This window comes from Mixophyes fleayi, chromosome 7 (genome assembly GCF_038048845.1).
Source record: "Mixophyes fleayi isolate aMixFle1 chromosome 7, aMixFle1.hap1, whole genome shotgun sequence".
Classification (NCBI taxonomy): domain Eukaryota; kingdom Metazoa; phylum Chordata; class Amphibia; order Anura; family Limnodynastidae; genus Mixophyes; species Mixophyes fleayi.
This window is the reverse complement of record NC_134408.1, coordinates 60,795,530-61,065,760: the sequence shown is the minus strand read 5'-3', so window position 1 is coordinate 61,065,760 and position 270,231 is coordinate 60,795,530. Positions and strand designations below refer to the sequence as shown.

The window sequence follows — 270,231 nt, the reverse complement described above, 5'->3', positions numbered from 1 at the left end:
GGATATGCACTAGGCAACAGAACAATGCTTTCCATTGGTGAATTAAACTTCCTCAACATAGTTGCTAACAACAGGAAAAACTCATTGATTAATTGCATTGGTCATTTGATAGCACCATTTAAGCAAATCTTTTTTTCATAATACTTTTCTGCTCATGGGATTTTAGATTGGCTGCACTTAGGTCTAATTCTATAGAATGTTATGGTAAAGCTACAGCTGTACACTATTTGTTTCTCAAGCAGAGCCGTTACTATTGTGTGTCATTCAGTCATAGTGCTGTTTTTGGTTTCGTTTTTTTCCACGTTTTTGTTTTTAGATTTGTATTTGTTTAGGCCAGGCACCCACTGGTGGTGTCTTAGTATTACTCAATTGAAATTGCGTGTAAAATGTTTTTGATATGCATTTGTTGCTAGCATTTTTACGAGTATTTGGAGATGGCTTGGAGCTTCATTTAGGTTTCCACAATGCATTTACCCATGGTAGATGTGTTCCGAACAACAACCAGAATGCTAGCGAATTTCTGTAGTCGTGGGAATGGGTATTGTCTTGTAACACTAAAAACCATACTTTTCTAGTGTCACCCCAGTTTACATACATTTTTAAATGCATTGAAATTGCAAGTTAAATGCATATAATTAAGTATGAGACCTTAATGTGGGGGTGTCATTGTGGCCTTGGATGTTTGGTAAATCATATCGGTGACTGATGGCTTGCTGAAATGTTCTTGTTTTGGAGTGGATTTGAGAATGTCATACTGGTGGAAATATAATACGATTATATTCCAATTTTGGTTTTATGTTTTGTTAAATGGTGAATTTGGAGGAGGCTGTTTTGCTTCTGACCAGTTATGGACTTTAATGGTATGGTATCTGGGAAATGGAAGAAGGAAGGGGAAAAGGGCTACATTTTTACTTTTCACATGCAGAGAGCATTATGACCCTTCCATGCACAAAAGTAACTTATTCATTAACATATTTTCTCTTTGAAGAAATGTGTTCTTTGTGTCAATGTTTGTAGAATAATGTAGTTATAATTGATTTTAAAAGTAAATTATATTTGCCATACCAACAAACTAAACAGGGTTGCCTGAATACAAAATGTCTGTGCATTAACACTTCTCTGTTCTCTGTAGCACTCTTGTCTTTCTGAAGGACTGTACCATATTTCATAGTTTTACTTATGTTTTTTAATGAAATAAAAGACGTTTTATTTCTTTATTCTTTTAGTAGTCTGTGCCATATGAGTGTTATGTTGCATTGCCTGCAATATAGGGCAGTTGGCCCAATAGTGCGATGTGTGGGCTCAAAATGAGTGTGCTACCCAATTGTGATCTGAATGTTACCAGACATGCTTATAAATTCGGTCAGAAGATGACCGCAATCTGTCGGTGTGTGTTGTCATTTTTTGTCCTTACCCCATGTCATAGTTGATTTCTGCTGCTTGGTCTGAATCTAAATAGGAAGTGATCCTGCTGCACTCCAATAGAGCATCAGATTCAGTATGTGAGAATCAATCTTCACCTAACAGCTATGTTTCTCTCCAGGTACTTATGTATCAGACCGGCATATCTACATACAGAGAACTTTGCATCACACATCAGGAATCCATCCTACCTGGTCCAGACAAAACAGACAGACATACCTGTATAATACCTTGTGTACACTACTGCAAAAGTTGAATCGATAACCATAAAGTGTTTTATGTAGATTACAAGGTACAAAAGAAGAATTAAATAATTTTTTGTTAAATATAATTTGAGATCTAAATTGGACTCTCTCTCCTTAATAATTCATATCAACTGTGTTAATGTTTACAGAGAACAGCTTTGTGTTTTAAGTTGCTTCCAAGCAATGTTTAATAGATTATATAAAATATATAGGTGAGATTTATGAAACCTCAGAATTTTACATATTTACCAATAGTAAACTGTTTAAAATGATATTTAACAGGCAGCTTTCTGCAGCTCTATATAATCTCCATCCTCAAAGGCTTATTGTATCAGATATATACCTTAAGATATAATACATTTCCTCTAGCAAGGCTAAAAAAAAAAGGAACACATTTTTTTCCCCTGGTCTCAGAAATTAAAGATTTCCCTTACAAAAATAAACACAAAATAAAAAATAAGTGCATGTGCAATTGTATACATAAGCTCCCGGCGCCATTCCTTTTACAAAAATTTATACCATAAGTTATTTATATATGTGATACAGTCAAACAACCCCCCCCCCCCCCCCTTTGTCCATGCGGCCACCAGTGTGCCATGCCCAATGATTTGGCTCCTGGTCCGTGGTCTACTACGGTTACCGGAGGTGATCCGGAGGATCCGGTTCTTCCTGCCGAAACAGTCCATCCGCATTGCTGTGAGCCTTTCCTTGCTTATGAATTATGTCAAAGTCATAAATTTGAAGTGCAAGGCTCCAGTGCAACAAACGGCCATTTTCCCCTGAGGTGTGTTGTAGCCACTTTAAAGGATTATGATCAGTCACCACAGTAAAATGTCGTCCATACAAATAAGGTTGTAGTTTTTTCACTGCCCACACAATGGCCAAACATTCCTTCTTAATTATGGCATACCCCACCTCCTGGTTTAGCAGTTTTCTACTCAAATAGGCCACAGGGTGCTCCTGCCCATCAGGCCCCACTTGGCTAAGTACTGCTCCTGTGACGCATCAGTTTGCACAATAAAGTCCTTGTCATAATTAGGTGCCAACAGTACTGAAGCACGAACCAGGGCTTCCTTTAACGACTGAAATGCCAGCTCACAAGCAGGTGTCCAGTCAACTACTTTGGGGAGTTTCTTCTTAGTGAGATCTGTCAGGGGCTTTGCTACAGCACTAAAGTCTGGGACAGAACATCTGTAGTCCACTGCAGTCGTTAAGAATGTAACATGTACATGCAACTGGGTCATGGACCGGGGCCAGGTTCGGATTGTCTCTACCTTAGCTGGTTCTGACCTAACCCTTCCTCCCCCCACACGATCACCCAGGTGCTGCACCTCTGACATCCGTATCTGGTACTTCTATGCCCTAACAGTCAATCATATTTATTTAATTACTCCACCTTATTTTACTGCTTACTGTACATTGTTCTGCTTTGCCACTCCTCTTCTCCATCTATATTGTTTCATTGTCTACACTGGTTAAACTGCTATACCACTACCCTTCTGTTTCACTCCGTCTGGTTCTGTGCTACTCACCTCCCGTCTCTCCACGCTCCGTTAGTGTCACCTGACCTTACTCGAGTATTCTCCTGCCTCCATTGCCTCTTCACTCTCACTCCTGCCACACATCTCTCACTATGCCGCCCCGCTCCTTTCCCATTCCCATCCTCTCCCAGAGTCACCCTTACCGGTCCTCCTCTCATGGTCCCTTCTCTTTCCCGGGCTCCAATAACCTCTCCCCCACTGCCCCCCACTGGTCCAACTCTCACCCCCACCCTCGCTCCATCAACCTCGACAACCTTATCCGCATCTCCCCTCATCCTTCCCTCCCCTTCTCATGTGCCCTCTGGAACTCTAGGTCCATTCGTAACAAACTGACCTCCATCCACGACCTCTTCATCTCTAACTCTCTCAACCTTCTTGCCATCACTGAAACCTGGCTCACTCCCTCTGACACCACCTCACCTGCTGCCCTCTCCTATGGGGGCCTCTCCTTCACCCACTCCACCAGACCGGATGAGCGTCCAGGAGGTGGAGTGGGCCTCCTCCTATCCCCCTGCTGCACTTACCGGGTCATTCCCACCGTACCTTCCCTCTCTTTCTCCTCCTTTGAAGTTCACTCCATCCGTCTCTTCTCTCCTATCCACCTCCGCGTCTCTGTCATCTATCGTCCCCCTGGCCCTACCTCCCTTTTCCTGGATAACTTCGCTGCCTGGCTCCCCCACTACCTTTCCTCTGACCTTCCTTCCATCATACTCGGCGACTTCAACATCCCTATTGATAACTGCTCTGACCCTGCCACCATCAAACTTCTCACCCTCTCCACCTCCCTTGGCCTCACCCAATGGACCTCCTCCCCCACCCACTGTCTTGGCCACTCCCTTGACCTAGTCTTCTCTCACCTCTGCGATCTCTCTGATTTCTCAAACTCTCCCTTCCCACTCTCGGACCACCATCTCCTCTCCTTTACTCTGTCCTCCTCCCCTGCTCCCCCTCCGCCGAAAGTCACCCTCACCAGACGCAACCTTGAAACGATTGACCTTACCTCTTTCTCCTCCTCTCTTGACTCTCTCCTCTCTCCCCTCCCTTCCCTGGCCTGTCCAGACCAAGCGTCCTCTCTCTACAACCATTCACTCACTACTGCCCTGGATGCTGTCGCCCCCGCCGCTCCTATCCGCCGCCGCCGCCTTATTCCTCAACCGTGGCACTCCAAACTCACTCGCTTCCTCCAAAAGTGCTCCCGCACTGCCGAACGCCTCTGGAGGAAATCTCGCTCCCTCGCTGACTTCCTTCACTTCAAATTCATCCTCTCCTCTTTCTGCTCCGCCCTCTCCCTTGCTAAACACACCTTCTTTAAATCCATCATCTCTTCTCATGTCCTCTAATCCCCGCCGCCTCTTCGCAACCTTCAACTCCCTCCTTTCTCCCCCCTCTCCTCCAGTCCCACTTTCCCTCACCGCTGCTGACTTCGCCATTTTTTTCACTTCCAAAATTGAGGCCATCAGACTTAACATCTCTTCTTCCTCCCCCTCTCCCCCTGCCCCTATTGCTCCACCCCCATCCAACACGCAACTCTGGTGCTCCTTCCACCCCACATCTGGCGATGAAGTTCGCTCCCTTATTCTTTCCTCTCCACCCTCCACCTGTCCGCTTGATCCCATCCCTCTAACCTCCTTCGTTCTCTCTCTCTTACTGCCTGCTCCTACCTTGCACACCTACTCAACTTATCACTCGCCTCAGGTGTTGTACCCTCCTCATTCAAACACGCTCTCATCTCTCCCATCCTCAAAAAACCCAATCTTGACCCCACCTCCCTCGCCAACTATCGCCCCATCTCACTTCTCCCCTATGCCTCCAAATTACTTGAGCGGATAGTCTGCTGTCGTCTCACCAATTACCTCTCAGACAATTCCCTCCTCGACCCTCTCCAATCTGGCTACCGCCCCCTCCACTCTACTGAAACCGCCCTGGCCAAAGTCACCAACGACCTCCTCTCAGCCAAATCCAGGGGTCACTTCTCCATACTCATCCTCCTCGACCTCTCTGCGGCCTTTGACACTGTGGATCACCCCCTCCTTCTGCAAACTCTTCTCTCTCTTGGCCTCTCTGGTTCTGTCCACGCCTGGTTCTGCTCTTATCTCGCCAACCGCACCTTCTCTGTCTCCACATCTGGCTCTGCCTCCACCCCTTCCCCTCTCCCGGTTGGTGTCCCCCAGGGCTCTGTTCTCGGCCCCCTACTATTCTCGCTCTACACTTCCTCACTCGGGACTCTCATCTCCTCCTATGGTCTTCAGTATCACCTCTATGCTGACGACATTCAGCTCTACGTATCTTCTCCTGATCTCTCTCCCACTCTCCTCTCTCGTGTATCTGACTGCCTCTCTGCCATCTCCTCCTGGATGTCCTCGCGCTTTCTCAAAATTAATATCTCTAAAACTGAACTAATTGTCTTCCCTCCCCCCAGGCTCCCCTCTCACCACAACCTCTCCATCGTGGTTAATAATTCAACCATCTCCTCTGTCACCCAGCTCCGCTGCCTGGGTGTCACCCTTGACTCCTCTCTCTCTTTTGTCCCCCACATCCAATCTCTAGCCCAAACCTGCCGCTTCCAGCTGCGTAACATTGCCCGCATCCGGCCCTTCCTCTCACAAGATGCCACCAAAACCATCATACATGCTCTCATCATCTCCCGCCTCGACTACTGCAACCTTCTCCTTACTGGCCTCCCCCTCTCCCACCTCGCCCCCCTTCGCTCTGTTCTTAATGCGGCCGCCCGACTCATCTTTCTCTCACGCCGCTCCTCCTTCGCCTCCCCTCTCTACCGTGCCTTACACTGGCTCCCCTTCCCCTACAGGATCCTTTTCAAGCTCCTCACCACCACTTACAAAGCCCTCTCCCAGTCTACTGCCCCCTACATCTCCAACCTCCTCACCATTCACACCCCTGCCCGCTCCCTGCGCTCGGCCAACGACCGTCGCCTCTCCTCTACTCTGATCACATCTTCCCACTCCAGAATCCAAGACTTCTCCCGAGCTGCTCCCCTCCACTGGAACGACCTCCCTCGCTCCATCCGTCTCTCACCCAGTCTGTGCTCCTTCAAACGGGCACTCAAAACTCACCTGTTCCTCAAAGCCTACCAACAATCCACTTAACCCTTACCTCGTTGCACCTTCGCAAACATCCTTCTCTTGTTCTCCCCTCTCTCCACCAGCCCCACCCTTCTCTCCCTTACTTTAATGGCTCCCTCCTGTACCTGTTTGTCCACCCTCCCTTAGGATGTGAGCTCGTATGAGCAGGGCCCCTCTCCCCTCCTGTCTCCATACCTGTTCTTCTACTCCATCTTCACTCATATGTCTGCCCGGAGTTCTGAAGTATTGGTACTTTGTGTTTATTGCTGTGTACTATGTCACCCTGTATGGTCTCCTGTTTGTATTATGTACGGCGCTGCGGAAACCTTGTGGCGCCTAACAAATAAATGATGATAATAATAATAATAATAATAATCATACCCACCCAATCTTCCCTAACACCAGCCCTATTTCATCCAGATTATCTTCCCAAATCTTACTGGAAATTGTCTCTAGGTAACCCTGAACTCTGTCCAACTCATCTACAAAAGCTTTAATACAGGGCAAGGGCTAGGTGTCAGACATGGGCACAGGCAGGTGACCTATTGTGTCCACAGCCACTCACTGAAAAGGTTCCCCAATTATTGGCAAGGACCTGAGGGGGGCACAGACACTGGGGTGCCCGGGACACTGACACACATCACAGGACTTACAGTAGGCCAGGACATCATCAGACATTTCAGGCCAGAAAAAGTTCTATCAGGCGCTTCAGTGTTCGGTCTGCCCTGGTGCCCCGCCATAGAGATTTCATGAGCAACTGACAGTTGCGCGCAAAAGCCCCGTGGTGCCACCAGTTGAACTTGTTCCTGGACTGGTCTATCCCCATCTACCTTCCTAGCTACAAGGTACAACACCCCTTTTCTCCAGGTCACACTCCCTACCTCCATCGCTGGAAGGCTGTCACCAGCCTGGCGCCTCCTGCCTTCCAGTGAGGGATCAGAGAGCTGCGCTGCCCTGAACTCTTCCCTGCGGCCCTCACTATCATCTAAGTCAGGATATGCTGCAGGGGTTTTTTTGTTGGGGTGTCGGGTCAGTCAAAGGGGTGTCACTATGGTCAGCTATACTCACCGCTGGAGCTGGCATACTGCTAGGGACAGGAGCATCACCAGGCACCCCCACAAGATCAGGTTGGCAAGAGACAACATCCTCTGCGTTGTTACATGACATAGTTTTTCCAGAGGCAAAGGACTGGCTGTTTCCTAAAGAAATAGCAGATGTGGTCTTTTCCTCTGGGCTAGCCGAAGCTGTGGTTGCTGGTGATGGCTGTTTTCTAGCAGCTGTGGTCTTTTCCTCTGGGCTAGGTTGTGCAGGTGTAGATCCTGAAGACTATTATTGGCTCCAGATAATAGAGTTGAGAAATGCGGTCACAATTCCACCCCCAACATTGTTACCCAAAATCACATCTGTAGGGAGGCCATCCATAATGGCAACATCTCGCAACTCATGGCCATCTCCCCAGTCCAGATACCCCTTTCTACAGGTACTTCCTTCTCCAGTCCATCTGCCACAGTAACTCTGGCAGTGCAATCCTGCAATACTGCAGCAGGATCAATAAGATGGGGACTCGCAACAGTAATTGAGGCCCCTGAGTCTCAGTCCTTCACCCTGCAGGGGTCCCACTTGGACCGGCTGCAGGTTTCTCCACATGTTTTTGGAAGGTCTTTTGAACACACATGTGACAGTCCTTCAGCGCCTCTCTCATCTCCTCCCTGAATGGCTGATGTCAATGTCCTTGGCACGGCACAGAGTCTCGAGATCCGCCCTGGACACGTTGGTGTAATCAGACATCCTGTGCGTGCTCCTGGCTGCCGTTTATTCCTCTCCTGAATATCTCGGCTCTCCTTATTGGTTCACGAAAAGCCTCCTGCGGTTATCCTACCGCTTGCCACCAGAAATCTGTGACAGAATGGACCGCCTATGCCACCCTGTCTGTTGTGGCTGGGAACTGGCTGGGCTTACTTTGCCATAGTTCCCTTACGTTATCCCAAATGCGCCCTCTTTCCGCAGTAGGAGGGGCTTACAATGTTGCCACCATTGAGCTCCTTTATGGCGCTCAGAACCACGTTCCTTCTGGGTTACTGTCACTGCTAGTGTACTCCTGTGCTGGTATACTTGGGCTGGTATCTCCGGACCTCTTACTATGGATCAGGGTTGCTGTGGATGGATTCTCCCTGGCCTATCGCACCAACCAGAGCTGCAGGGTAGCGGCAGAGCGGTGGTACTGGAGAGTTGGGTCCAACCTCAGGAACAGCCTGTGAACTGATTAGATTTAGGGTCTAATCTGCAGGTCACAGGATTACAGCAATATTGAAGAAGTTGTCAAGCAGGGTCTTGAAGCAAAGAGTGAAGTTTTAGTTCTTTCAGGTGCCCTGATAAGGACAGTTCCACAGATTAAAGGTATCAGTGGTCAGGTCAGATGGAACATCAGAATGATACATTTCAGTGTACAGGACAGTGGTTTTTATACAGATTTGGACACAGGCTATTTTTAGAATCAGGATGTAACCTGTTTACCAAAACATAGATTTACATGCATTGCAAAGCTAACAATATTTACACTTATCTGTGATATCTTACAGATTCAGAGATGTGCTGCATCTTGTCTTTAGACACAGGCAATCCAGTAGCAAGGTCTTAATTAATCCTTCCTGTCTTCAAAAGGCCTGATTAACACATGGGCCTTTCTTCAGACAGTTCAGAAAACACATTCACACAAAACATCACAAACCCCAAACAAGCCATTTTCCCCACATCACAATACACAAAAGGCTTCCATCCACAAAGGCTTATTGTATCAGATATATACCTTAAGAAATAATACATTTCCTCTAGCAAGGCTAAAAAATCCAGTCATAGTATCCCTCCTTGATGATACACGATCTAAAAATATACAATTAGTTGCGCTCATACCAGATTAATCGAAGAAAGGGGAGAGAAAAAGCTATTGATGTTTCCATAAACCTATTAAAATAAAGAATAATTGTTACAGTAGAATATAGACCAAATATTAATGGCAATGCTCTGGGATATATAGTATTCAGCTAAATCAATATCCGCTGGTTAATTAATCGTATCTGTGTGTATGTATGAATGTATATGTATGTGTGTGTGTGTGTAATATATATATATATATATATATATATATATATATATATATATATATATATATATATATATATATATATATATATATATACATACACACACCGTATATACTCGTGTATAAGCCGAGTTTTTCAGCATACTTTTGTATGCTGAAAAAGGGCACTCGGCTTATACACGGGTGAACTTACCTGGTGTCCGGTCCCTCGGCTGTCAACTTCTGCATATGCGTTCCAGCAACAGGAAGTTCGGCATTTGGAATGCAAACTTGCGTTCCAAATGCCGAACTTCCTGTTGTTGGAACGCATATGCGTTCCACTGCGGGGTGGATTTACAAGCCGTTCGATCACATCTTCTGGGTCTCCAGGTTTTGCCTTGATTTAACCAGTACCAGTACCTCTTCTACTTCTTAATGATGGTTCTGACAGGGTAAATTCCTAACTGGAAGCATTTTGCTATATTTGTATAGCTTTTCTCTGCCTTGTAACTCTGAGTTATCGTTGTTTTGAAGTCCTCAGTCAGTTGCTTAGAAGAACTTGCATGCTTGTAGACAGGAGGCATAATATCCTTATATATTCCCTTTACAAGGCAGCGCCGCTTTCAATTTAAGCTGTCATCTCGCCGATTTCCGCCGACTTGTACAACCCGCACTATGATACATTTACCCCCCGGACTCCACCTTCATACAAAGTGGCAGCCTACATTTAAAGTTCGGATGGTAAAGCCCATAAGAAAATCTGCAAAGCAAAACAGAGGGGAAAACGCACCTATGGTGTAGTATTTTGGGAGATATAGTCCCAAAAGCCAAAGTGTGTGTGTGTGCATATTAGAGATGAGCGCACTCGGATTTATGAAATCCGAGCCCACCCGAACGTTGCCGATCCGAGTCGGATCCGAGACAGATCCGGGTATTGGCGCCAAATTCAAATCTGAAACTGAGGCTCTGACTCCCGTTGTCGGATCTCGCGATACTTGGATCCTATAAATTCCCCGCTAGTCGCCGCCATCTTCACTCGGGCATTGATCAGGGTAGAGGGAGGGTGTGTTAGGTGGTCCTCTGTCCTGCTATATCTCGTGCTGTTCAGTTGAGTTAAGTTCTGTGCTGTGCTGTGCTGTGCTGTGCTCAGTCCAGTGGTGCTGTGTCCTGTGCTCTGTCCTGCTGAGTTCAGTAGTGCTGCTGGGTCCTGCGCTGTGTCCTGTTCAGTCCAGTGCTGCTGTGTCCTGTGCTTCTAAGGGCATAGTTATTTCCCCATTATTCCCAAGTTTTTAAAAAATAAAAAAAAAGTTTTATAAAATAAATAAATAATTATAACCAAATTTGCAAAGCCAATCCAGCAGTATATAAGCCCATTGGTACTGCAATATTCCCAAGTTCACACATTCAGCAGTAAAAGTCCAGTGGTACTGCTATTACAAAGTTCACTGATTCAGCAGTGTATAAGTCCAGTGGTACTGCTATTACAAAGTTCACTGATTCAGCAGTATAAGTCCAGTGCTACTCTCCTGTGCCGCATATAATTTTTAAAGGCTTTGCCGAGTGTGTGTGGCTTAGGGGTACGCTCTCTTGTGCTACATATAATGGAAAACCAAAATTTGGAGGATAAAGTAGGGAAAGATCAAGACCCACTTCCTCCTAATGCTGAAGCTGCTGCCACTAGTCATGACATAGACGATGAAATGCCATCAACGTCGTCTGGCAAGCCCGATGCCCAATCTCCTAGTACAGGGCATGTAAAATCCAAAAAGCCCAAGTTCTCAAAAAATAGCAAAAAGAGAAACTTAAAATCATCTGAGGAGAAACGTAAAGTTGGCAATATGCCATTTACGACACGTAGTGGCAAGGAACGGCTTAGGCCCTGGCCCGTGTTCATGACTAGTGGTCCAGCTTCACCCAAGGATCTAAGCCCTCCTCCCCCCCCTACAAAAAATTTAAGAGAGTTATGCTGTCAGCAACAACAAAACAGCAAAGAACTCTGCCTTCTAAACAGATGACATCACAAATCCCCAAGACGAGTCCAAGGGTGTTGTTGGTTGTGAACCCTGACCTTCCCATCACTGTACGGGAAGAGGTGACTCCATCCAGCATTTGCAGCACGCCCTCTGCATATGCTGGAAGGATCACCCACAGTCCAGTTACAGATTTGGCTAATGAAGGTGTGAATGTTGTACACTGGGAGGAGGATATTGATGTAGCTGGCGCTGAGGAGGATGTTGATGATTATGATGCAGACAGATACCAAATTGCCTTTCTCAATTTCTATTTATATTCTAGATTATATAACGGCTGAAAAGTTTTCTGTTTTACTCCTAGTGGAGAGGGGATCTGATGCAGACAGATACCAAACTGCCTTTGTCCATTTCTTTGTATATTTGAATTTCTAGTTCTACAGTCTATGCAGGCTGCTTTATTTATATTCAACTACAAGTGTAGGGCGGGGGGGGGGGGGGCATAGATAGCCACCAAAGTAACGTGGTCCATTTAATTTCACTTTCTAGCTCCACAGTCTGTGCAGCCTGCTTTTTTTTTATCTTCAAAGTATTTATATTTACAAGCCTTGCAATCTAAATTAACTAGAGGTAGTGACGTGGTAAACTCCAAAAGGCAGTTTGGAAGCCCCTGTACAAACTGGCTCTATTTTTTAACTGAGTTGTCCCCCCTCCAGTGTGTACTCGGAAAGAGTTTTTAGTGCAGCGGGGAACCTGGTCAGTGAGCGGCGAAGGAGGTTGCTTCCTCACAACGTTGAAAAAATGATGTTTATAAAAATGAATAATCAATTCCTCAATGAAGTACAGCACTGCCCTCCAGACAGTACAGAGGGACTGTGGTTGTGGAGTCCAGCGGGGACGAATTGATAATGTGTGAGGAGGAGGAAGTACACACTGTAGGGGGAGAGGAATCAGAGGTTGAGGATGAGGACGACATCTTTCCTCAGTAGAGCCTGTTTAGTTTGTACAGGGAGAGATGAATTGTTTTATTGGTGTGGGGGCCCAAACAAACCAATCATTTCAGCCACAGTTGTTTGGTAGGCCCTGTCGCTGAAATGATTGGTTTGTTAAAGTGTGCATGTCCTATTTCAACAACATAAGGGAGGGTGGGTGGGAGGGCCCAAGGACAATTGCATCTTGCAACTTTTTTTTGGCATTATGTGACCATTCAACAGTCGTTTGCCATGTTCAAAAAGTAAAAGAAAATGCCAACAAATTCAATAAATTAAATCAAAAGTTAAATGCCCTGTCATTATTTAAAACAAGAGGTTTTGACGTGCTAGAATTAGTGTAGTGTTAAGATGTTATGAACACTACACTTGGAAATTGGAGGAGGTATTGTGGCCCCGGTATCAAATTGGGTACCGGGGCCACCCCACTACGCAGTCCAGATACTTGTTTGGTGGAATTCAGACCAGTTGAGGGTTTTATTATTATATTGTGGAGACCACTCTATCTATACCACACTATAACTCTATACCACTCTATTTAATACTTTAATTCTATTTAATACTTTAATTCTATTACTAATTCCCATAAAGAGGAACTGCCGCTTCTATTTAATACTTTAATTCTATTAGTAGTTACCATAAAGAGGAACAAAATAAACCAATTTTACCAAAAGTATAATATGACTTAGACTTACAAACACTACACTTGAAAGATGGTGCCTTTAAATGAAAAAGTCAGTCTTCATTGCACGACTATGTGCAACAGGGACAGTTTTTTGGTTTACAAAGTCAACCAATAACACTTCGACCCTGTCTGTCTTTAACATACTTGATGGGATCTCAATGACGAATGGTCTGTACCATGTTTGGAGGAGGTATTGTGGCCCCGGTACCAAATTGGGTACCGGGGCCACTCCACTATGCAGTCCAGATAGAGGTGTATCAGATATTAAACAACGTTGACTGTTGCTGCAAAAAATTTAAATAATATTGTGGGGAACACTACACTACGCAGTCCATAAACTTTTTGGGTGGAATTCAGACCTGTGTAGGGTTTTTTAATAATATTGTGGTGACCCACTCCTCTACGCAGTCCAGGTACATTATTGGTGCGAATCATACAAGTTCAGGGTTTTTAATTTATATTGTGGAGACCCACTCTTCTACGCAGTCCAGGTACATTATTCGGTGCGAATCATACAAGTTGATGGTTTTCTTATTATATATATTGTGGTGACCCACTCCTCTACGCAGTCCAGATACATTTATTGCTGCGAATCATAGAAGTTGATGGTTTTCTTATTATATATATATTGTGGTGACCCACTCCTCTACGCAGTCCAGATACATTTATGGGTGCGAATCATACAAGTTCAGGGTTTTTAATATATATTGTGGTGACCCACTCCTCTACGCAGTCCAGATACATTTATTGGTGCGAATCATAAAAGTTGATGGTTTTCTTATTATATATATTGTGGTGACCCACTCCTCTACGCAGTCCAGGTACATTTATTGGTGCGAATCATACAAGTTGATGGTTTTCTTATTATATATATTGTGGTGACCCACTCCTCTACGCAGTCCAGGTACATTTATTGGTGCGAATCATACAAGTTGATGGTTTTCTTATTATAAATATATTGTGGTGACCCACTCCTCTACGCAGTCCAGATACATTTATTGGTGCAAATCATACAAGTTCAGGGTTTTTAGTATATATTGTGGTGACCCACTCCTCTATGCAGTCCAGGTACATTTATTGCTGCGAATCATACAAGTTCAGGGTTTTTAATATATATTGTGGTGACCCACTCCTCTACGCAGTCCAGATACATTTATTGGTGCGAATCATAAAAGTTCAGGGTTTTTAATATATATTGTGGTGACCCACTCCTCTACGCAGTCCAGGTACATTTATTGGTGCGAATCATACAAGTTGATGGTTTTCTTATTATATATATTGTGGTGACCCACTCCTCTACGCAGTCCAGATACATTTATTGCTGCGAATCATACAAGTTCAGGGTTTTTAATATATATTGTGGTGACCCACTCCTCTAAGCAGTCCAGGTACATTTATTGGTGCGAATCATACAAGTTCAGGGTTTTTAATATATATTGTGGTGACCCACTCCTCTACGCAGTCCAGGTATTTTATTCGGTGCGATTTATACCAGTTGATGGTTTTTTTTATTATATTGTGGGGACCACTCCACTACGCAGTCCAGAAAGATACCTCGTTGCAACGTTTTAGACTAATAACTATATTTTGAGGTGTTCAAAATACACTGTAAATTAGTGGAAATGCTTGTTATTGAATGTTATTGAGGTTAATAATAGCGTAGGAGTGAAAATAAGCCCAAAAACTTGATTTTTAAACTTTTTTTGTTTTTTTCAAAAAAAATCTGAATCCAAAACCTTAAATCCGAACCGAGACCTTTCGTCAAGTGTTTTGCGAGACAAATCCGAACCCCAAAAATAATGAAAATCCGGATCCAAAACACAAAACACGAGACCTCAAAAGTCGCCGGTGCACATCCCTAGTGCATATGCGTACCGAATATATATTTGAAAACATGCTCATCAGTACACGAAGTCTGGGTAATTCACTATATCGTATGGATCCACTCCAGTCTTATATACTCATACGGAGAGAGGGAAAAAACCAATAGTGCAATAACGTCAAAGTAGTAGAGCCAATATATGCCCAGCCACCTTAGATTGTGCGTACCAGAAATAAATAATAGAGAGCTTATCTGTAAGGTTGCTTTGTGTAGCTGGAATGCTTACTGCGCATGTGTGGTTTTTTTGTGTTGCAGTGTCTGCCGATTCAAAGGCAGTAGGGGGGTCAGTTATAGAGCATTTGTGTATCTCTTAGTAATAATGGAATTAGGAATAGAAGGGAAGCTATTTTCAGGTAGGTAAAGGTATCTTTAGTTCTCGTAGTGTTATTGTCCGGTGACCATCTTTGTAAAGGGCTCGGAACATAGAGGACAGTGGATATTGGGCACATTTGTTAAGGGAAAAATATATATCAATACATATTACAATAAAATCATCTGAGTTAATACTGGAGAGAAATATATCTTATGGCCAATAACCATTCCATGAATGACAATGGATAAAATGAGATCACCATCTCATAAATAAATTATGGATAACAAATATATAAGTATAAATACATACACAAATATAAATAATAAACACTATTATAAAAAGTGACAAGTATGAAAAATAGATGTATAACAAATAGAAAATAAGTAATAATCAAAGCCACAATCCATATTGTAAAGCCCCAATAAGTAAAAGGACAGCATAAAACAAATTAATAGCTAGTTTATTACATAACATGGTAGTTAGATATATAAAAATCTATAGTTGTAAAAGCCACTGTATTTTACAAAATATATGAAAATATAAATCCATAAATCAGTCTTAGTTAACAATATGATACTGTAGTAAGAAGGGTCAAGTGTAAATATTATAAATATCATTATAAGAACAGTAAGCCCTATCACCCAATAGGAATTCAAGTAAAAAAAAAAGACAGATAAGATTGTGCATATTAGGTATCTTAATCTAGAATAATACATACAGACATAGATATAATGGTTCCTATTTAGAAGCATAATGAAATAGGGGGGATATTATTGAGTAAAAAAGAGTAAAAACTCACACTATCGCAAAAAGGGGGCTATCTCGTACTCCTCATTAAATCCTGGTGGGGCAAGTGTGTTTAATTGGAAGATCCAGAACATCTCTCTTAGATAATTTCGTTTGGATGTCTCCCCCTCTAGGTCCCAAGGATTCATGTTCAATCTCCTTAAAATGAATATGGCTGGGGTCGGAATTATGTTTATGCATAAAATGCTTAGAGACAGAGTGGCTACCCACTTTGTTCTTAATATTTCGAACATGTTCCTGTATCCTCAATTTCAGAGGTCTTTTAAAATTATGCACAAACATAATTACGACCCCAAAATAAAATAGAAATTCCAGCGCAAAGTAGGATAGGATACAAATATAATAGATGTGGTAATATGTGTGTGTGTGTGTATGTGTATGTGTATATATATATAAAACAAGTTAACCCGTGCATGATACTCATGCATTCTAGTAAAATCAAGCAACTTAAGGTGTTAAAAAGGTTCTTGTCATCTTCATCGCCACACACACACACGCCGCTAGGCTTTTATATATTAGATAATGCTAAGAATTTAGTAGGTCAGTGTAGTATATAACTCCGCCCAGCAGGTGGCGCTGCAGCTTGAGCTCGCTGTCACCCGGTAGTTTTTTCCACACACACACACACTAACACAGCATGTGTGTTCATGAAAATGAGTTTGAGCCCTCAACTGGTAAATTTAGCCTTTACTACCCCTCCCACGGGGGGAAGGGGGGGATGATGGAAGTTAACTGACTAAACTATTATAATTTTTTTGTCAAATAATGTCAGTATACCAAATTTCAGGTCAATTGGATGAGCCCTTTCCTGAGAAAATAGTTTTTTCCACACACACACTAACACACGCCCCTAGGCTTTTATATATTAGATATTGTGGCAAATGCCCTAATACAAAATGCAGATAATAGGACAAAGTATCAATAGGTTAAAACATTCAAAACAGCATTTAATATCGGTTAAGACCAGTCCACTGATGAAAAACAGCATATGCAGATGCGCAGTTAAAAATAAAGATAGAATAGTCACATACATAGATGGATGTTACTATAGGTTGACTAATAGATATCAGCAACCATCCTGTAACATACACACTTGTAGCATAAGTGTGCATGCAAACATTTAATAAAGTCAATATTGATAGCGCTGAAAAATCAAATCTCTCCTCTGTATCCGTTGAGAGTGCTAGTGTGAGCTAGTCCATATCTCCATTTCGATCCGGAATAATATAGGATCAAATGCAGAAAATAGTGAAAAATGGAGAAGGAGGGGTCACTCACTGCTAGGATTCAGTTTTTATCCCGGACAAATCAGTCCTGTTATTTTACCTTGGGCTGTATACCACTGGAATCGGATGCTTTCCCGGGAAGTCCGGTCCTCCTAAACGGGGCCTCTAGCCATATTCATTTTAATGGGATCGAACATGTAAAATGAAAATTTTGCGTGAGGATCTTAACATGACGAAAGTTTGTGCAAAGATGGTCCCAAGGGTTCTCACAGCAGAGCAAAAAGAACGTCGCAATGAATGTTGTGTTAACATTCTGCAGCAACTTGACACAGATCCAAACCTGTTTCATAAAGTAATCACTTGTGATGAGACCTAGATCTTCCAGTACGATCCTGAAACCAAAAGACAGTCAATGCACTGGAAAACACCGTCATCACCAAGAATGAAAAAAGCTTGTCATAGCAAGTCAAAATTCAAAGCAATGCTCATTGTTTTTTTCAATATCAATGGTGTAATTTTGGAAGAATTGATTCCAGAAGGCACAACAGTTAATCAGCATTATTATAAGGAAGTTTTGAAAAAGCTGAGAGAAAGTGTCAGAAAGAAACGGCCGAAACTGTGGAAAAATGGATTCTTTCTTCACCAGGACAATGTGCCTGCTCACACAGCACTTTCTGTGAAGCAGTTTTTGACCGACAAACACATTAATACACTTGAACATCCTCCATATTTGCCCGATTTAGCACCTTGCAATTTTTATCTGTTCCCAAAAGTTAAAACGGTGCTTAAAGGGACACATTTTGAGTCAGTTGATGCTGTAAAGAAGAAAACGGCAGATATGTTGAAACAAGTGGCAGAAATTGATTTGCTCCATGCCTTCGACCACTGGAAAACAAGACTACAGTGATGTATTACTGCAAATGGGGAGTATATTGAAGGGACAAACATTAAATTTGTAATACCAATAAATAAAGTTGTTATTTAATAAGTCTCGTTATTTAATAGACATACTTCGTATATTTTCCCTTCACAAATAAACCCACTGTCTTCTATGTTAAAAGTCCTTTACAAAGATGGCTGCCGGACAATAAACCTATGAGAAATAAAGATACTTACCTACCTGAAAATAGCTTCCCTTCTATTCCTAATTCACTTAGTCCTAATGCCATTATTACTAAGAGATACACAATTGCTCTATAACTGACCCCCTACTGCTGTTGAATTGGCAGACGCATCAACACAAAGCCGCACATGCACAGTAAGCAGTGCGCATGCGCAAAATGGCGGCACCCATCGCTATAGGTAACCACACATACAGACAGGCTACACATCCTCCTGATGAAGTCTTTTTAAAGACCAAATGCGTTGTGACAAGATAGCATAACTGGTACCTTCTTCCTAGCATCTGTTTCCAGTACACCATCAGTTGAATCCTATGACACCTGGATCCATTGAAATTGGAGATAAGGATTAATTGGAATACAGATAAGCTTGATTTTATATTTATATTGTGAGTGTGATTCCTACATTGTGAATAAATTTTACTTTTAATGAACATACTACACTATATGGGACCTTTTTAATTTCTGTTTGCTTGTCCTGAACCTGTTGATGGAGGGAATTAAACAAGGGAGGGTTCCAGCTACACAAAGTAACCTTACAGATAAGCGATATAATAATTATTTCTGGTACGCACAATCTAAGGTGGCTGGGCATATATTTGCTCTACTACTTTGACGTTATTGCGCTATTTGTTTTTTCTTGTCTCCTTATGAGTATACAAGACTGGAGTGGATCCATATGATATAGTGAAGTACCCAGACTTGTGTACTGATGAGCATATTTTCAAGTATATGCATATGCACACACTTTGGCTTTTGGGACTATATGCCCTAAAATACTACACCATAGGCGCCTATCACCCTCTGTTTTGCTTTGTGTGTGTGTGTGTATATATATATATATATATATATATGTATATATATATATATGTAGGTATATATATGTGTGTATGTGTACGTGTGTGTGTATATATATATATATATATATATATATATATATGTTAACCCGTGCATGATACTCATGCATTCTAGTCAAATCAAGCTACTTAAGGTGTTAAAAAGGTTCTTGTCATGCATTTGGGGCTAGGCCAGGCCTCCTCAGGGGAAGAGCGTTACTTCCCGACGTAAGCGCCCTTTTTAAAGTGGTTTTGTCCACATGTCACCACCTCATCATTTTTCTTCATCACCTCATCCTTCATCTTTATCGCCACATCTATCCAGATGTCTATCCAGACACAGGGATCTCTCTTAGCGGTCCTGAGTATCACACTCCTCTCGCTCTGTCACCCCCGGCAACCACCAACCACTCCCAACTGTCACTTCTCCTTCAAGAAATATATATATATATATTTTTAAAATCTTTATAAACACTTTTAACAATTAACAAATTTAAATTAACAAATTAAAAACATCTTAGTATACCAAATTTTAGCCCTTTCTGAGGTTTTTTTCCCACACACACTAAGAATTTAGTAGGTCAGTGTATAACTTCGCCCAGCAGGTGGCGCTGCAGCTTGTTTTGTTTTTTTCACACACAGACACACGCCACTAGGCTTTTATATAGTAGATATATAATATATAATGTGTATAATCTATATCTGTGTGGTGACTACGTAACAATAAAAAAATCACATGATCAAATTAAAAAAGGGATGGGAATTGTATTCAATCTTGATTTGGAACCGCCTAGCCACTGGTATTAGTAGATATCCTGTTGATTAAAACAAAACCAGAGAAAAATAAGCCCGCGCTCGGTATATCCCACATTATATATGGTACCAGCTGCTTGGCAATAAGCCCACGCTCGGTATATAGGGATAAGCGCTGACAACTTTCTTTCTGTTGATTAGAAGGCAGGTACTCTGTGGTACAGTTGTTTATGTCCCACTGATTATTTAACAGGAATGTTCATATGGTGGTAGTCAGAGATAATGTCTTAACTGATTCAGGCTTGTGCAGAAAATATATGTGACCATTAGTCAAATAACCTCAAAATAAACAAAACGGCACCAATCAATTCTAGGACACAATGATAGGCTAGACTGAAGTATCGCAGAAATGTAAGAGACAGAGATATAAACAACTGGGTAATGTCGTGACTAATAAATAACTACAGACATACGTGAATAAAATCCATATTTTATTGACAATCTATACAAAAAAAGCAATAGACCCTTAATAATCCAACCATAAAACCATAAACACACTATATGGTAGATCAATCAAAAATTAGAACATTAAAATCATACATTAGGATCGCCTAATAAAACCTATTGCAATCAAGATTGCACACACAGAAGGATTATTAACAATCAACGTATTCATGTTATTGGACTTATTTGATCTTTATACGAATTTCGTTGGTGATCACTTAACTCACTTGCTATTGTCAATACACAATTGCCTTCATTTTTTTAATTAGATCAAGTCATTTCTAATCTATACTATACTGTAATAATAATTCTTCAGTTTAATAGATTTATGTAAACATCATTAACTCATTTTCTTTCCCCTTTATTCAGTTAATCTGGTATGAGCGCAACTAATTGTATTTTTTTAAAGTTAACCTGAGAATCTTCTGCAGGTCTATTTAGCGTTACCGTCCCACTCCATTACAGGCAACAGATTCTCCCATTAATGTGCTAGACCAAAACATTAAGAATGCAGTAATTTTCGTTGCTGTGACCTCACCGAGGGGGCACTAGGCACACCCCCTATATACCCAAACACCAGCCCCCCAAGGAAATCTTAATGCAGTGCATGTCACGGCGCAGGACTGTACTTGCCCGGTGAAAGAGAGCTGGCACAATGAGAAAGACACTCCCTGCAGCATCAGGCTGATGTCAGTATAGAGGAGTCAAGCAGAGCCAGCATACAGGCAAGAAGACGCAGCAAGAAGAAAAAAACATGAGGAGCATTAAGGTAACTAAATTATTCAGGGGCTGGTTGGAAGAGGGATCTGGAGAGAAAGCAGTTGTTATGAGGGGGTGAGGAGAAAATGGCAGAAGGGTGGAGAGGTGCCTAAAGAGAACAGAGTGAGATTCAAGGGATTGGAGAGTAGGGAGTATTTTCTCTGGAGTACATAAATACTGTAAAAACATAAATAATAAAAAAAATGAAATATGCAATATATTCTTTAGCAATAATAATCTCTATCAAGTGTGGGAAAAGTTGTAAGCCATAATATGATTTTGGGGCTGGTGGAGGAAATAGTCCTTTGTATTAAATGGGAATGCAAATAATTTAATGTTAGGCCTTATGCGGGGTGAAATCAGTCTATTTATTAAATGTGAATGCTACTAATTTAATGTCATGGTTGGTGAAGAGGAATGTGTCTGTTTATTAAAGCTGAATGCTATTAAATTAATGTTGGGGCTGGTAAGGGGTAAAAAGGTCTGTTAAATAAGGATGGTATTTAAAATCGGGGTTGTCTGTCTGTTTATTAAATGGGAATGCATTTTTTTTTTTAATGTCAGTGTGATTGGGGGAGAAACAGGTCTGTTTACCTAATGGGAATGTTATTTAATGTTGGAGGTAAAGAGGTTTATTAAACATAAACATTATTAATTTAATGTCTGCCTGGTTATGGGGAAGGAGGCCTAATTATTAAATGTGGGTGCTATTAATTTAATGCTAGTTCTATATTTTGTAAATAGGCATATTTGTAAATGCTATTAATTAAATTCTGGGGCTCATTGGGTGGAAGGAGGTTGTTTATTAAACAAAAAAGCTACTGATTTAATGTCCAGCTGGTTGTGGGGGGAGGGAGGCCTAGATTGTTCAGTCACTGATCAGCTTTCCCGGAGGTGAATAGTAACAATCTTTTTCCAAACAGGGACCCAAGCTTAAGACACCAGAAGCAGCACTAGGTAGTCAAAGCTGCAAGAGCAGGTAGGAGAGCACAGCACAGTACTGTGTTTTAAAAATGCATTGCTCTTGTGAAAGTCTAGGCACATACACTTCAGGGTTGCATTCCCTCTGAGAGGCAATATCTACTCCAACTAAAATGTGCGAGGAGAAGGGGGGGTGTAAGTGTGTTATGTTTTGCCCAGGGCACTAAAATGTCTAGTTACAACTTTGTAACATACACATGCTGCGTTTCTGCAAAGTAAGATTGTCAACCACTCGTTCTCTGCTTTGTTTGAGCATGAACTCCTTCCTTCCATGGAGTAGAGACAGAGAGTGTGAAAGGATTTCTAGGTCTTCAGCGATAAGGGTAAAAGGGTAATAATGATATGTGAAAGAGTTAAAAATCTTGGTATTTGCCTTAAAAATACATTCAGGTAATCATCAGCTCCAGCCTTGAACTATCTCAAAGACCCCTAGGACAAGGGATAATGGGTGATGACATTGGGAGTACTGGCTCCAGTGAAAGTTGATAAGAACCCATTAAAGTGACATGAAGAGAACTAACTAGCTTTGTCAGAAGATTTATATTTACTGAGGAAAATATCAATCATGTGTTTCTATCCTATAACCAGATCAAACGCTTTTTCATGTATAAATGTATCCCACTAATAAACGAGCACAGCTCAGTTCTATTTTGACATTGGCATGTCTGTGTCTTGATTACTGATCTCCTGGTTAACCAGCATCTTATCTCACTGATATCTGAAGGGACTTGATAAAGGAGAGGTAAAATTACCCTAACAAGAGAATGGTGAATAATGTGCAACTCCATAATATGCAGCTATAGACATTTATTAAGGCATATTGGGTTACTTGCTTTTTAAAGAGATCCTGTCCCAATTGTAAAGTCTCTTTTTGTGGTGTAATTTCCGCCACCTCCAAGCATGCATAGAACATCAAGGCTTTATGGCTCTCTTCCAGTCTGGGAACAGCTGAACAAAAGCATATATCTTCTGAATTTAATTTAAATATCACGTTCTATAAAATGAAAACTTGCCTTTACATATGATAATACTAATGGGTAATGAACCCCCCGATTCACACCGCTTTTTCCAGCAGTAGATGCAAAATTTGCAACACCACCATCTTGGTCTAGAGATCTCAGCACATCCCATAAAACAAGATGCTCTTGTGGAAATTACTTTTAATGCTTTAATAGAGTAATGCTGGTCATAAAACAGACTGCAGTAAGTAAAGTTGATGTGAAATCACTGGCCCTGCCCATGTCTTTTGGTTTTTTTTTCAACATTTTTATTGAAAGTTCGGAAATATACAATACAAAAGTATACATCAAGTATTAATAATCAGTTGCAAGTTTAATAAGGATGCATGTACTCAGTGTGTCACAGGCGGGACATGAGGCGCATGGCACTACTGAATCTTTTTCCTGTCCCTGTTGGCAGCAGTCAGATTTAAGAAGTATAAGAATTCCCGTCATAGTCCAGTGGCGGATCCAGGGTGGGGGGGGGGGGGCGATCGGGGCAATCGCCCCCCCTAGCAGAGACTTGCTGCCGGCGACTGCACAGTATGTGCAGGTCCGTTCGTCGGTGACAGGCAGGGACAGTGTGCTGCCCGGCCGCTCTGATTGTGTTTTAAACACAATCAGAGCAGCCGGGCAGCACACCGTCCCTGCCTGTCACTGCCGAACGGACCTGCACATAGTGTGCAGCTGCCAGCAGCCTTAGATGTTAGAAAGGGGGTGCGGCCTAAATCGCTCCCCCTAAATCGCCCAGGGTACAGCAGTATTCTAGATCCGCCCCTGTCATAGTCAGTGAACGAAACATATCAAAGTTACATTATGATTATATCAAGGTATTGTGCCTTGCCAAGGAAGAGAGAGTAAATAAAGAGCTCAATTCTCCCCATACCGTACACAAATAGCCACAGAGACCCTATGTACAGAGAGACCAGACAAAAGGCATACATTAGTTTCCTAAAGTAAAACTGGAAGATCCCAGAGAAAGAGTCTAGTTTCGTACCAGAGCGTCTGGCGAAAGCATTCACTGCATTGTACTTGCAAAGGAGCAGGTAATATGTTGATATAACCTTCCAAGGTTTCGAAGAATTTTACGAGTTAATGTGTCCTTCTGGAGAGTTGTCTCCAGCCAGTCCATCTGCAGGAGAAAGAATTTTTTTTTTTTCAATAAACAAATCCAGTATGGGAGGGGAGTTCTGTATCCACATGTGGAGAACGGATTTCCAGGCTGCAGCAGAAATTGCCATAAGTAGTCTTCTGCCCACTGCAGAGATCCACATGTCATGGGGCAATATGCCCAAAATTGCCCATTCAGGAGTAAGCGGTAAGTAATTCACCAGATCTGCCATTGCGAATCTCCACACGTGGGTCCAGAAGCCCTTAATTACGGGACAAGACCATAAACAATGATATAAGTCTGCCTGGAAATCTCCACATTTCGGGCATCTTGAATCAGCAGAGAGTTAAACTATATTCCCGTTCTGAGGTGAGAGGTAGCCTCTGTGAAAGATATTGAGGAACATTTCAGCATATGTGGAAGCCGGGAAAAATTTCAATGAGGTAGACAATGCCTCTAGCAACAGCTCTTTGGTCAATTGAGGAAAATAGCTCAACCACCTACCCAAACCCAAATTAATATTGGTGTGAACCAAACTAGTCCTCAGAAAGGCATCTTTGGACCAGACCAAGTTTCTCCCTCAGAAATTGGAGGGGGGGAAACTTGGATATACTTATAATTCATCACAGATTTGATGGATAACAGAACGTTCACTGCAAACTTATTAACTGAAGAAGCTGCAGCTTAAGATTGAAAATACAGGAGCTGAACACATTGGGGGAGGAACTAAAGGTAATAGAGTCCCCCCACCATACACAGGACCTTGGACTCTTACAGTGGCACCAAGATAATGCCTGGGAAATCAGCAAACCCTCAGCCTGAACACTACAGATGCTGCTGACAGAGTCCTCTCCTGTAGACATGGCCTAGCCTGTTGGAAGGCTAAGTACTACAATTTATATATTTGATATATTTGACATTGCTCTATACTTCTATACTCTTATTAATAGTGGTACATTAGTACTGTTGTGCATTAATAATATGTGTATGTGTGTGTGTGTGTATATATATATATATGTATATATATATATTCATATTATACTTACACTCATATCATAGGTTATTACAGGATACTACTTATAACTACTTGTCATAGATTAGTTGTATCCTTGTATCTATACAAAAACTTTTCTGTGTGACTGTCTGTATTGCATACGGTTACGTGTGGTGACGCTATTCCCATTCAGAAACATGTCTGACAAGGGAAAGGCACCTTGTGCAAAATGATTTACCTGTTCAAAGTGTAAGGCTAAGTTACCTATTGGACAACAGGACCTGGGGGCGCTCTGCATTGACTGGGACGCGGGGGTCCAGGCCATCCATCTATGTAGGGGTAGGCACCTCCTTCAGTCTCATGTATTCATCTGCATTGGTTACTAAGGCCATGGAGGCATGGGCTGAACAGTTGGCGGCAGTACTGCAGTTCTCAGATTTGCTCCCTATGGCCCTGCAGCTCAAGGTTCTTCAGAATGCTTGTATGAGGCGGCCCAGAGCGCAGCCTACATTTCATCCTCTATATCTGCATCAGCTGTAGCAGCTAGAAGAACACTTTGGTTGAGGTCCTGAAATGCAGATATTGGGTCAAAGAAATCATTAGAATCTTTGCCTTACTCAGGTACAGTTTTATCTGGTCCTGAATTGGACAATATTATTTGCCAGGCCACTGGTGACAAAAGTACCTGCCTTCCGGTACCTAAATCTACAACTCCGAGATTTAGTTAATTTCGGCAGCCCTTTCGGGGGTGGGCACCTTCGGTAGAGGCCAGGCCTCCAGGGCCAGATCGCTCGGGAACAAGGGTCACTCTCATTGAGGTAGGTCTTCCTACTCAGCGAGACATCCCTCACCCAAGCTTCCAGAGAAGCCGACAGCCTGACCCATTCTCACGGCTGCAGGAGTGGGAGGACATCTGCTTCTGTTCAGGGATCAGTGGATGGCTTCCTCCAAAAAAGATTGGATTCATGGTGGCATCGTGACAAGGAGCTTGTCACTCACCGGACTGTGAGTGCTTCTTCCCGGACATTTAGGAACCGTGGCCGTCCTCCATCCTGAGGGACTGCGCATGCGCAGCCCTTTCCATACCTCCAGTGTATGTTCCTTTAACTAAATTGGCAGATCAGGCAACCTCCCTATATTAAGCACCTGTGGTCAACACCACGTTGCCTGATCTTGGAGTCTCATTCCCCATGAGTCTCTGAAGGTGTTCCTGTGTTTCCTTGTTTATTCAGCCCAGCTGATTCCTGTGGTTTCCAAACCACTTCTACCTCTGTGGTTTCCAAACCACTTCTACTACTGTGGTTCCCATACCACTTCTACCATCTACTGTATCATCGTGACTGTGAGCTGATTCCTATCCGCTGCCTCCGTGCACTACAGTCTTCTAATCACTTCAACTCTACCATGTATCATTGGGACTGTTAGCTGATGCCTATCCGCTGCCTCCGTGCACTACAGGCTTCAACCTGCAACTCGTCTGTGTTTCATCATCGTGACTGTTTGGCTGATTCCTATCCGCTGCCTCCGTGCACTACAGTCTTCAACCTGCAACTCGTCTGTGTTTCATCATCGTGACTGCTAGCTGATTCCTATCCGCTGCCTCTGTGCGCTTCAGTCTTCAGTCCTTGTCAACTCTACCGTGTTTCCTTGAGTCTGCTGCCACTATTGCTACCCGCTACTCTCCGTGATCAACTGTTCCAGTTCAACTCTGCTCCGGTGTCCCATCGTTACTGCACCTGCTGGTTGCTATTGGTTACCTCCGTGTTCCCGCAGAGACCCGCTGCTGTTATTTCTCAGCGCTACTCATCCATCTACTGCTGATCCGCTCTCCACGCCTTCCTGTGTTCCCTGCTGGTCTACCTACCTGTGCGCTGCACCTGCTAGACCCCCGCTTCACCCATCCAGGGACTTGTATCCTGCTGGCCTCCTGCCCTTCAGGTATCTCTGCACTCCTGTCTGACTGCCTTCTCCTGAACCACGGTATGCATACTTCCCATTGACTGTGCTGTGTATTGCATACCTTGCTGGACTGTGTTGGTTCTCCTCTGGAGTGTACTATCCGCTGAGTCTATTGCCATCATTGACTGTGTTGGTTCTCCTCTGGAGTGTACTATCTGCTGACTCTACTGCCATCATTGACTGTGTTATCTCATGCCGGATTACTTCAAGAGACTTTCTATATTGGCAGTGTTGTTCAGTCATTTATACATTTATATTGTGCATATTACTGTGGATCAAAGTCAAGGTGCCCGTGTATATATTGTGTTGCAGTCTCTCCCCGTGCACCTCCTCACATATATATTCAGTGGTACAACTTGCTAGTGGCAGACCACTGACTCCTGTTTACAGTTTCACCTGTTCCAGTATCCTCTCACATAGCAGTGGTACAACTTGCTAACGCAGACCACTGACTCCCCGGATACCTCCACTTGGATTCCATTCCTTCACTCTGACAGCGGTACAACTTGCTATCCGCAGACCGCTGACACTCATCACCTCCTCGTTTCTGTTGGACATTCCTCCTCACTATAGCAGTGGTACAACTTGCTACCGCAGACCACTGACTACCTTCACGTGTCCTTTGTCCATACAGTTCCTCGTGTATTATTACCTCCATATTGCCAGTGCTGCTAGTCATAGACTTTCCTGAGCATCTCATCATCTGCTATTTCCTGTTCCGTGATCACCCTGCTACCAGAGTACCATATTACCACCTATACTGCTCTGGTAAGCCTATCACCTGGTGATCCCTGGGTAAAGACTCCTAGTGCCCGTGACAGTAAGATCAGGCCATGACAGACCCAGATACGGAACCTACTGCTAAAGAGATGCTGCAGCATCTGGTCAGCCGTGTGGAGCAACAGGATGCTCGCCAACAGCTGTTACTTCAATGTTACCAATCATTAACCTCCCAAGGAACATCTGGACAGACTGTTACAGCTAATATTGAAGCTCCTGTGCTTTCCTCCGTTTCCCCAGTGCCATCCCAGGTGTCTACAGCTCCTACGCTTCACCTGCCTACTCCGTCAAAATATGACGGGGACCCCAAAACTTGTAGAGGTTTCCTTAACCAATGTTCAGTCCATTTTGAACTCCAACCTCAAAATTTTTCTACCCATCGTTCCAGAGTGGCCTATCTTATCTCATTGTTTTCTGGACAAGCCCTGGCTTGGGCCTCCCCTCTGTGGGAGAGAAACGATCCAATTCTACAAGATAGTGCCAAATTCATTTCCACGTTCCGAAGTGTGTTCGATGAACCAGGTCGTGTGACCTCCGCTGCTTCCAGCATTCTTCGTTTGCGACAAGGCTCCCATACAGTAGGACAGTATGTCATTCAATTTAGGATCTTAGCCTCTGAACTTCAGTGGAACACTGAAGCATTAGTTGCCGCCTTCTGGCAGGGGCTCTCCGATAAAATTAAAGATGCACTGACTACCCAAGAGCTTCCTTCGTCACTAGAAGATTTGATCTCTCTTTGCCATCGTGTAGATATGAGATTTCGTGAAAGAGAGTCTGAGAAAACAACGGCTGTCAAAGCACCTCTTCGTTCAAACCCTCAATTTCGTCCAGCTCCATCCTCTGTGATTCCCATGGAGATAGGACGTTCCAAATTATCTTCAGAGGAGAGGAAACGAAGAGTAAAGAATAGACTCTGTATCTATTGTGCTGATTCCACGCATATGCTCAGCTCTTGCCCTAAGAGATCGGGAAATGCCAGGCCCTAACTAGTTCTGGAGAGGTGAAGTTAGGGTCCCTGGAGTCCTCTCCATTGTCTATGAAATCTAAAGTCTGCGCTTTCGATGTTACGATTTCCTTTGCTACCAAATCCTTTGAGTCACAGGCATTGATTGATTCCGGAGCAGCAGGAAATTTCATTTCTAAATCACTAGTGAATCAATGGTCTCTACCAGTGATCACTTTAAAAACACCCATTACTGTGACGGCTATAGATGGATCACGTCTCATCAATGGTCTCATCACCCAGAGTACGTCTCCAGTAACCCTTCAGATTGGTGTACTACACCATGAAGAAATTTCGTTTTTAATTCTTCCAGTTACGACAAGTCCGATTGTCTTAGGCCTTCCATGGCTTCAATGTCACTCTCCCCAGATTGACTGGCGCACCCCTCAAGTTACGTCTTGGGGGTCTGAATGTCACCATCGTTGTCTCTCTCAAGTTATTCCTCTTAAAGTACAGCAATCTTCCATCTCATCTTCCTCCCCGGGACTCCCTCCTCAGTATGCTTCATTTGCCGATGTGTTTGATAAAGCTCAGTCTGAACGTCTTCCTCCTCATCGTTCTTGGGATTGTCCGATCGACCTTCTACCTGGCAAGACTCCTCCCAGGGGTCGGGTCTATCCTCTCTCGTTACCTGAAACTCAAGCCACATCTGAGTACATACAGGAGAATCTCCAGCGTGGGTTCATTCGACCTTCCACCTCTCCCGCTGGAGCCGGGTTCTTCTTCGTCAAAAAGAAGGATGGATCATTACGCCCTTGTATAGATTTTCGTGGACTCAACGCCATTACTATCAAGAATCGGTATCCCATTCCGCTGATCACTGAGCTATTTGATCGCATCAAGGGAGCTCGGATATTTACTAAGTTGGATCTTCGTGGTGCCTACAATTTAATTAGAATCCGTTCCGGTGACGAATGGAAGACCGCGTTTAACACCAGAGATGGGCATTACGAATATTTAGTAATGCCCTTCGGGCTGTGTAATGCCCCCGCGGTTTTCCAGGGTTTCATCAATGAGATCTTTCGGGACTTATTATATGTATGTGTCGTTGTCTACCTGGACGACATATTGATCTTCTCACAGGACCTGCCTTCTCATCACCAACATGTGGCAGAAGTCCTCTCCAGACTACGGAAAAACTCGTTGTTCTGTAAATTGGAAAAATGTTCATTCGAGTTACCCCAGATTCCATTCTTGGGGTATATAGTTTCCGGAGTTGGCCTGAAGATGGATCCAGACAAAGTAAATGCTGTACTACATTGGCCTCAGCCAACTACTCTTCGTGCCATCCAGCGTTTTTTAGGTTTTGCCAATTACTATAGACGCTTCATTCAAGACTTTTCATCCATTGCATCTCCCATTGTGGCCCTAACTCGGAAAGGGGCTAATACTAAGCAATGGTCATCTGAGGCTCTCCAAGCCTTTCAAATCCTCAAAGAGTCCTTCTCGTCTGCTCCCATTCTGCGACAACCTGATGTGACACTCCCCTTCTTCCTAGAAGTAGATGCCTCTAATGTGGGCTTAGGAGCTATTCTCTCCCAACGCTCGGAGCAACAAAAATTACATCCTTGTGCCTTCTACTCTCGGGGTCTTCTGCCCGCAGAGAAAAACTATACTATCGGGGACAAGGAGTTGCTGGCCATCAAAGCTGCATTAGAGGAATGGAGATACTTGTTGGAAGGAGCTCGCCATCCGGTGACGATCTTCACGGATCATAAGAACTTGTCATATTTGCAATCTGCTCAATGCTTGAACCCTCGTCAAGCAAGATGGTCTCTTTTCTTTTCCCGTTTTGAATTAATTATAACCTTCAAACCAGCTGCTAAGAACAAGAAAGCTGACGCTCTATCTCGAGCTTTTGTGACGTCCTCTGATGTAGAAGAGGTTCCCAACCATGCTATTCTAGACCCCAAATGTATTTCTCTGGCTGCTTCATCCACCAAAATGCTACCATTTGGGAAGACCCTTGTGCCTCCTACTCTGAGGAGGAAAATCCTTTCGTGGTTCCATGCCTCTCGTTTTTCTGGACACGCCGGTGAACACAAGACCTTTGAGATTCTCTCTCGTAGTTACTGGTGGCCTTCAATGAGGAGAGACGTCAAAGAGTTTGTTGCTTCCTGTGATTTATGTTCTCAGTTCAAATCCTCCCGCAGAACTCCAGCAGGGTTGCTGCGACCACTACCCATTCCGTCCAAGCCTTGGACCCATATTAGTATGGATTTCGTTACTGATTTGCCACCAAGTAAGAATCACAATACTATTTGGGTAGTGGTAGACAGATTTTCGAAGATGGCCCATTTCGTCCCTCTGTCCGGTTTACCTTCCTCGTCTACTCTGGCTGAACATTTCATTAAAGAAATCTTCCGTATCCATGGATGTCCGTCTGAGATTGTGTCGGATAGAGGAGTACAATTCGTTTCCAGATTCTGGCGGGCCCTTTGTAAAACCTTGGGCATACGATTAGCACTCTCATCTTCTTACCATCCGCAATCTAACGGACAAACGGAACGAGTCAATCAAGATCTTGAGACCTTTATTAGGATGTTCTCTTCAGCCAACCAAGACAACTGGGTAGAATTGCTTCCTTGGGCTGAATTCGCCCATAACAACATGTACCATGAGTCATCATCCAAAACTCCATTCTTTGTGGTCTACGGTCACCATCCGTCTTTTCCGGAATTTCCTGCCCTCCCGCCCACCCAAGTTCCTGCTGTGGAGACTGCTTGTCAGACCTTCAAAAATATCTGGTCTCAGGTCAAAACCTGTTTAAAGAAGACATCTAACAAATATAAGTCTTTCGCAGATAAGAAGAGGCGGGCTATTCCACCACTAAAAATTGGAGATCGTGTCTGGTTATCCACCAAAAATATTCGTTTGAAGGTTCCATCTATGAAATTCGCCCCTCGTTTTATTGGTCCATATAGGATCATTCAAGTTATCAATCCAGTATGTGTTAAACTTCTTCTTCCTAAGAATCTTCGGATTTCCAATGCCTTCCATGTGTCCTTGCTCAAACCTCTCATCATCAACCGTTTCTCGACTCCTCCCTCAGCACCGCAGCGAGTTCAAGTTCATCAGGAGGAGGATTTCGAGATTACTGAGGTATTGGATGCAAAAATTTCGCGAGGAGTCCTCCGTTTCCTCGTTCATTGGAAGGGCTTTGGTCCTGAAGAGCGTTCATGGATCAAAGCTGAAGATCTTAATGCTCCTGCCCTTCTGAAGAAGTTTTATTCCAAAAATCCGGACAAGCCCGGTTCCAGGCGTTCTGTGCCCACCTTTAAAAGGGGGGGTACTGTCACTCACCGGACTGTGAGTGCTTCTTCCCGGACATTTAGGAACCGTGGCCGTCCTCCATCCTGAGGGACTGCGCATGCGCAGCCCTTTCCATACCTCCAGTGTATGTTCCTTTAACTAAATTGGCAGATCAGGCAACCTCCCTATATTAAGCACCTGTGGTCAACACCACGTTGCCTGATCTTGGAGTCTCATTCCCCATGAGTCTCTGAAGGTGTTCCTGTGTTTCCTTGTTTATTCAGCCCAGCTGATTCCTGTGGTTTCCAAACCACTTCTACCTCTGTGGTTTCCAAACCACTTCTACTACTGTGGTTCCCATACCACTTCTACCATCTACTGTATCATCGTGACTGTGAGCTGATTCCTATCCGCTGCCTCCGTGCACTACAGTCTTCTAATCACTTCAACTCTACCATGTATCATTGGGACTGTTAGCTGATGCCTATCCGCTGCCTCCGTGCACTACAGTCCTTCATCCACATCCACTCACCTGTTCATGATTGTGACTGCCAGCTGATTCCTATCCGCTGCCTCCGTGCACTACAGGCTTCAACCTGCAACTCGTCTGTGTTTCATCATCGTGACTGTTTGGCTGATTCCTATCCGCTGCCTCCGTGCACTACAGTCTTCAACCTGCAACTCGTCTGTGTTTCATCATCGTGACTGCTAGCTGATTCCTATCCGCTGCCTCTGTGCGCTTCAGTCTTCAGTCCTTGTCAACTCTACCGTGTTTCCTTGAGTCTGCTGCCACTATTGCTACCCGCTACTCTCCGTGATCAACTGTTCCAGTTCAACTCTGCTCCGGTGTCCCATCGTTACTGCACCTGCTGGTTGCTATTGGTTACCTCCGTGTTCCCGCAGAGACCCGCTGCTGTTATTTCTCAGCGCTACTCATCCATCTACTGCTGATCCGCTCTCCACGCCTTCCTGTGTTCCCTGCTGGTCTACCTACCTGTGCGCTGCACCTGCTAGACCCCCGCTTCACCCATCCAGGGACTTGTATCCTGCTGGCCTCCTGCCCTTCAGGTATCTCTGCACTCCTGTCTGACTGCCTTCTCCTGAACCACGGTATGCATACTTCCCATTGACTGTGCTGTGTATTGCATACCTTGCTGGACTGTGTTGGTTCTCCTCTGGAGTGTACTATCCGCTGAGTCTATTGCCATCATTGACTGTGTTGGTTCTCCTCTGGAGTGTACTATCTGCTGACTCTACTGCCATCATTGACTGTGTTATCTCATGCCGGATTACTTCAAGAGACTTTCTATATTGGCAGTGTTGTTCAGTCATTTATACATTTATATTGTGCATATTACTGTGGATCAAAGTCAAGGTGCCCGTGTATATATTGTGTTGCAGTCTCTCCCCGTGCACCTCCTCACATATATATTCAGTGGTACAACTTGCTAGTGGCAGACCACTGACTCCTGTTTACAGTTTCACCTGTTCCAGTATCCTCTCACATAGCAGTGGTACAACTTGCTAACGCAGACCACTGACTCCCCGGATACCTCCACTTGGATTCCATTCCTTCACTCTGACAGCGGTACAACTTGCTATCCGCAGACCGCTGACACTCATCACCTCCTCGTTTCTGTTGGACATTCCTCCTCACTATAGCAGTGGTACAACTTGCTACCGCAGACCACTGACTACCTTCACGTGTCCTTTGTCCATACAGTTCCTCGTGTATTATTACCTCCATATTGCCAGTGCTGCTAGTCATAGACTTTCCTGAGCATCTCATCATCTGCTATTTCCTGTTCCGTGATCACCCTGCTACCAGAGTACCATATTACCACCTATACTGCTCTGGTAAGCCTATCACCTGGTGATCCCTGGGTAAAGACTCCTAGTGCCCGTGACAGAGCTACATAATAGATCTTACAGGCCCAGCGTCTGGTCGATTTTTGATTTTTTTTGATTTTTTTTTTCCTCCCCTTCCCCAAGATAACTTGATTGCAGTTCAGTATACAGATGAGAAACAACAGGTAGCTTCAGCATACAGCGTGGAACTACAAGTACAATGGTTGTTGATGTGGAAGTCCAGTACACAGATAACAGCAGTAGTAGATTTTAGCAAGCAGCGTGGAACTAGAAGTTCCAGGTATAATGGTTGTTGATGTGGAAGTCCAGTACACAAATAACAGCAGTAGTAGATTTCAGCAAGCAGTGTGGAACTAGAAGTACCAGGTATAATGGTTGTTGATGTGGAAGTCCAGTACACAGATAACAGCAGTGTAGACAGAAGCTGAGCACAGGGAATGCTCACAGGAGTGACCTGATGATCTGGCCCAGACAGTTTGAAACAGGCAGGTTTATATAGGCCTCATGCAGGTGATACAACTCCCAGTGATCAAGGAAAATAACCAAAGTAGCACAGTGGCCCCTTTGGTGGGCAGTGTTACTACAAGTAACAAATCCAATCCAACATAACAAACCCAATAGAGTCACTGCAGACAGCAGCTGCAGAATGCAAATCGTGACAGCGCTAAAGCTGACGTCAAAGTGACTACTCCCCCTCCCGACTACACAATGACCGCCCTCAGAAGCGGGCCAAGGGATCCTCACCAAAAAGGACCAAGGGCTAGATTTACTAAGCTGCGGGTTTGAAAAAGTGGAGATGTTGCCTATAGCAACCACTCAGATTCTAGCTTTCATTTATTTAGTACCTTCTACAAAATGACAGCTAGAATCTGATTGGTTGCTATAGACAACATCCCCACTTTTTCAAACCCGCAGCTAAGTAAATCTAGCCCCAAGAGTTACTTTTCTCGATCAGTCGCTGCTAACAGTGACTTCCTACCACACTGGACGTCCTTAGGCTACTGGCAGCCCACCACAGCCTAATCAACACAAACAACTCCTAAGTGACTATATATCCGTAGAATGAATAGTACTAAACCTTTATCCTTGAGGTGAACCCCATCCCTGTGAAACAACTGTGTCTGTCCTGTAGCTAAGAAGGGGTGTTTGATTATGGACCACCCCAGTTGTTCAATGTGTACCCTTACTCCCTGATTAAATTTCTTGACTGCTTTTTTTTCATTAACTTGAAGGGGATAGCGGACCATATCAAACTGATGGTTGGCCAATTGGTTGTGATGCGTGACAGATCTTTGCGTAATCTCAGGTCTATTGCCTACCCTTATCCGAGGTTGTTGCCTCCTAAATGTATTACGAGGATATCAGGTGGACCACATTGTTTAATGAGTCGTGTCAGCCAGGGAATCAGGTCAGGCCAGCAGAGGCCCCGTCTGCCCAGCCAACTAATGTCAATAGGGATAGTAAATTGACTGAAATTACTAGCTTCTTTGTGCCTGAATGCCCAAAACACGTATGAGTGGCCTACAATACAGATATGTTTATTCCGAGAAGGGCAGCCTGTAAATATAAAATTGCTATGGTCACCGTGACTGTCGACATAAGCAGTGCAGCAGTAAATTGAGGCATCCGTCCCCAAACAAAATTCACCTGTGCCTCTGGTGCCCAGATCACATAAATTGGAAAACCTAGATGGAAACGAAAGAAAGAAGAGAAGAGGGGTGGTGAGAGGAGCTGGCAGCCCCTGTGAGGGTAAAAAACCCAAAATAACCAAGGAGGCACACCACTAATCAGGCCTTGGCCAGGGGAAAAAATCCCTTCACGCCCTCTCATAAAAGCAAAAAGCGGCACACCCAAGGGCTATCGGAAGTGATGAGAGATAAAGTGAAGGTGAGCAGGCGAGTAATCAGGGACAAAAACAAAGCACAATATGTAGCTTTTACCACTATAAAACTTTTTGTCACGCCTGGGACGCTATAAAGGCGGGACACAAATGATTCCGTAAGTTATTAGCATTCCATGTTGAAAACGAGGCTTGTAGCGCACTTCACAGCGCATGCGTGATATGATCTAGTGACGATAATATCCATTGACAATGAGGCTTGTATCGCTCTACATAGCGCATGTGCAGTCCAAACAGATAGAAACTAGGTGCTTACAAGAGCGGAACCAAGTAGACTCCACATCATAATGTGTATCAATCCGAATATAATGAAGTCCACCGATGACATGAAATGAATACAAAATATAAAATAATCAGCCACATACAAACAAATAACTATACATGAACATAAAAAAACAGAAATAAAGTAAAACCGCATGAAATCAGTAGGTCTGCTGTAACCCAATTAAATAAAAATTATAGGAACCATTTCAATTCAAAATCCGTATTAAGACTACTTGGAACTATAGTTTTTAATTGATGAATCCATCTCATCTCAGCTTTTACCAATCTTTGGAATGTATTGTTGCATCTCCAATTACACTTCATCTTTTCAATTCCCCAAAAACCTTTTATGTTTCTAGGGTTAGTCATGTGCTTTCTTAAAATGTTCAGACAGAGTATGAGATTCCAAACCCTTCCAAATATAAATGTGCTCCCTCATCCTAACTTTGAGAGGTTGAGTGATTCTACCGACATACAGATTGTTGCAAGTGCATTCAATAGCATATACAATATTTATCATATGACAGGTGATAAATTGTTTAATGCTGTACATTTGATCTTTAACAGTGAATGAATTCAGTTTACTAAACTCAGAAGCAGTGTTTCTACACATCATGCACATGCCACATCTATAGAAACCAGTACTTTTTATAGATGGTTTAGCTGTATCGAAAGTGACACTCCTCACTATCTGGTCCTTGATGCTAGGTGCTTTCTTATATATGAAAGATGGTTCCGAGAACCGTTTCTTTTTGCAAGATGTTCCAATATTTTCGGAAAATATTCTTTACTTTATTATGGGCAACATTGTATTGCAACAAAAAAGACCATTCATGTTTTCCTAAAATCGCAGATGTTATCTTTTTGTCCTGAGAGATGGGATCTGATCTATTGTTTTTTTTCAATTCTTCTGCCTTCTCTAGTGGTACTTTGCTGTACCCTCTCCTAATGAATGTATCCTTCATATCACTCAATTGGTCAGTCAAAACTTGTTCCTCGGTACAGTTTCTTTTAAGGTGTTTCATTTGGCCCAAAGGTATATTTGAAAGCCTATTGACATGATGGTGACTTTTGAAATAAACATAGCTCGCTTTGTCTGTCGGTTTCTTATATGTTTTGGTGTGTATTGTGTTATCCTTAATATTCACCGTAATGTCTAAAAATTTAAAGAGTTAAAGCTATAGTCAAAAGATAATTCAATATTTGATGTATTGCAGTTAAGATAATTGCAGAACTTAACTAGCTCTACCTCTGTGCCTTCCCACACAAAGAAAACGTCTACAAAATGGCACCATGATACCAGGTTCACCCCAAACTCATGTGGCTCATGAACCCACAGAAATTCCCAGAGGGCCATGAAGAGGTTGGAATAGCTCGGGGTGAACCTGGTACCCATGGTAGTCCCTATGCATTGTAAATAATGCTCATCTTTAAAACTGAAATAATTGTTGGTCAAAATAAAAAGAATGGCCTCAATAATGTCTTTTAAATCCTCCAACATTTCAGTGGTGTCAAGATAGTGTTAGACTGCATGAATCCCCAACTGATGTCTGATTACAAAGCCCGCACATCAGCAGTGACCAGAATATAATTGGATTTCCACTGCAGGGAGGAGAGTCTCTCCAAAACATCTTTGGTATCTTGTAAATAAGCTGGTGTTTTCTGTACTAGGAGTTGTAAGTAATGATCTATCATTTTAGACAGATTTGCAGTGATAGATCCTGTGCCTGCAATTCTAGGTCTGCCCAGAGGTTTAATGAGGTCCTTATGGATTTTGGGGAGTATATAAATCACAGGAACCATGGAGTTTGGAACCACCACATCATTTTGTAACTCCTCACTAAGTAATCCCTTCTTTGCATACTTCTCAAGCATCTTTTCAAATGCAACAATAGTATTTTTGGTGGGATCTCCTTTTAATTTCTTGTATGTCCCATCTTCATTCAATTGTTTGATGATCTCTTCATCATATTTCCCTACATCCATTATCACAACCCCACCTCCTTTGTCAGCGGGTTTCACTTCAATACTTTTATTATTCTTCATGTCTTTCAGCGCCTTTCTTTCTTTGAAACTCAAATTCCATTTCTTTTTAAAACACAAAGAATCCTGAAGGTTCTCAATATCATCCACCTTCTTATTGAACGTCTCAATAAATCTCCCTTTGACATGATGTGGATAAAAATTTGACTTTTTCTTGAACCTATTGGAAACACTATCACTATCACCCTTAACAAGGCAGCCCTACTCCTTATCTTGAGACAGGATGAATTTCTTAACAGTTCATTTTCTGATGTATTTCTGAATGTCAATAAATACATCAAAATAATTGAGTTTGTGTAGGTGCATATTTGAGTCCCTTCTCTAATCCTGCAAGCACATCTTTAGATAATGGTACAGAGCTAAAATTGTAAATCATAGATTCTCCTCCTTGTACTGATCTTAAATTGGACATATTGTCCGTGCGCGATGGAATAGAGTGAAACCCCCTACTTCTTTTATAGCTCCCCCTTTTTGCCTCTTTTCGTTTTATTCTTTATTCTATTTCCTGGTAATTTTTCCTTTTCCCCAAAAAAGCAGTGGAAGATGTAGGTTTCAGAGAGGGGCTTCCATGGTCATTCCTCCTAAGAGGTACAAACCTATTGTAAAGGGGGAGATCATAATCTTTATATTTATGAATATTCCAGGGCCTTTGATTAAGAAAATCTTTACGACAACCTTCATCAGATTGAGTAATGTCGTGGGACCTATTATAAATCTGCCCTTCACTCTTAAGTTTATGATATGGTACTTGAACTGGATACATTTTCCTATATGAATGTCCTGATTTCAAATCCCACCTTCTGGATCTCATCTTAAATTCCAATGGAACTTTCTGTCTGTGGGACTTAACTACCAGAGGACTAATTTTCTTTATATGCTCATTAGAATTATCCGCTGGTTGGTTAACTTCTTGTCTATCTCTATGGAACTTTCTTTTCTTCCTAATAATGGTCTCTTTTATGCCCTGTTGGAACTTTCTCTCGCTATATTCCTTTCCATCCTTCTATAATCTTCCATGTCACTGAATGGAGCTATAACAATTCTTATGGTATTGATTTCCTTTTCCAAAGAGGTTAATTATTTCCTCCTTTCTTTCAAAATCAAATGAATAAAAGAAAAACAAGTGTTAAGAATGGACTCCCACTCTTCCTTAAATGCAGAAGACATCGCAATAAATGATGGTTTCTTGTCAATTCTTAATCCCTTAGGTATGAGTTGTTCAGTCAACTATTTTTGTAACATGACTATCTCCCACCATAAACGATTTTCTCTAGTCTCACCATAACATTCTCTAAATATTCATCACTAGAGTCCATGATGACAGGACCTTTTGTGAAATATTTCATCAACTAAGGCCGGTCTTTGAATCCTATGGGAAAACATCCTGCAGCCTTCTCTATTCACAAAGTGGAAATATAGTAATACAGAAACAGAAGTGACAGAGATGGGCGCTGATGTGAAGAACCATGCAGTCTAGATACATTCAGGAAAACCACAAAATTCCTGTAAAGTTTAGTAGGTAAAAAAAGGGGTGTACCTTCAGCGCTAATTTTCCCCAGTGGAAGTAGAACCAAGGTGATGCCTCAGAACATATATGATAAGATCTTTCATATCATATGACACTAGGGGGGAATTCAATTCCCCCCCAAAGTACCATTGCGTTATTAATATTACCTATATTACGATAATATTAACCCGACTTTCTGAGCTGCGAGCAAAAAATTGTCATTTGAAGAAAATTACTTCAAAGCATTGGGAATCGGTGGTTCTACGGAACCGCCGCAGTAAATATATCTCTAAGTCTGAGCTGATGCAAAAACCCATTTTATCTAATTTTAATAATCCTTGCTATGCAAATTAAAATCTCAGTTTGCACTGGTTCACAAAACTAGACTTTGCTTTGAATAACAGTTGTCATCTTCCTCAATGGGGATGGATAACAATGTTATCATCACCCTCATCATCCTCATCAAAGTTGTCTACACCAATTACATTTTCATTTGAAAAAAAACAAAACACCAAGTAGGTAACCATTAGGCAGCACGTGGGACACATTGGAAAGGGCAGCAGCAATACATTGGAGAAGGTTAGCAGTGATACATTGGAGAGGGTCAGCAACAATACATTGGAGAAGGTTAGCAGTGATACATCAGAGAGGGTCAGCATCCAATACATTCCAGGGGGAGAGCAGCGACAGTATCAGAGCTCATTAGACGGACAGCGTCTGCATCAGTAGATATTACTTAACAGACGACCAGAGAATAAGGGCAAAATGTTAAATGGTGCAAGATGGCATTGTTCTTGGGGCCATCCACACAGATGTGATACATACATGTGCTCAATAGTTACAGGATTGACATAATATGATTGGTTGGTACCCTAATAGACTGGGTTGTAATGTCAAAAATATAATGACAGTGACAATATTATTAGGACGACAGGATGCTGACAGTCATATTTGTTTCCTCATGCAAATGCTTGCTTCACAGACAATTGTGTAAAAATATGCTTAGTCGTCTTGCTCCCCCTCTGTATAGATGTACTCCCACCCCCAGCAGCACCAGCTGTAGCATGCAAGGATGTCTCTTGGGAATCATGGATTGCATTAGGGAAGTCATTTTGAATTTGACAATTGGATGCTGAACTACGTACCAATAATGAGGAGATTGATGATGAAGATGTTGATGCCAGTGAGGTTAGACTGGTAGCTGATACTGAACTACTTGCTACTATACACATTGTGCCATGTTTGGAAACTTGACTTGAATGAACTTGCTGCAAATTATATAACAAGGAGAAGATGCCCCTATCAATGTCCCTATCTCTACTTATTTTTGCCTGACAAAGGCTACAGATCCCTTGACAATTTTTTTCTGGGTTTTGAGAAAAATATTTCCAAACAAGAAGTCCATTTATTTTGTCTTATGGCATGATAATGCACTCATCATGGGCATGAGCAGGTGGTAACACTGGTGGCTGCCTTAGTTCAACACAATCATCATTTTCATGCTTCTCATTATCTCGTCCAAGTACAACAGGTTCATTTTCAGATCCACAATTATCCCCCTTATCCTCTTGCACATTTTGGAACTTCCAAAGTATCCACCTCAATTTCTATGTGCAAATCATCATCAGTAGTAGTACTACTACCCATCCTCATATTTCCAAATGGCTGAGGACTTTTCAAAGAAGGCTGCTCTATAATTACAGTGTCAGAATCCAGAATCTCAGACTCGCATATAGCACTCATGGATACTCTCCTTAGATTCTCCTCAGGATTCTGGGACTGCCCAAGTTGTTCCTCAACCCCAGTGTTTTTCAGGCACAGATTTGGCTCTTTTGGAGGTGACAGTGACAGACCTACACTCTGAGTGACAATATAAACAAAAAATGGTATCTGCCTTTCTCTTGGAGTAAGTGTTTAGTGGCTGTCAAAGATAGAGAAAAGTGAGAATGAGGGGGGTTCCAACCTTTCCAGGTAATACAAATGATTTAAAATAACTCCCAAGGTGCCTGATAGTGTACCTGTGCAAAACTAAGCAGTGACCAAACAGGAACTGATAGTCAGTAGCGTAAATGTACAATGATAAATCAGACAGAATTAAAATAAATATAGCAATAGTAACAGTGCACTGATGATGTCAGAATCCAAAATATGTACGAGTACAATAAGTCCTCTTGAGGTTACCAAATATGACATACGGTAATAAGTCTTAAATGAGTTAAACGAATGTCCATATACACCAAGGAAATTGTTACTGAAAGTGTATGGCAGTGGATGTGTATATCTTAAAATCCAGATGCTTTCATATCTTCAGTCCTCCCAAGTTTGATGGTATAAATCGTGTGGGAATGAGATTAGATTGTAAGCTCAGTTGGGCAGGGCCATCTTTACACTCTCTTTTATGTTATATGTATTTGTGTCCTGATTCCCTCAATGTACAGCGCTGCATAATATGTCCGGGCTTAACACATAAATGATAATTGGTGGTATGCAAGTATTATTATAGTAGATTTGCAAGGCGTCACAGTGCTTCGCAGCACCGTACAGTGGGGAAAACACTGCATACATAAAACAGAGACATACAAGATAGACAAAATAAATGCAGACATGAAAACAAAGGGTATGAAGGACCCTGTTCATTTCATTAAAGAGCTTACATTCTAAGTGAAAGAGGGCACAGCTGAAACAAGAGGAGTAAATGTGTTTCAGAGTGGGGATTGGGATAGTTGTGAGGGTGCATTAGTGTGAATAGTGTTATTGAGGATAAGTTCACCTCTGAAACAGAGATGAGTTTTCAAAGAGTATCTAAAGATTTGAAGTCTGTGGGAAAGTCTGATTGAGTGTTGTAGGGAATTCCATAAGTGGGGAGCAGTACGGGAGAAGTCTTGTAGGCAGGGGTGAGATTAGGTGACAGAAGGTGCAGATCAGAAGTAGATCTAAGAGGGAGGGAGGGAGAGTATTTTAAGATGAGATTTGAGATGTATGCAGGGGTAGTGTCTTTGAGGGCAAGTGCAGGTTAAGTACACAAGGAGCATGTAGATGTAAGATGCAGCCTACGCTAACATCTCGAAGGCATTGTGCAGAGATGCTAAACTAGTGTCATGAGCATAGGGACCCCCTGCAAAAGCTGCAACTAACAGGCTATGCCAGTCTGGGCTGGTCACACTATAACTGGAAAACCCATAGTGGGAGCCATGCTTGTATCTGATTGGTTATTCACATATTTATGCCTCAAGGTCAATTAAGTTAATTAATTTTTGTTGTCTTATGATCCTTTTTTTAGTTCTAGTTGGACTACTTTAGGACAGAAGAAAACATTCTCCATGCATCTAGGAGACTAATACATAGGTGAAAAGGGGAAGTGTTTGTTTTTGTTTTGCTTTTTACAAAAAGGTACTGCTGAAGAACTCCATGTTCCAGCAACTCTGGCGACAAGTGCAGACTGATGTTTGTCATTCCACAAGCTTCAGAATAGTCTACCAGCCTTTTTCATGCTAATTCTTGTAGTTCTAAGTGCCAGCATGCCCACACAGTTATTGGTTGGCTCAGCTTGCTGGGCACAACAGTATTGAATATTTTGTTTCCTTGTAACATCCCCTTTTTCACCATTATGGAACGGTATTATGGTGTATAGAGTTTACTTGTGTGTGGCTCTCTTATGTGGTGTCTCCACAACTGTCTTCAGCAGTTCTGTGGGGATGTGGTTGGGGACCACTCAGGGCAACTTGGGAGACCCCTTGTACCTATACACACCTATCAACATAATTCTTAGCACAGCTAGCTGTAGAAACCATCACAGTGCATTATTAAATGGCAGTAGTGGCAGCAGTAATTACAAGTAAATATAAATTTATCATATTTGCAATCAATGACTTCTATGTGTTACGAGCCGCGGTGGTGCCCAGCCGCCGCAACTCTCTCACCTGCGTCCCGACCGTCGCTATGACGACCGGGACCTCACTTCCGGGGCCAGCCCAACCGTTGCCATAGCAACGGTCAGACGCTATTAGTTCAGCGCCTTGTCCCGGCACTATGGGGCAGCCGGGCACGTTCGCAGTATTCCAGCAAGCCTGTGGGCTAATTAATATAACTATGGCCAGTCTGAGCGCAATTAGAGAGGTAGGCTCTCATTAGTTTATTCCTGTATTTAAGGTTATAGCTTCCAGTTTCTGCCTGCTACCTGCTCCTGTGCTGTTGGTGTTAACCCTTTTGGATTGTCTTTGCCGTGTATGGCCCCTGCCTGTACCTTGGATTTGCCTCTTTGCCTGTGACCCCGACTCATCTTGCCTGTGCCTTGGACCCCGCTATATTGTTCGTGACCCTGACCTTTGGCGTGTTTCCCGACTATTTCGTTTGACCATCCGCTGCCATCTTCGTTGCCTCCTGGCCTGCCGCTACGGTTTAGTCTCACAAACTCACACTACACCTGGAGATAAGTCCTGGGGGCATCTGAGTACCGGTGAGTGTATAAAGCTGTATGGGAAAGGCGGCTGCTAAAGGTGAAGACCTCCGCCAACAAGTTCTGTGAGTTTGTGTACTGACCTTCAGCGTAACACTATGGGGGAAACATAAAACTGATATGCAAATTGTTTGAATAGAGTCAAGTAGCCATATAAGTATATATAGTTTCTCCCTCTCTCTTTCCCCACTCTCTCTCTTTCTCTCTCTTTCTCACTCCCCCTCTCTCTCTCTCTCTCGCTCCCCCTCTCTCTCTCTCGCTTCCCCTCTCTCTTTCTTGCTCTCTCGTTCCCTCTCTCTCTCTTGCTCCCCCTCTCTCTCTCTTGCTCCCCCTCTCTCGCTCCCCCCCTCTCTCTCTCGCTCCCCCTCTCTCTCTCTTTTGCTCCACCTCTCTCGCTCCCCCTCTCTTTCTCTCTCGCTCCCCTCTCTCTCGCTCCCCCTCTCTTCTCTCTCGCTGCCCCTCTCTTCTCTCTCGCTCCCCTCTCTCTCTCGCTCCCTCTCTCCCCCTCTCTCTCTCGCTCCCCTCTCTCTCTCGCTCCCCCCTCTCCCCCTCTCTCTCCCCCTCTCTCTCCCCCTCTCTCTCTCCCCCCTGGGCCCAGGCCAGTCATTACTTTGTTTTCAATGCTATAGTAAAATACCAGTATGGCAGTATGCGAAGGGTTATGGGCCCCCCTGTAGTTCTGAGCCACGGACAGTCATAGCATCTGCTCCTATTATAATCCACCATTTGACTGACCAGGAGCCCCTGTGTTCTGCAACAGCTTTCCCAGCAGTCGTTCATCTTTGTTTGTATCCATCAATTAGGACTATTTATCTCAGGTTAAGCGTTTTTAACGTGTTTTCATGGTAAAGCACAAAAGTGAAACATACTACAACACATATTGGTTAACAGTTAAACAATATTTCTAGTAGCCAGTGATTTGATTATTGGAATTTGCCATTAGTTCAATTTCTCTGTTCCTGTTTTTTTTGTTCTTGATTCCTTATTCTTGGCTGCTGCTCTGATTCGCGGAAGTTCTGACCTTGCTTCTGATATCTAACTGAGAGTGCCCATATTTCTGAAGCACAGCCCAGAAGTCTATGCTGCCATTGTCCTCTCATAACAATGTGAATTTTACTGCAATATACTGTGAGTTTGTATGATCCTATTCTTATGTTATATAAAGACACTTCACAATGACCTTTTATTAATACAGAATAAAAAATATTCTAAATCTGATGGTCTTTTTAGTAAACCTGAATACATAGTAGATATTATATTAGCAATTTTTTACTTGGATGGCTGGTTTATAAGGACAGTGATGGGTTTGATATACCTGAAAATTTATTTGGCTGGAGATAGATATAATTTAATATTCATTGGGGGCAGCCACAGTTTACCTCCAACTTGAAATTCAGAACCCAAAAGTCAAGATCTGTCTGCAAACATCATTTGGGCAAAAACTGTTTTTCTTAAATACCATTTTTCTTCATCCCAGATTTGAGTCATTTTAGAAACTATAGATTCTACCTCTGGTACAGCTGAGGCAGAAGAAAAAATGAAAGGTCTTAAATATTTACCTAATAAATCAGTGGAAGTTGAAATCCCAGTAGGTAAATGCGAACTATTGTTGTAAGCAAATCCTGCAGATGGCAAGAAATCAACCCAAGCTGCCCAATGTTCTGAAAAAATAACAGTAAAGATGCTGTTCAAGAGATTGTTTTAATCTCTTGGTCTACAAATTTGTCTGGGGTGAAGATAAGCAGATGCAAAAGATAGCCTTATTATTACTGAATGCTTTCAGAAACTTTTAAATAAATTGAATACTCCTGTCAGACAAAATATTCTTTAGTATACCATCATATTTCATAATGTAGCTGATAATCAAGTAAGCTCGGTTTTTCACAGAATTAATTTTAGGAAGTGGAACAAAATGAGGTATTGCTAAAGTGTTGTCAACTACAACCAAAATGACCAAACCGCCTTGAAAAGAGTGTAAGGGATCACTGTTCTATTGGAATGAATAGTGGGTTTAGTTTACCTGAGGGTAGACCCTGGCACATGGCACAAGATTTAACAAAGACTCTAATATTTGTCTGACATACCTTTGAGAAGCTATGTCTGACACCAGACTTGCTTTTTCAAGTTTAAACAGTTTTGCTAACCCCCAGATGCCCAGCAAGTTTGGAATCATGTGCTTCTCTTATCACTTCCTGCCTGAGGTCTGGAGGAACAAAAGGAAATTTAAAGTGGTGTATGATAGTTTTGAGTTCTCGATTGTGATTAATTTGGCAGAAATATCTGTATTCAGTAAAGGGCATGAAACGGCAATAATTTTGCCAAGGCCTAATTCAATTTCCTTTGGCATTATGAAGAAAGGAAAAAATCCTGCAAGGAGGAGTGCTGGGCAATATATTGTTGGCTGTTAATCATGAGGCAATTAGAAGTCACCTCAGGGACGTTTTAAGGACACAGAAGATGGGATTAGCAGTTAGTGTGTACATTGTGGTAATTGATACATTGCATGGAATGTAGCGGTTCCAGATACGATATATATGGCAGAATCCTCAGTTCTGCATCAGGTGTAAATCACCATGGTCAAGCATCAAAGATCAGCAAGTAATTCTTACATAACCCTTCAATCAATTTTTGTTTATAGCTCTTTATTTTATGTAATACTTTATAATGCTGACCTATTAGAGTGTGAACATAACAAAACAGGCCATGGTTTTTCCTGTGTCAAATGTTACATGTACAAATATGATACAATATAAACAGTTTTAACAAAGGTAAGCAGGCATATGAATATTGTAACATAAGGGAAGGGGGGTACAGGTCTTGACATAACCCTATGAAAGTACAAGACAAGTAGAGACCATAACCAAGCGACCTACGGTAATTAATCACATGACATTGGTTGGAAAGGAGAGCATAAGATAGTTGAGACATAAAGAAGCTGCTAATAGGGCCACTTATCATAGGCATTTGTGAATCTGGGGATGCATTAGTTATTGATATAAAGACTGGCTCTGGCCTTCCCTAAAAATAAAACAAAGAAAACCACATGATCCTGACCTGTCCAAAAAGATGTCTCATGAATGGTGTGTTTTTTTTCCATGGCCAAAATGTGCTAAATAGTTTTTAAGTTTTACTATTGTAGGGGTAATGAATTTGTCCAATGCTGGCCACTACGGTCTTGGCTGTGGCTAAAATATTGTATTTAAAATTCTAGACTGTTGCCAAGGCTTTGGGGAGGGTAACATAGAATGAAGGGCCAAGGGCCCTTTGAGATTCGTACATCCAACATATTATTTAAGAGGCTACAGTGTCCTGGTAAGGGGCAATTACTGGGCAAGACCACCAAATGTGGAGGGCATATACTGCTGTGACCACAGTTTCTCCAGCAATAGGGGGTAGAGTCTTTTGCTATCTCCACTCTCCTGTCACTCCATGCCTTCTCATCTGGTTGAGGTTCAAGGTCTCTTTCCCATTTTGATTCATAACCGTTTTGGCAGAGGAGAAGGAGGTTGAATAAGAAGTCATGAAGAGAAGATATCATTCCATTCCGATGGGTGGTGACAGCCTAGCAACTCGAACAGGGTAAGATCTCTAATAACTTAAGGCAGTAAGCTCAGGAAGTGTTTTAATTGGATGAAGTCAAATGGCTTCAAGGTGTATGAGGAAAATGTTTGTTGGAGATCAGAGAGAGAGAGAGAGCCATTGGCCTTGCTTGATAAAATAAAAAAAATGAGAAATGTATTATTTGATAATTGCCTGTTGAAAGTTAGAGAATGTAGTATTGGACGTGACCAGGGTAAAACTGGGGTTACCCTAGATAAAAGTCAAAGATGAACATGAAGTCAAAAGATGAGCTTTGAACTAGTACTGGTCTTAGACCTGTATGTCACACTTCAGAAACAGGGTAATTCTGGGTGTAAGGCCCAAATATATAAAATGGGTTTGTCTATTTATGAAATTAGTCTCAATGTTGAGGCAGGAGATCACCCCTGGAGGGGCAAAGTAGCCACTATTTCAGCGAAGTGAGCCTCCAAGTAATAAAATTTTATATCAAGGAGGCGATGTCCCCCACTAGGCATGGACTTTCTATGTAGGTTAGAAGATATTATTTTAGGTCTGCTATTCCAAATGAAAAGTATAATGCATTTTGAACATTATTCAATAGAGTCGAAATGCAACCAAACAGGGCCTGGTTAAGGGTTTCAGCTGCCTTAGGCTATTTCACCTGTAGCATTCCTTTCCCCCAAGAATGTTTACATTCGTTTTCAGCAATGAACAAAACATCAAACTGCACTTGCAGAACAACCAATTAATGCACATAGGGTGCTATATATTGATGTTCATATAAGGCATATATCTGGAATTCATTAATCAATATTCTGGCATATAGGAACACTCCTGAATATGAATATTCAGGAGTATTCTCCAGCATTCAAATTTAGACAAATTGTGCTGTTCTCTCTTACCTGTTATTGCATTGTCTTTTTGCTGGATTCTAGACAATTGGGGTCCTGTTTGGAAAACATGCAAAAACTGTATAATAATGCAAAATTTTAATAATTCCTGAATGAGTTCACCAACCGCCCCAGCCATTTAATTGATCCCCCAGACATCCAGACTCACTCTTCTGCTGGCATTCTGGCACAGCAGTCTTCGTCTTCATCACAGGCAGCCTGGCAGAAAATCTGATTGCCTTTAGCTGCCTGTCAGTGTGGGCTGCGGTTGTCAGTCCAGTCTCATGACATGTGGTAATCCTTACCTGACAAGACCAGATTAAGAACCGCAGTGGCATTTACAGGCAGCTAACACCAACCTGATTTGCTGCAGCCACGCCCATCCAGGATCTAGTGTCACAGGCTGCAGCCTGATCAGACTATTTTTAGATCGGGCCATGGGTTTGAGGATCATACCTAGAGGTAGTATACACCACCAAATATTTGATCTTTTTTTGTTGCCATCTAAAAGTTGTAGGATGTAGTTAGTCTTTGTCCCGAGGGGAAATGGGGAGAAATACGAATTGCTTGTTTTTGAAGAGTTGAGTTTATATCCTGAGAGATCACTATAATGATGCATAATTCTATTGAGATTGAAGATTCTCAGTTAGGTTGAAGTCAGTAATAAATTGTCAGCAAATGTGATCCTGGATTTTAGGACTGTCTTCATTCAATTTAACATAAGAATTACTCTAAAAATTGCGGCAAGATAGTAACACCTGACCATATTCAAGCAATTCTACACTTTCCATTAGATTGGAGATTTGGTGCTGCTTGCTTACATTAATTTACACCAGGCTGTGACAGAAGTACCCATAATTTCCTTTATTATTACAGTGAATGCAGAAGAATGCAATGTGTATCTTGCATAGCTGTAGATATGTGCTGACCCAAGTGATGGAGACAGCACTTTGAGAAATGGAGAGCATTATTAAATAGGGTTCTTCTTCACCTCTGATGATCCTGCTGTAGATATAGACTGCATGAGTGTTTTATAGATGTGGAGGTCACAGAAACCCTCAGGTGTCTCTGTTACACAAGCTTGTGGGACTTTATGTTCTCTGTCAGACAAACATCTCACAAATTATATTTATGATGGAATAAACTCCTGTCTAATTGTCTGCATATTCTAAAGCTTTCCAAGTGGAGAGAAAAAGGTAATGGTAGTCAGGGGTGTCGGCTAGATTAGAGGTGCTAGAAGAATAGTGTTTTAATAGGAAACATTTCAGGAAAGTGATTCAGACATTCTGTGCAATAAAGTTTTATAATAACTATCTGCTTTATGACCTTCTTTGATTAATCACTTTATGATAGTTCAGTTTTTTCTGTAAAGGAGAAATTGGCAGACACAATTATACAGTATGTTACATTGGCAAGTCTTTTTTTGTGTCTGTTTCCTGTAGGTTATGGGTCTATGGTTTCCTGTAAGCTTTTCTCATTTCCCTTTTATTGCTCCTCCCTTCTGACTAAAAGATCTCTCTTTAGTAAACCTGTGTGTCATGATTGACATTACACATCTCTCCATGTACAGGTGAAATCTGTGCGCTCAGCAAAAGCTCTTCAATGTCTATCTACTGTCACTTTTCTTGTTATTTTATGCTGGATATTAAGTTTGTTTATCAGTTCAGAATCTACTAAAGGTAAGGTCAATTTTACTGGATTCTAAAATAGTTCTAAAAGTATTTTCAGTGTAAATGAAGATCGTAGATGACAAATGTCGTCTCAATGAAAAATGCATACGATGCAATTTACTATGTCCCACTAGTAATACAAATATTTGTTCTCTCTTCTTTATGTACTCATTTTTACTTATTTTATTTTATATTTTTACTTAATTTTGCCAAAATGTGAATGTACTATCCAGTGACATGTTGCTGCTGGGCAAATGTCAGCACATCACAAGTAGTGCAGTCTTGGTTGCACTAAAATCTCTATTAGGATCTATCTGCATAACATGGTTAAAGTGTATTTTTTTAATATCTTAAATATCTGTTAGTAAATAAAAAGTAAACTTTTTGATTATATGTGCAAAATAGACCCAAATAAAATATGTTGCACATATAACCCATACTTAATGTCTAATTGTTTTCCAGATACATATTTTAGCAGAGTGTATCTAGCTCTCTCCTTTAATGCAGATTCGGCATCTTTGGTGTATGCAGTCATTTGTCTATGCTTGTCCTCATTGGTACGTCACATAATTGACATCATTGTATCTGACTGAATAGGCTTTACCTAAGTTCTTTTCATTGATACTTTCATGTAAGTAGTGCAACTCCAGATATTTACACCAAAATGTAATCAGGTAGCATACCAAATATTATCTGTGTACATTAAGTAAGGTCTGAGGGCAGTAACAAACGTGTACTTATCTTAGTTTTTAAAGTTTTTTTTTTACATTATGCCAGAACTACACACAAATAAAACATATCAATGTTCTAAAACTAGAAAAAAGGGGAATTGGAGCCATTTGGAGGTTTTGGGGTTACCTTCATTCAATGTGACAGTCTCATATTTTTCGCATCTGTTCATGACACTTGCAGATTGTATTGCTTGTTGTCACACAGCTTTCTTGATATTCTGAGGAGGGGGTTTAGGAAATAGGTAGTGTTTTTTTTTATTATTATTTTTACTACTTGGGAAGAACAATAGCAAATGAGTATATTTACTATCCCACCGATTTCCGGCGCTTTGAAGTAATTTTCTTCAAATGGCAATTTTATTAAAGACAAAGCCCATCAGGTTTTGTCTTTAATAAAATTGCTGTTTGAAGAAAATGACTTCAAATCGCCGGGAATCCGAACCGCCGATTCACGGTGGTCCTATGGAACCGCCGATTGGGGTATTGTAAATATACCCCAAAGGGTCTTCCCTGGACACTAACATTGTTATGTATAATTATATATAGTCTTATAAGCATGGAATAGTAACTTGCATTTAAACTGCTATTAAATCTAGACTGCACTGGATCTAATAATGTTAGTGGCAGGGTAGATATGATGTTGATCTCACCTGCAGTCTAGCAGAGCTCCCAGCAAGTAAGGTAATGTTTGATGACATCCTCATAATGTTACTTCACTAGTTTTCCCAGCATTCCTGCCATGTGAATGAGGTGATATATTTACTGTTGTATTTCATCATTGGCAGTGAACACTGTGCTGCAGCCAGCTGGACAGCATCAATTTAGTAAAGTATTGTCTGGGTTCCTGCCTCATCTCTCAATTCCTGGCATCAACTGTGTATAAAACTTGAAGGAGGTGGGCATATTACGTTAACAGTTCGAACAGCAGTATAGCAGTAAATGGCCTCGTTATTTGAGTTAGAAAACTCTAGATAAGTCCGGCAAAGTGGCTACATTGTACAGTCAATACTTGGGCACCTGGGTGATGTAAAGGGTTACATAAAAATACAAGATATTTAGTTTAGTGGTCCTTTAATTGACCCACAAAAATGTCCTGGTGTGTCATTCATTTGTGTCATGATCCTCTTAATCTATCGCTGTGCGTAATATATCGCTGCTTTATAAATAAACGGTAATAATAATGTCTAGACAGAGTTTTACTCACCTATTCTGTCGGAAGTTTTTTTTATAAAAAAAACAACATAAAATATTATTAAATCCCTTTTATATTCTTTTTCGGATTGAGCTGTAATTTAATTAATTTGACTTATTTTAAATATAAATGTATTCCTAACTATACTCGTAAGTTAGGATCCTGAGGAGCTTCTCTGTGCCATCCTCCTGGTGCCTCCAGCACTAGGGGCTGACAGACCTCACCTCCTGACAGCGACAGCAGTGGTGGAACTACCATTGGTGCAGCAGGTGCGGTGCGACAGGCCCCATGGAGACAATGGGACCCGCTACACAGGGAACTAGTGAGCTATGGGCCCTGGTTCCCTCCTTCCCGCCTTCTTTGCTCCGGGGCCCACAGCTCACTAGTTCAGCCTGTGAGTGACAGACATTGCAATCATCATGCTCCACACGACCTACACAGTACAGAATTACTGGAATGGAAGATACTGCTAGGATTGGGTAGGTGACATGTCACTCAGTGCTCTGCACATGTAGGAACATCACCAGCCCCTGTAGTCAGGACCTGATTATCCAATAGGCTGTTCTAGGCTGCAGCCTAGGGCACAAGGGTTTTTGGGAGCACCAACTTCTTCGGGGTGTAAAATTCTGACAGGGAGAGGTGTAAACTGAAGTTCATTTTAAAATATTAGAGAACAGTTCTCCAAAGTAAAAATTAAAACATGAAAGAAACATGTAATAAGGTTTATATCTTGACCTATTCCCATGGTATGAAGACAATACGTCATTCATGGACAGGTGCTTGAGGATAAGCGAATAAGAGAGACATGGATGGCAACAGGCGCAGACATGACAGCCCCCTCCCCTTTCACATCTTTACTCTCATTAACATTCATACATGTCTTCACTATGAAATACAGTCGTGATTTGTAATGAAAACATAATGAGTGACAACCCTTTCAAAAAGCCAAATGACCGTTTTGAAAAGCCAAGTGGTGCTGAGTTTTAAGAACACAGGAACATAAACATGGGGGGGGGGGGGGTGAAGGAAGCTGATTTTTAAATTAAGGACAATTTGTTTTTACCTACTGTGTACTAGCCTGGCGTGGAAAGCGGTGGGCGCTATGAGCATATAAGCCTAGGGCTAACTGAACCCTTAATCAGGCCCTGCCAATGCAGAAGTTAAGCAGGATCCAGGAATCTGAAGGTTTGCCAAATCACAAAGGAGTTTGTCGGTAATCAGCAAAAAATATTTCTAGAAGGGGAAATCCATTATAAAGTGTTGATGTTTTCAAAGTTAAAGAAATTGTTCATATAGAAATGGGGCAGTGGGTCGGGGTGTACACAATAAAACAGTTAAATGCCTGTGCTGACAGATTCAAGAGCATTTAACTCCAATGACACAGATTTTACTGACCTGGCCTTCTTTTTTTTTTCTCTTTTGTGTATTTGAGCTCTGAATTTTACTATTGCTTGTTCCTCCATTATCCTATGAGTTATCCATAATTTGATTTATGGTTAGATATAATTGTTTTTTAATAAAATGATTTAATAGAATATTGTGTTGGTGGTATATAATTGTCGAGAATATATATATTTTTTTGTGCTTCTGTTCTCTAGTTTATTTTCCAATAAGATTGATTACACAACAATCTCTATAAGAAGCTGCATAAGTTCTTCTCCCCGTTAATATAATGGTGGCTACAAATTTTACATATTTTACATGATTTATGATACTATTATAAGCTGTAATTTTTGGTTGATTTAAATCAGCGCCCAGGGATATCTTACTTTGTGTGGATATAGTATTGCTTTATAGCCAATTTTCCTTCAACCAGGAGCAGATGACTTGTGAGCTCCCAGCACCCTCTTTTATACCCTGTGACTACTGAGTCCTTTATGATGTCATATGGGTGGGGTTTTGGGTGTGGTCTGGCCAATTGGGTGTGGCATTATCAATTTGTTATATGGATGTGGCCAAAGAGTCATAGAGGTGTGGTCTCTTTTCATACTTAAATGGGCGTGGCCGCTTTATTGTATGTAAAATTTACTAGATATTAACATCCATGCTCACAGAAACAATAAAATAGGTGTGTTTTATTAATCTTCGGCCTTCTTGCTGATTTTTACCATCCCTTTCACTATCTGTCAGATATAATCTGATTTGCTTTACCCTGTCACTTGTGTTTGTATATATTTGTGTATCATGTTGTGTCTTGGTTCTATTTTCTGTATATGTAATGTACGGCGCTGCAGACCCTTTGTGGCGCCTTATAAGTCAAAGATAATAATAATAATAATAATAATTTGGAGATGGCATGAAAAACAGCTCAAACAATTCTACATGTAGTGGGAGGGTTTCCAACCATCACTAAATTTATTGACCGCAAATTAACTTAATGTGCCACCAGTCAGTAACAAAAAAGTAAAAGTCAGCAAAAAACAGGCCCCCTCTGTAATGTAGCAGAAATTATGCGAAAACTGTGGACGGCTGTGAGCACCATTTGTAGCATCCATATGGCCACATTTGTTTGTAGATTTTGATTCTTCTTTCAGTTGTGGGTAAATTTTGATATATAATAATAATAATGTGTCTGCAAATAATGATAACTGTTAGTACATTTCTATAAATTTGTCAGCAAAAATGAAATTTCAAGTGTTGGTAACAGTGGGTACGTCTGACAAGGTGTCAGTTTCAGTGCGAGGAGGGGTTGCGATCTGTAAGGCTGACAACCAAAATCAGTTTGTATAAATGGCCTAAAGACCATCCAAAGTCCGGTTTTGTAGGTAATTATTAGGAGGAGACCTGGTTACATTTCATTTTAGAAATTGGCACCTGCATCTTCCCAAGTGTATAAGTGACGCCATCATGTGTACCGGTGGTAGTTGTGTCATCAGCTCTGACAAAGCACATACTTTACAACTACAAATTAAGCCCGAAACCAATAATAGCGATAGTATGAGACTACGGACTTACCATATAGCAGGCACTAGTTCTGTCTACCAGCTATAATGATCTACAAATGTAAAATGCAACTGTTAGAAATATCTGCATAAAGAAATGACATAATTTTCAATAGACACAGTGCAAATGCTGTTTTTAAAGCGGCAATGGCAGGACCCACCGCCTGTATTACATTATACAGGCAGTGGGGCCGCCCAAATATGCCTTCTCATGAACAATACAGGAATTGTTAGATCAGTTGATGTATGGCCTCCATGGCAGAAATGATAGGTCTGCCAGAAAGGGTGATTTTGATCCTCGCACAAACATCATCCTCATCAACATCCTCATTAGCGCCCTCGTCGGCTACACAAATATCCCCCTCGTCCTGTTGCAATTCCAAAGTGGCATCCTCAATTGGGCACTGTGTACAGTGTAGACAGGGCCCCAGTGCGAGTTTTCTCTGCGCCATAGGTAAAGCTTCAGCCTATTGCCCCTCTTCCCCCCAATTCGCACTACCTAGCCCATTTCTAGAGATGCTCAGGCTCGGTTCCCCGAGAACCGAACACACCCGAGCTTAGGATATCTGAGTACCGAGCCAAGTCAGCTCTGTAGTTTTGCGGTTTTTCTGACTCAAAAAAGAGGCACAACGTCATTGTTACATCGTCTGATCTCGCGAGTTTTGAAATCTATAAATACCGCCCTCCACAGCGATCTAGCACCATTTCAAAGAAAGACACAGAAGGGGTAGCACAGTCTTTAGAGCAGTTGGGTAGCAACATAGATATAATGAAAGAGGAGGGGGTAGCAGTGTTCAACAAAGTCTACAGTGACATTCAGGAGAACTCAATTTCTCCATTGCTAATTCTCATTGCTGAAAAATACAAATACTAGTGCTGGCAGGCTTGGTGTAATTCTGCAGTCATATTCTACTGTGTTTTATAGGTAACACACCAAGAGGAGAGCTCCATTGCTAATTGTCATTGCTGAAATACAAATACTAGTGCTGGCAGGCTTTTCTTCTGAATTTGCAGTCAAAGTGTACGGTGTTATCAAAATGGATTCACAGCAGTACACAGAAGAGCAGGAGCACAAAAGCAGCTGCTGCCACCAGTCATGATGACAGTAATCCCTCTTACGTCTTCTGGTAAAGCCTATGTAAAAGTGCATAGTGTTTTTAAGTCAGGGAAACAAAAATGTAAACACCTTTTACCTTGGTCAAGAAAAAAAGGGCTGTAATCCAGGCAAAGTTATCTGCAGAAATTTTTTTAATCTCCAACATGCCATTCTACACACGCAGTGGCAAAGAAAGAATGAGGCCTTCGCCTTTCTCTAGAAGTGCGAGTTCTGCAACTGTTACTGAGGCATCTTCTTGTAAGGTCAGTCGTGACCAAGCAAGACCTTGTAATTCTGACTCCAAAAGTGATGCCCAAATACTTTTACGTGTAAAAGCCGAGCTGGAAGAAAACAGTAAGGCATTAGAGGAAAATGTATGCTCACGTTCAGAAATGACACAATTCCCTGAGGAGAGTCCATCCACGAGTGCTATGTGTAATCGTGACCATTCTGATAGTGTACCCATATAGATGGCCCCTTTCAGCATTTCTGCTGATGTGTGCCTGAACAACCCGAGTGTAGCTGGTGATACACCAATTGAGGATGCCACTTTGGAATTGCAACAGGATGAGGGGATATTTGTGTAGCCGACGAGGGCGCTAATGAGGATGTTGATGAGGATTATGTTTGTGTAAGTCCTGCACTGGTGGAAGCAGTTCTGGCACGTATTAAGAAGAAGGCCATTGTCATGCCTGGACATAAGACCAAAAAATCCACTTCTTATGTGCGAAATTATTTTTCCCCAAATCCTGACAACAGTTGTCTAGCCACTTGTAGCGTTTGTAAAGCCACAGTCAGTAGAGGTAGGGACCTTAACCATCTAGGAACCTCATCCATGTTACGCCATTTGACCCAAGTTCATGGCAAGGTGTTGGGAAAATCAGAAACTTATGCTAAAAAAATAACAACAAGCAGTCCATCATCAGCTAGGACCCTTCTCTAACCTACATCCCGATGCATGTAATCTACACCCACAACACCGACCTCATCAGTATCCTCAGTAGCGATCGGAGTTAGTCCTGCATCCAAGTTGCTAAGGCTAAATGACTCCTGCTCTATCCTAGGTTTCTCAGAAGAATTCTTGAGCGTTAGTCCCACTGCTGCTGCTGCTGGTGGGGGTGAATCTTCATCCCAGAAGCAGACCAAGAAGAAGACTACTAGTAGTTTACAACAATTGACTGTTAAACAATCCTTTGCAAGAGGAAGCAAGTATATAGCTGATCACAGACACCATGGCGACTACGCTAGTATTAGATCTGCGTCCAATGACCTACTATTAATGGGGCTGGTTTTAGACAGTTACTTGAGGTGTTGTGTCCACATTACCAAATTCCATCACGACACCATTTCAGTTTGGTTTTGGATCGAACTTAATTAAAAATTGTGACAAATAGGTAAAATGATGCGATTTTTAGCTGTTTTTGCTCCTATATTTATAGCATTAACAGTCATTTACAGTCTATTTTCTAATGATCTCTTCACAAATGTACAAATTTTCACAAATTTTGTTCAAAGTCTGCAGTGAGCTGGCAGCGAGTAGTGGCAAAATACATGGCAATTTACGGAAAGATAAAATCACCATTTCTACTTTCATTTTCTTTTAATTCAATTCCATATCTCACATTGTAAGTCAATGTTTCAGTCCTACATTTGGACCTTTGTTCAAACAACCACATAGAAGAGACTGATATTTAAAAAAAAAAAAAGTAGTTTCCTCACTTATGCAATCCCAGATTGTCTTGAGTTCATGATTCATGAAAAGGTGATAGTCTGCATATCATTACAGAATAGATGAGGCAATGGCTCCCTTGTACTCTCTATGAGGCACTCCAAGCAATATGCATTCCACCCTGAAACACATAAACTGGATGTGCCAAACCCGGATGTACACAAACTGGTTTTCACTATAACAACCAAACTCAGCAATTCCTGCGTGAATTACTGGGAAACCTGCCTAACAGTTGTGTATTTCCTATGAGTACCTAAGACATGTACCAAGGAGGTGCAATAACTCACCTCTATTATCAAATGCACATTCCGTCTGTATATGTTCCAGAGAAAATACAATGACACGCTTTCTGTATAACAAGCATTTTGGTTCCATATTTCCCTGGAAATTACATTTTGCCCCGATTTTGGCACGAAGATGTGAGTCGTGTTTTGATCTACTTGAAACCCCAGATCTCGGATCTGTCAGATTTCTCTGAATCTGAAAAGCTCATCTCTAGCTGTCATATTGACCCTTATTCGGTGGTCAAAGTGAAAATTTAGAATGGTGATATAGAAACTGTAATGAGACTTTGATAGATTTACAATCAAAGCAGTAGTAGAAGTGTCAGTATGACATACAGCGTCTACACCCCCACTTCGACCATTGCCCTTATTTATTATAAAGATCACACTATCTAGTCTAGTTACAGGTGCCCAATAGATCAGAGATCCTATGGCGTATAAGTTAAGTAAATAAAGTATAAGATATCCATGAGCAACTTGACTGGAGATGATAGTTTCTAGTAAATATACGGTGTACACACAATAATTCCAAATCATTGAAGAACTAAGAACGAAGCTTCTTTTTATATGTGCATAGATTATTGACAAATGTATAGTTTCAATAAGATTTTAGCTTGCTATTAGCTGATCTGAACAACATCAATTAGATCAAATTATAGTCTAGAGACGACAATAGTGTGCATGTGTTTGTGCTAACCTGCAGACTCCATTGTGATCAGTAAAGACCTCATTGTAATCCAGCAGCTCAACCTGAATGGCTGGAACAAATTTGACCATCCTTCTGCGAGGCCAAAGTAGATAATGATATTGTTGCTATGCACTTAAGATGAGTGTCAGTATTGGCCACCTATATGTGGCAATTTTAACATTATTTTTTTTTCCATCCAATAGAAGAGTTTTTAATTTTTTTAAATAAAAAATCATCAGTCTTACATTAGGTGTCAATTGTGTAAAAATAACTTGTCTATACGATTTTTCACTCATAATTGTTACAAAGTATCATGAGTTAAACATCATAATGTCCAAAAATGGATAGTAAAATATAATTTGATCTTGATATTTAATGATTTACTAAATGGACACAATAGTGCAAGAACAGTTAACAATTTACCAAACTAGGATAATATGCATGCTGACTTAAACGTACCAATCAAGAGGAAGCACGAAAGTGCAAGCAAAGAAATATATAACTTAATTTACTATAGTAGCTAAAATCTTATCCAGGCATTTCAGGTCATAGTATATTTACACTTCATTACTTTCTCTTCTTTGGAAGTCAGACCACTTTTGTTGTGTGGATAAACATCTCCAATCGAATTTATAAACCAAATTACATTGAATTTTATGGCAATGTAAAACCAATAAAGATTTTTGTAACCTAATCCTAATAGGTTGCAATTATTCATGTAGGTGGTTGACTGTCCTGCATTGATAATGAAAATACATCCATAATGGTGATGGCACTGGAAAGTAACTTCTCCTGCTTGTACCTTTTCAATATCTCCCTACGCTTATCTTTTTATATAAGAAAGGGCAGATGAACATACACTATATGGACAAAAGTATTTAGACGCTTGACCATTACTCCAACAGGGACTGTAATGGCATTGTATTCAAATACATATACTTTAATATGAAGTTGGTCCCCCTTTTCCAGCGATAACAACTTCCACTTTTCTTGGAAGGCTCTCCACAAGTTGGAGTGTTTCTGTGGGAATTTGTGCCCATTCATTCTGTAGAGCATTTATGAGGTCAGGCACTGATGTTGGGCGAGAAGGCCTGGCTCGCAATCTCCGTTCCAGTTCATCCCAAAGGTGTTTGATGAGGTTGAGGTCAGGACTCTGTACAGGCCAGTCAAGCTCTTCCACACCGAACTCATTAAGCCATGTCTTTGTAGTCCTTCCTTTGTGCACTGGACACAGTTATGTCGGAATAGAAAAAGGCCTTCCCTAAACTGTTGCCACAAAGTTGGAAGCACAGCATGGTCCAAAATGACTTGTATGTTGAAGCATTAAGATTGCCCATTCATCATCATCATCATCATCATCATCATCACCATTTATTTATATAGCGCCACTAATTCCGCAGCGCTATACAAAGAACACACTCACATCAGTCCCTGCCCCATTGGGGCTTACAGTCTAAATTCCCTAACACACACACCCACACATGCAGATACACAGACTACGGTCAATTTGTCAGCAGCCAATTAACCTACCAGTATATTTTTGGAGTGTGGGAGGAAACCGGAGCACCCTGAGGAAACCCACACATACACGGGGAGAACATACAAACTCCTCACAAATAAGGCCATGGTCAGGAATTGAACTCAGTGCTGTAAGGCAGAAGCACTAACCACTTAGCCACTGAGTGCCTATATCTTTACTGAAGATAAGAGGCCTAGTCCAAACCCTAAAAAACAGCCCCATACCATTATCCCTCTTCCACCAAACTTCACAGTTGGCATAATACAGTCAGGCATGTAACGTTCTTCCAGCATCTGCCAAACCCAGACTCACCCATCTGACTGCCAAACAGAGAAGCATGATTTCTCACTTCACAGAACACGTGTCCACTGCTCCATAGTCCAGCTTTACACCACTCAATCCAATGTTTGGCATTGGTCTTGGTGATGTGAGGCTTGCATGCAGCTGTTCGGCCATGGAAATCCATTCCATTAAGCTCCCGTCGCATTGTTTTTGTGCTTACATTAATGCCAGTGGAAGTTCAGAAATCTTCAGCTATGAAATCAGCAAAGCATTGGTGACTTTTACGCACTATGAGCCTCTAGCAGACGTGATTTTATGTCGTCTTCTGACTCATGGCTGAGTTGCTGTTGTTCCTAAATGCTTCCACTATCTAATAATATCAGTTACAGTTGACCGTGGAATATCCAGCGGGGATGAAATTTCACAAACCGTGTTATTGCGAAGGTGGCATCCTACCATAGTACCATGCTTGAAGACACTGTCTTCTTCAGAACGACCCACTTTGTATCACAATGTTTGCAAATGGAGACTGCATGGCTAGGTGCTTGATTTTATACATCTCTGGCAACGGGTCTGATTGAAACCCATCAATTCAATAATTAACTGGTGTGGCCAAATGCTTTTGTCCATATAGTGTATGTAGTCACACAGACTTTAGAGTTGGTGGTGGAATCCTTAAGGCATGTGAAACGGAGGTTGGCAAGCTTTATCTAGCTCTTTTTTGTTACTATGGTAACTATCATTTAAACTACTAGCAAAGGTATATTTTACTCTCTCTTCAGCAATAGGATAGGATACACTTTTATCTGTCTAGCTGAAAATAGCATGCTAAGGATAGTTTGTTACTAACCATAGAATTTACACAGCACTGTACACCTGTAATTGTCCTCACTTTTATGGATTGACAATCCATATTCATTTGTTCTGGTGTTTTGTAGGCCGAAATGAAAATTAGGGGGGATAGAGTGTGAGCATTTCTATATATGTTTTACCCTATTTTTTGCAAAAGTTAGCTAAGAGATGATATTATAATCTTCATGTAACAGAAAGCATTTGTGTACCTGCACTTATTCCTAAGAATGTTATATTACTTAAGCACTAGTGTACATTGATATGTTTCTGATTTAAATCTGGACTGGCATGGATTTTTGGTGGTGGGTCTGTAAGGCTCTGCAGTGGCAATTTCTATGACTGCAATAGATGAGGTTTCGATTATGCCAATACTTTAAGATGCGCAATGTGCATAGTATATTAAACGCAATAAATAGAAAAGTACATGTATATATAGATATATATATATATATATATATATATATATATATATATATATATATGCTCAAATGAGTTGGTGTAAAGAGCAATGTAAATATAATTGGTTGGACTGCTTTCATTAAATAGCTTCATCAGTATCGCTTCCCTTTAAGCATGAAAATACAACACAAAGCTATTCATACACCAGTTGTTTCGCTAAAAGAGGAAGAAAAGGCAAATCATGCATATCTCCCAATTTAGAAACAGTATATGGAAATCAGTCGTTTTCTGAGAATAGAGAGTTGGCTAATCTGCCAAATAAACAAATGCAGTATATTTAAATATACAAAATATGATCTTTTGCTTATCTGTGTAACACCAAAACTATAGTTATAGCTGCATGCACTTCCCTATATTTATTATTGATTAACAAACAAATAATAAAAAAAATATAAATAGATTTGCTGAGGTTGGATAACATGTTCACAGCACTATGGATGTATTTCACAACTACACTAATCCTACTGATTGCTGAGCAGTGTCTATGTGACATGTGACCATAAACCACAAGATATAGTAAACTCTCACTATCAGTACATCATCACTCACAGCCAGTCATGCATATACTAAAGAGTAATGATGTGCACCATTGCTTGCATTGGTATTACCACAAAGAAGCGATGTTTTAACCTATAGAGTACTATAGAGTATGCATTGTGATTTTTCTTCTCTGAGGTCTTGGTCTTTGAGTGTTTTAGTGCAATATTTGTAAGATATAACACTCTGCAACATGTAACTCTCAATTGGCATCATTAATGTGAAATTTATTTTTTCTCACATTATATAAACCCCTGTGTATATAATACATAAGATACAAGAAATACAAGATCCATCTAAGGGCTCATGTACATGTATGAGCTGAATTCTTACCAATAGAATTAACTTGTATTTGTAAATTAACACATGAGAATTAGAGCATGCTACATTTTAAAATCTGACGCACAATAGTGTGAATTACACCATTGACTCTTATTATTCCTATTTTTACTGCACTAGATTCAATTCTGCACAAAGCTCCGATGGTCTCATTTCTGGGTACTACGGTACTTGGAACATCGCTGATTTCCCTGCACACCTCTATGGGGTGCGAGGAAAAATTAGCAAAAGTACATTTCAGCAGCGTGTCTTCACAGACGGAGGCACATTACGGCACATCACCGATAATTGAGTGCATTAAAAAGTGCATAGGCATGTATAGAGCCTAAAATATAAGTAGAATGGAAATTCTTCAATACTAAAGAACAGGGGCACTAGTGAAGCTTCTGGGACAAATTTTAAAAGATCTGGAATGTTCCCACAAATCAGGGTATCTATTGGTTGTTCAATGGATGGACTAACACTAATATGGATCATTATACATAAGTATAGACAAATACTGAACATAAAGACCCGTAGAGGCATATTCAATTAGGTCCGGACATTGCGGTTGCACGGCGGCTGCACATTACATAAGTTAATATGGTATCGCAACAACGTGTATTTCCCTTCGCAGCCCTATGGGGGGAGCAAAGGGAAATCTGCATTATTGTGGTACCAGGTAGTACCTTCACCGGCCATTCTAGAGCGTAACCGTGATCTCTGGACCTAATTGAATATGCCCCTTAAACTCTTCCCATTATGAACCTCAGAGTTCCTGTTTTGCACAGTGCAAAGTTTTTTCATACTAGCAAGTTACAGAATATTTACTAACTGACATCTCCAGATACATCTCACTAGATTTTTTTATGTTCACAGGAAGAGAACATAGTCGACCCATGAACTTTTGTTATCCAAAACCTCATAGTTCCTCTTTTGCAGAGTTCTTCTTACTTTTTCTGCAAATAGTTTGCAGATTATTAATTTAATAATGTCTCTACAGTTCCACAGAGTATTGCTATGTTCTGATTACCATCTAACTGTTTTACTGAGAAAGTCATGAGATCAAAGTTGATGATGAATTATAATTACATATATTATGTGTTTAACTTTTCCTTTTCTTTGTATCTAAAACAAAAAACTATAAAACTACCGCACCAGATATTGACAACTATGCTGTATTTTCTATTACTGTTGAGAATTGTAGCTATATTTTGAATAAATCTCATAGAGAGGTGCTACTGCTAAACTCATACACATAAAGGTAAAAGTAGAGAGTAGAGTTTATCTCGGGTAGTGAACGGACAGCCGGTAATGTTAAGAATTCTGTCCCAATTTAATTGATTTCCTCTAGCTAAATTTTTAATATTAATTCATTAAAATTCTTATTTATAAGGAAGCAGTGAAATGTTAAAATAACATATTTTGCTCCATGTGAGGTACAATCAGAATAGTGAAATTAAAACTCACTGAGTGCCTGTTAAAGTATCTGTTTCTAATAATAGTAGCCCTAACAGGAATGTGACTATGAGTTAAATAGAGTATGCCAGTCTTTTTAAATTTCTCTTGTTTTTCAAGGACATGGAAGGTATATGTATATGAAATATGTATTGCAATATAACTTTCCTCTATTCCCTTCCACAGGTATTTATATAGATTTCCTTTATTCACTCATTCAGTTGGTTATATAAACCAGATGTGTGGGGTTTCTTTGTCTTTGTTTCCCCTTCTCGGTTTTTTTGTGTGGTGACTTCTTCCTCTGTGGTTTTTGAACTTCTTCCTAAAAATTCCTGATGGAGAAATTGTGAATCTCTTTTGCTTTGTGATTTCTCCATTTGATGTTTCCACTTTTAAAGCAGTATAGTTACAGGTACTATTGGTTCTTTTGTCCTGTTCTTCAAGCAATTACACTTCAAGATCTTGTTTTGTTAAAAATCATTTTTATCTCTAGCAAATTTCCCCTTTTTCTTCTCCATAATTGATTTTACAATATCATTCATTTCCTTTTTGTATTTTCCATAGGTTTTCGGAAATTTGTCTAAACTTTCATATTATTTCAGTTTTTCCACCTAATTTGGTTATTTCAGTAGTATATTGTTCCAAATTAATTTGGTCATGTTTAATCAGAATTTGCATCAAGTCCCCTGAACATTTTAGCAGAGTTCTTTCCCATTTTTTTTTTTACGTTTTCTGTAGCTAATTCATATGCCAGATATATTTTGGGTCTCAGCCCATGAGGTACCAGGTTTTAAATAATTGTCGAGCATGGTTTTCTTCCAAAATGTTTTAGTTTTGTGTTAATAAATGTTTTAATTCCAATAGATCATAGGCCTGAGTCATTAAGGTACACATACTGAGTGCATCGTGAAACTGTGCGTAAATCAGCTCTACGTACTCCCAAAGTAAACAAGGAACGGATCTAAAGATACTTGTGGTGATGTCTATGGGTGTAGGTTTACTCTGCTCTACTAGACCAGACACTGCAGGATACATACAATGCCTATATGGAATATAAAATCTCAAAAACACACACATAAAAAAAAATATATATTCAATTAATGTTACATGTCAATATTATAGTCCTTTATAATTATATATGGTCACTTTTAAAAAAAAAAAGTTTGTTTTTTTCTAAAAAAAACATTTACTAGGGTGTTCTTAATGTCTACTGTGCATAACAGACATTTTTACAAGAGATACAGCAGAAAACCGGCGTACTTCTGTCTGCGCTGAACTTTGACTTGAAAGTGGCTGCACGGTAACGCCTTTACTGTATATTGCCTATGTAAGTCTGCCCGTTCCCCACCCCATTCAATCCCGTAAATTGTAGGTTGTAATAAGTTTTGTTTGTGCTCGAAGCTGACTTGGACGTGGCTGCATTCTGTTGCGTATCTTCTGGTTCTGAGCATGCGCTCATTATTGGTCACTAAAATATAAATATGGTTAAAATATATAAAGATTCAGTTGATTTTTGTTTGTCACAGACCTTTAAAACACAATCTGAAAATTGGTCTCAATGTAATTATAAGCCTATAGAAAATAAACATTGGCTGTCTTTATCAGTCTAATACTTTTTGCAAGAGATGGTGAAGAGTGAGAAAATGCTATGGCTATGAAAAGTGAGAGAGTTTTATTAATCTACGCTACTGGTTTAACTATACAGAACCTCCAGAGGATCAGCATAATAGCATGCTACAGAATATTCTTTGGTGGTCAAAAATTTGCAGTCATCTGACCTGCAAAGAAGGGACTGTTTCTCTGTTTTCCCACTCAAGTCAGGGGTCCTCTAAAGCGGGTGCCATTGCTGCTATATTGACTATAGTTTTGTCATTGAGCTGGTTTACTGAATATAATTACATATTACATAATAATATTATGCAGGAGTACCTAACCAATTTGCCATTAAGCATATATGTGAATCATGAATCAGCATTGTATCCTAGGCATCAGTCTGAAATATATAATGTACATGTGCTTATTTTAACTTATTTCTGTTGTCTACATTAAGTATACTATTAATAAAAACATAACACGGATTAATATTTTAGCTTGCTTCTGTGCTATTTTCTTCATTTTTGAACATAGTTCTGCATCTATATTATTGATTGTTCAATCTTGAAAAAAATTATATGACACAGATCCATAAAAAAAGCCTAGCAGCATTATTGTATCAAGACATGTTGGCTGTGTGTCTCAAGTCCCCACAACAGATAAACTGTATACACATAAAGAATGTGTTTAACCTCCAAAACCGTGTATAGGGTATGGACAGGAAACAAGATTATAAAAGCATGCCTGAAATAGTCTTCCAGATGTCTCCCTCCTCTTTTCTTGCTCAACCACAGAATGGTGTCACTAGGAAGTGCAGCAGACTTGTGACAAATATTCTGACATATGATAAATACAGGTATATGTTTTAGCAGGAATATTAGGGAAAGTGACCAATAATCACATCTGAATTGTCTGCTCCACTTGATAAAAATTGATTTAAAGAATTTAGCTTACAAGGCACAGTGCTACTTAAGAGTGATAGGATGTTGCTGCAGGAAGCCCCTATTTGGTCATCACCCAGGACCTATAGTAATCTTAATCCATCACTGAATATAAGTGGTGCCAAACCACATATAACTTAATAAAAGGGGCTTTTCCATAGACCTAAATTATTCCCAAACTGGGTTTATAAACATGTGCTCTGTCTAACAACTGTTTCACATGTTTTTTGCATATAGTATAAGCGTATTCATTAGGGTTGTATGAAGGCACAGACATTGTGCTCATTGTAATTTGGATGATTCTAAGCTCAGAATTGTGAATTGCAGTAAAACTAATTTTTGACATTTTACTTGTAAAAAGTTTGCTTCAATTCACTCTGATTCGTAGAATGTCATGTCCAGAATCTCACTTCCAATCTGTTAGAAGCAGCAGTTGGGCAGGGGCGCACGCAGGATTGTTAAGGGGAGGTTTCACCCCCACCGAAAAAAACAAACAAACATGCGAGAGCGCTGCTGCAGCAGCTCCGTTTCGGCAGCACTGTACTATACAGCAGCTGCTGCGCTGTCAAAGAAGCGTCCGCGGCGGTGCCGTATACAATACAGCACCGCCGCGGACGCTTCTTTGACAGCGCCACGGCTGCTGTATAGTACAGTGCCGCTATGTGGGGCACTTAGTTAGCGGAGGGGAGGGGTTTCTGGAGACCCAGAAACTCCCCCTGCGTGCGCCACTGTTGGGATAACACATTGAGTGAAACCTTTAAAAGGATGCTTCAGATTTTACGTGTTTTGTAAAAAAATATCAGCAATCAGATACTGGCCATCTTGGTTCTCCATCAGTTCCTGAAATGAGGCACATTCAACTTAAAAAGCATCTTGTTTCCTTTGCCTAATACCTCTAGCAATGATGGTTGGTGGCGATAGTCATGGCTGGTTTGGATTTTGACCATAGATTTATTACAAACATTAAGTTATGATGACTGAGAACATACAGTTTGCCCTTCACAAATGTATTGAAGCATGAAGAGGATAGGAAGAATTGTGTATTGGAAGGCACTCAGCGATCTACTTGTTAAAAATAAAAAACTTGTACTTTATTAATATACTTAAAATAGACCTCCTAATTGAATAGCGAAATATTAAAGTGACTAAAGTGAATTAAAATAGCAAATTAAATTGCTATGCCCTGCTACTTGTTATCAATATATATAAAGCTAATCTATATATAATAGTCACTCCTCTTCTAATTATATATGACTACCTAAGATACCATTGCAACTGAAAATGTATGCTGTGTGTACTGAGGTTATCTTTATTGGAACCAATGGTCATATGATTATAGTTGACACAATTTATAAGGTAATGAGCTTATATATTGACTCAAACCTCTGGTGATGTAAGGAACATTTTATTATATAAGTATATTCTCATGTTTATATAAGCTCACACCAAGTTGAGTATTGATATATGTTATTATTAAGTAGTATTTCTGGGGCTAAAAGGAACTCTGACTAATGTTGATTAGTTTGTATAATCTAGTAATCCTTTGTCCCTGTAATATACTACTGAACTGCTAACAAACAGGCGCTTGATATGTCTGTAGTTCTCCTGCTAATATTGATAGTGCCGTTTGTGCAGTCCTGCATACACACACCAGTGGACTGCTACCAATCAAGCACCTGATATATCTGTTAGTTCACCTCCTAAATAGCGGTAGTGCCGTTTGGCAATCATACACACACACATACATTTAGATTAATAAATGACCCATACAAGGGTGAGTGATAGTTAGGTTAATACAGGTAGCAAGGAGTGAATATTTGCAGCAGCAGGGTAAACGCCAACGCGCGTTTCGCTACATGCTTTTTCAAGGCAACCAGAAGTGAGGAAGATTGAGAGTATTTATGCAGCTGTTCACGCCCACTGCTCTGACGTGTCACTCTACAATAGGCGGAGACTCCGTGTCTCATGATTTCCGTGATTGATAGTTGAAGTAACCTATCCTGTTGATAGAATTTATGTTTAGCCATTCCCAATGATAGAGGATTGGGGGATCTATGTTTTCCGTTTGTCAGCATGTAAACAAACACTATGTGAATACTGAATTGAGATTTCTTGAACTGTTTCAGTTAATTTAAAATACTACAGCAGTCTAAATAAGGGAATGAATCTCCATATAATATGGTAAGTATGTGATGATATTTGATCCTATGCATATAAGGATTAAAATTAAAGCTTATTATACATATGTGTTTATGTGATGATATTTGATCCTATGCATATAAGGATTAAAATTAAAGCTTATTATACATATGTGTTTAGATAACACAGATTATGTAGAGTATGTTATTGATAATTACTAAGTTAATACCATAATCCAGCAATGCTTAATCCCATTAACTCAATTGATATATTCACTGTGCATACATTTTGTAATGTGTGAAACTCTTATTGTATTTATACATTCTAGATTAAACTAGATTGAGATTTGTCCATATTAAACCCTTCAAGATCTGAATGGATCAAAGTGAAAAAGATATATAGTGAAAATAAAATAAATAAAATAAAAGTGATAAATATGAAGCCCATAAAAATTAAGCTATTAAAATTAATTCATAAATTGTGAAATTAACGGCTAGATGAGCCCATGTTAAAACATAGAAGAGAGCATTTAAGGTGAGACATTTGGACTACATATGGTCCCTATAATATAGTTACTCTATTAAGTGGACAAATATTTCAAGTGATTAAAGATTGGTATAAAACTATACCTACAGTTTGTGAAAATATGGATAAATCTTGTATAAAAAGATAGACACCCAACAAGCATTATAATTATCCTCATAAATAGACCATAAAGTTATTGGAATCATTGAGTCCATTTGGGATCAAACTATTCATCATGAAAATTTGTCTTGCTTCTCGTTTAAGGAGTTCCTGTTGAAAATTGCCACCACGGATTCCCAATGAGACCTTTTCCATGGCAAAACCTGATAATAGTTTGGGGTTACTGCTATGATGTAATAAAAAATGTTTTGCCACAGTTGTCAAAGGTTTAAAGTTATCTTTATCCCGAGAGGCATTTTTAATATTATTTACGTGTTCTAAGAGGCGTTTCTTGAACGGCCTACTTGTCATACCAATATATTTCAACCCACACGGGCAAGTTAGACAGTATATCACACCGATAGAGTTACAATTCAGAAACTCAGTTATTCGCCAAGTTTTAGAGTAGCGGTCAGTATATTCTTTAGTTTGTATACAATATTCACACGCCTTACATGTGGCACATTTAAAGAATCCTATAGTTGTCTTAGGAATCTTATTGTGGGAACTGAAATGGCTGTGTACCAATTGGTCTTTAAGATTTCTAGATCTTCTCCAAGATATGGAGACTTTGTTAGGCAAAATCTGATTTAGATCCTCATCTAATAATAATACGTTCCAGTGTTTCTGAAAGATCTCTGAAATAGCCTTCCATTCGTTACAGAATGATCCAATCATTCTAACTCCAGAGTCCTGAACTTTATTTTTTACAGATGGATATATTAATGATTCTCTATCTATTTGTTGGACCGAGTGTACTGCTTTCCGTATAATTTTATTACTATACCCCCGCCGTTTTAATCTAGTCTGCAATTCCTGAGATCTTACTTGAAAAGTATTGTCATCTGAGCAGTTACGTTTAGTCCTAAGAAGTTCACCCTTAGGGAGACCTCTAAGGACAGGGGGAAAATGGGAGCTGGTATAATGTAACAAACTATTCGTAGCTGTGGACTTCCTATAAACATCAGTACAAATTTTACCTTCTCTATTAATTTGTATTTGTAGGTCAAGGAAATTTATAGTGTTTTTATGAATATCTGAAGTCAATTTCAAATTGAGATTATTGTCATTAAGAATTTCAATAAATTCCTGAAACATATTTTCCTGACCATCCCATAATATTAGTATGTCATCTATATAGCGAAGCCATAATAGTATATGGTTCGTATATTGTTCATTTTCATCATTAAATACAAATTGTTGTTCCCACCAGCCGAGAAAGATGTTAGCATACGTCGGTGCACAAGATGTGCCCATCGCAGTCCCTCTGATCTGAAGATAGAATTTATCCTCAAATAGGAAATAGTTCTTTGTCAAAACAAAATCAAGAAGTTCAATCAGAAATGTATTGAATTCACTCTGGATCTTCATGTCTAAAAAATGTCGAACTGCCTGGATGCCATATTGATGTAATATATTTGTATACAGGGATTCCACATCAAGGGATGCCAACATGGTTTTACTATTAACTGATAAATCATTAATTTTGGATAGTACATCCAAAGTATCTCTTGTATATGAGGGCAAACTCGTTACAAATTCACGTAAATGTTGGTCTACAAACTGACTGGCTTTTTCAGTCAGACTTCCAACCCCTGAGACTATGGGTCTCCCTGGTGGAACCTTGTCATTTTTATGAATTTTCGGTAGAGCATATAAGGTTGGAATAATTGGATTTGCTACCTCAAGAAAATCAAAGTCCATTTTCGATATTATTCCATTGTTGAAAGCTCTTTTTATTAAATTCATATACATTGACAAGAAGTTGGCAGTGGGGTTAAAAATAAGTCTTTTGTAGCATAAGGGATCATCCAATTGGCGATATATCTCAGCCTTATACATTGATATTGGCCATAGGACAATATTCCCCCCTTTATCCGAGGGTTTAATCACTATGTCCTTCCAAGATTCTAAATCCCTTAAAGCATTCCTCTCTTGTACAGTGAGATTACATTTAGATTGTGAATATTTGATTTTACCCATTAATTTGTCAAGATCCCTTGATACTAGATCCCTGTATATTCTAACTTGTGGGCATATTGACAGGTCAGGAGAAAATCTAGATTTCTTTTTCAGTTGTAATTTTGCTGTATTTGTGACTGTTAATAAACATTGACCAGAATTGGTGTCTAATTCTTGCAGAGTTTGTAAAGCTTGTCTCTCCTCCTCAGTTTCTAGACTGAGTATTTGTACAGTAGCACCATTCATATCAGGATTGAGTCTCTCTTTATTACCAAAGAATTTTTTAAGGAGAAGTTTTCTAGTAAAAAACGCAAGGTCTTTTTCCCATTCAAATCTGTTGAACGTTTTATTTGGGGAGAAGGTTAAACCCTTACTCAATACTTGAATATGTGCAATATCAAGTGGTTTGTCTGACAAATTTATAATTCTCAAAGTGTCTTCCATTATCTCTGTTGTCTGTTGTTCCTTCGGAATATTTGTCCACTTAATAGAGTAACTATATTATAGGGACCATATGTAGTCCAAATGTCTCACCTTAAATGCCCTCTTCTATGTTTTAACATGGGCTCATCTAACCGTTAATTTCACAATTTATGAATTAATTTTAATAGCTTAATTTTTATGGGCTTCATATTTATCACTTTTATTTTATTTATTTTATTTTCACTATATATCTTTTTCACTTTGATCCATTCAGATCTTGAAGGGTTTAATATGGACAAATCTCAATCTAGTTTAATCTAGAATGTATAAATACAATAAGAGTTTCACACATTACAAAATGTATGCACAGTGAATATATCAATTGAGTTAATGGGATTAAGCATTGCTGGATTATGGTATTAGCTTAGTAATTATCAATAACATACTCTACATAATCTGTGTTATCTAAACACATATGTATAATAAGCTTTAATTTTAATCCTTATATGCATAGGATCAAATATCATCACATAAACACATATGTATAATAAGCTTTAATTTTAATCCTTATATGCATAGGATCAAATATCATCACATACTTACCATATTATATGGAGATTCATTCCCTTATTTAGACTGCTGTAGTATTTTAAATTAACTGAAACAGTTCAAGAAATCTCAATTCAGTATTCACATAGTGTTTGTTTACATGCTGACAAACGGAAAACATAGATCCCCCAATCCTCTATCATTGGGAATGGCTAAACATAAATTCTATCAACAGGATAGGTTACTTCAACTATCAATCACGGAAATCATGAGACACGGAGTCTCCGCCTATTGTAGAGTGACACGTCAGAGCAGTGGGCGTGAACAGCTGCATAAATACTCTCAATCTTCCTCACTTCTGGTTGCCTTGAAAAAGCATGTAGCGAAACGCGCGTTGGCGTTTACCCTGCTGCTGCAAATATTCACTCCTTGCTACCTGTATTAACCTAACTATCACTCACCCTTGTATGGGTCATTTATTAATCTAAATGTATGTGTGTGTGTATGATTGCCAAACGGCACTACCGCTATTTAGGAGGTGAACTAACAGATATATCAGGTGCTTGATTGGTAGCAGTCCACTGGTGTGTGTATGCAGGACTGCACAAACGGCACTATCAATATTAGCAGGAGAACTACAGACATATCAAGCGCCTGTTTGTTAGCAGTTCAGTAGTATATTACAGGGACAAAGGATTACTAGATTATACAAACTAATCAACATTAGTCAGAGTTCCTTTTAGCCCCAGAAATACTACTTAATAATAACATATATCAATACTCAACTTGGTGTGAGCTTATATAAACATGAGAATATACTTATATAATAAAATGTTCCTTACATCACCAGAGGTTTGAGTCAATATATAAGCTCATTACCTTATAAATTGTGTCAACTATAATCATATGACCATTGGTTCCAATAAAGATAACCTCAGTACACACAGCATACATTTTCAGTTGCAATGGTATCTTAGGTAGTCATATATAATTAGAAGAGGAGTGACTATTATATATAGATTAGCTATATATATATTGATAACAAGTAGCAGGGCATAGCAATTTAATTTGCTATTTTAATTCACTTTAGTCACTTTAATATTTCGCTATTCAATTAGGAGGTCTATTTTAAGTATATTAATAAAGTACAAGTTTTTTATTTTTAACAAGTAGATCGCTGAGTGCCTTCCAATACACAATTCTTCCTATCCTCTTCATGCTTCAATAATAGCTATTTGTGTAATAGTGCACCACCCAGTAAACTATTCTAACATTTGTAATTATATTTTGATACTGGAATAGCGATACCTAGTGCAGTGGTACCCTCCTTGTAGTAAATAGATTTTTATAGTGTGTTTATCCTTCACAAATGTAGTCAGATACATACAGCATCAGTTCCAGAACAGTCAAATGCAAGGTAAAAGAGAACAAATTCCTCAAGCACTGCTTTAATATTAAGAAGAAAAAAAAACCTTCCAGAAAAAACTACCTGTTATTGGTATAGAAACATGTTAGAATATGGGTGATTAAGTTAAGGATTTTTTTTTATTACTCCTGTTAATTGAAGAGCTACAAGAACTATGGATATTGGTCTGAAACTAACATACTTGCATTAATAGAAGATTCTGTGTAAATGTGTGAGTTCTCTAATTTTCTCATTACATAGAGACTCACTTTATTGACTGTGTCTGATGTTACTGTGTTTTGCCAGTCTGCATCAAATCAGCATTATATTAACAAGGTACTAGAGTGTGTGTTTCACTATCCACTTCAAACAAGTTTTATTATAAAGGGTACATTCCTGAAAGGGGACTACTAGAAACAAATTTATATCCAGTGGACACGTTCTCATTATACACAAACCATGTATATATTGAATTGTACTCTGGCCTACAAAGCACCATAGAAGTGGAACTGCTTTGGTCCTTTATTAGACTTCAATATAGCTTATATTTTTGGCCTTTAGGATACTATGAACAAAGTGCATTTATAAAACCTCTGTTTCTTGGAAAACACAATTCCTTTATCCTTTTGCTATCTATTATACATAGTTTGTTGTTATATCTAACATAATTAGGGCATACGTTCTGCATATACGACACTTACCGTATTGAGACAGACACAACACACTGCAGGATATGAACAATACATATGTGCAATATACAGTCAGCAGAATACACAGGAAATAATTATTGTCTATTTTCAATAATTTAATCGGTAAGAAAAAGACATTGAAAAATAACTCTTTATATTTGCTCCTACTTTCAAACACATAGTCTGGCATGCATAAGCGACCATCATTAGTATCACTCGGCCCAGAGATGAAGTCAGAGATGCCCAGAGCTTGAATAATATAGGTGCGCGTATACTCAACCTTGACAAGCCCCTTCCCTTCCATCCACCCGATCTGCCCATGAAATCATAGGCTGCTGAAGTATCCTTTGCTTATACAGATGAATTGAATGTACTTGTGTTCACTGGCATATAGTCTTTTTCTGAGCATGCGCAGTACAATTTTACGCAAACTACAGTACATATCAGTATTTACGTTCCTTAAGGAAGCAGTCTTAATTTCCTCCAGTATAAACCCCTATAGCACAAGTGTTGTTTTTCCTACTCAGTTCCAAAACAACATTATCAACATCAGTGCTTTTTTTGTAAGAAAAAAGGGCCCAGAACTCACATCACGTAGTCAATCACTGTACACAGACCCACACATGTCAGATGTGTAACAAAACATAACGGTCGCTGCCCGCAGTAATCACTAAGCGCGCGACCACACAACCAATCACAAGCTGAACAGCGCCACAAGCCGAGCAGTGCCATCACAACCAGCGTAGACGAAGTACGCATGCATCGGACTCAACACACAAGCAGCCTGCATTCACCGTTTTAATGATTTTACTGCTGACCTGCTACGCTCGACAGGGCAATTCAAGTCCACGTGCACCAAACATTAAATGTTCAAAAGTTACTTTTAAAACTTGGAAAATCCGTCGAAAAAAGGTGCCAGAACTGAGTTCTATGACAAAAAAAAGCACCGATCAACATTGTCATCATCATCCTAATCACTATCATCAATCATCATCATCATCATTTATTTATATAGCGCCAACATATTCCGTAGCGCTTTACAATTGGGGACAAACATAGTAAACTAATAAACAAACTGGGTAAAACAGACAAAGAGGTGCGAATGCCCTGCTCACAAGCTTGCAATCTATGGGACAATGGGAGTTTGACACATGAGGCTAAGCCTAAGTCTACATTTTGTATTTCGGCCCAGCCAGGCTGCAAAGGTAAAAGTGACTCATAAGCTAAATGATCCTGTCACACAACAATGTTGGTCAGGGGGTAGTTGTCTTGTGTGAAATTGTGTAACGAGTGGTAATGGGGTTTTGTAGTGAGGTTAAGAGGGTGGTTGAGGAATATTATAAGTTTGTCTGAAGAGGTGGGTTTTCAGAGAACGCTTGAAAGTTTGTAGACCAGAGGAGAGTTTTATTATGGAGGGAGAGAATTCCATAGAGTGGGTGCCGCCCGAAAAAAGTCCTGTAGCCGGGAATGGGAGGATGTTGTTAAGTGCGTATTGTCGCTAACCAATAACGATTGTCGAACCTCGATTTGTGTTTCCAACGCACAAAGATTTATTCGCATAAAGTAGTTTAATATGATCAAGCGAAGTGATAATAAATACAGCCGTTACTTATCGCAGGCGCTCTGGATCCAGTGTACAGTCACTCAATCCTGAAGTCTGGGGACAAGATGTCTGAACACTAGATGTGAAGCTGCTGCTTATATGCACACAGAAATACAGTAATACAATGAAGATGGTATAGCTTGCTTCTATTGGTCCAGGTTTCAGGAAGGTCCAAGGGGTTGTCAATCATTTTCTAGTTCATCCTAAGGAATCCAAAGGAGGGGGTCATCTCTCCAGGGGGTATGCTCGGCTCTTCCCGCCAAGATTCCTTAGTCTTAAGTAGTTCATAATTCCCTATCATTCATAACTTGTGTATGCACTCTGCGATTCCTTCGCAGAGTGAACCAAACAGTAGGAAATGTTAAAAGGTTTATTATGATACCACTCATGATATGATTCCTTCAACCTGTTCCGTATATTTAACTAATATGCATGTAACTTTAATATAACACATAAATACTACTATATTTCGACATAACTATGTGTTGCAACTACCATTAATGTGTACTATTTTATAAGTATGCGTGTTTGTGCGAATGTATGGTAAAAGACCAAATACTGTTGCTGCCACGTGTAGTAGCTGCGTACGCCCTTTCACGCCGTAGCGTGCCCTTGTACGCCATAGCGTACCGTACGCATCTTTTCAGACAAAGACAACCAAGTTGCTCGATTTTTATTGAAATGACTTTATCCAATTTGCTGACTTCGACAATGTAATGAGGGTGGATAAGAGATGCAGATCTGGTGCAGAACGGAGTTGCCGAGTTAGGAGATATTTTGAGACAAGAGAAGATATGTATGTTGGTGCAGCTTTGTTGATGGCCTTGTAGGTTAGTAAAAGTATTTTATATTGGATTCGGTAGAAAACAGGCAGCCAGTATAGAGACATACAGAGTGATTCAACAGAGGAATAGCAATTTGCAAGAAAAATCCCTCCTGCTGCAGCATGCAAAATAGATTGTAGGGGTTTGAGTCTGTTTTTGGGAAAACCAGTAAGGAGGGAATTGCAATAGTCAATGCGGGAGATAAGTGCATGAATTAAGGTTTTTGCAGTGTCTTGCGTGAGATATGTGCGAATTCTGGAAATGTTCTTTAGATGTATGTAACATGATTTAGATATAGAGTCAATGTGGGGAACAAAGGATAGGTGTGAGTCAAAGATTACACCCAGGCAGCGAGCTTGTAGGGTGGGATTTTTGGTCATGTTATCAACAGAGATAGAAATGTCAGGTATGCTCTTGTTGGTGGTTGGAAATATTATTAACTCTGTTTTAGAAAGATTAAGTTTGAGTTGGCGAGAGGACCTCCAAGATGATATGGCAGAAAGACAGTCAGTTACACGGGACAACACAGATGTCGAGAGATCAGGAGAGGATAGATGAATATGGGTATCATCCGCATAGAGATGAGATACGGAAATCCAAAGGAACTTATTACATTTCCAAGAGAAGCGGTATAGATAGAGAACAGCAGAGGACCTAGCACTGAGCCTTGCGGTACTCCAACTGATAAAGGAAGTGGAGCAGAGGTGGCCCCAGAGAAATTAACAGTGAAAGAGCGATTAGAAAGGTAGGATGAGAACCAGGGTAGATCAGTGTCTTGAAGACCTAGGGATTACAGCGTTTGTATGAGAAGAGAGTGGTCAACGGTGTCAAATGCAGCCGAGAGATCCAGGAGAATTAGGAGAGAGTAATGGCGTTTAGTTTTAGCAGTGATCAGATCATTGACAACCTTAGTCGACGCAGTCTCTGTGGAGTGTTGAGAACGAAAGCCAGACTGAAAAGGATCCAACAGGTTGTTTGCGAAAAGGAAGCATGTGAGGCGAGTGTAGGCAAGTCTCTATAGAAGCTTGGAGGGGCACGGGAGCTGAGAGATGGGACGGTAATTTGAGAGAGAGAGTTTGGGTCAGAATCTTGTTTTTTTAGAATAGGGGTAATCACTGCATGCTTGTATAGTGCTGGAAAGATGCCAATAGAGAGTGAGAGATTACAGATTTTAGTTAGAGGTGAAATGAGCACAGGAGACAGGGATCTACCAATTTGCGAGGGAATAGGATCAAGAGGACAGGAGGTAGAGTAGGAAGATAAGAAGAGAGTAGAAATTTCCTCTTCATTTGTGGGGTCAAATAAACAGAGGGTGTCAGAGGATAGTGGGAAGGAATTGAGCTGATTGCTTGTCGAGGAAGAGGATATCATTTCTAGTCTGATCTTATCAATCTTGTCCTTGAAGTAGGAAGCAAGATTATGGGCACTGATAGTAGACGGAGGGTTCGGGGTGGGAGGAATGAGAAGAGATTTAAATGTATTGAAAAGTTATTTGGGGTTAGAAGCCTGAGCATAGATAAGAGATTGGAAGTATGTTTGTTTCGCAGTATCCAGAGCATTTCGATAGGAGCGGTAGACAGAAGTATATGTGAAGACGTCATTAGAGGTGCGAGATTTACGCCAGTGACGTTCTGCTTTACGTGAAAGTTTTTGAATATTTTGCGTTGCTGTAATGTGCCACGGTTGACATCGAAGTTGACGTGTAGTATGTAGTGTCGCTGGGGCCACTTGATCAAGGGCCGTTGCTAAGGTTTGGTGAAAATTAGGTACTGCCATCTCAGGGGAGGAGAATGTAGAGAGGGGAGAGAAGGTGTTGGAGAGAGGTGGAAAATTGTTAAAGATTAATAGAATTAAGATTTCTGCGGGTATGAGGAGGCTTGGTAAAGTTAGACAGTAGAGAGGTTAGTGCAGTGGGCTTGATTGTGTAGCTGATAAGGTTATGATCCGAGAGGGGGAAGGGTGTGTTAAGAAAATTAGAAACTGAGCATAGTCTAGAGAAACAAGATCAAGGCAGTGATCATCCTGATGTGTAGATGATTCAATCCATCAATGGGAACAATGCTAGGTGTAAAATTAACATTCAGGTTTTTTTGTTATTTAAAAGTATTTGTCGTTTCTAACATGTTTCTCCCAAAGGAGACTGTGTTGGCTTCAAGCTTTGTTCCCTGGCAAACTTGACTGACCCTTTGTGCACATATTACACATGTGATTGTCACCATATTATGTGTGTCACTCATCGTGCAGTGATGTCTGGCTTTTCATATAATATGGCTTTTATCAGGGGCGCTGGGAGGGGGGTACATGAGCCTGGTGGTGGCAATGATGGTGGGAGTCGTAGAAGATTCAGCCCCACCCGCCCATGCATCAAATCATGAGTAGGATTGTGGGCAGAGTAAAGTGATTGGCTGGTCCAATATTAGTTGGCATGGTTACACTCATGCTAGGTTGCACACGCAGCACCAGCCAAAAAGAGATGTCTACACTGTTGCACTCCTGTTGCTGTGCCTGCAGCACCAGCTTTTGCCAAGGTTGCATATAGTCTAGGGTTTATTTCCCAAAAACTACTGAATCAGGGGCCAAAGGGTACACTCAGCTGTCCTGGCTTTTATTTCTTGAATTGGAAATTTTCTTGGGGTTTGTTTGTAGTGTATTGTGATTAGTAGAATAGCGTGGAGGCAAGGCCCCGGAAGCAAGAGCAGAATTGAAGTGCACACACAAGTGGGGGGGGGAGCATGGCTATATGTGGAGGCAAGTTGAAGAGGAAAAAAGAGTGTCGGTTTGCGGCATGTGGGGCCAATTGAGGAAATGCATTTGTAGGAGCCAATGCAACATTGTTTGTGTATTATGTGGCTGGCTATATATCAATGTAACCTGCTATTTTGGAACTACAAATTCCAGTTTGCACTCTGGCAGGACATGCTGTGCTCTGTAGTCCTACAACACTGAAGAGCCAGTCCGCTATCGGCTTCTAAATTTTGGGAGCTATGTAAACAGTGACCACATGCTGCTTGTCAACAGGAATGGGGGTGGTCCTGATCTCACCACCCCGTCACTCTGTTACAAGGCAGCACAAAAACATGAAGATGGTCATTGACCAATTCGTCCCTGCAGGCGCCCCTCTCAGCTGCACAAAGCATATGCTCCATCCACACTACGTCCTTGATAGCTATGGAGAACTAGCAGCCATGGCCCCGTTTGTGATTGCAGGATAGAAATCAGTTTCCTTCATAAAATAATGTTTCATTGGTTGGAGGAATGGTGACATTTGTGCTTCTCAAATGTGGTTAATGGGGCTTGTAATTTTATATTGATGATTTATTATATCATTGTTTTGTAAATGACTTATTTAAAAAGGAGGTGTTGTCAACATGTGGGCTGCTTGTACAATGGTAAAAAAAAATCTGTGTGTACCTCTAGGGCTATCTAAGTAGGATGTAAAAAGTACCAAGTGTGCATAAGATATAAGTGAATACGATGATTGGGATAGCCAGTAGCTCAGAGCTCACATTACAAGTCACAATTACAAATAGTAGCAATCACAAACATTTTTCCGTAGATCAATACAGAAAGAATGAGTGCCAGAGGGGCACACTGTAATTGGCTTGATTTTTAAGGGGCATAAATTATTGGGCAAATTGTTGCTGAATCTGAATTGATTTGAGAGTCACTGATATTGGCCTCAATTCAGACTTGACCAAATCAATTAGCATATTTCTAGTACTAATGGCCATATTGCAGACAAAAAAGTTTTATTTTAATTGATACCCAATAGACAAGTGTTCTAGTTCTAGAGCAGGTTGCTTACATCACATTCCATAAGTTCCCTTTAATGTGTACTGGATACAAATATTACAATAGTTTTTACCATTGGGGTCACTGGATTTTCAAGGATGCCACCACCCCAAAGTCATTGCACACATTTCACATCCCATTTGAAAATTCACTTGATCCACAATAATAAAAGAAATATCTGATTTCTAAACACAGTTTAAGGGTTCAGTATATTACTTTCATTTTATTTTTTTATGGCTTAATAATTTTTCATAGTTAGTTTACAGATGAACAAGTTAAAAAAATGGTCAAAACCTTGATTCAACTCTTAGAGCAGAGCTTAAATTATCCAATTAGAAGAGTTACAAAAATGTTCATGCTATTAAAAATCTATTTTTGGCTTATTTTTAATATAATTTTTTTTTAGCCTTTCCCCATATTTGCACCCAGTTTTTGCTTTCCAATTACAGTGTATGTCAGAGTTGACTGACATATCTTGGCACAAGGCTTTTACTGTTTGCCAGCAAATTGTCTATTGGTTATATGTTTTCCTAGTTCATAGAGAGCCAGGAAATCCCAAATTTCCCCAGCCCCCCCTCACCCTCTGTTTCTTTAAAAGAAACAAAAATATGTTTTAGCTTTTTTTCTGTAAATGCAGCAATCAATTTGGAAAAATCCAACTTTCCAGCCATGTCACAGTTAATATTGAGCATGGCCAGCCCATTCAATTGCTCTTGACTCATTGTTGAGTGATGTTCTTCAGCACAATGAACATTCGTTCACCAGAAGCAACAGATGCTGGCAAACTGAGGAAGATGCGCAAAGCAATTGTGATGTTAAACACACCACAAAGTCCTAGTTCTAGGATTTCTGTTAGAAGTTCCTTTGACTTGCTTTCCAATTTAACATTTGTACTTTAAATTGGCATCAAGAAAATTAGTTTGTCTTCATTACTCATTTTGTTGAACTCCCAAAGAATCTTAAAGAAATTAGAAATGACTTCCAATTAAGCAAATCGACGATGAATACCAGACAGAATGGAGTCTACGACTACATAGAAAATGTTTAACCTATGCTGCTTTTCAGCATCGGATTGAATCAGTAAGTTCACTTGGAATTTCAATATTTTTAAAAATGTGATACAATTCTGCACTCATTTGATATTGTCCAGTTCAACGTCCATTGTAGCATTGCATGCTTTAATAAGGAGGGTAATTTGGTTGGTCATTGTAAGTAGCTTTATCCACAAATTTGACATTAGTTTGTTCAGTAAGTGAATCATCTATACAGGCATGAGCATTGTAATTGTAAAAACAAATGTTGAAATTAAATTACCTAACATGCCAATTCTCTAATTACTCAAGTAAATATTGAACATCAAGCAGTCCAGTCCAGTTTCCTAATTATAAACAAACTATTCCCTTGCAAAGTTGCGAGTCACTCACCCCGGCAATTCTAAAGGACAAGTGACAAGCTTATGACTATAACCGGTATTAGTGACACATGGCCAAAGTTTTGAGAATGACACAAATATTGTTTTTCACAAAGTCTGCTGCCTCAGTTTTTATGATGCCAATTTTCATATACTCCAGAATGTCATGAAGAGTGATCAGATGAATTGCAATAAATGTCACTCTTTGCCATGACAATGAATTTTATCCCAAAAACATTTCCACTTCATTTCAGCCCTGCCACAAAAGGACCAGCTGAAATGAGGTCAGTGATTCTCTTGTTAGCACAGGTGAGAGTGTTGACGAGGGCAAGGCTGGAGATCACGCTGTCATGCTGATTAAGTTAGAATAACAGACTGAAAGCTTTAAAAGGAGGGTGGTGCTTGAAATCATTGTTCTTCCTCTGTTAACCATGGTTAACTGCAAGGAAACACATGCAGTCATCATTGCTTTGCACAAAAAGGGCTTCACAGGCAAGGATATTGCTGCTAGTAAGATTAAACCTAAATCAACCATTTATCGGATCATCAAGAACTTCAAGGAGAGAGGATCAATAGTTGTGCAGAAGGCTTCAGGGTGCCCAGGAACATCCAGCAAGCGCCAGAACCGTCTCCTAAAGTTGATTCAGCTGTGGGATCGGGGCATCACAGTGCAGAGCTTGCTCAGAAATGGCAGCATGCAGGTGTGAGTGCATCTGCACGCACAGTGAGATGAAGACTTTTGGAGGATGGCTTGGTGTCAAGAAGTCCAGCAAAGAAGCCACGACTCTCCAGGAAAAACTGATTGATATTCTGCAAAAGGTACAGGGATCGGACTGCCGAGGACTGGGGTAAAGTCATTTTGTCTGATGAATCCCCTTTCAGATTGTTTGGGGCATCAGGAAAAATGCTTGTCCAGAATAGGAAAGGTGATCGTTACCATCAGTAAAGCATCCTGAGACCATTCATGTGTGGGGTTGCTTCTCATCCAAGGGAGTGGGCTCACTCACAATTTTGCCTAAGAACACAGTCATGAATAAAAATGGTACCTAAACATCTTCCAAGAGCAACTTCTCCCAACCATTCAAGAACAGTTTGGTGATGAAAAATGCCTTTTCCAGCATGATGAAGCACCTTGCCATAAAGTAAAAGTGATAACTAAGAGGCTTGGGGATCAAAACATCAAAATTTTGGGTCCATGGGCAGAACACTGCCCAGACCTAAATCGCTTTGAGAACTTGTGGTCCATCCTCAAGAGGTGGGTGGACAAACAAAAACCCACAAATTCTGACAAACTCCAAGCATTGATTAGGCAAGAATGAGTGGCCATCAGTCAGTATGTGGCCCAGAAGTTGATTGACAGCATGCCAGGGCGAATTCCAGAGGTCTTTAAAAATAAGAGTCATCACTGCAAATATTGACTCTTTGCATAAACTTAATGTAATTGTGAATAAAAGCCTTTGACACTTATGAAATGCTTGTAATTTTGCTTCATTATACTATAGCAACATCTGACAAAAAAGGTCTAAAAACACTGAAGCATCAAACTTTGTGAAAACCAAATGGCTATGACTGTACACTAGGTTTAAATTTCCTTTTCAGGGTATACTGATCTTTTAAATACCTCTTTTCTATAAATATTAATTTATAGCGCCTAGTGAATAAGGAAATATAGAGACAGTTGCATGATCTGTTCCTCTCCAACTTCTTAAGCCTGTTTGCTCTTACAGAAAAATGAATCACTGACTGTCACACTTCTACACTAACTGCTTTGTCATAGGGTGGTTTACATTTTAGTCACGTTAACAGACCGTGTATTAGGCATGGAAGGAGTGTTGATATAATGCTGCCCTCTCCGTGTAACTTAAACATTTTCCACTGGGTCACATAGATCATTTCATGCTTCCACATTTTCTACCCTACAAAATGTCAACACTCATACCAGGTGGCATCAATATCCCTGTAGATGACACACTTCTACTGCTTCCTTCTAATTAAAAATGTCGTCTTTTTCCAGTTGACTAATTCTCACATTTGTGAAGATGGTCATTCTTTCAATTTCACCATTGTTGAACTCTGTTCTTTTGCTAATCTTACTAAATTCCCATTCCCTCTCAGGTCAGCACTTTTAATCACACCACCTCTTCACATCACCTATACATTACATTATCTACATGTACAGCAATTTGTTTCTGTTGTTGGCTTAAATAAGTTCTCAGACATTCTAAAGTCTCTACTTTCCTCCATACCATCCACCCAGTGTCCTTATGTGGCTACTTAACACTACAACCAGCCCTTGAACCTGCCTTTCCTCAAGTAATGCCCACTATTTGCTGCCATCACTGCTGGCTACAATCCTTCAGCACTAAAGAGACATGCTACCTTCAAAAGTGTGCATGTGGATCACTGTTGGAGGAAATCATGCAATGCTTCAGATTTTTCCACTAGAAATATATTCTTTGTTCCGACATCTATGTCCTTGCTCATGCAAAATGAGTTTATTTCATAACCTCTTCTCTGCATACATATCTTCCTCACCTATTTATCACCTATACTTTCTCCTTTCATCCTGCAGTAAAAATACCACTGACATTACAAACCTTTAGCAAGACGTTAAATACTATCAAACTTGAAATATTAATTCCAGTCTGCTCACGTCTCCTACCTTAAACTCAAAGAACCCTTTTTTTTCCCTTGATCTTGTTGCTGAAGACAAAGTCTCTGCTCTAATTTCCTCTTCACACTTTAGTACATGTCTTCTGGATCATACTTGCTGGTAACTACTTGTTTCTCTCTTAAGAGGTCATTCCTCTCTTTCCTGGAATTTTCCCTTCATCTTAGAAACATACATTAGTCAGTCATCCTAAAGAAACTATCCCTTCATCCATCCACTCCAGAAAACCACTGTATATTTTTATATTCACTTATGCCTTCAAGTTGGTCTGCTTAGTCTACACTGTCCTAATGTCTTGTAATCATTTCCCTTAGTATCTCTTAGTTGTTTACACCCTTAGATCTGCACCCACTCATTAAGGTTTCCATACTTTACTATTTTTCCCTAAACGCAGTTCCCCCCCTCCCCCCCCCACACACAATGCTTATTTCTCCATTATTTAAAGCCATGATGATCCAGCATTAACAGGACAAGCTGAGATATGTTCCTATCAGTGTTCAACATAACTTGTGGCTAAAAGTGCTGTATGGGGTAAATTGTATTGCTTGAGCAAACCTCATGTTTTGTCAGTGTCTTAGTTTTCAATTTCAAAATTATGAAAACCCTACTTCTGAGTTCATATACGGGAATTGCCCTATATTGATTCTCTTCCTACCTCTTCAGTCACTCCTTTAGCATCTCATCTGACAGCTCTTAATTAATTAATTAATTAATTAGACTATCGACTAATCTACAAAGCTTAAAGCGGTCTCTGAAAGAACATCTTTTCAGGCAAATACAATATTTCTTAACTACTACTGTTCACCTATTCTTTCTCTACATAATAATCACACTATACCTTTTATATCCCATAATCTAGAATGTTCTCTGATGTTATTAGAAATCTCTATCACTATTTGTGTGGTGGTTCACATAGTACTTTCGAGCACTTACAATTGTACACACTATACATTCATATGGGGCTCATCCATACTTCAAAACATGCAGTTCTACCTTTTGTATTGCTCCATTATACCCTATTAAGTTGTAAGTTCTTGCAAGCTATATCCATTCCTTTGATGTTCTGTATCGTAATCTTGTATGGGAATGTATGGTTGTTTCCCATTGTACATAGCTTTGGAATGTTGGCATTTGATAAATAAAACAATATTAGTAATAAAGGGAAATGCACAGTTGGCCAATATTGAAAGATAGTGACATTCCCAAGAATAAGGGGGCAAATCGTTCAAACCCGATGCTGTCCTTGAAAATAATTTAGTAACTATATATATGGCAATATTGTATTATGAGATACTCTACATTTATGCTATAACTTAAATTATTTAAATATTATTTAAATCTCGCTGTTGTTGCAGTTACTGTAATTTAATCTTTTTATATTTTTTTAATCTCTAGAATAATACAAAATGGAGACTGCAATTGACATGTTAAAAAATGATGAAAATGAATTATGGGAAAACATTGAATCCAATAGGAATATGCTCAGCCGCTACATCAATCCTGCAAAGCTAACACCTTACTTGCGACAATGTAAGGTCATTGACGAGCAGGACGAGGAAGAGGTTCTCAACTCTGTGCTTTTTTTATCCAGGACCACCCGCTCAGGTATGCCATCCTAAAAGTGCTTAGAATATGCTAAATGGATCCAAATACAGAACAGTAGGGTACTTGATTTAATATTCAATGCAAGATACATTTATTCATAATTCTATAATTAATGAATGGGTACTTAAGACTACAATGCATATACTGAATACAGAAAATCATCTAATAAGTGAATTGTTTTGCTCTGCTACAGAAAAATCTTCAGCCAAGAGGGAAGTTTTCTCTTTGATTCTAGGCAGTGACTTGAAGTATGAGGCAGAGGCAAGGCAGTACAGCTCAGCTTCTACTACAGGATATAAAAATATTAATTGCAGTTTTAATTCGACTTAAAAAGTGAGATTACTCTTACATACCCTAATCCTATATTATCATATTCCAGGATACACACTGTTATGTTCATGAAAAAAATCTATACTAGGATCAGTGCCGGATTAACCCGAGGTCTAACTGGGCTATAGCCCAGGGGCCTCGGGCATCCAGGGGGCCCTTCAAAGTCCTCAGCAGCATTATTGATTGGTTCGGGGGCGGGGGCGCCCCCAGCCCGATCAATGCTGCTGAGCACTGTCACTGTAGTCCTCCGTCCCCGGCGCTCAGTAATCTGCTTACTGAGGAGATCTCGCGAGTGAACTCTCGCGAGATCTCCTCAGTAAGGAGCTTACAGCGCGCCGGGGACGGAAGACTACAGTGAGAGGTAAGCGCTTGGGAAGGGGGGGGCCTCACGGGGTACGGGGGGCGGCGGCGGCGGGTGGCTCACATTAGGGGCCTCACGGGGGAATGGTGGCGCCCTTAGCCCAGGGGCCTCCATTCCCTTAATCCGGCCCTGACTAGGATCCAGTAACAGACTTAATTCTGGACAAATAACATAATGATGCTGGAATTTCCAAATATTCTGCTTACTGAAGTCTGAAGGCGCTTTTTAAAATGTTATTTTGCTACTGCAATCAAGTAGCTTTGCTGTATCAGTTAATATTTTTGCATGCAGATATACAAGATTGTAATCTATGCTAATCAATTAAGCTCTTACATAGCAGGGTGTATTGAATTTTGAAAAAATATTGGCATTATTCTCTTATTTCTTATGAATTATTTATCTACACACTAAGTTATTTTATATATTAAAAATATTGATTTAAACCACCATTAAATATTTGTGTTCTGAAAAATAGAGGATTTTTAAGACATTTTAATGATGATACATTATAGAGGATAACACTTATGATTATTTACAACCAAACCACTTAGTGCAACTGTTAATGCTTTACAATGTTGGATCAGGTTTGACAAGACATTATTTTTTTATCATTTAACATTTGGACAGCTATACTTATCTGTCTATAGCCATGGAGTGCTTCTTGTAGGAAGTTGTAGTGTTGGTGTTATACACAAAGCATGGTCCATAAATGGTTAATATCGATATGTAATCTTATTCTGTAGAAGAAAGATGAGTGGGTTGAGTAGAGGTAGGTAGTCCCATGTATGGACAGCTAGAGGGTGTGAAAAATGTGCAGTGAGTAGTGAAATGAGCATTGTGACATTATAACATCATGGTCTGATCCAATTTTATCTCACTCCTTATACTCCACAAATGTTCCCTTTTTTTCTTCTACACCAGTACCTTATGCATCCACAGTGGTCATTGCACTACTCTCTCACACCCCCTAGCTCTCTATCCCTGGAACCGTCTACCTCCACTCAGCCCACTCATCCACCTTCTAAGGACCTTGATCGCATGTGCATCCATAAACCACAGCTCCTGTATACCACCACCATGACGACCACCTATCAGGAGGGTTCCACCGATACGGACAGAAAAGTATAACTTGATTTGTTTCAGAAGGTGGATGAATCCATGGTTGTAGTGCTCCACACAAGCTCTCACAGTAGCTATGATCAATAGTTCGGACTTAACTGTACCATACCACTTGGACATTAAAGAGGAAAATATGTTATAAATACAATATTATTCTTACAAATTATATTAATATGAAAAATGATCTAAAGACCCAAATCCCCACTTTCTGTTTTATTTCCCATCTAAATGAATACTTTAATGACTGTCACTTGATAAGTTCATGAAAGAAATCAGCAAACATTTAATTTAATGTGCAGAAAAGCAAGTATTAATTTTATGCAGAAACATAAAGGAACATACCCACTGGTGCACTCAAATGCATGCATGGTTAAAACAAGTAGATATGCAAATAGACTTGCTTGGTATTTTACTGCATGTAAACTTATAATTCAAACACTACACTTGGTAAATAAAACATGCAGCTTTGCACTGGGCCATTCATTTGTAAATGATCACCTTTACGTTTTATATCTGTCTTCCTTTAACAAATTTAAATCAATTGCTTATAGTTAAGTAAAAGTGAAAATATGTAGCAGAGGAACTGATGTACAAAATACCAGACACACTAAATTAGCTTCTGATTCTTTTTCTATTTTTCCATTGGCAGGACGGCTCTTGGACATTCTTCTTACAAAAGGACAACGGGGTTATATTGTGTTTTTGGAAAGTCTTGAGTTTTACTACCCAGAACTCTATAAGTTGGTAACAGGAAAAGAGCCAACTAGAAGGTTCTCTACCATAGTTGGTGAGTGAGAGCTGTCCATCCTATAATTCCCTGTGCCTTCTAAAACTCCATGCACTCTACTATGCTTTTTGTGTTTGTGTATGTATATTTAAAACGATGATATAAAGTATTGGAGCTTTGTCTGTGCCATGCATCAGAAAAGAATGGGAGAACATAGAGGTTGCATTACTGGTATTTGGCCTGTAGTGTTCAATGGACTTGTCTATTGTTACAGTCATTGTAGCACAGTACATTTCATATTAATTAAATTTCAGGTTGTGAGGGTTAAAAAAGAAAAAGCATAGGAAATGGGAGAGAACTGAGAAGTGAATCTATCCATGCTATTTATTACAATTCTATAATTGTCTTTTCTTGTTAAATGAGTGCAATATGCTGTGTAAACGACATTCAAGTTTGGAGTTGATGATGATCATCACTACATCTTTACTCCAGATTAATCCATACAATAGATTTGAGTTTGTTGAGATCAGAGACTGGCAGGAAAGTTTGAGCAAGTGGGTAAGAACACAACACTGGCCATTGAGCAACCTTAAAAAGTGGTTTTAGGTATAGAACACAGGGGCTGATTTATCAAAGGGTAAAAAACCACTAGCAGATCAGTCGGATGCGGGCCAAAACATTCAATAGGGGTCCAGCTCAGGGGAGCACATGCCCAGTCCACCCCTTCTTAAGATGCATGAAACACAATATACAGACATGGAAATGCAAATATTCAGACACATCTTTGCTCATATGCAATGATATTTACATTCAACTCTAAATCAGGCCCTGCATATTTGTCTCACGCCAGGTTTTAATTTGATTATCCATTACAGATTTTTATGTTTTACAAAGCTGTATGTTTACATGAAAATGAATAGAATTAGTAGAAATTTCAGCCAACATCTATATAATTTTAGTCTGAATTTTGTCTAAACAGCTACTCTTTGCGCTAAAGGGACACTGGTAAGTTCAAAGTGTACCCATAATTCCCCTTCTTTTTATTAACCACCATATATATAAAACTGTGTGTCTATCAGTTAGTGAATGTTTGCCTCCCAGGAAAAGAGCAGTTACTTATCAGACAGGAAGTCTGCAACTGCAAGTCTATTGCAGAGCAGCCGTTGTCTAGCTAGACATGCAGTAGAAGCAATTTGCACCCTGTGCTATTATAATTTGGTTATATAATTCCCTGCATACTTCTAAATGTTCCTAGCTTCCCTTTGTTTGCCTTCAGCAGTGTTTCACTTGGTAAATTTCAAGTATTTTCAAGGATGCATGTAAGAAAATACTATTTCTCTTTGTAGGAAAACAATTGACTTGTGAGAGATGAGACTGCTGAACACTTTGGGTGCTATCATAATTTAATCAGCCATTGGGATATAGTTTTTGGGCAACTGTGACTCTAGATGGTCAAACAAAGGTGATAGAAACATTTAAACCAGGGTCCATGTCTATGCTCATGCTATTGTTGCTTTTTGTAGTAGAAGAGGGGCATGAAGCTCTCACACAGTTCTTGATGAATGAAGTTATCAAACTGCAGCAGCAGTTAAAGACAAAAGAAGTGCAGAAATGTGAACTTGTGGCTAACTCAAGACTACTGGAAGATGAAAGGAAGCAATTAAAGCTTGTTAACTTAGAGCTAGTAACATTTCAAGACCGTTACAACAAAATGAAGGAAGAGCGAAACAACTGTAATGATGAGTTAATCAAAGTAAAGGACGATAACTATAACTTAGCCATGAGGTTTGCTCAACTCAGTGAGGAGAAGAACATGGCTGTCATGAGGAGTCGAGATTTGCAACTTGAGGTGAATATTAATTTTAAATTTATTTCTTATTATGAATCATAAAGAAAAGTATATATATTATCTTTATATAGATAAATATATATTGTACCAAAAATCACCCTTTAAGGTTGGGCCGCTACTTATGGGCCAGTGCTGTGTGCTTGCCCCCGGGCTAAAGCCTACCAGCCCTCCCCTGTTAGTGTCGTAGCTATAGTATATTAAATCTTTTTGGAGTACTTATTTGTCATTTCCATTTGGCATAATGCAGGAAAGAAGATTCACATTTTTTTATATAGCGATAAACGATAGAGGTGGGGGTGTTTGTATTTCATTACATATTTTATGAAAATGTGACATTTGCTGTACCTAAATGAGGCCTGAGACCCGATGTCTGATGCTAATTTAGAGGTCATTATGAATATATTGCAAGTGAGGGCAAATTAATCTAAATTATATCACAATAAATACATATAGGGGACTATAAATACTAATATAGATAAACATCAGCTAAAAAATACATTATTTTAAAAAAATTTATTTACCAGCTTCCATCAAATTGACCTATTTTTGGCGAAATCCCAAAGAAGAAAACAAAACTTGTAGCTGCCTGGGATATTATAATTTTGTGGTTACTATAACAAGCAGTTGTTCTTATTATATATACCTTAGTTAACATTTATCAAATCCATGCTGTTTGTTAAATGTTAAAACTATCTTCACAAAATGTCATATTGTTATACTCTATTGTTAATTGAATGCAGATTGATCGCCTTCAGCATCATTTGAATAAAGTAGAAGAGGAGTGTAAACTGGAAAGAAACCAATCCCTTAAACTAAAAAATGATATTGAGAATCGTCCAAAGAGGGAACAGGTGATGGAACTTGAGCGTGAAAATGAAATGCTGAAAACAAAAATACAAGAGTTTCAATCTATACTCCAGGTAATAATCCAGTTACCTTACATATTTTATTTAAAGGTCACTAAATGCAAACAAAGGTTGCAGTATGTAACATAACTACTGATAACCTTCAGAAATATACTTGTAGAGGTTTCAGGAAATTATCAGTATTGAAGGCATTTGAAAGTGTATTTTGTAATGCACAATAGATTTCCTGGGCCTGATTCATCAAGGAACGTGGACAGCGATTTTGTGCATACAATCAGCAAAATCACTCTGCGCATGCCCAGAACCGGACTATATGCCACAGAATGCAGCCACGTTCAATTCATCTTCGAGCACAAAGGACACTTAGTACAGCCTACAATTTGAGAGAGGGAACAGGGCGGGGAAGGGTGTTTGCCCGTAATCAATGTACAGTAAGGGTGTGCCAATCTCCTGCGCATACAGCAGCATCCGATTTAAGCTCTGGGCATCGCTCAGGTTCTTGTTTTTCAGCCGTATCTCTTGCTCCAGCTGCAGGTCTAGTGTAAGTGCCAATTACTAGTGATGACGGCTGTGTCATCATTTGTTTGCAATCAGGAGTATCTGTAAAAAGATTTTATGTACATTCATAACATACTAATGTATTTCATGGAAAATAAATAAACACTTAATTTTTTACCATTAGTATTATTAATAAGTAACAACAATTGAATAGTTTTTTGTGTGTATGTCCGTTCTTTTGCAGTTTTATATTCCACATATAGAATGTATACTGCAGTGTCTTGCCTAGTACAGTAGAGCAGACCTACATCCATATTCATCACCACACGTAACTTCACATCTGCTCCTTGTTTAATTTGGGTGTTTGTATATTGGTGTTGCGCTCTATATGTGTGCCTTGATGAATCAGGTCCGCTATCTGTAACTCTATTAAATTACACTACTGGAAGTCTTTTCTGAACCCTAAATTGTTTATACAGAGTCATTAGATGCTGAGAAGGTGTTCGACCGCATCTTCTGGTCGTTTATGGTTGGGGTGCTGGGAGCGATGGGTTTCTCTGGCAAATTTATGACTGCCATCTCAGCCTTGTACCGCTCCCCGTAGGCCACAGTCTCTGCAAATGGTCTGACCTCGGTCCCCTCTCCCCGCTCATTTTTGCCCTTATCATAGAGCCATTAGCAGCTAGAATCCGGGCTAACCAGCAGATACTAGGCTTCCCGGTGGGTAGTTCTTCTCATAAGATAGCATTATATGCGGATGACGTCCTGTTAACTATTGCTAACCCAAATCTTTCCGTTCCTCCTCTTGTAGACAAATTAAATCTCTACGGCCACTTCTCGGGATATAAAGTTAACACTGACAAGACAGAAGTCTTAGACTTTTATGTTTCCTCAGCAGACAAGGGGCTAAATGTATCAAGCTGAGAGTTTTCAGATGGGTTTGAAAAGTGGAGATGTTGCCTATAGCAACCAATCAGATTCTAGCTATCATTTTGTAGAATGTACTAAATAAATGATAGCTAGAATCTGATTGGTTTTTCAAACCCGCCGGAAAACTCTCAGCTTGATACATTTACCCCAAGGTGTCTTTAGAAAGTTTCTTCCCATTTAACTGGCGTCTTCAAAAACTCAAGTACCTTGGGGTATACTTGACTAAGCAACTTCACCAGCTTTTTCAGGCCAACTTCCCTCGCATCCTTGCTCAAATTAAGTCGGATCTTGTTTCGTGGTCGCAATTATACATCTCCTGGATAGGTCGTATTAATGCGGTCAAGATGAACATACTCCCTAGACTCCTCTACCTTTTTCAAACCCTCCCCATCCGGGTCCCCCCTACGTTTTCAAGTTTCTCCATTTCCATGTATCTAAATTCATCTGGGCGGGTAAGCGTCCCCGAGTCCGTTTCAAGCTTTTACAGAGAGCCCCGCGGGGAGGGGGACTGGGAATCCCTGATTTTCAATGCTATTACCTCTCCGCTCAGCTTGCTCAATGCGTTCTGTGGTGTAGTAACTCCCTCCAGGTTCTGGGTTGAGATCGAGGCTGAGAGTCTGGGTATGCTTTCCCTATCTACTCTCCTATGGCTCCCACGGGCTTGTCGACCAAAACGTGTCTCCCTTTATCCGGTCATTACACATTCCCTGGCGGTCTGGGACTCATGCTCTCAGAAATTTGGCCTCTCCCCCCATCCCTCTCCCCTAATTCCTTTGTTTAACTCCTCAGACTTCGCTCCAGGCCTTACTCCTAAAGCATTCTCCTCGTGGACCTCACAAGGGGTCCGTTTCTTAAACAATCTCACCTCTACGGCTATGTTCCCCTCGTTTTCTGACATCCAATCGCAAATAAATATTCCCACTAAATTATTCTACCAATTCCTCCAGCTCCGCCATTTTCACCATACTGCCAAAACTCGCCTTTCCTCCCGTCCCCTTACCACGTTTGAACATCTTTGTCTCCGTCACTCCTCCACGAAAGGCCTTATCTCAACATTATACTATGAACTCGCCCCACCTTCCTCAGACCTTAGAGTTTTGCATGAACTGGCCTGGGAACGTGACCTTGGTGAAGTTCTTTTGAGCGAGGAATGGTCGGAGATATATGAGAATGCTGCCTCCAGCTCAATCTGCGTTAAAATAAAAGAGAATGTCTATAAGGTACTGTACCGTTGGTACTACGTTCCCTCCCGGATTCATAAAATTCTTCCAGACTCTTCTGATCGCTGTTGGAGCGGGTGCTCCCATGAGGGTAACTTTATCCATATATGGTGGACTTGTCCCAAATTATCAAACTTTTGGGCCGAGATTAAACACCTGATCCAATCGATTCTCCAGGTAGCGATACCATTAGAGCCTAAATTTTTTCTCTTGCCCTTGGGAGCGCCAGCGGCGACTCAACACCAGAACAAGTTAGCTAGGCACATCCTGAGGGCAGCTACCTGCCAAATTGCAGCAGACTGGAGGCAGCAATCTCCACCTTCGCTTCAGGCCGTTATTAACAGAGTTTGGCAGGATCAGCGCCTGGAATACATGACCAGCATCATCAATAGGACATCAAGATCGTTCACTAAGGTATGGAGCCCATGGCTCTCATTTTTTCAGGCTACACCTACATATATCCGTCCTCTTTTCGAGAACCCCTTTCTTCCTTTCCTTTTCTGCTCTGTTCTAGTCTCTCTTCTCCTCTCTCCCTGCATTATGCCCTCCTCTTTCGCGGCATTTCGCTCTCTCCCTTACATCTTTTAATCATTTATATCATGTTTTATGTGATGTGTTTTTTTTTTCTTGCTGACACTGCATATCGGTTTTGTTTGTTATTTGACCTCCCAAAAATAAAAATTTTAAAAAAAAATTGTTTATACAGAGATCAAATATTTTTAACAGAGGTACAATGCCAAAAATATTAAATTCTGTCATGATTTGACAACATTTACATCTATAGTGTATTTGTTTATATGTCCTAAGTTCATTAGTGTTAAGGCAGGAAAATTATAAGTAACATAAAAGCTGCCCACTTAATGAAAAATAAACACTACCTAACATCATGTAACCATTTCTATACCTTATGAAAGCTTAAGATCTTTTCCATTGTATGATCAGTTGTGGTTGCAGGCTATTTTCCTTTGCTTATCTGACTGTACAGCTACCTTTTGTATTTAACCATCCAACTTCTGTATTCCACAGGCAGGACAATGCATGTAGTTGTTTTCTAATTTCATTTTATGAATAAGCTCAGTATTTTTTTAAATGCCCTTTGTGTATTTTTTTTTATTATAACTGTATGTATTAAATGGCATAATAGCTTTATGATTTTTATTTTATTTACTATTCAAAACAAGACTCTCCAAAAGGAGAAGTGACTTTTGTAAAATGTTATTTTGTTATGTCAATAACATTTTACAGAGTCATCCCTCTTTTGGAAAGACTATCTAGAACACTGTAACCAAGGAACAAATAAGTCTCCTTATCACTAGCCATTCTAGTAAGGCTATTTATATTCACTTAAATTGATGGCAAATATATTATTGTTTTATATTTATTTTGCATTGATGTGTTTTGCACATAAGGGTGCCACAGTGGCATTAGAAAAGTGCTGGGAAGTACTTTATGATCTTTCCAATACACCAGTATTCTGTGACATTTATAAGTTCATGTTCTCTTCCTAGCCACACTCATTCACCTTTGCTAAGCAGGTCAGGGAGAGGTTTTAGCCATTTAAAACTTGACACAAATAAAATATATACAGCTGCATTGCTTCAGTGTAATTGGTCCAGATTATTGCTATTGCTGGCATGTCGCATCCATCTGAAATAATTGATATGTAACACAGCATGTAAATTTGATTTGTTTTAGATGGTGGATATTCCAGCCCTTGCTTTTCTTGCTTTTTATACTGGAGTACATATTTACTTTTTTTTTAAAAAAAAAAAATTCACCTAATGACCTCTAAAACAATGTAGACTATTTCTAGAATCATATATTTTGTGTGAATGCGTGGCCCTTAATTATCTTTTTATACTCAAGAAAGTTATTTCAAATTGGGGCAGAATGTGTAAATGGATCTCCAGAGAGTTTCCATTCACATTATTATTATTATTATTATTATTATTATTACATTTTATTTATAGGGCACCACAAAGTGTCCGCAGCACCATACAGTAACAAACAGTAGGATAGTACAAGATACAACAGTACATTGCAATAAAAAAGTAACACTATAACTCAAGCAGCTCAAATCACAGCTAATAAGAAAGGGTGAGGGAAATTCAGCACAGCAGGAAACCTGTGCCGAAGAGAGTGGGCGCAAATAACAGGTTAAGAGCCACCAAAAGATGCAGAGAAAAGCAAAAGTGGAGTTAATGAGCAGAAGGCCCAAGAAGGAGCTGGGCAGAGTAGCTTGAGAGCATAGTTGAAAGTGATGAAAACTGGGGGAGAGAAGGCCCTGCTCAGAGGAACTTACAATCTAAGGATCATCACTGGTGTCTCAGAGTGAAGAGAGCATCTCGGTTCAGATAAATTCTCAATTTTATTTTTAAAAAGATAAATCAAACATAAATTTGTCAATGATTTGATCACTGCTAAATCTAAAGGCCATTACTCTCTTCTAATTCTCCTGGATCTCTCTGCTGCATTTGACATTGTTGAGCAATCTCTTCTCATACAAACACTACAATCCCTAGGTCATCACACAGTTAATAATTTTCCCACCCAACAACACTCAGAACTATTCTTTGTTCCACACATTGACTCTGTATATTGAAATAATTTTTAATACATCTAAAAAAAATAATTCAAGAATATGCACATATGTGACACAAGGCACTGCAAAAACTTGAATTCATCCTCTCATTATCTCTCACATTGACTTTTGCAATTTCCTCCTTGCTGGTCTTCCCTGACCCAAACTTTCACCACTACAATCTATTTTGCACAGAGCGGCTAGATTGATTTTCCTTGCAAGTCATTCTTCCTCAAACATCTTCTCACTTGCCATCTTTCCAACTAGACACCTTGGTTCAGCACAAGATCTGTGTCTCTCATTTCCTTTTATTACCTGCTCCCATTCCTGGTTACAGGACTTTTTTTTAGCTGCACCCACTTTGTGGAATTCCCCTCCCTCTAGTTTTCAAACCTTCAAGCTTTCTATGAAAACCCCCCTCTTCAGGCAAACTTATAGAATTCCTGAACCACCCTCTTAACCTCCTTAGGTTACCTTATTACCACACTTTACACAGTTAACACAAGACAACACCCCTTTGACCAACATTGCTATGTGACTGGATCATATAGATCACTAAACACTTTTTACCTTTGCTTTTTGGCTAGACCAATATGCAATATGTAACACTTAACCTCATGTTCAACTTCCATTGTCCCATAGATAGCAAGCTTGTGAGCAGGGCTTTCTTACCTCTCTGTCTGCATTACCCTATATTGTTTTTTGTACAGTGTTTGTTCCCAATTGTAAAGCGCTATGGAATTTGCTGGTGCTATACAAATAAATGTTGATGGTGATGATTGTCGTACACATGTTGATCCATTTTGGGTATTCTTTGGTGATGCACAGAGATGATAATGATACTGAAATCCAAAGGAGCTTTTTAGTTTTCCAAGAGAAGTGGTGTAGATTGAGAATAGCAGAGGACTTAGGACTGAGTCTTGTTGTACTCCAACTGATAATGGAAGTGGAGCAGAGGTGGATCCAGAGAAATTAACACTGAAAGAGCGATTAGATAGGTAGGATGAGAACCAGGATAGGACAGTGCCTTAAAGACCTAAGGATTGTAGCATTTGTATGAGGATAGAGTAGTCAACAGTGTCAAATGCAGCAGAGAGATCCAGGAGAATTAGAGGAGGGTAATGGCCTTAAGTTTTTGCTGTGATCAAATCATTGACAACCTTGGTCAGCACAGTCTCTGTGGAGTGTTGAGAGTGAAAGCCTTACTGAAAAGAATCCAGTAGGTTGTTTGCTGTAAGAAAGTGTGTGAGGCGAGTGTAGGCAATTCTCTCAAGAAGCTTGGAGGGGCATGGGAGCTGAGAGATGGGGCGGTAATTTGAGAGAGAGTTTGGGTCAGAATTTAGTTTTTTCAAAATAGGAGTAATCACTGCATGCTTGAATAGTGATGGAAAAATACCAGTAGAGAGAGATATTACAGATTTTACTTAGCGATGGAATGAGCACAGGAGACAGGGACCTACCAATTTGTGAGGATATGGGATCAAGGGGACAGGAGGTAGAGTAGGAAGATGAGGAGAGATTAGAAACTTCCTCTTCATTTGTGGGATCAATGAGAGTGTCAGAGGGTGCTACCAAGAAATTGAGCTGTTTGCTTGTCGTGGAAGATGATACCATTTCAAGTCTGATCTTATCAATTTTGTCCTTGAAATAAGAATCAAGATCCTGGGCACTGATGGTAGTCAGAGGGTTTGGGGTGGGAGGATTTAGAAGAGATTTAAATGTGTTAAAAGGCGTTTTGGGTTAAAAGCCTGAGCATAGATGAGAGATTGGAAGTATGTTTGTTTGTTTTGCAGTGTCCAGAGCATTTCGATAGGAGCAGTAGATAGCAGTATATGTGATAAAAACATTAGAGGTACAAGTTTTACGCCAGTGGCGTTATGCTTTACGAGAGAGTTTTTGTAGAGTTCGTGTTACTTAAGTGTGCCACGGTTGGCAACGAAGTCTACATGGACTATGAAGAGTCCATGGAGCCACTTGATTAAGGGCAGTTGCTAGGGTTTGGTGAAAATAAGGTACTGCCCTATCAGGGGAGAAGAATGTAGAAATTGGGGAGAGAAGGTGTTGGAGAAAGGTGGAAAACTGTTGAAAATCAATAGCATTAATATTCCTGCGGGTGTAAGGAGGCTTGGAAGAGTTTGACAGCTGGGAGGGTAAAGAACTGGGGGTGAGCGAGTATCTAATAAGAAGATGATCTGAGCGGGTGCAAAGGAGTGTTACGGAAATGAGAAACTCAGCATAGTCTAGAGAAAACAAGATTAAGAGAGTGACCATCCAGATAAGTTAAAGTTTAAAAAGGACATGATTATAATCTCTTGAAAAGCACATTAATAGAGATACAGATTATTGTTTTGACAACTAAGATATATTTTTGTTAAAGGTGCACACATGAGTATGTTGTAGTTTCTGAATCTGTTTATTGATTTTTGTATATCTATTCAGTAGTATTTAAATCTAGTTGTTTATTAGAAGTTGAGGGGGTACATAGTGGGGGGAACACATTAAACAATTCTGCTGTTAAAACATGTGCTGTGTTTTTAACGCAGTTCTGATGTGTCATTAATCAATGAAGTGCCATTTCCAAAATAAGTTATGTAAATAGTCCATTGCACTAAATTCACAAACTCCCAAAAATCACTTGAAGTAAAGCCAACACCCATGACTTCTTTAGTTAAATAACAGCCTAAAAAGCAGTTTATTAGAAGAAATCAGGAAAGGTTTAATTACCTTGCACTCCAAGTTTCCTAGTCCAGCTGAACAGAGCTGCTCCTGTTTCACAGCCATTCTAAGCAGTGCTGCCACCACAGCACCTCTCCTGCCTGACTCTTAGCTCTCTCGGCTGCCTTCACGCTGCAGCTGAATGTAGCAAGGCTGGAAATTTACTGGGTGCTTTGGCTGGACACACAATCAAGCTTCCCCCAGAGACTGCTTCTAAAGCTCCCTCCGATTTGACATATTCTCCCTCACTTCCCCACTCTCACAGATCATTAGACGAGGAGTCGGCAGCGGCACCCCCGCTGCCACTGACACCCGGAGAACATTCATATCACCCAGACTGTGAGTTGCTATCCGGGATCCCATACTGAGGATCTGTGTGCCATTATCACTTCATGAACTCCTCCGTGGGCGGAGAATAGGTGTGCGGAAGTGAGACAGAAGGGCACCTTGCTTCTCTGCTTTGCAATGATTCACTGAACTCCTGGTTCAAATGATGTGCGGCGGTGAGCTTATTTATGCCAGCGGCTGCCGCTAACATTAAAAGACATTATTACCTTGAGTCAGTGGCGCCCCCCTGAGCACGGTGCCCTAGGCAGCTGCCTAAGCTTGCCTAATGGAAGCGCCGGCCCTGTGTGGGGAGCCATGTGGGGTAAGTTGGTGGAAGTGTTGAATGGAGAGTAATAAGGCACAGGTGATGGAGTAGCTGAGTTATTTCCGAGTCATGAGAGAGGAGAGTGGTTCAAACTCAGTTTCATATCTTCATACTTGTGATAGCAGACAAAGTCTTAAGTAGACTTGAAATTACAATGATGAGATAGAGGACTGAAATAGCTGTAGCATGGGTAGGGAGTGGATGAGCAAGTAGTAGAGCAGGCTGATCAAACAGAAGGGATGTTGCTGGGAATATAAACTGACGGATAAAACAAACTTTATGAGCTGATTAGAAAATAAGATCAGAGTCCAAAGCGTAGCCAGGAGATGAAAACATCAGTAGTAGAATATGGAGTTTCAGGTGAATACTGAATGTTGTCCTCCTTTAGCTGTGGTAATAGGCAGAATGTTCTGCTCCTGTTTCCTCCAGTTTAAGTCCGGTATAACTCCGAATTATGCTATTTAAATTTTTTACACTTGTAACTATGAACTTAGAACTATAGACACTAGCTTTTGCAGCCATCACTGGCTTTGCAGCCATTCTACAATGAAAATATATGGTTAACAAACCATAGCAAACCAAACCATTATAAATAGAAATGCACTTTCTTAATACAGCTCTGGCACTGGTGCAAAATAAGGTAGAAGTGATTACCTGTTGATAAAAGAGAGGAAGCAGAGATTAGTCACTTATCATAGCCTGGTGTAGAGGTAACTGATAACTAATAAGAAGTCCGGTATAACTCCAAATTATGCTATTTAAATTTTTTACACTTGTAACTATAGTATAAGAATTATGCACACTAGTCATGCAGCCATCACTGATGGCGTAGCAACCTGCATTGTCAGATTGATTAAAGCTGATATCACATTGCATATCAGAGCAGTTATACTAAGCTGTGGGGACTTTACCTTCAAGCCATCCACCTTCAGGGAGAGTGTAGGGCCAAATTTACCTGGCTTCACACTGCTCTGAAAGGGAATGGAAAACAATCCTCCACGGTGAAGGGGAAGGTCATATTAGCTTAACCCCACACAACTGCAGGTGGAGCTAGGAAGAACCCTTTACCAAGGTGGGGGGGGGGATAATATACAATAACCCAGCCCCACAGACAGCACAGTTTGGTCTCTATGAACTAAAACTAGCCATTTAATGTCAATATTTAGTAATAGTTGTAATCTGGGACAAAGTTTATTGCTTTTAGCATGGGCTTGTCTTATTTTTAAAGTCATATTTAACATGATGTATTTCTCATGCAACTTTGCACTCTATCAGTTCAGTAGTTGTATTTGTAAAAGGGCAACGCATGTTGAGATCAATGGAAATCACTTTAAAATTCATTTCTAAAAAGCTTCTAGAGCGTGCATAAGTTTTCATGTATTTTACCCATTTTCCCAGCACATATTATGTGAAGAAACCCACTGTCATATTCTGTGTTTCAAAGCTAAGTGTGATTATTGTTATAAACACCAATTCAATATCATTTAACAAATAAGATTGAAAATATTTCTCTGCATATTTTTACATTAGTTCTGTTCTTTAAACACTTTAGGGTGGAGGTCGCAGTTTACCTGATCCAGACAAAGCCATAGTTGATATTCTTGAACATGATCGCAAGGAAGCACTGGAAGACCGCCATGAGTTGGTAAACAGAATATTTAATCTTCAAGAAGAGATACGCCAAGCTGAAGATTTAAGGGACAAGGTAAGAAAGATTCTGGACCTTTTTATTACCAAATTCATTGTGTGCTTACCAAGTGCCCATTACATCTTTTAATGTTTACCAAGTACTCCTTTTTTGCCCATAAATGTTTCCCATGTATGCCTTTTTTGCCTGTTAATATTTACTAGGGACCATTGGTTGAAGTGGGCCAGTGAGCTAGGCTTTGGCCCTCTAGTCTTAGTCAAATCAATTGAGTGTATGTAGGATTTTACCTTGCTCCCTTCCATGTGAAACACAATAGGTGGAAATATTTGAGAAGCATTTGTCATCATTTGTGCTACTATAGTGCTGTAGTCCTTCTTCTCCTCCTTCTCCTTCTACTTCTTCTTTTCCCTTCTTATATCTTCACCTTCTTCATCTCTCATATTAGTTTTGTTTTCCAATCACTGTACTCAAAGTATTCCTTCTGCAGACTTTCTTTATAGGTTCTATTATATTATATTGATATTATTGTCATGATCCAGAACTTGCCTAAGCCTGCGTGACTGGTATGTGACAGATACATCATTAGTAGAGACATATTGTGAGAGCATCCTGCCTATGTCAGTTCAAAGCAAAACATTTGTAGGAGTATTGTCAGATATCCTTACTTCCCTTAGACCTCTTCCCGCACCCCAGTCAAGATATACCCTGGCCATAGACACTGCAGGGTGTATTCTTCCCCCACCCTTCACTAAAATAGTTTCTCTCAGTATGATATCCTCTGACCCCACCAACTCCAAGCACACCGGCTAACATCAGCACCGGTGTCTGTTAACCCCACAATTACTGTATCACCTACAATGACGATTAGCAGGTTGTCATTCCAGTAGCCTGGGTTCAAGCCACACATAGGACATGTGAAAAACCTTCTTTCCGGAATGCATTTTCTGCAACCGGCTAGACTGGGAGTCATGATGTGAAGTCATATGCATTACGGTAAGTAGGTTTTTTCACAGGTCGGTGTAGTCTTCATTCAGAATCCTCATGTCGTTCTGTTCTGCGTCGGGGTAGTAAGTACCGTTAATAGGTACTACACCCGGATTAAGTACTGTGCACACTGATCTTGTGGCTGTCCATACTGTCGGCTAGTCTTTTCACATCCCCACTGAACAGTGTCCATCTTTCTCCAGCACAGGAAAATGGTCTGGATGTGGTCTGCTGATACCAGCCTCTCTGACTTCTGGCTGGTGTTTGAGCTTGGCAAGCGCCAACTGCTATCTCCTTTCTGCCTCTCCTTCTGCAGCTTCTCTTTCTGCTTGGCGTTCTGTTACCTCCATGGCAGTTATCATAAATAAAATGATGTCCCCTGACTCAGAGTTATCATAAACCAAATGATTACCTCTGTTTCAGCTACGTAGCATTCTATGAGCAAGCTAAGTCTGACATGTGAATTAGAACACAAAGACATGAATTTATGAAGTGTGATTTAGTATGGAAAAATAATTTGCAATGCCTACAATGAAAAACAATGAACAAAAATGACAATTATAGATGTTTTACAATAGTGTCTTGTAAAATAAAAAGGAGTAAACAGAAAAATGGTACACTCACAAATGACCAGACTTCTGCCTGCAGGGACAGCATAAATTCACTGAAACATTTCTCAATACAAAAATTGACTCTTAAAAGTTAGATTTATAGAACGTTTTAAACATGCTTCAGGAGCCCACAGCCCCCCTTCCACTGTGATGGGTCCCAGGTGCCAGGGTATGCCGGCACTTGAAAGTCCTAATGTACCATTATGCATAGGCAGACATGGGTATGTTATAGCTTATAGTACTACACACATTAGCATACACAACCACTAAAGATGATCAGAGAATTCTGGGATCAGTAGTGCACCTTCTAAAAATTATGTATTGGCATTTTATCTTTACCAATTAATCCACACCCACTGCACCAAGGGTGTGTGGCTAACCTTAGTGCTTTCAGCATGGGTTGGTTTGTCCTAAAGGGAAGGGGGGCATATTTTTTTCCAGCCCTATCCCGCTAGGAAATTTGACCCATGTTGACTGGACTAGGGCTGGTGCCACTATTATAGGATGACCTTATGCTGCGGGTTTCTGCAGTGGCACCAGGCTGGGCTGGCATAGCCCAGTGCTGGAATTGGCATTTTCAGGAGGACCCCATGGTTTTTGTACCCCCCGATTTTGCTGATACCAGCCAAGACTGGCAACACTAGAGCTGAATGCACTTTTGGTTGGGTGGCCTACTCACTCTCCCATTTATTTATTCATTTATTAATTTATTTATTTACAGGTAGGGCAAGATTTGTGCTGATGATGATCATTATCAGCACAGATCTTGCAACAAGAGGAAACAGCCACAGCAGATATACCTCTTAAGAGTATTACCTGCGCCAGCTACCACATCTACATAGTAAGTTGCATGTAACACCCTTACTGCACTCAAGTTACACAAGCCCACCCCTTCCCACTCCCAGAAACAGGATTTAAGGGCATCAAAATGACCTATGAAACTACTACAATCTGATGGTCAAGGGGAACAGTTTCATACTACTTTTGGGAAACTTCCTTCAATAGCAGTAAAAAGTGGGATGTCTGAAAAGAAAAAAAATGTATCTGGAATGTTAGAACTACATCTTGTTCAATAAAATTACTGTCAGCCACTGAATCCAGAAAAGCAACACAGCTAAAGGACAAGTCTGGGTAAGAGATAAAAACAGGAAGGGTCAGGTTGATTGACTATTGATTAGAGAGCTGTTAACATTGATCAGGATAGTCTCCGCAGCCCTTCCTAGGCTTTTGAATTTCTCCGTTTGAGGGAGCATAGACTCATAAAGTGGCCATTTGTGTCACAGTACATACATAGATCCAAGGATCATCTACTAGTATGTTTTTCTTCATAGAGATGGCTTTCATTCACTTGTATTGGTTCCTCAAATAGAAGAAGAAGTTTGGGTCCAAACAAGAAGGCCAAAGTTTTCGGATACAGTCTCCTTCCACAGAGTACTCAAAAAGAGGTCTGCAACTTATCTTTGATTTTGTCCAAGAGACCTTAGCAGTGCGTGTCTACAGCTACTTTGTCATGGTAGCAAATAAAAGAAACTCTGTTACCTTACTCCGGCAGATGGATTCTGATGGCTGAAAGCAGGCTTGATCAGAGAGGAGTCCCTGATAAAGCTGGCTGGGAAGTGATCCAAGAATCTGCTGAGAAGGTGGTTCCAGGAGAGTAGATTCTAATATAGCAGAAGGTCAGTCAGGAGACTTTCAAGGGGTTAAACTGTAGCAAGTCCAATTATTCAGAGTCAGGTCATTACATAGTATAGCAAGTCAGTTAGCAAGGCTCCAAGGGGCTAAACAGTAGCTGGTCCATGAAGTCCAAATGCAAGGTCAAAACACAGAACTAAGTATCTGATACAGTGGCTGGATATTAATTACCTAACAATGTCTGCATGACATAGGATCCCTTTCATAGTACCTGTAGGTGCTTCTTGATGACCTCAGCATAAAACTTTCAGAATGAAATATGAATGGAAAGTTCTGCACATGCTCAGAACTGCTGTCAATCTTTGCTAATCAATGTAGGAAGCGCAACTTCCAACAGAGGAGAGCCTGGGCAAGCCAGGCGAATGCTGAAGATCTGTAGCAGTAGGCAAGCCGCGGGAAGAGGTAAGGAGCAGCATGTCCGCTCTGGGAATGGACATGCCATTATTGTAATCCCCATTGGCATGTCACACTTGTTTTATTCCACCCAAGTTCCAAAACCAGCATGTAAAAAGGATGTCGTGATAAACTACTGTCATGGAACCTGACCAAAAATGTAACAAGATAACAGAAGCAGATTGGGATCGAACGTGGTCATAAATAACTTTGGAGAGAACTGTAATGAAGCTAAAAGTGTTGGGTAAAATTGTGTTAATTCTATAACAAAAGAGTGAGGCCTGTGTAAGCGATTCATCAGAAAAGGAGAGATGATGTAGGACACCTTGACTCTACTGGAGATAAAGTTTCAAGTCTATAATTAGATTTGTATGGCACACTTATGAAAGCCTCTGAAGGCTTGAGGCTCCCCAGTGTAATGAGGTGGTGAAAATAGGTAGTATAGACAAAAAGGAAGAAAAAGGGTATTCTGATACTGGAGGAATTATTATTATTATCAGTACAAAGACTATAGTACAATCTACTTATTATCCAATTTTTATAATAAAACAAATTTTATTATTATTACAACTTATTAAAATTTTATTTATGTAGTGTGGTAATGATTTTGCTGCAAAATCTAAAATAAAATTGGAATAAGTTGGAATAAAAATATTTGTTTTATTGTACCAATTGGATAATAAATAGATTGTACTATAGACTTTTTACTAGTATTAATAATAATAATAATAATAATAATAATAATAGTGCCTCCTGTATCAGAACTCCCATTTTCTTTCTTTTTGTCTATGATTCTGTGTGTTGTTCTGGGAGTGCACTTCTATAATCGAATGTGAGGAAGTAATTCCAGTAGCAAGTAAAGATACTTCAATTCAATCTGGAGTGGATATCTTTGTTTACTTTAAAATAGGTGGTGCAAGTTGCTGAATTTTGTGGCACTATAAAAATAAACAGTTATTAATATTATTTCAACATCTGGTAACTGTACATTGCAGCCCTTACTGCATCTGAGTTACACTAAAACTATGTTCTCAAACCTGCATGTGGCTCTTGTTAAACTGCCAATGAGGACTGAAGACAATAGCAACTGAACTTGGTACACTTAACCCTTGTGCCCTTTAAATGTAAATTCTGAGAAAATGCACCTACATTACCCAATAGGTAAGCATGGTAAATGTATTAAGATAAGGATTTTTATGTTAGGGAATTTTTACCAAACTTAACTCATTTTACACCGATATTGACTTGGTATATTAATTGATCAATTGTTCCCATAGATTTGCATAACATATGCATAATTTTAACTTGTTATTCTGAACCTTTCTTTGTTTTATAGTACTTGGAAGAGAAAGAAGACTTGGAATTAAAGTGTTGTACTCTGGCAAAGGACTGTGAGATGTACAAACATCGGATGAATACAGTTATGGTACAGTTAGAGGAAGTAGAAAAGGAACGAGATCAGGTATTAATCTAACAACTTTCTAAAAAAACAAAAAAACAAAACAAAGATAAAGAAATTTAGTCTGTAAAATATGTTTCAGCATGTTTTGAAAACATAGTAATTGGACAAGGTACAGTATGACATGGTATAAAGCAATGGTGACGTATGCTAACTCTATCACATATTATTATACTGTATACAATAATGATACACACTTTACTTCCATTTTGTGGACTGAACCAAGATATAAGTTGAAGCAGATGCACTCCATCTTTTGGGCAACGTAATGCAGTAAAGCTCTCTCTCTGTAAAACATAGTTTATGGTTTATTTTTTTTTATACAATGATATATATGTAATTACTGTTAAAATTATTTTATTTTCAAGAGTTGCTTGACTTAATAATTGTGGGCTAATGAACTAATTAAAACACAAAATATTATGTTTTCTGATCAAGATAAAGCAGGAAGTTATAATGAGTGATGTAATGATACAATAACCTCGAATTGGCATATAAGATAGAACCTTCACACCTTTAAACATGAGAGCACTCTTGATATATATCAGAATTGTCCAGTGACAAAGCATCTAAAAGACAGAAGAAAGTGTCTTAGGGATTTGTAATAAAACATTTAAATAATTTCACTCCTTGTGATTTACAATGCTGGGTTAACATTAAATTTCTAAGCGAGTCCATAAAACTCCCTGAGTAAAGAAAGTATATAAACGGAGTGTGCAGGTTGGTCTGTCATCACACACATCACACCTCAAGTCCCGAGGTATCCTCCTCCAGTACTTTTGAGTCTCCAACTTAGTCCGGTTCATTACATATTTCTTTTGTGATTCCCTCCCAGCTGATAATCCATCAGAATCATCTGCATATGTTGAATGTTTTGGCAAACAAAAGTTTTCTGTGACAAATTTTCTTGGGAACAATGAGTCTATATTGTTGGGAGCCACTACCTTGTTCTCTAGAACAGCTTTTATCTAATCTTCTTAGCACACTTACTCTTCGGAGCTTTGTTGGCCTAGTTTCAAATTTCTTGTTCACCTGTTTTGTCTGCCCCAGCTGCACAGACAGGTTCTCAACAACTTATGCATGTTTCTGTTTGAGTTCCTGGTCTGGGCTTCATATATTTGGACTTTCTCATCCTTAGAGCAAGCAAAGTCCTTCTTCTCAAGCATTTGCTTGGTAGGTCTTTTTTTTATCATTAACAGTTTTTATTAAATGTTATAAGGTAAGGGGAAAAGGGTACAGAAGAAAGAAAAGGGAGAGGCGAGGTACATAGACAAAACAATGAACACCAAGAAACATAAACTAAATCACAGATAAGTAAGGCCATTGGAACATAGAGATCGAACTGAGGCAGGCCTGATAATGTTTGTATCAACAAGGCACTAAAGGTAAGGTGGGTCGGTCAGGGACGGAGGAGTAATTTGCTACTGGGGGGCGTAAGAACCTAGAGCCTTCTCCATCAGTGGTGAACTCATTCAAAGGCATCCATTTAACAATGCGGCAGGATGGTGCCATCAAATACGAGGCATCGAACATCTCCATGCCATAACTGAAAATAATTTTAGCTACAATTTTGTGGATAGTGGGAGGAGAGGGGTGCTTGCAGAGTTGTGCTATTGCCGCTCTAGCGACTACCATAATATGAGCCCAAACATGCCGGTAATGGTTGGGCAGTTGGTCTGGGTAGAGGTGAAAAAGGACAGTAAGCATAGGCGGGGTTAAGGATATTGACGTGACCTTCCTAGTGAGCTCTAGAAACCTCTGACCAGACCGGATGAATGACAGGGCACTTGCAGAACACATGCATAATGTCTCCTACAGCCCCACAGTTATGGCAGCAGAGCTTGGAATGGGCAAACCAGATCTTCTGAAGGAGAGATGGAGTAAGATAGGTCCTCTACAAAAGTTTGAGCAGCATTTTTACATGGTTCACACACTTAGGGCTAGATTTACTAAGCTGCGGGTTTGAAAAAGTGGGGATGTTGCCTATAGCAACCAATCAGATTCTAGCTGTCATTTTGTAGAATGTACTAAATAAATGACAGCTAGAATCTGATTGGTTGCTATAGGCAACATCCCCACTTTTTCAAACCTGCAGCTTAGTAAATCTAGCCCTTAGACACTGTTGAGAAATTACTATAAATATTTTCCCATTTGAGATGAGGAGAGAGTAGTGTTTAGGTCTGACTCCCATTTACATTAAGAAGTGTGTTTGGGGATGTCAGAGATGCAAGATAGGTGTGGATTTGGTGGGTCTTTTTAATCTGGCATTAAGCACAAATTTCTCCTTTAGGGAGCAATTGGAAGGCATGGATTTTCTTCATCTCTTTATCAAAAGCCTCTGCTTCTCAATCATGTTCTTCTGCATGTTTAACACAAATAATTGTTTCTTCTCTTTTAAGGGTCTTTGTCTGAAACATGAAGACACTGAGGACCGCTTCTTGTCCTTTTTACACCCTTAACAGTTTCTCTTTCAAAATTTTCATCTCACTATCTGTATTTTACCCACTCTCATTTTTCCTCAAAGTATTCTTGGAGAGTCTCATTTGAGCTTACAACAATTATTCATAATCTCTATGCACTGTATGCTGATGATCTTTATCTAAGTCACACTATACAAGTATCACCTGTAAGTTTTCAATTAGAGTCTTTCTTTTAACATCAAAGTTTGAAGGGCCACGTTCTTATATGCACTTTATGTTTTTTTCTGATGTTCCTTTTATACATTCTCTTGATGTCCATATATCTTGCTGAGCTATTACAAGTTAAAATTAAAACAACAATTGCTCTCTTCACTGCAATCAAAGTACTTTTTAGCTCACCTTTCAGAGCAGTCTCTTTCAAAATGTCACATTCCTTAAGACACTTAGCCATAATGCCTGTGTCCTTACAAGCAGTGCTAGGCTCTTGTTGACTTTGCAGAACACTCTTATTAATTTCATACTCTGTTTCTTCCAGACACTCATTTAAAGTTTTTTTTTTATTTTCTCATCTTGTCCATAAGCTATTTTTAAGGCTTAGATTTTAGATTGCTCACTGTAACTTGTCAATGGTTTTTGCTGCATTTGTTTTCCTCTTTAACAAACATTTGCTTTGAGCCATACATTTTTTTTTCAAGCATTTATTTTTCCTCTAAATGAAACAAAATTATCTCTGACAGACCTTAATTCATTTGATCAAACTCTTAAATAGTGACATCAGCAAACAGCTTTGCTGATCCATTAGGCAAGGTACTACAATAACTAGCATGTGTCACAGTAATTTATTTTTGCAAAAAATCTTTTACTTTGCACAAATTCGGCACACCACCCGACTCTTGAGTATGTAGATTTACACACATTTGAGACATCTGCAAAATTATATATATATATTTTTTTTTTTTCATAACCCCTTCTTTGTCGGCTGTGATGGAACACGTCTGCATCACAGTAATACAGCCAGGGCCATCTTTTCCATTGGGCACGATGGGCAGCTGCCCGGGGGCCCCACGGGCAAGGGGGCCCCATAGGCACAGCTCTTAATGAGAATGAATAATCCTGCAAAAGAAAAAAATCCTGAAAAAAAAACCTACAAGGATAACTGAGCAAGTACATCTATCTATCTCTATCTCTATATATCTATATCTGTATCTGTATACATCTATATATCTATATCTATATCTAGGGGCCCCGGTGCACTGCTTTGCCCGGGGGCCCATAATGTTGTTAAGATGGCCCTGAATACAGCCCAGTTCTCACAAATCCTTTACAGATTTTTACTTTCACTACTTTTAAAATATTTGTTTTCTTTGTGACAAAACAGAAAAAAAACGGCAACTGAACAATTCACAGATACATTGGATCTTTTTGGTTCAATTACCAAGCTTATAGTTGTAATTTTCGCATAACAATCTGCTCCAGATTGTGTCAGGGAATTAACTGAAAGGCAGCAGTGTTTTGGTCAGTACCTTGTGATTTAGTGCACCAAATGGTGTCAAACCAAGAAACTTGGAGGTTAAACAGAAATGTGCTTAATGATCGTTGGCTTTGCAGCATAACACTTTCCTAATAAAATCAATAAACACATGGCCCCCATTCAGAGCACTACCTAACTGCTTGTCCCCTCTGTGATCAGTGGGCAGTTAAGCCGCTTACCACTCTTTCCTAGCCTGTAACCAATGTGACTGGTGCTTTTTGCCTTTTATAACAGGCATATCGTTCTCGTGATGAAGCTCAGACACAGTGCTCTCAATGCCTGATAGACAAAGACAAGTACAGAAAGCAGATTCGAGAGCTGGAGGAGAAGAATGATGAACTTAGAATCGAGATGGTTAGAAAGGAAGCGAGAATTGTGAATCTGGAGTGTAAACTGAGAAGAATGTCAAAGGATGGTATCTTTTTGGACCAGGTGCATTTCTCTTATAAAGAAATATAAGTTACAAGTAGACTTTGTAAATTACCGACACAATCTAATTATTTGTTTTTTTTTTATAAAGGATAAAAAATACAGAACCTCAAAAATGAATTGTGTAATGTATGTACCACTATGCATATAATATGTAAAATAACTATTTCCCAGCATGAATGCAGGTTTTAAGGATTATGTCCTCCTAAAACAAAACTTATGTAAGGGCATTACTACACATGACTTACCACAGTCCCTACTAAATATGTCAGTTCCAACCTAAGATAAATAGTCTTAGGGGTGGATCTATCATGTAGCTAAATGAAGTTCTAATTCTATACCTTCATGACTAAACCAATTTTAAAATGTATTGATGTTTGTAATCATTCAAATATAAATAGAATGCTATTTTATTTAGATTTTCAAATGAAAAAAATAGTACAGTAGTATAATTTACATTCATTGATTTTAACCATGGATATGGAAAAGTATCAGGCACATTACTGAAGTTACAGACTACCCCAGCCTGGTCCTCACAATGGGGTTCCAGAAGTATGAAATTTAGCAAATCTGAAGTATCTCATTCTGGGCCTAATTTACAGTTCATTTGTATCACAAAAGACCCCCCTAAGATTTGTCACACTGGGCATATGCACAACCTATGCCCGTATTTTGAATATTATGCTTGCTTGCACTTACACTTGGAGAGACATTCATTTCATGTGTAAATGTTAGTTCAGTACAGGGTGTAGAGATGCAGGTTAACCACATCCCTTAGAAATTCAATTTTGACGTGCACATCTCTTTTAGGTAAAGAGGTGTACCTTTGTACGTCCCCTAGGCCTGGTGTAAGTTGTCAGACTTGATGATGATGGCAGCATCTTTGAGCTAGAAGTATCTGTACACTAGATTTAAAGTTGCAGGTTGTGAAGATACAGTGTCCTTTAGATCACTCAGACAGACACCATTTAATTAGTACTGAAGGTGTACTTTAACATGTCACAGCAAAACAGCAAGTTTCCAAATATACAATACACAATAGCCAGGGGAGTAACAGTGTCCTGCAGATGGCAGTTCAGTGTCTCTGGATATGTGATGGCAAGATCCTTGGTAGCATCTCTTAATACATGGTACGACCCTTCTGCTGATAAAAACCCGTGTCTCATGACTTGGGATGTCAGTTCACAAAAAGTAGCGTCATCGTCATCAAAGGCACTCCATACTAATGGAACTTAGATTCCAGCTTCGTATACTTAACACACAGGCCCCTGAACTGTTCTGACAAACCACTCCCCCATTTGCATCAGATGTTTTTCACTCAAGCTCTCCAGAGCTTACTTTTCTTCCAAATGTGAGATACAGGGTTCTTCTATTCACCCAGATGCTGAGCAGATTAAATTAAATGGATAGTTTATTTTACACCTTACCCACAGATCAATAATACATTTTAACAGGATATGAGTTTTGCAAACTGACAATCTACCAATAACAGTCCATATAGAGCGAGTCCTTGCATAGCATAGAGTTCCACACAATAGTCCCACACAGAAAATAATAACAGATGGTACCACACAGGATCAGAGTTGCACAAGTCCACACAGGAGACTGAAGATCAATTCCACATAGGAATTGATGAAATTATCCAAACAGGAGGTACAGATGTGATCCATATGGTCCCTCGGCAGAGTATCACCCCTTAGCCAAAGCCAGGGACTAACATGAAGATCTGGCTTGGGTAACCTCCTTTTAAGGTTGAAAAAGAGGGATAGGCTGCGCTTCCTCCAAATATATGAAGCAGCCAAATGCGAACCTGAGAGTGTATGGGGGACCCCTAAACTCCCAACAATGTTAGATACGTATAAAAATAGTCAGGTTCTGGGCGCTTGTAAAGGAAAGATATATCAATTTAATATGGATAGGTCCACAATACGCTCCGGCCGGAACGAGACAGCTTAGATGTGTTAAACAATTAACATGCATCAATTGACACTGCCGAAAACAATGATAATGGTAAAAAACACTACAAACTCAGTGTGATTGCAAATATGGTTAGAGTGCACTTGCAAGCTACTAAAATATGAAATGACAATTGATATGAACCGCAAAAAGAAAATGTAAGGAAATATAATGTCCAGAGTTGTAAAATAAAAATGTTGGTGATGATGAAAAATGCAAGCAAAAATGAAATTGGTAGCCGTTACTCACATGAAGCAGGGATGTCTGGCTGTCTATAATGCAGACAGGCACTTAGTAGCGGTCCCAGAGTCTGTGCTGATGAGGTTAGATATAACGTTGATTTCAATGATAAAAAGCACCCAGCAGAATGCCAATTATTAAAACAAGAATGAGGAAGAAAGTTCTTCTAGTTCCTAAAAGGAAATCCTCTCCTTCTTGTTGAAAGAAAAAATGATCCCGCTCAAATAGCGTGTGCACGCTGCGGGATATCTCCGTGTTGAGATTAAATGTATGGATATCAAAAATGCCTCCAATAATGGACAGGTACCCAGCAGAATATAGGTGGTGATGATCCAAATGTAGTCCTCCTAATCCCCAACGTAGTCTCTCTCTTTCTCATAAAGTTGAGGCTAAACAGGGGAAGCGGTAGTGCCGCTGCGGATGAGCGCATACACGCTACAGGCTGGTCTCCGATGTGGATGTAGTCCTCCTAATCCCCAAACGTAGTCTCTCTCTTTCTCATAAAGTTGAGGCTAAACAGGGGAAGCGGTAGTGCCACTGCGGATGAGCGCATACACGCTACAGGCTGGTCTCCGATGTGGATGTCTGTATATGGTAATGTAAGATGCTAGCATGCTAGTAAGTTGAATAAAACTGAGTTGAGGGACAGTCCCCAACGCGTGTCGCCCGGTGGCAATGGCCAGTGGGCTTCCTCAGGGATAGTAATGTCCAACTGGTCTTCCTAGCCAGTTTTTAAAGAGATCCGGATGTGCCAATCAGCCAAGAGGCAATGGAGTAATTAAGTAATTAGTGAATAAATCTGAGTACTGGTGATTGCACAACAATCCAACAGGCATGATGTTTGTTTGTTTGTTTGTTTTTTTCCATCATGCCTGTTGGATTGTTGTGCAATCACCAGTACTCAGATTTATTCACTAATTACTTAATTACTCCATTGCCTCTTGGCTGTCAGGCTCTAAAATGTCTCAAGTCCAGAGAAGAACAATGGGAAGCAAATAGAGGAAACAATGACAGAGTAAAGCTGGGTACACACTACAGAATTTTTTACCAACTTTTTATGCCGATCGATTTTACATCCGATCGATGGTCCGATCGCTTGGTCCGTGGACTGCATACACACTTGCCTTGTTTTAGACAATAAAGGGAAGAGCAGCTGTCCCTTAGCAACTTTTTACAGCTATGTTGTCGTGAGCAATGACTGTAATTTCGTACTCACTGTTGTGGATCGGTCGGAAACTTATACACACTACACAACGGAAACGAGATTGGAACGAAAATATTTAACGGTAGGACCAACCAAATGAGGTGACAATTGTTCATTTGGGCAGACTTCCGACCATCGTGTCACTACACACACTGACCCAACTTTTGATCGAGCAGTCGTATGTCGGCTGGTTGAGCCGATCATTGGACAAAAACCCTCTAGTGTGTAACCTAACTTAATTGATTCAAGTCTCATCCCCTGTGGAGACGAGATTTAACTCATGACGTGCTTTTTCAGTGAGATGTTGCCTTTCCCTCATGTGGCAGGTAATGAACCACTCAATAACAAACCTCCATAGCATCTAGTCAGTCATTGGGAACAAAACAGAACTGAAATGTAATGGGCCCCATGTCGGCCTAATGAAGGGCATTGTTTCCTCACACATGTATCTTAAGATACATGTAACTTAAACTACAGCTCTAGGAATGTAAGTGTGCAGACACATTTTTATGTTTACACAAAAGCCGCATTTTTGTGATTGACATTAATTCAGCCCCCCTATGTATTTTCATCCTTATTCCTATTTGCCTTTTCTCATAAACTGTTCTCTCATAGAGTTTGCCAAGAAATTTACACATCATAATGTCACCTGGCTCAAAGACTAGTGGTCAAGATGCCGAGGACTCATCAGATTCCATGGGATCTCCTGACGATAAATACTTCTTTGAAAATGGCGAATCAAAGAAGAAGAGAAGGATGAATCTAAAGGGCATTCCACAGGTGTGTTTACTCAACCTTCATATAGTCTTGTAAAATTAAGAATAGTCATGGAAAGTCAGACAGAAGTACAAGACGTTTGTTTATACCTGATTAACCCTGTTAGATGCTACAGAGAAAATGTTTATTTAGTTTTACTTTTAATTTTACTGATAAAAAACGTAAAGGGAAATATTTAAGAAGCAATAATTAATGCAATAAAACAATTTATTGATACATGAAGACACAAAACAAAGGCAAATAAGCAGACACTGAAAATGCGTTAATAACAAAATAAACACTACAACAACAATTAAAATAAGGAAAATGTGGCATAGGCTTATTATATAGATGAAATTGGTGTGTGTAAAGTTTTGCAGAAATCTTATCATAGTTTAAACTAGATTTCTTAGCAAGTGAATACATGTTTTTTTATGCACTATTTAGTATTCACAGACTATGGTAGATAAGCTGTAAATAATGTGGAACAAACTGGTAAACCAGAAAGAATGAACTTCCAGGGCACCTTGCCACATGAGGTGAAATCACATTATGATCCAAATCAATTAGATAACTGTGAGGCATGATAGCAAAAGTAGTAAGAAGATGACTGTTACCAGCTTGTGTGCACAATCATCGTTCGACTGTATTAACAGGCTCTAGTGATGCCAAAATGGTCGGGTCTAACCATGTAGGAAAAGTAAATGCTGAAAAAAACTAAATGCTGCTTTTTGTATAGGCATCAATCATTCCTTGTCCAATTGACATTAATACTGTATTCATCATAAGCCTGGATGAAATTTGAATTTAATTTTAATATCCATGTACCCATGTGTACATAGCCTAAGGAAGCTTTGATAATCCATATTAAAAATTGTATTTTATTGAACTAGAAGATGGTATTTACATTGAATATTTTTAGAAAATCTGAACAAGGTAATCAGACACACAATTTATATAGGATGCCTACAACAGTTTCTCATAATAATTTAGTTGATTAGAAGAGATTTTTATAAAATTATAAGCCTGGGCTAGAGCAGGCAATTGCCATTAATTAATCTTGGCAATGGATGAAATAACTGGACTGAATTTAAACAGGAAACCTCTGAGGCCATAATTTGCCCTTTTGTGTGACTGCATGTTTTTACACCATATAAAAATCCAGAAATAACAGATAGCTATATAAAGCCAAATGTGTATTTTCATAGTACAATGTTTCAAAAACGTCAAACAAATCTCTAAACTGTAGATGTTTGTATGTCTTTGTTTTACAGATTCTAAGAACAAAGTCCCCAATTTCCAATAAGCAAAATGAATTTCAAGGTTAGAATCTAAAACTTTTACATAACCATGTAAGGATTTTGCATACGGCACACCCACGTGTCGCACACACACCTGCTTAGTTGCTTGTTAACACCCACGGGATCTTTTGTGCTGTGTGCACATGCTTGAATCGAAGATACATTACCACCTACAAAAATGTTTTCCTAAGGTGTCCCCTCACTGTGGCTGGAACCCTGGGAAAACCATCTGCAAGAACTGACAATAAATGGCCAATGAGGGGAAGTATGGTGGATAAGACCAATCACAAGCCAGAATCTCTTGATTTAAGCTTGTGATTAGTCGTCTCCTTCAAGTCACTCACCATAGTTTTTAAAATATATTACACAATTTTACATTATTATTTCTGAATGGACCAACTAGGAGGCTAGTGTGAAACTGCCCACAGAGGTAAAAGGCCAGCTGCTCCGTGATTGTGGAAGCTGTCCTCTCAGTATACACCCTGTACAGACAGGAGTATAAAGTGCATATATCCTATTATAGCACTACTAGCAGACATTATATAAAGATAAAGGCAATATATGTCCTGTCTCTTTCATGAAATGAGGGTAAAAATGTTCCAGGCCAAGCATAATTCAAGCTATACTTTGCCATTCCAATGATAAGCTATAATGCAGTAAGAGATATAGCGAAGGACATTATAGTGCCTTGGCATTAAATAATTCCATAACATACTGTACATGTAGGGCTGGCAGAGTATGTTAAGGGGGCTGCTGACGCACATACCAAGTTCTGCCAGCATGCCTGTGTTGTAAAAATATTTTTTCTGATGTGGACGAAGTGTCCCCTTAAGTTCCAAGTCTCTGCTCTAAGCAGAGCAGGTATTGTAACAAGTGAGGGGGAATTGGGGAGCAGAGAATGCGCAGTGACATGCCAAAGGGGCATCACAGCTGCGCCAACTCTGGGCAAGTGGGCACTGGAGATCCCCATATACGTGTGAGAATTAGATTCATGGTACTGTTTTTCTGTTATGGGCGGCCAGGGTAGTAACACATCATTACTGAATCCTTATCTCCCCTCGCACAACATCCTATGAGGGGTTAAATAAAGAGAAATACAATCTTCCTTCCTCTCTATGCTGTCACAGATTGAGCGATTGACAGTGTAATTACAGTCAGCTATAACAGTAGTGTACTTAAATGAGTTGTGCCGTTTCAATGAGACATGCTATAAAGTAGTTGTGAACTTGTGACACTTTACACTAATTAAAATACTTACAAAAGATACATAATACTCAACAAAATAACACTAAGGGCTAGATTTACTAAGCTGCGGGTTTGAAAAAGTGGGGATGTTGCCTATAGCAACCAATCAGATTCTAGCTGTTATTTTGTAGAAAGTACTAAATAAATGAAAGCTAAAATCTGATTGGTTGCTATAGGCAACATCCCCACTTTTTCAAACCCGCAGCTTAGTAAATCTAGCCCTAAGAAGCTTATCAGTGAAAATACAATGTTTGAAGAGACTTGTGTTCCTTCTTTGTGATGATAGCATGCAGACAGCTCATTTGTAACATGAGAGATAAAAAAAACAATAAATAATAATAGGGAAGCGCTGATACAGTAAATTAATATTTATTCCAAAGTTAATTAAAAGCAATATTATAAAAGACTCTATTGATATAAAATATGAAATTATACATATGCCGGTAAACACTTATTTAATCAATCCGGATTGAATATAAATAATAAAAAAATAGAGAATGATATTGAAAAGCGAAATAAAAAAATAAAAAAATTGGATTGGTACCAATAAAAATAAAACTTGGTGTGCCAATTGAATAAAGGAATAATTCCCACAAGCTGATGTAACAAAGATTGATGTTTGTTAGCGTGACAATAATGTCCTTTGAGCCTGTCAATCTTGTATCTGATCACTCCATGCTTATTCATCAGCTTTGAGTCATATAATGATGCTGTATCTTTTATAAAGATTCCCACAATAGAAGCTAAAGTCTCAATGAAACCAATTCCACAGTTACAATAGTTAGGATGACAGATCGCATCCAATATATTGAAGTTCAATAGTAACAGGTGGGACTTATCTTATGAGTGGATCGCACCAACTTCCTTCAGTTAGAATGGCCATTCAATCCAGTAAATGCTGTAAATATCTCTCTCCCCACTAATAATAGCGTTCTCGTGGGTATAAGTGATGCTGGATATGATGTCACTTGACGCGTTTTTCTGTTCCAAGTTAGCAGTTTCATCAGAGGTAAACCGTTAACTTGGAATAGAGAAAAGCATCAGGTGACATCATATCCGGCATATAAAAGACACAGCATCACTATATGACTCAAAGCTTATGAATAAGCATGGAGTGATTTTATACAAGATTGACAGGATCTAAGGACATTATTGTCACGCTAACAAACATCAATCCTTGTTACATCAGCTTGTGGGAATTATTCCTTTATTCAATTGGCACACCAAGTTTTATTTTTATTGGTACCAATCAAATTTTTTCTTTTTTCTTTATTTTTTTACTTTTCAGTATCATTCTTTATTTTTTATTATTTATATTCAATCCAGATTGATTAAGTGTTTACCGTCATATGTATAATTTCATATTTTATATCAATAGAGTCTATTATAATATTGTTTTTAATTAACTTTGGAATAAATATTAATTGATTGTATCACTGCTACCCTATTATTATTATTGTTTATTGTTTTTTTTATTGGCAATTTCAGCAGATTGCCATCATGGGAAGCTGATATTCGTTAATTGCACATATAGGTAGAGGTGTATAGCCCTATAGCGCCTGTGTATTTGTGTATTTGCAGAGATAAAAGTCAGTGAAAGTAAGAATAGGAGTAAAGCTAAGTACACACACACCTGATCATGCCATTCACACAATTAACGACAGTTGGGTCTGATTTTGCATTAGTGTGCACGCTCAAAGGTTTATGTTTTATCGCACCAAAGCACATTGTATCATTTCATTTAATTTTATAAAGTGACTAAAAATCACAAGTGTGTACGCACACACAACAAGCAGTGCAGGCAGATCTCGATAGAGGCACTCACAACAAGCAGTGCAGGCAGATCTCGATAGAGGCACTCACAACAAGCAGTGCAGGCAGATCTCGATAGAGTTTATTGAATCACGGTCTTTTCAGCAGATGGTCATTATCATCAGCTATTTATATAGCACCACTAATTTAGCAGGACTGTACAGAGAACTCGCTCACATAAGTCCCTTTCCCATTGGAGCTTACAGTCTAAAATCGTGTAAGTGTGTATGCATGAATCAGCATGCTGATCGGGACTTTCAGTCATTGGTAAAATCATTCAACATATCGCATTGCGAGAAATTTTCTGTAGTGTGTACCCAGCTTAACAGTGTTCTTTAGTTTTTACCAATCATATTAGACTGTAACAGTAAATATTTAGCAACAAGTGTATAGTGCTTTGAATGATGTGTGATATATGTAACTCTTTATGTAGGGAATATATAAATATAACAACAAAAGTCACATAAGAGCCACATAATTGCTGCAAATATTTTCAGCATGTATTAAATAATTTCTCCTGACCTTACATCGCCCAACATCCATTCAGAATATTCTTTATGTCCAAGGTACTCAGGACCCAATGAGTGCCATTATACCCTCTGCATTGTATTTGAGGAAAATTAGCACAGATTGTATTGTACAGTGAGAGTACTTGAAGCTGCAGTGGTCACTGGTTCAGTGACAAGGGGGGTATGAGGAATAGGTGTAGGGAAAAAGAGATGTAGGGACACAGGAGGCATGAAGGATCAGTGGCGAATAGTTGGGGTTGCCTGGCATCTTTTAATTGGTCTTTCACATTCAGATCAGTACATTTTTACATAACCCTACTTCAAATTTCCAGTTCGACCACTGGATATGCCCTTAGATTTTGATTTCTCTCCTGTGTATCTTGTGCCTCTCTGCACCATCGTTACTGACCTTGGCTAATTTTATTAATTTGTGTCTTCGCTATCTGGGTCCAAACAGTATAATGTGACAAAAATGGAACAGTGCCTTTGAGTTCTCTGTAACTGCAATGATGGTGCAAATGAACCAAGAACTTGCTCAGTGGGGACTGATCTTCATAAAATAATTGTAGATGGATTCTAAATACCATTGGACTCTTAGTAAATATCCTCAATTTGTCTTCTGAAAATTATTTTTAATTAAATTAACGCATAAGCAAAATCCGGTTTTATATAAATAGTAAAGTATGTTTCCAATAGACACATTTATTCAAGAAATGGAAAGAGACTTATTCATAAGAATGTATTTTGAATTTTTTATTTAATTTTTTTTACTACAAAAGTGGCAAAATCTGATTCTCACTGTTTTTGTCTTTTAGATTGTTGGATTTTGTGTATAAGATTAGGGGCCTGATTCATTAAGGCTTGAAAAAGCAACGTAAATTGCATATTTTTTTAAATGCACATAGGGCATATGCATATGTATTCAACAAGGAGCGCATCTGAGGCTACATCTGTTGATGAATACGGGTCTAGGTACACTCTGCTCTAACAGACAACACACTGTAGGATACGTCCAATACATATGTAGACTATTAAGTCCCAAGAGAACGCACACAAAAATTTTTTTTGCCTGTCATTAATAGCAAAACATTTTTTTTTTTTTAAAAAATAACTATTTAAATCCCCCCCCCATAAAATACATTTATTAGGATGTTATTATTGTCTACTGTACATAAAATGCATTTTACAACGGCTCCTGATTGCAAATACATGTTCTAGCATGAATATGCGACCTTCATCACTAGCAATCGGCACTTACACCTGACTTGTAGCTGGTGCAAGTGATACAACTGAAAATCATGCACCTCAAGGATGCCCAAATATTGACTCTAACGTTGTTGTGTGCACTCGAGCTTGGCACTCCGTTACTATACATTGACTATGTGCATGCATCCCCTTTCCACCCCTGAAACCATAGGCTATTGCAGGAGTCCTTTGCACTCAAAGATGAATTGGATGTTACAACATTCACTGGAGTATGGTCCGTTTTGGGCATGCACAGTGCGATTTTACACAAAATATGGCACATATCAGAATTTACGTTCCTTAATGAATCAGGCCCACTATCAGCAGGTCAATAAAAACAATCTTTCATAAGACAAAGCAGAATCATTGTATTATAAAATGCTCCCTTTTTTGTGTCTTAGCAATAACTGTTATTCAAAATCAGCATGGTAAAGAATATCTTTATTGAGGCTGGTATAATGCTTTATTTTAGCTGAATGTTTTTTAAAACAAAACCTAGAAATCATAAATTAACCTTTTTCTGCATTTGCTTTTGTAATTTTTATCCCTCTTTGTGCATTTTGTTAATATATAGCTGCTGAGGATCTGGATAACAGAGCAGAGTACAATAGTGGCCAGATGGATCCAGTCTTTCTTAGGTCTAGTTCATTCAACAACACTGCCATCAACAGTTCTGACATTCCCAAGGTAGTATGTAGAGGATTTAATTACATTTTATATTTATTTTAGTTACTTATATTTTATGTTACTTTTTATTATGCTATTGAAATATATATGTATCCAAATATCAAAATGTACATTCCCTAAAGCTAAATATAATGTATTGTATATTGCCTCCGTTTTAACATTTTGAATTCATCTTTATCTTCTGACCCATTTTAAATAGGTGTCATGTACTTAATTACAATGACATGAATGCCATGCAAAAGATTAATCCAAATAAAAGAAAATTAACCATCAGATAAAATATACTTTAAAGAGGAACTCCACCAAAAAACCTCATATTTAATTTTCTGATGGTTTTGACTACCTTAATCTGAGTGTAGGCCAGACTTGTTGAAAATTCAAATCCCAAGCCCTGGGTAACAAAATAGCAGGAGTGGCATGCTGATCACTGTTTCATCATCTCAGCGCCTTTAATTCTTATTTTATATGTACATGTGTATTACTGGTCAGCATAAATCTCTACATAATTTATAACATATACAGATTATTTATTTTTTGGAACTTGGATGTATGTGTTGGGGCTGTGGTCCTGTTAATGGTTAGAGTGAGTGGCAACAAAGCAAAAGTGGCAGAGGGAGACAAAAACTTAAATCCAAACCTGCCGCAGGTCCAGCATTGCTCTTCTCTCTGTTTCAGTGGCAGGAGTTTCCAAACACTGAGCATTATTGTTGACATAAATGTTCACAGGGTGGAGATGTAAACATCATTGCTTGTGTTTGAAAAGTCCTGCATTAGAAGAGGTCAGAATGGTGCTGGAATGGAGGAAGCTAATTCTGGATCACATTTTATTATAACTCGGTGAACTCCACCCAGAGAAGGGCTGGCAAATTTTAGCCAGGGATGCAAGAGCCGACTCAACAGCCTATTTTAAAGGAAATAAAATGCAGTTGGCCCAGTGACCCAGCCCAAGGTAACCCACTGTGAGACCGAATAGGGGGGCAGGTGCCCCCCTGCCCTCCAGCACAACCAGCTCCTGACTCCACAAATGATGAGCATAATTTATGGTAACAAAAACTGACTATAAAATATCATATTTACACACATTTCATAAGATATAACCAACTCTGCACCTGTAGTATATGCCCCAGGATTATGTCGGACATGCATCATCATCATCATCATCATCATCAACCTTTATTTATATAGTGCCAGCAAATTCCGTAGCGCTTTACAATTGGGAACAAACATTGATAAGACAATACTGGGTAATACATACAGACAGAGAGGTAAGACAACCCCTGCTCGCAAGCTTACAATCTATAGGACAATGGGAGTTAGAAACACAAAGGCATGTGCTACATCATATTGCACAATGGACCAGCTAGAACGCAAAGGTAAAAGTATTGAGTGTGCTGTGTGTGTTGCAATGTTGGTCAGAGGGTTGTTGTCTTGCGTTCGCAGTGTAGAGGATGGTAATAGGGTAATCTAGGGAAATTTAGATGGTGGTTGAGGAATATCATAACCTTGTCTGAAGAGGTGGGTTTTCAGTGAACGCTTGAAGGTTTGAAGAAAAGAGGAAAGTCTTATTGTGCATGGGAGGGAATTCCACAAAGTGGGTGCAGCCCGGAAAAAATCCTGTAACCGAGAATGGGAGGATGTGATGAGAGTGGAGGAGAGACATAGATCTTGTGCAGAATGGAGGTGTCGAGTAGGGAGATATTTCGAGACCAGTGAGGAAATGTATGTCGGTGGAATTTTGTTGATGGCCTTGTATGTTAGTAGAAGAATTTTATATTGGATTCGTTGAAATACAGGCAGCCAATGTAGAGACTGACAGAGTGGCTCAGCAGAGGAATAACGGTTAGTAAGGAAAATCAATCTAGCCGCTGCGTGCAAAATAGATTGTAGGGGTTCAAGTCTGACTTTGGGAAGACCAGTAAGAAGGGAATTGCAATAGTCGATGCGGTAGATGATGAGTGCATGAATTAATGTTTTTGCGGTGTCTTGTGTCAGATATGTGCGTATTCTGGAAATGTTCTTTAGGTGTATGTAACATGATTTAGATATAGAGTTGATGTAGGGAATAAACGACAGTTGGGAATCAAGGATTACACCTAGGCAACAAGCTTGTGGGGTGGGATTTATGGTCATGTTATCAACAGAAATAGAAATGTCAGGCAGGAAGCGTCTGTTTTTGGGTGGGAATATTATTAATTCAGTTTTTGAAAGATTGAGTTTGAGTTTGCGAGAAGACATCCAAGATGAAATGGCAGAAAGACAGTCAGTAAGGCGAGACAACACAGATGGTGAAAGATCAGGAGAGGATAGATAAATTTGTGTATTATCCGCATAGAGATGATACTGAAATCCAAAGGAGCTTATTAGTTTTCCAAGAGAAGCGGTGTAGATAGAGAATATCAGAGGTCCTAGGACTGAGCCTTGTGGTACTCCAACTGATAAAGGAAGCGGAGCAGAGGTGGATCCAGCGAAATTAACACACCCACATACACCCACATACCCATACACACAACCAGGTCATAGGCACAAGAGAAGTTTGTTCAAATTTGTTTTGATACCAAAAAACACATTCACTATTAGGCTTGATAAAATACAGCAGATATAATATTTTTCCTTATGGTTGAATGAAAGTAGCAAAAAATTATTTTTAAAATACACCCACAGAATTCTATAGTATGTGCACAATCAGTTTCAGAGGTGAATTCAAACAATCAGAACTGACTAGCTAATGGTGTCAGTGGACATTATCATCATCAACATGTATTTGCACATGCTGTCTAGCACCCATAATAGATACGGATCCTGACAAGCGTATATACGTATTCTTACTGGTATGTATCACTTGCATTTGCCTGAACACTACTTTACTGTACTCGGCCTGCATTAGTTCACCCCTTCCCTCCCCCGCTCAGCTGCATGCACCTGTATGAATGCTCTTTCTTTATGGACATGCACAGTGCAAATTTGCTTGAATTCTTCTACACAACATGCGCAAGTTTAACTCAGTATCAGGCCCAGTGTATCTATGTTGGCTCAGTCCACATATGTCTCTGAACCAATTGTCACAATTGGTCACAACAGTCGGGGTAGGGGTGCCGTTTCTTGGGGTAAAACGGCTGCACATAACATGTATAAGCCAAATATATCACACCAGTCCAGTGTCCGGCTTCTCACTAATACAGAAGAATTGCCCTCTCTAAAGTCAAGGACCTGGTTTCCTACACATACAAAATAACAGCACTTGCAAAATTGCAGTGTCTCTCTACAAGCATATGACCTGTTCCCCATGTGGTGAGAGACTGAGGAACTCATAACTTGTTATCCGCACCGTACATGTGCAAATCCTGATTATCAGCAGAGTGTCTAATATGTTGAAAGACCCAGAATGGATCTGATTAAAGGAACCCACCCTTCTCTCTCCATTCATACCCCAGGGACCCTTACACTGGCTCTTCCTACAGCTGAATACAACCTTTAGAAAGATCTTTCCTACACACAATCAATCTCCCTGGTGTTTTAAAATACATATGACAGAAATTCAGGACATATAATGTATACCTGCCATTTATCACTTTCCCAGTACATCTGTCACACAATGTAACTAAATGGTACATGGTAATGAAGCATCGTGCTACCACATGCTGCCTTCACAGACCTGGGTTGTCAGTGATAGGAACAGGAACCAGTTGATTTATTGTGAGTTCTTTGTTGAAAATACTCCATAAAATTAACACAATCATTATGTGGGACCTACATATTCTGGCCCTAATGCCACACAGAACAACAATCACCTCAAATCTTCCCAATCGGTTCTCTCATTTGGTTTTTGTCTTTTGGCTCGCTCTTAGAGAGGGTAACCTAGTCTCTGGTATCCAGATCTCACTCCTGCCTAAAAGACTTTTCAAATGGTAGGAACACAGAGAATAGCATGGATTTTATTTTTACGTCCGGTTGCATGCTTTACCCTTGGGCTAACACTGCAAGTCATTAAAACACTAATGGGTAATGGTCCTAAGGTGTAAGCCAGTTGTGCTTAAAGGGGGTAACAAACTGTGTCCTCTTACCAGACCCCACCCCCCATCCATTGTCTTGTTTCACATTAGACCTATTGTTTTTTAACAAAACAATGCAAAAATACATTTAATGATACTGAAGCCTGAAAGAGTAATAATCACTGGTTCAAATATGTTCATTTACAGAATGTATTGAACAATCTGAATCATAAAACACTAACTAATTTTTTTCTAGTATCCATTGAAAAATCGCAGCCATAGTATTATGTCCACTACACCAGAACCCCCTGGAAATGACTCCATCATGCGACGAAGCAAAGAAGATGTGCCTGCATACAGGTCAGATTTCCAGTTCAATGTTTCATTTAAAAATAAATCCACATTTCTTTAAATAATCTACAATAAAGTCATACTTTCCTCTATTTCCTTAATATTTTAACAGTCCTGCTGATGAAGACAATGACAGCATAGAACTAGATGGTAAGCTTTGCAATGTGGGCAATTATATATGATACAATGCACACAATATACTTTCATCTTATAATATACAACAATATTGGCACAATAGTCATGGAGGAATTATAATGAGGATTACTGAAGTCATGTTAAAGAGATATATCTCTAGGAAAAAGATGTATGTCACCAGGCCAAAATTTATGAAAAGACCACATAGAGCTCCAACCTAGGTTCCAGATGTGGAAACACCGGCCATCCCTTTCTTAATCTATACACACTTTTTCTTCTGAATGACCGCTAACGTAAAATAATGATTATTTTAAATTACTGATAGAATATATCTTATACAGATGAGGTATAGTAGAACAAGGACCTATGCATGCAATAGGGACAAGTGGCGGTGGTAAGGGTGAGTGGATGGATAATGGTTGTCAAAAAAACTCTTAAAACCAGGCTGCAATTTATAGAGGCCATTTCAGATTATTATGGGCATCTTTTGAGAAAGCCAGGTGGGTAATCATGTGCTAAGATTTTGCCTCCACTGACGACACCAGATTCCATCATGTGTTTAGTTGCTGCAAAATCAAACCTGTTTCCAGTAATATATATTGTGCCTAATATAGTACTGCTATTTTTATTTTGCAGATGAGTTTCATGATAAATATTCATTTGGAGCCCCATCTATACATTCCTCTTCCTCTTCACACCAGTCAGAAAGTTTGGATAGCTACGACCTCGAACAAGTTAATTCAATTTTTAGAAAGTTGTCTCTGGAAAGGTAACAAAATCATTTACTGGTGATCACGTTATGTCTGTGCAAGCTGTACATTTGTAAGAATAAGAAACTGTATATCTCTTGCCTTCATGAGTAACTGTGTACCTTTGAGATAAGTATTACTTTCTCTTGTATTTAAACTCCAGGAATGATTCTGTTGTTGCAGACCCTTCCGCCCATCTGTGACATCTACTGGACGAATCAGGAGTACCAGTCATCTTATACAACATGCAACGGTGGATGGAGATAATCTCATGATGGAAATCTCATTAATTGGTGGTAATGAAAGAGGCATTTTTATCAGCTATGTTAAGCCGGGTTCAGGAGCAGAGAAAGCTTGTCTGAAAGAGGGATACCAGCTTTTATTGGTGAGTTTCATTTATCTTATTAAAGAAGCTTGCAATCTGAAAAGAATAATGTATGCTACATACATTGGGCTGTTTTAGATATAGGAGCAAATCCACACAAAAATAGGCAGGGTGAACACAGCGTTAGCCTTACCCACATTGGTAATAGACGAGGCCAATGCAAAATGCAATACAATGGTCAGGGCCGACAAGAGGAATTTGGCGCCCCGGTAGAGCAACTTTGTGCCCCTCCCCCCCCTCCACATATAGCAGTGGTGGGGGCTTGGCCAACATGGGCTGAGGCTGTGCCTCTTTACACACTATGGGGGGAATTCAGTTAGCTGCGAAGTGTCTCCGCAAAGTAGATGAGACGCTTGCAGCGGAGATTTTGACATAAAGATTTCTACTGTAATTACCGGCAATGCGTACGGCGCAATGTCCGCTTGCCGCATCGTTGGCAATTGAATTCCCCCCAATTGGGTATTAAAATGGTGTTGCTCTCACCTACCTCTTATTGCAGCTTTCACGGCCTGGTACTGGATTCTTGCATGGATCCTGGAATGTTGGGACCTGTTTGGAAAATGTATAGGTACATGAAATATGTAAAATAACAAGTGAACAAAGTACATAATACATATCACACAGTATATAATTATATAACAAGCAAAGTACGTGTGATAAAAATAATCACATATATCTATATGTTTGCAACTGGTCAGATAATGCACAATTGTAAGTGTATAATAGAAATAGCTGCCTCTAGTGGCTCTGCAACCCCATACAACAATAAATGCACAAAAAAAATTAAGAGGCGCTCAAAAACCCTTAAACATAAATTCAATAATGTTGAGAGAAAATGACATAAAATTTTAAAATCCAGACTAATTTATTTATAAAGTAAACATTTGGGGGACTTTTAATTACTGGTGATGTGGCACGTGGACATTGAAATGCACAGATTGCTGGCAATTACAGAATGAATCTCTACCCCAAGGTGTCTCGTCGACATTCCTGAGACATTCCAGGTGTAGCAAAAATGCTGTACGAATACTTTCAAAAATAGAAATTTTAGTTTAAATTGAATCAATATTTGATGGGACCACCCTTTACCTTAAAAACAGCATCAATTCTTCTAGATACTTCTTCTAGGTACACTTGCACAGTTTTTGAAGGACCTTGTCAGGGATATTTTGTTCCAAACATCTTGGAGAACTAACCACAGATCCTCTGTGGATGTAGGCTTGCTGAAATCCTTCTGTGTCTTCATGTAATCCCAGACTCGATGTTGAGATCAGGGCCATATCATCACTTTCAGGACTCCTTGTTCTTCTTTACACTGAAGATAATTCTTAATGACATTGGCTGTATGTTTGGGGTCATTGTCCTGCTGCAGAATAAAACTTTTGCACAGTATTGTGTATATATATTAATCTGAAATTGATCCAGATTAAGCAACCACCAATCTCCTTCTGGAAGTCCGTACTTTTTTGCAGGGGGTCCTGCACATTCAACCTCCCTCTGTTCCTCCCACGGCACCCTGGGATCTGAATTTGGTACTATCTATGCTGCAGGTACCTCCTTTTGAACCCTTACATTCAGCGGACCTTACATTTCTGACATGGAAGGGGGTGTTCCTGCTGGCCATAGCGTTGGCTAGACGAGTGTCAGAGCTTGGGGCTCTCTCCTGGTCTTCCATGATGACAGGGCAGTGCTTCGGACTGTAACCTCATTTCAACCGAAAGTAGTTTCCGGTATTCACATTAATCAGGAAATAGTGGTTCCAGTGTTCCAAGATGCTTCCGCAGGTTCCACCGTATCTGGCATATGAACTTTATTTTTGTACTAATTGGTTCGAAAAAGGACAGGCTGGCCAGCTTCCAAGCAAACCATTGCTAGATGGCTTACCTTTACAATAAAACAGGTGTATCGTAAGGCTAACCGGACTGTGCCTACTCACATTACGGCACACTCCACAAGGTCTGTGGGGGCTTCTTGGGCTGTGCATAATAGGGCCTCGGCTGATCAGCTATGCCGAGCGGCCACATGTTCCTCGGTCCACACATTCACCAAATTTTATCAGTTCATTGGGTTTGCGTCCTCAGATGCTAGCTTCGGCCATAGCGTGCTACGAGCTGGGCTTCCAGGACGGTCTCTCCCGTAGGGGGATGGCTTTGGAGGTCCTCATGGTAGGAGTGTCCCTCAGATAGGATGAAAGAGAAAAAAGGATTTTTATACTTACGATAAATCCTTTTCTCTGATTCGATATGGGGGACACTGCGTTCCCTTCCTTCTGTTCTTCTGCTGTTTGCTTCTTGGTTGTTCCACTCCCTTTCCTTGATGGCTTTAGAATTACACTGACTAGCTACAGGGGGTTGCAGAGGGGAGGAGTCTGTCAGCAGCCATATTTTAACTAGTTAAGTACCAACTGCACACTCCCCAGCTACAACCCCATAGTAGCAATGTCCCCAAGATGGAATCAGAGAAAGGGATTTATCGTAAGTATAAAAATCCTTTTTATCCACTACAGTCCTTCATTTTAATTGACGGTCGTATTTTGCTAAAAATTTGTCTAACCTTTTCTTAAACATATCTATTGAATCCTCCATCACAACCATCCCTGGCAGTGAATTCCACATCTTAACTGCCCTTACTGTAAAGATATTCCTTTGCTGGTTGGGAAATTTCCTCTCCTCTAAACTTAGGGGGTGACAGTGTGTCATGTGTAAAGTCCTTGGGGTAAAAAGTTCCCATGAAAGTTCTCTGTATTGACCTTAATGTATTTGTACATAGTTGTGGGGAAAGGAGGTGACTGTGGACTATAAAACATATATTTTTTCTAGCCCTCTGGTTCCCCCATATTTGTCAGTCATATTTAAGCTTGTGTATATTCTATTTTGAAAGTAGTTAAAATAACTGCCAGCTTGTATTGTTAGCATGCAGACTAGTCCATTGTTTCAGTCTAGGCAAAAAGGTTTATTGTCCACCAGTCCTGTATGAATATACTTCACACCAGGGGGTCTCCTGTCTTCCTTTAGCTTTGATCTGTGTGCTAGCATAGGTAACAGGTCCTCAGATAGAGCTCTATGTTTAATTACAGAGGAAGGCATTGTGTATTTATCTGTAAGTGTGTCTGGAGTGTGATCTTTCCTGTATAGCCACATAACAATACCTGTTCCTAATTAAATCAGGAGTGATTCATCTGCTATCTCCTGGTCTGTATGTTTACCTGTGAAAAGGTAAACACACAAAAAGGACCAATCAGGCCGGTCCCGGAATTGTTGTTGAGGTCATTTCTGGGCTTAAAAGACACCTATAGAGGACAGCAAATGGGCATTCACTAAAAAGTGATAGCTGAGGTCAGGCTGGTGTTGAGATATATTAATTTATGCCCTTGATAGGAAAGGGACAATCGGTCCCTGGAGTACTGCCGTGCCCTGATCTACCTCTACAGGTCTTGGGGAGCTGTGTGTCTGCCGAAAGCAGAGTGACAGTTACTTAGGGCCACTACGTTTGCTGGTAGTCTTAAAGGAGACAGGCAGCAGTCCCTGAAAGTTGCAATGATACTGTTGAGGTGTTTTTATTATACCCTGTATGTTGTCTATGCCAGACTGTAGTAATATAGGTTTCAAGTTATTATTTAAATATGTTTAATGCTGTTTGTTGCTACCATTTTGTTAAATAAACTTATTTGTGTTATTTCGGATATTTGCCTGGGTGATTTTGAACCTTGGATAGGTAGGCCAGCTGTGCGGCGCAGAAGGTTACGCTAAACCCGGTATTCTCACAATAGTAATCATATCTCCTCTTAGATGCCTTTTTTCTAAAGTAAACATGTCTATACTGGCTAACCTTTTTTCACATAACTTAATGACTTCATACCCTTTATCAATTTTGTCACCCTTCTCTGAACCCTTTCTAGTTCAACAATATCTTTTTAATACAGTGGTGCCCTGAACTGTACTGCATATTCAAGATGAGGTCTTACCAACGATTTACATAGTGGCAAAATTACACTGTTTTCCCTTGCATCTATGCCCCTTTCTATGCATGCCAATACTTTATTTGCCCTTGCAGCTGCTGCTTGACATTGAACACTATTGCTAAGTCTACTGTCTACGAGCACTCCCAAATCCTTGTCCATTATAGATTTCCCTAAATTAATCCCATTTAATTTATAGATTGCGTGCTTGTTTTTGATCCCTAAATGCATAACCTTACATTTATCTATGTTAATCCTTATATTTCATATGGCTGCCCAATCCTTCAGTTTATTTAAGTCCCTCTATAGAGAAGCTACATCTTTTTCTGATTTTATTTCCTTACAGAGTTTAGTATCTGCAAAAATGGAAACTTTACTCTCTAAATCAGCACTAAATCAGGTCATTAATAAATATATTAAAAAGGAGTGGCCCCAGCACAGAACCTCGAGGTACTCCACTTAAAACTTTTGACCAATTAGAAAATGTTCCATTTATCACAACTCTCTGTTCCTATTCTCTAACCGGTTTATGATCCAAATACAAATGTTGTTTCTTAGACCCTGGGCCTCATTTATTAAGGATTTTAACTTAAGAAACTTCTTATTTCAGTCTCCTGGACAAAACCATGTTACAATGCAAGGGGGGCAAATTGTTTTTTACGTTGTATGTGCCGTGGCGCAAACTGGGGTGGAGAAAAAGAGGTAGGGGGGAGGGGTGAGAGAACACAGATAGGGTACCAACAATATACCTATATGCTTTTGTTGAAGCAGTTGATTATAGCTCGTTTTGCTGGTGTTTGTCTATAGCTCTTTTGCCCTGTTTACAGCTCTATTGCAGTGTATATTGCTGTGGAGTGGTACCTTCTGTACATTGGATGTGTTTATAGCTCTTGTTTATAGCACTGCCATTTTTTGCGGGCAGTGGTGTCTATATCTCTTGTTTGTTTTCGTTTATAGCTCAATGTTGGTAGGGAGTTATAAGAGCAAATAGAGCAAAAGTGAAACCAACACACACCCAGAACACATACCATAATATATAACTCAGACCTGGTACTTAGACACATAGCCCCATACAACCAATCCACTACATAAAGAGCTATAAACTACACAAAAACACATACATTCCTTACACCACATCTTCATATCCACACAAAGCACTAATGTAGGAACTCCCTACCAACATTGAGCTATAAATGAAAACAAACAAGAGATATAGACACCACTGCCCGCAACAAATGGCAGTGCTATAAATAAGAGCTATAAACACATCCAATATACAGAAGGTACCACTCCACAGCAATATACACTGCAATAGAGCTGTAAACAGGGCAAAAGAGCTATAGACGAACACCAGCAAAATGAGCTATAATCAACTGCTTCAACAAAAGCATATACGTATATTGTTGGTACCCTATCTGTGTTCTCTCACCCCCTCTCCCCCCTACCTCTTTTTCTCCACCCCAGGTTGCGCCACGGCACATACAATGAGAAAAACAACTACAAAATATCTTACCAGCAGTCCAGGTAAAGATTGTTCCATTGCTTAAGTGATAAATCTGTATAGGGTATAGCCTTAACAAAATATGTGTTCCTTATTGTGAGTGCTTGCAATGTCAGCCATTAAGCAATAAAATAATTAATTAGAAACACCCCCACACCTGTCATCTTACCAAGCATGGTGCAATCACACTCTCCTGCGTCTTTGCATTCTGATTCAAAAGCATAATTGCTTAATTTTTTTACCTGTCCTCCAGGAGATCCCAGAGGGGAGATCCAAAGTGCATGGGGCACAGCAAAGCCATTTGCCTCATCATGCCCCTGTCCCCTGCTGCACAGTTGCGCATTTTGCATAATCGTGCAGCAGGGGGTGGGGCCATGATAATTGAAAAGTATTCTTACCAACCTTATTTTATCTCCCATTCAGGAGATCCTGGAAGGGGGGGTCAGTGGGGAAGACGTGTGTTATGTGCGTATTGTCGCAAACCAATAACGATTGTCGAACCTTGAGTTGTGTTTCCAAAGCACAAAGATTTATTCGCAAATAGTAGAATAAATATGCTCAAGCGAAGTAATAGTAAATACAGCCGTTACTTATCGCAGGCGCTCTGGATCCAGTGCAGTCATTCAATCCTGAAGTCTGGGGACAAGATGTCTGCATGCTGGATCACAAGCTGCTGCTTATATACACAATCAAATACAGTAATACAATGAAGATAGTATAGCTTGCATCTATTGGTCCAGGTCTCAGGAATGTCCAAGGGGTTGTCAATCATTGGCTGGTTCATCCTAAGGAATCCAAAGGAGGGGGTCATCTCTGCAGGGGGTATGCTCTGCTCTTCCCGCCAAGATTCCTTAGTCTTAAGTAGTTCATAATTCCCTATCATTCATAACTTGTGTATGCACTCTGCGATTCCCTCGCAGAGTGAACCAAACAGTAGGATATGTAACAAGGTTCATTATGATACCACTCATGATGTTATTCCTTCAACCCGTTCCGTGTATTTCACTAATATGCATGTAACTATGATATAATATATAAATACTACTATATTTTGACATAATTGACTATGTGTTGCAACGACCATTAATGTGTACTATTTTATAAGTATGCGTGTTTGTGCGAATGTATGGTAAAAGACCAATTACTGTTGCTGCCACGTGTAGTGGATGCGTACGCCCTTTCACGCCGTAGCGTGCCCTTGTTTCGCCGTAGCGTACCGTACGCATCTTTTCAGACAAAGACAACCAAGTTTTGCTAGACTTTAATTGAAATGACTTTATCCAATTTGCTGACTTCGACAGCTACACCCTTTGATAGTGTAATAAACTATCACCCAATCATCGTTTCAAGTTCAGGATTATACAATACTTCTTCACAGACCATGATCTCGATCTCGGTATCTGGTACCACCCTTTCAGTCTCTTTTTCAGTGTTACTCCTATGAGACCGTTTGCCACACTTCAACACAGTAGGAACACATTTGACAACTAAACCAATTGCTAAGATGACACCCAGTATAAGGGGAAGGAACTTACCTACACTAGCAACCATCTCCTGTACCCACTCCCCCAGACCGGAGAACCATTTCACAGGGTTCAACCATGAGAACCAACCCCGCCACCTTTTCCCCGACCTCATATAACGAAGAATTATGGCTCTTTCGAAATTCCCATTTCAGCTGCAGAATTTCATCCATCTTCCGGTCTATAACCTCTTTAGGGTCATTCGTATTATTAGTAATGTACGTGCAACATTTGACACCGAACTGGGTGGCCAGTGTCACACAGTACCCACCAGTAATAGAGGTGAGATAATTTAGTACCAGTCTATGTTGCACCAACTCCTTCTTGTACGCTTGTAGCTCCCTTCCAGTATACCTGAAAGTGTCATCATACATCTCAGTGATATTATCTATTAATTTGGCTAGGTCTTGGATATATTTAAAGTTTAATGTTCCCCGAGCGGTCCTGGTGAGATCTAGAGCAACCATAACTTGGAAACCAGCAGTTTCACTAATCAATTTTGTAGCTATGGGTTCCTCACCAGGAATCATATTTCTCTTGCCACGGTGTTCATACTGTGTGTGTATGTATGGTGGTGATGTAGTTTTGTGAATATCAACCATTTCTTCATGAGTAATAGTCATGATTTCAGGAACCAGTTTAGCTAAGAAACACAAACCCTTGGAACTCGGAGTCACCCAGGAATAAGCTTTCCTCCCACAAACAAAATACACATCATCAGGGAGAACATAAGGAGCAGTATGCCCATGAAATATATCACACAGAGTTTTGATAAAACTACCCATGCCCAGTGTCTCCATTTGTTCTATACACGTGTCGGCATTAATGACATTTTTACATTTATCTGTAGAGACTTTTCCAATGGATACTTTCTTATGTTTGGTTATACGCCCTAATTTGTGACCTCCATCAACATTCCTGTCTAGTGGTGACCTTGTGAGTCTCCCTCTAAAATGAGTGTGACGAGCCATTGTCTGATCTGATAGGTCAGCCTCCCAATTCTCCAGGCGCTTTGCATGAGATATGTTTAGGCACAGCAAAGATCTGCCTATGGAGTATTGTCGAAGCGTCAGACTAGGGGACCTAGTGTTATTGTACCTCCCTTCTATGGGCCTCTCACCCCTCAATTTGAGTATTTCAGATATGTTTAGAGGGAATGGCACTAGTCCTATATTATGCTGCCCTTGAGGCACGTGAGAGCACACCCAACACTCGGTTTGGTTTAGCACCTTACCCACCAGGGAGTGATAATCCTCCAAAGGATGCCCGCCTATATTCAGAGTACTGGGGGACTGGCATCGTTGGATGCATCTCTCTTCAACTAGGGAGTCGCAGAACTTGCAGATACAATACTCATCAGACAATAGCCCCTCACACTGCCTCCGAGTTCCTGAGCTAGCAGACCTTTTCATAACTCCTGGACCAAGTTTGATAATGGGCTGCTCTGAGTATCCTATTAACTTTTCTTCGGCCTCCATTATATCCATATCACTCCTAGAACTCTCCTCCGTCCTCCATCCTCCTTCACAAAAAAAGAATGTCCTAGAAAGAGTAAAAACAAGGAAAATCCTGGAACAAAAGAAAAACAAAAACCGCCACTCCATCGCTGGAAAGATAATTCTGAGGCAACATCTCTGGTTCAGGTGTCTCGACTGCAGGCTTTAGGTCTCCCGGAACAGGCTCACAAGTGACAGCTCTATGTCGTCGTTCTTAGTTGTATCTTGAACTTTCTCCGGATTATGGACTCTCCTGCAGTGGGTGGAATGGACCCAAGTGTCTCTCTCTGCAACCTTTAGTGATGTAGTACTGGTCAGCAGCACTTGGTACGGGCCTTCCCAACGGTCTGTTAAACAACCTGAACGTAAGAAATTGCGGATCATAACATAGTCTCCAGGTTCAACATCATGACAGTTCGTTTCTGGCATACCAGGTGACAGCATTTTTAGTTTTTGTTGTTGTTTTAGCTGTCTACTCATTCTTATAAGATATTGTACAGTCACTTCATTATTACACTTCAAGTCGTCTTGTGGACTCACGATCAAATGAGGTTGTCGTCCGAACAGTATCTCAAAGGGGGACAGATTAAGAGGAGGTCTAGGAGTGGTTCGAATGCTATGGAGGACCAACGGCAAAGCCTCAGGCCATGCCAACCCAATTTCAGCCATTATCTTACCCAGCTTGTTCTTTATAGTACCTTTTACTCTCTCCACCTTACCACTGGCTTGTGGTCGGTAAGGGGTGTGAAGTCTGCTACTGATTTCCATGAGTTTACACATATTTTGGAAGATATCACCAGTAAAATGGGTACCCCTATCACTTTCAATAATTCTAGGGATACCGAACCTACACACAAAGTCTTGTACAATTTTCTTTGCAGTGAACACAGCAGTATTAGTGGCTGCCGGATATGCTTCTACCCAACCGGAAAACACATCAATACATACTAACACATACTTTAGATTCCTGCACGGTGGTAATTGGATATAGTCAATTTGTATTACCTGGAAAGGTCCGTCTGTAGGAGGGATGTGGGATGGCTCAGTTGGAATAGTTTTCCCAACATTTTTCCTCAAACAAGTAAGACATGACATTGCTTTCTTACCAGCCTGAGAGGAAAATCCGGGAGCACACCAGTATGCTCTCACCAGTTTGCGCATACCTTCTTTACCCAGGTGAGTCAGGCCGTGTGCTGCTTCAGCCAGGCTTGGATCGTATGTTCGGGGAGCTACAGGCTTACCTTGTCCATCCCTCCAGAGTCCTGAGGACTCTTGACCACATCCCTTCGCCTTCCACACCGCCTTTTCCTGCAGGGAACACAAATCTTGCATTTCAATTAATTTCTGCATGTCTAATGTCTGAAAAACCATCATAGTCTCGGTCGATACAGTCATAGGTTGCCCTGCTGCCCATTTAGCAGCTTCGTCTGCCCTGTTGTTGCCCAATGACACTGGGTCTTCTTCAAAGGTATGGGCTTTGCACTTTATGACGTCTACTGTTCTGGGTAACTGTATCGCTGTCAGAAGTCCTTTTATGTGTTGTGAGTGTGCCACTGGTGTACCTGCTGCTGTCGTAAAGTTTCTAAGACGTCAAAGGGCCCCAAAATCGTGCACTACCCCGAAGGCGTACCTAGAGTCAGTATATATATTGGCTGATTTACCCTCTGCCAATTCACACGCTCTCCTTAGTGCTACTAGTTCCGCCACCTGGGCTGAGTGAGGTGGACCAAGGGGTTCAGCTTCTACCACATCCTGATCGTCTACAACAGCGTAACCAGTATATAGCTCTCCTGTCTCTGTCTGTCTATGGCAACTTCCGTCTGTATAAAACGTAAAATCTACATTTTCTAAGGGGGTGTAACGTATGTCGGGCCTTGCAGTAAAGGTCTGATTCAGGTGTTCCATACAGTCATGCGTGTCAGTATTCTTGCCTAACTCATCATCAACCAGGGTCTCCTCACCTCCCACCCTTTGTGTCTCTAGAGACACATACGGAAGGTATGTAGCTGGATTTAAGGTGCTACATCGTTTGATGGTGATGTTTGAGGGTGCCATCAGAGCTAGTTCCCACTTTGTGAATCTAGCTGAAGAAACATGTCTGGTTTGGGCTGAATTTAACAGAGCTGATACAGCATGGGGTGTATAGATAGTTGAATTATGTCCTAATACTACGTCCTCGCTCTTACTCACCAGAAGAGCCGTTGCTGCTACACTTCTGAGACATGTTGGGAGTGATCTTGCCACATTGTCTAATTGTGCACTGTAGTATGCTACCGGTCTGCTAGCGTCACCATGTTTCTGTGCGAGGACACCTGCTGCACAACCATCAGCTTCTGTACAAAATAGCTCAAAAGGCTTTTCATAATCAGGTATTCCCAATGCAGGTGCTCTAGTCAGACTATCTTTAAGATTAAAGAATGCTTGCTCTGACTCTTCTGTGTGTACAACACGTTCTGGTTTTGAGGAAGAGACTAGCTCCTGCAATGGTAATGCCAGAATAGAAAAACCTGGGATCCAGGATCTGCAGTATCCACACATCCCTAAGAAAGTACGAATCTGCTTCTGGCTCTGTGGCAGAGTCATGTGTTGTATGGCCTCAATTCTGTCGGTTGTCAGGTGTCTTAGCCCCTTAGTGAGGCAGTGTCCTAAGTATTTGACCTTAGTCTGACATGGCTGTAATTTATCCTTTGCCACCTTGTGCCCTGTTTGTGAAAGATGAAGCAACAACAATTTAGTATCATGTAAACATGACATAAAAGAATCAGAACACAACAACAAATCGTCCACATATTGAATTAGAACAGACCCATTGTGGGGTTGAAAGGATTGCAAACAGTCATGTAAGGCTTGGGAGAAAATACTAGGGCTGTCAATGAACCCCTGGGGTAGTCTGGTCCATGTGTATTGCACTCCCCTGTAGGAGAATGCAAAAAGGTATTGGCAGTCAGGGTGAAGAGGGACTGAGAAGAAAGCAGAACATAGATCAATGACAGTAAAATGACTGGCAGACGGTGGAATCTGCATGAGGATGACAGCTGGATTCGGCACTACGGGGAATTGGCTCTCAACAACTTTATTAATTCCCCTTAAGTCCTGGACTAATCTATAGCCCCTCCCCCCATTCTTCTTCACAGGGAAAATGGGACTATTTGCTGTACTGGCTGTACGAATTAAAATCCCTTGTTGTAACAGCCTCTCAATAACAGTATATACCCCTAGTTCCACCTCCGGTTTTAATGGATACTGTGGGATTTTTGGAGCTATCCTACCACTTTTTAGATTGACCATGACAGGGGCTACGTTTGCCATCAGTCCAGTGTCCTGTCCATCTTTGGTCCATAGGGAACCTGGTATTTCCAGCAACATCCCCTTTACTTGAGATGGACTTTGTTCTACAACAGGAGAGTGTAACATTAACCTTTGAGGGGTGTCCAATATATCCTGTACCTCATGTGTGACCTTCTCCGGTATATATAAGAACACACCATCAGAAGTACAGTATATGACACATCCCATTTTACATAACAAGTCTCTCCCTAGCAAGTTAGTAGGAGCCGCTGCAGCCAAGAGAAACGAATGCTTAGTATGCAGAGGCCCGATAGTAACTTCAGCGGGTTTAGTTAGAGGATAATGTAACACATTTTCCGTTACCCCCATAGCTGGAATGGTTTTACTGGTCACCTGTAAATTGAAAGGAGAGGTTATCACAGATCGGGCCGCCCCTGTATCTACGAGAAAAGTTTGTTTCCTACCAGCTATGTCAACTATCATTCTTGGTTCTTCACTCTGACTCTCAGTTAACCTCACTGGCTGTAGACTACAGGTATGACCTGACCCCTAGCGCTGACTATTGATTTCCCGCGCAGCATTTGCTGCCGTAATATGCGCGGGTAGTTGTGAGTCTTCTAGTCTATATGAATCCCTCCTTGGAGGATATCTATGTGACCCACCCCTCTGTGTATTGAGTCTTTCCTTTTTACAATCTCTCATGTAATGTCCTTCCTCGTTACAGTTGAAACACCTGATCACTTTAGGTTTCTTGTTATATGGGTTGTATGCTGGTGGTCGTGTATGCACCCTTTCTAGAGCCTGTATACTTACCGTCATTAACCTATCACTTTTCTCCTCCCTTTTTCTAAAAAGGTTTTTGTCATGCTCCACAGCAGACTCCCTAAGAGAGTCTACCGTGACGCCTCTCCAATTAGGTAATGTGGTTTGTACTCTCATCTTTAAATTTTCTCTAAGGCCATCCATCAGTATCAGATATCCCAGTAAACCGTGTTATCGCTGCTATAGCTCTAGTGAAGTAATCTGCTGCTGTTTCACTATCCTTTTGTTTAATGGTGAAAATCTTACTCCAATTTACTACTACTGGAAAATAGATGGCTAAGTGTTTGACAATTTGTTCTATATTCTTTTGGTTAATCTCATCAGTCAAGGTGTCATCTTCCTCCAACAAACAATCTTCAATGAATTTTTGTATGTTAGTATTGGGAGGAAGACACACCCTCAACACTACACGCCAATCCTTATTGGTTGGTTCGTGGGCATTTCCTAAGTCTTTAACAAATTTCTGACACTTAGCCAACTCTTTTCTAGGATCTGGGAATTCAGTCATAATGGAACGTAATTCTGATCTAGTCCAGGGACAATGCATTGTAACATTTCTTAAAGGAACTACACCATCCTTTTCCGGTTTCCCATTGGAAACTGATATTGTGCGGACCGGGAACGCACCCTCTGGTACACTGACTTCAGGGGACACTACAGGATTTGCTGGTTCTAGATTTAGAACGCTTTCACTCCTAGTGATCACGCTACTCTCACCTATCTCAGCCATTTTCTCGTACTTGCGCTGAGCCTCTAGTACACTAACAGCATGGGCAATGGCCGAAATCACAGTGGGTTCATCTTCATTTTCAGATACACTTGATTTAAACTGGCTTAAGACAGGATACAACTTAGCAATTTTTCTATTTTCAGTTTAAACAACGGCTGTACTTACCCCTCCCGCCACACAAGGTGGCGGGGGCGCGCTTGCGCTGAGTTCGCCACGCTTCTCAACGGTTACATCCGCCTTGCGCGCGCTTTTCGCCACGCCTACTTCCGGTTTGCATTCGCTGCTCTGCCACGTGTTACCTTCCATTTGCCACAATTTTAAACAATCATTATGTTTATTCCTCACTTTCGTTGAGGTAATCAACCATACTTTATCTTTTACAGTAGTGAGTACCTCTGCATTAAAACTTCCTATTGTTGGGAAAGGCCTATTACAAGCTTTGGTCATCTTGACCCACGTGTCACAATACACAGTTGCGTATGCACCATATTTCTTACACATGAGAAACCTAGCTGAACCAATAGGGCCTTCCTTAGGCAGTACACTGACCATCTCTAGCGTATGCTTAGCACCCATGTTGAACAATATACCAACTCTGTTGCTACAATCACAGCTAGAGATCTCTAATGCTCGGTGAACGTATTTCCTTTAGCCGCGTTCACTCGCTTTTCTCGCGCCCGGCGAGGATCCCTAATACAGAAATATCACTGTGGGCCCCAAGGGCTATCAGCTCCTCGATTCCCTGGCTCAACCACAAAATCTGCTGAGTTTATTATAACTGGGAGAACAAAGTCAATACAATCAACCAGCCTTTCCAATATAATTCCTCCTAGCTGCTTCACCAATTAGCACTAAAGATGCGGTTAGATCGCACTGCCTACCAATACTAATTATTAGCAAACCTTGCGATCTATTGGTAGCGCTTTGCGAAAACCCGGTTTTCGCATTCGGTATACCTGCCCTGTATACCGTCCTTCAGTTGGGCAATCCGCCTCGTCAGACAGCAACTGAGCACAATGAATAATGAACAGTGTATCTACGTTACAACATCACATACTATACACCTTTTCTACGCAGAAAATCAAAAGTTCCCAACAACAGTAATAATATCTCAGAGGCTTTCACAAGTAATTATACTATACATGTACAATAACTATCAAAACGATTGTTTAACCACGTGGCAAGTCTACCGGAAGTTCGCGTACGCACAGCAGGAAATACACATACGCTAAGCAATGCAATACAGTTAAAACGCACAATGACAGAAAAAAGAAACAGTTTTCTCTTTTGTCCCTAGGTTCTAGTTAGCGTGCCCTAGATAATGCAAAACGGACATTCTGTTTCACAACACAGAGTAAAATTCAGGTTTTGAACACCATGTGTTCTTACCCGTTTATGACGCATCTCCACCCTTTGTTGAGGAACCGAAATCCGTTGGTCTTGCGTATCGTCGGCAACGAAACCTCCAAAGCTCACGAGCCCCCAAATTGTTATGTGCGTATTGTCGCTAACCAATAACGATTGTCGAACCTCGAGTTGTGTTTCCAAAGCACAAAGATTTATTCGCAAATAGTAGAATAAATATGCTCAAGCGAAGTAATAGTAAATACAGCCGTTACTTATCGCAGGCGCTCTGGATCCAGTGCAGTCATTCAATCCTGAAGTCTGGGGACAAGATGTCTGCATGCTGGATCACAAGCTGCTGCTTATATACACAATCAAATACAGTAATACAATGAAGATAGTATAGCTTGCATCTATTGGTCCAGGTCTCAGGAATGTCCAAGGGGTTGTCAATCATTGGCTGGTTCATCCTAAGGAATCCAAAGGAGGGGGTCATCTCTGCAGGGGGTATGCTCTGCTCTTCCCGCCAAGATTCCTTAGTCTTAAGTAGTTCATAATTCCCTATCATTCATAACTTGTGTATGCACTCTGCGATTCCCAAACAGTAGGATATGTAACAAGGTTCATTATGATACCACTCATGATGTTATTCCTTCAACCCGTTCCATGTATTTCCCTTATATGCATGTAACTATGATATAATATATAAATACTACTATATTTCGACATAATTGACTATGTGTTGCAACTACCATTAATGTGTACTATTTTATAAGTATGCGTGTTTGTGCGAATGTATGGTAAAAGACCAATTACTGTTGCTGCCACGTGTAGTGGATGCGTACGCCCTTTCACGCCGTAGCGTGCCCTTGTACGCCGTAGTGTACCGTACGCATCTTTTCAGACAAAGACAACCAAGTTTTGCTAGACTTTAATTGAAATGACTTTATCCAATTTGCTGACTTCGACACGTGGCAAAGCGATTTGAGTCATCATTGTCCCAAACCCTGCTGTGCAATAGCACAATTTGCATCATTGCATGACAGGGATTGGGGCTAGAGGATGTAATTCTCAACAAATCACATCATCAAGGCCCCCACTCCAAGAACTTTAATAGGGAAGTGGGAGGATGCGAGAGGTTGGCTTTCTGTCTCGGGAGTCCGGGAGAGCTCTCCGTAATTTGGGAGTGTCCAGGATGTTCCAGGAGAGTAGACAAGTATGTTGAAAAGTGTAAACGTCAGAAAGACAAACCGAAAAATGTCATATAGCCAAATTGCAAATTAATTAAGCATCATCATCAGTGCGTATTTTGCACCAGCTCTCCAAAAGCCGCAAGTGTTACTTCTCCTGACAGACGTGTATGCGTCGATGTCCAAGTCTGACTCCGTTGCATTTACGAGAACACTCCCAAATTGTACTCGGCCTATGCTTGCACGCTCCTACCCTCCCCTGTTTGCTTCTCTAAACATAAGGAGTCAGAAGTGCAAGAAATGACCGAATATGCATGTTGGCATAAATATATTTTGTGTTCATGTGCGGTATGGAAATGCGTATTTTACACAAAAAAGACGCATACGTTCAACCCTCCATTAGCCCCATCATGTTTGCATTCAATAATAATAATGTTAGTGCATTACACCCATAATAATATGGTATTGATGTATTTGCTATAAATAAAACTGTGCTGTTTATACACAAACAGCACAGTTTTATTTATAGCAATATAATGTACTGGTTTCTTATACAGCTAAGACTTAAGTCTTGTTGGTAATTACACTGTGAGGCTTAGAGAAAATAAATATGTTGTATTGTTAATGATCTGTAAATTTGTAGAGCAGAATTAAAGGAGGTTTTGCAAAAGAGAGAAACTATAAGATTTATATATTACAAATTTATATCTGATCTGATATTGTTGTTCTTATTCTTGCAGTTAGATGGATGTATTAAAGGAAAAAAACAATGCATTCCCTTGGACACATGTACCAAGGAAGAGGCTCACTGGACCATACAAAGATGTAAAGGACAAGTTACTGTGCATTATAAATCAAATGAAGAAGGTATACATATTTATATTAATAGTATATAAAAACAGTTTAGCGGTTAATGAAAATGTTACTGTAGTGTCACAAAAAACAGTTATATTGTTAGGGTAAAGAAGAGAAGTTTCACCATCATCATCATCTATTTATATAGCGCCACTATTTCCGCAGCGCTTTACAGAGAACACGCTCATATCAATCCCTGTCCCATTGAAGCTTACAGTCTAAATTCCCTAACATACATACATATACACACACACACACACACACACACACACACACACTCAATTTGATAGCAGCTAATTAACCTACCAGTATGTTTTTGAAGTGTGGGAGGAAACCGGAGCACCCAGAGGAAACCCACTATATATTTTTTTCTAATGTAAATATGTAACTAAAGGAAAATGAGAGAGACTGTAGATCCTTACAGCTTTATTCTTTATTAAAATGGGTAAATACTCATACTTACGTGTAATAGATCTCACATGTAAATGATGTACAACAGAGGAGGCCAGACCTAGTCCTCAAAAGCTACCAACATTTCATGTTGTCAGGATTCATTTAATCATGGTTTGGCTGGGTCCGTAATAATCCCACCAGTTTCTACAGACAGAAATCCTCGAAACATGACTTGTTGGTAGTACTAAGTTAAGTAGTATTTGGTCTAAAATGTATAAGATTTTTAGATCCTCTACAATAGGACATGGTTAAAAGAATCAACATTAATAAAAGCCACAATCAGAGGATTACGCCATAAGAGATCCCCTGCTTCTACACTGACACTGAGACTGGTAACAGAAAATACTGCCCTAGGATATTGATAACTTTTCTTGCTGGTTGTTAGTGCTCCCTGAGAAAGCCAGATCCCATGAAGGATATGAAGAATCCAGAATTGGCTTTGTAGTTAGAGATGAAGGCCACCCAGAAGTCAGCAAGTATGAGGATACAGACTTTCTTCTAGTGGAATAAAGAGAGGTTTTGAATTTGCCTGAGGTCAACTAAATATAAGGAGCTCCTTACAGATGCAGAATAGCGTTAGCTGGAAGTGCTATTATGAAGGGAGAGGACTCTACAAGCAAAATACAAGGGGTTCCTACATATCTTTATGAGGGAGCAGTTATACTCCTCTTGTCCATGACATGTTTCAGAGCCTAATTACCTGCACTCTCTTCTCTACCACTTTAATCTTGTTGCACTCTAACTCAATCAACCCTCCTCATACCCACAAAAATCTTAGTTATAGTAAGTTTCAACAAGTTTCCACCTCTCTGCAAAAACATATCTCACCAATTTCTACATTCTCCTATCTTGAATTGAGAGTACCCTATATTAGTCACACACTAGCAACACCAATTGATCATATAGCTCCAGCCACACTTTCTTTTCTGCATGGACAACTCATTTCAGCTATGGCTAATATAGAAATGTGCTATCTTCAATAACTCTCCCACAAAGTAGAACACAATTGGCAAAGGTCTCTACCACTTGTGACATCCTCAACTATACAGCTGTCTAACAGTCCTTTTGAAATGCTCTGGACATTAGACATATATATTTCCATTCTCTCATCTCTGTCCAGGCCTCCAACCCCAAACACCCAATACATTTAAAACTCTTCTTAACCCTCGCCCACCGTACCCTCTGACCATAATCACTGCCCAAGATCCTGTTTTCTACGTCTGGAACAAGATTGACAAGATCCAATATGAAATGGTTTCTTCTTCTCTGACAACAATCTGTTCAATTCCTTTGCTGCACATGCTGATGCCTCATTTGATCCCACAAATGAAGATGAAGTATCTACTCTCTTCTTCTCCTCCCACTCTACTACGTGTCCATTTGACTTATGCAGTCACAAGTCAGTTTATTACCATTGCCTGTGCTCAACCCAGCTAACATATATACTCATTTATTTACTTATGCGTTTATTACTTCGATTATGATAAAAGAACTAATTCTGAAAAAAATCGCTCTCAGATTCCGACATGCAACTCCGAGCTTCTTGACTGGCTTGTCTATACTCGCCTACATGCCTCCTTTCCTCTCACAACCTATTGGATCCTCTTTATTCAGGCTCAGTTTCCAACATTCCATAGAGACTGTGTTAAGATGAGCAATGATTTGATCAATGCTAAATGTAAAGGCTACTACCCATATTCTTTCCACATCTCAACAGAAGCTTTCTACTAGACATCTCTGTTTCTGTTGTCAATATACAATGAATCCTACTCCTCAAGCTCACTGCCTAAGTTATATCCTTTGTCTCCAAACCGTTCTTTATTCCCCACATCCTATCTGTATCAAAATCCTGTTACATACATCTTAGTAACATGTCCAGAACATGCACTTATCTCACACAAGACAAGCAAAACCTTTAACTCATGCACTCCTAATTTCCACATTAACCTCTTCAATTCTCTTTTCATTTGTCTTCCCCTAACCAGACATTGATGCCTACAATCTATTTTAAATGCAGTGGCTTGACAATTTTTTCTTACAAAATGTTGTTCTACTGCTGTTCGACCCTGTCAGTCATTAAATTGGTTGGGTGTGCTTTATTAAATTCAATATAAATATTTCTACTAAAATACAAAACCATTAAAAACTGTACCAACATACATATCTTCCCTTGCCTAAAAATATCTCCCAAATCTTCCATTTGCTTTGCCAAACAGCTGCTCCTCTCATCCACATGCATTACTTGCTCCTAATCCCAGTTATAGGACTTTTTTTGGCTGCACTCACTCTGTGGAATTTCCTCCCTTGTATAACAAGATTTCTTCTAGCCTGCAAACCTGAAAACACAACACTTTAAGCAAGGTTATAAAATTCCTTGTTAATCTCCTTAGGCTATTACCACCCCTCCATATAGTTCACTTTCATTTTATATTCAAACAGCCTACTAATCACCAAACCAACATTTATTTGTGAGCGAGTTATATGGCCATACTAACACCTCCAATTGCAATTTGACTGGACCAATATGCAATATGTGGTACTTAACCTCATCAAACCCCAGTTTTCCTGTAGCTTGGAAGCTTGTGAATTGTGCCATCTAACCGCTGTGTCTTTTTGTTAATACCCAGCCTTGTTTTATTAATGTTTTCCAATTGTAAAGCGCTGTGGAGTATAAAAACTAAATAATAATCATATTAATTGTTTAGGGTCTCTCGCTCTGTTACGAACAATTCTTAATACTCAGAAGACAGTGTGTTCACAAGTATATCATCATAATTAGAAAACTTGGTGTAAGCACCAAGACTTGTCTTAGAATGTACATAGAAATGTCAAGGTTATTAGTATCTTCCAGTATATCTGAAAGTCTAAGTTACAGCATAATCCTGGATCAATCACCCCATAATGTACTGTATTAATTATAGCTGATACCATTCTTGAAAGAAAGTCAGCAAATACATTATTTAATTTGGTTGTGGAATTTTTGATCAGCTTAACCACCCTCACATTACAGAACACATGCCTATGCTTATCTATTGTCCATTCACTATTGATGACCCTTTGACCTTGGTATATTAGACAAATATTTGCATTGAATTTGAAAATATTTTTTAAGTATTATTTGTCACCTCTATGGTCCCTTTTTCCAACATAAACAAACCTAGTTTTTTTGCTGAAGTTGCCCGCCTATGATTACTCTCATCTGAGTACTCCATTGTCTTGCTTACAGTAAGGGGTGTGGTACGTTTTAGAGAGTTCCATAATTCCGACAATGGTAATCTCAAAAAAAGAATGCCGATTAGAATAATCCCGATAGGTAGGAAATTTAGACTTACCCTAAAAAAGACTAACAACATCCCCAACAAGCCTGCTATAATTTCCAAATGCAGAAAATCCCGGCAGTTGCAAATGACGTAAAGTGGCATTTACGGTTTTAAAGCGGCAATGCCAGGACCCGCTGCCTCTATAATCTAATGTAAGGGTTAGTTTTAGGTTTAGGGTTAGGGGTAGGGGTTACGATTACGATAAAGGGTTCTACATTAGAGAGGTGGCGGGTCCTGCACTTGCCGCTTTCAAACCGTAAATGTCACTGTCGGCATTTTAATTGACGTCATTTGCAAGTGCCGTAATTTTCTGCATTCTGAAAGTATAGCAGGCTTGTTGTTGATGTTGTGTGTGTTTTTTAGGGAAAGTATGGATTTGCTGCCTACGGGGATTATTTTAATCTGCATTTCTTTGTCGTTTATTCCAATTGTTGGAATTGTGTCAATTGCAATCACAACTACCACCAACAGTAAGATGCCCAAAATTGGACCCCATATTCAAAATGTGCTCTAACTAGTGACTTGTATATTGGTACAAGTCACTAGTTAGAGCACATTGGATGTTGGTTTTTTTTTTATTCCATTTTGACAAAATGAGTCAGTTGACATTGAGAAAACAAATATTAAAAGAGTAGAGGAGCTATAATTTATTAATTATTTACTGTCCAACTTCTAATTAGACAATTTATACCTCATGAACTTTGTGAAAAACCTGTACCATGAAAGAAACAGAGTTAATGCTAAGTGCAAACCACATCTTTAAAAACAATGCATAAAATGTACTAGCATCAGTTTAAATCAGGAATTCATAGCAACTAGTTAGAAAGCACTGGATTTAATCATTTTTGTTGCTATAAACGACAAAGTTTAAATAGTGTCTTCATAGGAAAATGTAAATGTAATATTTTTGCCTATGGGTAAAGTGATAGCAATCACCTCCGGCTGCCTTCACTATCTCTTTAAATGCTGGTACCTCTCAACACTTAGTGCCACTGTTCTAAGCACACCACTGTGCAGAAAGAAGGTGCCATGAGGTGCAGCTTGAACTACAATTCTTTGTGTCACCCCTCTATACAGGGCTTAGAGTATGGTTTAAGCCATATGACAAAATACACTATTATTTAAATGGGCTGCAAGGGCAGCCAAGGTGAGTACAACTACTGTATTTAGTTATGTGCCAATGGGTAGTGCATCATTCATATTTACATTTTTATGTAGAAATATTTTACATGCAATTTACTGTACTAATGATATAGAAGTAGTATCCTGTGTTAAAGATGAATACATAAAATGCTGTTATGGAAACTAAAATTGTGCAAGTTCAGTTCTGTCATTTGTCTTTAATGTTTAGATTCTTCTTCAGTTACGCACTGTGTAGCATTGTCTTGCTTCATGATTCTTTTGCACTTTTGTGTTGCAGCTTACACTAAACTTATGAAAGAGCTTGAAGAAGGAAAAATTCGATCAGGAGACTCATTTTTCATCCGCTTGAACCTGAACATTTCAAATCAGGTGGACAGTTGCACACTGTCTGTACAATGTGATGAAATCGTACATGTTCTTGATACAATGCATCAGGGAAGATATGAGTGGCTTTGTGCCAGAATTGATCCTTTTACTGACAGAAATCTGGAAATTGGAACTATCCCCAGCTACAGCAGGTGTGTGGATATACACGGTTATATTTCCAATGTTATATATATGTATATAGATGTATATAGATATATATCATACAGTGAAGTTCTACTACACAGTACAGGAGTGAGTCTCTTTCCCCTGACCCATCTCCCCCCAAGTATCAACATTTTCACTGCTACAATGTCCAACAATTCATTGGATGCAGAATGAAGTGTGCACAGATATTGCACCGTTTACACACCAATCATTGTACGCTTTCTCCTGCTATTGGCCAGCAGCACTTTCAGAGAGCAAATGTGCTGGTTCGCTATGTATAATTCCTTTGGTACCGATGTGTGCCTAGGTTTGCATAGGTGCACCTATATATTCGCAATAAACCATGTGTTTGTGGTAGTGTTTTGGAGATCAGGGGGTAAATGTATCAAGCTGAGAGTTTTCCGGCGGGTTTGAAAGGTGGAGATGTTGCCTATAGCAACCAATCAGATTCTAGCTATCATTTTGTAGAATGTACTAAATAAATGATAGCTAGAATCCGATTGGTTTTTCAAACCTGCCGGAAAACTCTCAGCTTGATACATTTTGATTGGTCCACATTCATTCATGTCACACCATTCAGCCCAGGATGCCCTCATATGTCTTATAGCCAGTCTGCCGGAAACAGTAAAATATGTTTTTCTACAGTGGGTGGTGAAACTCTTTTAGCAGTCAGGATTGTACAAAATAGAAAGAATTCTTCCCTGTGTTGGTTCATACTCCTCACCAATAAGACACAATCTAGCATTTTAAGTTCTCCTTTAACGGAGAGTTAAATAACACACAAAAGCTCTAACTGATATAATAATAAAATTAATAGTCACATTTTCACAGCATAATTCTGCATTTATGAGAGGAAAAGGGGTCCTATGAATTGAGGCCATGGACAAAGCAGATTCTGTATGTGGCTAAGGGAATCCCAGTCGCCATGTGTAACCCAATTTAATTGGAAATGTTGGCACGAATGACATTAGCTCTGCAGATAGCTAAACATCTATCTAAGAGCCTATCATGGGTGAGCTACATCATGCAATCTAAATCACACAGTTTGGAAACTTCGCTCATATTCCATAAACACATATATGCCATAAGTTTTTGCTGGTCTGATAGCAGTACCCAAGGACAGTTGCCACTGAGCCTTCACAGTCAAGAAAATTAAATAAAAAAATTCTACCCTATATTTCATAACAAAACTCTAATATGTCATTGATAATACCTCTCAATCTGAAATATGCCATTGTTATTGCTTAGTCTGCTGTAATATGCCAATGAATATACAATATCTAAGATGCCAGCGATCTAATATGCTATTGTTAATTTATAGCAAGATCAAAGAATCCTGTGATACTGCCTGACAATATTAATGTATTATTAATAATACCCATCAAGATCAAAGACAGCAGTGATAATGCCAGAAAGATCTATCATGCAGTAGTTCCATAGGTGCCAGTTCTGTAGATGCTGTGGTGGGTGCTTGAGCATACATAATACTTGTGCTGCTGCTGCCACCATTCATGTCTATTTATGCCATTTTCATTCATACAAGGGGGGTTACTTAAGTACCCCCCAATCATTTCAAAAAATTGGCTACTTTTAGTAGTACCCAATGAAGTACCCATCAGTAATGGTAGTACCTAGCAAGCTGCAAATTATTAATGATGTTATATAAATTACTCAGTAGTGGTGATAAACTTGCTGCATTTTTTTATTCATGGCGATCACAAAAACCCAGTAAATTGTCAGTAATAGTGCTAATTTACTAATGATATTTAATAACTCATTTACCTTTTGTAGTTTTTGGAAAAGTATCCAATATGCCCACATAGTATTGGGATGGGGGAGGGATGCTATAGAATTAAATGCATATATTTAATATATTTAAATTGCCTTTATAGTTGTTCTATATGTGTCTTGATCTTTTTCTGTTCAATCCCCTACCACATTTGTTAGTCTGTACTTTCTCACATTTTCTTTCTTATGTTACAATATATTCTATCAATATCTTCCTTTTGCTAACTGGTACTTTGAGGTTTTTACCTGGGTAAATATCCCAATATACTTTGGAAAATCTACTGCACTCTAGTTGTTAAGAGCAGTGGAGAGAGATTTAATTTTACAGAGTGAGATTACTAAAATAAGATTTAGCGGTACTGTGCATCGATCAACAGGATCATTGTCAAGGAAATTAACTTCCAAAGACTGACGGGTTTTGAGGATTTACCTCTACAACCTTGACACAATTGGCAACTATGGTAATTAACCAATAGCATGTTAATATTCAGCAAATAATAAACATTTGAGCAAAACAAGTTAATTCTTTCCTAGTGTAAAGGTGCGTAGCCTGTGGGTCTGGAGCCAAAGTGTGGTCTCAGAATGTTTTTTTGGACTTCCCTGATTAACAGATATGCAATATATTTTATTGGAAACCATCTCTTTTCGGATCCCAGAACAATAACATTCTGACACTTGGGGTCCCAGAAAAATGGCACGCTATCAATGGAGATCCCAGAACAACAACACATCAGTACTGGAGATACCAGAAAAATAGCACAATGACACTTGGGATCACAGAACAATAGCACTTCGATACTAGGTATCACAGAACAATAGGACACTGATACTAGGGATCACAAAACAACAGCAAAACGACACTTGGGATTCCAGAACAATACCACTCGGACCCCTGAGATCACAGAAAAATGCTTCACTAACACTAGAAATCCCAGAACAATAGCATTCTGATATTGGAGTTCCGAAAACAATAGCACACTGACACTTGGGATCCCAAAACAAAAGGCATTCTGATACTAATTATCCCAGAACAGAAGCACTTGGACACTTAGGATCACAGAACAATAGCACTCTGACACTTGGGATCCCAAAACAAAAGGCATTCTGATACTAAATATCCCAGAACAGAAGCACTTGGACACTTAGGATCACAGAACAATAGCACTCTGACACTTCTATTCACAGAACAATAGCACACTGACACTAGGGATCACAGAACAGTAGCACACTGGCACTTGGGATCACACAACAATAGCACACTGACACTAGGGATCACTGAACAATAGCACACTGGCACTTGGGATCACTGAACAATAGCACACTGGCACTTGGGATCACTGAACAATAGCACACTGACATTTGAGATTACAGAACATTAGCAGACTGACTATTGGGGTTGAAAAATAACTGAATAATAAACTTTGGGCACCAATGTCCTAGTGTAACACTGAAGCAAAATTTATATTTATTGAATGATAGGGTGGGCATTTGGGAATAAACAAGAAGAAAATATTATGTGGATGACTTTGTTCCAACTTGCTTATGTGGAAAGCTCCGAGTCTGATTACTTTACCACAGAATGGAGATAAACTTATAAGCACAATGATTCCAAAGTTCAGGAGAACAAATATATGTGGTACACTTGATAAATGGTCAGTAGTAGTGTTAATTTACTAATGATATTTAGTAACTCATTTACCTTTTGAACGATAAAGTGTATAGATGTCACTCTTAAATAGGGAATTTCTCTAGGCTTTTAATATGTTATTTTGCTAAGTAAAATGTTTGTTTTAAACCATTGCACATGTCTTACATATGTTGGATACAGTCTCATATAATCTTGAGTAAGATTTGAGTAAATATTTTCTACATAACCTATTTTTTTCATTCACTAGAGCACAGCAATTATTTTTGGTTAAGCTGCAGAGATTAATACATAAAAGCAAGGATGAAACCGAAAGTTCAAGTAACACACTGCGTGCCATGAGGGTAAATACATGTCTGTGTATATTTGTTTGTTATTATGAATTATATTGTTATTCACTGCTTCCTATTTTCTCTGCTATTATGTCATCATCTTTTTTAAATGGTAAGTTGGATTCCAATATGAATCAGGTCCCATTTGAAGTATCAGAATTTATTCCAGTAAGTTGTGTTATCTTGTTAAACATTTTAGGTTAAAATATTTTTATTATTATTATTGAGGGGTTACCCTTCTATTTTATTCAGTTTTTTAAAGTTAATGTTTAATTCTAAGTGTCTTTCATTTGCTATTTTTCTCAGAAACATAAGATAAGGATTATAGGCAGAGGAACAGGAGCACGTGTTGTACACTATTACTTATTTAGGGTATATTCACTCAGCTCTGATGCTGTCCTTATAAGCATCCACCTGGCTGCAAGTTTGGTAATTTTAGACCAAAATGGCCATAAATTGCTTTTGTGTGGAACCAAAATGCTCACCCATCCTGGGTAATATCTGGTTCTCCAACGCCTTTTGTTTGTTATCAATTAGTATATATTTAAAAAAAACCTTCTAATATTGTAGATATTGATATTTAATATTGTAGATAATATTGCATGAATAGGTATGTAATAGATATAATGTTGTAGAACAAAGTTAACTTCACACTAGGGAATAAGGGTAATCATATACTGGAAGTAATTATTAGAAATAATAAAAATTTATTATTGAATACACACCTATCACTTATTCAGAAACCTGTTATACTGAAAGTATAATATTATATTATAATACTGCTGTTAATATTGTTATACAGACATGTGAAAAGCACTCCAAAATATTTTAAAACAGGAGTGGGAATGTCAGGTGCAATGTACTATAATATATTTTAGGCATGGAGCCCCAAATTGCAGAACAACCCTTAATTTGGAATTCCAGATAATAAATTGTATAGCTGTACATAAGCAGTCATTATATGAATGTGAATATCCATAGACTAAGGTATTGCTATCAAATCAATAATTTTGAGCAAAAAGGAGCGATTTTATTGAGAGCCATGATTGTAGTTAATAGAATTATTTTTGCGAAATCAAAAACTATAGCACAATATTATGCTATTTGGAAATATTAGCAGGCAGTTGTGTCGCGCACTGGTCATACGTAAATTACTATTCCCATTCTTTGAGGCACTCACGATTTTACACCATGATAGCTAAACATGATAAATGTAGACACTCAGATGTCGGGAGCAGGGGTCTGTGGTTAGCCAATCAGCCACAGCCTTCTCTGCCTTGATAATGATGAGTTGGGCTTGGTGGATGTCTGGCGCCTGCGGCATCCAGATGCTGACCAATTCTCCTGTTTCTCCAGGTCATATAATGCATTATCAAGTATTGATCTAGCTCTCTTGTCCCGCTCTCTGGGGCCGGCTGTTACTGTAATAGGATACAAGGCCAGAGAGATTTCTGACCACTTGCCTCTCTTCATGTTTATTGACTTTGCTATTACTAGGGGTCAGTTCTTCTCGAAACTGAGTCCTTTTAGGTTTTCTCTGATGGGCACGGAAGCAACATTAGTGACTCGGTGGGAGGGATTCTTTGCGGATAATGCTGAGACAGCAAGGCCTCCAATAGTCTGTGATGCATTTAAGGCCTTTATGAGGGGGACACTGGTTGCCGGTGTGGCAGAAATAAAAAAGTCATCTAGACATATGGAAAAGGAATTGGAAAAAAACTGGTAATTATTGGATATGTAGTATATAAATGGTAGAAATGGATCTACAAGGGGGGCATGACAATTAGCACAGAGAGAGTGGGTTGACTATGTTTTTGACAAATCCAAACATAAACTGCTTTTCTCAAAACGTGCAATATGCTCAGGGTGACAGAAATGGGAGTTTTTTGGCTTACCTGGCGAGGGTGGAGAAGGTTGACGCGGCTGTACCGGTTATTTGTGATGATTGTGATTGATGACAGTTTCTGATGCCAGATATTGTCGAGGTTTTTCATAAATACTATGCCAACACATACAAATCCCAGGTTCAGTATAATTTGGATGCCTTGCAGACTTACTTGGGAACTGCCCCTCTCCCCGTGCTTTCCATAGGTAGTAAGGAGTAGCTAGATTCACCTTTCACCTTAGAGGAAATTGAAGATTCTATGATGTAATTCCCCAATGGTAAGGCCCCTGTGGTGGATGGCATACCTATAGAACTGTATAAATAAAACATCATCCCTTCTATGTATCCAGGTTGTTGGACACATTTAGCGAACTTTGCAGGTGGGTTTCCTCTCCCCTTCCATGGCGCAAGCGATAGCTATTGTGTTTTGCCTAAGTTGGGGAAAGATCCATTATATCTCGAGTCTTATTGCCCCATTTCACTGCTGACAACTGATGTAAAGATTTTGGCTAAACTACTGGCTCTGAGGTTGAACAGGGTGGTTCTGGAATTGATGCACCCCGATCAAACGGGATTCATGCCAGGCAAGTCAACGTGTATTAATCTTAGGAAGCTCTTCACTATCTTGCAGGTGCGGTCTCCTCCTTCAGGGACCGAAGTTCTTGTGTCCTTACACGCGCCCAAGGCATTTGACTCTGTGGAGTGGCCGTACCTGTGGGTGGTGCTATCCCACTTTGGGTTGGATCCAAAATTCATAAACAGGATTAAGCTTCTATACTCTCATTCAATAGCACGTGTGTGCATTAATGGTTGTCTCTCTCAGCCTTTTCAGTTGGAGCGGGGCACTAGACAGGGCTGCCCACTGTCCCCAGTGCTGTTTGCACTGGCAATAGAGCCTCTCACTTGTCTGATTCATCATGATAAACAAATTGCAGGACTTAAATCAGCGCACAGGGAGGATAAGGTGGCGTTATACGCCGACAATATGTAGCTGTTCCTTTCCGACCATGTTGTATTTTTAAGAACTCTTTTGCGAGTAGTTGACAGGTTTGAGGGCTTCTCCTGGTTAACAATCAATTGGGACAAATCCAGTGCGCTTCCATTAGGAATGCCCCATGACACCATTGAAAGATCCCCAATTGATCTGGACACCCAAATTCAAATATTTAGGTATTAGGATAACCAATACCCTTTCAGAATATGTACAATTGAACTTACAACCCCAAATCCCGCTTTCTGTCTCTAGCAGGATAAATTTGATTAAAATGGTGGTACAGACAAAATTTTTATATATACTCCAGCAATCACCCATATATATCCCACCCTCCATTTTTCGTAGTATAGACTAATAATTGGTCTCTCTGGTTTGGGGAGGGGGAAGACTAAGGTCAAGCTTAGCTCGCTGTGTAGGTCTAGATCCTCTGGTGACCTTGCGCTTCTTAACGGGAAATTATATTTTTTTGCCTCTCAGTTAGTCGATCTGAAGGCGTGGGTTTCGGATTCGGATTATCATGACCTACATTGGGGATTAGTGTGCCAATTCAATGCTAACCATTCGACTTTACAGTCACTGTTGTCGGGACAAATTAATTCACAGGCTTCCCTGCTGTTGATACAAGCAATTAAGATTTGGGCAATTAATAATAAAATGGTGGAATATACTGACACTAACCCATACATGCCCATTTGGGGGACGGAGACATTAAAGGAATTGGACACAGAGGAAGGGTCCAGGTGGTGGTCCCAGTATGGTATAAAGGTTCTTGGTCAATTATATGATGTGGATGTTCTCAAATCCTTAGATCAGTTGTCTAGGGAATTCTCCATACCCAGAACAATGTTTTTCTCTTATCTCCAACTGCGGCATGCTATAACAACACAACTTAAGGGGAAACCACCAGTAATTGTTATAGCGCCATTGAGAAAGCATTTACAGACCCTTGGCCACAAGGGTTTTATTTCACATATGTATTTACACATCCTTTATGAACCTACGTTGGATGACTTGGATGGTCTGAGAAACCAGTGGGAAATAGATATAGGTCCACTTACGGATAAGGACTGGGGGAATGTTCTAGATAGCCCTAGTGGATACACAACATCCTTAAAGTTCCAACAAATACAAGTTTTCATTTTACATAGGGCTTACCTGACCCCTATTAGATTGGCAAAATTTCACCCTGATAATACTCCTAATTGCCCGAAATGCAGCTCAGAAAATGGTCATTTTTGGCATCTGCTTTGGGAGTGTCTCCATATACAAACTTTCTGGCGTAGGGTCACTCATTGTATCCCAAAAAACGTAATTGAGGTTCCTCTTCGGTCACCATGTATATTTGGATTGCACTTCAAGAGAAAGGTTAACAAGCTTACACAACTTTATTTTTCTCAATTGTATATCTTAGCTAAAGTTAGCATAGCGAGACTCTGGCTGGCTCCAGAGAGCCCCGCGTTACAAATTTGGAAAGCATTTGTCAACACTACTATAGGGCATGAAAGGTTTGTGTATACCAGCAGGCAGGCCTTAAAGAATTTTGATGCTATATGGCATAGGTGACTTGAGTCTCCATACGCACTTGTTGCCCCGAGTCAATGGGTCCCGAGTGCCTAAGTCTACAGGTCCCCAGGTCAAATGTCACACACTTTGTGCCTTGCTTGCAGTGTCTAGTTGTGCCACTATAGCTCACGGGTAGATTATGCAGGCCTTCTTTTTGTATATGCATGTATTTTTATGTGTGGGCATTTTTTTATTCATGCTCTTCAACGAGTTTAGCACATATGTTGTAATTTTGCAATGTACGTATATGGAAAATCTTGGATTGAGTCATATTTGCGATTGTTTTTCTCTGTATGTTTTCTTTTGTTTTATTCTTATGTTTTTTGTATGTCTGTTTTTTTAAATATCAATAAAAATACTTGATTAAAAAAAAATACAAATAAGCTCATAGGAATTGCTATCACATAGGTTCATGACATAATATAATTAAATCATTTTGATATGGGTAACTGTACAGAAGAAATATTGGTTAGTTATATGTGCCAAGTATACAATGTATAAAAATGTAGATGTTAACAGTCTCTTTGGGATACCTATTGTCACTAATTACACAAAATAATAACACTGTATGTCTAATCAGATAATATAAGAGATTAAAAATAAAAAGTATAACAATTTAAAACAATGGTTTGCAGTGTCATACCCATTTGCATGTAAAGTGCATTTAAAAATACAAGTGCGTATGAGTCCAAATTGTCAGTGAAGGTAAAATACACCTGGATATGAAGATTAGTTCATACAGAAAACTTGCTTTATTTCAATTTGATTTGTTTTTTCTGGGAGGTCATGCACTGCTGCAATCATCATTATTGATGTGGAGCACAGTGGCACTTTACAAATCAATGAGGATCATGATGATGATAATAATTTTAAGTACTGGCTAAGTATTTCTTTAAAATAATAGATATTATATTTTTGTAGCCATTTAATGTAATTATATATACATAGTGAAGAGAATGGGAGCTGTATAAAGAGATATGTAAGAGAGAAGGGGGTAACCATGAAGGATTCAACCAACTCCAGTTACATATATTTGAAGATTACACTAGATGACTTAGATACCAAACAATGGTTCAAAGAGATGCCCACCCAGGACTGATGACTACAGCAGATAGTATTTTAACCAACATCTTCTATCAACATTCCTTAACAAAATGTTCCACCCAGGATTTTCTTCAGTTACACTTACAGTGGTCTGTCTTTTCTAGTTTGATTACCTGAATTTGTTGACTGTATACATTATACACTAGATTGCCAAATAATAATCATTCACTTACAGGTAGAATTGCAAACTAGAAACACTCAGTGGCTGTGAGTACAGAGGACATGGGCTTTCATTTAGAAATTGGATGAACACTTACACACATACTATGTGACTATGTTTTGGGGTTATGTAACAATGGGTATATATTTTATCTTTTATTGATTTGCATCTTACACCCTTTAAAATGTACTTCAGCCAGAAGATTATACACAGACTGATTCTAAGAGCAGTCCTCGACTTTCAAGAGCGAGCTTCCTTTTTGGACAAATTTTTCAGGTAATTTCTTTTAATGCATTCTAGTACATAATTATGTTACAGATATTTTTTAGGTTTAAAAGTAGTTTTATTCATCAAGAATTTCTAATGAACTTTTAAATCAAGGACATTTGGATGTTTAGAATACATGGATGCAATGCACATTTACAGTCAGTAAGCTTAATACCAAAGCCGTATATAAAGCACAAGTGTAAACATAGGGCACCACCTTCTCATGTTGTGAACCTCTGAGAGTCAGGAAATTATACCCACTATTTGTCTGCTGTGTGTCTATTATCATTCCATTTACCCTAAGCATAAAATATAAGTGGAACCAGCCAGGCTAAGGCTTCATTACATAAGGATGTAAAAGTATATTTCCACTTTCACAGAGATTTTGTTTTTCTTTATGTATTTGACAGTGTACTGCATTTATGTGTCATGCTCTTTAGAATACTTTATACCTTCCCAAAAATGATCACAGACATATTTAATGTAATACAAATAGCTAAATATTTAATAAATCATGCAGTTTTGTAATACATAGTGAATGTAAAGAAAATGTACATTGATATGTTCAGTGTGGAGGATATGGGGACTGGCGAATGTAAATGGAGATTATTTATCTGTTATTGAAAAAAAATATAATAAATTGTTTTATTTTCAGTTTGTCAACCGGTCTGAGAATAAGTACAAAAGGATGAACAGCAATGAACGTCTGCGTATGGTTTCCTCTAACTCACCTTCTATTGAGACTATTAAACTTCTATTAGACAAGCAAGATGGTAGGAATTATTATTTAATATTGTTTGTCGCAAAGTGTTTCCGGAACGTCAGAAATTGCTGCTCATTTTCCCTCGCACCCCATAGAGGGAAAAGGAGCAGAGATTTTTACAGTAATTGCCAGCAATGTCCACGCACCACATCACCGGCAATTGAATCACCCCCTAACTGTCACTGTGCTATACCATCTAGAGTAGGCCTGGCCAACCTGTGACTCTCCAGGTGTTGTGAAACTACAAGTCCCAGCATGCTTTGCCAGATATCTGGCTGTGTACTGACAAAGCATGCTGGGGCTTGTAGTTTCACAACACTTGGAGAGCCACAGGTTAGCAGACCTGTACTAGCATTAATAGGCTTTCCATTGCACTGTAATGTGCAAATACTCTGCAACTTTACAAATACCATTAGGAAAATTGAACGCAATGAAGGCAAAAAGCCAATGGTTATAATAACACTAGAAACAATGCTTTCTACAGTCAGACCACATTTTCATATTTGTTACAAACGTTGAGAACACATGTACAAGGCACTAAACAATGCCAGTGTGTATGAAGTCTAAGATAGCTCTTTGTAATAAAAGGAGAAACAAGAAGCATTTGGTAAAACAAACCTACTCCTGCAGCCCTGTAGAATACTATGTCCTTAGATAACAATGCAACTGAAAATAACAATATAACTATTATTAAAGATAATGTATGCTCATAGTTTATCCTCACATGCAGATAAAATATATAAATATTAAATAGCATAATATAAAATGTTAAAATATTATTGCTAAGAGAAAATCTGTATATTAACCAAAACAAAATGAACATATAAGGACATGGAAAGGAGAAGCAATAAATTGCAATCATCTTAAACAATTAAGTATATACTATGATTCTGTTCACTAAAACTGAATCGAATATCCGTAATGTTATCCACTTCTCCTCTTTGCTAACATATTTGCAAGGTTTCTATTACACATTAGTGGGAGCTGGGCTACAAATGGACAGACCAATTTTACTTAAAAGCATTTTTATATTCTATTGAATCTGTTATATGTTTCTTCTAGAGGTGGATCCTGATAACGACATCAGAAAGAGCCTCAACCTGGTGCCATACAGTTTGGTACAACCGATTCACAGTGAGAAAAGGAAACCTGTTCTCTTTGCACCTAGCATACTGGCCAAAACTATTATTCAAAAATTGCTAAACTCTTCTGGTGCTTTGGAGTTTAATACATGTAAACCAGGTACGTAAGTGAAAATGTAAAGATTGTAGTAGAACAATATTTATAATCATCTATTACAGTGGTAATTGCAAGTAACATTATGCTAATTGGGATGAGTTTAATCTTATTTACCAAAATTAATAATTGAGAGACAACAGTGGGTCAGACCATTTCAGAAGAGATTTGGAAAATCTGTCTCTTCAGCATCTATTAGTCATTAACAAATACAAACATCACAAGAAGTCACATCACATTGACAGATATGGGGGAAGTACCATAAACCACAGCACATGTGGTTAGAAGAACAAAATGTAATCTTATAGTTTTCTGTTGATACCACGGAGAGATTTTTAGAAACATTTCATACATTGAAATCAGGTTTGTAATTCCTGTTACTGGTGAAAAATGTATGTTTATGATTTGCTTTATGCATTTGCATTTTTGGATCTGTGGTAAACATTCTGCAAAGTTTTATGGTACCAGCATATGTGAGAAAATACAAATATATATTATTTAAGCTAATTATAACTAAATTATTTAATTTATAACATATATTTCTTATTTTATTATGATTTAGTTAATATGTAGAATGATTAAATGATGTGTAAAAACATAAAGAAATGCCATTTTCTATTAAATGTAGACTTTTTATAGAAGTTCTAGCTTTAAAAGTTTAAGTGAAGTAGACGTCACTCTTCCTATCAAAGCTTCCTTAAAAAAAAAAAAAAAAATGACTGGCTAGAAAACTTTCCTTGGAAAACCTATTAAAATTCAAAATATGCCTTCACTTAATGGTTTATTTAATTACCTTAGGCATTTTACCATTATTAACTTTAATCATTTCCTTTTTATATTTATTTAATGATCCCTCATATGTTCTCATCATAATTTACAATGTCTACATCATGAACTTCTTGTGATAGGTGAGTAAAGCTGGCCACACGCTGTGATATAGACAACAATATCAGGCGAATGGTTCCATAGTGTGACCCCATAATGAGACCATTAATCAATGAAAATCATTTAGACTATTATAACAACCTGTGTGTGATCATGATCCACCTCCACTAACGGACTGCAGTGGAGCTGGAAAATATATGGCTGCTTAGCCCTGTATATGGTCATAGTCTCATCCAATATGATCACCCACTTTGGTTGGCTAATTTGGACATATTGATCCAGTCACTCGGTGCCCAAGCTGAGCAGCAGAATGCATCAGCAGGGTGTAGTCAGCATTAAAAAAAAAAACCCAAGCTACACACACACGATCCAACTTTGGTTAGTCAATTTGAGGAAGTTGACACAAAATTAAAATCCAATGCTGTAGGACCAGTGTTGAGGATGTTGTTGAAATTAGGTTGAACAATGCCTCCGTCACCATGTGGGCAAAGGTCAACATTTAAATTGAAATGCAGTCACTAATGTAAAGCAGTTTAAACCTTTTTTTTTGGTCCAGCATCTGAAATGAAACAATATGAATGGCCAAATCAGTGTAATTTGACCATTCATATCGGTGGCCAAATTGCTTTCTAATCTTGTCGTTTGGAGGTAATGGTAAATGACCAGATGAAAATGTGCAGGTACCATTATGTAATTAAACGTAAAACATATTTGTGTGAAGATGAAAATATTACATGCTGTTGTATAAGTATACTGGATGTAACTGAAGAAGTTGGGGCTCCCACATAATCTGGAAAATTTGAAGTGATTATATTTCTAGACTTCAAATTACCAAACTAACAAGATTTAGCAAAAATAAAATCCTATAACCATTGTACAGCAATTGCCACTCCCCAAAAGCATAGGTGGTGGTTTGTATGAGTTGAGCTAAGTTTGAGTTTCACACAGTGGAAAGCAATTATAATATTGTAAAGACCTTTTGACCCTTTATTATTAAGACAAATTTCCAAATACTTCTTATCCTAGATATTGCAACGAAGGAAGCATTTCAAAAGAAACAGAAATCGGAGACAATTATCTACTCAAGAGAGAGAAATCCAAATTCGTACGAGTGTATTACACCTGCTAATGTTGAGTCTGTTATTTTTAAGGTACAAAAAATATCTTATTAGACCTATAGAATAAAGAGAGTGTTAAACTTTTGTAATTGAACCTTTTGTATACACTACTTGTTGTGGCAGGATGGGCTTTCTCTACCACTTCAATGAAGGGTTGGTGTTTACAAATTTTTCTTTGGGTTCTTCTTACTGCCAGTAACCTACTGTCACTAACCACTCCAAGATTTTCTACTGCCACTCATTGATTTCAAGTGTTATTGTGGTACCCCCGGGTGTACTAGAATAATTGCTGCAACCCCTAGGCTCTTTCATCATCACCTGAAACCATTTACTTCTGCATGGTTTGTGTAACTGCTGTTGAGCTGGTGACTGTGGCTTAATCCTGCTGATGACTCACTTTGAATTAGGACTGCAGGGTAGTGAATGGAGTGTCAACACTGGGTTCAACACAGGGTAACCAAGGGATGTTAGAGAGTGCATATATTTATACAGCAGGTATTCTGACTGAGCAATATTGTCTAATAAACTCTTTTTGCTGACCCAGATGGGCAGTGCAGTGTGTCGAGACACATTGTACATGTTACCTGATCAGCTGAACTTGTTCAATTTAGACTCCCATGTGCCCAGAGTGCTTTCATATCCAGCATCCACCAAACATTTCATCTACCCCTTGTTACAGACCATTGTCTGTAGCTTGGAGTTCTATGACATACCAAACCAGACAGCCAACACCTAAAACAGACATTAAACTATCCTCTCCTGCCTCAACTACTGTAACCTCATCCTAGCTATCATCTCCCTACTTCAGTACTTGGGTGAGAGTCCTCTCTTACTGCACCACAACCACTGCGTCACTCTACAAATATCTACACTGGCTCCCAATATCTACCAAAATACAATTCAAATTACTCACCGACAAAGCATTCAACAACACAATCCCATTACACTTCTCAAACCTGATCTCGAAATACTCTCCCTCAATTCCACTTTGACCTGAACCTTGCCTCCTCCATTATAACAGTTTCTTTTTCCTGCTTACAATATTTCTCCTGTTATGCTGCTCACCTATGGAATTCCCTACCACACATGAACAGTTAGACCTGGCCCTTTAAATCTTGAAATGCTCTTGAAAGTCTCTATATTAAAGCCTTCCCTACTCTGACACTGGTCCATCCTTGTTACTTTTCCAGTTTCCACTCTGAGACCTACTTACTCCTCTTGCCTCAGCTGTTTTTTTTTTACCACCAGATGGAAAGCTCTCATAAGCAGGGGGTCTCCCTACCCATTGTTTTCACATCTGCATTTATTTTGTGTATCTTGTATGCCCATTTCATGTATGCTCTGCCTTCCCTCTGCGGAGCACTGTGGCACCCTAAAAAATCAATGACAAAAAAAATTATAGCTCAATTTTCTCCAAGAGTATGTTAATGTGGTTGTATAATAGCCCTGCCTTAAATGCAAAGGACTAAGTTGTCAGAAATGAAATTTGTGGATTGAATGTAGAGAATTGGTGAAAATCTAATGGTGAATGACTGTGTACGATGTTAAAAGCTATAGGTAGGACATTGTACATGGGTAATGTATTCATGAAGTTTTTTTGGGGTTTTCTTAGAATAAACACTGTTTGCTGGAAATTGGACTGGAATGTACAAAGGACTTAATCAAAGCCAAAATCTATCCTATCATTCTTTTCGTCAAAATTTCTGAGAAAAATATAAAAAGATTCAGGTAATGTATGATTATTAATCTTGGTCTACAGATTAAAATGTTTCAATAAGCAGTAAATAAAACAATGCTAAATTCATGAGTAGGTCTTTGAGCCAGCTAGCATTTTTGATGAGCCAGATAAATTAGAATTAAATAATTGATGCTCACATAGAAATATATACATGTTAACAGAAAAAGTCCAATGTTATCTTTAAATTAGGAATGAATTGAATCCAGGATTAGTGATTAAGGCAAAATTCAGGTTTGTCCTAATCCATAGGATTCAGCCAACCAAATGCAAATGCTGACAAACTGGTGCACAGGACACTGGAGCTTAAATTATAGCTATAATTTATCTAGTGCTTAATTTTAATATGTAAATTATGGTATAGATCTGGCTAAATCTGATTGGAGAATTTTATATTCAGCTGCATCCTATAATATGGATTCTAAAATAATTACATGTACCATTCTCAAATACATGTGTTAGCTCTTTATTTTAAGATAGTAATTTTTGGGAAATTTACTCTTCTAGGTGGCAGTAAAGAGGAGGTCTCTAACTTAGATTTCCATTATTACTACCTTTCTGAACTGAATTTCTTTAAAAAAAAAAAAAAAGAAAAAAAAAGTCCAACCTCATTTGAAATTCACATAAATTTTTGCTCACTGCATATAGACCCCTTTCTTTGTGATAGGTATACTTAATTCCTGAAAGTGCCTGTATTGTAAACTAACAACCAGGAAGTGGGATTCTGTCAGCCTTCCCCTGGGAGCTGTGGACCCTGGAAGGCTGGTAGTGATATCAGAAGCATATAAGATAGTGTAAATGGATCCACAATCTAACTGAAATTCAGTTATGTTACCACTGTATCTATTGTACGGGCAATTCTTCCTGGACACAGTGTAAGAGGGGGGACATGTTAAGGTGTCAAACCTATTTAATACAGTCATGTTGGTACAATAGAATGACTGCATTGCATACGTTTGGTGGTCTTAATGGCATTATTCAGATACTGGTGGGGATCTAACAGAGGGATCCCCACCTTCTTGCTACCAAAGGTAGGTGGGTCAAATAATAGGGGAAAGTATGTTTATATCTAAACATCCTTTTAGTTCTGGCAGGTATGGAACCTTTTACATGTATATGTGAATGCTGCAAGACAACTTTTGTAATAATTTGTGTTATACATGCATCCTTTTGATGGGAAGATCTGCAAAAATGAGAGATCATTTTTCAGAACAAGATATTTAAATGTACTTCAATGGGTAAACAGAGCACATTTATGGGGGATATCCTAGGCTAGTTGGCAGGAGCTAGAGATAATCCCCAAGGTAGGTAGGATTTGATGTATACAGTCACGGCCAAAGGTTTTGAGAATGACACAAATATTTTCCACAAAGTCTGCTGCCTCAGTGTTTATGATGGCAACTTGCATATTTTCCCGGGCACCACCAGGGGAGAGCTTGCTCAGGAATGGCAGCAGGCAGGTGTGAGTGCATCTGCATGCACAGTGAGGCGAAGACTTTTGGAGTATGGCCTGGTGTCAAGGCCAAGCAGGCCAGCAAAGAAGCGACTTCTCTCCAGGAAAACCATCAGGCACTGATTGATATTCTGCAAAAGGTGCAGAGATTGGACCGCTGAGGACTGGGGTAAAGTAATTTTCTCTGATAAATCCCCTGTCAGATTGTTTGGGGCATCTGGAAAAACGCTTATCCGGAGAAGAAAAGGTGAGCGCTACCATCAGTCCTGTGTCATGCCAACAGTAAAGCATCCTGAGACCCTTCATGTGTGGGGTTACTTCTCACCCAATGGAGTGGGCTCACTCTCAATTTTACCTAAGAATACAGCCATGAATAAAGAATGGTACCAAACATTCCTCAAAGAGCAACTTCTCCCAACCATCCAAGAACAGTTTGGTGACAAACAATGCCTTTTCCAGCATGATGGAGCACCTTGCCATAAGGCAAAAGTGATAACTAAGTGGTTTGGGGATCAAAACATCAACATTTTGGGTCCATGGCCAGGAAACTCCCCAGACATTAATCCCATTGAGAACTTGTAGTCCATCCTCAAGAGGTAGGTGGACAAACAAAAACCCACAAATTCTGACAAACTCCAAGCATTGATTAGGCAAGAATTGGTGGCTATCAGTCAGTATGTGGGCCAAAAGTTGAGTGACAGTATGCCATGGCCAATTGCAGAGGTCTTCAAAAAGAAGGGTTAACATTGCAAATATTGACTCTTTGCATAAACTTAATGTAATTGTCAATAAAAGCCTGACACTTCAGATATAAGTGTTTGACTGAACAATATTTCTTTTTTCATGAGACATAATGAAAGTTGAAATTAACGGAGGTGAGATGTTCCTAAAGTAGCAGAATTTTGAAGTGACATCATGACCATTCCGTTTCATGCATTCCCCGTAAAAGTTTGTGCAGTGTGTTTTATGGGGATAATTCCAAAAAAGCAATGTAGGAGCCATGTATGAGGTAGTAGGACAAAAATATGTATTTGCTCATAATTAAATTTGCTTTTGGGCTCCATGTTTTTTTTGTTGCGCAAATGGCCCCAATAGCATTATATTAAGTACACACTGCTAATAAAATTAAAGTGGACATCTCCCTAGAACATAATTTACATTTGGTACAGCTTTAATTCCTCTCCATAGACAGACATACCTTGAAGGATTAAGGAGATCCCTTCACCACGTAAACATTTTGTTTGAGGGATGGGATATTCAAACGACCTAGCACTGGCGAAAGTTGCACATATATAAAGGCATCCTGATTTTGCTTGGTGCCACAGGGCTCGTTAATCATGCAAGATAATCAGAAATTTAGTCCAATGTAGAGGTCCCTTTGACTCATGCACATGCAATTATGTTGCAAGTAAATAACGCACAAATTTATGAGCATGTAAACTAAAGTTGTTGTTTTTTTTAAAACTTATTTTCAATATATGAAACCCAGATATTCATTTACTGCCAGGATTCTATAAATGATGGCCAACTGTACAGTAATTTGAGAGAAAAATTAAAACATTTAAATTTATGATCGGGCTGAAATGCAAAAGTCTCATTTGTGGGTGGGCCATAACATGTTCATCGTAGGTTTGGATATATGTATACACAGACCCCAAAACAAGGTATATATAGATACGCAGTACTGTGTAAGAAAGCAGTCGAAGCTATAAAATAACTTCAATATTGTACTTCTGTTGTTACTAAGTAAACTGTAAAAATTTAAATCTGATTTGATTCTCCTACTGCAGAAGGCTGCTGTCAAGGCAGGAAAATGAAGAGGAGCTTCTACGTGCGTGTCGGCAGAAGGAGAAGGAACTAGAAGCTCTCCCTTGTCTCTATGCAACAGTAGAAGCAGATGCGTGGAACACCATCGATGACTTTATTCGTGTAATCAAGGAAAGAATTGCGGAAGAACAAAGGAAAACAATCTGGATAGAGGATCCTCTCTTTTAAAGCAATCCATATTTTTATATTGAATATAAAAAAGGAAAAAAAATGTAATTTCTCAATTTGTGGCTTTTCAGTGTGGCTGAAAAGTCAAATAAAATGGTCTGCGGTGAAAAAGTAGGAAAAAACAGCACGGGAAGTCTAAATTGTATAGGTATATTATTGTCCAGTTTGCATTACATATATTTTATTGAATATTTTGTATTTGTATTATTATTTTGTTGCTAGAAACAGACATATAGAGTAAAGGAAGAAATCTAGACATGTAAAATATTTAATTTTGTAAAAAAAATAAAAATATAGAAAAAATTTTTTCTCCAAAATAAAAAGCATTACTATTGTTTCATTAAATGACTTGTTACATGGAACAGTGTTTTTCTCTCTGCCTTGCATGCGTTGCTATTTTCCTAAAAAACATAAACATAAGGGACTCTAATAAAAATGGACATGTGTGTAATATTTCTATACTCATATTAGAGTTGCACAGTCCCCGATGACCGGTCCTATCAACACTCCTGGCCAACAGTAAACTACTATATGTATCATACCAACTTGTATGCCATCTATAAAAGGATTGCATTTCCTTATTTCCTGAATGCTTAGTAATTGGTACTTACAACTAGAGATGCTCACTGACCCCCAAGTTTTGGTTTTGGATCTGGATTAGCTTCGGGTTTTGGCAAAACCACCCTTGTGTGTTTTGGTTTTGGATCTGTATTATTTTAGAAAAATTTCTAAAATCCCATCATTTTGCTCTTTTTTGATCCTACATTATTATTAACCTCACTAACACTAATTTCAAGTAATTTGCAGTCAGTTTTGACCAGCTCACATTATTATTTTCATACACTTTTGGACCAATACTGCAGCGATTTGGCTGGGTGGTAAGCGACAGAGCAATGACTCAAGCACACGGCAGTTCCTAGCACATCTAGGACACATTGGCACACAGCAGTGGCAGAAAAGAAAAGTGGTGCAAGATGGAATTGTCCTTGGATCATGAAATCAGTTATGGTTCATTTGATCGCTCCACCCGTTCCTTGGATAACTGGGGCAATTCTACAACTAATACATGGACAGAGTGAAGCAGGTGGTCATGTACAAGGAGACCCTCAAAGGTGGGAAAGGGATCCCGGATACAAGTGGGACAATTCCTTCCCTTACAACTGGACTACACCTTGGTTTTACCTGGATGTTGCACAATTTGTGAGTGAGCACCATCTGGAGGGACTTAAACCAGATGTTTGGGAGCTAAAAACTGTCCACAAGCTCATCAGAGCTAAAGATCCACAGCCTACTAAGAGACTATAACACCATTGACAGTCCAGAGGAAGATGATTAATTTTCTGTCTCCTGCTTCTCCTTCTCCCCCTATGTGTGTTTATTCAATATAACTGTTGAATTTGCCTGCAAATTCAGAAGACAAGTCAATGACTCTTAGCAATGGAGCACTCATCTTTGGGTGTATATTAGACCCTACACTTAGTAGTGCAAATTCAGAAAAAAGAGAGTGCAAGGACTTGTATATTTATAATTTGTATTTCAGCAATGACCAATTCAGTAATGGAGTTTTCTCTAACATTGCTACCACCCTCCTCTTTCTCTTCTATCACTTTGCCTGCCAAACTGCTCTATACTTTGTCCTACCCCTTCTCTGTACCTCTCTCAAATGGCTCTAGCTTGCCATGGAGGGTGGTATTTATAGATTCCAAAACTCGCGAGATCCGACGCTGTCACAATGACGTTTTGCCTCGTTTTGGAATACGAATAGGTGCGGGTTCGGTTTTCACAAAACCGAGCCCACCCATCTCTACTTACAACACACTGCTTGTTCACATACTGAATAGTATATATATGACCCTCATTAGTTTGAAATTAAAAGCTAGGGCTCCCATATGACCTATAGTTTTCTCAAACCATAAGTCCACCCCTTACTTCCTTTTAGATCCCAAATAGGCTAAAGTAATTTTAGGAGCCTATTCATTTGGCTGTTCATTTTAGTTGATCAGGAATTGAAATTATGAATACAACAGGTATTAAGACTGAAGCGGGTGTACAAAGTCAACACACTTGCGTACAAAGGACCATTGCAAGTCCACATTTTTTTCGGTTCATTTTGTAAATAATCTTAACATAGACTGTCAATAATACAATCAGGAATGTTTTCTTTTTGAGAACCACTTAAACATGGGATTAATCACTAATATATCAAGTATTACACTGTATCTAGTATGGGGCATGGAGTAACATGCCGATTCTATGACTTTAGTAGCTATACAGCCAGTGCCCACTTTATTAGGTACACCTGCTCGTTAATACAAATATTCGATCAGTCAATCATGCGGCAACAACTTGATGCAGACATGGTCAAGAGGTTCAGGTGTTGTACAAACCAAACGAATTAGTTTGAATTGGTTTTGTTGTGCAAAACAAATGTTATCCAAGTGACTTTGACAGTGGAATGATTGTTAGTGTCAGACAGGGTGGGCTAAGCATCTCAAAAACTGCTGCACTCTTGGGTTTTTCTCAAGCAGTCTATAGAATTTACAGAAAATAATGTGTAAAACCAAAACACATCCAGTGAGTTGCAATTCTGTGGATGAAAAAGACTCATTAATGAGAGAGGTCAGAGGAGAATGACCAAACCATGTGTTACAACAGTGACTCAAATAACCATGTGTTACAACAGTAGTATGCAGAAGAGTATCTCTGAATACACAATATGTCAAACCTTAAAGCGGATTGGCTACAGCGGCAGATCACACTCAGTTACACTCCCTATCAGCCAAAAACAAGAAACTAAGACTACAGTGGGCACAGGCTCACCAAAACTGGACAGTTTAAGTTTGGAAAAATGTCTGACGGATCTTGAGGTCTGCTGTGACTTTCAGATGATATGGTCAGAATTTGGAGCAAACAAAGTGAATCAATGGAACTATCCTGCCTTGTGTCAATGGTGAAGGGCGGTGGTGTAGAAAATGTTGTCTTGGTATGCATTATGCTCCTCATATCAACTGACCATCATTTAAATTCCACAATGTAACTTAGCATTGTTGCTGACCATGTGCATCCATTTATGGCCAGAGTCCACCCATCTTCTAATGGCTACTTCCAGGAGGATAATGTGCCATGTCACAAAGCACAAGTAATCTCATGCTGGTTCTAAGAACATGTCAATGAGTTCAGTGTACTCCAATGGCCTCCACAGTCCCCAGAACATACTCCAATATAGAACCCTTGGAATGTAGTTGAACGAGATAAGTGCACTCCTTAGGGAGTCGTACTGATTACACGACCTGTATGCACTCTGTGGTTCCTTTATGAAATGGAGTTGTAACAGACTACATGTTTATTTATACAAAAATCTTTTATTTGATTTGTTTTAAATTAAACATACATAATTTACCAGTAGGAAAATTGAACAGCTGCTTCAGAGCCTGGTAAGTGTACACAAAGTTCAGCTTAAATAGCCACAGCAATAACCCAATTTTTTTTTAAATAGATCCTTAGGATTTCTTCTCTATCACCGCTGGTTCTTCTAGTTTCTGGGCTATTATTTTCTTAATAAGCTCATCAACAGCGATATTAAAAACAGGTGTGGGGTTCTGAAATCAAGGACAGAACAGGTTATGGCAACAACATTTTATAAACTTAAATTCAAAAAGTCATTTTGACACCATTTTGGAGTGTTTATTTCTCTACAGTAACAGACTAACCACTTCTGTGTGCATAAAATGAGCAGTCTAAGGGGCCTATTTAATAATGGCTATACCCCAATTATTATTACAATTTACATTAATTATTTAATATCTACTAAGTCATACTCTTGTTAAATAGCTAGGAAACTAATTTATGCAGAAACCGCCATTATCGCATGGTTTAAGGCTTATTAAATAGGCCCCAAAAGAACCTCAACAATCAACTCTGGTATTTGTCCAACTTGCCATTCAGAATTAACCAGCTACAGAGAGATTAGAAGGCCCTTCACAGACAATTAGTACATTTATAGGCCAAATGCAAGAATCTAACTGAAAAAGTTACAAACAATCTTGTATACCCCTGATACACTGAATATTTTCCTTTTTTAAAGGGCATATTTATCCAAATATGCCCCCTTGTAGACATCACAGCTGTTCATTCCACATTACTAGGCACTTTGCCTGATGGCAGAACTTCATCCCCCACAGTGCAGTATGCTCGCTTATAGACGAGTGCCAAGCACATACAGTTTACGCTAGGCAACAAACAAGCTTTTAGTGGTCCTTGGCCACATAACGGGAGACGATGTAGAGCACATTAAAGATAGTTATTTTGTTTTTTAAATGGGTTCACTAAAATAACAAACAGAAAAAAAAAACAGCATACATTGGCACAAGGTGCATTTAACTAATATGTAGTTTCAAAAAAAAAAAGTTAACATTTGGTATAAGAACTGCTACTAAATAAACAGTATAGCTATAGTGTAAACTTACATCCTCTAATAAAGTCGAACTGAATGTCATCCCCAGAGTTGGAAATTATAATGATCGTTAGGAGGAATGCACTAACAGTAACTAGGATACAGACACCAAACATCAGATGGACCCACTGACACATCTTCCTGCATTTTGGCCTGTTCAGTGTTTGATGACAGTAACCGTGAACACAGCAAAGGGCAACCACAGGAGCTGGACAAATGACTACGAACAAAACCTCTGAGGAGGACCTGGCAAGGTTATTATTCTTCCCACCAGCTATTATGTCAACAGAAAAAGTGCTTAGAGGTGAAAGTGGAGGTAAATTGAGCAATGCCTCATAGATCTCAGTACAACAGAAAGCTTTGTAAATGCATAACTTACCTTCTTTTCTAAAAGTCTTTGCTTTTCTGCCGCCTCTTCCAAACTTAGGCCAACCCATTCTGCTTCGTCCAGTGGAATTTCAAATGCCTGGGGAAAAAAAAGGGGAAAATAATTGACATAAAAATATATAACTTAAGGTGGTAGTGAAAAGGAAACCATTTACAAGATACTGTAGATTGATATTAAGGGAAGGGTAGAACACATATGCTGTAGCAATATTTACATGTGGCAACATTTAATGAAGAGACAAAACAATGAAAAGCAGATTTCTGATGAAATGTAGCATCCATCCTTAACAGATAACAGCAAGTGCTGAAAGATATTGGCTCAATATGGTTTTAACATTTTTCTAGCTATCTAATCACTAGTCTGATGCGAATGGTTATGGAACACACAGAATCATGTAATACACAAATGTACAACATTAATAATAATTGGTTGAACTTCTAATGATTACATGCATTACAACCATCCGATCTGGTTGGGTGGAGGGCAGGGATCCCCTTTCCCAACAGATTTGGAACCTCTCGATGGCAAGAACCGAACATGGAGATATTTTGAGGGAAATTATATGATGTTTGTATTTACTTACTTTCTCTTCTTAGGAATTGGGAGCTACCGGTGGCATCCAATATAACGTTTGTCAACGTTACAATTTATTAATTGTTTTTCCTTGTACAATATTGCCCACTACCCTTTTAAAAACAAAAACAAATGTCCTTTCCGCTCACCTCCCTTTTGTCATTGTCACACACATCATCATACAGTTTATTTTTCTTGTTTTGTTTTTAAATAAATATAACAAGATCTTCAAGAAAGAAAACAAAGCCGAAATCCAAACCTTGTATTTATTATAAATATGTTCTCTTTTTGCTGGGTCGTTCGGGTAAAGATTTTGGTGTTTTGTTGCAAGGCGTATCAGCATTGCTCTTTTTAAATCCATTCCTAATTTTGAACGCAGATCCCTCTGTGGGGTCTAAACAAGAACAACAAAAAGTTAATGAAGTTAAAAAACAAAATAAAAAAGGACATGATTATAAAAGTCGGAACAGATCTATACAAACACACACTTTACGTTTAGTGATAAATTATGTATACATGTTATGGTTGTCTTTCTCTCTGGAGTCTTTTGTACCTTGGTTCCCAGTTCAGCATAGAACTGCACCCAGTAAAAACAGAAAAAAAACATTAAAAAAATCCCACAAAACATGTTACATTGTATTTTTGACATATAGGGGCATATTCAATTCTCCGCGGCGTTAAAACTATTACCGTTATTACGGTAATAGTAAGCTGGATTTCAGCTTGCGGCTCAAGGTGCTGCGAGCTGAAATCCAGCGAGAAAACTACCGTAATAACGGTATTTACGCGCACTATTACTGTAATAAGGGTAATAGTGCGCGCGCTGCAAGATTTTTGGCTATAATGCCAAAAAATTGAATATGCCCCAAAATGTATTTAAAAAATAAAGACATGGGGGAGATTCAATTAGCTGCAATCTTCCTGAGAACATTGCGGCTGTGCATTTTTACAGTTACTATGGTAAATTCTCTGCTGATTTTTTCTCACGCCTCTATGGGGCACGAGGAAAAATCAGCGGAGAATATTTGTAAAAATCTGGAGTCTGCGATATTCAGAGGAACAACTTGGCTAATTGAATCTTCCTTATAGTGTGCAATCTGTTCACGGATGTTAGGGTCCAAAGTTTAGCCTGGTTACTGAACATAAAAATTACACCTGACCATCTGGTGATCAGATTCATGATGCTGACTGCATTTTCATTGGGAACAATACATATAAGGACTGGCCATCTGTAGTGAATGGTGAAGCTCCACACATCAAATGGTCACCAATTTAGCCAGTTTTACTGAAAAATTGTTAAAACAACCAATTCATCAAGAAAAATGACGAACAGAGATGCCAAAATCAGTAGACATATCATATTAATAAGACATAACAATTAATGGATTACTTTGTCTGCAAATTAGCATATTGCTGTTCTACCTACAAAACTTATTAAAGACATACTGATTGTAACATCATGCATCACCTTCCTACTATACTGTTTCTTTGGGTAAGTGAAAAAAAGATCGAAACAAAAAACAAACTAATACTATCCCAGAGTTGTAAATAAGTATCCCTCAATTAATGAACTAAAGAAGGAAGATTGCTCCCATGAAAAATGGTGTATAAAACTAATTTGTTTAATTACTTTTCTAATTCAACACTATTTTTCACCCCTGCTTGGGATATAAATACATCATTAACATCTCCAAAAGTCGCGAGACCAAATTCTGTTTTTCAAACAGGAAGTGCCATAGCAAGTCTGTTTCATAACACAGCAGAAAGCCATTCTCCGCTAGATTATAGTAGTAGCGCATTTACTTATAAAATGTTTTTTTTGTCAGGAAGAAATACATTGAGCGCTACCTGTTCATTTCAAATACGACTTAGTTAAGAGAACAAATGTTTATTTTTTTATTTTATTTTTACACAGTGTGTTGGAACTTTTACATCTTTATTGTTGTGTCAGACGGTAATCTTTTACATCGCATCATCTTGTGTTGCAATACAGTGGGAGAGTACGATTCCCTCACTGTCACAGTAAGAAGAAGGATGTGAAAATAAACATACCTTTATGTATAGTTTGATTTATGTAGTATTAAAGGATAGACAAAAACCATTTATTGGAGCTTTTCTATACATGCCTCATTTTGCATCTTCTGTTTGGGATATGATTTATTTTAGTTGCCAAGTAATGAAGCATGATCTACAGTGCCCCCTACTGCAGAATATATGTATTAAGGAATCACACTTCTCTAGTGCTGCAACTTTGGGATCCGACTGCACTGCTGTATACCAGACGAATACCACACTGTATATAAAGACAATGGTAAAAGTACTACACTGTACAATATTTGTTGGTATGAATTATCGAGTGTCAGACTTAGTGAGTGCAACAAGACGTATTTTTCATATGGAAATTACAACCTATGTTAGAAGCATTATCCAATTTACTAATACATGAGTAAAAAAACAAAACAAAACAAAACAAACAACCGAAGGATAATGTGGTCCTATATTCTCAAGTCCACACCATGAGGAACTCAATTAAATGCATAGCACAGATTCAAAATAGGGTATCGTAATATTTAATAGCTAAAACCTAATAATCATGAATTGTATTTCTAACATGGGTAGAAACACAAAGCTAGTGATATTCTCTAGTGGTTACTATAAAGAATGCACTGGGTAATAGCTGAACAAAAATAAACACAGCTGGACAATACTGCAAAGTCAATAAATATAAAAAAATGACAAGCACTTAACACACAAATACATCAACACTGCTATGCAGGCAACAGTGAAGCATGGTGGAGGTTTTTTAGCAAGTTTGGTGCTGCATTTCAGCAAATGCAGTTTGGGATTTGGTCAGGATTAATGAATGGTGTCCTCAATGCTGAGAAATACTGGCTGGTACTTATCCATCATGCAATACCATCATGGCGGTTTCCGATTGGCTTCAAATTTATTCTGCAGCAGGACAACCACCCCAAACATATAGCCAATGTCATTAAGAACTATCTTCATCGTAAAGAAGAAAAAGGAGTCCTGGAAGTGATGATATGACCACCTGATCTCAACATCATTGAGTCTATCTGGGATTACATGAAGAGACTGAAGGATTTGAACAAGCCTACATCCACAGAAGTCTGTGGTTAGTTCTCCAAGATGTTTGGAACAACCTCCCTGCCGACTTCCTTCTAAACCTGTGTGCAAGTGTACCTAGAAGAATTGGAGCATTGATGGTCTTTTGAAGGCAAAGTGTGGTCATACCAAATATTGATTTGATTTAGATTTCTCTTCTGTTCATTCACTTTGCATTTTTTTAATTGATAAAAAAATAAACTAATAACACTTCTAGTTTTTAAAGCATTCTCACTTTGCAGCATGTTTTCCACAGCTGTCTAACATTTTTGCACAGTACTGATAGATAGATTATATATATATATATATATATATATATATATATATATATATATATATATATATATATACATATATATATATATATATATTACATACATATACACACACACAATAATAAATTCCATGTACAAACTGGGGTGTAAGACTGGGTTGCACACATCGTATGAACATATATACACACATTATTACCCAATTTATAATATTTACATATTAAATAGTACATTTTTACCTTTAGGATATAAAAATCAAAACCATAGGCAGCATCAATAAGGTCCAAAGTTCTCATTGTGACATCAATAGAAAATGTCTTGTCCAGTAACTCACTGTACAGCTGGCGAGTAAATAGCTGAGGCTTCCAAACCTCTTTTACTCTGTTAGAGAGCTATAAAGGGGGAAAAAAAAGAAAAGAATATATTACAAAAAAAAGTCAATGGAGTTTTACACTTTCAGGTGACTAGTTTATTGACATGCTTATGCCATCCTGTAACTTTTGCTAAACACATTGGGCATATTCAATTGTCAGCGAGTATTTTATTTAGAGCGTGTTAAGTCATTTTCCCGCTGTTTTTCGAGTGGGTTAACTTTACCCGCAATTCAATTCCATTGTTAATGCTACGTTTTTTTTCATGAAGCGGTCCTCTTGCGCTCCAGTAGAGTATAGGGTGTGCAAGAGGCAGCCGCGTTAAAAGCTATTCAATTGTTTTTTAACGCGGCGGGTAAAACAGGCAAATATGCTGTTTTATCTCGCACCTCCTTGGGGTGTGTTAAAAATAAAAAACCTCTGAAAAGTAGTTGAAATCATGTAAAAATGTGGAAAAAAAGTTAAACTTATGTTTATCACTAATGCCTAACTTGTGTAAGTTGATTTTCTTGTGAAAAAATAATGAAATATAAAAATAAAATCACTAATTAATTATATTTATGTATGTTTTTGGTACAAATATGAATGTAGTAATGTGTTTTGACATGGTATAGATGATTGTATGGTAAAAAATAGTTCAAGTTATAAAATATGCTAAATAATGTACTGTAATGTAGATATTATCAATGTGTAATGCAATCTAACATATGTAAATGTATGCAAAACCTTTTTTTTTGTCTTCTACATGACAGCATTAAAACTCCCCTTCACTCCCCTAAAGTCTCGCAAACACAATTTGTCACGCGCGGGGGCAGCGTTACCTCTTTTGCAATTGAATTGCACGAGTTTTCCCGCTGGTCTAACTCCAGACGGTCGCTATTGCCGGCAAAAACCCGCGCGGGACTTTTTTTTTAATTTAACGCTGCGGGGACAAAACAATCTCGCTGACATCTTCCCCACTTCCGTTCATGTTATTCACAGACCTTTGTTTCATTAAGGCAGCTGTTGGTTTTCATTGCCCTCTTTGTTGTCTGGAGAACTTGCAGAAATGCCCACATGTAACACTTTCAACATATGTTAAAACATGTCAATTTTGAGAAACTTGAAAATATAACTGCTGTTTAAAGACTTTCAATATTCAGCCCCACAGTTTTGATTCAGCACAACCAAACCTTTTGGGTTAACCCTTGCTGCACGCCAGCTAACTACCGGCGCTGCAGCACACATTTATTTACAAACACGTTTATTTAATTAAATACATTTGAAGACACTGGTTCCACCACCTGGCGTCTAACGTCGTGGGTTAAACCCTTCGTTCCTGCAGCGCTGGGTGCTATCCAGCCAGCGCTGCAACACACATATAACCATACATTTTTATTTACATTTAAAATATACAAATACATATACAGTTCACGCGGGTGTAGTACGAGTTATCAGTGCTGTAAACACTGACACTATTTATTCCTACATAATTATTCCAATAATGAACAGAGCGACATAGAAAAAATAACTACTTACCAGTAAAGAGACACAGAGGAAATCCGATGAGGACATCGCAACACTGCCAAATGACGTCAGTTGTGTGGGCAACTTTTTTTTTTTTTTTTAAAGCCACAACGCATGGACTATAGTAATAGTAATTTTATTCCTAACCCTATCCCTAATGTAAAGGTAATACTTACCTGGGTCCGTGGGTTGCTGCTTTAAAAGCCGAATTTTGCAAGTCGCACACGCAACTGACGTCATTTCAAAGTGTCACGATGTCCTCTCTGTCGCTCTGTTCCTTATCGGAATAATTATGTAGGAGTAAACAGTGTCTGTGTTTACAGCACTGATAACTCGATTACCACCGGTTCGCGCGGCGCCTAGTGACTGTGATTTAACCCCTCCATTTCAGGATGGCCACCTCGGGGGACCCAGCCACACCTTCACTCACATCACAGCTCTGTATGCAATGATTGCGCCACTAAACAGCAACTAGCAATTAAACTAGCAATTGCATGCGGGCGGCAGTTGGAGAAGGCTGCACGTTAGATCAGCTCTGTGTCTTTCCTCCCACACAATTATCTGTCCACAATTATAAAACATCTAAAAACTTGTGAAGACAGTGGGAAATTATTGTGGGGGTACAAAGGAGTGTCATCATCACTCCAAAGACAAGGCCATACCATCTATCCCTGGCTTATCTGCATCAACTGACCTACTGTGTACCGACCCGGCTTGTCAGTTGGCCCTTCTCCTGCTGAATCCCTGGTTTATCTGCATCAACTGTTCTACTGTGTACCGACCCGGCTTGTCAATTAACCCTTCTCCTGCCAAATCCCTGGCTTATCTGCACCAACTGATCTACTGTGTACCGACCCGGCTTGTCAGTTAACCCTTCTCCTGCTGAATCCCTGGCTTATCTGTATCAACTGATCTACTGTGTACCGACCCGGCTTGTCAATTAATCCATCTCCTGCTGAGTCCCTGGCTTATCTGCACCAACTGATCTACTGTGTACCGACCCGGCTTGTCAATTAACCCTTCTCCTGCTGAATCCCTGGCTTATCTGCATCAACTGATCTACTGTGTACCGACCCGGCTTGTCAATTAACCCTTCTCCTGCTGAATCCCTGGCTTATCTGCACCAACTGATCTACTGTGTACCGACCCGGCTTGGCAATTAACCCTTCTCCTGCTGAATCCCTGGCTTATCTGCAGCAACTGATCTACTGTGTACCGACCCGGCTTGTCAATTAACCCTTCTCCTGCTGAGTCCCTGGCTTATCTGCACCAACTGATCTACTGTGTACCGATCCGGCTTGTCAATTAACCCTTCTCCTGCTGAATCCCTGGCTTATCTGCATCAACTGATCTACTGTGTACCGACCCGGCTTGTCAATTAACCCTTCTCCTGCTGAATCCCTGGCTTATCTGCACCAACTGATCTACTGTGTACCGACCCGGCTTGGCAATTAACCCTTCTCCTGCTGAATCCCTGGCTTATCTGCACCAACTGATCTACTGTGTACCGACCCGGCTTGGCAATTAACCCTTCTCCTGCTGAATCCCTGGCTTATCTGCACCAACTGATCTACTGTGTACCGACCCGGCTTATCAATTAACCCTTCTCCTGCTGAGTCCCTGGCTTATCTGTATCAACTGATCTACTGTGTACCGACCCGGCTTGTCAATTAACCCTTCTCCTGCTGAATCCCTGGCTTATCTGCACCAACTGATCTACTGTGTACCGACCCGGCTTGTCAATTAACCCTTCTCCTGCTGAATCCCTGGCTTATCTGCATCAACTGATCTACTGTGTACCGACCCGGCTTGTCAATTAACCCTTCTCCTGCTGAATCCCTGGCTTATCTGCACCAACTGATCTACTGTGTACCGACCCGGCTTGGCAATTAACCCTTCTCCTGCTGAATCCCTGGCTTATCTGCAGCAACTGATCTACTGTGTACCGACCCGGCTTGTCAATTAACCCTTCTCCTGCTGAGTCCCTGGCTTATCTGCACCAACTGATCTACTGTGTACCGACCCGGCTTGTCAATTAACCCTTCTCCTGCTGAATCCCTGGCTTATCTGCATCAACTGATCTACTGTGTACCGACCCGGCTTGTCAATTAACCCTTCTCCTGCTGAATCCCTGGCTTATCTGCACCAACTGATCTACTGTGTACCGACCCGGCTTGGCAATTAACCCTTCTCCTGCTGAATCCCTGGCTTATCTGCAGCAACTGATCTACTGTGTACCGACCCGGCTTGTCAGTTAACCCTTCTCCTGCTGAATCCCTGGCTTAACTGCATCAACTGCATATAAAACATTATTTTATATGCCATTATTTTGTTTTTCCTGATTGTACATTTACAAGTTTCTACTTTTTACCTGTTATTATTCTACTATTTATATGCCTTTATCTTGTTTTTCCTGATTTTATATTTACCAGCAACTAGTTTTACCTGTTATTATTCTTGCCTATTTCCATTGTCCTTATTACCTCTCCTTCTATTATTCTTTGCCTTCCACGCCCTATTTGGTTATTGTCCTCCATCTTGCTATTGTCTCCCTGCTTATTCTTACCTGTTATCCGCTGTCCTTATTATCTTACTGTTCTGCTATCATTCTTACCTGTCTTCATTGTCCTTATTATCTCACTGTACTGTTGTTCCATGCCCTCCACGCCCTAATTCGTTATCATCTTCCACCTTTTCATTGTCTTCCTGCCTTTGTTCTTACCTGTTTTTCACTGTCCCCACTATCTCACTGTTCTGTTACTCTCTCTCCCTACTATGCCTCCCCGCTCTCACTCCATACCCATACTCTCCCCCCGCCCTACCTCTCCCGTTCCTCCCCGCCATCCCCCGCGCGCTGCTCATCTTGCTAACCTCATCCCCATTTCCCCCCTCTCCTCTCCCCCTTTCTTCTGTGCCCTCTGGAATGCCAGATCCGTCCGCAACAAGCTGACTGCTATCCACGACCTCTTTCTATCCAACTCCTTTAACCTTCTTGCCGTTACTGAAACCTGGCTCTCCGATTCTGATACTACTTCCCCCGCTGCCCTCTCCTATGGTGGCCTCTCCTTCACCCACTCCGCCAGGCCTGGTGCCCGCCCTGGCGGTGGAGTTGGCCTCCTCCTCTCCTCCACCTGTACTTTTCGTGTCATTCCCCCTGAACCCTCCCTCTCCTTCTCCTCTTTTGAAGCTCACTCCATCCGCCTCTTCTACCCCATCCATCTCCGCGTCACTGTCATCTACCGCCCCCCTGTCCCCACCTCCCTCTTCCTTGACAACTTTGCTAGCTGGCTTCCTCACTACCTCTCCTCCGATCTCCCCTCGATCATTCTCGGTGACTTTAATATCCCCATCGACAACCCCACCTACCCTGCTTCCAGCAAACTGCTCACCCTCTCTTCCTCCCTTGGTCTCACCCAATGGACCTCCTCCTCTACCCACTGCCTTGGTCACTCCCTTGATCTTGTCTTCTCCTACCTATGTAATCTCTCTGACTTCTCCATCTCTCCCTTTCCTCTATCCGACCACCATCTCCTCTCCTTCTCTCTCTCCTCTTCTCCTGCTCCCCCCCCCCTGCCCAAACCTACTCTGTCCATACGCAACCTCGATGCTCTTGACCCTGCCTCTCTGTCCTCCTCTCTCGATACCCTCCTTTCTCCCCTTTCCTCCCAGGCCTGCCCCAACCAGGCGGTCTCCCTCTACAATCACACCCTCACCTCCGCTCTGGACGCGGTCGCCCCTGCCCACTCCGTCCACCCCCGCTGCTCCAAACCCCAACCCTGGCACTCCAAATTTACCCGCTTCCTCCAAAAATGCTCCCGTTCCGCCGAACGTCACTGGAGAAAATCCCGCTCCCTGGCTGACTTCCTCCACTTTAAATTCATCCTTTCATCCTACAGCTCTGCCCTCTCACTCGCTAAACAATCTTTCTTTAAATCTCTCATCTCTTCCCAGTCCTCTAACCCCCGCCGCCTCTTTGCCACCTTCAGCACTCTCTTGGCCCCCTCCCCTCCCCCCCACCCCCTCCTCCCTGACTGCCTCTGATTTCGCCTCCTTCTTCTCCTCTAAAATCGAGGCCATCCGACTTGAAATCTCCTCCTCCACTCTCTCTTCCACCCCTCCCACTCTTCTGTCCTCCCCCCCCAACCACCTTCCCCTCCACTCCTTCCGTCCCACCACCGGCGAGGAAGTCCACTCTCTCATTTTATCCTCCCCCCCCACTACCTGCCCCCTGGATCCCATCCCCTCCCACCTTCTTCGCTCCCTTTCCCCCACCACCTGCTCCCACCTCGCTCACCTCTTTAATCTCTCCCTCTCCACTGGCATCTTCCCCTCCTCCTTCAAACATGCTCTCGTATCCCCCATTCTTAAGAAACCTAATCTCGACCCCACTTCTCTCTCGAACTATCGCCCCATATCTCTTCTCCCTTTTGCCTCCAAAATTCTTGAGAGGCTCGTCTGCAGCCGTCTCACCTCCTACCTTTCTGAATACTCCCTCCTTGATCCTCTCCAGTCTGGTTTCCGCCCCCTCCACTCCACTGAAACTGCCCTGGCTAAAGTCACTAATGACCTCCTCTCTGCAAAAGCCAGGGGCCACTTCTCCCTTCTCATCCTCCTTGACCTCTCTGCAGCCTTTGACACCGTTGACCACCCCCTCCTCCTTCACACCCTCCAGTCTTTCGGCCTCTCCGGCCCAGTCCTGTCCTGGTTCACCTCTTACCTTACTCACCGTTCCTTCTCTGTCACCACCTCTGGGTCTCTCTCCCCCCCATCCACCCTTCCAGTTGGGGTCCCTCAGGGCTCTGTTCTGGGACCCTTACTCTTCTCTCTATACACCTCCTCCCTGGGTGAACTCATCAGCTCCTTCGGCTTCAGCTACCACCTTTACGCTGACGACACTCAACTATACCTCTCCTCTCCTGATCTCTCTCCCTCCCTCCTCTCTAGGGTGTCCGCCTGCCTCTCTGCCATCTCCTCCTGGATGTCCTCTCGATTCCTCAAACTTAACCTTGCCAAAACTGAGCTCATAGTTTTTCCTCCCTCTCATACCCCATCCCCTTCTGACCTCTCCATCACTGTCGACAATACCTCTATCTCGCCTGTCCCCCAACTTCGCTGCCTTGGTGTCATCCTCGACTCCTCTCTCTCCTTTGGCCCCCACATCCTCTCTCTTGCTAAATCCTGCCGCTTCCAGCTGCGCAACATCGCTCGCATCCGGCCCTTCCTCTCCCAAGATGCCACCAAATGCCTTATCCACTCTCTGATCATCTCCCGCCTGGACTACTGCAACCTCCTCCTCACTGGCCTCCCCCACTCTCATCTCGATCCCCTTCGATCCGTCCTTAACGCTGCAGCTAGGCTTATTTTCCTCTCTCGCCGCTCCTCTTTTGTCTCCCCCCTCTACCTAGCCCTTCACTGGCTCCCATTCCCCTTCAGAATCCTCTTTAAGCTCCTCACACTCACCTACAAGGCCCTCGCCAACTCCACTGCGCCCTACATTTCCACCCTCCTCTCTATTCATGCTCCATCCCGCCCTCTCCGTTCTGCCTCTGACCGTCGCCTCTCTTCCCCCCTTATAACCTCCTCCCACGCGCGTATCCAAGACTTCGCCCGCGCTGCCCCCCTCCACTGGAACAAGCTCCCTCCCTCCATCAGAACTTCCCCTAATCTGTCCAGCTTCAAACGGGCCCTAAAAACCCACCTTTTTCTTAAAGCCTTTCTGTCTCCCACTTAACTTCCTACCTTATCTTCTGCCTCTGTCCCCCTACTCTCCCTCTCTCCCCTGCGTCTCTCTGTCTGTCCACCCCTCCCCTTAGATTGTACGCTCCTCTGAGCAGGGCCATCTCTCCTCCTGTTTCCACCACTTCTAACTCTGCTCTCCAGCTACTTAGCCCTCCTCCTGAAAGGTCCTCCACCCCACGTCCACTTTCGCTCCCTCCTCCCCCCTGGGGGTCTCCCTGTCTTCCGCGCCCCCCTTCTTGGGCCCCGTCGTTTTCGGATCCTCCCTCCCCTTTCCCCGCCCTCTCTAGCTGTGCATTGAGCGTACTGAGTTGCTGTGTTTACTGTACTGTGCTGTCTCCCATTGTATTGTGATTTTGTTTGTCTCTGTACGGCGCTGCGGATGCCTTGTAGCGCCTTATAAATAAATATTAATAATAATAATAATAATAACTAGCATAATCCATTTTAAAATACACTGATTAGCAGCAGTAATTCGTATCTGCCTCATCACTAGTTAACTGGTGCCATCATCTAGGTACACACTACAGATTTTCAACCAATTATCGTACCAAACACCCGATAAACGACTGTTCGGTTAGATGTCTCATTAGTGTGTATACTTACACGATCAACAAGAGTCATTCCAAAGTACTAATCGTCATTTCATTTAAAATCTCATTCCAAGCACCTTCCGATCCTGTAGTGTTTATGTACTTACACGACTGTCCAGAAAGAGAGTAGGAACCGGTCAATGTGTCTGTGTTGTTAAATGTAGAGAGTGGTGTAGGTGGATTTATTCGTCAGTTCGTTCTGAGACTGAATATTCTGTTTCAGAATCACAGACGCTAACGAAATTTATAAGGACATTGTGGAAAAGTCTAAATTTATTTTGTGTGTTATAATCAGTGTGGCAGGAATGACCAACTACACTGCTCTTGGACCAGATGAAGAGCAGAGATCTGAAGGTAAATCGTGTATAGTGTGTACACATGAATCGGCAGACTGATTGGAACTTCAGTCTTTTGTAAAATCATTAGTTATAACAAATTGGTTGAAAATTTTTGCAGTGTGTACCTTGCCTAAGGGCTAGAGACAAGACAGCACAAAAAGGAGTTTGAAGTGATAGGGGATGAGCCAGACCCAAAGCTTCATAGCAGTATCTGTTTCCAGAGTTTTCCACAGTTAAGTGTTGTCCACAGAAGGCCAGGCATTGCTCTGCCGTCTAAACTAAAGCTTACAGGTCCCATTCTCTTCACAAATGTTTGCTTTATACTTATACAGTTAATGGAAGCCACATGTCTTGAAAGTTTAAATTGTCTTTTAAATATTAGTACATTTGTATTATTTTTGTTTGCAACTATAATATATTCTTGTGGAAATTATTAACTGTGAATACCATGTTGGCCTCAATTGAACATGTATATATTTTTGTCGGTATGTACTCAAGTAGTCCCACGTTAGTTGGCGAGTTAGTGATGTCATTTATTTTGTATTCCATAAATGCTTAAACAGAGTAGGGAAGACAAAACACTTTTTGAAGTAATTCTGATGCGCCTAGAGCAGTGTAAATGTGTATACTTACACGATCAACAAGAGTCATTCCAAAGTACAGATGTATGTGCAATGTGTAAAATAAAGAAAAATACTTACCCTGTCCCTGGTGGTCCAGAAGGGGCTGCAGGAGCAGCCCTGGATCCTTCACCCTCCCCCGGCAGCCAGCTTCAGTGGCTGCTGAAGGGACTTCCACACTAGCCTCCTGGGATCAAATAGATCCATCAGGTGCAGTGCCTCCTGGGGGTCCCAGGAAGCTAATTCCCTAGCCGGAGCTCAAAGAGCTTCAGCTAGCAAAATGCAGGGGTGCTGCCCCGGGACCTGGTCTGTACCTCTCTGTTACTATTTTCGGCCAGGAGGAAGACACCGAAGCAGAGTCCCTGGAAGTAACTTTAGGCGTCAGATTTAAAAGATAAATCTCTCGACCCAGACAGACAGGCACCAGGGGAGGAGTGGGCTGAGCCCCCCTCTCCCTGGCAGCTCGTGGACAGGGGAAAGGGCGGGTGGGGAGTATACTCCCCCCTGCCACTAACAGCAACGTTAAAGGTGTTTAACTCTCTGAGCTGGTTTACGTGCAAGCTGCATGAATCAGCCCAGATTGGTTAAAGAGACAGGAGGACGGATTACTTGAGCAAATAAACATCACTTGCTTCCTTCTTGACAACTTCTTCCATGCTGAAATTCCTGTGACCTACAGATAAGACCCAACTCTAATCCATTCCCGGCTGTTCTGAGGTTTGGACCCAGGTTTCCGGTACCACCGCTCTGCCCGCTACCCAGCAGCTCCGGCCAGAGTGATAGGCCAGGGGGGATCCATGCACAGCAACCCTGATCTATAGGAAGAAGTCAGTGGTACCAGCAAGGGGGTACCCTAGCAGCGACAGTTACCCAGAAGGAATGCGGTTATGTATGCAGTGAAGAAGTCCAGTGGTGGTAGCATTGTAAGCCCCTCCTACTGCGGTTAGAGGGCGCATTTGGGATAAAGAAAGGGACCGGTGGCAGAATAAGCCCAGCCGATTCTTGGCAACAACAGACAGGGTGGCATAGGAGGTCCATCCTGTCACAGAAGGCTATCCTTCCTCCACTAAAATTGCATTCTTAAACAAGGCAAAAAGCTGAAAAACATCTAGGGAGTTTCACAGAAGCTCCTACATTTCTGGGGTCACAATACTAAAACAAGCGAACAAACAAAAAGAACAAAGCAGACATATCTTTGACAAGTATTAGATATATGACAGATTTAAAGATGAAAAATCATTTAAATATTATGCAAAATCATAAAAAGTTACAACAGCTGTTCTGTGAAAGTGTATTTGAGGAATTTACCTTATCATTATTTGCATATCGATAGCCAGAGATCCAGCCTTCTCCTCCCCAAAGACCTTCATTGGCTTCTGCAGGAAAATATGGAAGTATTGGGACATCCTGAACACGTTCTCTTTGTCCCCTCTTGGGATTTAACCTGTACTTCAGTCCATGTGGTCTCCAATGTACTGGAGTGGGTATCTCTTTATCATTCAGGGATTTCAGGAAATGTGCAGGTAGACGTGCATAGATACCTTCCTTTAGCTTCAGAGATTTCCAGATGACAGGTGGGTACTTATGTAGGGGCATCACTTGTTACACTAATTGATTTTATTCAAGACAATATAAACATATTATTATGAAATTAGCAACAAAATTATTCACAATGAAAACATTTTTGCTTTGCTACTATTTAGTACATGGCACAAAATCTTACCAGTTAAAAAATACCAATGTTACTGTGGCACAGAATGTATTACATACCTTCAAACGTCTACAGTTCTAACTCTCCCACTGATCCTAATATATTACAGATGTAGAAGTATATGGATCTCGGCACAACATATAAATATATATATATATATATATATATATATATATATATATATATATATATTAGCAAAAGCCTCAGTTATTTTGATGTCTGCAATCAATGCAACACACACTGAAACAGACACTGTGCTATTTAAAACGCATGCAGTATTTGTGACATGCTCTAAAAGCTTACATCAGGCGCAGGCAGCCCGTTTCTCTGTGCAGTTCTGACCTGCCAAAGTATTGCTAGAAGGACGGTGGTGGCTAGATCCCCTTCAGCTAAGGTACCTTACACGTCACTTTGACATCACCAGGTCATGTGGTTGCTGCAGTCACATGATACACAGTACTGCAGACTGCTGCTGCTGCTGCAAATCGTCCTATTCCTGTGTAGCTGGAAGTCACTGGTGGAGAAAAAGGTAAGAAGAAGGTGTAATGTGATGAGGAGGGGGCATGTGTGTGTAAACATGTGGGCAGATCGTACAGATGGTACATATGTCAGTAAAACTGCTTGGCAGAAGGTACATGTGTGAGTAAAGCTGCTTAGTAGAGGGGCATGTGTGAGTAAAGCTGCTTAGTAGAGGGGCATGTGTGAGTAAAATATGTGGGCAGAGGGGGCATGCGTGAGTAAAGCATGTGGGCAGAAGGCATGCATGAGTAAAGCATGTGGGCAGAGGGGGCATGCGTGAGTAAAGCATGTGGGCAGAGGGGGCATGCGTGAGTAAAGCATGTGGGCAAAGGGGGCATACGTGAGTAAAGCATGTGGGCAGAGGGGGCATGTGTGAGCAAAGCTGCTTGGCAGAAGGGGCATGTGTGAGTAAAGCTGCTTAGCAGATGGGGCATGCGTGAGTAAAGCATGTGGGCAGAGGGAGCATGGCTGAGTAAAGAATGTGGGCAGAGGGGGCATGCGTGAGTAAAGCATGTGGGCAGAGGGGGCATGCGTGAGTAAAGCATGTGGGCAGAGGGGGCATGCATGAGTAAAGCATGTGGGCAGAGGGGGCATGCGTGAGTAAAGTATGTGGGCAGAGGGGGCATGCGTAAGTAAAGTATGTTGTTGGGTGAAGGGGATATGTGATGGATAAGTGTCTCCCCCACACAATCCCTACTCAACCACCAATACCCTGACACTCGCTAGCTTTTCTCTGACATTCCCTAAGACAAATGCTCACTATCTTTTTCCTCACAGGTCCCCCTACCCGCAATCCTCCGTAATCCTCTGTCTCTCATGACTTCGCTGGCCACTGGCTTTTCCCTCACATGCTCCCACTGCAGTAATCCCGACCACTCTCTTACTTCAAAATGAAAAGATACACCCTTTGGGTGAAAGAGAAGAGTCTTAACATCAAATGAGATAATTATACAGAGAACATTATTTCCATAAATACTGGACCTAGTCAGATGTTATTATATGCCATTCTTACAGGCCATGAATATAATTGTTTTTGTCACAACACAGTCCATAAAAGATTTTTCTCATTTATCGCACTAAAATAACCCCCATTTTCAATCTTCAGAAACACAACAATATATCCGGTTTTCTAGGCAGTTTTTTAGGTGTCATACTTCAACCTTTTCATCTATCCATAAATTTAAATTTTGTTAATTCTCAGGCACCCATTGGGGGACACTAGGAAACTTTGCAGTATAGTGTAGGGATCTTAGACGTTCACTGACGCTCCTCCCCCTCTACTGTTAAGCCTGCAGTTTAGATTAAGTGCCCATCATGGCAGAGCATATTTGTTATTACTAGGGCTGCTTTAAAGCCTGTTTTCCTTTATTTAGTTTCTTCTTTTATTTTTTTTTCTATATTTGTTTAATTAACCGGCTCCAGAGCTACCTCAACTGTCTCCGGAGTCTGCAACTGCAGTGTCACAGTGCACAGCATGAATGGCCGTGCCCTATGACACGGATCGGAAGTCCTAAGGGGGTGCATCTGCTGCCACCTCCCCCCCCAATCCCAACGCTGGAATCCTCCGCAGGACGCAGCCGTAGCCACTGCAGGCTTTTCCAGGTTCCCAGACAGCGAATGCTGGAATGCAAGACACTGCTTTATGGCACTCCGAAGGACGACTGGACAGTGAATGTTAACCTCTTCCAGCACAGCATAGTGAGTGTCTCCCAGCATGGTGTGGTGGGCCCCAGGCAGGAATGGCTGCCTCTTTAGAATAGAGACAGGCTTCATGTCTCCTTGAGGGTCCTGCGTCAGGTGGGTTTTAATGGGTATATGTAAGCCTCCACTAGGCACTAGGTTGGTGGAGGGAGCTGTCCTGAATAGCTGTCAATCCAGTTCTGGGCCCTGGGAGGAGGTGCTTCTTTCCTTTCCTGCACTTCCTCCCAGGTGGTCTCTCCTTCCATCTGTGCAGACACCAGAACAGAAGCCATCTTGGAGCTCCAGCACGCCCCTTCTCTGTCCTTTTATCTCTAAGGTACCAGGTTTTGGGGTTGGTTTTCTAAGTGGGTAGTCTCTCAGATTTATTGGGCTCTAGGGCTGTCTTGCAGGCACACTTTCTTTTTTCTGATTTTGTGCTGCTTTTGTCTGTTCTTGTATTTTTTCTTCTATCTATGTCTATAACGTCAGATAGGGGGAGATCCTCTAAGGCTGGATTAACTTTTATGACAAAGTTTAGCTGCGCTGGCTGCAACGCTAAATTGCCTTCTGGACAGCCAGGAGCAGACACTTCGTTTGCAGCTTGCCAGTCTGAAGCTTGGGTGACTTGTGTCTGGGAGCTCTAATTCTGACTTTGCAAAACCTGCCTAGGCTTGATTACTAGCCAACTCTGTGGCTGAGATTGCTCGGCTACTCTATTCCCAATTGGACAGCGGTCTTTCCCAGGTTTCTTCCAGCTCTTCAGGCAGTCTGGTTGGTTTAGGTCCTGTAGTGCCAGGTCAAGGTCCTGCAGGTCCTGTGGTGGCAGTCCCAGAGTAACTGGCTTGGGTCAGAGTTCTAGCGATCTCGATACAGGCCTGGTTTTGGTTTCCTCCTCTTTGGAGAGGATGTTGGAATCCTCCACCACAGCTTTCTGGCGTAAGCGCAGGAGAGGTGTGGCGCTCCAAACTGCGAATGAGTCAGATTGTGACTGCTCTACCCGGGAGCAGGACGTAGTGCTTGTTGGGTCAGATATGAAGGACTCATCCTTTAGGGAGTAAGTTACCTCTAACTGTCAGGAGGTGGAGGAGCTGATACGAGCTGTGCGCCAGGTGTTAGACATCCCAGAGATAGCTATCCCTTAGACTGCGAAGCCTGCTCTGTTTAAATGGAGGTTGAAAAGCATGCTTTATTTTCCTTGTTCACAGCTGGATGATTTGTTGGGTGAGGCTTGGCACTCACCGGACCGGAACTTTCAGGTGTCCTGTAGGTTACAGTCCTATTATCCTCTTTCTTCTGAGAATATTAGATGGGACACACCTGTAACTGTTGTCTGACAACTATCATCCCAATTCCTACTGCAGTCAAGCTTAAGGATGGTGTGGACCGCAAGGTCTAGGACATCCTTAAGTCCATTTTTGTGGCGGCAAGAGCCTCCTTAAGGCCATCTTATTGTCACTATCCGCCTGGCAGCTCCTACCTTTTGGACTTTATTATTTGTATTTGTTCTTTTTATGTGGTTGCAGCAGTACCTCTGATGTCCAGAGGTGCTGCTATTGTGCATTTCTTGTGCTTTAAGGGCTAACCTTTCTGTTCTACAATTATTCCATGCACCTGGGTGTGGTCTCTTTTTCCCTTTATATACCTGTTACTCCCAGCACACAGGGCTGGTTATTGTTGTCATCCTGATGTCATATCCTGTGGTTTCACCTTGTGATTCTTTCTCCTGCCTTGCTCTTGTGATTGTATGCTGCATTGGGATCTATCTCAGCATACTATCTGCTGACCTGTTCCTTATTTGTACCTGGGACTTATCCGTGCATTTCCCTGTGCACGCTGCCTGAAATATTTCCTCACCTCCTATTTACCTGCATCAGCTGTATATCTGGTAAACTCTGCAAGATATTATGTCATCAACTGTTCTCCAGCAATAAACATTGTTTGTTTTTCACCTATCCATGACTCCTCAGCTATATTTCTACTCTGATCCGTGACACTTATGCCTGTGACTAAGGCTTTAGGACGCTGGTCCGAGCAGCTTTCTGAGGGCTTGATATCTGGCAAGCTGGGGTCTGAATTGCTCCAATTAGTGGAGTAGATTCAGAGAGCTACAGAGTTTCTGGAAGTTGCGGCCCTTGACCGTAGGATTGATTGACATGGATATCTACCTCTGCGGTTTCGGCTTGTCGGGCAATCTGGCTTAAGTCCTGGTAGGCTTATGTGGAGACTGAGAATACTCTTGATTCACTTTCTTTTTCTGGAGGTGTCCTGTTTGGGCTGGAGCTGGATAATTTTATTAGTCGGACAAAAGGAGGAAAAAGTGCTTTCCTTCCTATTAATGTGCCAAAATCGAAGGTGTCCAGATTTCGCTCCTTTTTCTTCCGCCGTCTGCCCCAGGGGTGGTTTGCAGCATGGACGGCAGGCGTGGTCTGCTTGGCAGCCAGCCGTCAAGTCTCCCAATAAGCAGTCGGCATGATGGGCGTTCTGCCCACCCACGATCACTGATGTTGGTGTCCTTCTGCTCCTTTTCCGGGATCCGTGGTTTTAGTCCACCACGGGTGTTTGGGTGAGGGGCATTGAGGATGCACCAAAAGGTTCTTTACCACAGGGCTTTCTGCAAGTTGGACAAAATGTCTTACTCCGCGACAGGCCACTCGCTTCCTGGTTGCTTGCTGTAACCTTTCTGGATCATCAAAGAGGTTTGTCGTTTTATTCCAACCTCTTTCTGGTTAAAAACCCCACTAAATTCAAAACAATTCTAAACTGCTCAAATCTTTGACACACGCAGATGAGTGTTCAAAGATCAAGATGGAGTCTCTGAAGTCAGTGATTCACTGTATGGAATAGGACGAGTTCTTGGTGGCTTTGGACATCAAGGACACATATTTACATGTTTCCATCTGAGGAGGTTATCAGTGTCACCCAAGGTTTGCTGTTTAGTCAGAACACTATCAGTTCAGGGCACTTTTTTTATTTCTTTATTTTTATCTATGTACTGACGTTTTATTTTTTATTTATTTTTCATTGGATAGCGCTGACGGGTGGCGGCGGCAGCTTTGTCGTTTGAATGTCGACTTTACCCACAGTTGACAGTCACAATGTCAGCATTTTAACCTCATAGACACACACTGAACTTTTCGACATGCTGACTGTCGACATTATGGTCTGTCGTCAAAGCCCTCCAATGTTAAGTGGGCAGCACAGACTCTGCAATCTGGTTCCATGTCAGCGGATTCTCTTTTTGGGTCTTCTCTTCAACACCCACAAACAAGAGGGTATTCTTATCAGTGAACAAAATTCAGGGCTTACAAAAGATGGTAAGGTCTCTGTTGGCTGTCAAACAGATTTCTGTACACTTCAGCACAAAGGTTCTGGTCTGGGCAAGGTAGTATCGACTTTCGAAGCAATCCAGTTTGCTCCACACGGGAGGGAGTTTCAGCACTCCAGTGTTAGGAACCCCTCCAGTCGGCACAACACAACCCGGAGTCTACTCTGCCATTCAGGTGTTCACTGGAGCCCCTGATGGTGGGGACAGGCTGGGCTGCAGACTGACTGAGGGTCGTGAAGTGTGTACCGGCTGGGGAGAACCCAGGCAAGCGGAGTGTGGTCCACGCAGAGGTCAAGGGCTGGCAGCAGGTAGCAAGTCCAGATAACAGGCTGGGGTCAAGGGTCACAGGCAAACAGGAGAAACGGTAAACAGGCCAACGGTCAGGGTCACGGGATACACAAGCGAGGGAGATCAGTAGAAGTTCAATAGACAGGAACAGGAACAAAGCAGGTCAGCAGACTGGGTAGCAGAAGCTATAACCGGCAGTGAGGCTGCAGACCTCACTGCCTTAAATACCAGTACCAGCCAATCAAAGCCTGGCACTAGATCACATGGACAGGGGTTCTGATACTAATTAATTACTCAATTAGCCCACAGGCTTGCTTATTCTTGCGCACGCGCCCGGCTGTCCCCAGCCGCCGGGACGCGGCGCTACTGCTGTTGGCGTCGGTCGGGTAGATCTCGGAAATGATGTCCTGGTCGTCATAGCGACAGGCGGGACTCCTGCAGGAAGGAGGTGAGAGTCGCGGCGGTGCCCACGGCCGCCGCGACTGCTAACATCCAGTGAGGTGTTTCATCCTTCACCAAGGGTGCATCAGTCGCTCCTTTGTTGGCTGCAGAAGAACAATCTCTGCAAACGTAGGATTGGACATTGTCAACAGTAGATGCCAGCCTTCAGGGTTGGGGAGCTGTATGTGTTCATGACTGCTTCCAGGGCTTTGTGCCTTGGAGGAATCCAATCCTCCAGTCAATGTGTTGAAGCGGCATGCAGTGCTCTGGTCAGTGCGGAACATTTTCTGCAGGGCAGTGAAGTTGCAGCTGGACAATACCACGGTGGTGAAAGACCTCAATCACCAGGCTGACACAAAGAGTTGTTAGAGAAACACGCAGGATCTTTCAATGGGCCAAAGGACACTTTAGGGCCATAATGGCAGTTTTTATCCCAGGGGTGGAGAATTGGGAGGGCTGTCTGAGCAGACAGACCCTTCACCTCGGGAAATGCGTCCAGAGGTGTTTTGCAAGATGTCCATACAGATAAGATCCTTAAGGCGGTCTCTCTGGGTGCTGTAGGAATACAGCTCAGCACAATAGTTAGGCATACAATCTTGACAACAATTTGTTGTTGAAAGCTGAGAATGTCAGCTCATATGACATGCAGTACACGTTGATACATATACATTTACATTGATCTTAATATAAATTCCTTATAATACATTGTACCTAATTTAATAACTATACAATAACACTTATTATATTGTTAGTTATTAGTTTCAGATATCAAATATCTTTTATTCTTATAATTGTCTTAACAATGGCATCTTGGTTGAACCACAAGGTGTAGCTCTTCTGTTTCAGGGCAAGAGATCCTAAGGCGGTCTTGGTAGATGCCATGTCCGTTTCCTGGCGGTTCCACTTGGCGTATTTGTTCCCTTCAGTTGTCATGCTACAGAGCGTCCTTAAGAATGTGAAGATGAATAGCGTCTCGGTCATTGTGGTGGTGCCAGATTGGCCTTCAGGGCCCTGGTACACTGACATTCTCTTTATGGTAGTGGGTCTGTTGTGGCTTCTGCTGCTCAGACCAGACCTGCTAAGTCAAGGACGTTTCCACATCAAGGTTTAGAATGTCTGACTTTAACGGCGTGGCTGTTGAAACTATGATACTTTGATTGAAATGTTTATCTGTGTGTGTGTGTGTGTGTGTGTGATGCAAACCATGCTGTGCTTTGTACTCGGGAGCCAAGTATGGCCAATAATTATCAAATGGTCTGGAGGACGTATATTGTCTGCTGTGAAAGGAAGGGGTTCCCTACCTCCTATTTTCATTTGTTCAAGTTACTTGTTCAAGTTACTTATGTCCTTACAGGGTGGCCTGGATGCTGACTTGTGCCTTAGCTCTCTTAAGGTTCAGGTGTGTTCTTTCAAAGACGACTGGCTCTGATGACTAATGTGCAGACATTCTTGTATAGAAACACAGAATTAGATGGCAGGGAAGAACCACTTGGCCCATCTAGTCTGCGCACTTTTAACCTATAGTAGCCTCAAACCCTATTTGATCCTTCGTTCTTTTGTAAGGATAGCCTTATGTCAAAGAGTGTACGTACAACTTCTGTATGTTCTTACAGTGGCTCCTGGGGATTTAAATTTGGTATTGAATGCTTTGCAGCGTTTCCCTTTTGAACCAGTGACTGTGGATTTTAAATTCCTTGCCTAGAAGATTGTCTTCCTTTTGACCATTTCTTCTGCTAGGAGAGTTTCAGAGCTTAAAGCTTTATCCTGAAAGTCTCCTCTTCTGGTTTTCCATGAGGATAGGGTGGTTCTTCTGACCCAACCTTCCAACCTAAAGACGTGTCCACATCCTATATTAATCAGGCATTGCCATTCCGGCTCTGCTCAAGAGTAAGTACCCTGAGGATGATAGTGCTCTTCGTTCTTTACATGTGGTCACAGCTTTGCGCACTTGTGCATGTAGGACTCAAGATGTCCATAGGACTGAGAATCTTTTGGTCCTCTATGACATGCATAGGAGGGTCAGGCCAGCCTCTAAGGTTACTATTGCTGGATAGTTTATGTCTGTTATCCATCAGGCATATTGCTGAGCAGGACAGCCTGTTCAGGAGAATATTTGGGCTCTCTCCACTAAATCATTGAGTTCTTCCTGGCGCCTTTATGGAGCCGTTGTGTCAGGGAGGTTACCTGGTCCTCTGTTGACACTTTTAACCAATTTTACAAGTTAACTGTGTTGGCATCCGGGGATGCAAGTTTTGGGAGAAAGGTGCTTTGTGCTGTTTTCGTTCCCACCCATGATGGCAGCTTTGGGAGGTCCCCAATGTTTCCCAGTATCCCCCAAGGGATGCCTGAGAAAATAGCATTTTTATACTTCCGATAAATCTTTTTGCTTAGTCTACTGGTGGACACCGGGCGCCCACCCTTTGTGCTCTCCTTATGTGTGACATGTTTGGTTCAGTTTGGAAGGATGTTGCTGTTCCCTCCTTTCATGTTTGTTTCTCTATTTTCTTCTTTTCTGTGTGGTTTAGTTAAACATAAACTGTAGGCCTAACAGTGGGTGGGGTATAGAGAGAGAGAGAAACTACACTATACCCAAATATTTCACCGAATGTACTAAGAGAAAAGGATTTATCGTAAGTATAACAATCCTATTATTTCTGTTGTGTTTTCTTACCTTGATTACTCTTCCAGAAATAAAACTTTTTTCTTAGTCTCCAAAGCAGTTACATTCCATCCAGACTGCTGCAACCTCCATCTTGCTGCAATGATATCTTGGTACCTTACAATCTATTCAAATAGCTGCTGCAGAAAAAAACCTTTCTACTCCCCATCATTATTTGCCATTCTACTGAAATCAAATTCTTTCATTTTCATTATCTTTTCACTACAAAATTGTACTTTCCAATCCATGTCCACTTGTTATATCTATTATCACAATTTCCGTACATAAGAAACCTCTGCTCATGCTGACCTTTTATCTTTTTTTTTCCAGTTTACCTCCGCTCTCAGGGCTACAACCTGCTGCCTGTGGAACTATGGACAGAATGTCTGTCAGTCAGGTATCGTCTGTAACTGCACAAGCCTGCTGAAAGCTAACAGGAAGAGTTTAAATAGTTTAAATAGTGCTTGTGACTTGCTTCTCCCAGAGGGTAAAAGGACACATTCTGGAGTGGAACGGTTATTACTCTTTAAAGTGTTCGTTCATCAAGCTATTTTAACGAAAGTTTGAGAACACAATTATAATAATACTGATAGTTTATGAAATATTTTATTTCTATTCAAGTACTTCATGTTACTAACCCACCTGATAATGCCTGATGAATTCAATGCAAAGTGATAGTTATGTTGTCGCTGGTTATGACAAGGACCAGCAAGTGGAATATATTACTTGACATTGTAAATGGACATTATCAGGCATTTCTGTTACAAACTTCAGCTGTCTGTAGTATGAAATATCTAATATGTGAATATTTTGTAACAAGTACATAATTTAATATGCAATGTAAACAAAACCTACGTAAAACAGCATTTTTGTATATTTGAGGGGTAAGGGTTGTTATAAAGTATTTTTTTCCCCACATTAAAATTACTACATTTATATTTATACTGCTATACTTTTACCAAAACATCACCATTTTTAGTATATCAAATCTATACTTTATCTGTAATTCTATGCCAATCAAGGCCCCCCCCATCCCCCTTCAGTAGTGGAGGATCTAGGAGGGGGTGACTGATCCAGCCGGCCGGTTCACTCATTGTCTTGCGCTGCCAGAGATTAATCTATTCAGTGCTGATATCATGTCATTAGCCCCTCTATGAGTTTTTTTGTTGAAAATGATGCACAATAGTTTATAACGTACAGTAACTTATACATATAGGACCACTGACAACAACATGGACAGACACACTGCTTTTTATGTAGCACGTTTTCTTTTGGTTACAAGCCACCAGACCTGGAAGAGAAGTCTTGACTCAGCACCCAATGTACATTAGGTATTCATTACCAGTCTATTTTTTTGCCTAATAACCACTACATGTTCACAGCTGTTTTAAAGAAAAACCTATTTTCTACTGTAACTGAATGGAATGAAGGTCCTCATTTGGACAAAGTAAGTGTGACTAGCACCACACTTATTACACCACTAATTACAAGTAAGATCCATGCATAAAAAAACTTCAACTTTGCATTCACCTTACAGAGTAATAGGGAGAGGTGCCTGTAATGGTAATTCATTATTAAATATGGTTAAATGTAAAATTATCTTGTATGTTACAGTGCAGAACATTCTTTATTATATATTTATTGGTTATTTTGTTAACATTCACTTCATAGATACTTCCTTGATTTAGAATTTGTAATTTATATATAAACACACTGGTTTTACATGCAAAGATAGGTCACAAAGTAACATTTATTAGTAATAGTAGTATAGTAGTATGGCACTGTGTCTCAGGTACACCTGATCAAAAAATTGCTACAAAATAGTTTCATGTTACTGTGACAGGATGGACCGCCTATGCCACCCTGTCTGTTGTTTGCGAGGAACCGGCTGGGCTTACTTTGCCACCGTTCCCTTTCGTTATCCAAAAAGCGCCCTCTTGCCGCAGTAGGAGGGGCTTACACGAGTTGCCACCACTGAGCTCCTATACCGGCACCCAGAACCACGTTCCTTCTGGGTCACTGACGCTGCTAGCGTGTCTCCTTGCTGGTGTAGCTGGCTGGTAACTCCGGACCTCTTACTATGGATCCGGGTTGCTGTGAATGGATACCCCCTGGCCTATCACACAAACCAGGGCTGCTGGGTAGCGCAGAGCGTTGGCACTGGAATAGCTTGGGTCCAAACCGCAGAGACAGCCGGAGAACGGATTAGATTTTAGGGTCTAATCTGTAGATCACAGGAAAACAGCAATATTGAAGGTGATTCCAAGCAGGTCTTTGAAGCAAGATGATTTATTTGCTGACCCACACTGGTGGAAGGTCCCAGTATGATCAGGTCAGATGACAATTCAGAAGAACACTAACATACTCACAGAGCTCCTCTTTTATACAGTTCAGAAATAGTCTATTTTTAGAAACAGGATATACTCTATTGACACAAACATGAATTTACATACATTTCAAGGCTAACAAAATTTACACTTATCAATGAAATTCACTCTGGCAAAGGCCACACAGTAACGACCTCCTGCTGGCCCTTTGGCCAGAGCAGACATGACACTTCATCACAAAACTTCGTTAGCACTTTCTGCTATCAGACTTCCTTGCACATGTCCTGCAGGTTTCCACAAGCAACCTTACAAATCCTAAACAATGACACTTCCATACTAAATACATCCCAATACACACAAGACCTCCATCCACAAAGGCCTATTGTATCAGATATATGCATCAGAAATAAGGCATATCCTTTAGCAAGGTTAAACAGAGACAAATTTCTTCCCTGGTCTCAGAAATAACAACTTCCTATCTTACACTTAACAAGAATAAGTGAAAATGCAATTACATAAATAAGTGCCCTGCGCTATTAGCTTTAAATAAATTTTTACCCAAAGTTATTTAACAGTGATCCAGTCACAGTTACGCATATATTTTTTGTAATCTTTTTTTTTTAAGCACAGTATGCAAATTTGTTTTGATTTCGCTTCCTACCAAAGAAAGCAGGACAATTTTTTTTTTGTATGTGTGCATGAGAAATTGTCATTATAATGATACAAAACTACCTTGCCATATTTATATACAAAAAGGTATAATATATAAAGTTAAATTTGTATATATTGAAAAGTTAAAAAAAAAAATTATGTTTATTACAACTGTCGTCCTTGTATTTTTTCCATATAATTTATTTAAAGTACATTTTTTGCATGTAGATGGTTTTATAATTGTTTTATTATGGTTTAAATTACACCAGAATTGCAGGACTCTGAGCTTTAACAGTTCCTTGTTATCACTGTATAGGGAGCCAATGCAAACGTCTGCTTATACTTCTCTGGTAGCCGGGCAGTAATGGGACTCCCTCAAGATAAAAACCTACAGTGGGTCACTCAGAACTATGTGGCATAAGAAATGACAATAACAATGACTCTCCATATCTGAAAGCTATAGTGAATTTTTATCACAGTATCTGAATACCTTAATTACCTTATTATGTAAATGTAATTAGAAGCTGTTATGAAATATACAGTATATTCAATTACAACAGAATTTTCATTAACAAAATCAGTTCTGCTTTAAGAAACTTTATCCTATGAACTTTGTCACGATAAATATTACACTGCAATGGAAAATAATGTCTCAAAATAAGATAATGCTGCAAATCTTAGGTTTATAAAAAGGGATGCAAGTGATATGTTTTATTATTGTACTGTGATTTGGGAATCCTCAGAATCATTCCTCCACTTGTCTGCCTTACTTACATTGATTACCCTCCTGGGCTTCTGTTATGATAACTGCTATACCTACTCCCAGTGCCCTTCTTGACTATGGTTCCAGTAGGATTAAGGATAGGGATGAGATATGCTAGTACATGGATAGGAGACATTGACTGTGGAGTCACCAAACCCATTGTGGGTAATAATACCACATTAGTACCTGTGACAGGATGGACAGCCTATGCCACCCTGTCTGTTGTTGCTGGGAACCGGCTGGGCTTACTTTGCCACCGCCACCTTTCATTCTCCCAAATTGCGCCCTCTAACTGCAGTAGGAGGGGCTTACAATGCTGCCACCACTAGCCTCCTACACTGGCACCTAGAACCGCTTTCTTTCGGGTAACTGTTGCTGCTAGTGTACCCCCTCACTGGGCAACTAGACTGTTATTCCTGACCTCTTTTGGTAGATCAGGGTGCTGTGGATGGATCCTCCCTAGCCTATCACACTGGCCAGAGCTGCTGGGTAGCAGGCAGAGCGTTGATGCTAGACACTGGGTTCCAACCTCAAAACAGCAAGAGAACGATTTGGGTCTAATCTACAGGTCTCAGGATTTACAGCAGGGAAGCAGTCGCAGGATATTGAAGCAAAATGATGTTCATTAGCTCAAGTGCCCTAACAAGGACAGTTCACACTGGTATAAGGTACCAGTGATCAGAAGGTCAGATGGAACAATAATGATATATTTCAGTACACACCACTGCTCTTTTTATACAAATTATGACACACATGCCAGCAGGGGGTAAGGCAGTCCCCTGATCCGGGATGGCTCCGCAAATACTGAAATACTTCATTCAAAGATAAACATCAGGATGTGAGATGTTCTTTAAACTTGGATTTCAAATGCAATTTATACTTAACAAAATTTACACTAATCTATGATTTCCTAAATTACATTAATCAGAGGTTTCCTTTCACTTTAACCAGGACGGATACAGGTAATGACTCCCTTCCTGGGCTTTCAGGCTGAAAAGACCTGTTCTCTACTGATATGAAAATATTTAATTAAAATGAGATTACCTGTCTCTAGACAGTTGCAAAAACAAAACCAAATTTCCTCTCCTGGCCCTGTCTCAGCAAGAAATACATTTCTTATACCAAAATACACACAATATAAAAAATAAGTACATTTCTAATACACCGTATCAATAATCAGTACATTTCTAACTATATAAATTGGCACACTGTACTAATATTTAAATATATTATTATAATAAGTTATTTATAAGTGATACAGCCACAGTACCCCTTAAGCAAGATACACTATATGTACAAAAGTATTTGGCCACATCTGTTAATGATTGAATTGAGGTGTTTCATTTGTGATGCAAAATGGGTTGTTCTGAAGAGCTCAGTGACTTCAAGCATGGCACTGTGATAGGATGCCACCTTTACAATAAGACGGTTTTTGAAATTCCATCCCGGCTGGATATTCCATGGTCAATTGTAAGTGATATTAGTAGAAAGTGGAAGCGTTTAGGATCAACAGCAACTCAGCCACAAAGTGAAAGACCATCTAAAATCACAGAGCGGGGTCAACGACTGCTAAGGAGCTTGGTGCATAAAAGTCACGAAATCTTTGATGATTCCATAGCTGAAGAATTCCGAACTGCCACTGGCATTAATGTAAACACCTCAAAACAAAAATTGGTGACTAGAACCACCTGAAAGAACTTGGCTAATAAGGCACTCCTGTCCCTTTTCTATATATAAAAACAGTTTATTGACATAACAGTAAAAAGGCCTTCATCCAGGTATCAAAAAGAGTCGGCAAATTTTTTTAAAAAGAAAGAAGTGATAAAGTATGGAAATGAAGTGAGGTAGATAAATAAAAGAACCCTTCCGGGAAACCGGTTAATGAATTTCTTAATTAATAAATGAAGGAATATGTCCACTATTATTCTGTATCACAATAATTACACACATTCATTAATGTGCTGTGTTTATCATACATAATCATATATTCACTTCATATATGGTTTGGCAGAATGTATATTTGTGTGTACTACACAGCTTCAGGTTCAAAAAGGTTTACTAAACATTATCCAACAAATTAATTGCTGACATAAATGGAGAATGTCGTTTAATTAATATATCTATTAACATGACAAAATATGTGTAAGCCTATTAGTATCGGACATAAATGTATGGATTAACTAAGACCACTGAGTGCTTACACCTATTGGTATACCTAGAGGGTACCCTTAGATTGGTATCTACTATAGTATCACTTATAGGTCAGGTGCCTCTCAATATAGATATATTGCAGGGATACCATATAACATAAAGCGCTAGCAGTTGATCCTAAGATTACCTAGGTAGGGAGGATGTATCATCAAATATTGTGCCTGTTAGCATGGCAGTTATAATATAATAAGTCTTAATCTCATTGGGTATAGATGAGAGAACCCATAGAGACTCTTAGGTGTTAAACCGGATAATCTGATTGTTTATCATTGCGCTGTTGTGGCATTGTTCTATTATGCCTATTAATATGGCTTTGGTAATATAATGCGCTTTAACCCCATTTAGTGTGGGTAAAATAACCCATTGAAAACATTTAGGTGTTAGACTAAATGGTCTAATTTGTTTATAATTATGCCAATTGCTGTGGCGTTTTAAATGCAACTCCCTCCTAGTATGAGGATATTACAAAGGCAGCCACATAAAGATGTTACGAATGCTGCCACATTCAACCGCTAGTAATTGGTCCCATTTGCATTAAAGTTTCTAAAAGAACCTAGAGCTATGTAGTTATTTGTATATTTAACACAATCAGTATGAGGAGAATAACATTGCCTTAATATGTGGCACGATCGCGGCTGTATTCTACAGCCGCGATCGTGGCACATATTAAGGCAATGTATTCTACAGCCTTATTCTACATGTATTCTACTGCCTTAATATGTGCCAGGATCGTGGCTTTAGAATACAGCCGCGATCGTGCCACATATTAAGGCAATGTTATTCTCCTCATACTGATTGTGTTAAATATAGAGAGGTGGCATGTGAAATTAAAGCTGCTGGGCTTGACTTTTATGGACAACTACAGTATCTAGGATGATTTGTATTATGCACTCAAGCCTTAAGGATTAAAGTCTTAAAGACTGGATCCCTTTCACATGTTGGCAAATATATTTGGGGACTTTTTATTTTTAATAAAAGCGTGTGTGGTATGAATGAGGTGTCTGTTTCATTTAAACTTTAGTTTGTGGTACTTCATGGCTCAGCGCGCCCTGGGTGGCTGGGCATGCTGGCACTTGTGGTTCTCTAAGTGGTAATGGCAGCTTGGGCTGACTGAGGCCTGTAATTCCACAAACTAAAATAGTATTTACTCTATTATTACCCACTATATTACCCCACACCCACCGCTTTTTTTTTCTATTCTATTTTTTAACACTGCATGGAGCCTGCGGGTCCGATGGCTGTACTACCGCCAGACTCACCATGCGAAGTTAAACTTGACCACTTACTGATGCAAGAGATACGGCAGAAAAACAAGTACCTTTGAAGCACACAGAGCTTAACACAGACGTTACTGTGTGCACTCCAGTTTGGCACGCCCCTACTGTAAATTGCCTACGGCAAAACGTTCCTTCCCCGCCCAGTTGACTCCTCGAAGCCAGACCCTGTAGAAGTGCCCATTGCGCTCACAGGCACGGAACAGGGCTACGTTCCTTGATGAATCAGGCCCGATGTGTCTAGATCCCTTTTAGCTAAGGTACCCGATACATTCACTGCATGGAAAATAGCACTTACTGTGTGAGCCTGCTAGATCCCCTTCTCTGAAAATACCTGTTTCTCCATTTTGGCTGGTTAATGAACTGGAAGGGGAAGGAGGGAAGTTAAGATTATTTTCTTTTAAATGATCATTTGTACCCCCAGAGTACTGAGGTCATTTTGAATGATGGCATTTAGCCAGCTCATACTTATTGTCTTATATTACTAACGTTGTTTGGAATAATGGTAGTATCTGTACAAATTAACATGAAATGGATAGTATAATATGTGCAGTGTGGTTTGAATTGAGTTTTAAGTCACTCTAAAAAATATTTATTTAGCCAGTTATTTTTTATTTTGATAAAATGTACATATTAGGACAACTTTTTAAGAGTTGATTTCTCTTCTGATTATTCATTAATGATTCATATGGATGAATACACATCTAACAACAAGATAATCTTAGAGTGAGAAATGGAGGAAGTAAAGATACAGGGTAGCAGATGCAAAGGCTAGAGTTAAACCTTTTACATTAAAATGTTTGGCTACTTTCTTTTTATATTTTTTTTATTATTGTAATTACTTTAGTCAGAAGATCCTGGAATCATCTTTGTTGTGGTGGCCATGCACACTACAATTTTGCCATCCAATTAAGGCATTTTAAATGCGATTAGACATAATTTGTCAAACTCATAGGAGTGTGTTTTAGATGTATTTTTACTAGTATGTCCTCAGAAGGTCTGTGAATGTATTTGAGTTGCCAACCAGCCAGTAATAGTGAAACATTGGACTAAATTTATTAAAGGGTGTTTTTCAATACCTGCTTCTGAAAGACTAGGTAGCTGAAACAGAGGAGGCACCATTGACTTATGACTTAGGTGTAATCATTATTTATTGATTAGGGGGCAAAATACTTTCTATATTATTAGTTCATTGTTATTGGTGGCATGCGGGCAGCAGTTGGAGATGGCTGAACATTAGATCAGCTCTGTGTCCTACATCCACATAAGCTTCCCACAAAGTAAAGGCAAAGGGTGGTTATTACAACAAGGACAGGGGTGTTTAGAAGATCTTCTGAAAACCATCTCAGTTCAACTGCTGGACCTAGTGAGATTAACTGTCATTAGTGTTGCCATGTCTTTTCCTCCTTTGTTGATCTCAGCTGTCTCCTTGGTGACAGCAACTGCCAGAGCACATGGGGAAAAACTGCCCTGGCTCTTTTTCCAGTGACAATCTTGACACTAAAGAGGAGCATCGGACTGCATACAATTATTCCAAATGGACAGATAACCACAAAAAGGCCTCCTCTAGAAGCAGCAGACGAAGACGCTCGGTTATGATAAATGGTGAAGGTCAGTTAATATTGCCAGCAGGTGACTGTTTTTTACAGTGACTGGTTCATGTTTTGTGTCTCTACCTTCTGTTGTATCTGCTGCCTAATAATAGCCACACTCATTTTTCCCACCAATTGTTATTCTGCTATATTATGTATTATGTGGTCCCCCCCGTACATTGTAAGCTCATTAGGACAACTTCTGTTTCATGTCATTGTTTTTAATTTGCTTGTGTCATGTTATAATCCCTCAATGTACAATTATACACCAAGCTATTTATACATGGGGCTATATTTACTAAACTGCGGGTTTGAAAAAGTGGAGATGTTGCCTAGAGCAACCAATCAGATTCTAGTTATCATTTATTTAGTACGTTCCACAAAATGATAGCTAGAATCTGATTCTTCAAATTTTCAAACCTGCAGTTTAATAAATATACCCCATTGTATTTATAGCTATGTAATATGGAAATTAACAGCTTTGACTAGGCTGATCATGTGACTGGCTTACATCATAAATGATAAATGATGTCACTCATCCTGGGTATAAAAGTTAGTGCTTGGTACAGAATAATCAGTTATCAGCTGCCTATGAGTAAGTGCGCACTGTATATATTCACTATTTATTTCCATGGCTGCCACTGCTAGATTACATATTGTATAGTCCAGTGGTTCCCAAACTGTGTGCCGTGGCTCCCTGGGGTGCCTCGGCCAGGGCCGCTTGTTAGCAAGACAGGGGACTTCTTGGTAAATATTTTGGCTTAGGGGTACCTTGAAAAAATTATGGAGACCCTAAAGGTGCCTCACACTGAGAAGGTTTGGGATCCACTGGTTTAAGGTATGCAACAATTGTTTCTTTTTATTTAATTATATATCTATCTGCTATACACCATTTTCTAGTAATAATTTAATCAAGTTCTTTCCCACACTTTTTTATTTCTAATATTATTTCTACAATAACTGTGGGTAATAACAGTAATGATAATGGTTTCTTAAACAACTTGTAATTACTGTCAGAGTAAACTATACTTTTAAACAAAGGATATACCAAATATGATACTGTGAGTAAACAAGGTTATAAATAAAATATTTTGTGTATAAAGAAGCAATTTGAATTTAGCTCTGTAAAGGGTGCTAAGAATATAACTATTGAACGGATGTGAGAGAGATTAAATATTAGACACCTGTATGTACATAGCTGTAATCACTTTTGCACTTACACAAAGTTACACTTTAAATGTTGTTTTTGTAGCACTGAAACCAATCAATAACTGTAAATCAAACAATCAGTGTTATAATAGTTTATTAAATTAGGTCATTCAATAACAGGCAAAGTGTATTCAATCATATCTCCATCATCAATCATCCGCATTGCAAATGCATAATACATTTCATTGTATATTTACAGCAGGGTTCCTCAACTCCTTAAGCACCCCAAACAGGTCACATTTGATTGAATTTGCTCAATCATGCACATGTGAATTAATGAATTTTGGCTGGATCACTAATTATCCCACCTGTCACTGCACAATACATGACCTGCTGGGAAGATTGAGGACGTATTTCAGAAACCCAGACACACAGAAATAGATCAAAAGGCACATAAAATATTGCACTATATATTTTTATTAATAAATTATCTCTCAGGATTATTTTCAAAAAACTGAGTTGAAGATTTTAAGTAAAGTGCAGGACCATAGATGCAGCTTTTCTTTGAATAAAATGTATAAATTAGGTTTAGGTGTCACTAATTAAAAAACAAAAAAAAAAACCTAAATAAAATAAAGAGTCCTGACTAAAACACTTCACTGCATGGGCTATTAAATAATGGGTGTAATGTTTCCTAAACTGTGGTAGACACTAAAAAAGTAAACAAATATGAAGTGATCCTCCGGAAAAGATTTATTTATTTGTTATTTACAAATGCACTTTTTTGTTGTAAAAAGTAATAATTTGTTTTCAAACCATATTTTAAATCTATGTAAATGAGAGTCCTACCATGCTGCTGTAGACATTTATTACCCCCATCCTAAATTTACATACCGGGTAGATTAACACATAGGATAGGCGACCATAAATGTTAGGTCATGAATCTTATTTGGAGACAAGGCTGACTACCTGGGAGTATGTTGTTTTAGTCACAATTACTAAATATTATGGTTAAGGCTAATAATATGACTTAATCACCACATACTGAATTCTGACCTAAACAGCCAGATGAATATCAAATGAAAACTTCGTATGTAAAGCAAACAAAGTTAATGTGGGAAAAAATATACAGAACTGTTTGTCTTACAGTCTTTCTGCAATAACTGAGCATTATTAGAACCTAAATGATTGGCTTTTTAAAAACAAGCACTAGTGCAGGTAAATCCTAAATATACATTTAAATCCAAAATATTGTTAAAATGTATTGTGTTGAGTCAAACCTTCTGAGATATCTGTCATTAACGGACAACATTCATTAAATTGTTTTGCAGTGTATTACCGAGCTAAAACGTTCTACCTAAAATAACTAATAAAATCAGTTCACATTAAGACATCATTTTAAAGATTTAGGTTATTCAACCTGCTGCAGTGGAGTGGGGTAGATGATAACTTAAATATGGGGAAGGGGAGAGGGGCCCTGCCTGTTAAAATTGTACTGGACCCCACAATTTCTGGTTGCAGTCCTCGTGGGGAGGAAATGCTTTACTCTTTTTATAAGAGCTGCAGTGGAAAGTCAGGCTGAACTATGTATTTTACCTGCATGGTTCAAGCCTGTAAATTGCAATATTGGAGTTTACTAGTCTTTTAAGGTTATGCTCTCCAAATATAGAATTTAAACAAAATCTGAATAAGTGAGAACTAGATTCCAATACAAATACTGTACTATTTGGGATGGGAATAGTTATTTGTAGCTTACAGATTAAAACTATTATATAATATTAATGAGTCTCTGAATGTATTATTTATAACAAGCAATTAATATAGCACAACCTCCAAGTGTTCTGACTTCCAGCATACAGTAGCCATGCAAGGGGTTTTCCCCACCAATGATCAACTAGCATTTTTTCGAATATCGCCAACCTCCAACATAAATCAGCATACTTAAGAAACCAACACAAAACAGTACTTGGTGTCTAATAACAAGCCCTCTATGAAGTCTGGTGCCATTGTAAATGTGTAAAATTATTATCATTTCTGTAATGATTATATTTAATCATTCAGTCCCTGCCCCATTGGAACTTACAGTCTAAATTCCCTACCATGCAAACACACAGTAGGGTCCATTATGAGTCAGCAGCCAATTAAACTTCAGGTATTATTTTGGACGGTGTGAGGAAACCCATACAAACATAGGGAAAATATACAAATGCCACACAGATAGGGCTCGGATTGAGGTTTTCACCTATTGCTGCAGCATTTAGAATAGTTATTAATTTCTGAACACTAGGCACTGTTTTCCAGCCAGCTGTCCACCTAAATCTTACATCCATTTCCTAATCTTTCTTTCTAAACTGTACACTTTTTATCAATTCAATTTTTTAATCAGAAAGTACAAAACAAACTGTGATATTTTGAAAAACAAACAAGAGCATGTGTTACTGATTTTTTTAACAGACAGTTATAGAAATATTACCTACACTTTCCCTTTCATAGAGTATCCTTCCAAGACTGGAAGCTTCAGCATATCCCTATACGGTTTATGAAAGTCCTTCCAGCTCTCCATAGACAATCTTATTACCAAAATGGTCTCTCTGTTGCATTCTAGTATATTATCCTACTACCTTCTTCTTTCCAGTCTCCAGGCCTGATTAATCAAGGCATGCATACTGACCTCAACGTGCGTTCGTTTTCTAACGTACATAAATCAGCTCTGTGCACTCCCAAATTCACCAAGGAACAGATCTGAAGATACGTGCGCTGATGAATTTGGGTGTAGGTCTGCTGTGCTCTACTACACAAGACACTGCAGAATGCATCCAAGATCTATGGGGATTATAAATTCGCAAAAGAATGCACAGAAAAATAAATTATTGAATGTCACCTGTTAATAATATAAGCAATTATGATAAAACAGTAAAAAAATAAAATGCCCCCCCCCCCCCCCCCCCAAATACATTTATTAGGATGTCTACTGAACATAAAATACATCATTACCGTTGCTCCTGATTCCAAACATATATTATAGTATGCAAACCAGACTGTCATCACCAGTACTCAGGACTTAGACTAGCCCTGTAGCTGGAGCAAGAGATACAGCAAAAAAACAAGTAACTTTGAGATGCCAATAGCTTGACTTGGACATGGATGCGTGTGTTTGAGTTTTGCACACCCCTACTCTAAATTGACTACGGCCTAACACCCCTTCCCCACCCACTCCCTGAAATAGTAGGCTGTAGTAAGTGTCCTTTGCGTACAAAGACAGAGTGGACATGGCTGCGTTTACTGGCGTGGTCCAGTTCTGGGCATGAGCAAAGAAATTTTGCGCATGATACGCTCATAATCGACAGATATGTGCCATGATGACTCAGGCCCCCCATGTTTAAAAAATAGAACATAAAAAGGTCCCTGACAATGGATGCTGCAATCATGTTGTTACATATATTTTACCAGAGTGTTCAGAATTTAAAAAACTATTAGTATTTTCAGATGTCAGTGTTGCACCTACTGACATTACATACATGTAAAGTGGTATTTTTTGTTATCAAGTAGACAAGATGCAGGAACAATTTTGTTGTAGAAGTCATACATTACATGATGTAGAGACCATCATAGTGAGGGCATGATAGAGATTTTTTAGAGAGACCTTCAAATAAAAATGTCACATTCCAATGTACATGTTCATCAATTACAGCACTTCTGGTACATGTGAATAATCCACACAGACTCCTTGTCTCCTGGTTGTACTGTTTTCAAACTCCCTTACTGTAGTCCATGTTGGCAAATATTTTTGTTAATGCATTTTATTTTAAATGCATCAATATGTCTATAGTAATGGTATATTATTGCTCAGGATATAGCAATAGTAATCATTTTACTTCTACTCAGTCAATAGCTCCACCATGTCCAACAGCTTTTATACTTCACTACTACAAAATTACTCTTGCATCTGATATTAGAAAGAAATTCTTACATCCTCAACATAAGAGGATAGAAGTAAATGAGAAAACCACATTTGCCAGAGTTTACAACGTTAGTTGTTCCTGGCTAGTGACTAGAGTATCTCATCCTAAACAAATGGTCTCTTATGTCCTCGGTGTTGACTTCACTACTTCCAAACCATATGACTTTTCCAGTACTGATAGCTTCCTTTAATTTCCGCTTGGAAACAGTCAATGTGCCAGGGTTCTCTGTTGTGTTAGGTCCTGTCAGCAGAAGGTAACAAGCATGTCGGCTGCGTTCAAACAGAGCCGCTGAAAGAAGCAAGGAGAAAGAACGATGTGAACACAAACCCCAATTCTTACCATTGCAATAACTGCATGCCAATGTCATGGTTACAGGACACATAATTTTTGTAATGGACAACTAAATCAAATAAAATTCAAAGTTAATCTGCAAAGACATACTGTAAAACAGGTCAAAGTCTTGTATTGAAATTTGAAAAGAGTAACATCAGCATCAGAAAGCAGTGATAAAACTTATTACAATAATGTACCCATATCTTTCAGAACACAATTACTTAAATTGTGTCATAACAAATGCCTACATTTTGTGGTATGCACTGTGAATTCACATTCTAAATCAATGATTTTCAGGGAGATCGCAACCCTGTGCCAGTTTATAAACGTGCTCAAAGGACCACCAGAAGTCACATTTTTCTGCTTATAGTTTATAAACTAATACATCACATTTTATATCCGTATTTTATCCCGATTCTTCTCTTAAAAAGCACTGCACTATTATTATAGTAGTGATGTCCTCTTTCCCTGCAATAACTCCACAGGTTGGTATACCATCCTAGCAGACAGATATGTAGGATAGCCAATTCATAGCAGCACTGTTTCTGAGAAGGTGGCTTGGACATTGAGCCTCAAAGCTGATTGGCCTCCATGGTTCAGTGAACATTTTGCACTTGGAATGGAATGTTAGTAAATGAGCCCTAATGTCTTTAAAGCTGGTACAATTAATAGTTCTACTACTCTGCCACCTGCTTCTCTTTTCATTGATTTAACATTAAATAAAATCTGCCAGCAAGCAGCTAAACAAGATCTGCGGCAAGCAATCAATTAGACATGTGGACCTGTCTCTAATGGACAATATAGCATTATGTCTCTCACTCAAGATTTCATTGGGTGCTATACGAAGAACTAGGACTCAAAATTCAATCTTGCATATTTCAATATTTGATTAACTTATTACAGTATTTATAGTGACTACATTAGCAATAGTCAACCAGTTTGTCAAGACATGTTTGTGTACCATAAAATCTTGATGTGACACAAATAAGAGAATCATGTAGGGTCTGTATCAGCAGGTGTGTCACTACACTTAAATGGTTGGGAACCACTGACCTAGATGCAACAAGTCATAATGGGTTACATCTATTAAGCAAATAAAAGTAACAGCAGAAATAAAAACTCTGAATAAAGCTGTCCAGGAATCCAATGTGGAAAACTGTTCCACATTCATAATAATCCGCACACTTCATGTTTTGGAATCAAGTTAGAGCTCTATTCCAAATCACCTGCAATCTCACGCCGCCTCCCTTTCAGATATCTTAAATGATAAATTTGTGGTAATGACAATGATTTGCTAATTATCACTAATTGCACACATACCAATTCTATCCAGTCAACATTTGTGAACTTGGAGTCTATATATACCAAATTTATAGGCAAAGACTATTTCAGAAAGATATGGGTATAAATTATTCAGCACAGACAACCTAGATTCTCTGCATATTACCATAAACACTCAGCGAGACCAGCCATACAAATTATTACCTTGGCCAATTCTCAAACCAATGTTATTTAATGTTTCAATTTAATCTTTCAAATTAGTTTTATACCCAAAGACTTTGCAAATAACGTGTTGTATTCACAACTACAAGTAAAATTCAGAATGATCTTCAGCCACCCCCCACTTTTGAGATTACCTGTCATCTTAAAAATTACTTGACATCTGTGAGTAAGTTTGGTATTACACAAAATAAGATTTTATAATTATGTTAAATCCATTTCTCTTAATCTATTGGGGACACCAGACAATGGGGTATCGCATGCAGCTAGGAGCGAGGGCATTTCAAAGGGATTTAACGCAAGTATAAAATCTAATTTTCTCTTGCACCCAACTGGGTGATCTTGAACATTGGGGACATCCCCAAGCTACCCTACGGTGGGATTAAAACTCAGTAGAGGCGGTGCAGAGCACCGCCTCGAAACTGGTATCCTTAGAAGCAAACACATTAAACCTGGTAAATGTGTAAATGGAGGACCAGGTGGCAGCCAGACACAGTTGCACAGTCAAGGCCGCATGCTGTTCCGCCAAAGAGGCACCCACCAACCTGGTGGAGTAGGACCTGATATTTTATGGAACAGGTTGCCCTGCTCCCCTGCAAGTCTGAACCATCACATAGACTTTCGGCTGACCCCACTCATTTACAGTCTGCTGAAAGTCCTCTGGGTGAACAGTCTGCCTGCTCAGAAAGTGTGCCTCCCAGTTGTCTACCCCTGACTGTCATGATGGCCGCAGCGGTGATAAAGAAAGAAAGAGCTGGACTTGGGGAGGTCTGCTGCTGCTGGCATGCTTCAATTAAAGGAGAAAGAGTATGCCAAGCAGGAGGGACTAAGGATCCCCCAACACCAATATGACAGCTCCCCTCATACCAAACTAGTGCTTAGCAAGGCATCACTGTCACAGTAACCTCTACCTGACCTGGCCCCAGGCTAACTGTAATTTAAAAAATAAATAAAAATAATAATAAATAAAAAACATTATTCAGTATCTAGACTTACCACCAAACTTAATTATATTTTCAGTATGGTTGCTTAGTTGAAGAAGAGCATGTGGTTGTGATGGGTGAAACATGTACAGGTGTACCTCTGGCTCCATCTAAAATGAAACAAAGTGAACATTATTTTTTTTCTCCAATTTAATTTTCTCCATTCCCTATATGTGTGGAGTTTGCTTGCTTCTATTTGTGGCTTAGTGGACCTTTAATTCACTTACCTGTGTAACTGAAGCAAGACATGGCTAGGGTAATAAAACACAAGTTATAGTAAAACTATAAACACTATAGTAACACAACATCCCACTACACCTAGTCTGCACTTAGCAAAAACGCTCCCTAATTTGCTTAATTCCCCCCATCAGAATGTTAAACTTTTGCACCCCTGCAGGTGCCAACCCATCTTGGCCTTGACTCTGTTTTTTTGAAACTGCAATCCACACACTACAGTTGTGTCAGACCATTGTATATGCCGTGATTAGTAAAATGGAGACCAACATGGAGTAGGCAATGTCCATATGTGAACAACCTGTTCAATGTTGTTGTAGCGGACATCTGCAGCAAGTGCAAGGACTTCTAACTTCAGCTTGCACTTAATGTTCCCTCTCATTTAAAAAGTGATGGCTAAGCTTGTTTTGTATAAAAGTAAGTATACAAACTTACAGTGCTGTTGGAATCTGTAGAGTACTCTCCCCAGAATAGGAAAGTGGAGCGATGATCTCCAGTATTCAATACAGCAGGGCTTTGACTGGCAACTCCCAAATTTATTTCAAGCTCCCACTGCATAGCTCCACTGTTGCTGTCTACAATAATTACCTGATAAAAACAGTTTAAAGCATGAATTAGTTTACAATCAGATAAAGGCAATTCAAAACTAAAAACCTAATATCAACCTAAAATGAAAAGTATGGAATTTACTAATTGGTTGGAAATGGAGCAATTACATGAGTTTCACAAGGACAGAAAGAGTTAACTAAAATATTAATTAAGTATATATAATAAATATGGGTTAATGCACTCCCTACTACAAATTATATGGATAATACGCTGCCTGTCTGAAAAAAATACTTCTACAGGAGTTAGGAGCATCCTTGGACCACTGAAGACACCTTCTCACTAGTGTGGAGGCAGATTTGTCTTTCTTTTACAGTAGGACAGAGGACAGCAGATTGGAAATGTATCTTATAATTGAAAACAAGAAATATTACGACCGCATAAAGCATTCCACATTCCCTGAAGTTTTTTTAGGGGGTGCAGCCATATACATATTGTAATCTATAGTATTTAGGAAGAGGTGAAAAAATAATATTTTTTATGGGGCACTCTGGGATGTTTAATATAATTAAAATATATTCAATCTTTATTAAGCCTCATTAAAACATTTGTTAATCCTGATTACTTGGACAGTTTCAAAACATTACAATGTATAAAACCAAATCAATTACGTGACTGTAAAAACGGCTATGCTTTGTTGATTTATCTTATAATGTCTATTCCGTCCCAAACCGTACAATGCACACAGCTCCTACTCCTATCCTCTCCCTACTCAGGACTATACAATCTGCAATAATTGCAATTTATTCACCAAAATGCTTTCTACTATGCCCCAGCCAATCATTAGGCTGTTACAACATTGTCTCACTTCCAAGAAGTTTGCTTTGTCCCCAAACTAAAATGGTCTGGGTGTATAGTTAATTTCTCTGTAGCCAACGGTAGCCCTTACATTCAACCCCTATATGTCACATTCACCTTATTTTTCTTTGTATCATTTTGCGTACATTTAGTTTTTTAGCTTACACAAAACTCATTCAACACCAGAAATAAGTACATGTGGATAAGAAGTTGAGCACCTATTCATGTTTCAATGTCCTGCAAACTAATGGTTTATTTAAAAAAATGTGAGCCATCTATGTACATTGACATAATACATTTCTATTTGTATAATAAGTACACCAAACCTTCTTTCTGTTAATTCCAGTTTCTAGCTCCATCATTATGGACAAAATATCTTTCTTGAAATACCCCAGTGCTGGTTTGCTAAAGAAAAACAAATAAAACATGTAGTTAGCAAAACAGGAGTAAAATGAAGTATTGCATATACCACTGTGTACAATTTATTGGAAAAGCAGAGCAGGTGTTAGTAAGACAACTTAGATTATATAAAAATGTAGATAAAATAACATCCTATTAAGCAGTTATGTGCAGAACATGTTCAAAACATATTTGCATAATGAACATTCTCCATATATGGCAGTAACAACATCACCCTAGTCATTTTGAAGCTTTGTTACAGAATATTCTAGGTACAATTCTGGTGACTGAAAAGGCCATGACATATGGATAACATTAGTGCTCAGCAAAACATTGGGCGACCACATGTGCTCCGTCAACAACCTTGTGATATTTTAAGCTGCCAATTGTGTTTTCCCATAGTTACCTTAAAATGTTTGTTGTGTTCACAGACCACAAAGATCGAAACTTTTGACCATCAAGCAATTCTGACACTTCTGATTTCACAACTAAAATGTTGCTATAATATCTTCCAGGAACACTCAACAAGTACAGAACTTTACCAGAGCTAAAATCATAAAAACGACATACATCAATTTGCATGACATAAATTAACCCAATCAAGAAAAACTAAATCTGACAGTTACACTAATTATACATTAGTGAGGCCAAAATTTGGCATACTGGCAGCTTGTGTGTGCAATCTATATACGAGTCTGCAATTTTTTTCATGCTATAGTTGTGTAGTGTTATACTACATTGATGTTATAGAAAGCTTAATTAATTGATACTGATATTCTGCGTTTTTCATTGTGACCTTAAAAACAGTAGTATGAAGTCATATGACTCACTAAAACAAACAAATCTGGTAATGAAAAATACCTGGAAGATGTTATAATCGGTATAAAGCCAGCAGAAATGTTCTTTTGCGCCTGCCAGTCAGGATCATGCTTGAGGGATACAGATTTACTTTCTGGACCTGCAGTATTTAAACACAGGTCGCTTACAGAATATCCAGCAATAGAGCTCCCTGTGAAAATAAAGAATATTTTGTTACCTTTCCAAATCTTACATTTGCATAACAAATGACTGCTCAAATAACAAAAATATTTTTAAATAAAAAACAACAAAATAAAAAAGATGGTATTTTTTCCATATTACATCTGTAGTAATTCTGATTATTTTGAATACAATAATTCTGAGCAGGGTACCTCAAACATTCACTAATGCTGCAGTACACCAACAGTTACAAATATACAATTTACATGTAAAATTCTTCACTCCCTTTTTTAGCATTAGGCTGTATTGCAAATGAGGGTGGAAAGCTAATAGTCCCTCTAAAGACAAAGCCAGGGTTAACATTAGGCAACGTAAAGCAGTAGTTTAAAGAGACAACATTTTGGGGCCCCTACAACACTGAAAGAGCACCATTGTGCATTTCATTTAGTGTTTTATATTTCCTGGCTACTGCACTGAGTGCCTGTCTCCAACCTCATCATGCATTTTCTGGCAGGTAACCTCATTAAGGTAATTAGACCTTTTCATCTCAGTGGCCAACATGTCTTTTTTTTTATCTTGGATACACAGCAGTGAGTTATCACCTTTTCATCCTGTGTGTTGGAACCTGTCTGGACAATGTAAACAGCAAGCGATTTGGGAAATAACTAGAGATGGTCACTGACCCCCGTGTTTTGGTTTTGGATTCGGTTTTGGATCTGGATTACCGTCGTGTTTTGGTTTTGCAAAACCGCCATTGCGTGTTTTGGTTTTGTTTTGCTATTTTTTGGGAAAATCCATGTTTTTGGGCCTAAATTAACCCAATTTAGTGCTCCAACTGTTTTAGAGACAAGTAATCTGATTGTTGAGGTAATAAATCATCCAAAAAAACAGTTTAATTCTTCGTTGGTAGGCCTATTCTACACACAAAACAGATTGTCTTCCTCTCCATCTATGCATATTGGCAATGCAGCCATCATCTTTGAATGTATATTACACCCTACACTTATAGTTAAATATGTAAAGAAATGGAAAAAGCCAGTTTGGTTTCTGTCTCTCAAGGCCCCCCTCCACTTGTATAAAATACCAAAAAATTCAGCCATTATAGATTGTACAATATTAATGGACATGGAGAAAGACAGTTTGGTTTCTGTCTCTCTAGGCCCCCTTCCACTTGTATAAAATACCCAAAAGATCAGCCATTATAGACTGTACAATATTATGAAAAATGGACAAAGCCAGTTTAGTATCACTCTGTCTATGACACCCTACCCTTAAGGATAAATTGCCCTAACAGCAGCCTTTCAAGATGGTATGTGATATGGAAATGCCACAAGTCCCTTTCCTCTTTGGGGGTAGATTGCACCCTACACTTACATAGAAAGTTTTAAAAAGATGTTATCGGCATCATCTTCAGCTTAATCCTCACCCTCATCAGTGTGTATGTCATCATCACAGACTATCAATTCATCGCCGCTTGAATCCGCCATTAGAGAACAGTCAGTGCTTGGATGTCTTGGATGGTGAAGGCCTTCCTCGTGGAAGATGTAGTTCATTTTTATAAACATAATTTTCTCCACATTTTTGGGAAGTAACCTTCTACGGCGATCACTGACTAAGTTCCCTGCTGTGCTGAACACTCGTTCAGAGTACACACTGGAGGGTGGGCAGCTTAGGTATTGCAAAGCAAGTTTGTACATGGGTTTCCAAATGGCCTGCTTTTCTTCCCAGTAAGGAAAGGGACTGTCTGACATTTCCATATCAACTACCTCTTGAAAGTAATCCTCCACCATCCTTTGCATGTTTATACTCGTAGTGGATGGAGTTATGGGCAAAGTGACACATTTTTTTGAAAAATCCTTCAAACCAGCCCAGATGTTAAATTGTTCTGGTCTGCCCCCTGTGTCTTCCCTGCTTCTTTTTTGGAAATTTAATTTTTTACGAGCAACAGCTTGAGAAAGTGAAGGAGGACACGTCGTCAAGCCGAGGCCCAGTTCAGCGGCCAACTTGCTGAGCAATAGCTCCTTGCAAAAGTTCACATCTCGCTCATTTACAAGTAAAGACTCAATGTAGGTTTTAAACCTTGGATCAAGCACAGTGGCCAAAACGTACTGATCCGAGTTCAAGATCTTAATAACTCGAGGATCATTGTGAAGCGAATTAAGTACTTGATCGACAAGGCCAACATACTTTGCTGAATTGCTTGCTTTCAGCTCCTCCTTCATTTTCTCAAGCTGCTTTTCCAATAGTCTAATTAAAGGAATGACTTGGCTCAAACTAGCAGAGTCTGCACTCACCTCACACGTCACAACTTCAAATAGTTTCAGCACCTTGCACAGCACTGAAAGGATTCCTCACTGTGCAAGAGTGAAATACATCCCCCCTCCTTTCCCAATGTCATGGCTTGTGCAATATGCTTGGATGGCTTTGCGCTGTTCCTCCATCCTCTGAAGCATGTACAGGGTGGAATTCCTCCGAGTTACCACCTCTTGCTTAAGTTGGTGGCAGGGCAAGTTAAACTGCTCTTGGAGCTGCTGTAATCTCCTACATGCTGTGGCTGAATGCCTGAAATGGCCTGAAATTTTACGGGCCACCGAAAGCATCTCCTGCACCTCACGGTTATTTCGTAGGAAGCTCTGCACCACCAAGTTGATGGTGTGAGCAAAACAGGGAATATGTTGGAAATTACCCAGCTGTAATGCTCGCACTATATTGTTGGCGTTATCTGAAATGACATACCCTGGGGAGAGTCCGAGTGGTATAAGCCATGCATCAATCACATCTCTCAGTTTGCGTAACAAATTGTCAGCCGTATGCCTGTTAGTGAAGCCGGTGATACAAAGAGTGGCCTGCCTGTGACAAATGTTACGTAGTGGTGTACATGCTGCTGCTGTTCCTGCTGGTGAAGGTGAATGACCAACCCAGTGGGCTGTCACAGTCATATAGTCTTTGGTTTGGCCACTTCCACTTGTCCACATATCTGTGGTTAAGTGAACAGTGGGCAGAATGGCATTTTTCAGCGCAATCTCTACATTTTTACACACTTTTTGGTATAGTTGTGGAATAGCTTTACGGGAGAAATGGTGTCGCAATGGAATTCTGTAACGCGGACACAAAACCTCAATTAACTGTGAAAAACCAGCTGCGTTTATTGTGGAGATTGGACGCAGATCTAACACTAACATTGCAGCCATGGCGTCTGTGATTCGCTTGGCGACTGCTGTCATATTTGCTTCCCCTCGCAAATGATTGTTTCACAGTTAATTGCTGAAATGTAGGACTGCTCATTTTATTAACCTGCCTCTGGGATGACGATTCACCCCCAGCAGCAGGACTAACGCTTTCTTCAGAGGAATCAATAATAGTGCCAGAGTCATCCAGCCTTAAGTGGGATGCCGGGCTAACTCCGAGCGCTACTGAGGATATTGATAAGGATGGTGTAGTGGGTGTATTTTGTAGCCGTCTGTATGTCGGTGAGCGGAGGGTCTTAGCTGATGAGGGAGTGCTTGTATTCTTTTGGGAAGAACTTTCAGCTTTTCCCAACACTTTGCCATGAACTCTCGTTAAATGGCGTAACATAGACGAGGTTCCAAGATGGTTAAGGTCCCTCCCTCGACTGACTGTGGCTTGACATACACTACAAATGGCTATACAATTGTTGTCTGGATTTGGGTAGAAATAATTCCACACATAAGAAGTGGATTTTTTTGTTTTATGCCCAGGCATGACAATGGCCTTTTTCTTGTCACGTGCCAGAACTGCTGCCACTGGTGCAGGACTTACACAAACAACCTCATCCTCATCAACATCCTCATTAGCGCCCTCGTCGCCTACACAAATCTCCCCCTCATCCTCTTCTAATTCCAAAGTGGCATCCTCAATTTGGGTATCACCGGCTACACTCGGGCTATTAAGGCACACATCAGCAGAATGCTCACGATTAGACATCCCACTGTTGGATGGACTCTCCACAAGGATTGTTGTCATTTGTGAATCAGAGCAAACATTCTCCTCTAATGCCTTACTGTTATCTTACAGCTCGGCTTTGACGCGTAACAGTAGTTGTGCACCAATTGTAGGCTGGGATCTGCCACTAATAGCCAAAGGTGAAGGCCTCATTCTCTCTTTGCCACTGCGTGTGTAGAGTGGCAAGCTTGCAATTTTTTTTTTATCGTCACTTAACTTTTGCTCAGTTACACTTCTTTTTCGCTTCAATGCAGTAAATTTTTTTTGGGTTTTTGTTTTTTGCACTAATTTGAAAACACTCTGTTGGTTGACATCGCCTTGGCCAGATGACGTACTGGGAACACTAACATCAGGACTGGTGACAGAACCTGGTTGCTCATTCAGATCATATGTGGACTGCTTTGAATCCATTCTGAGCGCAAACCACTGGGGAGTGCTAAAAATTATTTGGTAGATACTGCTGACAGATATGACTTTTGACAGCCAGAAATATTAATGCACAATTATGGAGGACACCCCAAAAGCACTGAGGAGTGCTAAAAATTATTTAGTAGATACTGCTGACAGATATGACTTTTGACAGCCAGAAATATTAATGCACAATTAGGGAGGACACCCCAAAAGCACTGAGGAGTGCTAAAAATTATTTAGTAGATACTGCTGACAGATATGACTTTTGACAGCCAGAAATATTAATGCACAATTAGGGAGGACACCCCAAAAGCACTGAGGAGTGCTAAAAATTATTTAGTAGATACTGCTGACAGATATGACTTTTGACAGCCAGAAATTTTAATGCACAATTAGGGAGGACACCCCAAAAGCACTGAGGAGTGCTAAAAATTATTTGGTAGATACTGCTGACAGATATGACTTTTGACAGCCAGAAATATTTATGCACAATTATGGGGGACACCCCAAAAGCGCTGGGGAGTGCCAAATATTAAGAAAAAATAATAAACCTCTATCCTCCTCTCTGAACTAGCGATTTTGGTTAGAGCAATTGCAAGAACAATATTGTATTCTCTGTCCCTGCTCTAATCAGCCTATGACTACACCCTGCTCTCTCCTTCTGTCAAATGGCGATGGATTGCTGTGGAGGCGTGTATTTATAAAGTTGAAGTATCGCGAGAACCGAGCCCCGGGATCCGACAACGTCACGATGACGTTCGGCCTCGATTTGGATTCGGAACGGGTGGGAGAGTACAGAGCTGCTCAGCTCGGTACTCGGATACCCAAAGTTCGGGTGGGTTCGGTTCTCGGAGAACCGGACCCGCCCATCTCTAGAAATAACAGACTGGTGTAAATTTATGTTAAGTATAAATTGCATTCAAAATCCAGGTTTAGAAAACATATTAAATCCTGATGCTAATCTTTGAATGTAATATTTCAGACGCTCTGGTACCTGGAAGCAAAGGGAGCTGGTTTACCCCCTGCCAACATATGAGTCAGAAACTGTATAAAAAGAGCACTGCCTGATTAGGTTTTGTATCAGTCTATCTTTAACTTCTGGAGAATCGCCAGAACCTCAAACTAGCGTGTAAAAGACCTTGTCAGGGCTCTTGAGTAATAAAACATCACTGCTTGAAGATTCGACCTGCGACCATTACCTGCTGTATTCTGTGACCAACAGATAAGAGCTTACACTCTAATCCGTTCTCTGGCTGTCCTGTGTTGAACTTAGCATCTCTGTGTCAACGTTCTGCCCGTTACCCTGCAGTCCTGATCCATAGTACGTGGTCAGGAGGTACCAGCCAGCCCACTGCAAAGTGGCATTGCAGCAGCTATACCAGCTACGCCAGAAGTAAGCGTTTCTGGGTGCCGCAAAGGAACCCAATGGTGGAAACCGAATTCTCCTGCAACTATTGCGCAGTTGTTATTCGCAGTCAGCAAGTGTCTGGTGGCAATGTGACACCAGTAGGAGTGGTCAGTAACAGTCAATTACTGACGGTGAGAAGGAAACCAAGCTAAACTGTACAGGAAGTACATTCCTCCGTTCCTCCTTTCCCACGACCGTGGTTCGAAGAAAGCATATCTGTTCAGAGTTGCTATAGGCAACATCTCCACTTTTTCAAACCCACAGCTTGATAATTTTATCCCTATATCTTCAACTGCTCAAGAGTCCAAATTTTATGTTTATTACACCAAAGTCTCATACTCATTTTTTGCGTGTGTTTAAAAATGGTAATAAAACATGTCAAAACTTTGGATCTCATTTTCATCTTGCCCAATACATTTAACTGAAGTAAATGCAAAAACGAGTATGGTGACACTAGGAATAAAGGCATTTTAAAAGTGTTAAAGACACTAATAAAATGCTTGTAATAAAAGTCAGTGGAATGAGCCTTATATAATGCATTTTTGTGGATTATCCTTTCTTACAATCATTTTCCAAAAAGAAGTTTTAACAAACATATCATCTCCATGAAGCTCATAATGCCAGCTTGGGGCAAGAAGGTATAGATTCAGTTTTGAGTCAACTATTACTTATTTTAGCTAATATCCTTTAAGTGCATATCTCTCTGTCAGTTGTTAGGGAAGCAAGGATTTTTATACCTGTGTTAAACCGATTTCACCTAATCCATCTGGGGGACACTGGTACCTTGGGGTTGAGGTAAGGGCGTAGGAGCCTGGCACTTAATAGGTAACTCTGAAAAACTGAAGCTCCTCCCCTCTCCAGTTCATACAGTGCATCCGGAAAGTATTCACAGCGCTTCACTTTTTCCACATTTTGTTATGTTACAGCCTTATTCCAAAATGGAATAAATTCCCTTTTTCCCCTCAAAATTCTACACACAATACCCCATAATGACAACGTGAAAAAAGTTTTTTTTGAGATTTTTGCAAATTTATTAAAAATAAAAAACTAACAAATCACATGTACACAAGTATTCACAGCCTTTGCTCAAAACTTTGTTGATGCACCTGTCATGCCATGAAAAATCAAAAAGGGAAACCTGCAGAAAAGGGGCACTGATTCTGAAAGCCTTCTAGCTGAAAAAATATTTTCCAGGCGAATACATTAACTCAATCATCTCCAAGGGTTCAAAGGGAGGAAGCTGAAGAGTGGAAAAAAAACAAATTAAGATCACATGATGCGTCGTAAGGCTAACACCCTAAAGAAGCTCTTAAACCCCCACAATCTCTGCCAACTTCTTTCGTCTGGACCATAGTAATGATGGAGGCAAATCTTTAGCTGTGATGGAACATCTGAACTTATAGGGTCTTTGGCTCATGAACGAAGTAAACCTCCCCATTAATATTCTGGGCTTAGAGAAGTGCTGAACAGGAGCCCATTCTGCAGGCCTGTCCGTATTCAGCCAGACAACACCACGGCCATACGTATATATATAATCCATCAAAAGGAACCAGTTCCATAGACTAGAGGGAATCTTTCAGAATCTTGACATGGCCGAAAGCTTTGTGCCAGCAATATTGGTGGTATACATTCCGGGTGTGGAGAATGGCAGGGAAGATTTTTTGAACACTCCCATTCTCACGGGAAAATGGTCTCTTCAGCCGGAGGTATTTAGTCTGTATTTGCAGAGATGGGTTCAGCCAAGTGCTATACCAGCAGCCACATAAATGGACTTTAAAATATTTTCACATCTCCTGTCTGTTCCATCTTTAAGAAATGCTTCCCCCAGAATGGGAAGAGTGGTAGACTTAGAGTCGCTCCACCAGAGTATCCACCTTCGGTGGCTGTACCCACTTAGTCAAGTCCTCAATGGGTAAGGGACTTGCCATAAATTTCTTATCCATCTTAGCCCAAGAAACTTGAGAAGACGAGGGAAAAGGAACATCTCTCCTTTTCTTTTTGAATAATGCTGCCTCAGAAACTAAAAGAAAATCCAGATCTAGCATGACCCGAGCCTGACGAACTGTCATAGAAAGTTCATCAATATACCTGACCTGCAAAGGATCCAGTAGGGTCTTCTGAGTTTGATTCACACAGAAGCTCACCCACTTCCAGCAAAGAAAATTCTGCGTTTGTATTCTCACACAGGTGGACCTGAACTACCTGCTGGCGCATACATAGTGTCCGAACACTGGAAACCTCAAGGAGCTTCTCCAATGAAAAAGATGAAAAACGTGGCAAGTTTCTCCAGCCTTGCCAAAGAACTTGTTGCGACTTGGGAAACTGTCTCCAAAAGGGAGATACTGGTAGAGGCACACCCAAAGAAAGAGCTAAAGAAGGATTATCAGTCACTTCTCTAGGGCCCGCAGAAAGTCTAGTTAGCTCAGCAATGGAATAAGCCAGGGATATCGCCCAAGCAGGCTCTGACATTATAGCTGTGACTCTCCCATCCCCCAGACATGCACATTCCACAGTCCTCTACTTTGCAAGCAGCACACTGGGTATTTGGATCCTGCAATTTGTTTAACACCTGGAACAAGTGAAAACATAACAGACTTCCATTCTGTAGCTTTATCTTTAGGACTGGTCCCTTTTTCAGACATACTATAAGGGGTACAGCTAGATCAAACAAACATTAGCAAAATGTGACCTACAATTAATCTATATATATCCTGGTGCAGAGAATCACATAGGACAGGAGCTTCAGTCCAGCAGTAAAAAAGGCACTCAGCTACAGGTACAGCACAGTCATGAAACACCACTGTTCAACTTCCGCTCTTCTTGGAAGTGATCTTGTGGTAGGCTTTCCCCTAAAGGAAATCCTGTCAAGGAGGTGAAACCATTTACACAGGCAGGCCAAGTGCAATAGGAGCCTCCTGTCCATGGGAAAGGTCGACCCTGGCTCTCATACCCCAAGTAGTATCAATGCTAACTCGGAGTGCTGTCCCATACATCCCTCTGTGAGTGGAAGTTGAATGGAATAAGCCAAGGCTCTGGTAGTTGTGGCCATATTGACAACACTAGCGCTGCAAAACAGGGGCCTCCCAGATTAAGAATGAGTTCTGCAGCTAAAATCCACCTCTCGGGGTATGGGAATCGAGGAGAGAGATGAGATGCCAGAGCGTCACCACCTCCTCATACGAACAATGCACTCTCCACATGACAGTGAAATGCAAAAATGAATGCTGCATTCACAGCATTAAGCAACTCCTTGGGCACTTAAACTGAAATGGAAAGGAGAGGGAAGAGTTTCAGTATTTCAGCGTTAACTATTAAGTGCCAGCTCCTACACACTCACCTCAACCACAAGGTAGTAGTGCCCCCCAGATAGGATGAGGGAGATATGCGGTAATGTTGAAGGGTAGGACATTGAGCTCTCTACTGTTACTAGGATTCTGAGTGTTGGTATAATTATACAAGAAAACTGAATAAAATTGACCTCCAATTCAACAATCTGCTAACTGCCTATGTTGATGCTGGTTTTCTCTTGGTGCACATGGTTTAACTTTTCCTGTTAGTACAATATTGTAATAATGCAAATAAAGACAAACAAAGGAACTGAAATTTATTTAGGGAGCCAAATAAGCAAACATGGGGGGGAATTCAATTCCCCCCGAAGTACCACCGTGTAAAAACTACTACTGTTATTACGGTAATATTAACCCAGCTCAGGGAGCTGCGAGCAAAAAGTCGGCGTTAAAACTATCATAATAATGGTAATAGTGTGCAGGCTGCGTTACTTTTTCAAGTAACGCGGCCAATTGAATCCCCCCCCCCCATATACCCTTGCAAAGGAAGTGGCAGCCATTTTGAGTATTCAACCAATATTAATGAGAACAAAGCCTATTAATTCACCAAAAAACAGCAACATATCTGCCTATTAATTTTCTAGGAACTCTGTGCCTCAATGATGTCCCTAGTTTCTAGTGATTTGATAAGCTGCATTCTCATGAATATGGGCTCAGCCCATAAACTGGCTACCTTTATTGTGAGTTCAAGTGTTATTAAAAAGGGATGTAGTTATTGACTGGTGGTTGCCAAAGTATGGAAGAATGTTATTCTATTGGAAGAATGTTATTATTTTAGAAGGTGACCAGTCCTCCATAAGTGGTATAGGACACCTGTAGCAGCAATACATTTTACCTGCCTGTTACTCCCCAGGCCCAACCCCACATCATGCTTTTAGGGATTGAGTGGTTCTAGGGACTTTTTTCTCCATGCAATGGAGTTGTCTTGTATCTGCTACCTTTTGGAGTAATGTGCTTTCATTATTAAATCAGTTGACAGAGACTACCTTGGTGCTGGACCTTAGGCGGCTTAATTATTTTTGCATTCTGACTCTTGTTCTAAACAGGTATGGAAGCTTGCTTCCCAAATTGTACTGGCTGCTAGAATGGCCAAAACTAGAGCTTGGCTTCAGCAGATGATTCTCATTGCCCAGGTCAGGATTAAAATAAAACTACATAATGGTGAATGACAAGTGAAGTAGCTGTAGTCTAGTTTCTGAAGTATTGGTACTTTATGTTTATTGTTCTGTACTGTTTCACCCTGTATAGTCTACGTACTATGTACGGCGCTGCGAAAATCTTGTGGCGCCTAACAAATAAACGATAATAATAATAATAGTACTGGGCCCCACAGGTTCTGATGGCAGCCCTGGTAGTTAGATTTCTGGTTTTAATATAATCTCCTCCCTCATTTCCTTAAATCTTACCAATCCCACCCGCCACTTGCTTTTCTTATCCAATTTTGTTGTATTTATATATTTCTCATTTCTTCTTCAGTAAGTCTTTTGCTAGGACTTGGTTTATGTAGTTTTCTTGCAAACAAAAACAGAAAACAAATATGTAGTTATATCTATAAGAGAGTGTTACCTTCAAAAAATAGGACATACAGTGCCTCCGACTTTGTAACATGTACGTAATGATTGCTTGGTTTTTCAGTACCAATTCTCCAGTTTTGGCCAACACGCTCACCACTTTTTCCTGAAAATATTGCACTCTGTAGCTAAAAGAAGACATAAAATATACTTACAATTAACACTCAATATGCAGAGAATCATACTTTGTACCTCAAACATCATTTGTATTGTGCTCCTACTAAGTTAATTTCAGGTACGCAAATTTGAATTTTTCCACAAACAGTATTGGTACTGGTGATATTCATCTCAATATACCATTTAAAATAATAAACAAAACAATATAACAAAACAAAAAAACAGCAATGAAATTAATGTTTTTAGATTACTAGAAAGCTGTTGAAAGTGTCCCCTTTGCAGTAATTTGTACAGTATGTCATTGGCATTAGGGATGAGCTGCTATTAAAGCGGAGTGGAAATACAGATGACAACGGAACCATTTAAAAAGTAATTAATAACAGTGAAATAAAAATATGTTAACATATTGTTTGTAATCTGTCAATGACAACTTTGCACCAGAAATGGGAAGTTAGGGACATCCAACATAATGTAATACAACTACAAATATCACTTTAATTTCAGTAGGATACCTCTTCAAAAAGAAAGGATACTTTCTCATTCATCCAATCTGGGGGACACTGCTAGCGTGGGTTTTAAGAGGGGAACGTGGATTTGGCACTTAATTGGTTAACTTTGTTAAATATATCAAGCTGACAGACTCCTCCCCTCTGCAACCCCTAGTAGCTCCTCAGTTTTATATTAAGTGTATAAGGAGTTGGGCTTTCTTGTACTGATAGTTAGTTTTCTTTCATTTTATTTAATTTATTTTTCTTTCACCATAGTGGTTCTTGAATTCAGGTAGCATGCACTATAAGAGAGTGCACGCTTCCTCCATATACAGCCACATTAGAGCTGTCCCACAGTGAGAGAGAGCGGCTCTCACTGACAGCACTGGCGGTTTTCAGTGCCGACAGGCAGCTTAATTAAGCCGTTGTCACACTGACATTTAGCCGATATACCAGCACTGCCATATGGCAAGGAGCGCTGGTAATCGGAGCAATGGCGGAGGCCATCTGCCCGGGAAACCAACAGACCCTCAGGTTGAACACTGCAGTCGCTGCTGAGACTCCTCTCCTGCAGACCTGCCATAGCCTGTTGGAAGTCTAAGTACTATATTCTCTATAGAATGATATATATATATATATATATATATATAATGTTTTATATATATCTTCTATATAATTGTATACTTCTATACTCTATTAATAATAGGGTATATTAGTACAGTGGTACTCGCGGTGTGTCTGCTCAGTCCCGATCAGCGCATACGCGGAAATGGTCGCTCAAAAGAAAAGGGGGTCTCACATAGTGAAGTGCTGTTACATTTATTGGATGTGAAATACATGCACTTACATGTAGGTACAGGAAATTCAGCAAGGATACCAAACAATGTGGTGATGCATTCGTAAACACCGGCGCGTTTCGTCCAACGTATGGACTTTCTCAAGGAGTGGAAGGTGTGTGGAATCGTGGATTATTGTACACCAGGGTAATGTTTGATTGGTGCACAAGCAGGGGGGTGATTGGTTGAGTTAGCCAGTGGGCGGAGACGGTTGGATGACGGGTGGGTGGAAGGTAGGCGGGGAGTTTGATTGATGGGTGAAAGAGAATGGGGAGGCGGCTTGGTGGCCGAGAGGTCTGATTCAGGTAGCGGGGGTTATGGGTTATATGTTACATGGTAGTCCCATTCAGTCCGGAGGTGGTTTTGATGGAAACATAAGGCGTATGGGGAAGGGAGTGGGTATATGGGGGAGATTAGGAGCATGAGGTAATGACAGCAAATACCGCAATGGGTATGGATATCGGTGATTGACAATAGTATAGAAGTGGGTACATCCTAAAATGATTGTATAGACAAATGGAATAGTGTGTGTATATATACATACATACACCAATGTATAACTACAGATGTTGATGATGCGGGTACGTTATGTATCAAGGCGGGTTGTGAAATTTATTGGAGCATAATCATGATCACATAGACAATGCTGCATATGGGAATAGTAAAATGCTGGATAGGTTAAAGGCTGGATAGGTTAAGAGGAGGGTGGTATCGAAGATCAGCGGGCGAGCCAAAGATGGAACTGATGGGAATAAAGGGGGAGGAGAAAAGGGGGGGGGGGTAGGGATGTGCGTTAATAGCCAAAGGGGAAGGTACTCAGAGGTTCACAATGGATTTCATTCCAAAGTCTATGTTTAGACCGTGGGGTGTGAGTGTTTTGAGATCGTATATCCATCGTGCCTCTTCTTTGTTAATATGCCTGATGTGATCCCCCCCTTTCCAGTTGCTGGGGATTTGTTTGATGGCCATGAATTTGAGGCCCTCGGGGTTGCAGCTGTGTACTTTAAGAAAGTGATCCGACACACTGTGTAGTGGGTATCCCTTCTTTATGTTACGGATATGTTCAGAAATTCTGGTTTTTAGAGTTCTGATGGTGCGTCCGATGTATTGCAGCTTGCACGTGCACTCCAATAGGTAGATAATATTGGTGCTGTTGCAGGTGAGAAACTGGTTTATGTGATATTCTTTGTGGGTGTGTGGGGAAGAGAATGTAGTTGTAGGTTTGGTGGACCGGATGTTCATATTTTTGCAGCCTATGCATAGGCCGCAGTGGTAGAAGCCGCTGGGGTTGGAAGAGGTGATCGTGGTTTGTCTTAGTCGTGGCGGGGGAATGTGGTTGCGTACCAAAGTCCTGTTTAGGCTTGGTGCTTTTCTGAAAATGATCTTGGGATTAGGTTGGAGTACATGTTGTAGGATGGGGTCTTTTTGAAGGATGTTTCAATGTTTTTTCACCGTTTTAACTATTTTAGGAGCTGCTGTTGAATACTGCGTTATGAAGTAGATGTCATTAGATGGTTCGGCATTTCCATCACACCCTTCCCTCGCAGCCACGTTCATCTATCTACTTGCCGATACTCATTGGTGTACCAGAGTGCCAGGAAAAAACCCCCATTTCTAGTTGTGCCATTTATTCTATACCAAAAACTTCCTGTCTGACTGTTTGTACTGCTTACTTTAAAAAAGACCAAAAAACAAAAAAAACATGTCTGACAAGGGAAAGGCTCCCGGTGCAAAATACTTTATTTGTTCCAAATGTAAGGCTAAGTTACCTTTTGGACAACAGGACCCGGGGGCGCTCTGTATAGACTGTGACGCAGGGTTCAAACTCGCGCAGGCCCAGATTAGTGTACCATCCCTCACGGAGAATGGTGTGGGCATCTTCTCTGGCACACAGAAAACTTCAAGTAAACTCAGGGTAATCCCCAGGCGCCTGATAGAATACAAGATGAATGTACTGTAATGTATCTAAATCACAAACAAACAAATGTAGATACAAACAACGTGTGAAGACATATAATTGCTCTATCTTCAAGCTCAAAGTATTGGCAAGTATACAGGTAATTAAACACAGCATAAAGTTCAGCAGGGTCCCTGCTATTTTAAAGTTCTGAAAAAAGTTCTGAAAAACGATGGAGGATGAAACAAATGTTCACTTTTTCAGTATCTATAAAATGGCATTGAATGTATATGTTTAAAATTTCAAGTGGACAGCGAAATTCCAATCCTCTACAAATGAACATAAGGTAATATAGGTCCGTGAATCACTCGTGCAGTACACAGAGTTGTGCAGGTAGCAGATGTCAATTGCAGTCCCACGGATAAAAGTTAATTCATTCTGGTATTTTGGGGATATCAGCAATTGCGAGAATGTACAGGAGGAGAATGAAATTCACTTACCCCGCTCCCGGGGGACCCGCTGTGGAGATGTCCGTAGGAGGAATGCGTTACGGAGACTCCCACCCGTGCCGTTTCATATCCAGCTGCCAAGTGAAAGTAAAAAAGTTCTTGAGTTCGCGCATGCGGTAATGTCTTGTCCGGTTTGTGTCCTCTTGACGAAAAAGGTAGATAGTATATAGAATATGGACATCTACACAGCGGGTCCCCCGGGAGCGGGGTAAGTGAATTTCATTCTCCTCATGTACATTCTCGCAATTGCTGATATATATAGCCATTTTATAGATACTGAAAAAGTGAACATTTGTTTCATCCTCCATCGTTTTTCAGAACTTTTTTCAGAACTTTAAAATAGCAGAGATCCTGCTGAACTTTATGCTGTGTTTAATTACCTGTATACTTGCCAATACTTTGAGCTTGAAGATAGAGCAATTATATATGTCTTCACACTACGTTGTTTGTATCTACATTTGTTTGTTTGTGATTTAGATACATTACAGTACATTCATCTTGTATTCTATCAGGCGCCTGGGGATTACCCTGAGTTTACTTGAGGTTTTCTGCATTCTAACAGGGGGAGGGATCCCCCCCCTTTACATTATCCCCGTTCTACGGCAGCCAATTCAGACCTACTGGATATAAGCGCAGATATTACCCCCATTTGATCTTCTCTGGCACAGTCTGTTGCAACCGTGGTCCAGCTGCTGGCTAGGCCAGCGGAGATACCAGCAGGTGCCGCGGTTCTCCTATCCACTTTAGTAGCTACTGACCCCCCTGCGTGAATCACCTTACCAGTAACAACTGAGACAGGGGAAATTAGGCCGGCTGGCCCATCATCTTCACTCGCCATCCCAGGCCCTCCTCCTGGAGAACCGGCTTGGTCTGCAGAGGCTTAGATCTGTTAAACCGTTTCTTGGACTCACCAAGACCGATTCTATCAAGAAACAAACAACACCGGTCCCTGTATCCTCTTCTATCCATCTCGGATTCCGAAGGATCTTCAGAAGAAGAGGGAGAACTCATGTACGATTCTGACTCTGCACAGATAACAGACCTGGAGGAGTCACATAGATATCAGGGTATTGACGACCTGGTATTGGCAGTTCGTCAGGCCCTAGACATTTTGGATCTACAAGAACCTAAGGCTTCTGATCATGGTCTTTGTAAAAAGATTAGAAGACATGCGATCTGTTTCCCTCCGTCTGCTGAGTTAACTGAGATTGCGGAAGCCTTACTCAGGTGCAGTTTTACTTGCCAGGCCACATGGGGCAAAAGTACCTGTCTCCTGGTAAATGTACCTAAATCTAGAACTCCTAGATTTGGTTAATTTTGGCAGTCCTTTCGGGGGGACCCCTCCTGCAGAGGTCAGACCTCCAGGGCTAGACCACTCGGGATCATCATCATCACCATTTATTTATATAGCGCCACTAATTCTGCAGCGCTGTACAGAGGTCACTCCCAGAGATGGGTCTTCCTACTCTGCAAGATGTCCCTCATCCAAGCTTCAAGAGAAGCCGACAGCATGACTGTCCTCCACCCCTTCTCGCGGCCGCGGGAGGACGTCTGCTTCTGTTCAGGGATCAGTGGATGCCGTGTTTCCAAGGAGGTTTGGATTTGTGGCATCATGACAAGGGGCTACAATAGTAATAAATCTTGTGGGTCCAGCCCCTCGTTTTTTTTCAACCAACCTGCCCCGCGATCTGGAAATAAGACAAGCAATGCTTCATTGTGTAGCCTCTCTTCTTTCTGCAGGGGTCATAATTTTCCCCCGGGTAACCAGAGAGGACAGGGATTTTACTCCAATATCTATCTGGCTCCCAAATCGGACGGCTCATTCAGACCCATTCTAAATTTAAAGTAGCTAAACCTTCACCTGTGGGTGGACAGGTTCCGCTTGGAGTCTCTCTGACTGGTGATAAATGGTTTGGAAGCAGGCAAATACCTAGCGTCAATAGACCAGTGGTAGTCAGCATATCGATGCTGACTACCACGGCAACACTTACCACGACATCTTAACACCGAAGGGCTCCTTCCCGCCGAGGCTCGATGACGACTGATGTGGCAACCGACAGGAAGCAATCGCGATGAACGAAGAAGCCGCCACGACTTGATGACGTCACTTACATCGGCGATGCTGTGAACGCTGCTGTTAAGGGGGTAATGTAAGTATGCGCCCATGTACAATGTACTGTACAACACTTTGTAAAGTACATTTTACATGGGCACAGCGTCGCGGATGTAAGTGACGTCAAGTTGCGGCGGCTTCTTCATTCATTGCGATTGCTTCCTGTCGGTTGCCACATCAGTCGTCATCGAGCCTCGTCGGGAAGGAGCACTTCGGTGTGAAGATGTCGGGGTAAGTGTTGTCGGAATAATCAGCATCATTATTCTGTACCCCACCCCAATAGACATCAAAGACGCCTATTTGCACGTCCCAATTTGGTAAGGGCACCAACCCCTGCTTCATTTTACAGTATGTTCCTTACACTACCAATTCAGGGCGCTACTCTTCGGCCTCTCATCGGCACCAATGGTGATTACAAAAAAAAATGTTAGTCATGGCAGCCTGTCTTCACTCCATGGGAGTGAGGATGGTTCCATACCTAGAATTGTTCATCAAGGCTTCTTCAGCTCAGTTCATAATCTGGCACCTGGTTTTTACCATCAGCACCTTGGAGCGCCATGGCTGGATAATCATTCGCCAACAAATCCCAGTTGTTTCCCACCCAGAGGATGACCTTCCTGGGACTCAATGGATACCAGAGTACAGAAAATATTTCTCCCAGAGGACAAAATCAAATCAGTTCAGGACACGACATCACGAGTTCTGGCCTGCAACAGACCATCTTCTAGGCAAAATGGTGGCCACCATCGAGACAACTCCTTTCAGACGGTTTCACTCCCGATGTTTTCAGTGAGACCTCTTAAAGAAGTGGTCAAAATCCCGCTTACTCTTGGATCGCCAGTTAATCCGGTTATCCCCGGTGACGCGGATGTCTCTTCAGTGGTGGACAGTCCAGGAACAATTGGAGATAGGCAGGTCCTTCGCACAGTGGTCCTGAATCATAGTGACCACAGACGCCAGCTTGAAGGGGTGGGGGGCTGTGGTTCTCCATCTCAGGATTCAGGGTCATTGGTCATGTCAAGAGACCTCCTTTCCTATCAACATCTTAGAACTGAGGGCCATGCTGATGGCCCTGCAAGGAGCCCAGTCCAGCCTACAGGGGTTCCCAGTCCATCTGCAATCCGACAATGCCACTGCTGTGGCTTATATCAACAGACAAGACGGGACCAGAAGTCCTGCAACTATGAGGGAGGCATCTCGGATCCTTGCTTGGGCCGAATGACAGGTCCCTGCAATTTCTGCAGTATTCATACCAGGCATCCAGAATTGATGGGCAGATTATTTAAGCCATTAGGCAATAATGCTGGGGGAATGAGCGCATCATTCAGAAGTCTTTCAGTCGCTGGTCCTGAGGTGGGGGTCTACCAGACCTGGACCTCATGACCTTCCTCGGATGTTCCTTTTACGGCGTGGCTGTTGAAGCCAGCCTTTGGCGGTCTAGAGGGTTCTCCCCAGGGGTGGTAGACACTCTGTTGACAGCCTGAAATCCTGTCTCGGCTAAAATATACCACTGCATCTGGCGCACTTACATCAGGTGGTGTGAAAGGTAGCCTTTCCACATGGCTTCCTTTCACCTTCCTCGTTTACTTTCCTTCCTTCAGGATGGTTTGGAGGCAGGGCTTCGTTTAGCCTATTTAAATGTGCAAAACTTGGCTTTCTCTGTGTTTTTTCACCTTCGACTGGAGGATATACAGAATTTTTTGCATATACAGCCACCGTATGTTCCGCCCACTTCACTTGGAATCTAAACTTGGTACTCAATATGCTGCAGGGACCACCTTTGGAACCCTTGCAGTTGGCAGATTTTCGCTTTCTTTCTTGGAAAGTAGCGTTCTTGTTAGCTATTGCATCGGCTCACAAAGTGTCGGAGCTCGGTTATGTAGAGAACCTTACCTTGTCTTTCATGAGGATAGGGCGGTCCTCTGTATGGTTCCTTCCTTCCTACCAAAGGTGGTCCTAGATTTTCATATTAACCAGGAAATCGTAGTTCCAGTGTTCAGGGAGGTAGGGTCTTTATCTGGAACTAATTCTATGGCGTTTCTGGATGTGGTCAGGGCTCTCCGAATTTATGTCAGAAGGATAGTCCAGATTCGTAGGACCGATTCATTATTATTTTTGTTTGATTCCCATAAACGAGAATGGCCAGCTTCAAAACTAACTATTGCCAGATGGCTTACCTCAACCATTAAGAAGGCATATGTAAATGCATTGAGACCTGTGCCAGATAGGATTGCTGCCCATTCCACCCGCTCGGTGGGGGCTTCTTAGGCGGCTAGAAATGGTGCCTCGGCGAACCAGCTTTGTAGGGCAGCCACCTGGCCCTTGGTCCATACATTTAAAAAATGTTATCGTTTTAATTTCTTTACATCCTGGGATGCTAATTTTGCCCGTAGTGCTCTACGGGCAGGGATGTCCGAGCAGTCCCTCCCTTAGGGGGACTGCTTTAGAACGTCCCCAGGGTAGCAGTGTCCCCCAGATAAGATGAAAGATAAAACAGTATTTTTATACTTAAATACTTAAAAACGGATAAATCCGTTTCTCTGATTCCATCTGGGGGCACTGCATTGCCTCCCTTCTGCTCTTCTAGTGTGTGTTCTTGGTGTCTTTGACTTCCCTTCCTTAGGGCTTTATAACTAAACTGAGGAGCTACTAGGGCTTGCAGAGGGGGTGGGTCTGTCAGCTTGATACATTTAACAAAGTTAACCAATTAAGTGCCAACTCCACGCTCCCCTCTTACAACCCATGGTAGTAGTGTGCCCCAGATAGAATCAGAGAAAAGGATTTATCGTAAGTATAAAAATCCTCTTTTTCATGTATCATTTTGCATAAAATACAGGGTCTATGTGAGTTAAAATGTGCCTTCCTACTGCTAATTATTCTTCATTAATATTAATATATAACCAAACTGTTATTGGTGTTTGTCAATAGATCCAAGTTAACTGCAAAAAAGAATGAATCAGGAAATTCTTCCTAGTGCTCCTTACTTCATCTCCAACAGTGACAAAAACCATCAGATCTTCTACTCCATCCTGATCCACATCGGAAATCTTCAACACTGGCTTTGTAACAACCGATTTAGCCGCAAAGTTAGTTGCTTTTTCCCACAAAATGTTTCCTGGACCAGAAGTAACATATCAGAATCCTACAAGCTTATACAATATATTTTTAAAACATTCAGTTGGCTAATTTTTATATGAAAAGTGGATGTGGAGAAAAGGGATAGAGTTAAAAATTGCAGCTATACAAAAATTATAGACAGACACATGGGGCTCATGCTGAGTTAGACACATATACATCCAAAAAGCTCTAAAAATTCCTATCAAAAATAAAATATTTAGTCCCCAATGCTGACCCAAGGTGCATCTCAACATGCATCCAGCTCTGCACCAGTCGCATATGTGCTTTGAAAAATCAGGACGTAAGCACAAGTAAAAGTTTAACATTTGTTTTGACAGAGAGAAAACTCAAATAACATATTTGCTATTAGGTTTGTTTTAAATAAAAAAAAACCTCAATAATACAGAATCCACAAGTGATATGGCTACTTACGGGCATATATGCGAATCCGTGCGGTTCTGCCTCAGGTAGCAATTACACAAACACGCCCTAACTGTACTCGGCCTATGTTTGCACTCCCCTTCCTTATCCCATTCAGCCTAAGCATAAGTAAGTGCTAGTACCAAATCTGCATATGGATGTAGATGTATGTGTTTTTTGTGGGCAAGCAAAATACACATTTAGGTATTTTACTCTAAGCAGATGGGCGTACACCTAACTCGGCATGAGCACCATAGTCTGTTGTTAATCATGCAGATGTATCGTAAGGTTTAAGTATGAACAATACCTTTCTACGAAACGTAGCTGACAAATGGACCTTACGCTAATGTAATTTTGTATCCACTGTTTAGTCTCAGGAACTTGATGCTTTCCCATTCTATTAGTCCACGCATGATAGGATATATTTGTTGTCTATTTCTTTTTAATTACATTTTAACATAATATATTGATAACTATGGGCTTTTATTGTCTTAAATTATAGTAATACAAAATCTATCCCCTTTTTGGTTGTGGAAGTGATTATAGGTATTTAAATATAAGAAACTGTCTGCTAAATGATACATTTCAAACACCATAGTGGATTCATACAATAGTTAAGCAACAAATAATCATTTAAAACTATCTGTAGAAACAAAATTATCTTACCTGTTTCAGAATCAATAGCTAATATGAATAGTGATTTCCTAATAATTAGACAGCCAGCACGTTCCACACCACCAAGATTATGAATACCGCACTCCACTAACTGCACATCATCATCAGCAACAGGTCTGACCCACAAGACACTTCCATTTGTCCCAGACAAGGCAGATAACAAGAAGCATGGGGATTGGAGTCCTGCAAAGATTGAAGATGTCTAATATCCCTTATATTGATATCTATAACATTACAAATCCTCTAATCAGCAACTTATCATGATGTTCAATTGCTCAACTTTTCTCTCCCTCTCATAGCCACATCTTACACAAAGGGGTATATTTACTAAACTGCGGGTTTGCAAAAGTGGAGATGTTGCCTATAGCAACCGATCAGATTCTAGCTGTCATTTTGTAGAATGCACGAAGTAAATGAAAGCTAAAATCTGATTGGTTGCTATAGACAACATCTCCACTTTTTCAAAGCCGCAGTTTAGTAAATATACCCCAAAGTCTTTGCTAGATTGTCTCCTAAACATCTGTAGAATCCTATGCATGCATGAGTATTAAAAATAATAATTGCTTAATTACAAGATCAGGAAAAAAAATTACCATTGCCATTTATTTTGTTACAAAAATATAAAATGTTTTGATTATCTGTGTGTGTGTGTGTGTGTGTGTGTGTGTTAGGGAATTTAGGCTGTAAGCTCCAATGGGGAAGGGACTGATGTGAATGAGTTCTATGTACAGCGCTGAGGAATCAGTGCTGCTATATAAATAAATGGTGATGATGATTATAGTTTGTTTGTTCAGCTGGTTTTCAGGTTACACGCTGTGATATTGGTAAAGTTACCAATATTACTGGAGATATCTCAGTATGTGTGGTCAGCTTAAGGTTAGGGCTAAAAATGGCCTCTGATCGATTTCTTAGAATCACAGGACATGGTAGTCAAGTAGCTGTTTCCTTCTCCTGTAACATAGCCAACCGCCTATGGGACAAGCTATACTAAGCTACTCACTATTGTGTTGTCTTCCCATTTTACATTACTGGGTTAGTAAGTGCAACATTATGCATAGGAATGTATGTTGTTTCTACCTCTGGCACGTCCTCCCTTCCACTCCCACTATCTGTTGGGGTCCCACAAGGCGCTGTTCTTGGCCCTTTACTTATTTATTATATACCTCTACACCTTCTAGAGAAACAAGCACTTCTGTGTGCATGGATCATTGTGTTTAACTGAATTAGCCCCTTAGTATCATATTCTGGACACAGTGTTGTCTTTTTTCCCTCCATCACATTCAAACTTTGCTAGGTTTAATCCATTTACATTGCAAGGGACTGTAACTGTATTTATTTGTGTACAAACTATCAACTGAAATACCTACCACACAATTGATTCATTATGCTTTTTCTGAGCTGTGGATTTTTAATTTATATTCAATATATTATATACTGAATTTGTCTTCAATAACACTGGTGTCCATCTCATCTTTCCATTCTTTTTGTCTAAAATATACTGTATGTTGAGTGTCATGTTACCCTAAATAGGACCAGTACGTGTGCATCCTTAATGGTTTTTCAGGCAGTGTGGATATTCATAAGAGCATCTAATTGTTCTTGCTTTTTCAATACCAGCCTACTAGTACATTAGATTATAAATTCAATACATTCAATGTAATATTTGTAAACAACTGCATGCACACAAAACCATAATACAGGAGTTTATGATAAGTGACTGAACTCTTGCAGAGAAACCTATATATAATTTGACATTCCACTAAATAAATATACAGATGAGGAAAACTGTCCTCACATAATACCATATTTACTAACTGTACCTAAATTCCATGCTCAGTTCCAAGTCTTAAAGATATGTTCCTGGAAATATCCAAATGTTTCAGTATTGTTCAAATGTGTAATAAATAATTAAATTCTTTCAATGTATTTTCTATTCAACAGGCTTTAGAGACCAGGGGCTAGATTTACTAAGGTGCGGGTTTGAAAAAGTGGGGATGTTGCCTATAGCAACCAATCAGATTCTAGGTGTCATTTTGTAGAAGGTACTAAATAAATGAAAGCTAGAATCTGATTGGTTGCTATAGGCAACATCCCCACTTTTTCAAACCCGCAGCTTAGTAAATCTAGCCCCATATATAAAGAGAAAAAGTATATCATAGACAAATATAATAATAATGACATTAAATTGATTGCAGTCCTCTAAGGTCTACTGAGACACATCACATACTTCAATATGCACCAGCTAAGCAGCTAACTGTCTCTGGAAAATTCTTTATCTTTGTTTAAACCAAGTTAGATTTTGGAGTCATTTGCTGCCAGTATTTATTTAAATGTGGACAGTCCAAAACAGGAGGCATAAGAAGTGCCAACCTCCACATAATATGTACTATTCATAGCCCATAAATGTATATATATTTTTGTGGGGTTTCATATGTTCCCTATATATAAATTTAGTTGGGTAATTTTATTTAAAATATTTATAGAGATTAGCTTGGGGACCCCAAAAACATCTTCCCAATCCTCATAGTCAATGGGTCCTCGATCTGCTTGCAAATTTGCTTTGATTTGTTGTCTTGTGGAAAGTTGTCTTAAGAGTCTAAGACTAACCGTTTGTAGGCTAATGATGTGGGTTTGACTTGTTTCCATGACTGGAACCAACTCACTAGCTGTGAAAGTTGTATTTTGGGGGAAGGGGAGTTCTTAAATTGAGTTTAGTGCATGGGTTAAATTTACACATTTTGCAAACGGATAGTAGCTTTTCTTTAAACAAGCAAACATCTACAGTCATCTGCAGAGAGTCATTACCTTCATCATCACAGGATACGTTTAAGTTGCTTGAATTGTCAGTTTTTAAAAGAAAAAGAACATCTTGCACTGCATCCTTGTTCACATCTTCTGTGGCCAGAAAAGCATAACCAACTGTTGAAAATACATATAGTAACCATTTATTCTATTATGAACAAACAGTACAAACATTGTTCCCTTTCATGCTGAACATAAATTCTGAGATTACCCTGGATGTTTTACAATTAGTCCATTAATTATCATGTGCAATGTAAACATAGGTGTTAAGCTTGAAGAACTAAGCGCAAAGTCCCGTTGGAGTATCCCATGATGTGCTCCTGCATTACAAAAAACATTGTTTATTTTTGCTCAAACCTCATAGAGCGATGTTTTAGTAACCTAACATCCTGCGGAGTTTCATTACGCGAGGCTCCAATGGGACTGACTTTGTGCTGAATTGAAACATCCACTATGAGTGCTGTGTGCCAAAGTAATATATGAAATAACATGAGTTAAATGAAGGGAATTCCTTACAAAAATCTATTACAAACAAAACAAAACAAAACACAACACAACTGTAGCTAGTGTCAATGTACTCTCCACATTCCCTCTTGGCATGCTCAGCCAATGTGGGTGTTGCTGGGACCACACAAGAGCTCTGGGTGTACACTGTACAAATCAATCACATATTTTCTGTATCTCCTTCTTCCGGTCTGATTTTTTAATGGTAATACAAAGTTTCAGTACATGACACTGAGTATCTAAAATACAGACAGAAGGATAATACACATTTGGTGCAACAGAAAGCAAAATAATTAACTCATGAGGAAAAACACATCAGAAAGTTTGTATGGTTTGTCAAAACTTCAATGAAAGACACAAGCTGAAAATGAATGATAAAATTAAGCAACCAGAAGGTTGGCACCATCCCCAACAGTTAAAGAGCAGTTAAAATAAAAAGCGTGATGGTTAAGCCTCAATTCCACTGCAAGTATGACCAAAAGTATTGTGAACAGTAATATTAACCACTGCCTTAATTACAAGCAGCAAAAGACAGAGCTCACATATCTAGGACAATAGCCGATTGCCGATATAGGACAATAAGATCACATAGGGAAACATAGTATGTCCAATATTGCCTTACAGTTTTGCTGATACCATTGGCCATGTTCCGGTGTGTGATTCCACCCAATTATAGAGTATGTTTCTGCTATGGTCAATAGGCTTCTGCACTCCCCCATTCTCTACCCATTTAACTGTGATGAGAGTGAATATCTCTTTCCTACACATATTTGTGAAGACAGAATGCTAGAAATATTTAGTTGAGTACAAACTGTTCAGTAACTTATGCTATATTTCTGAGCACAGTAATAGACTGGCATTTACATATTAATTTCTGACAGTGGAAATACTTGCTCTTAAAATGTGCCATGGCTGGTCACAGACGTGCAAGTATTTGCTTTGCTCTGCCCAAGGGAGAGACTTAGTAGGACTATTTTTTCCAGAAATTACATACATTTTCCTAAACATCCCACAAACCAGTATTTTGATTTCTGTGAGTGCGTATGTGTATTTTGCCTTGACTAACTTACCTGCATTGTCATACTGTATGCTCCAAGTTCTCTGAGAAAATGGTCTCACTGGACAAGGAATAATAAATGAAAAGGCAAACACCACTGTGAGACAAAGAAACAATGCTCCAAAAAAGAATGCAGTGCGAACTCTTGACAACCGTGAAAGTCCACTCTGCTTTTTAATGCATACATTTTTTTCCCCACTCTTGTCATTGTTTTCTACAGCGTTCACATCACTGCTTTTTAAAGGGTGGTCTTCCTCATCTATATCCTTAGTGTTCATGATGTCAGAGTGAGACACGAATACCTTCTGTAAGCAGAAAGAAGGTTGATTATGTTGAAATCCTAAATTTCCATTACATGCACATCAGCAATACCTAACTTTAAAATCATTGGGGACTGTTATTAGAATGTACATAAATATATTATACATACATATTATATTAAAACAACAAACATACAAAAAACTATAACACTTGCTAAATGTAAACAAAGGGTGCAGCACAAGAGAAGTCATGACATCACTAAAAGTCATTAACAGACCATGGTCCTGAATCAATAAGGAAAGCAAAGCAAAAAAATAAAAATAGAAAGTAAATTTGCACCATATTGCATTGGAGGGAGAGGTAAATTTAAAATGTGAGAACAGATTTATAGTTGGGGGTAGGACACATCCTAGAAAGATCAAGTTTAAATTTCACTGTAAATATAAAGCTACTGAGTATTTGTGTGTTACATGAAAAAGCAGTTAGTAGTAATAAACTAATTTGCACTCCTTGCATTGTAACATTGTATTGTCCAGGAGCAAATCTACTCCTTTCTTCTGCCTTGCTTTCCTTAATGAATCAGCACCTATGGGTATATTTCTATGGAGCTGCATGTGAACCTGTGATTAAAGAAGTACATTTTACGCAAGAGGATGGTGTGGTCTACCTGTCCCACACCATTAGCAGAACTACATATTTAAATGAGCTTACAGCAATACTGTGGACATATGAAAGCATGCCTAATGTATACTACTTCAGAGATGGAGAACTGAAATTTTCATAAAATGTTAAATCGATCCATTGCACCATGCAGGTGCACGCAAGTACACCACAAGCACAGCACAATGCACATATATATTGGAAAAGATGGAACATTTTTTAGCAACTTAGAAATGCATCCTGGTGCCTGGAACATGTCCCCTGTATGAACTCCTCCACCTTCCATTGGAAGATAGGTATGAACAGCTCATTGCATCAGACCAGGTTACCTGACAATACATGTTTGTGAAGGTGTCACAGGCTGGCGAAATGTTTGGATTTATAATATTTTAATGCAATTATATTTCCATTGATATAATGCCATACTATCTGTCACAGAATTTTGAGTTTATGAATAGAGCTGGGAAGATGCTGTGATTTTTTTTGTGCTGAGTGGTGAGGCTGGTTAATATTGGAAACATTTAAGACAATATTCTTCAGGAAAATGCAAAATTTATAAAGGATTTATCTTCACCCAAAATGTGTAATTTAATATTTAATGTGTATGGGCAACTCCTCACCAACGTCAGTCTGTAATGGCTAACATACACTGTGATTACTGTGATGGTGTGCGCCTGAATAAATAGGCAAAAATTAAACTTACTTGAAGCAACACTGACAGTAATCCCATTAAAGGACACTGCAGGCAGGCACTTTTAGTTCGGTTTTAGATGAGAAAAAAATAAAATAAAAATCAATTGCTTTATATACGGTTAGATAAACTTTAATTACAGCACCAATGTTGCAATTGTATTTTTGGAAAAATTATTATATTAAGAACAGGCAATCATTGCACACTTTATAACACTGTTAAACTTTTGCTACATCATTCAAATACACATGCTTCAAAACACTTCACTTTTACAACTTCAGATTAAAACATTTTACCATTCCCAATCATTGTAATGATCAAATGATCTAATATCTAACTCTGATTGTAATTAATATATTTTCACGCACACATTTTGTAACCATTTGTCTAAAACAGTTAAATGTTAAGTTCGGAATTTAACTTGTTTGGCCAGCTTTAGCCCCCTTTCACAGTAAAAGGTCAATAGTGGAATCTAACTTGCGCTCAGCTGCACAACACATGAGAAAAAAATGTTGAATATCAGTTCCCTCAAAGTTTAGGAACTTAATACATATATATTTGTGAAAGGTATTATTAGTAGCTCTTATTATATGGCAATTTGCAATTTACGTTTAGTGGTCCTTGAACTGCATTAAAGCAATTAGATCTACATTGGAAACAAATGCAATCTACAGCATATTCATGAAGTGGCTTAATTGATTTCAGAGATTACCCCTATTGTAAATTCCAAATTGAATCCACAATAGCGGAATATATAGAGCACAATGACTCAGATTACATCAAAGGTTACTATCTGGAAGCCCCATAAATGTGTTTAAGGGGTAAACTGATCCAATTGGGTGCATTCATCAAAAAGCAAAAGGATGCTCTTAAAAATGATCTCCTACATAAAATTAGGGATCGCGAAACTAGTTACAAGACCTCTCTAGCCAGGGGGACACTGACAGAGTTGACAGAAACCAGGGCTGCTCAATGACCAAACAAATCTAGCCTTTAGAAAATGTAAGCACAAATATTTTCAGTGGGGGAATAAGCAGGGGAAACTCTTAGAGCACTATGCTCCCAGCGAGCCGTATCCTTTATCCACTCATTAAAGATGCTGACGGGAGATAGTGCCATTTGACCCAAGAGATTGTGTCTGCCTTTCACGCTTATTATTCAAAGCTGTGTAATATTTTTAAGGCCAATCAGTCACTGACCCTAAAAAAGAAGACAAAGGACTATCTTCAGAAGTGTAATTTTACCAAAATTTCCGATACTGCTAAAGAGATGTTGGACCAACAATTCTCCTTGAAGGAGTTAGAGGATGCCTTCTCCCCCAAACTGTTGGGCAAGAGTCCAGGCCCATATGGTTTCACTATAAGTTATTATAACATTTTTGGGCACACATTGAATGCTCTACTCCTGAGATCCTTCAATGAGATCCCCAAGGAGTTTGGCTTCTTTCTGTAGTCACTCAAAGCCCATATCACTATTCTCCACAAAGATGGCAAGGACCCCTCCCGATGCTCATGCTACAGGCCAATTTGTCGACCTGATACTTTTTGCAAAAATGCTAGCTAATCGCTTAAAACTTTTATTACCAATTGCCAACCAAACCAAAGTGACCAGGTTGGTTTTGTCCCGGGACATGAAGCCCGACATAACACCACAAAGATCATTGACTTAATGTACTCGTTTAAGGGCATGTCAAATCCTACTTTAACGCCGCATAGGTTTTTAACAGAATAGATTGGCATTTCCTCACTGGGGACATGGAGCACATGGGACTGGGTCCTGCCTGCTAACACAGAACCCTTCCCTTTAAAAGAATCTCACAGTTCGAATTAAAGTCAATGGCTCCCTTTCTGACATGTTTTCCATACACAATGGGACACGGCAAGGTGGCCCGCTCTCCCCCGATATTTGTCCTTTGCATGGAGGCCTTGGTCGGGTCAATTACAAACAATCCTGATGTGCCAGGGGTGTGTCTCGTGTGTGTGTGTGTGTGTGGGGGGGGGGGGGGGGAGCAGAACATAAACTGGCTTTATTTGCACACGATCTGGCAATCTTCCCTCTCCCTGTGATTTCATAGCCCAATTTGATTTAGAATTTAAGAAATTTGTTGAATTATCCAACTTAAAAATAAATTATGCCAGATCTATGGCTCTGAACCTCTTGATTACTTCACCAACTTTAGAGGGGCTCCAACATTACTTCTGTTTTACCTGGCACTCCAGTCACAACACATATCTCAGAGTATTATTAACAAAAGGTCTCTTTAACTTGTACAAGGCTAATTTTTTCGTGCATGGACTTTAGGAACTCGCGGTCTCAGCTCTTTTCCTGGCTAGGGAGAATCGACATCATTAAAATGAACACCCTACCAAGCATCTATACCTCCTTTAAACACTCCCTATTCACATTCCTCCCAGATACTTTACTGATCTACAAAAACTTGTCCGCAAATTTGATTGGCCAGGAAAACCCCCTGGATTTTGTCATAATATTCTCTATAGGCAAAAAACACAGACAGGTCTGCAATTACCTCTGTCCTCCAAAAATTACCAGGCTGTTCTACTTAATAGGATTTTAGAATGGACCAGAGCAACTGACTCCAAAGAATGGGTTATGAGTCATTAGGGTCATTATATGGGAAATCTACCCAGTGTTCTTCCGTAGCTTTGCAAATTGCCACACTCATTCCACCCCACCATCGGTCCCATTCTTCATTGCTGTACTAGACTAAGGACTTTAATATCTCCATAATCTCCACTATCCCCTTTTACTCCCTTAACTTCCCACCAGGACTGTCACCAGTGGCTTTTAGGTCATGGTCTACCTAAGCAGTGGTCTGAAGCGATCAGTTAGTGGTGAATGGAAGGGTGTGCGCCGTACCCGTTTTGCAAAAAGAAATGGGTATTCCACCTTCTGAATTCTGGTTATACTTGCAAAATAGACACTGCCTACAAGATAAGGCCATCCTGGCTGGGGTGGGAAGAAATCGAACTAGCTTTGAAGACCTGTGTTGAGTCTCTCAAGAACCCAAACAAATGTGGTGGTGGGGGGTTCAGTTGCGGGTGATGTGGTGTGCGTACATTTACAGCAATTACGGTAGAAATCTCTGCTCAAGACTTCTGTCAAAACTTTGCTGCAAAATGTTTTACGGACGTTCCGGAGACACTTCACGGCTAATTGAATCTCCCCAATGGTCTATATTATCTACAACCTCCTTAATGTCAACCTATACAACTCCTTACCAGGTTACGCCAGGTCTTGGGACCGGGAACTGGGAAGGTCAAGTAACATAGAAAAAAGCAAATCCATCTCGCTCTAAGGTTAAGACTTCCTCATCATTTGTACCTAAGAATTATTTGTAATTATGTAGGAAATACAAAATGAGGGGGTGCTCTCACAACCAAAGATAATATCAAGAGAAAAATGGTGAAAAGAATCACCTGAGATTGTTAACTGAGGCACAACCAGACATGGACAGTATTTAAATTTACACTCCACTAGTCTTTCTGTAGTGGAGACGCAGTTCAAGATCCTCTCTCGTTGATACAGGTGCCCATCTCAACTTTATAAAATGCATCTGGGTGTTTGATGTTCCTGCTGGAGGTGTGGTACGGGAATAGGGTATCCACTGCACATTTGGTAGAGCAGCACTGCTCTAGCACCCTTCTGGTATAAGGTTAGAGAATATGCTATGGAAATTGTGGAATGCCAGTGCCAATGGCCCCACACTTTTGGTTATTCAACCTTCCAAATATTTTGATCTCCCAATATATTAAAAAAGTAATTGCTTAGACACTTAAACAATGGCGTGTAAGTGGTGGATCCCAATACACTGGAGACCTGCTGTTCCCCCAAGCCTTATAGAGTGGTTTAATAGGATAGATCTTTACATGAGCATGGATGATATTTCCATGTCTAGCTAAGATCAATTTACAGAATTTATGGCAATATGGCTCCGATAACTCGAAATCAAGGACACTCCTTCTTACCGCTCCCTCATGGAACGTGAATAACCTCTCAGCATTTTGTCCAGACATTAGATAAACTAGGTATGTGGCTTTTATCAGCGCTCTCATATATAGCAGCCCTAATATAGCACCGTAGAAGTCACTTTCCTCTACAAAACCATACAGAATAAAATAGAGATGTATATATATCGGGCGCTTATGAGTTCATACAATACAGTACTTAGTTATACAGCAAATTGTCTTAGTTCACCATATTCCTGTATACGTAATCTCTCCGAGATAGGTAATTCTGGGATGGTTGATCAATGTCTTTGCTTTTTTATGAAGAATGTCCAAGACTTTATCTGATTTTATTTTTTATTTCATTTTATGTTATGTTGGTCTGTGATTGTAAGAAACATTAAAAAAGGTCGTTTGGAGATAATGCACTATGTGCTTGTTATGTTCACTTGTTTTCCATGTGACATTTGGAGTTGAACATACATCGTGGAGATTGTGACCTTAACGATAAACTATCTGTGCTATAAAAGTAAGCAGACTGGAAGGGGTTTTTTAACCCCACCAACCCCTATATTATAACTATCTAAAGTTGCACTATTATTTATTTTACACGTGGTGCGTACTATGAATATTTATTCATGCACATACATCCAATCTTTGATTGGGTTATAGTATATACCATTATTAAGAGAAATTATTGCTGAATTGCTTTTCTCTGTTTCCGTTTTTTCTCTTTGTATATACGAGGAAATATCGGAGGGATCAGATAAAGTCTTGGACATTCTTCATAAAAAAGCAAAGACATTGATCAACCATCCCAGAATTACCTATCTCGGAGAGATTACGTATACAGGAATATGGTGAACTAAGACAATCTGCTGTATAACTAAGTACTGTATTATATGAACTCATAAGTGCCCGGTATATATACATCTCTATTTTATTTTATCCAGACAACCTGACCTGCTCCCATATTGGCAGGTGAGCTACATCTAGATGTTCCAATTATACTGGAATTATCAGAATGCCCCCACCCCCCACATTTCCTACACTTGTTTATCTGTCTTTTATTTATTTTTTATTATTCTTTAACAGTGACAAATTTTGAGGATGGTTTTCTCTTTGTGCTTCGAAATGTATTGATGTCCATTGTTACATTTGTTTGTTCTTTCTTCAATAAAGAAAGATTATATAAAAAAAAAACTGACGGAATGCCAATATTTTATTTAAAAAAGAAAGAAAGCATTTTGTCATAACTTAGATGTGTTTAAAAAAAAAGGTACACTTTTAAATCTGTGCTTCTACATATAATGAATAATCATCGAGTCCTCACCAAGTACTAAGATGTGATAAATGTCATGTAGCAAATAATACATAACAGATTTTACGTTGTCATTATTTGATCATCAAAATGTAAGCCAACATGAAGGAGCAGTGTGTGAAAAATTAAGTACACTCTTAGGGGCATATTCAGCGAGAAAATTACCATATTAACTGTTTTTCCGCGCATTATTACCGTAATGACGGTAATAATGCACGGACAGCGAGATTTTCGGCATTTCCGCCGAGAATTGAATATGCCCCTTACTGTCTTATTATTTTCATGTCAATAAAAAAAAGATAATTTGAGCTTGCGCTGCCTTATGAAGTGTACTTTATTATTTGATCAACATCTACATTAAAGCAGTACCTTTGGCAGTTGTCTATAGCATTCAGATTAGTGTTAACACCATACCAAGAAGAAGACAAGACATCTATAATGAATGATCGATCTCTACCTCTGGCACATCCTCCCATCCACTGCAACTATCTGTTGGGGTCCCACAAGACTCTGTTCTCGGCCCTCTGGTTTTCTCACTTTGCACTTCTTCTTTTGGTGAACTAATTCACTCATTACTTCAATCCTCCAGTACCAACTTTCCACTGGCAAAATCAAAATCCACCTCTCCTCCCTGTGCTCTATCTTGTAACCAACTCTCCAATATCTACATGTATGTTGCAAAGCTACCTAAAGCTCGATATGTATAAATAAGAGCTTATCTTCTTTCCTCCTCTACCAGTGTCACTACCTCCCTTGAAATCTCCTTTACCACCAACACCACAATATCCTTAGTCTCCCATGTCCATTACTTGATATCACTTTTCAATGTCCCCTCTACTTTATTCCTCACATCCTGTCTTTCTCCCAGTCCTGGTGCATCCGCCTTTGAAACATTAGCCTGCCTCCGACAACCTGGCCTAGGCTACAAACCAGTGATGCTCAATACTTCATGAGAAGACCGAAAAAATAGATTCTATGGAGAACATTCAATTATCCGCAAGGTGCTGCCGAATATCACTTCGATGTCTCGCTAAACACTTTGCCGGCTAATACGGTGCCGAAATCTCTGCTTATTTTATTAGTTTTCATACCCACTGGCATTAAATTACATGTATTTAATGCTAGTATAATGCATATGAATGGGTATAAAAATAGTGCCCATTGAATTTAGTTAACACATACCCACTGGCGATTTTACGAGTGTTATGGTGTGTTGCATTTTCCTTAATGCCTTGTGTTCACTTTCGTTTAAAGCAAATAAACTCATTGGAAAAGTCTAAGTGATCTCTAAGGAGCTTAAAAACGTACTTGTGCTTTTACAATGCAAATACAACACTATGATGCAAGGGGCTGGTGATTAATAATTCTCTTAGTGGAAATATGCTTGAAATAATCTTGGTATCAATTGTAAATAGATTGTACAAGAAGCCTGCTCATCATTTTCTATTCCCAATGCAATTTACTAACAGTAAAAAAAACTAAACATAAAAATATCTCACCCAACAGTAAAAAAAACCCCGAGATCAATAAAATCATGACATCCTTCTGACGCTGCTAAATTGCAATCATCATGTACCAGATTATTGGATTCGGGTGTAAATGGTTATGAAGCCCATATTTTCAGACCCTGGTCATGCTGCTACGGTTACTTTTGTATGTATACATGAGGGTCATACAACAACACGGTAAGAACTGGTGGCCGTTACTAGATGTTTTATAAAAATAAATGGTCAGTAAATACAATGTTCAAGGGTTGTAACCTTGTATTGGATAAACCTCGCCATAACCGGGTAAACGTCATCATTCCTACCTATACACTTCCTGCTCCGGGACCCCAGCACCATGCTCTCCGTCACTTCCAGGCCCTGCACCCCCGCCCTGTGCTGCGGGGATGGGGACCGTTGATGACATGTGTCGAGGAGGAGCTAAACTCAGACCCGATGAATGGGCTGTCAACTACATGTCCCAGCATGCCCACTAAGCTGGGAAAGCCGTTCAGTCACGGCCTGGAATGGATTAATAATAAAATAGTGTCGTCCAAAAGTAATAATACTGCGTGTACTGTATAGTTGTCTGCACCCCGCTACTTCACAACATACACACTCTTCATCTCCCTGCTCATGTCACCCACGTCCCATAGTGACCACAGCATACCACTTACACTGACCAGAGGCAAGAGACCAGTGCTCTGTGATATGTGTTGGTGCCCGGAGCGCTGATCACACAGGGACCTCTACTTCCGGTCTCTCCATCTTCCCACAATCCTCCGGTGTTGGTCGCCTGACTGGGTTGTGGGAGGATAGTCGGCGGAGAAGGGAGCGCAGTGTGCCCGGGCAGGCAAAAGCCGCTCAGTAACGATCATGTCGGCTCAAGCCCAGATGAGAGCTTTGCTGGACCAACTGATGGGCACGGCCCGGGATGGTGAGTGCGAGGAGCCGGGCCTCCGTGAGGCGCAGCTGTGAGGGGGGTGGTGGTAGTAGTAAGGCCTGGTGCCAGGGGTCAGGACGGTAGCCACAGAACAATAACAAACAGCTTCAATGGATGCTGGTAAATTTCCATGTGTAGGTTGTGTTATAATGGGGCCTTACAGATTAGAGCGACATCTGGTAATCTCAATACACGTGGAATTGAACAGCTTCCAAGTGCACTATTATGCTGCAGCATTCGTATTGTGCCTATAGCAGCATGCTGTGTAAGTTTACTTCTGGAGAAAGGTGCCCTATGTGTTCTGTGTACTTGGCTAACATTTATTTTAACTTTAAGTGGGAACTCGCATGCAGAAGTTTATTATAGAAAATTAAAATTTACCTTTTAAAAACTTTGAATTTCAGCAAACAGGAATGTACTTTGATTGTTCTTCCTGACTGAATATGGCCTGAGGCTTCTCCTATTGGATGTGTTGCATAAAAAAAAATATGCAGTTTACTATGATAGTAATCAAATTCTTGAGCTTTGTCTGGTCAACTGTGTGTTAGTGATGGTTATTCCCTCTTTTTTTTTTATTATGACTTTATTTTGGTTATATGAGCACAACTCAGTGTGTTATAACTTTTACTGTTTAGGTAAATACTTCAACACTGTAAATTTTGCCCCAGTGAAATACAGGTATAACGTAGTTGCTGACATTTTAAAGTATTTTCCAGGAACAATTAGCTGCTAGTGCATATTGAAGTATGTGATGTCTCAGTAGACCTTAGAGGGCTGCAATCAATTTAATGTCATGATTATTATATTTGTCTATGATATACTTTTTCTCTTTATATATGGTTTCTAAGGCCTGTTGAATTAAAAAATACATTGAAAGAATTTAATTATTTATTACACATTTGAACAATACTGAAAAATTTGGATATTTCCAGGAACATATCTTTAAGACTTGGAACTGAGAATGGAATTTAGGTACAGTTAGCAAATATGGTATTATGCGAGGACCGTTTTCCTCATCTGTATATTTATTTAGTGGAATGTCAAATTATAGGGTTCTCTGCAAGAGTTAAGTCACTTATCATAAACTCCTGTATTATGGTTTTGTGTGCATGCCGTTGTTTACAAATATTACATTGAATGTACTGCATTTATAATCTAATGTACTAGTAGGCAAAATTGAAAAGGCAAGAACAATTAGATGCTCGTATGAATATCCACCCTGCATAAAAAACCATTAAGGATGCACACGTACTGGTCCTATTTAGGGTAACATGACACTCAACATACAGTATATTATAGACAAAAAAAAAGGAAAGCTGAGATGGACACCAGTGTTATTGAAGACAAATTCAGTATATAATATATTGAATGTAAATTAAAAATCCACAGCTCAGAAAAAGCATAATGAATCAATTGTGTGGTATGTATTTCAGTTGATGGCTTGTACACAAATAAATACAGTTACAGTCCCTTGCAATGTAAATGGATTAAATCTAGCAAAATTTGAATGTGATGGAGGGAAAAATGACAACACTGTCCAGAAAATGATACTAAGGGGCTAATTCAGTTAAACGCAATGGGTGATTCCTCGCATAAGGCTCCTATGGAACATGGCACTAAATTAAATCGGCTCCTATGTTCTATGACCATCTGGCACTGTATGCAGTTCTACCGTGACTATATCAAACTAATTGTGGCTCTCTGCCGGTGGTCCTGCAGCTGAGCAGACCTCTTCTATGTAAGTCCGGATTTCTTTACTATTTCTGGATTCTACCTCTAGTTCCCGTGAGTTGTAATATTTCATAGTTTTTTACATTTGGGATACACCTCATATGAATTTGATGGTCGGCTTTTGTATTATCACCATGGTTTTATATATATGTCCAGAGGTTAAGATGAGCATATTGATCTCTGATTTGTTGAAGCTCACATTTGGGCTGGGAAATTTGTCAGGTTTTACCCATTTACCTTACCAGTGACTGTAACTGTATTTATTGTGTGTAAGCCTTCAAGTGATGTATATCTCACTATTGTTTCATTATGGTTTTTTTCCCCTATATTATATAATGCATGTATAATACTATAAAAAGTAGAGTCCATGTCATTTTCTCATTTCTTTTGTTACTGCTATATTGTACAAAAAGTAGATATTAAGAGACAAAATACAATGCTCCAAGTATTAGCAAGCAAGAGATGAAAATATGACTTTGTAGCATGTATTGAACAAGTGGTAGAACTAACTTTCAACATGTGAGAGCACTTTGAAACACACACGACTGTTCTTTTATGGGATTTGTTAAATTGTTTACAGATTGATTGCAGTGTCATATCAGTTGTAGCAAAAGTTATTTTTTTGCTAAGTGTTACAATTGCCTCAATGTTTTGAGAAGAACAAAATATAATATCTAATATAAGTGTGTTTGTAGGCCACAGTATTCAACTTATTTTACTAGCTGTAGATATGAGAGTGAACAAGCAGATTTCTGCACAAGATCTGCACATCTCATCCACACTCAATTAATTGCTCCCATTTCCGGTTACTGGACTTTTTTTCTGGCTGTACCCACTTTGTGGAATGCCCTTACATGCACAACGAAACCTTCCTCTACCCTTCAAGCGTTCTCTGAAAACCCACCTCTTGAGGCAAGCTTGTCAAATTCCTCATCGGCACCTTATCCTCTCTAGGATACCCTATTACCACCCCTTTATGCAGTAGATACAAGACTTACATGTGTTCTTTCTATACTCAAACAACCCTCTGACCCCTGACCAACATTACTGTGTGATTAGAGCATATAGTCCACTCAGTACTTTTTACCTTTGCAATATGGCTGGACCAATATGCAATATGTAGCACTTAACCTCATGTAGCAAACTCATATTGTCCTATAGATTGTAAATTGCAAGAAGTTCCCTCTTCTATAGCTGTAATACTTAGTTTGGTTTTATTACTGTGTTTGTTCCCAAGTATAAAACACTACGGAATATGCTGCTCCTATGTAAATGTTGATAAGTCTGTAATTTTATTTAAAGTGTTATTTATACGCCCTTTCCCAAATAATCATATAGAGAGTGATTTATACAGCCATACCAGTCATTAAAGTATCTTAACACCCCAGAATTGTGTTTTTTTAATTATTATTATCATCATCATTATTATAGGGGATGGGGAGCTTTCCTTGTTTCTCCTTTCCGGTTAATAGTTAATCTTCCACGTGGTGAGCCTGACATGGTGTAAGCACAGTAATGTCTGCCAACCATAACAGGTTCACAATGCCTGTTTTATTTTCTGTGAATTGTTTATTCGGTCAAGCAGATCTGATCACGGTTAAACCCTTATCGTAGGCACAGCCCAGCTTGCGAGGAAATCTTTACATTTCAATAACCACTAAACCAAAAACCGAAATTTTCAGATATGAATCATGAAGGTAAAATACACAATTTACTTTCCACTGCACCTTTGTTTGAAAAAGCAAACAAAATATAGTGTTACTTTAACACTATATTACAGAAAAATTAAGCTACTGTCTGTTACTGTAGGGCAGTGTTTTAATGGGATCTGATACAGGTAAAAATAGTGAGACTACAATCATTTAAGTTGTTGTGACATCACTGGTCCCTGAGCCTGAATCCACCAGTCCACACGGTTCATGTTTGCAGGACAGTCGTTCACTGTCTGCCTGTTTAGTACGTGAAACACCTCCCTCCTAATATGGCAATCTGTCGCCAAGGGGAGAATTAATGTATTGTGGGCATATTTATTATGTCTAAAACCTAAAGTTATTGCAGGTATACTATACAGCTCATTAGTGCGCAATCCTTGATATATTGTATATTAATATGAAATACTGGCTTAAATGCTTTTTAAAAGATTACATTACAAAATATGTGGTTATTTATAGTTACATATTTCAGAAAATGGGTGGGCATGAAAAGAATATTTTTAATCTTTTCAAACACTTAAATAAGTCCTCTTTAAAGCAACAGACAACTCATGGAGAAAGTAGGGCCTACATGCTATTGTATAAATTTTGTGTCTGGTCCGTTTGCAGTTTTTTTTTTAAGGATTTGCTTACTGTGGCAGGATATGTCAGTGAATAGTTTTTTTTGCATTATAAGTGCTGACCTATGGGATCTCTTTAGTGGCCTTGTGCCTCCATGTTTATATATAGATGGGTATTCATTGCATTAACACTTTTAACCTAGCTGATCCTAAGCTATTGCGATGTGTACTGCTTTACACTGCTTTTGCTCACAGTTGTAAATTCAGTAATACATATTAATTATAACTTCATAATAAAATAGTAATTAGTAAAATATTTAATGTGTAAGTTACAAGATCACACCTGAGCTGAAGATTTTTTTGGATCATAGGGGATGTTTTCCTATCTACAGTAGACATCCTGTTAGTAATGTAAAATGCAGCCAGTCCTTTTTAGTTACCTTCTGCAGAAAATGACTGATAATAGAATAATCAGCTTTACTGCAAATGTAAAGATGGTAAGGTTCATTTCCGATCCACAAAAGTGCAGAGCAGCAACACAAATGCTCTTTGGTGGAATCACATGTCTACTTTTGCACAATTGCTCCCAGGTTTTATGGTAAAGTACATAGATTTTAGGGCCAAAATGATCCTGTCTGCAGGGATGTAACCGTGTCTTATTTAGAACCTTTGTTCCATATAAATACACTAATCTGTGTACTTCCAAATCTGAGAGGATGAGATTTAAATAATAAGTGGAGTGGTGTATTTACAGTGGTATTCAATGCTTTGCATGAGGGCGCACAGCCATTTTCTTTTTCCAAATACACTTGTTTTTCAGGTTGTAGAAGGTATCATATTGGGTCTTGGATCTCACTCTCATTGCATTTCTGACGAAAAGAGAGTTTCTGGGCACACCTCACTAATGTATTATAGCTTCCAATGCAAAGAAGTAATATACTGTCCCATTGTCCCCTCATTCTAAAGATTAATTTAAGACCTAAATTAAGTTAATGACCCTGTCGCTAGTTCACCAGTTGTTCTTCCTAGGACCACTTTTGATAGGTAGTAACCACTGCATACGGGGAACACCCCACAAGACCTGTTGTTCTGGAGATGCTCTGACATCTTATGTCTAGCCATCACAATTTGGCCCTTGTCAAAGTCGCTCAGATCCTTACACTTGCCCATTTGTCTGCTTCCAACACATCACTTCAAGAACTGACTGGTCACTTGCTGCCTAATATATCCCACCACTTGACAGGTGTCATTGTAACAAGATAATCAATGTTATTTACATCACTTGTCAGTGTTTTTACTTGTGTGTCTTGATTGGTGTGTGTGTGTGTGTATATATATATATATATATATATATATATATATATATATATATATATATATATATATATATATATATATGATATTTACACATACATACACTTAGAACATCTGCCTTAATTTGTCTTGTAGGTGATGAGACCCGGCAACGAGTGAAGTTTTCAGATGATCGTGTCTGCAAAAGTCATCTTCTTGACTGCTGCCCACATGATATTCTTGCAGGAACGGTGATTATCAACTTTTATCTGAATATTATTGCACATAATTGATTAGCTTGGTCCTCTTCAGTTTGTACAAAAATGACTAGTGTCACTTTTTTTTTCTTTTTGTCAGATGCCATCTTAACTGATTGAGATAAAAGAATCCGCAAAAAATAAGGACTTATGTGTTCAACTTTATTCTTGAGACATAATGGCTTTTGTATCTCTTTTTTCTTTTTTTTCATAATTGTCTTGTGTTCAGATATCCACTGAGCATGCTTATGGCCATTTATGTTTGATTCGTAACTTTCTGATCCAGATGCTCTGCCTAGTTTTAGTCTGCATCAGGGTGCATAGGTTATAGAATACACTCAGTTAATTGGTAATAGTTATTTAAGTTTATATAACATAACAAATAGGATTAAGTGGAAAACACAGCTTTCCTGTAACATTAAAGTGCATCAGCTCTTTAAAAAAGGATTGACTTTGTATCTGAAACACATTTGCCTGGGAAATGGCACTTCCCATTGATACATTTAGGAATTGCAGTGAATTTTCCTCTTCACAATAGGAATACTCTGTGAAGAGTTTGGCTTGCATGTAAATATTTTCTCGCAATGTTAAGAATAGCTTTGAAAATGAGCAATTTCCCTGTTTTTTTTTTTTTTTTAAGGTTTAGTTTTGAACATAAAAGTGTGTGAAGCATGCCTACTTGTTAACATTTTTATTTTCTCTCCAATAGAGGATGGACTTGGGTGAATGCACCAAGATACATGACTTGGCACTGAGAGCTGATTATGAAATTGCAAGCAAAGAAAAAGATTTATTCTTTGAGCTTGATGTAAGTTTTGTTTGTTTCTATATTTTCTGCTGAGGCCTTTTATGTCACACAGAGAAAGTAAATGTTTGCATACTAGTGATACAAACACTTGGTCCAGCACTGCTTTCAAAGAGTTAAATGTCCACATGCAAGTAAAAACTCCTATATGTTGTGGGTTTGTTCTTGAAAATAGTTACTCAGTGTTTTTGGATAGTCCTTCATTATATCTATTGCAAGCTGCAGCTTCCTTTTCTGGTGTAGAGACTGGAAGATTGTCAGGTATTCCTACCTGATCAGCAGATCATAGACTTGCCTGCTGGACTGTCCAGCTGAAGACAGGTTCTTTATTACTATGGGATGGTCATGTTACCCCAGGAGAGGTTCTTATTGAAGGCAAGCACAGTGAGGGGAGAGAGGACAGTAGTGTTTATACATAATAACATGTGTTGGTTGCTGGTCAAGTAAAGGTCTTCATCACTATAACCAAACAATGGAATGGTTATCATTGCTGCCTCACAGTGCTTGGGTCATGGTTTAGATTCTGACAGAAGTCTATATTATATGTTCTCCCTGTGTTTGCATGGATTTTGTCCTGGTGCAACGGGAGACTCCCGCATTTCAGGTGAGTCTCACGGACTCCCAGGAGAGTATTGCAATCTCCCACATCTGCCCACTTCCTAGTGAAGTGGGCAGAATTAGGTCCAAAACACAGAGAATCGTGGCATTTGGCCTAGCCCCCCCGCTGTAAAATGACATTTTACATGATTTTCGGAGCCCCACCCCTACACGCCCATCTTCCCTCGGCAGCTCCCGGATCATACTTGCCATAAGTTGGCAAGTATGACTATAATATATATAGGTTTGTCATGCTGCTTACAGTATGTTTGATAAACAAATCTGAAACCGAAAAGTTGATATTCTAATTTTAGTAAAACTTGTTTATATGGTTGCTTCACAGCCCTTTTAAAAGTAGGAACAAAAACTAATAAAACCTGACTGGGTACTAAAAACACATACATAGATATGAGGGCCCTGCTGGCAAGCTAGGAAATAGGAGTTTGATACATGAGGTTAAGTGCCTCAGGTTGCATGTTGTTCCAGTTTGCAAAGGGCTATATGTTCCAGTCACACAAAACTGTTGGTTTCAGGGCCAGTAGGTTGCTTGAGTAGAAAAAGATTGTAAATGTAACTTTTGCATGAATTGTGTAGAGGAGTGATGACTGGGTAGAACATGTTAGGAAGGTTGAACTTTCTAAAGAATTGTGTAAATGTTTTGGAGGTTAGGGAAAAGTCTAGTAGTATAATGGGGGGATTTACACAGAGTTGGTACTGTAGCCAGGAATCTTCATCATTAACATTTATATAGCACCAGCAAATTCTGTAGTGCTTTACAATTAACAGCAAACACAGTAATAAAACAATATTGGGTAGTAGACAGAAGTAAGAAGGCTCTGCTCGCAAGCTAACAATCTATGGCAATGGGAGCAAGTAATGTACATGATAGGATCAGATCTCGGGCATAGCGGAGGAGTTTTGCGGATAGTTTTGCATGTTGGTAAGAGGTATTTTAGTTCAATATAAAATAATTCCTAGCCCTAAAGATTGCTCAGTCTGATCCCCTAGTTGGTGATGACATATACAGAGAAGTATGAAGGTGCATTAGTTCAGGGCTTGCAACACTGCTAGCTATGTATAAGGTAGAATTGCAGACTAAACTTGATGTCCAGAGTTTTCTCTCTGGTCAAGAGGGTTTAACCTCTTCAGTGCTAAGGACGGGTGTGTCCATCCTCCACAGATTCCCCTAAAGTGCTAAGGACTAGCCCCATGCGTTTTTACCACTCACAAAAACGTAAAAATAATACTCGCCCATCCTCCAACGGGTTCTCTTGTTGATGTGCAATGAATTCACGGAGCACACATTGCTCAGCCACTACAATACAGAAAACAATCTCAAAGGCCAGGGGATGGGAGAAGGGTACTAATAGTGTCTGAATTTCCCCCTTCCTTGCACGTAGACTTGGGGGCACCCTCAGTTGAAAGAAAATGATCTGCTCTTCCAAACTAAAGTGGCCCCTTAGTAGTTGTTGTTTAATGATCTCATGTGACACCAGACAATAAAACCCTACACTGCAGCAAGCATTAAGAAGTCCAGGGATGTGGAGGGGTATTGTAATGTCCAGATCTCTACCATCCTGGCACCAAGAAATGATGGGGTCACCTCTTATCAAATGATGTGCCCAATAGTAGTTGTTTGGTAAGCACCAGGAATTATAACCTTACACTACACAAAGCATTAAGAAGTCCAGATATAGAGGTGTGAGGTTATAATGCCAGATCCCCTACATCCTGGCTTCAATAAAACTCAGGGGCACCCTACAAATTGTGCTGTAGTTTGTCTTGTTTTTAAAATTGTATGCTTTGGGCATACCTATATTATTCCTAAACATATCGGGTATTTCATTCAAGACGGCACAAACTAGCAAAGCAATGCATGATCATTTTCAAGAACAGATTTTATTATGAAAACCTATGAGTAGAATCTTGCTTGTTGCGGTGCTGGAAAGGTGGATTGATGCCAGAGCAAGTACCAAAGTATTTCTTGATTGCATTTAGGGAAACAAATACACATAGTTCACTTTCTTTCTTTTGTATAATTGAAATTACAAGAAAGCCAAAACACTTTTTTGGCTCTTTTGGGTATATTTTCTTTGTTGTGTCAGGAGGTATAAACAAACTAATTGTATGTTCTGAAAATTCAGAGTCTTCTGAAAAAGATACAGTACCCACACAAATTATGATACTGATGTTGAAATGTGAAAAAGTGCCAAAAAAGGCTCCACACAGGGCTGAGAAAAGCCCCCTAGGTGAAGGGGTTAAATTCAGATCATTAGGACAGTCAGATTTGAAGGCTTTTCTTTTTCTTTTTTTTGTTACAATACACCTTGGTGTAGCCTTCATAGCTAAGTGGTGAGGAGCCTTGATTTACCAAAGTGTAAATCGAGGCCCCTCGGCTGAAAGAAAGTTTTGAGAGGAATACCATCCTGGATGGAAGTATCATATGAACTGTAGAGGGTAAATGTGAGCTTTGTAGGTAAGCCATAAAACAGAAGTCCCGAAACAATTAGCTGTAATCCCAATAATGGAAAAAAATGTATTTATACTTGATGATCTGGCAATTCCAGTATTAATTGAGTTATACTGCCCAGCTGCCTGCATGGAAATGATCTGCAAAACAAGGTTTCCATTCACATTATAGTGTAACCTGGTATTATAATTTGCTATTACATATAGCACCTTACAGTGTATCGAAGAGGCAGAAGAGCCACATGGAAAATCGGGTCTGCACCCCTGTGAAATCGTTTTCATGCAGCCTGGGAGCAGTGAGCTGAACTGTGTGCATTGTTTGTAGTAGCAGGCTGCTTAAGTATGTATGTTGGAAATTGGTGTCTTAGGAGATAGAAAAAAAAATGATACATGATTTAATGGAACTGTGTGCTTTCTTAGTGTAAAACTTGTACGAAATCATATAGTGAAAATTCTATAGTTTTTTTCATCATTATCTACTGTTAATTACAATTTGACTAAAAATTCCAATATAATGGAGTACAGTAATCAGTGCTTTCCACTTACATGGCTGAATTTTATGAGCAAAGAGTCTTATGCAATGTACACATGAGATCATAAATGTGTCCTCATACTGTTTCGCTAGTAAGTTGTAATATGTTTGAGTAAGTTTATTCTTGCCAACCACAAATCCCTTTAAATAGCTTCCTATCATTTGAAAACATTTTAAAAATGAATGTATACCACTGCAACTTACTGGCATACAATCTTGGCTTGTTAGGCTATGGATCATTTGGAGACCTTTATTGCGGAGTGTGACAGAAGAACTGAACTTGCAAAGAAACGTCTTGCTGAAACCCAAGAAGAGATAAGTGCAGAAGTTGCTGTAAAGGTATTTACAACGCTGTATTGGTATTGCAGTTATGATTTATTAAGACCAATTGAATAAAGTGGGTAAAGTTAGCTTAGATCTTGACACCCTCTTCCTCTAGCCCCACCGGTTTCCATACCATATACATGGGAAGAGTGCACAAAGTAGTAAACTAAAAAAAATTAATCTTTAAAAGAGCAAGTCCATTTCAGTGATAAAGTTACTAATTGAGTTCCCTGAGCTCCAAAAATGGCTAAAAATAAACTTCACTGGTGCACACTACAATGGCCTTGATAAGTCATCATAAACTGCGCTTCTTGCATATATATAATATATGTATGTATGTGTATATATTTTGGCAATACAAAATATTTTTCACAAGGTCCTTTTCATACATTGGGCGCTGGTTATGCAGTTTTTTTTACATTTTTGTTTTTATTTATTTTCAAGGCAGAAAAAGTTCATGAATTGAATGAAGAGATTGGAAAACTGCTGGCAAAAGCTGAACAGCTTGGAGCTGAAGGAAATGTTGACGAGTCACAAAGAATTCTGATGGAGATGGAGAGAGTGAAGGCCAGGAAAAGAGAGGCAGAGGTTGCTGTTTTATTTACATTTAGTTCATGTAAATAATACAAATCTGGCACTAACATTTGCTCTATGTTCCTAAACAAATTAAATGTGCTTAACTTTTTTATGTATATTTTAGGTAACCCACTACAGCTAAAATATTCATATTGACGGATGAATGCATTTTGTAATGTGTACGAATACTTCTGTGCATGCTTGCAACGCTGACAGATAAATGAATTGCAGTAAGCACGGATGTTTGTAAAGTGGTAGTCAGACTTGAAATGATACTGGATGTTAGTGAAAACTTGGATGTCCAGGACCAGTTACGTTGATATGCAGTGTGCGCTGAGTCAGTAATGTGGAAAATTATTTTCTCTCCAGGTGGATCCTTAACTTATGGGCATATCTTTACTGGTCTGACTTGCACACCAGTTGTGATAGTAGTTTTTATGTCAACAACTACTGAATCCAATTTATACTGAATCTGTTGATGGTAATAAATGGAGGCACATTAATTCGTCCTGTTAAAATGAAAGCTGTTACCAAGTTTTTGGGCCCTGTAAGTGTATCGCTTTCATGGTGTGACTTCACTTGCAAGAAGTAGTTTTGTGGTAAATTAATATATGTGCACTCATTGGGGGACATTTATGGAACCAATCTAACAAGTGAACTCTTAGATCGTAGTCTCACACAGCACCTCCTTCCCAACTTTTCATTCTCTGCAGTAAATAGAGGTTGTAGTAGGAAATATGTGGTGGCACGTGGCCTTTGTTTTTGCAGCAGAAACATTTTCACAGGTTTATTAATGACTATAGGCAGTGTGTCCCAGCACTACCAATTTCCATTGGCAATAACTACAGCAATGCTAATGGATATATTATTATTATTATTATTATCTTTGACTTATAAGGCGCCACAAAGGGTCCGCAGCGCCGTACATTACATATACAGAAAACAGAACCAATACACAACATGATACACAAATATATACAAACAGGTGCATGGGTAAAGCAAATCAGATTATATCTGACAGATAGTGAAAGGGATGGTAGAAATCAGCAGGAAGAAGGCCGAAGCTTAATAAAACGGGTAAAACAGGGCTAGCGAAGCAGGCCAAGAGGTACAGAGGGTGAAGGAACAGTAGAAGGAGCACACAAGGAAAGAGGGCCCTGCTTATGAGAGCTAACAACCTAAAGGGAAGGGGGAGACACATAAAAGGGTGGTACTAACTAGGGGAGAGAGCCAGGACAAGAGAGTTAGGAGGACTGATAGACTTGAATAAAGAAATGAGTCTTAAGGGCACGCTTGCAGCCTTTGAGAGTAGATGCTAACCTGATGGAACGTGGAAGATCGTTCCACAGCAGGGGAGCAGCCCGGGCAAAGTCCTGAAGACGAGAGTGAGAGGAGGTGATCAGTGAAGTAGTGAGGCGTCGGTCAGAGGCAGAGCGGAGGGGGCGGGTAGGAGTGTAGGTAGAGATGAGATTGGAGATGTAAGGAGGGGAAGATTGACCAAGAGCTTTAAAGGTGAGGGTGAGGTGTTTAAATTTATATCTGTAAGGTATGGGGAGCCAATGTAGTGACTGTTGGAGGGAGACCGCAGAGATAGAGCGGCGGGGGAGAAAAATGAGGCGGGCAGCAGCATTGAGGATACACTTAAGAGGATCAAGGCGAGAATCAGGTAGGCCAGAGAGAAAAAGGTTACAGTAGTCAAGGCGAGAGATAATAAGCGAGTGAACAAGGGTTTTCGTGGCTTCCGTGGTGAGAAAAGGACGTATCTTAGAAATATTCCGAAGGTGGAAGTAACAGGATTTAGAGAGGGACAGAATGTGAGGCTTAAATGAGATGGAGGAATCAAGGATGACCCCAAGGCATCGGACTTGAGGGACAGAAACGAGGGTAGTGTTATTAACAGAAATAGAGAGGGGGGGAGGTGGGAGAGTCCTGGCAGGGGGAAGACTATAAGCTCGGTCTTATATATACTAACTAAATTAAAGCTGCTAAGTCAACAGTGGGATCCCAGACACCCAAAGACTTTAATGATAAAGAAAAGAAAGAAGAGACCATCAGTAATCCATAAAAAAGTAGGATATAATGATAATCAAAACACCAAGACATATCAGGAAAATTATACAGCATTCTACTTGAGTGCTCAAGTTGAGTATTTTGTTTCTATATTTGCATTTATGTATGTTAGTATATGTGGTAAATTGGTTTTGTTTTCTTACAAGCCTAGTATATTTCTCATGTGTGTGTTATCGTAAATTTTTGTTTTTATTGATTAGTGCAGTTCACATTTATCATTTTGTTTATACTAATAATTTTTTTTTTTTTTTTTTTTGTTCCATTTAAATGATCAGCCATGTAACCATATTTCTTTTGCATTTCTAGTTTTTCTAAAGTCGTGTTTTTTGTATTTTTAAAACACCCTCCCCAACCCACCCCTCCCGCACAGGATGAATATCGCAATTCGATGCCTGCTTCCAGCTTTCAGCAGCAGAAGCTGCGGGTTTGTGAAGTCTGTTCTGCCTACCTTGGATTGCATGACAATGATCGCCGACTTGCAGATCACTTTGGGGGAAAATTGCATCTAGGGTTTATTCTGATTCGAGAGAAACTAGAGCAAATGAGAGTAAGTATTGATTCACGTCTGACTGTGATATATGGTGTTTTCTCACAATTTTGTGAGGATATTTCTTAAAGCCATCCTGTCAGTCACTAACGAAGACAATATATAGAAATACATAATACACATTATTATTTTTTTGTTGTTGTTGCATTTACTGTGTATTGCAGAACACTCTAGTCTTATGCTTTCCCATATACAAAAAACAGCCGTTTGTATAGTGCAAAATGTGAAGCCCCTAAATTCTGATTATTAATTTTTAATATTGTTTTGCCAGCCTGTGAAAGTAATTTCAATCTGTGTGGTCAATTACACTGAACTTTTTCTGAGGTTAAATACATGTACTAGAATTTAAACAAACCTACACAGAATTTATGTTGGAAACATAATTAAACAGTAAAAGTAATGTATACACCTTCTTCAGGGCATTCCTTAATTCTGAAAGAAAATGGGAAACCAATACATTACATTATAAACAAATTCACTGTTTGCATGGTGCAGGTGAATGTATGAGTATGGATCCCTAAAATGCCAACACTACTCTCTTCTGAGTTTATGCATTGCATCAAAAGTATTATTGGGCATTTAGTGTTTTTACATTTTATTTATGTCTTTAAATTTAGAAAACAGTGGCAACCAAGCAGGAAAAACGAAACCAGGATCGCTTGAGGAGGAGAGAGGAACGAGACAGAGAAGAAAGATCGGGAAAACGGTTAGTGTGCATTTGAAAATGATTGAGGAGAACAACTCTTCAGTCCCCACCCTCCCACCTGTAAATTATTTTGCTTTATATGAATTAATATTTGGCTCTAGTGCATCAGAGCAATTAGACATATGGCAGAATCTATAAGCATCTCTGAGCTTGCTCCACAGACGATACACTTTTAATTTAGTCACCGTGAGGATCAGTGGTTTATATAAGCCCTTTGAATTTCTGATGAATATTACTTGTTTTCATTCCCCAGTAAATACTCCTTGGGTAGTTTGCAGACATAAAATCAAACTGGTAAAGAACGTGAGGGAGGCAAGCCTAATCTTTATACTGTGCACAACACACAAGTTTGTAATTATATGGTAAGAACAGACTTTATACCTTACAAGAATTTTTTCCTCAGTTAATCTCCCATTTTTCTGCTCAGTGTCTTAATGTCCCTTTTTTCATATAAACCATATGTATGAACATATATACTGTTTGAAAGAAACAGTACATATGTAGATTTATTTTTTTACCTTCTCTAAAATGTAGTTAACACAGATTTTAATTTCAGATCACGGTCCAAGGAGAGGAAGAGACGAAGATCGCGATCCTCTTCTCGTGACAAACGAAGATCAAGGTCAAGGGATCGGCATAGACATCACCGTAGTCGCTCAGGAAGTCGTAACAAAAGTTACCATGGCAGCTCACGAGATAGGGAACGATCAAAAAAATAACTACTGGAAGACAGCTGAAAAGGTATAGATGTAAAATTGAGGATTTGCGAATGTTTTAGTTTGTAAATTGAAAAACATTTTTGCTGCTTCGCACAAAGCTGATCCAATCTTATAAAAAAAAAAAAGGTCTCTTTATATGTATATAATACAGGCAACACATGGACGTATCAGTTGCCAACATGGTGAGGTGTGGGTGGTTAAATTGGACAGATCTAGCAAGTCCGGTGCTCTGGCCAAATGACTGGGTTACAAAAGGGCTTGTTAATGCAACGTCACCAGATGATTACACACACTGGACCACATGACAGCTGCCATCTGCTAATTTAATTATCCAGTTGCCATTGCTTGGATTATTCTTGGGCATGCCAGTTCTTTTGAGACCACATATATGCCAATAGCAGAACCATTTGCCTATATCAGTGCTCATGTGGCCATGCCTTGCAAAGTTAGAGATGTTCGATTTAAATTTGTTATGTAGCTGAGTGCACACTGTTCTCTTATCACCTTTTTAAGAGAATGTTGGTTGCAGTGTTCTTATGAGCAAGAAGTGTGTTGGCGTAGATTTCTATACCTATTTGCACCAACCATCTTTATCTAAATTCAGATTTTCTGAGAATCTTACAAAGCTTTTAAATACAGTACTTTTCAGACTGTTGGATACTTTTGTCCATAGGATACACCATTTTTTAAAATAAATAAATAAATAAAATATAAATATACAAATATATATGTAGAAAATAGAGAAGCTATAGGTGTCTAATAGTATAGTATTTTTGAGTGCAATAAAGTCCTGAAATACTATAAAATTAACTGATACCAAATGTTAAAAATATGTAGGCTTATCTTGTTCCTTGCACATTGTTCCTCTATCATAAGATCTCGAATAGGGAAATAAAGTTATTGCATTGTGTAGTATATAACTTTTTAACAATGCAATTGTAATGTGCTTGGTATACTGTTTATTGTACTTAAAGTATTAGAATAATACAGATAAGTAATTATTCTACCATTATTCATGTCTATTTGTACAATGTTCTATTTTGGTTTGTAAATATACTTTTTTTTTTTTTTATCCCCAATTTCTTATCTTTTAGGCCAGCTGAGATCACACAAATACCGTATTTGAGTCTTGAAGTCTGACTACATATGAACTTGCAGTACTTCAAATAACATTCTTTGTGTTGTATTTTTAAGTAATCGAGCAATGTTCTATAAATGAAATAAAGCTTTTTTTCTTACTGAAAACTCACATTTGATAAACTTAATTTTTTTTATTGTTTTCAAAATAGCTATGTTACAAATTATATTCTGCTTGCCCTCCGTTTGAAAGTAGTTGGAGTATAATTAAAATATTTGTTTAGTGTATGGATTTTGTTTTATTGTGGACTTTTTTTCTTTATTTGGGGGAGGGAGTGGGAGGTTGTAATATACCAAAAATTGTTAATGTAGTTTACCATATTGTTTAAACTTGTATAACATTTGTAGATCATTAGTGTTCCGTTTAAACATGTTTGCTTCTGTAGTAATATCCACTGCCTTATAATCTATCCCCTCTAAGGGCAATGCCACATGATTGTTTTAAAACACCACATTTTCCAGCCAGATTTCCTGATCAGTTTAATGCCACATTACAGGAGAGTTTGGACACTTCAGAATACAGCTGGTTTCTGGTCAGAAAACGTCATGTAGCTTAACCACACACGTACATTGCCCTAAGTGGTGTGCTCCCACTCCCTCAATGCTACATGTCTCATCATTTGGTTAAAAAATATTCAACTTTGTTTCTTAGACTTAGGGGGGAAAAAAACAAAATAACAGTATTCCTTCATAAAAAAAAAAATAGAAATGTACAGAAGACATTACGCAGCACTCACGTTATAACCTTAGCTTGCAGATGTTTGCATAGATTTAGAAAGAGGTACACAGAATATGCAGTATCTGACTTTTATTCAGAAACATACTCTTTGGGCCTCCAAAAGCTAAAAGTGAATTGTGAAATGTTGCAGAAGCTGCGTAACATGCATTAAAAACTACTGTTGTACTTTGTGGCTGAAGCTATGTAGATCCTCAATGTAGATTGAATTGTTGACTTGGTAAATAAAACCATTTGCAATTTTTTTATTCACTACGAATGTCCTGGGAGTGACATGTTTTTCTTGGACCTATCAAATTTATGTCTCTTTGAAAAATAAATGTGGACAGAATTAAAGGACCATTAAACAAAAAAGTGAAGTTTTCATTTGACATTTCAGTTAAAATGCACTCTTACCCTGAATTACCATTACAGCTCTGTATAGAAGAATAAGTATTTTCCTCTTTCTTCTATAATACATTGTAAAAATAGGTTTTTAGTTAGTTGAAAATAATATGCAAGAAAACCTCCCCTATTCAGGGAAACAGACACTTAGGAAATACAATGAAAATGGCAGTCCTTAAAGTCAATACTTTGTCACCTTGTTTTTTAGAACATAAAACTTAGATTTAGACAAACTCCCCCTACAGACACTTACAAGGGCTCCTCGGATTTCCAAACATATTAAAAAGGGATAAAAAGCATTTTTTATTTTATACAAGCATAGAAGACGAAGAACCAATATTCATACCTTAAGAACCAATATTAATGATAAGTCAACCTTTGAAGCGCCACTAGTGAAACGCTGTCCCTTTTATTGGTAAATATTTCTGTTCGAATAAAGTGATGAAATGCAGTCTCTTAAAAATGTATTTTTATTTATTTTTTCTATAAAATTGCTAAGCTTAGGAACAGCATCACAATATTGCGGTAATATGTGTGACATGGATCTTATATGCAAAAGCATGTAGGCAAGCTGTGGTTGCTTTACAGTTATGCTGGTATGGGAGGTTATGTGTACTCTTCTCAATATGTCAAGAGTGTAATAACCTTTCTTGCCCAACAACATCCATTT

General features: G+C 39.9%; 4 protein-coding genes across 10 annotated transcripts; 2 read left to right on the top strand and 2 right to left on the bottom strand.

Moving 5' to 3' along the window:
* Positions 1-50,307: 50,307 nt before the first annotated feature.
* On the top strand, positions 50,308-169,832 carry CARD11 (caspase recruitment domain family member 11). Of its 2 annotated transcripts, none has more exons than XM_075179899.1 (24): positions 50,308-50,462; positions 86,622-86,831; positions 89,291-89,428; positions 90,895-91,217; positions 91,958-92,137; positions 102,232-102,384; positions 107,344-107,469; positions 111,652-111,849; positions 115,862-116,026; positions 117,277-117,325; positions 122,689-122,801; positions 127,047-127,150; positions 127,254-127,291; positions 127,913-128,045; positions 128,209-128,410; positions 145,003-145,129; positions 150,311-150,551; positions 154,248-154,341; positions 160,231-160,311; positions 160,958-161,075; positions 162,128-162,307; positions 164,213-164,337; positions 165,917-166,032; positions 169,283-169,832. In XM_075179899.1, the coding sequence occupies exons 2-24, from the start codon at positions 86,633-86,635 to the stop codon at positions 169,485-169,487; spliced, it is 3,408 nt and encodes a 1,135-aa protein (XP_075036000.1). In that variant the 5' UTR covers positions 50,308-50,462; positions 86,622-86,632; the 3' UTR covers positions 169,488-169,832. The 2 variants fall into 2 exon arrangements, with proteins under 2 accessions (XP_075036000.1, XP_075035999.1); XM_075179898.1 differs by having other exon boundaries at positions 90,892-91,217.
* Positions 169,833-172,829: 2,997 nt separating this feature from the next.
* On the bottom strand, positions 172,830-189,599 carry MRPL28 (mitochondrial ribosomal protein L28). 2 transcript variants are annotated; one of them, XM_075179897.1, is made up of 6 exons: positions 189,517-189,599; positions 188,772-189,070; positions 178,539-178,691; positions 175,161-175,295; positions 174,320-174,406; positions 172,830-173,086 (listed from the first exon to the last, which is right to left on the bottom strand). In XM_075179897.1, exons 2-6 carry the CDS (start codon positions 189,057-189,059, stop codon positions 172,988-172,990), a joined length of 762 nt encoding a protein of 253 aa, XP_075035998.1. In that variant the 5' UTR covers positions 189,060-189,070; positions 189,517-189,599; the 3' UTR covers positions 172,830-172,987. The 2 variants fall into 2 exon arrangements, with proteins under 2 accessions (XP_075035998.1, XP_075035997.1); XM_075179896.1 differs by having other exon boundaries at positions 189,478-189,586.
* An 18,591-nt stretch (positions 189,600-208,190) lies between these two features.
* FAM234A (family with sequence similarity 234 member A) lies at positions 208,191-252,227 on the bottom strand. 4 transcript variants are annotated; one of them, XM_075179892.1, is made up of 12 exons: positions 252,141-252,227; positions 243,095-243,386; positions 241,524-241,637; positions 238,710-238,901; positions 237,491-237,621; positions 228,542-228,674; positions 217,730-217,877; positions 217,275-217,415; positions 216,796-216,874; positions 215,501-215,653; positions 214,845-214,941; positions 208,191-212,303 (listed from the first exon to the last, which is right to left on the bottom strand). In XM_075179892.1, the coding sequence occupies exons 2-12, from the start codon at positions 243,357-243,359 to the stop codon at positions 212,098-212,100; spliced, it is 1,659 nt and encodes a 552-aa protein (XP_075035993.1). In that variant the 5' UTR covers positions 243,360-243,386; positions 252,141-252,227; the 3' UTR covers positions 208,191-212,097. The 4 variants fall into 4 exon arrangements, with proteins under 4 accessions (XP_075035993.1, XP_075035994.1, XP_075035991.1 ...); XM_075179893.1 differs by having other exon boundaries at positions 252,147-252,226; XM_075179890.1 differs by lacking the exon at positions 252,141-252,227 and adding an exon at positions 251,790-252,050.
* Positions 252,228-252,233: 6 nt separating this feature from the next.
* Positions 252,234-269,432, top strand: LUC7L (LUC7 like). Of its 2 annotated transcripts, none has more exons than XM_075179894.1 (9): positions 252,234-252,400; positions 257,859-257,953; positions 258,669-258,767; positions 262,591-262,701; positions 263,131-263,274; positions 265,703-265,879; positions 266,497-266,585; positions 267,142-267,326; positions 268,399-269,432. In XM_075179894.1, exons 1-8 carry the CDS (start codon positions 252,340-252,342, stop codon positions 267,302-267,304), a joined length of 939 nt encoding a protein of 312 aa, XP_075035995.1. In that variant the 5' UTR covers positions 252,234-252,339; the 3' UTR covers positions 267,305-267,326; positions 268,399-269,432. The 2 variants fall into 2 exon arrangements, with proteins under 2 accessions (XP_075035995.1, XP_075035996.1); XM_075179895.1 differs by lacking the exon at positions 252,234-252,400 and adding an exon at positions 252,471-252,671.
* Positions 269,433-270,231: the final 799 nt, after the last annotated feature.

Bases quoted from the DNA above. Each gene is read 5' to 3' on its own strand.
- CARD11 (XM_075179898.1), top strand. From the start codon at position 86,633: ATGGAGACTGCAATTGACATGTTAAAAAATGATGAAAATGAATTATGG. The intron at 102,385-107,343 runs GTAAGAAAGATT...TTTGTTTTATAG, and splicing joins CTGAAGATTTAAGGGACAAG to TACTTGGAAGAGAAAGAAGA. The intron at 127,151-127,253 runs GTCAGATTTCCA...ATATTTTAACAG, and splicing joins GAAGATGTGCCTGCATACAG to TCCTGCTGATGAAGACAATG.
- MRPL28 (XM_075179897.1), bottom strand. From the start codon at position 189,059: ATGCCCCTACATAAGTACCCACCTGTCATCTGGAAATCTCTGAAGCTA. The intron at 178,692-188,771 runs GTAAATTCCTCA...CCCCCTTTATAG, and splicing joins GATATGCAAATAATGATAAG to CTCTCTAACAGAGTAAAAGA. The intron at 174,407-175,160 runs GTTTGGATTTCG...TTTTTTCCCCAG, and splicing joins ATATTTATAATAAATACAAG to GCATTTGAAATTCCACTGGA.
- FAM234A (XM_075179889.1), bottom strand. From the start codon at position 251,763: ATGGCGAGGTTTATCCAATACAAG. The intron at 228,675-237,490 runs GTAAGGAGCACT...GTCTTCTTTTAG, and splicing joins TTGTCACTGTTGGAGATGAA to CTACAGAGTGCAATATTTTC. The intron at 216,875-217,274 runs GTAACTATGGGA...GTTTTTCTTTAG, and splicing joins AACACAACAAACATTTTAAG to CAAACCAGCACTGGGGTATT.
- LUC7L (XM_075179894.1), top strand. From the start codon at position 252,340: ATGTCGGCTCAAGCCCAGATGAGAGCTTTGCTGGACCAACTGATGGGC. The intron at 257,954-258,668 runs GTGATTATCAAC...TCTCTCCAATAG, and splicing joins ATGATATTCTTGCAGGAACG to AGGATGGACTTGGGTGAATG. The intron at 258,768-262,590 runs GTAAGTTTTGTT...TTGGCTTGTTAG, and splicing joins ATTTATTCTTTGAGCTTGAT to GCTATGGATCATTTGGAGAC.